This window comes from Bombina bombina, chromosome 4 (assembly GCF_027579735.1).
Source record: "Bombina bombina isolate aBomBom1 chromosome 4, aBomBom1.pri, whole genome shotgun sequence".
NCBI classification, from domain to species: Eukaryota; Metazoa; Chordata; class Amphibia; order Anura; family Bombinatoridae; genus Bombina; species Bombina bombina.
This window is the reverse complement of record NC_069502.1, coordinates 227,153,100-227,441,457: the sequence shown is the minus strand read 5'-3', so window position 1 is coordinate 227,441,457 and position 288,358 is coordinate 227,153,100. Positions and strand designations below refer to the sequence as shown.

The following is a 288,358-nucleotide window of genomic DNA, read 5'->3' as shown; positions in this document are numbered from 1 at the left end:
AGGGCCATGCCCTGCCTCAAGACAGAGCCAAACCAAGGGCTAGACAGTCTAATTTTCGTACCTTTCGTAACTTCAAGGCAGGAGCAGCATCAACTTCCTCCGCTCCAAAACAGGAAGGAACTGTTGCTCGCTACAGACAGGGCTGGAAACCTAACCAGACCTGGAACAAGGGCAAGCAGGCCAGAAAACCTGCTGCTGCCCCTAAGACAGCATGAAGTGAGGGCCCCCAATCCGGAAACGGATCTAGTAGGGGGCAGACTTTCTCTCTTCGCCCAGGCTTGGGCAAGAGATATCCAGGATCCCTGGGCGTTAGAGATCATATCTCAGGGATATCTTCTGGACTTCAAAGCTTCTCCTCCAAAAGGGAGATTTCATCTTTCAAGTTTGTCAACAAACCAGATAAAGAAAGAGGCGTTTCTACGCTGTGTACAAGATCTTTTACTAATGGGAGTGATCCACCCGGTTCCGCGGTCGGAACACGGGCAAGGGTTTTACTCAAATCTGTTTGTGGTTCCCAAGAAAGAGGGAACCTTCAGACCAATCTTGGATTTAAAGATCCTAAACAAATTCCTAAGAGTTCCATCGTTCAAAATGGAAACTATTCGGACAATCTTACCCATGATCCAAAAGGGTCAGTACATGACCACAGTGGATTTAAAGGCTGCCTACCTTCACATTCCGATTCACAAAGATCATTACCGGTACCTAAGGTTTGCCTTCCTAGACAGGCATTACCAGTTTGTAGCTCTTCCCTTCGGGTTAGCTACTGCTCCAAGAATCTTTACAAAGGTTCTGGGTTCTCTTCTGGCGGTACTAAGACCGCGAGGAATATCGGTAGCTCCGTACCTAGACGACATTCTGATACAAGCGTCAAGTTTCCAAACTGCCAAGTCTCATACAGAGTTTGTACTGGCATTTCTAAGGTCACATGGGTGGAAAGTGAACGAAGAAAAGAGTTCTCTATTGCCACTCAAAAGAGTTCCCTTCTTAGGGACTCTTATAGATTCTGTAGAAATGAAAATTTACCTGACAGAAGACAGGTTAACAAAACTTCTAAATGCTTGCCGTGTCCTTCATTCCATTCCACACCCGTCAGTGGCTCAATGCATGGAGGTAATCGGCTTAATGGTAGCGGCAATGGACATAGTACCCTTTGCATGCCTGCATCTCAGACCACTGCAATTGTGCATGCTAAGTCAGTGGAATGGGGATTACTCAGATTTGTCCCCTATGCTGAATCTGGATCAAGAGACCAGAAATTCTCTTCTATGGTGGCTCTCTCGGCCACATCTGTCCAAGGGGATGCCCTTCAGCAGGCCAGATTGGACGATTGTAACAACAGACGCCAGCCTGATAGGTTGGGGCGCTGTCTGGAACTCCCTGAAGACTCAGGGATCATGGACTCAGGAGGAGAGTCTCCTTCCCATAAATATTCTGGAGTTGAGAGCAGTTTTCAATGCCCTTCTGGCTTGGCCTCAGTTAGCAACTCTGAGGTTCATCAGGTTTCAGTCGGACAACATCACGACTGTGGCTTACATCAACCATCAGGGAGGGACAAGGAGTTCCCTAGCGATGATGGAAGTCTCAAAGATAGTTCACTGGGCAGAGTCTCACTCTTGCCACCTATCAGCGATCCACATCCCAGGCGTGGAGAACTGGGAAGCGGACTTTCTAAGTCGCCAGACTTTTCATCCGGGGAAGTGGGAACTTCATCCGGAGGTCTTTGCCCAAATACTTCGGCGTTGGGGCAAACCAGATCTGGATCTCATGGCGTCTCGCCAGAACGCCAAACTTCCTTGTTACGGATCCAGGTCCAGAGACCCGGGAGCAGTTCTGATAGATGCTCTGACAGCACCTTGGGCCTTCAACATGGCTTATGTGTTTCCACCCTTCCCGATGCTTCCTCGATTGATTGCCAGGATCAAACAGGAGAGAGCATCGGTGATTCTAATAGCACCTGCGTGGCCACGCAGGACCTGGTATGCAGACCTAGTGGACATGTCGTCCTGTCCACCATGGTCTCTACCTCTGAGACAGGACCTTCTGGTGCAGGGTCCTTTCAAACATCCAAATCTAATTTCTCTGAGGCTGACTGCATGGAGATTGAACGCTTGATTCTATCAAAGCGTGGATTCTCGGAGTCAGTGATTGATACCTTAATACAGGCTAGGAAGCCTGTTACCAGGAAAATTTACCATAAAATATGGCGCAAATACTTGCATTGGTGCGAATCCAAGAGTTACTCATGGAGTAAGGTTAGGATTCCGAGGATATTGTCTTTTCTACAAGAAGGTTTAGAAAAGGGTTTATCCGCTAGTTCGTTAAAGGGACAGATCTCAGCTTTGTCCATCCTTTTACACAAACGTCTGTCAGAAGTTCCAGACGTTCAGGCTTTTTGTCAGGCTTTGGCCAGGATTAAGCCTGTGTTTAAAACTGTTGCTCCACCATGGAGCTTAAACTTAGTTCTTAACGTTTTACAGGGTGTTCCGTTTGAACCCCTTCATTCCATTGATATCAAGCTGTTATCTTGGAAAGTTCTCTTTTTAATGGCTATTTCCTCGGCTCGAAGAGTCTCTGAGTTATCGGCCTTACATTGTGATTCCCCTTATCTGATTTTCCATTCAGACAAGGTAGTTCTGCGTACTAAACCTGGGTTCTTACCTAAGGTAGTCACTAACAGGAATATCAATCAAGAGATTGTTGTTCCATCATTGTGCCCTAACCCTTCCTCAAAGAAGGAACGACTTTTGCACAATCTGGATGTTGTCCGTGCCCTGAAATTTTATTTGCAGGCAACTAAAGATTTTCGACAAACTTCTTCCCTGTTTGTCGTGTATTCTGGACAGAGGAGAGGTCAAAAGGCTTCGGCTACCTCTCTCTCCTTCTGGCTTCGTAGCATAATACGTTTAGCCTATGAGACTGCTGGACAGCAGCCTCCTGAAAGAATTACAGCTCATTCCACCAAAGCTGTGGCTTCCACCTGGGCCTTTAAGAATGAGGCCTCTGTTGAACAGATTTGCAAGGCTGCAACTTGGTCTTCACTTCACACTTTTTCCAAATTTTACAAATTTGACACTTTTGCTTCTTCGGAGGCTGTTTTTGGGAGAAAGGTTCTTCAGGCAGTGGTTCCTTCCGTGTAATGAGCCTGCCTGTCCCTCCCGTCATCCGTGTACTTTTAGCTTTGGTATTGGTATCCCATAAGTAATGGATGACCCGTGGACTGACTACACTTAACAGGAGAAAACAAAATGTATGCTTACCTGATAAATTCCTTTCTCCTGTAGTGTAGTCAGTCCACGGCCCGCCCTGTTTTTTATGGCAGGTCTAAATTTTAAATTATACTCCAGTCACCACTGCACCCTATAGTTTCTCCTTTCTCGTTTGGTTTTCGGTCGAATGACTGGGTATGACGTAGAGGGGAGGAGCTATATAGCAGCTCTGCTTGGGTGATCCTCTTGCACTTCCTGTTAGGGAGGAGTTATAATCCCATAAGTAATGGATGACCCGTGGACTGACTACATGTGATAATTTTTTCTCACCAAACTTCAGAGATTATAATAAAAAATAAAATAAATGGAATGTAGCTCTATTCTTGTAGACAGCAAGTAAATATAACTTAATATACTAGCATGCACAAGGTGAGCATTTACTTTTAGTAATTGAAATGAAAAGTATGGTTTATACCTCTATGAATGATAATAATAAATCTTATGAGAGAAACTTATTAAGCTTCTAAAATATAAGCAATGATTCCTTAATATTATCAACAAAGAAAAAATGAGAAAAAATCCTTTATATTCAGGATAAGAAATGAGTTGATAAAGTTCAATTCTAGATAAAGTAATGTTCAAGTATCTTTCCTTAAGTTTCACGCACTCACACAAACACTCTAAAATATATATACAATGTTCCAACACACACGCAATATTGTCCAGCAAGGAGGAGGTTAATTCAGTGTAATACAGCTCAGGTAAGTAATGACACTTAGCGTTATATTTGGAAACCTTAAACTTTGTATACAATACGATACCAATACCAGCGTGGTGACAAGACCAGATTTCCCCAGAAGCGATGGTGTAGCGTGGAGAGCGGTATTAACAGCAGAGTAAGTGCTAAACCGGAGAATATTAGAGAGCGGCGTTCCGGTAGCAGCTTGTGTGAGTGCGGCTTCAGCCGCGTGTGATTGAGTTCCGGTAGCGTAGGAATATGATTAGAAGTCTCAGTCCAAAAGGAATCAGGAAAGAAGTGCAGCAAACTTTGAGATAAAAACAGCCTTCAAAAATAAAAATACTTAAGACCTGAAAGTGAAAAATAAACTGCTTGGAATAAGTAGTAGCACAGGATGAGAGAATCCACTTTAATTTTCAGGCACTGAGTAATGGAAAAGCACTTCCTTAAATAGGAGGAAGTGCTGATAGTCAGAAAGTCTTAAAGGGATATCACATCCCCCCCTTCTCAGGGAATCACCCCCGGGGATTCCAGACCAGGTTTAAGGGGGTAACGATGATGAAATGACTTCACCAGACGAGGAGCATGAACTTCTGAATGAAGATGCCAGGAATCATCCTCTGGACCATAACCCTTCCATCTGATGAGATATTCTAATCTTTGTCGTCGAATCCTAGAATCCAGTATTGATTCAACTTCAAATTCCTCTGGAAGATCCACTGAGATAGGAGGCGGAAGATCAACTGTCGTGCGTGTCATTGAATTAAAAGGTTTCAATAATGAAATATGGAAGGTGGGATGAAACTTGTAGTCCTTGGGTAACGTGAGCTTGACCACATTGGGATTTATTATCTGCTCTACAGGGTAAGGTCCCAGAAACTGGTTAGCCAGTTTCTTGCTAGGGACCTGAAGTTTGAGGTTTTTAGTAGAGAGTAATACTAGGTCACCTATTTTATATTCAGGTCCAATCGAATGTTTCCGATCATAGTATTTCTTTTGGTATTCCTTAGCTTCGGCTAGATGTTTTTTCAACACTCTCAATCGATCTTGAAGTTTGGAAGAAAAATCTAAAGCTGAAGGGGAATTCACTGTTTTGTGGGACAAGGTTATAGTGTTAGGATGGTACCCATAAGTTGCGAAGAAGGGGGATGTTTTGGTTGAGGAACAGAATGAATTATTATGAGTAAATTCAGCCATAGGAAGGTAAATTAGCCAGTCATCTTGTAAATGTGAAATATAACAACGTAAAAAGTGTTCAATGGTCTGGTTGAGTCTTTCTGTCAACCCATTTGTCTGAGGATGAAAAGCAGTAGTGTAGCGATGATCAATTTTCAGTAGCTTACACAAAGATCTCCAGAAGGAAGAGGTGAATTGGGTACCCCTATCAGTAATAATATTAGAGGGTAAACCGTGTAGTCTTACAACCTGATCAAGAAATACTTTGGCTGTAGTCATGGCAGTTGGTAATCCCTTAAGTGGAATAAAATGAGCCAGTCTTGTTAAATGGTCGACTACTACCATGATAGTGTTATATTGTTGTGATGCAGGTAACTCCACTATAAAATCCATGGCAATAGTACTCCATGGTTTATCTGGAATGGGCAGAGGTCTAAGTAACCCTATGGGTTTTTTATGTTCAATTTTATTTCTAGCGCAATTCTCACACCTAGAGACGTAATCATAAATGTATTTATTCATCCCTGGCCACCAAAACTTATGACGGGTAAGTTCAATGGTTTTCTGTATCCCTGGGTGACCAGATATGGTGTCATCATGGGTATGTGTGAGAATGGAAGACCTTATTTTCTCAGGTATGTATAACTTTTCTTCATGATAAAAAAGACCTGTAGTAGGATCTTTAGAACAATTCTGTAGTGGTATTGAATCATGTTTTAGAGCAGTGTAAATCTCTTCTTCTAAGGGTGTTAAAGTACCTATTATCTTTTCCGGAGGGATAGTGAAGTTAGGTTGTTCATGAGGAAGTAACTCATAAATACGAGAAAGTGCATCTGCCTTTGTGTTTTGACTCCCAGGTTTATAAGTTATTAGAAAGTTAAAGCGATCTAAAAAGAGTGACCACCTTGCTTGTCTAGCTGTTAAAGTCTTATTCTTTTTTAAGTATTCTAAATTTTTATGATCAGTATAAATAAGGAATGGAATTACTGATCCTTCTAGTAGGTGTCTCCATTGTTCTAGAGAACACTTAATAGCAAGGAGTTCTTTGTCTCCAACACTATAGTTAGTTTCAGCACAAGTCAACGTTCTTGAATAGAACGCAATGGGATGAACTTCACCTGTCTCCTTATTTTGTTGGGAAAGAACAGCCCCTATGCCTGTATTAGATGCATCAACTTCCAACAGGAACTGTTGATCAAATTTAGGCAGTGTTAGTATTGGCGCTGTTGTGAACATTTCCTTAAGACTATCAAAAGTCTTCTGGGCTTGTTCAGACCACTTAAAGCGCTGTTTTATACTAGTTAATTGTGTTAATGGTTTTATCACTGAGGAGAGGTTTTTTATAAATTTACGGTAATAATTTGCGAAACCAATAAATCGCTGTAATGCTTTTACTGTAGTGGGTTTAGGCCAGTCTTTAATTGCGGCTACTTTTTCAGGATCCATTTCTATTTTGTTTGGGGTAATTATATAACCCAAAAATTTTATTTTAGAGACATGAAAAACACATTTTTCTAGCTTTGCATATAACTTATGCTCCTTGAGACGAGTAAGAACCCACCTAACATGTTTTTCATGTTCTATGGGAGATTTCGAATAAATCAGAATATCATCTAGATATATGATGACACAGATATCCATTAGATCATGAAAAATCTCGTTGATAAAATGTTGGAAGGTTGCGGGAGCATTGCTTAAACCAAAGGGCATTACGTTATACTGGAAAAGACCATAGCGGGTTCTGAACGCGGTTTTCCATTCGTGCCCTTCCTTTATGCGAATAAGATTATAAGCGCCCTTTAGATCTAATTTCGAGTAGATCGTGGCCTCATTTAATCTTTCGAGTAATTCTGGTATGAGAGGTAAAGGATACCTATTTTTAATTGTTATTTCATTCAATGCCCTGTAGTCAATAATAGGTCTTATTGTTCCATCTTTGTTGCGTACTAAAAACAGTCCTGCAGCAGCAGGGGATGTTGAGTGTGAGATGAACCCTTTTCGCAAGTTTTCATCTAAATATGATCTTAGATATACCAATTCTTCTTGCGAAAGAGGGTAAATCTTACCATGTGGTATTTGAGATCCCGGTATTAAATCAATGGGACAGTCAAATTCCCTATGTGGTGGGAGGTTTTCTGCCTCCTTGAGGTCAAATACCTCTGCCAGGTCCTGATAAATTTGTGGTAGCTCATGTTCTATAGTAGAGATTACCTGATAGGGAAAACAAGTCTTTATACAATAATCAGAGTCAAATTTTACTTGTGGTGATGACCAGTCAATATGAGGATTATGTATTTGTAACCAGCTAAAACCTAAAATAATAATGTGCATGTAGATAGGTATGAGGTCAAAAGTAATATATTCGGAATGTCCTTGGTCAGTTGTTACGAGTAAAGGGATTGTCTGATGAGTAATGGGGCCCTGTTGTATAATAGAACCATCAATAAGTTTAACTGAAACAGGATGTGTCTTGACAACAGTTGGAATTTTATTGAGCTTAACATATGCTATATCTATATAATTTCCTGACGCCCCAGAATCAATCAAAGCGTTAGAGCGCACGTTTTTCTGATCCCACTGTAAAGAAAAGGTGAGTGTGAGATGGGGGTTTTGAGTAATGTGAAAAATATTGTGATTGAAACTACCCTTACCCTTTTTCTGTCTCAATAGAGATGGACAATTTGTGACGGAGTGGTCTTTTTGTCCACAATAAAGACAGAGATTTTCTAATCTGCGTCTAGTTTTTTCCTCTGGGGTTAGAGGACCCCTTATAGTTCCAATTTCCATAGGAACCTGGTTTGAAACAGCTTTTTCCATGGTTGTAAAACAGGGATATGAACGTCTGGGCACAACTTCATAGGAAGCTTTTTCAGCCTTTCTTTCACATAACCTTCGGTCCAAAGTGGTGCTTAATTTCATCAACCCATTCAGTGTGTCAGGCATCTCTAATCGTGACAATTCATCTTTAAGGGATTCAGAGAGACCCAATCTGAATTGGTTCTTTAAGCTGATCTCGTTCCATTGAGAGTCATCTATCCACATTTGAAATTCAGTAATATATTCTTCAATGTTTCTTTTCCCCTGTTTCATAGATCTTAATTTATTTTCAGCTGTTATTTGAGTGTGGGAATCCTCATACAAGGCAGTCATAGCTAGAAAAAATTCTTCAAGCGAATCCAATATTGAATGTTCACTTTCAAAGAATCTATTGGCCCAGGAGCGTGGCTCCCCCTGGAGGAAGGAAATAGTGGTACAGACCTTTATCCTTTCACTATGGTATGTTTTAGGTCTAAGTGAGAAAAGAAGTTTACATGCACTTTTAAAATCCCTGAATTCGCTGCGTTTGCCAGAAAATGGTTGTGGGTATTGTATGTGAGGTTCAGCAATTCCTGCTTCTTTCCCTGACATACAATCTTTTATTAAGGTTTTGAGAGCTTTATTTTCAGTTTGTACCTCTGTTAAGGCTCTAGCAAGATATTCTAATTTTTGATGAATATTAGAAAATTCATTTTTAATTTCATTAGGATCCATCTTCCAAATAAAAAACAAAAACTTTATTTTTATGGCCTGAAAATTCTGTGATAATTTTGTCTCACCAAACTTCAGAGATTATAATAAAAAATAAAATAAATGGAATGTAGCTCTATTCTTGTAGACAGCAAGTAAATATAACTTAATATACTAGCATGCACAAGGTGAGCATTTACTTTTAGTAATTGAAATGAAAAGTATGGTTTATACCTCTATGAATGATAATAATAAATCTTATGAGAGAAACTTATTAAGCTTCTAAAATATAAGCAATGATTCCTTAATATTATCAACAAAGAAAAAATGAGAAAAAATCCTTTATATTCAGGATAAGAAATGAGTTGATAAAGTTCAATTCTAGATAAAGTAATGTTCAAGTATCTTTCCTTAAGTTTCACGCACTCACACAAACACTCTAAAATATATATACAATGTTCCAACACACACGCAATATTGTCCAGCAAGGAGGAGGTTAATTCAGTGTAATACAGCTCAGGTAAGTAATGACACTTAGCGTTATATTTGGAAACCTTAAACTTTGTATACAATACGATACCAATACCAGCGTGGTGACAAGACCAGATTTCCCCAGAAGCGATGGTGTAGCGTGGAGAGCGGTATTAACAGCAGAGTAAGTGCTAAACCGGAGAATATTAGAGAGCGGCGTTCCGGTAGCAGCTTGTGTGAGTGCGGCTTCAGCCGCGTGTGATTGAGTTCCGGTAGCGTAGGAATATGATTAGAAGTCTCAGTCCAAAAGGAATCAGGAAAGAAGTGCAGCAAACTTTGAGATAAAAACAGCCTTCAAAAATAAAAATACTTAAGACCTGAAAGTGAAAAATAAACTGCTTGGAATAAGTAGTAGCACAGGATGAGAGAATCCACTTTAATTTTCAGGCACTGAGTAATGGAAAAGCACTTCCTTAAATAGGAGGAAGTGCTGATAGTCAGAAAGTCTTAAAAGGATATCACACTACACTACAGGAGAAAGGAATTTATCAGGTAAGCATAAATTTTGTTTTTTAAATTTTGCATTTTAGATTTTGGTGGTATTTTAGCAATATATATTAATCTTGCAATTTGCATATTTTTTTTGCTATAGGGAGACGTCCCTTAATTCTACTGTTGGCGATAATATTATCCTGTTTTATATTTGTTTCAAATTTATTTTATATTAAATTTTTATTACAGATTAAGTGTGGTACTTTTTCTTGCTAGAGCGCCCTCTCATTTTTATTTCTCTCACCCTGTTTATTGTAGCCATTTGGAGAGGTGGTTAGGGAGTGGCCTGGATAAGTTTTAGACCTTAGCGCTGTATAGCATTGTTTTCTTTTTATTACTTGTTTAAGCACAGGCAGAGCTGCATTAACCCTCAGCTCCCCCTCCTAGCAACCATGTTCACGGGAAGTATTCTCCATCCTTTGGTAGGACTCCTCTGGCCCTGGTGCAGCTATAGATTTCTCCAACCCCAGCCTCCCCTCCGGGTCCCCTAAAGTTATACAAAGTACTTCAGTTGGCCCTTCCAGGTTGCAGGTGTTGTCTTCTGGGGCATACTGACAAAGCATCCAGCCCAAATCATCCCCCAGTAAAACATAAACAGAGATAACCGCAGAAATCCCCACTTCCCGCAAACCTTTTCCCACACCCCATTCTAAGTACACCTGTGCCACATGCACTGTAGGGCATACTCCCCTAATTCCTTGAATGGACACAGTCCTCCCTGGTATAATGTCCTCCGGCTTTGCCATTCCAGAATGCACCATGGTAACTGAAGCTACACTATCCCTGAGTCATGTTGCCACCCGGTCACCCACAGATACCCTCTTTAGGTTATCTCTCTGCTTTTTCCTTGTGAACCCACCAACAAACAAAACAGCTGCTGGTCCCCCATCCACATTCCCACCCTCAGGCTTCTTCTTCTCTGGGCAGGTAAAACTCAGATGCCCCACCTGGTTACAATGAAAACACCAGCAGGTATCCCCCTGGTCTAATGTGGCCTGTGGCCGGTGCCCCCCTGGCTGTAGGGTGTAGAGGAGATGGTCTCTCTGCTGGCTTTGTTGCTCTTTTCCAGCTTGTGTAGTTGCCTGCCATGCTGCCGGTGCTCTGTTGTTGGCATAATCATTAGCCAGGTCTGCAGCCTCTGCAACTGTTTTGGGCTTTCTGTCAAGAATCCATTCTCTTGCCTCAGGACTCTGTGTATGCAGGAATTGCTCCAGGATCATCAAATCCTCCAAAGCCTCATAAGTGATGACTTTTAGGCCCACAGTCCATTGCCAAAAAGCAGCCCTCGGCTGTGCAACATACTCTGTGCAGCTGTCACCTGCAACTTGCTGGACACTACAATTATTTTTCCTGTAGAATTCTTGAGTGAGATTAAAGCTTTTTAATAAGGTTGTTTTTATGGCCTCATAGTCTTTGTCATCCTCCACTGGCGGGGAAGCAAATACATCCAGGGCTTTACCCTTCAAGCAAGGAGCTAAATAGCAAGCCCATTGCTCTTGGGGCAGCTGATACTGCCTGCAGACTTTCTCAAAGCCCCTAAAAAAAACATCAAAGTCAGTGTCCTTTTCTGACATTGGAAAATACTCCAAGCTGATGCCCCACGATCACTGGTTTGGGGAGACAGGCTGGTTCTTTTAATACGTAAAACCTCAAGCTCATGTCACAGTTGAGCCTCCTCTCTCCTGCTCTCTTTCTCTCTCTGCAGCCTCTCTCTCCCTTCATTTCATTTCTTGATACTTGAAGATCAATTCCAGTTTTAGTAGCAGTTCAGCATCCCTCAAGTACCTGAGTGTTGTTTGTAGCTCAGACTCCATGGCACTTGCAGGGTTAACAGTGTTAGGTATCAATTCTGCCTGATGCAGCTCCAGGATCAACTGCTCCTTTGTTTTGCCAAAAGTTGTTAATGCTCTTTCTTGACAAAGTAACTCTAGTGACTCCTTGGGCATCTTTCTGTATGCTTCCATATTGTTAGTAGAGACAGACACACAAGAGGAAAAGGAAAATAACTGCTTTCTTTGCATGGTATGTCTGTTATTAGGCACTGAGTTTTGTATTTGTGAAATTACACCAAAAAAAAACATGCATTTTCTTTTAGTACTCTGCAAATATCACTAAAAAAACTCTAGATATCCCACCGCTGCCACCAGTTTGTGATGACTAAGCCTATCCAAACAGCCGTCACTACGGGGAGATTGTGGGCATGAAGTAGTTAATAGCACTCAGCTTCTAGTTCCCTTAGACATTTACCTCTACAAAGGACCTTAAGGGACACTAAATTAACCCCCAAATCCTGCCTGGACCACCCCAGATTAACAATGTTGCCACCACCAAGAGTTTTGAATAAGGGTATCTTGGAAACCCAATAACTCACACAACTAAGAGTTAGGTAATGTGCCTTTAACCTTGTCTCTTCAGAGCGTGAATTCAGATATTAGAGCCCAAAGACAGAATTAGATTATTATATGTTTAATAACAAAAGACAAATACAGGTTGCACAGTGCCAAATTACAAAAACATACAAAATAACAAGATATGCAAATATACAGTTCTTTAAAATAAAATGGAACATAAACTAAACTCAAATACCTAAACTTTAAACAGATTACCAAGTTTTCAATAGGTCTGATGTTACTGCTTCTTGTCCCAGGCATGTTCTGAAAATTTTTTCTGTAACATTCAATTATATTTCAGTCTCCCTTTGTCTTGTCAAGACCACCACCTCTGTGTTAATTTACTTTTATCTAAAGAGATAACAGGCACCAGGAGGAGGGGGCAGGTTTTTTTTAGACCACTGCATTCCTTAACAAACACAGATTTTACACAAAGAAAGAACAGTTCAGATTAACCCTGGCAATGCTGAGACCACAATACCACCTCTCCTAGGTAACTACTCCTCATTAGTGTATCATGACACTATTCAATAATAATAACAATATTCCATTAGGAGTTAAAGTTTAAATAATATATATATATATATATATATATATATATATACTGATATATATACTGTATATATATATATATATATATATATATATATATATATATATATATATATATATATATCTATATATATATATATATATATATATATCCAGTACTGTGCAAAAGTCTTAGGCCACCATAAGATTTGCTGTTAGCAAAGTTTTAATGACTAGCCATATTTATTTTTCGGTCTCTTTATTAAGATACAAACAGAAAATACAGGAAATATGTACACAAAATATTAAACAACAACAACACAATTTTCAGAAGAAAATGGCTTTGTCACGGATACTGGGCTGCAGGGGCTGAACCCTTGCCCCCTGTCACGGATACCAGACAGCTAAGGCTACCCCCCACCCCCCTAAAATCTCACCCCTGTTGTTTCTCAGTGGTTTTGGGCTCCTCAGAGCAACCACCATCTCTGGAGACTGTTTGTTTGTTTGCTTTGTGTTGGCTTGTTTTTGTGTTGGCTTGTTTTTGTGTTCAGAGTATAGTTGGTTTATGACCAGGAAAACCCTCCTAGGATGGCCGGGCTCCTGGAACTCCCGGTCGGCCGCCTCACCACGGACACCCGCCTATCCCCTCTCAGTCTGGCCAGGCTCCTGGAACTCCCTGTCGGCCACAGGACAGCAGAACATCTGCTAAATTCACCCCTGGTTGCTCCAGTAGCCCTTTGCCCCAGAACTCTGCTCTTTTGGGGATTGGTAGCCCCTAGGGAGGACAAGAGCTGAGGTAATTATCGGAGGGGAGCTCCTTTGGGAACTGGGGGTTTTGGACACCCCTAACCGGATAACTTCAACGGACTGTAACTCTGGTTCCCGGTAACGAATCATGCTGATTTTTGGACTGTGGTATCTGGGGACCGAGAGCTGGACACACTGGAAGTGCCGCCGCTCCCCCGGGATCACCCTAAAACTGCTATCCCTGTGTCTAGGGATTCTGTGTGACTGTGGCTGCTATGGAAGTGCCGGTCAGTCTGGAGGGGCAGGAATGGTGGGAAAATTATGGGATTGTCCTTTGTGTTATCAAGATGAGCTGTGTGTATAAAAGGAGTGTATGTTTTACAATAAAATCATTTCTATTTTTCACCTGAATGCTAGTCTGTCTAGTTATTTTGGTGGGCTCCAGCTAAAATCAATTTCCTGGGCTACATAGCCACTTGTTTCAGGCAGAGGAAGGACCTGGTCGACGGCGCTACCCAGTCGGGGTAGCGGGGTATCCGTCACATTGGTTGGCAGCGGTGGGATGCTTCCTTCTACCTGGAAAATCCAAACCACCAACTGAAGATCTTGCCGGATGGAGCAGTACCATGGGCTCCGGAAGGAAGAATTGAGAATGTTGCTGCAGACTAGAGGGAAAGTCGCCGGCAACAAGACAAAGGCAGTGCTCGTAGCTGAACTGATGGAGGACGATCAGGCTAGCGAACAGGCTGGTGGGTCGAACAGCGACCAAAGTGGAGGACAGCCCAGTACAGTCTCCACTCCAGGGACTACGACATCCGACAAACAGCAGCAGGTACAGTGGCAACTGGCTCTCTTTGGACCTAACTCCCCCGAGGAGATCATTACTCGGATAGTGACTGACGCCAACAAGATACACATGTTGGAGCTTCAGAAGTCTATAGGGAAGGTCATGCCGGATCCCCTGGGCCCCCCTTCCCGGCCCAAGAAACTACCTCACGGGGCTTTCCGAACCTTCCAGGATGATGGGAGCAAGGATATCGACCGCTACCTACAGCTGTTCGAGACCCAGTGCAGGATGCATGGGGTCATTAATGCCGATAGGGTTACTATCTTAATTGGGAAACTATCCGGTAGGACCCTGGAGGCTTTCCACACTGTTCCCTCCGAATATTACAACAATTTTAAGCTACTTACACCTAATCTAAACCCCCTAATAAAATAACAAAGCCCCCCAAAATCCTGATCGGAACAGCCAATAGAATGCGAGCTCAATCTGATTGGCTGATTGAATCAGCCAATTGGATTGAACTTGATTCTGATTGGCTGATTCCATCCAGAATTTTCCTACCTTAATTCCGATTGGCTGATAGAATCCTATCAGCCAATCGGAATTCGAGGGACGCCATCTTGGATGACGTCCCTTAAAGGAACCGTCATTCGTCGGGAAGTCGTCGGAAGAAGAAGATGGGTCCGCGGTGGAGGTCTTCAAGATGGAGCCGGTCGTCATCGGATGAAGATAGAAGATGCCTCTTGGATCAAGATGGTTGCCGGTCCGGATCGCCTCTTCTTCCCGGATAGGATGAAGACTTCGGAGCCTCTTCTGGACCTCTTCAGCCGCCGGATTATGGATTGCCAGCCCCCGCTTGGGCTTGGATGAAGATTTTGGAGCCTGGAACGATCGGTGATACCTGGCATGGTGAAGACAAGGTAGGAAGATCTTCAGGGGCTTAGTGTTAGGTTTATTTAAGAGGGGTTTGGGTTAGATTAGGGGTATGTGGGTGGTGGGTTGTAATGTTGGGGGGGTATTGTATGTTTTTTTTTACAGGCAAAAGAGCTGAATTCTTTGGGGTATGTCCCGCAAAGGGCCCTTTTAAGGGCTGGTAAGGTAAAAGAGCTTTGAACTTTTGTAATTTAGAATAGGGTAGGGCATTTTTTTATTTTGGGGGTCTTTGTTATTTTATTAGGGGGCTTAGAGTAGGGGTAATTAGTTTAAAATTGTTGTAATATTTTTCTTATGTTTGTAAATATTTTTTTATTTTTTGTAACTTAGTTCTTTTTTATTTTTTGTACTTTAGTTAGTTTATTTCATTGTATTTATTTGTAGGAATTTTATTTAATTTATTTATTGATAGTGTAGTGTTAGGTTTCATTGTAGGTAATTGTAGGTATTTTATTTAATTAATTTATTGATAGTGTAGTGTTAGGTTTAATTGTAACTTAGGTTAGGATTTATTTTACAGGTAATTTTGTAATTATTTTAACTAGGTAGCTATTAAATAGTTCTTAACTATTTAATAGCTATTGTACCTGGTTAAAATAAATACAAAGTTGCCTGTAAAATAAATATTAATCCTAAAATAGCTACAATATAATTATAATTTATATTGTAGCTATATTAGGGTTTATTTTACAGGTAAGTATTTAGATTTAAATAGGAATAATTTATTTAATAAGAGTTAATTTATTTCGTTAGATTTAAATTATATTTAACTTAGGGGGGTGTTAGTGTTAGGGTTAGACTTAGCTTTAGGGGTTAATACATTTATTATAGTAGCGGTGAGCTCCGATCGGCAGATTAGGGGTTAATTATTGTAGGTAGCTGGCGGCGACGTTGTGGGGGGCAGATTAGGGGTTAATAAATATAATATAGGGGTCGGCGGTGTTAGGGGCAGCAGATTAGGGGTACATAGGGATAATGTAGGCAGCGGCGGTTTACGGAGCGGCAGATTAGGGGTTAAAAAAAATATGCAGGTGTCAGCGATAGCGGGGGCGGCAGATTAGGGGTTAATAAGTGTAAGGTTAGGGGTGTTTAGACTCGGGGTACATGTTAGGGTGTTAGGTGCAGACGTAGGAAGTGTTTCCCCATAGAAAACAATGGGGCTGCGTTTTGAGCTGAACGCTGCTTTTTTGCAGGTGTTAGGTTTTTTTTTCAGCTCAAACTGCCTCATTGTTTTCTATGGGGATATCGTGCACGAGCACGTTTTTGAAGCTGGCCGCGTCCGTAAGCACTGCTGGTATCTAGAGTTGCAGTGGCATTAAATTATGCTCTACGCTCCCTTTTTGGAGCCTAACGCACTGAAAACTCAGCCATTCTGTGAACTCTAAATACCAGCGGTATTTAAAAGATTCGGGGGAAAAAAAAGCACACGTAGCTAACGCACCCCTTTGGCCGCAGAACTCTAAATCTATGCGTAAATAAATTAGCTACAAATAACTACAATTAAATTAAATTAAATAAACTAACTAAAGTACAAAAAATAAAAACAGCTAAGTTAGAAAAAAAAAAAAAAATAAGTTACAAACATTTAAAAAATATTACAACAATTTTAAGCTACTTACACCTAATCTAAGCCCCCTAATAAAATAACAAAGCCCCCTAAAATAAAAAAATCCCTATCCTATTCTACATTAAAAAGTTACCAGCTCTATTACCTTACCAGCCCTTAAAAGGGCCTTTTGCAGGGCATGCCCCAAAGAAAACAGCTCTTTTGCCTGTAAAATAAAAATACAACCCCCCCAACATTAAAACCCACCACCCACATACCCCTAATCTAACCCAAACCCCCCTTAAATAAACCTAACACTACCCCCCTGAAGATCATCCTACCTTGAGCCGTCTTCAGCCAGCCGACCCACCGATGGAACCGAAGAGGAGATCCGGAGCGCAGAAGTCATCATCCAAGGGGCGCTGAAGAAGTCTTCCATCCGATGAAGTCATCATCCAGGCGGCGCTGAAGAGGTCTTCTATCTGATAGAAGTCTTCATCCAGGCAGCATCTTCAATCTTCATCCATCCGGAGCGGAGTGGAGCCATCTTCAGAAGAGCCGACGCAGAGCCATCCTCTTCTTCCCGACGACTAACGACGAATGAAGGTTCCTTTAAGGGACGTCATCCAAGATGGCATCCCTTTAATTCCGATTGGCTGATAGGATTCTATCAGCCAATCGGAATTAAGGTAGGAAAAATCTGATTGGCTGATTGAATCAGCCAATCAGATTGAAGTTCAATCCGATTGGCTGATCCAATCAGCCAATCAGATTGAGCTCGCATTCTATTGGCTGTTCCGATCAGGATTTTGGGGGGCTTTGTTATTTTATTAGGGGGCTTAGATTAGGTGTAAGTAGCTTAAAATTGTTGTAATATTTTTTAAATGTTTGTAACTTATTTTTTTTATTTTTTCTAACTTAGCTTTTTTTATTTTTTGTACTTTAGTTAGTTTATTTAATTTAATTTAATTGTAGTTATTTGTAGCTAATTTATTTAATTAATTTAATTAATTTAATGATAGTGTAGTGTTAGATTTAATTGTAACTTAGGTTAGGATTTATTTTACAGGTAATTTTGTATTTCTTTTAGCTAGGTAGTTATTAAATAGTTAATAACTATTTAATAACTATTCTAACTAGCTAAAATGAATACAAAGTTACCTGTAAAATAAATATAAATCCTAAAATAGCTACAATGTAATTATTAATTAATTAGGGTTTATTTTACAGGTAAGTGTTTAGTTTTAAATAGGAATAATTTATTAAAGTATAGTGTAGTGTTAGGTGTAATTGTAACTTAGGTTAGTTTTTATTTTACAGGTAAATTTCTCTTTATTTTAACTAGGTAGCTATTAAATAGTTAATAACTATTTAATAGCTATTGTACCTAGTTAAAATAAATTGAATGTTGCCTGTAAAATAAAAATAAATCCTAAGATAGCTACAATATAATTATTATTTATATTGTAGCTATATTAGGGTTTATTTTAAAGGTAAGTATTTATTTTTAAATAGCAATAATTTAGTTAATAAGAGAAATATTATTTAGATTTATTTAATTAATATTTAAGTTAGGGGGGTGTTAAGGTTAGTGTTAGACTTATTTAGGGTTTAATAATTTTATTACAGTGGCGACGGTATAGGGGGGCAGGATAGGGGTTAATACATTTATTATAGTGGCGGCGGTGTAGGGGGGCAGGATAGGGGTTAATAGGTATAATGTAGGTGGCGGCGGGGTCCGATAGCGGCGGTTTATAGTTGCGGTGGGCACCGGGAGCGGCGGTTTAGGGGTTAATACATATATTATAGTTGCGGCGGGCACCGGCGGTTTAGGGGTTAACATATTTAGTATAGCTTGCGGTGGGCTCCGGGAGCGGCGGTTTAGGGGTTAACATATTTAGTATAGCTTGCGGTGGGTTCCGGGAGCGGCGGTTTAGGGGGTAAACACTTTAGTTGCGGCGGTGTAGGGGGGGACAGATTAGGGGTGTTTAGACTCGGGGTACATGTTAGGGTGTTAGGTGCAGACGTTTCCCATAGGAATCAATGGGATTTCTGGCAGCAGCGAACATGAACTTTCGCTATGGTCAGACTCCCATTGATTCCTATGGGATCCGCCGCCTCCAGGAAAAGTGCCGAGCATACCTGCTAGTTTTTTTATAACTAGCAAAAGTAGTCAGATTGTGCCGCACTTGTGTGCGGAACATCTGTAGTGACGTAAGTATCAATCTGTGTCGGACTGAGTCCGGCGGATTGAAGCTTACGTCACAAAATTCTACTTTTGCCGGTGTCTAGGGCTTGATAACTAAGGCGAATCAGCCTCGCCACAAATACGCTGCGGAATTCCAGCGTATTTGAGGTTGACGGCTTGATAACTAGGGGCCTATACGTCCGAGGGGATTGAATGTGAACTTGGACTGGCACTGGTTTTTATGATTAAAGTTGATGACTTCGAAGAATTTTTGCTGAATAGAACCATATACTAGATGGACTTGGTACACCAGTATTGTATGGCCTGTGAGAGTCAATGATCCATTCTTTATTCTTGCTCTGATCTTGTATTCTTCCTCTTCCTTTCTCTATCTCTCTATTATTCTATTTCTTCTCCTCCTCTATTCCTCTCTTTTTCTATACTTATACTCCTACTCCTTTTTTATGTGTCTTCCCTTTTCTTTCCTTCTCTTTTCCCGTTTCTGTTGCGGTTGTCTTCCCTGGTATGTTGTCCTTTTCCCTCCCCTTTCTGATATCTATTCATTGGACATGCACCTATTCATTTATTTTGATCTTTAGTTATTTTGCTACATCATTCTCCATTTTTCTACTTTATTTGATTTAGTCCATTTCATGTCAAGTTTGTTTTCATTTTATATATTTCATTTCATTTCTGTTTTTTATGGTTTTATGTTTTATTACCTTATTTTACTTTATTTTATTTTATTTTTTGGCTACTTTATTATGTTCATCATTTTCATTTTTATTCATGACTTTCACTCTTTTACTTATTTTCTTATTTTACTTATTTGTCATCATTAGTCATGCTGTTTTGTTCTTTTACCTATGTATTTATTTAGAGCACACTTTATCTATGTATTTATTTTAGGTGCATTCAGTTTAGCAGTCACTCTGTATGGATCTGCTGTTATGATAGTAGTCTTTGACCGGTCTGGGATGTGTATTAATACATATTTGTTAGCAGCAGGTGAACAAAGTTATTTCACTCTGGGGAGTGGTTACTACAGTATTTATTATATACTTGGTTGCTTGCCAAGGCGTCCGGCCGGCATTATGATTCCTCAACTTGTATATGTTGATTGTAGACTGCCACTCACCATAGCTGCGTACCGTTGCCTTGGCAACCATTTACTCTGTGAGGCTAGGTCGGCTGTATGACGTCAACACACTGAGCCGAGTGGTGTGTGCGTCTAGGACACAAGGTTCGCCATTCTGATTAGCAGTCAGGTACATTATCCTCACTTTGTATATAGAATTCCCATATATATGTATGATTATAACTGTCTTTTACACTTGTAGAGGTGGCTATGTTGTCACGTAGGATTTAACCATTACAGACCATGATTTAACCCTTGGTTTGAGTATTGTATTCCTGATATCAGAATTAAGATTTGGTGATTCTGTTAATGTGTGGTGTTCCTGTTAGATCATGTTTTGCCCTAAGGTTGGTTGTTTCTTATTTATTATTTAATCTGATCGGTGTCCATTAGGCTGGCTTTATAAAATGACCACTAGTGCACAATGTATAAAAGTGTACACTTCACAACACTATACAATACATATTTATTAATAAGATGTGTTAGGGGACACTTTGATATTTGCAACACATGTAGATTTGTATTATTTTGCACTTGTAATATATTTTATTTTGTCACATATATTAGCATGTTTGGTATGTGCTCTCTTCGGATATCCACTATATGTATCTGATATCTTCATTTATCATGTACTGCTTTTATGATGAGCATCTGATAACACTTGTATTATATGTGGAATTTACTAAGAATTTCTCTGTTGTTGAGGATCACTATGGTAACCATTTTGGCGCAATTTCACTGGGGGAGGGGTTTGTTTGGCTGTATATTTTCAGTTGTTGATGGTTAATAAACTTTTGATTAAAAGACCAGTGAGTGCCTTCCTTCATCTTGTATATATATATATATATATATATATAAAATTCTTCCTGTATTTTTTTGGGAAAAATACTCTCTTGCCAGAGCAGAAAGAGATATTTTTATTAAACAATTTAATGTGAGAGAGGATCTTAAAACTCAGGCGCCTAGATTACGAGTTTTGCGTTAGAGGCTGTGCGGTGCTAACGAGCAGTTTATGCTCACCGCTTACTTACAGACAGCGCTGGTATTACGGGTTTTTACAAACCCGGCGTTAAAGGGACAGTCTACACCAGAATTGTTATTGTTTTAAAAGATAGATAATCCCTTTATTACCAGTTTTGCATAACCAACACAGTTATAATAATATACTTTTAACCTCTGTGATTATCTTGCAGTCTAGCCAATCAGTGCCTGCTCCCAGATTACTTCACGTGCACGAGCACAGTGTTATCTATATGAACTAACTAACTCTAGTGGTGAAAAACTGTTAAAATGCAATCTGAAAGAGGTGGGCTTCAAGGTCTAAAAAAATTAGCATATTAACCTCCTAGGTTAAGCTTTCAACTAAGAATACCAAGAGAACAAAGCAAAATTGGTGATAAAAGTAAATTGGAAAATTGTTTAAAATTACATGCTCTATCTGAATCATGAAAGTTTATTTTGGCCTAGACTGCCCCTTTAACCGCAAAAAAGTGAGCGAAGAGCAAAATTTTGCTCCACATCTCACCTCAATACCAGAGCTGCTTACGTTAGGGGTGAGTTGGTAAAATGTGCTTGTGCACGATTTCCCCATAGGAATCAATGGGGGAGAGCTGGCTGAACAAAAACCTAACACCTGCAAAAAAGCAGCGTATAGCTCCTAACGCAGCCCCATTGATTCCTATGGGGAAATACATTTATGTCTACACCTAACACCCTAACATGAACCCAGAGTCTAAACACCCCTAATCTTACACTTATTAACCCCTAATCTGCCGCCCCCGACATCGCTGACACCTACATTATATTATTAACCCCTAATCTGCCGCTCCGGACACCGCCGCCACCTACATTATACCTATGAACCCCTAATGTGCTGCCCCCAACATCGCCGACACCTACATTATATTTATAAACCCCTAATCTGCCACCCCCAATGTCGCCACAACCTATCTACACTTATTAACTCCTAATCTGCCGCCCCCAACGTCACCACCACTATAATAAACATATTAACCCCTAAACCTAGCCCCCCAACTTAAATATAATTTAAATAAATCTAAATAAAATTACTATCATTAACTAAATAATTCCTATTTAAAACTAAATACCTATTAACTATTTAATAACTACCTAGTTAAAATAAAGACAAATTTACCTGTAAAATAAAACCTAACCTAAGTTACAATTACACCTAACACTATACTACAATTAAATTAATTACCTAAATTAAATACAATTAATTACAATTAAATAAAATTATCTAAAGTACAAAACCCCCCCCACTAAATTACAAAAAATAATAAAGAAATTACACGATTTTTAAACTAATTACACCTAATCTATTCCCCCTAAAAAATTAAATAGCCCCCCCCAAATAAAAAAAGCCCTACCCTACACTAAATTACAAATAGCCCTTAAAAGGGCCTTTTGCGGGGCATTGCCCCAAAGTAATCAGCTCTTTTACCTGAAAAAAAATTACAATTCCCCCCCAACATTTAAACCCACCACCCACACAACCAACCCTACTCTAAAACCCACCCAATCCCCCCTTAAAAAAACCTAACACTAAGCCCTTGAAGATCACCTTACCGGGAGACGTCTTCACCCAACCAGGCAGAAGTGGTCCTCCAGACGGGCAGAAGTCTTCATCCAATGTATTGTACCTAGTTAAAATAAATACAAAGTTGCCTGTAAAATAAAAATAAACCCTAAGATAGCTACAATGTAACTATTAGTTATATTGTAGCTAGCTTAGGGTTTATTTTATAGGTAAGCATTTAGTTTTAAATAGGAATAATTTAGTTAATTGTAGTAATTTTATTTAGATTTATTTAAATTATATTTAAGTTAGGTGGTGTTAGGGTTAGGGTTAGACTTAGGTTTAAGGGTTAATAACTTTATTATAGTGGCGGCGACATTGGGGCGGCAGATTAGGGGTTAATAATATTTAAATAGTGCTTGCGATGCGGGAGTGCGGCGGTTTACGGGTTAATATTTTTATTATAGTGGTGGCGATGTCCGGTTCGGCAGATTAGGGGTTAAAATATTTATTTTTAGTGTTTGCAATGTGGGGGGGGGCTCGGTTTAGGGGTTAATAGGTAGTTTATGGGTGTTAGTGTACTTTTTAGCACTTTAGTTAAGAGTTTTATGCTACGGTGTTGTAGTGTAAACCTCTTAACTGCTGATTTTTAAATGCGGTACCAGGCTTGACAGGAGAGGGTTTACTGCTCACTTTTGGTCAGAGTCGTAATACTGGCGCTATGCAAGTCCCATTGAAAATATAGGATACGCAATTGACGTAAGTGGATTTGCGGTATTTCCGAGTCTGATTTTTTCATTTTTTTCAAATGAGCCAATTTGACTAAACTAAAGAAGAAAAGGGCCGTGATTACAGTAATTAAAAGTGGCAATAAGAAAATAACAATAGCATCAGACATTTGTGATGCTACTTTTCAATTTTTCTAATTAATTTTTTAAGGCGGACTGAATAAATTATGTGAATAAAGCTGAATTTTGGAGTAAAGTGACCTTACCCAAGATTGCAGTAGAAAATTTAAAAGAATGTGTTATATCTTGTGAGGAGATTTAATTAGCTATTCTTAAATTAAAATCAAATATAGCACCAGGCTCGACCAATTACCGGACACATTTTAAAAGATTTTGCATACAGATAGAATCCCTTTTAAATGTATTTAATTCATATCATATAGATTATAAATTACAGTCCCCATATTTTTCTAACTCTATTATTACACTGATCCAGAAGAAAGACAACGAATCAGACTCGCTTAATTCATATCAGCCAATCTCCATATTAAATATTGACTACAAAATGTTAATGTTAATAATTACTGAGAGAGTGAAGACATTTATAGGTTCAGTTTATCACATAGGTCAGTCCGGTTTTATTCCAGGCAGGAATTCTGTAAAAAATATAAGAAAGCAGCTAAAGGATGATAAATGTGAGGGCCAGTGTATACACCTCCCTGCAGACACAAAAAAACTCCTTGATATTAATTTTGGATTCTCCTGGGCACACAAAGGTCTAAAATACTTAGGGATTTCCCTTTTGAATAACGTTAACTCTCTATTCTCACACAACTATAAACCAATGTTCCTACAAATTAATACACTTTTAAATAACTGGACCAGGGGAAAATATTTCCTTTAATGGTAGAATAGAAGTTACCAAAATGACCATACTACCCAAGTTACTCTATCTTTTCCGATCACTACCAGTGTCAGTCCCGACGGCCGAGTTACACCAAATACAAAAAAAAATCAACAATTTCATTTGGGGAGGGAAAAGGCCCAGGATTAACAGATCTACTTTAACAAAACACAAGAACGGTGGAGGAATGGGTGTTCCATATCTGATCTCCTACTATTTTGCAGCCAGAATGGCACAAGCATCCTTATGGCACAATATACATAACAGAATCAGATGGGTACAATTAGAATCTGACTTAATACAAACAGATCCCATTTATAAAATTCTATGGGCTAGCAAAATAGCAAGACTCCTCAGTGGCAGCAATACACCATTATTGCTCATACAGTATACCTTTGGGATAGATTGACTTCTACATACCCTTTAATTTCACAAAACTCATGGGCAACTCCTTTGGATTTCTTGGTGGCTCCGCTTCCAACTCTGGTGAAAAATAAATGGGCTAACAGAGACCTTTACAGAATAGCTGATGTATTAGTAAACAAAAAGGTTTTATCCTTCAACCAATATACAGAACTAGACCCCTCTGATACTAACACATGGTTCCACTATTTACAACTTAAATCTAGGGTACAGACAATATAACACTCTAAACCTCCTAACACTACAACTAGCTTCGAAATACTATGTCTTTCTAGAAATAGACCCAAAAGCGCTATTGCTAGGATATATTCTATCTTTAACATCCTAGCTATAGAAAATAAAGAACATTTTATGCTAAAGTGGGAAACTAAACTCAATATTGCATGGGATCAAACAGAATGGATTAACATAATAAATAGAGGACGTTCCTTCTGCCTTAGCGCTAATTTAAGAGAAAATTATAAAAAACTGTTCATAGATGGTACTTACATCCGACATGATTACAAAGAGGAGATAGAGATAATTCTAACACGTGCTTTAAAGCAGCGGTCGCCAACCAGTGGTCCACGAGAAGTTGTTGGTGGTCCTTGACACCATCAAGTAGGAATTAACCTCATCTGATGGTGTCGCGCCGCAACTCCCTACAGTGCCTGGCTGAAAACCAATGAAGGAAAATTTAAATTACAATCTCTCTACGCACGTTGTGTAGTACTGCGCAACTTACTTAGCTAGATTGTATTTTTAACTCCTCTTGCCCAGCGCGCTGCTCAGAGGAAGATGCTTCCATTCTAAAGCCAGAAGAGGTTGGTATAGTCTTGGCTTGAAATAGTGGAATTAAAGTATATAAAAAAAGAAAATCTTTAAAAAAAAAAAAAAAATCTATATTTAGTTTATTCACTTCCCTTTACCTGTCTCTTTGTAGTAGTTTTCCTAATTCCTTTAGATGGACTTACATAACTGTTTGTCTTCCTCCCCTCCATCTTCTTTTTTTTAAATTAAATATTAATTATTTTTCTTTTTAATAATTTTCCCGCCCACAAAGCCATTCCATCTTAATTCCAGTAATTGCCATCCAGCTGATCAGCCATATCCCACCAGTATTATAGTAATTGCCAGTAACATCAGTCGTGGTTAGCTCACATCCATATTGAGAGCTTTCTGATATAAACTTAATTTATGACTCCAATGTCTGTCCATGATCATAAGTAGTTTTGAATAATTCCTAACTGGGGAGGTAACTTGGAGTATTGTGGTCCTTTTAAACATTATTCTTTTCTCTTGTAAGGTGTATCCAGTCCACGGATCATCCATTACTTGTGGGATATTCTCCTTCCCAACAGGAAGTTGCAAGAAGATCACCCACAGCAGAGCTGCTATATAGCTCCTCCCCTAACTGCCATATCCAGTCATTCTCTTGCAACTCTCAACATAGCTGGAGGTAGTAAGAGGAAAGTGGTGTAATACAGTTAGTTTTTTCTTCAATCAAAAGTTTATTGTTTTTAAATGGTACCGGAGTTGTACTATTTTATCTCAGGCAGCATTTAGAAGAAGAATCTGCCTGCGTTTTTTTCTATGATCTTAGCAGAAGTAACTAAGATCCACTGCTGTTCTCACATATGTCTGAGGAGTGAGGTAACTTCAGAGGGAGAATGGCGTGCAGGTTATCCTGCAATATTGTATGTGCAGTTTAAGTTTTTCTAGGGATGGAATTTGCTAGAAAAAAGCTGCTGATACCGGATTAATGTAAGTTAAGCCTAAATACAGTGATTTAATAGCGACTAGTATCAGGCTTGCTATCAGAGGTATATACTCTGATTAATGTGCAGTATAAAACGTTTGCTGGCATGTTTAATCGTTTTTATATATGCTTTGGTGATAAAACTTATTGGGGCCTAGTTTTTTCCACATGGCTGGCTTGATTTTTGCCTAGAAACAGTTTCCTGAGGCTTTCCACTGTTGTAATATGAGTGCGAGGGGCCTATTTTAGAGCTTTTTTGCGCAGTTAAAATTACAGACAGAGACATTCAGCTTCCCTCAGCAGTCCCCTGCATGCTTTAGGACATCTCTGAAGGGCTCAAAAGGCTTAAAAAGTCATATATTGAGGAAGGTAAAGCCACAGTGGAGCTGTGGCAGTTGTTGTGACTGTTTAAAAAACGTTTTTTTTCAATTTGTTAATCCGTTTTTTGTATTAAGGGTTTAATCATCCATTTGCAAGTGGGTACAATGCTCTGCTAACTTGTTACATACACTGTAAAAATTTCGTTAGTTTAACTGCCTTTTTTCACTGTTATTTCAAATTTTAGCAAAATTTGTTTCCCTTAAAGGCACAGTAAAGTTTTTTATATTGCTTGTTTAACTTGATTTAAAGTGTTTTCCAAGCTTGCTAGTCTCATTGCTAGTCTGTATAAACATGTCTGACATAGAGGAAACTCCTTGTTCATTATGTTTAAAAGCCATGGTGGAACCCCATATGAGAATGTGTACTAAATGTATTGATTTCACTTTAAACAATAAAGATCAGCTTTTATCTTTTAAAAATTTATCACCAGAGGATTCTGGCGAGGGGGAAGTTATGCCGACTAACTCCCCACACGTGTCAGACCCTTTGACTCCCGCAATTACTTTGCAGGACATGGCGGCAATCATGGATAATACCCTGTCAGCGGTATTAGCCAGACTGCCTGAATTCAGAGGAAAGTGCGATAGCTCTGGGGTTAGACGTAGTACAGAGCGCGCAGATGCCTTAAGGCCCATGTCTGATACTGCGTCACAATATGCAGAAGCTGAGGAAGGAGAGCTTCAGTCTGTGGGTGACATTTCTGATTCGGGGAAACCTGATTCAGATATTTCTACTTTTAAATTTAAGCTTGAGAACCTCCGTGTATTGCTTGGGGAGGTGTTAGCTGCTCTGAATGACTGTGACACAATTGCAGTACCAGAGAAATTGTGTAGACTGGATAAATACTATGCAGTGCCGGTGTGTACTGATGTTTTTCCAATACCTAAAAGGTTTACAGAAATCATTAATAAGGAGTGGGATAGACCCGGTGTGCCGTTTCCCCCCCCTCCTATTTTTAGAAAAATGTTTCCAATAGACGCCACCACACGGGACTTATGGCAGATGGTCCCTAAGGTGGAGGGAGCAGTTTCTACTTTAGCAAAGCGTACCACTATCCCTGTCGAGGACAGTTGTGGTTTTTCAGATCCAATGGATAAAAAATTAGAAGGTTACCTTAAGAAAATGTTTATTCAACAAGGTTTTATCCTGCAGCCCCTTGCATGCATTGTGCCTGTCACTGCTGCTGCGGCGTTCTGGTTTGAGTCTCTGGAAGAGGCCTTTCAGACAGCTACTCCATTGACTGAAATACTTGACAAGCTTAGAACACTTAAGCTAGCTAATTCTTTTGTTTCTGACGCCATTGTTCATTTGACTAAACTAACGGCTAAGAATTCTGGATTCGCCATCCAGGCACGTAGGGCGCTATGGCTTAAATCTTGGTCAGCTGACGTGACTTCAAAGTCTAAATTACTTAACATTCCCTTCAAGGGGCAGACCCTATTCGGGCCTGGTTTGAAGGAAATTATTGCTGACATTACTGGAGGTAAGGGTCATACCCTTCCTCAAGACAGGGCCAAATCAAAGGCCAAACAGTCTAATTTTCGTGCCTTTCGAAACTTCAAGGCAGTTGCAGCATCAACTTCCTCTGCTACAAGACAAGAGGGAACTTTTGCTCAATCCAAGCCGGGCTGGAAACCTAACCAGTCCTGGAACAAAGGCAAGCAGGCCAGAAAGCCTGCTGCTGCCTCTAAGACAGCATGAAGGAACGGCCCCCTATCCGGTAACGGATCTAGTAGGGGGCAGACTTTCTCTCTTCGCCCAGGCGTGGGCAAGAGATGTTCAGGATCCCTGGGCGTTGGAGATCATATCTCAGGGATATCTTCTGGACTTCAAAGCTTCCCCTCCTCAAGGGAGATTTCACCTTTCGAGATTATCTGTAAACCAGATAAAGAAAGAGGCATTCTTACGCTGTGTGCAAGACCTCCTAGTTATGGGAGTGATCTGTCCAGTTCCACAGTCGGAACAGGGACAGGGTTTTTATTCAAATCTGTTTGTGGTTCCCAAAAAAGAGGGAACCTTCAGACCCATTTTGGATCTAAAGATCTTAAACAAATTCCTCAGAGTTCCATAGTTCAAAATGGAAACTATTCGGACCATCCTACCTATGATCCAGGAGGGTCAGTACATGACCACAGTGGATTTGAAGGATGCTTACCTTCACATACCGATTCACAAAGATCATCATCGGTTCCTAAGGTTTGCCTTTCTGGACAGGCATTACCAATTTGTGGCTCTTCCCTTCGGGTTAGCTACAGCTCCAAGAATCTTTACAAAGGTTCTGGGATTGCTTCTGGCGGTCCTAAGACCGCGAGGTATATCAGTGGCCCCTTATCTGGACGACATCCTGATACAGGTGTCAAGCTTTCAGATTGCCAAGTCACATACGGACATAGTTCTGGCATTTCTCAGGTCACATGGGTGGAAGTTGAACGAGGAAAAGAGTTCTCTATCCCCACTCAAAAGAGTCTCCTTCATAGGGACTCTGAGAAGATTCTGTAAAAATTAAGATTTACCTGACAGAATCCAGGTTATCAAAGCTTCTAAAATCTTGCCGTGTTCTTCATTCTATTCCGCGCCCTTTGGTGGCTCAGTGTATGGAAGTAATCGGCTTGATGGTAGCGGCGATGGGCATAGTGCCATTTGCGCGCCTACATCTCAGACCGCTGCAACTATGCATGCTCAGTCAGTGGAATGGGAATTACACAGATTTGTCCCCTCTGCTAAATCTGGATCAAGAGACCAGAGATTCTCTTCTCTGGTGGCTATCTCGGGTCCATCTGTCCAAAGGTATGACCTTTCGCAGGCCAGATTGGACAATTGTAACAACAGATGCCAGCCTTCTAGGTTGGGGTGCAGTCTGGAATTCCCTGAAGGCTCAGGGATCATGGACTCAGGAGGAGAAACTCATCCCAATAAATATTCTGGAGTTAAGAGCAATATTCAATGCTCTTCTAGCTTGGCCTCAGTTAGCAACCCTGAGGTTCATCAGATTTCAGTCGGACAACATCACGACTGTGGCTTACATCAACCATCAAGGGGGAACCAGGAGTTCCCTAGCGATGTTAGAAGTCTCCAAGATAATTCGCTGGGCAGAGACTCACTCTTGCCACCTATCAGCAATCCATATCCCAGGTGTAGAGAACTGGGAGGCGGATTTTCTAAGTCGTCAGACTTTTCATCCAGGAGAGTGGGAACTCCATCCGGATCCGGAGGTGTTTGCTCAATTGGTTCATAGTTGGGGCAAACCAGAACTGGATCTCATGGTGTCTCGCCAGAACGCCTAGCTTCCTTGTTACGGATCCAGGTCCAGAGACCCAGAAGCGGCACTGATAGATGCTCTAGCAGCGCCTTGGTTCTTCAACCTGGCTTATGTGTTTCCACCGTTTCCTCTGCTCCCTCGACTGATTGCCAAAATCAAACAGGAGAGAGCTTCGGTGATCTTGATAGTGCCTGCGTGGCCACGCAGGACCTGGTATGCAGACCTAGTGGACATGTCATCCTTTCCACCATGGACCCTGCCTCTGAGACAAGACCTACTACAAGGTCCTTTCAATCATCCAAATCTAATTTCTCTGAGACTGACTGCATGGAGATTGAACGCTTGATTTTATCAAAGCGTGGCTTCTCCGAGTCAGTCATTGATACCCTTATACAGGCACGAAAGCCTGTCACCAGGAAAATCTACCATAAGATATGGCGTAAATACCTTTATTGGTGTGAATCCAAGAATTACTCATGGAGTAAGGTTAGGATTCCTAGGATATTGTCCTTTCTCCTAGAGGGTTTGGAAAAAGGATTATCAGCTAGTTCTTTAAAGGGACAGATTTCTGCTCTGTCTATTCTTTTGCACAAGCGTCTGGCAGAAGTTCCAGACGTTCAAGCTTTTTGTCAGGCTTTGGTTAGAATTAAGCCTGTGTTTAAACCTGTTGCTCCCCCATGGAGCTTAAACTTGGTTCTTAAAGTTCTTCAAGGGGTTCCGTTTGAACCCCTTCATTCCATTGATATCAAACTTTTATCTTGGAAAGTTCTGTTTTTGATGGCTATTTCCTCGGCTCGGAGAGTCTCTGAGTTATCTGCCTTACAATGTGATTCTCCTTATCTGATTTTCCATTCAGATAAAGTAGTTCTGCGTACAAAACCTGGGTTTTTACCTAAGGTAGTTTCTAACAAGAATATCAATCAAGAGATTGTTGTTCCATCATTGTGTCCTAATCCTTCTTCAAAGAAGGAACGCCTTTTACATAATCTGGACGTGGTCCGTGCTTTAAAGTTTTACTTACAAGCTACTAAAGATTTTCGCCAAACATCTACACTGTTTGTTGTTTACTCTGGACAGAGGAGAGGTCAAAAAGCTTTGGCAACCTCTCTTTCTTTTTGGCTTCGGAGCGTAATACGCTTAGCCTATGAGACTGCTGGACAGCCCCCTGAAAGGATTACAGCTCATTCTACTAGAGCTGTGGCTTCCACCTGGGCCTTTAAAAATGAGGCTTCTGTTGAACAGATTTGCAAGGCGGCGACTTGGTCTTTGGTTCATACCTTTTCAAAATTTTACAAATTTGATACTTTTGCTTCTTCGGAGGCTATTTTTGGGAGAAAGGTTCTACAGGCAGTGGTTCCTTCCATTTAAGCCTGCCTTGTCCCTCCCTTCATCCGTGTACTTTAGCTTTGGTATTGGTATCCCACAAGTAATGGATGATCCGTGGACTGGATACACATTACAAGAGAAAACATAATTTATGCTTACCTGATAAATTTATTTCTCTTGTGGTGTATCCAGTCCACGGCCCGCCCTGTCTTTTTAAGGCAGGTCTAAATTTTAATTTAAACTACAGTCACCACTGCACCCTATGGTTTCTCCTTTCTCGGCTTGTTTCGGTCGAATGACTGGATATGGCAGTTAGGGGAGGAGCTATATAGCAGCTCTGCTGTGGGTGATCCTCTTGCAACTTCCTGTTGGGAAGGAGAATATCCCACAAGTAATGGATGATCCGTGGACTGGATACACCACAAGAGAAATAAATGTATCAGGTAAGCATAAATTATGTTTTTTTCCCACTTTCTGCCTCTCTGTTTCCAGCTCAAAAGTTGGCACTCACCCTTCATCTGTCATTTGGAAGTATTCTCTCAGTTCTGTCATTTAATTAGTTAATTCAAAAAAATAATTCTTAAAAATGTGTAAATATAAACATAATGTAAACTTAGCTATGGTTATACTAGTTATTTACAGTATGTGTGTGTATATATATATATATATATATATATGTGTATATATATATATATATATATATATATATATATATATATATACATATATATATATATATATATATATATATATATATATATATATATGTACACACACACATTATAGAGGTTTGTACCTTTTTAAAAAAAATTCATGTTAGTGGTCCACGGGATTCAAAATTGTGAGCTTAGTGGTCCCTGAGGTCCGAAAGGTTGGCGACCCCTGCTTGAGAGGATGTGAAGAGAGAGGCACTTATACACACATGTGGTGGGAATGTCCAGTTGTCTCACAGATTTGGACCCAGACCTCAACCTTATTAAGAACTATATAAAAATACTCCCTGAACAAGCCCTACTTCACCAATCCATACCTTGCGTGTCACCAAATGAGAATAAACTAACCATGATTATTTGTACAGCCACCAGACTAAACATTGCCAGATATTGGAAGCACCATATCCCATCTTTCACACTCATTATACGCAAGATTGAACACATATTCCAACTTTCTAGCCTATCAGCAGACTTGCTAGACCAGAAAGACAGCTTTTTAAAGGTTTGGGAACCTTGGATAATGTACTCTGAAGCTGTAAACAGTAACACCAGAAGGCAGGATACAATTGACCAAGCCCCTTCAAACTCAAGCGCGCAATAACTCTATTGGTCGCTAGCAATAACCTTTTCTTTAAAAATCTATAAGAGGGTTGTATCAAAAAAAAAAATCAAAAATGTTTGTACATGTGCTGACTGTTTGCTTTCCTTTAATTAAATATACAAAAGATAGAATAACTAATTTAACAGGATTATGAAGATTTTAAGAGAGAATGTACTTATAACTAACTGCAATGATTGTACAATTGACAATTTGTAAACCTTATTCTAGACATTGAATACCTGTGAACATACTTTTTCTTTTTTTTTGTTTATTCGTAAAATTATAAAAAAACTGAATAAAAAGTATTTAAAAAAAAATAAAAAATAAAATATATATATATATATATATATATATAAAAGAAAGCCATGTTAATGCATGATTTTTTTTAATAATAAGCAGAAAACAACTTGTACACAATATTCACCGGACCTTGCTCTATTAACCTTAAATGCTGAGAAAGTGTTTGACGTTATAAGATAGGATCACTTATTTACATCTCTTTCAAATTTTGGATTTGGGGCCCCTTTCTGGAATTTATTAAAATAATTTATAAGAACCCTATGGGATATATTTACCAAGCAGGGGATGCTGCTTATTCCACGTGAACCTTCTGGCTCGCCGAAAACAGAAGTTAAGAAGCAGCTGTTTTAAGACTGCTGCTCCTTAACTTGTCTGCCACCTTTTTAGGTGGCAGACTGCAATCATCCCGATCAGATACGATAATTCGGCCCCTATGTCTCAATTACTAGTTATTGACAGGTAAGATTAGTTTAAATAAAGGAACATGTCAGAGATGTCCCCTTTCTCCTTTACTTTTTGATTTGCCACTAGCACCATTGGCTATTCTTATTAGAGATAATCTTAAAGGGATTAAGATTGGGGGCAAATTTTTTAAAATTGCACAATATGCAGATGACATGATGCTCTTATTTATTAGTAACTCCAATAAGTATATTCCCTTTCTGCTTCATATAATAAACACTTTCAGTTCCTTTTCAGGATAAAAGATTAATTTAGCCAAATCTGAATTTTTATGGTTTTTGAAGAGGGAAGATAGTTTTCCAATTCAAATATTTAGGTATTTATTAAATATCAATCCAAATCATTGGTATGACTTAAATTTCAGACCTTTTTTGAGAGAGCATATTGTGATTTGGGTAAATGAGATGCAGACATTAAAAGTCTAAAGAGAGAAATTTCTGGTTCCCTAAGGAGGGGGAAAAGAGCTCACATAGCGATAGATAAGCTCTCTTTACTTAAGAACATGATGGTCTTTCTCTCCCTAATATGAAATAATATAATTGGTCTACTCTGATCAAATTTGTTTTTGACTGGATAACTAAAAAAAAAATAATATTGCACTATACTCAATGCAGCAGAGAAATTGCTGCTCCCTTTTCTCTCTCCACTCTTTTAAATTGTCCATTTAAGAAACTGCCCAGCAATATAATATCTTTGATTACATTTAGAAATAAAATTATTGCTTGGCAAAAGGTCTGCTCAGAATGTGGCTGTAATCCAAATCTTTCAAAATATTTACCTTTAGTAGGTAACATGGATTTTGTTGCTGGATTATCACTGGGGGTCTTCTTGCATTTGTCTGAGTGTATATTATATATATATATATATATATATATTGCTACTTGGGGTAGGGGGCACTCAGGTAATATATGGGTATTGAGTTATGTGCTGGCAATCCAAAATTCAATATAAACAAATTAAATAGAAAGAGCTCTACCAATTCTAGAGAGCTAAAGCGGATATCAGGCTGCACCATACACAACCCTCACAATATAATTAGAAATTATATCCTAAACAGGTATGCTGGACATATACATTTTTATTAAAAACATAGCCAAAAACACATGCTGGAAAAATGGCAATAAACCAAATACAAATTACAAGTGTAGTGCACTACTGATGTATGATTCTTGCTAGCATATTCAGGATTAGAGCCGGCTCATGAGAAAGTCCATCTCTACTACCGGGCACTTGAGTGTTAAAAACACGCTCCGGTTATTGATAAACAGAATACCGTCCTTGATATCTCAGATGGTTATATATTTATCCGGTACCGGATTATAAACAATTATGTGAGAGTCAAAGAGAGGCAATTCACTGTTGGATACTCCAATCCCATGTGCAAGTAATACAAGAAACTTCAGGGTGCATGGCTTGTTACTGCTGGCTTACCTTCGCTATCTTCACACACTCAACGGGTATTACCTGACAGGATCTCATCTGCGGTGTGTCTCACTGCGATGTATGTGGCCAATGCAGCTCTTCACTTGCCCAAACACTTGAAACCGATATTGCCAGGTTCACAGCACTTCCACCATGCTGACGTCCTCCACACTGTGTCTTGTTCAAAGCATTACGCGTTTCGCCCCTCCCCCTTTCCGGGCTGAACTCAGGGCTTCATCAGATGTGTCTGATAAGACAACTGAACAGGCATTTAAACACTGGTGCAGATACAATGTTACAACCCCTTCAAAGATTTAAAGGGGAATTATGTTATGCATGTAAAGTTCACTGGCTACAATTTGATAACGGCATTCATTTATATACAACTAAACTATACAAAATAGGCTATTTACAATTTCCAAATTATTGGAAATTACATCAAACATGATGAAATACAGCATTAGATTTATTATTCCACTTTTACACTGAAAGGCAATTATGTAATAATTATTACTACATATTATAATGCTAACTTTTAAAGCACATACATCTTGTGTTATTGACAGTGCTGTGTGGATACAAGAAATATTTACAGAAAACAAGAAAATTCAATTTTTTCATTCAAGCCAAGGGGAGAGAGGGTATTAAGTCTATACATCCAACGTGACTCATGTTGGAGTAATAGTTGGTCGATATTACCTCCTCTTCTCCTTGGCTTGATATGCTCAATACCCAGTACTCTTAGGAGAGAGAAATCAGAATTATGCATTTTTTGGAAATGTCTGGCAACTGGATTATCCAATTCCTTATCCTTAATGCTATCTCTGTGTTCTCTCACCCTTTCTTTTAGTTCTCGTGTCGTTCTCCCAATGTAAAATTTGGGACACGAACAGTGTAACATATAAATCACATTTGTGGTATTGCAGACTATTCTTTCATTTATGTGGTAAGACCTTTCTGAGTATTCAGTACAAAAGCTTGAGGCTTTAACTATGTACTTACAGTACACACATCTGCCACAAGGTTCACAACCCTTCCTAGTTTGTGCTTGTGTTAGCCAATTCTTAGGGGTATCTCTTTGAAACTCACTATGGACTAATCTGTCTTTGATGCTTGGTGCTCTTTTGGCTGTGAGCAATGGGTAATTTGAAATATATTAAGCAATTGAACTGTCATTAGACAAAATATGCCAATGTTTGTTAAGAATGTCATGTAATTTATTCCAATGGGAATTATATTTAGTTATGAGATGAATTTCAGTCTCTCCCTTAGACTTTTCACTTGCTTTATATAATAATTCATTTCTTGGTTTCTGCCTAGCTCTAAGCCAACCTTTTCTTACTTGATTTCTGGAGTACCCTCTCTGAAGAAACCTCTGAGCCATATCACTTGCCTGATTTTCAAAATCTGGTTCAGTGGAACAGCATCTCTTAAGCCTCAAGAACTGTCCCACTGGGATACCATTTCTTTCATGTAATTAGCAAGAGTCCATGAGCTAGTGACGTATGGGATATACATTCCTACCAGGAGGGGCAAAGTTTCCCAAACCTCAAAATGCCTATAAATACACCCCTCACCACACCCACAAATCAGTTTTACAAACTTTGCCTCCTGTGGAGGTGGTGAAGTAAGTTTGTGCTAGATTCTACGTTGATATGCGCTCCGCAGCAGGTTGGAGCCCGGTTTTCCTCTCAGCGTGCAGTGAATGTCAGAGGGATGTGAAGAGAGTATTGCCTATTTGAATTCAATGATCTCCTTCTACGGGGTCTATTTCATGGGTTCTCTGTTATCGGTCGTAGAGATTCATCTCTTACCTCCCTTTTCAGATCGACAATATACTCTTATATATACCATTGCCTCTACTGATTCTCGTTTCAGTACTGGTTTGGCTTTCTACTACATGTAGATGAGTGTTCTGGGGTAAGTAAGTCTTATTTTTGTGACACTCTAAGCTATGGTTGGGCACTTTTATATAAAGTTCTAAATATTTGTGTTTAAACATTTATTTGCCTTGATTCAGGATGTTCAATATTCCTTATTTCAGACAGTCAGTTTCATTATTTGGGATAATGCATTTGAATAATCAATTTTTCTCTTACCTTAAAATTTGACTTTTTTCCCTGTGGGCTGTTAGGCTCGCGGGGGCTGAAAATGCTTCATTTTATTGCGTCATTTTTAGCGCTGACTTTTTTGGCGCAAAAAATTCTTTGTTATTTCCGGCGTCGTTCTTGTCACCGGAAGTTGCGTCATTTTTTGACGTTTTTGCGCCAAAAGTGTCAGCGTTACCGGATGTGGCGTCATTTTTTGGCGCTAAAAGCATTTAGGCGCCAAATAATGTGGGAGTCTTTTTTGGCGATAAAAAATATGGGCGTCATTATTGTCTCCACATTATTTAAGTCTCATTGTTTATTTGCTTCTGGTTGCTAGAAGCTTGTTCACTGGCATTTTTTCCCATTCCTGAAACTGTCATTTAAGGAATTTGATCAATTTTGCTTTATATGTTATTTTTTCTATTACATATTGCAAGATGTCTCAGATGGACCCTGAATCAGAAGATACTTCTGGAAAATCGCTGCCTGATGTTGGATCTACCAAAGTTAAGTGTATTTGCTGTAAACTTGTGGTATCTGTTCCTCCAGCTGTTGTTTTTGTGATGAATGTCATGACAAACTTGTTAATGCAGATAATATTTCCTTTAGTAATGTTACATTACATGTTGCTGTTCCATCAACATCTAATACTCAGAGTGTTCCTGTTAACATAAGAGATTTTGTTTCTAAATCCATTAAGAAGGCTATGTCTGTTATTCCTCCTTCTAGTAAGCGTAAAAGGTCTTTTAAAACTTCTCATTTTTCAGATGAATTTTTAAATGAACATCATCTTTCTGATTCTGATAATGTTTCCTCTGGTTCAGAGGATTCAGTTTCAGAGGTTGATGCTGGTAAATCTTCATATTTATTCAAAATTAAATTTATTCGTTCTTTACTTAAAGAAGTCTTAATTGCATTAGAGATAGAGGACTCTGGTCCTCTTGATACTAAATCTAAACATTTAAATAAGGTTTTTAAATCTCCTGTAGTTATTCCAGAAGTTTTTCCTGTCCCTGATGCTATTTCTGAAGTAATTTCCAGGGAATGGAATAATTTGGGTAATTCATTCACTCCTTCTAAACGTTTTAAGCAATTATATCCTGTGCCATCTGACAGATTAGAGTTTTGGGACAAAATCCCTAAGGTTGATGGGGCTATCTCGACTCTTGCTAAACGTACTACTATTCCTACGGCAGATAGTACTTCCTTTAAGGATCCTTTAGATAGGAAAATTGAATCCTTTCTAAGAAAAGCTTACTTATGTTCAGGTGATCTTCTTAGACCTGCTATATCTTTAGCGGATGTTGCTGCAGCTTCAACTTTTTGGTTGGAAGCTTTAGCGCAACAAGTAACAGATCATAATTCTCATAGCATTGTTAATCTTCTTCAACATGCTAATAATTTTATTTGTGATGCCATCTTTGATATCATTAGGGTTGATGTCAGGTATATGTCTCTAGCTATTTTAGCTAGAAGAGCTTTATGGCTTAAAACTTGGAATGCTGATATGTCTTCTAAAGTCAACTTTGCTTTCCCTTTCTTTCCAGGGTAATAAATTATTTGGTTCACAGTTGGATTCTATTATTTCAACTGTTACTGGGGGGAAAGGAACTTTTTTACCACAGGATAAAAAATCTAAAGGTAAATTTAGGTCTACTAATCGTTTTCGTTCCTTTCGTCACAATAAGGAACAAAAGCCTGATCCTTCCCCTACAGGAGCAGTGTCAGTTTGGAAACCATCTCCAGTCTGGAATAAATCCAAGCCTTTTAGAAAGCCAAAGCCAGCTCCCAAGTCAACATGAAGGTGCGGCCCTCATTCCAGCTCAGCTGGTAGGGGGCAGATTACGATTTTTCAAAGAAATTTGGATCAATTCGATTCACAATCTTTGGATTCAGAACATTGTTTCACAAGGGTACAGAATAGGCTTCAAGATAAGGCCTCCTGCAAGAAGATTTTTTCTTTCCCGTGTCCCAGTAAATCCAGTGAAGGCTCAAGCATTTCTGAAATGTGTTTCAGATCTAGAGTTGGCTGGAGTAATTATGCCAGTTCCAGTTCTGGAACAGGGGCTGGGGTTTTACTCAAATCTTTTCATTGTACCAAAGAAGGAGAATTCCTTCAGACCAGTTCTGGATTTAAAAATATTGAATCATTATGTAAGGATACCAACATTCAAAATGGTAACTATAAGGACTATTCTGCCTTTTGTTCAGCAAGGGCATTATATGTCCACAATAGATTTACAGGATGCATATCTGCATATTCCGATTCATCCAGATCACTATCAGTTTCTGAGATTCTCTTTCCTAGACAAGCATTACCAGTTTGTGGCTCTGCCGTTTGGCCTAGCAACAGCTCCAAGGATTTTTACAAAGGTTCTCGGTGCCCTTCTCTCTGTAATCAGAGAACAGGGTATTGTGGTATTTCCTTATTTGGACGATATCTTGGTACTTGCTCAGTCTTCACATTTAGCAGAATCTCATACGAATCGACTTGTATTGTTTCTTCGAGAACATGGTTGGAGGATCAATTTACCAAAAAGTTCATTGATTCCTCAGACAAGGGTAACCTTTTTAGGTTTCCAGATAGATTCAGTGTCCATGACTCTGTCTCTGACAGACAAGAGACGTCTAAAATTGGTTTCAGCTTGTCGAAACCTTCAGTCTCAATCATTCCCTTCGGTAGCCTTATGCATGGACGCGATCCCCTTTGCTCGTTTTCACATGCGACCTCTTCAGCTCTGTATGCTGAACCAGTGGTGCAGGGATTATACAAAGATATCTCAATTAATATCTTTAAAACCGATTGTACGACACTCTCTGACGTGGTGGACAGACCACCATCGTTTAGTTCAGGGGGCTTCTTTTGTTCTTCCGACCTGGACTGTGATTTCAACAGATGCAAGTCTGACAGGTTGGGGAGCTGTTTGGGGGTCTCTGACAGCACAAGGGGTTTGGGATTCTCAGGAGGTGAGATTACCAATCAACATTTTGGAACTCCGTGCAATTTTCAGAGCTCTTCAGAGCTCTTCAGTCATGGCCTCTTCTAAAGAGAGAGTCGTTCATTTGTCAACCGTGGCATATGTCAATCATCAAGGAGGGACTCACAGTCCTCTGGCTATGAAAGAAGTATCTCGAATACTGGTATGGGTGGAATCCAGCTCCTGTCTAATTTCTGCGGTTCATATCCCAGGTATAGACAATTGGGAAGCGGATTATCTCAGTCGCCAAGCGTTACATCCGGGCGAATGGTCTCTTCACCCAGAGGTATTTCTTCAGATTGTTCAAATGTGGGGCCTTCCAGAAATAGATCTGATGGCTTCTCATCTAAACAAGAAGCTTCCCAGGTATCTGTCCAGATCCAGGGATCCTCAAGCGGAGGCAGTGGATGCATTGTCACTTCCTTGGAAGTATCATCCTGCCTATATCTTTCCGCCTCTAGTTCTTCTTCCAAGAGTGATTTCCAAGATTCTAAAGGAGTGCTCGTTTGTTCTGCTGGTGGCTCCAGCATGGCCTCACAGGTTTTGGTATGCGGATCTTGTCCGGATGGCCACTTGCCAACCGCGGACTCTTCCGTTAAGACCAGACCTTCTATCGCAAGGTCCTTTTTTCCATCAGGATCTCAAATCCTTAAATTTGAAGGTATGGAGATTGAACGCTTGATTCTCAGTCATAGAGGTTTCTCTGACTCTGTGATTAATACTATGTTACAGGCTCGTAAAACTGTATCTAGGAAGATATATTATCGAGTCTGGAAGATTTACATTTCTTGGTGTTTTTCTCATCATTTTTCTTGGCATTCTTTTAGAATTCCTAGAATTTTACAGTTTCTTCAGGATGGTTTGGATAAAGGTTTGTCTGCAAGTTCCTTGAAAGGACAAATCTCTGCTCTTTCTGTTCTTTTTCACAGAAAGATTGCTAGTCTTCCTGATATTCATTGTTTTGTACAAGCTTTGGCTCGTATAAAACCTGTTAAGTCAATTTCTCCTCCTTGGAGTTTGAATTTGGTTTTGGGGGCTCTTCAAGCTCCTCCATTTGAACCTATGCATTCGCTGGACATTAAATTACTTTCTTGGAAAGTTTTGTTTCTTTTGGCCATCTCTTCTGCTAGAAGAGTTTCTGAATTATCTGCTCTTTCTTGTGAGTCTCCTTTTCTGATTTTTCATCAGGATAAGGCGGTGTTGCGAACTTCTTTTAAATTTTTACCTAAGGTTGTGAATTCTAACAACATTAGTAGAGAAATTGTGGTTCCTTCATTGTGTCCTAATCCTAAGAATTCTAAGGAAAAGTCGTTGCATTCTTTGGATGTAGTTAGAGCTTTGAAATATTATGTTGAAGCTACTAAGGATTTCCGAAAGACTTCTAGTCTATTTGTTATCTTTTCCGGTTCTAGGAAAGGTCAGAAGGCTTCTGCCATTTCTTTGGCATCTTGGTTAAAATCTTTGATTCATCATGCTTATGTTGAGTCGGGTAAAACTCCGCCTCAAAGGATTACAGCTCATTCTACTAGGTCAGTTTCTACTTCCTGGGCGTTTAGGAATGAAGCTTCAGTTGATCAGATTTGCAAAGCAGCCACTTGGTCTTCTTTGCATACTTTTACTAAATTCTACCATTTTGATGTGTTTTCTTCTTCTGAAGCAGTTTTTGGTAGAAAAGTACTTCAGGCAGCTGTTTCAGTTTGATTCTTCTGCTTATAATTTCAGTTTTTTTCATTATAAGATTTAAACTTTGTTTTGGGTGTGGATTTTTTTCAGCAGAATTGGCTGTCTTTATTTTATCCCTCCCTCTCTAGTGACTCTTGCATGGAAGATCCACATCTTGGGTAGTCATTATCCCATACGTCACTAGCTCATGGACTCTTGCTAATTACATGAAAGAAAACATAATTTATGTAAGAACTTACCTGATAAATTCATTTCTTTCATATTAGCAAGAGTCCATGAGGCCCACCCTTTTTTGTGGTGGTTATGATTTTTTTGTATAAAGCACAATTATTCCAATTCCTTATTTTTTATGCTTTCGCACTTTTTTCTTATCACCCCACTTCTTGGCTATACGTTAAACTGATTTGTGGGTGTGGTGAGGGGTGTATTTATAGGCATTTTGAGGTTTCGGAAACTTTGCCCCTCCTGGTAGGAATGTATATCCCATACGTCACTAGCTCATGGACTCTTGCTAATATGAAAGAAATGAATTTATCAGGTAAGTTCTTACATAAATTATGTTTTTTTAGGGCTTCAGGATGATGGCTGGAGGCATATAACAGATTGTTAGTTGCTGTTTCCTTTCGAAACACTTTGGTTTTTAATAATCCATTTTCAATAGTCAATTTGAGATCCAAAAAGGTAGCTTCCTTATTGCTTATTTGGTGAGTTAGGAACAAATTCCTATTGTTTTTGTTCAATATCTCAACAAATTTATTGCCCGAATCTTCATCCCCTTTCCACAATACCAGGATGTCATCCACATAGCGCAGCCATAGGGCGACGTGAGCCTCCACCCATACATCTAATTCCTGGAAAACATCAACTGCCTCCCAGACGCCCAGATGTAAACAGGCATAGGTGGGGGCGCACGCCGCACCCATGGCTGTGCCTCTTAACTGCCTGTAAAATTTGCCATCAAACATGAATATATTTTTGGTTAGCACAAATTCCAGTAGTTTAAGTACTAAGGTAGTGTTGTCACTGTACTGTTGTCATCATGTTTTATGTAATTTCCAATAATTTGGAAATTGTAAATAGCCTATTTTGTATAGTTTAGTTGTATATAAATGAATGCCGTTATCAAATTGTAGCCAGTGAACTTTACATGCATAACATAATTCCGCTTTAAATCTTTGAAGGGGTTGTAACATTGTATCTGCACCAGTGTTTAAATGCCTGTTCAGTTGTCTAATCAGACACATCTGATGAAGCCCTGAGTTCAGCCCGGAAAGGGGGAGGGGCGAAACGCGTAATGCTTTGAACAAGACACAGTGTGGAGGACGCCAGCATGGTGGAAGTGCTGTGAACCTGGCAATATCAGTTTCAAGTGTTTGGGCAAGTGAAGAGCTGCATTGGCCACATACATCGCAGTGAGACACACCGCGGATGAGATCCTGTCAGGTAATACCCGTTGAGTGTGTGAAGATAGCGAAGGTAAGCCAGCAGTAACAAGCCTTGTACCCTGAAGTTTCTTGTATTACTTGCACATGGGATTGGAGTATCCAAGAGTGAATTGCCTCTCTTTGACTCTCACATAATTGTTTATAATCCGGTACCGGATAAATATATAACCATCTGAGATATCAAGGACGGTATTCTGTTTATCAATAACCGGAGCGTGTTTTTAACACTCAAGTGCCCGGTAGTAGAGATGGACTTTCTCATGAGCCGGCTCTAATCCTGAATATGCTAGCAAGAATCATACATCAGTAGTGCACTACACTTGTAATTAGTATTTGGTTTATTGCCATTTTTCCAGCATGTGTTTTTGGCTATGTTTTTAATAAAAATGTATATGTCCAGCATACCTGTTTAGGATATCATTTCTAATTATATTGTGAGGGTTGTGTATGGTACGGCCTGATATCCGCTTTAGCTCTCTAGATTTGGTAGAGCTCTTTCTATTTAATTTGTATGTATATATATATATATATATATATATATATATATATAAAATTAAACATATCTGTTGATATTCCACAGTCTTTCCAAGCTTTACAACCTAAGTATAATATCCCTAACATACATTTTTATGCTTATTTACAAGCTAGAAATTATCTATAGAAAATATTACGTATGGATAACATTGTTTGGGATCTGGGCGAGCTGAGTTAAGTTTTTAGATTATATGAAATATGTAAACACTAGCGGCTAGATTTAGTTTTGCGGCCAAAGGGGTGCGTTAGCTACGCATGTTTTTTTCCCCCCTTACCTTTTAAACAACGCTGGTATTTAGAGTTCTCTGAGTGGCTGCGTTAGGCTCCAAAAAGGGAGCGTACAGGCATATTTACCGCCACTGCAACTCTAAATACCAGCGTTGCTTACGGACGCGGCCAGCTTCAAAAACGTGCTCGTGCACAATATCCCCATAGGAAACAATGGGGCAGTTTGAGCTGGAAAAAAAACTAACACCTGCAAAAAAGCAGCGTTCAGCTCCTAACGCAGCCCCATTGTTTCCTATGGGGAAACACTTCCTAAGTCTGCACCTAACACCCTAACATGAACCCAGAGTCTAAACACCGCTAACCTTACACTTATTAACCCCTAATCTGCCGTCCCCGCTATCGCTGACCCCTGCATATTATTATTAACCCCTAATCTGCCACTCCGTACACCTCCGCAACCTACATTATAGCTATGTACCCCTAATCTGCTGCCCCTCTCATCGCCGACCCCTATATTATATTTATTAACCCCTAATCTGCCCCCCCAACGTCGCCGCTACCTACCTACACTTATTAACCCCTAATCTGCCGACTGGACCTCGCCACCACTATAATAAATGAATTAACCCCTAAACCGCCTCACTCCAGACTAAAAAACCCTATAATAAATAATAATAACCCCTAATCTGCCCTCCCTAACATTGCCGACACCTAACTTCAAGTATTAACCCCTAATCTGCCGACCAGACCTCGCCACTACTCTAATAAATGTATTAACCCCTAAAGCTAAGTCTAACCCTAACCCTAACACCCCCCTAAGTTACATTTAATTTAAATCTAACGAAATAAAATAAATCTTATTAAATAAATTAATCCTATTTAAAGCTAAATACTTACCTGTAAAATAAACCCTAATATAGCTACAATATAACAAATAATTATAATGTAGCTATTTTATCATTTATATTTATTTTACAGGCAACTTTGTATTTATTTTAACTAAGTACAATAGATATTAAATAGTTAATAACTATTTAATAGCTACCTAGTTAAAATAATTACAAAATTACCTGTAAAATAAATCCTAACCTAAGTTACAATGAAACCTAACACTACACTATCAATAAATTAATTGACTAAACTATCTACAATTATCTACAATTAAATCAACTAAACTAAATTACAAAAACAAACAAACACTAAATTACAAAAAATAAAAAAAGATTACAAGAATTTTAAACTAATTACACCTACTCTAAGCCCCCTAAAAAAAAACAAAGCCCCCCAAAATAAAAAAATGCCCTACCCTATTCTAAAATAAAAAGTTAACAGCTCTTTTACCTTACCAGCTTAAAAGGGCCTTTTGCGGGGCATGCCCCAAAGAAAACAGCTTTTTTGCATTTAAAAAAAACATACAATACCCCCCCCCCAACATTACAACCCACCACCCACATACCCCTATTCTAACCCACCCAAAACCCCTTAAAAAACCTAACACTAAGTCCCTGAAGATCTCCCTGCCTTATCTTCACCACGCCGGGTATCACCGATCCGTCCAGAAGAGGGTCCGAAGTCTTCATCCTATCCGGCAAGAAGAGGTCCAGAATAGGGTCAGAAGTCTTCATCCTATCCGTCAAGAAGAGGACATCCGGACCGGTAGACATGTTCATCCATCCGGCACGGAGCGGGACCATCTTGAAGCAGCCAACGTGGATCCATCCTCTTCTTCTGGCGACTCCCAACGAATGAAGGTTCCTTTAAGTGACGTCATCCAAGATGGCGTCCCTCGAATTCCGATTGGCTGATAGGATTCTATCAGCCAATCGGAATTAAGGTAGGAAAAATCTGATTGGCTGATTGAATCAGCCAATCAGATTCAAGTTCAATCTGATTGGCTGATCCAATCAGCCAATCAGATTGAGCTTGCATTCTATTGGCTGTTCCGATCAGTCAACAGAATGCGAGCTCAATCTGATTGGCTGACCCAATCAGCCAATCGGATTGAACTTGAATCTGATCGGAACAGCCAATAGAATGAAAGCTCAATCTGATTGGCTGATTGGATCAGCCAATCGGATTGAACTTCAATCTGATTGGCTGATTCAATCAGCCAAACAGATTTTTCCTATCTTAATTCCGATTGTCTGATAGAATCCTATCAGCCAATCGGAATTGGAGGGACGCCATCTTGGATGATGTCTGAAGATGGCTCCGCTCCGCTCCGCTCCGCTCCGGATGGATGAAGATTGAAGACGCCGCCTGGATGAAGACTTCAATCGGATGGAAGACCTCTTCAGCGCCCCTTGGATGATGACTTCAATCAGATGGAAGACTTCTTCAGCGCCCCTTGGATGATGACTTCGGCCGCTGCGGATGTCCTCTTCTGTTCCATCGGTGGTCGGCTGGCTGAAGACGGCTAAAGGTAGGATGATTTTCAGGGGGGTAGTGTTAGGTTTATTTAAGGGAGGTTTGGGTTAGAGTAGGGGTGTGTGGGTGGTGGGTTTTAATGTTGGGGGGGTTGTATTTTTTTTTACAGGCAAAAGAGCTGAATACTTTGGGGCATGCCCCGCAAAAGGTCCTTTTAAGGGCTGGTAAGGTAATAGAGCTGTTAACTTTCGTAATTTAGAATAGAGTAGGGCATTTTTTATTTTGGGGGGTTTTGTTATTTTATTAGGGGGCTTAGATTAGGTGTAAGTAGCTTAAAATTGTTGTAATATTTTTTAAATGTTTGTAAAAAAAAAATTTTGTAACAGTTTTTTTTTATTTTTTGTACTTTAGTTAGTTTATTTAATTGTATTTAATTGTAGTTATTTGTAGGTAATTTATTTAATTAATTTAATGATAGTGTAGGTTTAATTGTAACTTAGGTTAGGATTTATTTTACAGGTAATTTTGTATTTCTTTTAGCTAGGTAGTTATTAAATAGTTAATAACTATTTAATAACTATTCTAACTAGCTAAAAGAAATACAAAGTTACCTGTAAAATAAATATAAATCCTAAAATAGCTACAATGTAATTATTAATTACATTGTAGCTATCTTAGGGGTTATTTTACAGGTAAGTATTTAGTTTTAAATAGGAATAATTTAGTTAATGATAGTGTAGTGTTAGGTGTAATTGTAACTTAGGTTAGGATTTATTTTACAGGTAAATTTGTCTTTATTTTAACTAGGTAGCTATTAAATAGTTAATAACTATTTAATAGCTATTGTACCTAGTTAAAATAAATTGAAATTTGCCTGTAAAATAAAAATAAATCCTAAAATAGCTACAATATAATTATTAGTTATATTGTAGCTATATTAGGGTTTATTTTATAGGTAAGTATTTAGTTTTAAATAGGATTAATTTAGTTAGTAAGAATAATATTTATTTAGATGTTTTTCATTAATATTTAAGTTAGGTGGGTGTTTGAGTTAGGGTTAGACTTAGGTTTAGGGGTTAACATATTTATTATAGTTGCGGCGGGGTCCGGGAGCGGCGGTTTAAGGGTTAACATATTTATTATAGTGGCGGCTTGGTCCCAGAGCGGTGGTTTAGGGGTTAATCAGTTTATTAGAGTGGCGGTGGGCTCCGGGAGTGGGGGTTTAGGGGGTAATACATTTATTTAGTTGCAGCGGTATAGGGGGGGACAGATTAGGGGTGTTTAGACTCGGGGTACATGTTAGGGTGTTAGCTGCACACAACTCTCATAGGAATCAATGGGATATCGGGCAGCAGCGAACATGAACTTTCGCTATGGTCAGACTCCCATTGATTCCTATGGGATCCGCCGCCTCCAGGTACGCTGGGCCGGAAAAGTGCCAAGCATACCTGCTAGTCATTTGATAACTAGCAAAAGTAGTCAGATTGTGCCGAACTTGCGTTTGGAACATCTGGAGTGATGTAAGAATCGATCTGTGTCGGACTGTGTCCGGCGGATCGAAGCTTACGTCACTATATTCTACTTTTTCCGGGCAGCAGGGCTTGATAACTAAGGCGAATCAGCCTCGCCACAAATTCCAGCGTATTTGAGGTTGACGGCTTGATAACTAGGGTCCTCTATCTTTAAGCCAGCAATCTACCCAGTTTGCAATTTTTGAGTGTAAACTAACGAGATAAAGGTAGTGAATTAGTTTTAGACCCATTTCCCTTAGTCTAGATGGAATCTGGGGTTAAAGTGTGTTTCAATATCTTCTTTATGTATCACAAGTAAATTTATTACCAAACTTATATAAGAATGAATTCCATAGACTTACATTGTTAGACCATCTTGTGTATAAAGTTCCTCTACTCAATGATAGTTTTTTGCACTTTGACTCTAACTAATAGCTTAGAGCTAAACCAGCAGACAACTTCAAGACTATATTAGGCAATTATTTGTCTATCTGACGTGCAGTGAGGTCAGAGACTTGTGAGGCATTAGTTATGATACTCCAGAGAAACACACATATATATATATATATATATATATATACAGTATATTCATTCTCTCTCTTTCTTTCTCTCTTCCTGTCTCTCTCTTTATTTCTTTCTCTTTGTTTCTCTTTTTCTCTCTCTCTTTCTCCCTCACTCTCTCTTTCTCTTTTCCGCTCTCTTTCTTTCTCTATCTCTATTCCTCTCTATTTCTCTCTCTCTCTCTCTTTCTCTCTCTCTCTCTCTCTCTCTCTCTCTTTCTCTCTCTCTTTCTTTCTCTCTTTCACTCTCTCTTTCTCTCTCTCTTTGTCTCTCACTCTCTCTTTCTCTCTCTATTTCTCACTCTCTTTATCTATATATATTTCTCTCTCTCTTTCTCTATTTCTCTCTCTCTTTATCTATATACATTTCTCTCTCTTCCTTTCTTTCTATCTCTTTCTCTCTCTCTTTCTCTCTCTATTCTCTCTCTTTCTCTAGCTCTTTCTCTCTCTCTCTCTCTCTCTCTCTTTCTTTCTTTCTTTCTCTCTCTTTCTTTCTTTATTTTTCTCTCTCTCACTTTCTCTCTCTCTCACTTTCTATCTTTTTCTCTCCCTCTCTCTCTCTTTTTCTCTCTCTCTCTTTCTTTCTCTCTCTCTCTCTCTATCTTTCACTCTCTCTCTTTCACTCTCTCTCTTTCACTCTCTTTATCTCTCTTTCTCTCGCTCTCTTTTTCTCTCTCTAGCTCTTTCTCTCTCTTTTTTCTTTCTCTCTCTCTCTATCTTTCTTTTATTCTCTCTATCTTTTTTCTTTCTTTCTCTCTCTTTCTTTCTTTTTCTATCCCTCTCTCTTTCTTTTGCTCTCTCTCTCTCTCTCTCTCTCTCTCTCTCTTTCTTTCTTTCTTTCCTTCTCTCTCTCTTTCTTTCTCTCTCTCTTTCTCTCTCTCTTTCTCTCTTTCTCTCTTGACCTCGCTAACATACAGCAGCACACTAAATAATCACAGCCAACAGTGTGCAAAGTGTACAGACAAGCACACACTGGCAGAGAACATTAAAACAACATGTCCCTGTGTGTGCTTGTCTGTACACTTGCATACGGCTGGCTATGATTATTTAATGTGCTGCTAGCAGCAGAGAGTAATTGGTCACACTTACTGGTAGGGTAATCCATCCAGCCCTGACTGAACTTTTTCCTTGTCTGCTGCTCTCCCCATGCAGCATTCCTCATAACCAAGTCAGTAATCTTTTATAAAATCTTTTAAAGCTCATAGGTCAGCACTACTTTTCACAGACTGGTCCGGGAATGAGGAATGCAGCATGGGGAGAGGAGACAAGGAAATAGTTCAGGCCCTCCTCCCACACCTCCATTCATTCATAAAAAGAGCTCTGCATCTATCACTGGCTCCAGCTCCCCCTTTAACAGCTGCCTGTAGAAAACTGTCCGGTGACACTAACAGAGCTTCTGTGTCAGTGAAGGCTGCTGCAGGAACTGTGTTACGCAATTTCAAACTCTAAAGCATTTCTATGTCAGTGCTTCTAATCACAGCTTTTCCAGCACTGCTGTAAAACACTGAAAAGGGCAATGATCAGAAGCACTGAGATAGAAATGATTTAGCACTTGGAACCACCTCCCGACCGCCGACTCTGCCACCATGATCCATGATGTAGCAAAGACTGCCTTGCAAAAAGTAAACTAAGGGATCCATATTGCGCAATGAAGGATTGGCTGTGAGCTGTTCAGCTCCCCTCTATTGCGCAATATGGATGTAGTAGTAACTTTTCGTATGAGTCACAAGAGACAATGCCACCCAGTGTTGCTTAAGGCTCTTCGCGGCCCATACTGCTACCAATAGAGGATTCTCTAAGCAGCCTCTGGACTCGGGAGCCAATCAGCGGTCCGACCGGCACTCACCTGACTCTGTGACTCTGTCTCTCTCTCTTCTCATCTAGGTCTGGGCGGGAAGAGAGAGCTGGTGTTCTAAAATAAGTTGTATACCATAAGAATGTGTGCACTACGTCACTTCCGGTGACATGTTATCAGCTGTTGGAGGGGTGCGGCGCTCACTGCGCATGCGCAAGAGGCCCAACCGCCTCCAAATAGCTGTTTAAGGCGACTTATTTGAGAACAATGGGTCGAGGAATTCTATGGGCCGTGCCGCACATGCGCACATGGCCCTACTCTTCACTCATCAGACAAGGCACTAGTGGCACACTGGACCCTATTGGTGGGTGCTGATGGGGCTTATGTAGGTTACAGAGGGGGTAACCTACATAAGCCCCATCAGCACCCCCTTTAAACCCCATAAGCACCCCCTGTGTAACTTACGTAAGCCCCATCAGCACCCCCTGTAAACCCCATAAGCAAACCCCCCCCCCCCCGGGCACGGCAAGTCGGCGTGCAATGGAACAATTTGGAAATTGAATGGAGGTGGGCAAATCAAACAGACTATGGACAGATCAGATAATACATAGTAAAAAAGCATTACTGCATTATCTTATCCATGTGTCTGTGAAGTCAGTGGCTGTACAACCAATAGGGTCCAGTGTGCCGCTAGTGCCTTGTCATGAGTGAAAAGTAGGGCCGTGTGTGCATGCGCGGCATGGCCTATAGAATTCCTCGACCCGTTGTTCTCAACTAAGTCGCCTTAAACAGCTGTTTGGAGGAGGTTGGGCCTCTTGCACATGCGCATTGAGCGCCACACACCTCCAGAAGCTGATTCACATCACCGGAAGAGACGTAGGTCCTGCATTTTTATGCGGTTTACAACTGTTTTAGAACACCAACAGCAATCGTAGTGAGTAGTCAGGTGTGTGAGGCAGTAGGTTAGCCTGTGAGGAGTCAGGACACGGACAGTGAGGACTCAGGAGAGCTGCTCATGGAAGAAATAACTTAATCGTTTGGGGCTGGGCATAAAAAAATATTACCAACCCTCCAACTGAATTACAGCCAGCCAGGATTAAGGAGCAGCAATGTAGGACAGTAACAAAACCACCGGAGGGTCCACAATATAAGGAGAGGTGTAATAGCACATCCTGTTTAGGGTTTCTTTGAGTGGTAGTATGGACAGACCCCTGCTGCTTTGGCTTTTAGTATAACTTCAATAAATGTAAATGCAAGTAAAAAAAACAAATAAACATGGGAATTGACAGTAATACAATTAAAGGGCATTTATAGTGCAAATAGGACATGCTCTAGTAGTGACCTTTCAAGTTTGTGTGTTTAACACCACACAAAGGGTTGAACACATAGTACCACATGGGCTCATTGGGTTGTGAGCTAATCAGTAGCTGCAGTAGGAAAAAATGGCTGTATGATTTCAAGCTATGCAATGTACATTTTGACCAAGCTGAGGTCATACCTGACATTTATTTAGGAGCAGAAATGTATAGTTTTGCTTATTGTCACATAATTTATTTTCCGACTCCTAGCCAAGCCCAAAGTTTTAGAATTATACTGATGTATACCTACTCCAGCTTGCTCCTGTTTATGTAAAGAATCTTTTCATATGCAGAGGAAGGGGAGGGGTAGTGTATTTTATTTTTGCTATACAGGCACTTTCAGTGGGTGTTCCAGCTAACATTTTCAACAGAGCTAAACTGGGAGCTTCTAAGTAAGTTTTTAAACAGTTTTTTTTTTTTTTTAAATACTTTATTTTTCCAGTACCATATATAGTGACAAGCCATGAGAATTACATAACAAATCAACTTAATACAATATAACATCAAACATAATCACTGCAATAGCACCATATTTTTTTCTCCTGTTAAGTGTAGTCAGTCCACGGGTCATCATTACTTATGGGATATTAACTCCTCCCCAACAGGAAGTGCAAGAGGATCACCCAAGCAGAGCTGCTATATAGCTCCTCCCCTCTACGTCACACCCAGTCATTCTCTTGCACCCAACTAATATATAGGATGTGTGAGAGGACTGTGGTGATTATACTTAGTTTTTATATCTTCAATCAAAAGTTTGTTATTTTAAACAGCACCGGAGTGTGTTGTTTCTTTTCAGGCAGAATTTGAAGAAGAATCTACCTGAGTTTTGTATGATCTTAGCGGACGTAACTAAGATTCATTTTGCTGTTCTCGGCCATTCTGAGGAGTGAGGTAAACTTCAGATCAGGGGACAGCGGGCAGGTTCACCTGCAAAGAGGTATGTTGCAGTATATTATTTTCTAAGGAATGGAATTGACTGAGAAAATACTGCCAATACCGATATAATGTAAGTACAGCCTTAAATGCAGTAGTAGCAACTGGTATCAGGCTGATATGTATATATGTTTACACTTCAGTATTCTGGGGAATGGCACTTCACTGGGATAATACTGTATGCATATAACTTTTAGCCTAACTTGCAGTGTGAACGACTAGCAGCAGGCTTTTTAATGACATTTCATATAATTAGATTTTAAACGTTTGCTGGCATGTTAAATCGTTTAATTATCTGAGGTACTTGGTGAAAAATTGCTTGGGCGTTATTTTCCACATGGCTGTCGTTTATTTTAAATTAAAAACAGTTTTACTGAGCTTCCCTCACTGTTGTGAGTGAGTGGGAGGGGCCTATTTTGGCGCTTTTGCTACGCATCAGAAATTCAGTCACAAGTCTGTTTTCTCTCCCTGCATGATGCGGAACGTCTCTACAGAGCTCAGGGGTCTTCAAAACTTATTTTGAGGGAGGTAATCACTCACAGCAGACCTGTGAGATTGTGCTTTGACTGTGATAAAAAAAACAAAAAACGATTATAGTTTAAATGTTATACGTTTTTTCTGATATTAAGGGTTAGTCATCCATTGCTAATGAGTGCAATACTTTGCTAATTTTATACTTTTGCCGGGAAAAATTTGGTTTTTATAACTAATCCGGTTCATAGTTTTTTTCTGTGCTTCTTAAAGGCACAGTACGTTTTACATATTACTTGTAAATTTAGTTGAAAGGTATTTCCAAGTTTGCTAGTTTAATTGCTAGTTTGTTAAACATGTCTGACTCAGAGGAATATCTCTGTGCTATATGTGTAAAAGCCAAGGTGGAGCCCAATAGAAATTTATGTACTAATTGCATTGATGCTACTTTAAATAAAAGTCAATCTGTACATGTTGAACATCATTCACCAGACAACGAGGGGGAAGTTATGCCGACTAACTTGCCTCACGTGTCAGTACCTGCATCTCCCGCTCGGGAGGTGCGTGATATTGTAACGCCAAGTACATCAGGGCGGCCATTACAAACCACTCTACAGGACATGGCTAATGTTATGACTGAAGTTTTGTCTAAATTGCCAGAACTTAGGGGTAAACGAGATCACTCTGGGGTGAGAACAGAGTGCGCTGATAATGCTAGGGCCATGTCTGATACTGCGTCACATCTTGCAGAACATGAAGACGGAGAGCTTCATTCTGTGGGTGACGGATCTGATCCAAATAAACTGGATTCAGACATTTCAAATTTTAAGTTTAAGCTAGAAAACCTCCGTGTACTGCTAGGGGAGGTATTAGCGGCTCTGAATGATTGTAACACAGTTGCAATCCCAGAGAAAATGTGTAGGTTGGATAAATATTTTGCGGTACCGACGAGTACTGATGTTTTTCCTATACCTAAGAGACTTACTGAAATTGTTACTAAGGAGTGGGATAGACCCGGTGTGCCTTTCTCACCCCCTCCTATATTCAGAAAAATGTTTCCAATAGACGCCACCACACGGGACGTATGGCAAACGGTCCCTAAGGTGGAGGGAGCAGTTTCTACTTTAGCTAAGCGTACTACTATCCCGGTGGAGGATAGCTGTGCTTTTTCAGATCCAATGGATAAAAAGTTAGAGGGTTACCTTAAGAAAATGTTTGTTCAACAAGGTTTTATATTGCAACCCCTTGCATGCATTGCGCCTGTCACGGCTGCGGCAGCATTTTGGTTTGAGTCTCTGGAAGAGACCCTTGACTCAGCGCCAATAGATGAGATTTCACACAAGCTTAAAACCCTTAAGCTAGCTAATTCATTTATTTCTGATGCCGTAGTACATTTAACTAAACTTACGGCTAAGAATTCCGGATTCGCCATTCAGGCACGCAGAGCACTGTGGCTAAAATCCTGGTCAGCTGATGTTACTTCTAAATCTAAATTACTTAACATACCTTTCAAGGGGCAGACTTTATTCGGGCCCGGTTTGAAAGAAATTATCGCTGATATTACAGGAGGTAAAGGCCATGCCCTGCCTCAAGACAGAGCCAAACCTAGGGCTAGACAGTCTAATTTTCGTGCCTTTCGTAACTTCAAGGCAGGAGCAGCATCAACTTCCTCTGCTCCAAAACAGGAAGGAGCTGTTGCTCGCTACAGACAAGGCTGGAAACCTAACCAGACCTGGAACAAGGGCAAGCAGGCCAGAAAACTTGCTGCTGCCCCTAAGACAGCATGAAGTGAGGGCCCCCGATCCGGGAACGGATCTAGTGGGGGGCAGACTTTCTCTCTTCGCCCAGGCTTGGGCAAGAGATGTCCAGGATCCCTGGGCGTTAGAGATCATATCTCAGGGATATCTTCTGGACTTCAAAGCTTCTCCCCCAAAAGGGAGATTTCATCTTTCAAGGTTGTCAACAAACCAGATAAAGAAAGAGGCGTTTCTACGCTGTGTACAAAATCTTTTACTAATGGGAGTGATCCATCCGGTTCCGCGGTCGGAACACGGACAAGGGTTTTACTCAAATCTGTTCGTGGTTCCCAAGAAAGAGGGAACCTTCAGACCAATCTTGGATTTAAAGATCCTAAACAAATTCCTAAGAGTTCCATCGTTCAAAATGGAAACTATTCGGACAATCTTACCCATGATCCAAAGAGGTCAGTACATGACCACAGTGGATTTAAAGGATGCTTACCTTCACATACCGATTCACAAAGAACATTACCGGTATCTAAGGTTTGCCTTCCTAGACAGGCATTACCAGTTTGTAGCTCTTCCATTCGGGTTGGCTACGGCTCCAAGAATCTTCACAAAGGTTCTGGGCTCTCTTCTGGTGGTACTAAGACCGCGAGGAATTTCGGTGGCTCCGTACCTAGACGACATTCTGATACAAGCGTCAAGCTTTCAAACTGCCAAGTCTCATACAGAGTTAGTACTGGCATTTCTAAGGTCGCATGGGTGGAAAGTGAACGAAGAGAAGAGTTCTCTCTTACCACTCACAAGAGTTCCCTTCTTGGGGACTCTTATAGATTCTGTAGAAATGAAGATTTACCTGACAGAAGACAGGTTAACAAAGCTTCAAAATGTTTGCCGTGTCCTTCATTCCATTCAACACCCGTCAGTGGCTCAATGCATGGAGGTAATCGGCTTAATGGTAGCGGCAATGGACATAGTTCCTTTTGCACGCCTGCATCTCAGACCGCTGCAATTGTGCATGCTAAGTCAGTGGAATAGGGATTACTCAGATTTGTCCCCTACTCTGAATCTGGATCAAGAGACCAGAAATTCTCTTCTATGGTGGCTTTCTCGGCCACATCTGTCCAGGGGGATGCCCTTCAGCAGGCCAGACTGGACAATTGTAACAACAGACGCCAGCCTACTAGGTTGGGGCGCTGTCTGGAATTCCCTGAAGGCTCAGGGATCATGGACTCAGGAGGAGAGTCTCCTTCCAATAAACATTCTGGAATTGAGAGCAGTTCTCAATGCCCTTCTGGCTTGGCCTCTGTTAACAACTCGGAGGTTCATCAGGTTTCAGTCGGACAACATCACGACTGTAGCTTACATCAACCATCAAGGAGGGACAAGGAGTTCCCTAGCGATGATGGAAGTATCAAAGATAATTCGCTGGGCAGAGTCTCACTCTTGCCGCCTGTCAGCGATCCACATTCCAGGAGTGGAGAACTGGGAGGCGGATTTCCTAAGTCATCAGACTTTCCATCCGGGGGAGTGGGAACTTCATCCGGAGGTCTTTGCCCAAATACTTCGACGTTGGGGCAAACCAGAGATAGATCTCATGGCGTCTCGGCAGAATGCCAAGCTTCCTTGTTACGGGTCCAGGTCGAGGGACCCGGGAGCGGTCCTAGTAGATGCTTTGACAGCACCTTGGACCTTCGGGATGGCTTATGTGTTTCCACCCTTCCCGATGCTTCCTCGATTGATTGCCAGGATCAAACAGGAGAGAGCATCGGTGATTCTAATAGCGCCTGCGAGGCCACGCAGGACCTGGTATGCAGATCTAGTGGACATGTCATCCTGTCCACCTTGGTCTCTGCCTCTGAGACAGGACCTTCTGATTCAGGGTCCTTTCAAACATCAAAATCTAAATTCTCTGAAGCTGACTGCTTGGAGATTGAACGCTTGATTTTATCAAAGCGTGGATTCTCGGAGTCAGTAATTGATACCTTAATACAGGCTAGGAAACCTGTTACCAGAAAGATTTACCATAAAATATGGCGTAAATACTTACATTGGTGCGAATCCAAGAGTTACTCATGGAGTAAGGTTAGGATTCCTAGGATATTGTCTTTTCTACAAGAAGGTTTAGAAAAGGGTTTATCTGCTAGTTCCTTAAAGGGACAGATCTCAGCTCTGTCCATTCTTTTACACAAACGTCTGTCAGAGGTTCCAGACGTTCAGGCTTTTTGTCAGGCTTTGGCCAGGATTAAGCCTGTGTTTAAAACCGTTGCTCCACCATGGAGCTTAAACTTAGTTCTTAACGTTTTACAGGGTGTTCCGTTTGAACCCCTTCATTCCATTGATATCAAATTGTTATCTTGGAAAGTTCTGTTTTTAATGGCTATTTCCTCGGCTCGAAGAGTCTCTGAGTTATCGGCCTTACATTGTGATTCTCCTTATCTGATTTTTCATTCAGACAAGGTAGTCCTGCGTACTAAACCTGGGTTCTTACCTAAGGTAGTCACTAATAGGAATATCAATCAAGAGATTGTTGTTCCATCATTGTGTCCTAACCCTTCTTCAAAGAAGGAACGACTTCTACACAATCTGGATGTAGTCCGTGCCCTGAAATTTTATTTACAGGCAACTAAAGATTTTCGCCAAACTTCTTCCCTGTTTGTCGTTTATTCTGGACAGAGGAGAGGTCAAAAAGCTTCTGCTACCTCTCTCTCTTTCTGGCTTCGTAGCATAATACGTTTAGCCTATGAGACTGCTGGACAGCAGCCTCCTGAAAGAATTACAGCTCATTCTACTAGAGCTGTGGCTTCCACTTGGGCCTTTAAGAATGAGGCCTGTGTTGAACAGATTTGCAAGGCTGCAACTTGGTCTTCTCTTCATACTTTTTCCAAATTTTACAAATTTGACACTTTTGCTTCTTCGGAGGCTGTTTTTGGGAGAAAGGTTCTTCAGGCAGTGGTTCCTTCTGTATAAAGATCCTGCCTGTCCCTCCCGTCATCTGTGTACTTTAGCTTTGGTATTGGTATCCCATAAGTAATGATGACCCGTGGACTGACTACACTTAACAGGAGAAAACATAATTTATGCTTACCTGATAAATTCCTTTCTCCTGTAGTGTAGTCAGTCCACGGCCCGCCCTGTTTTTTATGGCAGGTCTAAATTTTAAATTATACTCCAGTCACCACTGCACCCTATAGTTTCTCCTTTCTCGTTTGGTTCTCGGTCGAATGACTGGGTGTGACGTAGAGGGGAGGAGCTATATAGCAGCTCTGCTTGGGTGATCCTCTTGCACTTCCTGTTGGGGAGGAGTTAATATCCCATAAGTAATGATGACCCGTGGACTGACTACACTACAGGAGAAAGGAATTTATCAGGTAGGCATAAATTATGTTTTTTAAATTCCAGATCTCTTCCCTCCTCCATAGCACCTCCCACTCTTCTGATACCTATCTCACCTCTCTTACTCTCTCGGGATAGTGCATTCAATTCCTTTAGTATGAATCTGTTAATACTGACGAGTTCTTTATCAATTTGCTTTGTTCCTCCTTAACCTTTCTATGAACTCCCTCTCCTCACTTCTCCTATGCTCTACAGCGTGTGCGCTTGCACCCCTGGGGGGTCTTTCTGTGCTGGTTAATGAAAAAGGCAATCCTCCACCCAGCGTATGGTTCTGATACTAAACCCTAATCTATCACCGCTCTCTTCCATCCTCTCCACCAAGTTTTCTCTTTCCCCAGAGCCTACCTTTTCCCTGCCGCCCCCCCCCCCCCGGGCGCCACCCCAGGGTCCTTTGCGCCTCTATCGCTAAGATACATCTAGGTTTGGTTATTGTGTCAGAGCTTTTAAGTAAAAATAGTCCACTTTCCATGTAGTTGAGCATTCAGTATGTACTCAGCGTCTTTGAATGGGTAAATGATCTGTTTTTGGTTTGCAAGGTCCAGTGTGTCAATAAGTGGTTCCCATTTAGTCATGAATTTTTTTGTTCTGCGTGTTTTGTCCCCCTGCGTGTCAAGTTGTTCATATATCATTTGCTTTCTCAGTGTTTCCCTGAGTTGTGCTAAGCTTGGTGGTATCTGCGACATCCATTGCTTCAAAATGAGTTTTCTGGCCTGTAATATTACATTATGTATGAACTCTGTGTGTTGGCGTATCTTTGTTTGTGAGTGTAGGAATATCACCATTTCAGTTGATAAATTAATTTTTCCCCCTGTGCACTTTTCCATCTACCTCTGTGTCATGCCCCAGAATTTCGTTAACTTCACGCAGTTCCATATCATATGTAATATGTTTGGATTAGGGTTTGAGCACTTCGGGCACAGCCCCGATGTATCCGTCTTCCACTTTAGGTGTTATGTATGCATTATGGACCAGTTTGGTATGAGATTCCCTTATTTCACCTCTACACCTCTACAAAACTCTCCTCTATACATTTGTCTGTGATATTGTATCCTACTAGGGCACCCCAGATATTCCGCAGGTGTTCGATGTTAGCTTTATTTGGTTTTACTTGGAGCATGTTATAAGTGTGTGAGATGGATGTCATCCCTCCCTTTGTCAACTTCAAGAGTTTATAAATGTCACAATCAATTTCCAACATTTTTTCAGTTCTCAGTACACGTAATGCTTTACCTGGAGGTAAGCAAAATGATGAGAGTTGGGTATACCATAGTCTCTCTGCAGTTCTATAAATGGCCGGACTGTGGACCCATTGTCTGATAAAATTTGTTTCAGAATTTTTACCCCCCATTCTTCCCATTGTTTGAAAGGTTTTGTGGTAAATCCTGCGGGGAAGTCTGGGTTGCCCCTCAGTGGCAAGAAGACTGTGTGATTATGTGTGACTCCTAGAGATCTGCACAACTTCCACCATGCCTTTATGGGATGGCGGAGAAGACCCTTCCCTCCCAGAATGGGATCTGCCTGCGCACGATTCATGTGTGGAAGCATTTTCAGTGACCATGGTTTGATGATTTCTGACTCCAGTGAGTTGTTAGTAAAGTGCCCTCCATCCACTAGCCAGTCCATCACATATTTTGTCAAAGCTGCCCAATTATAGTGTTCGATATTTGGAAGTGCAAAGCCTCCCCGTTCTGGCTGACATGTCAGTTTTTGATAACTAATTCTATGTTTTTTCCCTCTCCATAGGAAGCTTAAAATGTCTCTATTTAATGTCCCATGATCTTGCTTATGCAGAAGCTCCGGGAGCATCTGCAGGGTGTAGAGGAGTTTAGGGAATGAGGCCCAATTCAGAAGCATTTGTTTTAGGTCTTTTAATAGTGGCTTGAAGTTAACTGCATACCATTGGGTTGGGTTCTTGGTCAGATTGATGCCTAGATATTTAAATGTGTGTGAGATTACTTTAAAGTTGTCTTCCAACGGTACGCCAGGGTCACTATTCCGTAGCCAAAACAGTTCGGACTTATCTTTTTTTTATCCGGTACCCTGATATGTCACTGAACTCGGCTATAACCTTCAATATTTTAGGGATGTTCTCTCTGAGGTCCCTTGTGTAAAGTATCATATCGTCAGCGAAGAGTGACAGGTGGATGGTTTCCCTACCTATACTCAATCCTGCTGTTTCCTTCCTGATCTTAATCGCTAGGGGCTCTAATGCAAGGTCAAATAAAAGTGGTGAGAGAGGACACCCCTGTCTCGTGCCTCTCTTAAGGGAGAATGTTTTCGATGGCGTCCCATTTATCAGGATCACCGCTTGGGGAGTACTGTAGATGGTCTCAATAGCTCTCATAAAGGGTCCCTGTTTGCCAAATTGTCTCTGTAAATAAATGTTCCCATAGTATCTTATTGAATGCTTTTTCAGCGTCTACTAGGATCAAACAGGCCTCCTCCGCATTCTGATCTCTGTCCCCACCCCCTGGCTCCCAGAAATGTGTTAGTACCAATTGTAATTTTCTCATGTTTGTGACTGCTGACCTGCCCTTAACAAACCCGGTTTGATCTTCCTGAACCAGGAGGGGGAGCACCTCGCCAACCTATTGGCCAATATTTTGGTAAATAATTTGTAGTCTGAATTTAACAGGGAGATTGGTCTGTAGGATGCCGTTAATAAGGGGTCCCTGTCAGGTTTAGGGAGGACTGTAATATTTGCTTCTGTAAATCTGTTGGATAATTTTGCTTTCCCTTCTAAAATTGCATTATAGAGTAGAGCAAGGGTGTCTGCGGTTTCTACACTAAGCATTTAGTAAAATTCCCCTGGCAATCTATCAGGTCCCGGGGTTTTCTCCAGTGGGAGTGAGTCAATGGCTTTCGTAATTTCTAGGGGTTGAATCGGGGCATTAAGTTTCTTCAAAAATATATTAATTTAAATGTGGTACCAAGAGGCCTCAGACTGCTTAAAGACTGTACATTCCAATTGCAAGACCATTTACAAAAGGAGTGGTTTGACACTTTAAGTAATGCATCTATAAATTTGCTAAAAATAAGTCTGAATTTGTAGTCTGAATTTAACAGGGAGATTGGTCTGTAGGATGCCGTTAATAAGGGGTCCCTGTCAGGTTTAGGGAGGACTGTAATATTTGCTTCTGTAAATCTGTTGGATAATTTTGCTTTCCCTTCTAAAATTGCATTATAGAGTAGAGCAAGGGTGTCTGCGGTTTCTACACTAAGCATTTAGTAAAATTCCCCTGGCAATCTATCAGGTCCCGGGGTTTTCTCCAGTGGGAGTGAGTCAATGGCTTTCGTAATTTCTAGGGGTTGAATCGGGGCATTAAGTTTCTTCAAAAATATATTAATTTAAATGTGGTACCAAGAGGCCTCAGACTGCTTAAAGACTGTACATTCCAATTGCAAGACCATTTACAAAAGGAGTGGTTTGACACTTTAAGTAATGCATCTATAAATTTGCTAAAAATAATTGTAAAATCAAGAAATATAAGCCTGAGGGAATTTGGGGAAAAGATAGAACATCTGAGTAACGATCTAGCACCTTGGAATTCAGAAATTGAATACAAAAAAGACAAACGAATATTATTAACAATTTAAGAGATATTAAAAAAGAAACTATGGATATAAAACTAAGAAAAATGAATAGAGATCTCACTGATTATAACTCAAAGGAAATAAATAGTGATAATCAATCAGTAGAAACAGTGGCAGAAAATATAAAACCTGTAACACTGACAGAACCAAAATGGCAAATATTCTCCAAAAAAGGCAATAAAAAGAATATGGAGAGAAATAAAATAAATAGTAAAAACAATAAAGAATATATTAATTATAATAAACCAAGACAGTATTCCAATAGACAGTATCATCCTAGGCAATCACAGAACTATGCCACTTCTAACCATACATATAACCAAGATAGAAACAACCAGAGAAGCCGGATTAATAGAAATAGTACCCAAGATTACATGTACTCATCTAATCAGGGAAATAGAACAATGAGAACTAACAATTCCAATGAAAACTACCCAAATCATTTTGATAAACAAAATTGGAGGGCCAGAGAAGATAACTGGAGACAAAAAGAACATGATTGGAGAAGTTACAATAGATTTGAGGTTTTAAGAGATCAAGACTTTAGAAAAAATACAGCTAGTCCTATACAGGGTACATCCTCTTCTTTTTTAGGAGAAGATTGGAAACAAACAGAGAGATTAAAATTGAAAAAAAGAGAAAGAGAGGAACCAGAGGTAGAGGAGGAGAGAGAGAACCAAAAAAGGAAGAAATAGATAAACATGGTATTTTTAATTTAAGTACTGTAGATCTAAATGAACATCAATATAGGGTATTGCAGAAGGGCTTAACATTTGCCCCGACAAACAAATTAGATAAATTTAATACCCTAATTAATGTAAATAGATTTATTCGCAATATAACTTTAAAAAGATTTTTTATTAAGAATCCAATTGAAAGAGAAATAATCAATGACAAGCAAGGTTTTCACCACACAAATTTGAAACCAAAATCTAATTTTTTCCCAACTACTGAAAAAGGAAGGAACATAGAGATGTTTGAAAAAGCAATTAAAAAAGATATTGAGGATATGAATATAGGACAAAATAGAAATAAATATAATCTCACTAAAAAAGAAAATGATACCTTAAAAGAACTACAAAATAATACAAATATTATGATCAAGCAGGCGGATAAGGGGGGAGGGATCGTCATATTAAATACTGAAGATTATATAAAAGAGGCCAATAGATTATTAGACGATACTACAACTTATAAGAAAATACCAATGAATCCTATTAAAAAACTGTCAAAAGAATTATTAAAACTATTGGATAAAGCACATAATATAGGAGTTATTAATGGCAAGAAATATGGTTTCCTCAAAGTAAATTTTCCAAAAACTCCTATATTTTATTACTTGCCAAAAATCCACAAATCCCTAATAAACCCTCCTGGCAGACCAATAATTTCAGGTATCCAATCTATCACTTCCAATTGGTCTGAATTTGTGGATAATTACCTACAACACTATGTGATTAAACTTCCCTCCTACTTGAAAGATTCCACAGAACTATTGCAATTATTAAAAAATATAAAATGGAATAATGATTTAATATTTGTTACCTGTGATGTGTGCTCTTTGTATACGAATATACAGCACTCTCTAGGAATCCAGGCAGTTGAATATTTTTTATATAAATATGGAGAAATGCAAACTGAACAAATTGAGTTTTTAATTGAAAGTATAGCTTTTATATTAAATAATAATTATTTTAATTTTAACAACCAATATTACATACAAACAAAAGGAACGGCGATGGGCACCAAGTTCGCCCCCAGCTATGCCAATTTGTTCATGGGTTTCATTGAAGAGAAAATGATCCATGGATCTAGCTGGGAGGCGAATTTGGTGCTCTATCGTCGTTTCATAGAGGATATTATAATTATTTGGAAAGGGGATGAAGAACTTTTAGACATTTTTATAGAGGATTTTAAAAATAATAAATTTGGTATAGATTTAACCTATGAAAAAAGTAAAACAAAAATAAATTTTTTGGATATAGATGTAATAATCGCTAACAATAAGATCACCACTAAAACACATTTTAAAGAAGTGGATTCAAATAATTTTATTCACAATAACAGTTGCCACTATAAAAAGTGGCTTGAAAATATACCTAAAAATCAATTCTTGAGAATTAGAAAAAACTGTAGTAAATTAGAGGATTTTTCTCAACAATCCACAATTCTAGAAGAGAAATTTAAAAAGAGAGGCTATAATTCAAACCTAATTAAAACAGCCAAATTAAAAGCGCAAGAAAAAACACAAAATGAACTTTTAATAGGTAAACACCCTAAAAAAACTATAGAGGGTATACTAGATATACCTTTTATAACTGATTTTAATATTGACCATAATAAATTAAGAGGTGTCCTGAATAAACATTGGCATTTGTTGCAGAGAGACCCTTTTTTAGGAGAATCCCTTACTGATAAACCAAGAGTCATTTTTAAAAAAGCGAGAAATTTGAAATCAATTTTAGCACCTAGCACTTTCAAACCAAGAAAAACAAAAAGTATGGATATTGATTTCAAAGGGGACAAATTAGAAGGTTATTTCCCTTGCATATCATGTAAAGCCTGTAAATTTAGTTGTAAAAAGACCAGTGTAACATCTACAGTGACACAAAAAGAATATAAAATTAAAGATTTAATTAGGTGCTGTGATAAGAATGTAGTCTACCTGATAGAATGTCCGTGTAAAATGCAATATTTAGGGGAGACCTCTCGCATGTTGAGAGACAGAATTAGGGAACACCTTCTCAATATTGAAAATGGAGTAGAAGGTCACCTACTCTCCAAACATTTTAAAGAAGTCCATAATGAAAATCCCAAGGGACTAAAATATTGGGGTCTAAGAAAAGTCACACAAGATTGGAGAGGTGGAGATCTTAATAAGAAACTTTTAAAAACTGAAGCTGAGCTAATTTTTAAATTTAAAACTCTTACACTCTTAGGGTTAAATGCTGAATTGGACCTCAACCCTTTTATTTAGTTTATAATAAAATAATAAAATTTCATCTGGTTTTATCTAATAAATAACATTGAATTTTATATATTATTATCAGTTTTTTACACTAAGATGTATTTTAGAATTTATATAACTACTTGTTTTCTCATCCCTATATCTTTTAACATTTTTAATATTTTTAATATTTTTAATATTTTTAATGTTTTAAATGTTTTAAATATTTTAAATGTTGATTATAGACTAAATCTGTTTTAAATGTCTAAAGAATTTTAAAATGTGCAAATACAAATGTATACAATATAAATTGACATCCGTATGCACAAATCAGATTGAGCTCGCATTCTATTGGCTGTTCCGATCAGCCAATAGAATGCGAGATCAATCTGATTGGCTGATTGGATCAGCCAATCGGATTGAACTTGATTCTGATTGGCTGATTCCATCAGCCAATCAGAAAATTCCTACCTTAATTCCGATTGGCTGATAGAATCCTATCAGCCAATCGGAATTCGAGGGACGCCATCTTGGATGACGTCCCTTAAAGGAACAGTCATTCGTCGTTCAGTCGTCGGGCCGGATGGATGTTCCGCGCTGGAGGTCTTCAGGATCCTGCCGCTTCGCTCCGGATGGAAGACCATAGAAGATGCCGCCTGGATGATGACTTCAATCGGATGGAAGATCCTCTTCTGCCCCGCTTGGATGAAGACTTTGACCGGATCATGGACCTCTTCAGCCCCCCGCTTGGGCTTGGATCAGGACATCGGAGGGGCTCTTCAGGACGGATCGGTGAACCTGGATGGTGAAGACAAGGTAGGAAGATCTTCAGGGGCTTAGTGTTAGGTTTATTTAAGGGGGGTTTGGGTTAGATTAGGGGTATGTGGGTGGTGGGTTGTAATGTTGGGGGGGGGTATTGTATGTTTTTTTTTACAGGCAAAAGAGCTGAAATTCTTGGGGCATGCCCCGCAAAGGGCCCTGTTCAGGGCTGGTAAGGTAAAAGAGCTTTTAACTTTTTTAATTTAGAATAGGGTAGGGAATTTTTTATTTTGGGGGGCTTTGTTATTTTATTAGGGGGCTTAGAGTAGGTGTAATTAGTTTAAAATTGTTGTAATATTTTTCTTATGTTTGTAAATATTTTTTTATTTTTTGTAACTTAGTTCTTTTTTATTTTTTGTACTTTAGCTAGTTTATTTAATTGTATTTATTTGTAGGAATTGTGTTTAATTAATTTATTGATAGTGTAGTGTTAGGTTAATTGTAGGTAATTGTAGGTAGTTTATTTAATTAATTTATTGATAGGGTAGTGTTAGGTTTAATTATATCTTAGGTTAGGATTTATTTTACAGGTAAATTTGTTATTATTTTAACTAGGTAACTATTAAATAGTTCTTAACTATTTAATAGCTATTGTACCTGGTTAAAATAATTACAAAGTTGCCTGTAAAATAAATATTAATCCTAAAATAGCTATAATATAATTATAATTTATATTGTAGCTATATTAGGATTTATTTTACAGGTAAGTATTTAGCTTTAAATAGGAATAAGTTATTTAATAAGAGTTAATTTATTTCGTTAGATGTAAGTTATATTTAACTTAGGGGGGTGTTAGTGTTAGGGTTAGACTTAGCTTTAGGGGTTAATACATTTATTAGAATAGCGGTGAGGTCCGCTCGGCAGATTAGGGGTTAATAATTGAAGGTAGGTGTCGGCGATGTTAGGGAGGGCAGATTAGGGGTTAATACTATTTATGATAGGGTTAGTGAGGCGGATTAGGGGTTAATAACTTTATTATAGTAGCGCTCAGGTCCGCTCGGCAGATTAGGGGTTAATAAGTGTAGGCAGGTGGCGGCGACGTTGTGGGGGGCAGGTTAGGGGTTAATAAATGTAATACAGGGGTCGGCGGTGTTAGGGGCAGCAGATTAGGGGTACATAAGTATAACGTAGGTGGCGGTCGGCAGATTAGGGGTTAAAAAATTTAAATCGAGTGTCGGCGATGTGGGGGGACCTCGGTTTAGGGGTACATAGGTAGTTTATGGGTGTTAGTGTACTTTAGGGTACAGTAGTTAAGAGCTTTATAAACCGGCGTTAGCCCAGAAAGCTCTTAACTCCTGCTATTTTCAGGCGGCTGGAGTTTTGTCGTTAGAGCTCTAACGCTCACTTCAGAAACGACTCTAAATACCAGCGTTAGAAAGATCCTATTGAAAAGATAGGATACGCAATTGACGTAAGGGGATCTGCGGTATGGAAAAGTCGCGGCTGAAAAGTGAGCGTTAGACCCTTTAATCACTGACTCCAAATACCAGCGGGCGGCCAAAACCAGCGTTAGGAGCCTCTAACGCTGGTTTTCACGGCTACCGCCGAACTCTAAATCTAGGCCTTAGTGTACTAAATAAGTTCTTATAATATGTATTTTAGGCTTAGGTAGATAATTGTTGAAGTAGGTTATTATTATTAGACTAAATTGTGTATATATATAATCCACAAATGAAATGTGTTGTGCGTTTTATTTAAAAAAATATTTTTTTTTTGGAATTGCTATATGTTAGAATTATAACCACAGTTGCTATCAAATATTCATCGTACTAAATGTTCTTTTTTCTGTATAAAGAGTAACCTCTAAGATAGGAGGTTTAAGCGTGCTAAATGAACTTTTCCAAATTAACATTTTCGATATCAAGCATCCAATAGAAGCTTTGCAACTCAAAACAAACATGTATAAAGGCATGATGGGAAGTCCACAGGTACATCTTGAAAAAAGCACTTTTGCTGAAACGCGTAGATGACCTGTATCTACGCAAGCTGGCCAGCCAAACGTGGACTTCCCAAAAAGAAAATACAGACTATATCGAAGGAAACGAAGTGGGTACAAGTTTGGATTATTGGCAGGATCCCAGGAAGAAAAGGTGTCACAGTAATCTGCATTGGTGGTTTTGGAGCAATTACTGACACTTTGCACGGAACATCTTGCCGCTTCTTTTGAATATACAACTCACCGGTAATCTGACCCAGTGATTGGCGGATGAGCCTAGCACGTGTAAACAGACGCGTCAGAATCCGGCCTGACAGCTAACGGCTAATAGAACGCCGACTACCCATCGTAAGAAAGAAGGTGTAAAGAAAGACATTGGGTCAGAGAAAGACAAAAGTGTATGCTATAACTTTCGGATTCCGGTGAGTAAAACTATCTACAAGGGCATTGCTTTACCCTCATTGCCAAATCATTATATGAGACATTTAACATCTGGAAATTATTTGATAAATTGCAAAGACTTGCCTATCCAGTTCAAGATTGTTGCAAAGTTTGGATACAAAAAGCAATACGCAAATATAAAGTAACACGCTGAATCTTATACATTTTAATTAAATTTTGTTATTATATTGTGTGATTTTAAAAGGTGCACCTTTAATATATATATGTGTTTATATGTTTCATTTTTAGTGGAAAATAAATTTAAAAATATTTACTCGCAATAGGTTTTCCAAAGAGATTTTATTTATGTACTTCACAATACACTTTTACTAATATTATGGTAGAGCTCTCCTGAGCGCACTCTTAATTTTTGTACATTTTATATCATTGGTGTGATTACTGGGGATTATCACGCATAAAGAGTTGCATATTCTACCGATAGGGTAATCCTTTGTTTTACTTGCATTAAGTTTCTGTGCTTGGTCATCATTTAACTGTGGGAGTGTCAAGTCCTTCCAGAAATGCTCTTTCTTTTTAAATCAATGTCTTGGGAGTCATATAAATTTGAATAATATGTAGTAAATGCCTGCTGTATTTCTGAGTCTTGAGTGAGTATATTGTCCTTGTCCTTGATAGCTATTATAGTGTTTGGTTTTCTATCTAACCTTGTGAGTCTTGCTAGTAGTTTTCCAGTACGGTTTCCATATCTATAGTATTTAGCCTGTGAGCGATTCTGAGCAGCAACCATTGTTTGAATAAGGTATGTGTCTCTGAGGTCTTTGACCTCCCTATATTTAGTTCTATTCTGTTCTATGGGGTTTCGCAAGTACTTATTCCTGGCATTAAGCAACTGACGCAAGAGTAATTCTACGTGTTTTCCTGACTTTGGAAGCATATGCAGTTACCACCCCCCTCAGCACCGCCTTCGCTGATTCCCAAAAAAGTGAGATGTCACTTAAATGTTGGGCGTTCAGTTCTTTATATACCAACCATTCCCCAATTAGGTGTTTGCGCAAGTTAAGGTCATGGTACAGATGTGATGGAAATCTCCATCAATGTGCCTGTCTGTGGGGTGCATCAGTGTCCATATGTAATGAGACTGGGGCATGATCTGAGATGGTTATAGGGTCAATTCGAACATCAGTTATGCGGAGGCAAAAATAATTGGTGACTAAAAAGTAATCTATGCGAGATAGGGTCGTTTTAGCCAGATGTAGGCTAAATCCGGCTTCCAGATTTCTATCTCTTCAGACATCCGAAAGGGACAAGGTGCCTTTGAAATTTAGTAAGATATGGATTTCCCTCTTTGAACCCTTCAACACTATTGGCTGTTGCGATATAGCATTTGGGTTACGGAACCTATCTGCTGGTGTGTGTGGAGCAATATTGAAATCGCCCCCCACTACAATTGGAAGCTCCGAAAACTGTATGAGCTGGGTCTGTAGTTGGGTCAGAATTTTTTTCTTTTCAGTATGGGGGCCGTATACACCACAGAGTACTATGTGTAGTGCCCCTATTTTCAGTTTGACTATCAGATATCTTCCCTCTGTGTCTGCTATAGTTTGTGAGACAGTATAGCTTAAGCCTTTACGGAAGAGGATTGCTACTCCCCTGGCCCTTTTTCCCTCATATGCAGTGTGTAGAACCTCCCCTACCCAACCCTGCCTGAGTTTCTGGTGTTCTTTCTGTGAAAGGTGTGTTTCTTCTAGTATTGCTATGTCAGTGCTTTTGGTGTTCAGATGTCTAAGTATAGCCTTTCTCTTAATTGGGGATGTAATCCCTCCTACATTCCATGTAGTCAGTTTCATTTTGTACCAGAATGTATGTCTGTCATAGGTGTTGGATCCTAGTAATTAGCACAAGTACATATGCTGTGATATGGGTGGTTTACAGAGTGTGTGCAGGAAGATAGTACTCACTGTTACGTCGATTTTACCAGTTCCTTCTCCTTTCCCCCTCGGAGTGGCACCCAGAGGCAGGACAAGTCAGCTCTTTCCCTAATGCGAATAGTTAATACATACAATGAACAGTACATGCAACAATAAAAACAATGAGAATAACTGCCCCCCTCCCCCAACAGTCCCAACTGTTCAACAATGGACTAAAGTTCTTGTCCAACAAGAAAAGGGGTCCCCCCTCACTTTGCAAGGATACATTTCTTCAATGTTGTACCTTTTCCTGTCTTTTAGTATTTATCTTCTACCGACCTGATACAAATCTCAGGCCTATGTAACAGAGTCATCTTCATTTGCAATTTGCCGCCTCTCACCCTCTCCTTGCAGGTGAAGTTTGAGCAGACTGGGTGATTCAAAGAATAGTGGTCCTCTCGCAGTATGGAGTCTCAGTTTTGCTGGGAACAGCAGGGCTGCCGTTCTACCTAGTTCCAAAAGTTGTTTGCAATACAGTGAAAATTCTCGTCTTCTGGCAGCTACTGCCGCAGAATAGTCCTGGAACAAGTAAATTCTCTTTCCACTATATTCCAGTATAGGAGCCTTTCTGTATGCTTGTAAGATGGATAATCCTACACTGCAGAAAATATAAAAATAAAATAAAAAATATTTTATTTTTAAAAATGCCTTAAATTTTTATGCTGGCAGGGATCAGGTAGGGAACAGGGGGTGGGAAATGTCAGATGGGAGGGTAGTCTCTACACCTTTTAAGCTTTGGTTATTAATTAGTTTAATGGATTTTTAATTTTTACTAAATATAATTCTAAATTTAGTACTAAATCTAATTCTCTGGTAAAACCACTAAACCAATACAAGTAAGTTGTGAAATAAACACTGTAAAAGGGTCTCCATTGTTTCCAAAAAAAAATATTAGGAATGGATATATGTTAATAATAAGAAAAATATTTACAAATATATATATACACATCTATTTTACAGCAAAACAGTCCAAATAATGGATACAAGGCAACCCCAATTTGTGCAACACTGCTACAATAATCAGAATTTTATCGATAAGAAGAGAGAGAGAGAGAGGTTTTGGTGTTCCAGTTTTTTATACCCCAATTCAATAGGAAGTGGTTTATCAAATGCCATTCAAAGGCTATTGGGAGTGTCCTTCTTAGACATAGACTAGGCCAAAGAATTAATATTAAGAATTAACTACTTGAATATTCAATTATAAATCCAGCTATGTGAATTGCCAGGGTTAAAATCTGTGAGCTATATTTTAATAACAGCTATATTAATATTCCAGTGATAAAATGTCACCACATTCCTTCACTTTTTCTTCTCCTATGTTGCGCCGTTTTCTAGTTATATCCACTAGTATATCAGAATACTATTCTGATATTCTGATATCCCCAAACATGTCTCCTGTTGCCCCTCTCTGATTCCTGCCTGTGAATATTCAGATTGTTCTCCATTGAATGTTTCACGGCAGAAATTGCCTTAATGGTGTATGGGTGATAATTCCACCACTTCTCAGCTCTAGTGAGCACTATTTTTAAGTTTTTGGAGTTTGGATCATACAGCTTAAATTTTCTAGGGAGAGTACCCTCTGTATGTGAGCTGGTGACCCCCAGACCATTTGGGTCTGTGGCTGGCACAGCACACACCAGAATAAAACTCTTTTTTTGCTACTTCAAATGGCCCATCTAGAGGTCTCATGGTAATTTCACTAATCTATTTTTCTAGACTAGTAAAACTGAAAAAGGATTTAACTATTCTCCCAGCCTGATCAGATATGCTTGAGTTGAATCCTAATAACCTGTTGGCATAGGGGCCCATGGCATCTTGAAGCAGGTCTGTCCATTTCTGCATGCTCATATCTACTTTTATGGCTGTTTCAGGCCCCCTGTGATACCAATGTGAAAAGTTATTAAAGCTGTTTGTGGGGATTGTGCCCCACCATTTCTGAAAAATGTCTTTATCTGCTACAGTCATTGGCCTAGTCTGATTTGAAAAACTTGTAGGAACTTTTGGGGTGTTAAAATGCTCAAATATTATGACTGGGGCAATTGAAACAGAACTTGGGTTTTTAGTGGGACCGAGTCTCATATTATCTTGTTTTATCACTTGTTTTGGCTCTATCCTTTGTGACAGTAAGGGATCACAATCTGCATTGTTCCCAGAAATATCACTAATTATTTTTTCTTACTGTTTTATTTTCATCTGTAACTCAGTAATTTTATTTGAGTATTCGTTTCTGCTGTGTTCTGTTCCTTTTAATTGACGTAATTTACCAATCTGTATGGGGTTAGTTAAAGCAGAAAGCTTAATACAATCTCTGTCAGTCTGTGTTTTATCTAACTTTAATTTCAGATCTTTATTTTGCTCTGTCAAGCCTCCAATAATATTTGTAAGTCCTCTTATTTTTTAAATAACAGCCTGCGCTATCATACATTTTCTTTTATTATTATTAATCTTTTTAAGAGTTACTACCTGTCAGCCAGATTACGAGTTTTGCGTTATGGCTGCTCGCTAATATCGTGTACTTTATTTCCATTGCAGACTTATTATAACATAGGTATTACAAGTCTGAAAAAAACCTCGTAACGCATCGCGGTAACTCGAGTACCGCGTTTATTTAATAAGCGTAATTACGGGCACGTTAAAGATTCTCCCATAGAGATCAATGCTAAATGAACTAATCACGGACTTTTCATCTAACACTCGATCTCCCGAGAAATACACACTGCTCTGTCATATTACGTATACGAAAAAATGCACAACAAAAACACTCAGCTCAAATGTACAAACAACAATAGCTAACGCAACATGGCACATACGCATTCAACATTTACAATCGTAAGCAAAAAATAATGCACAACATTTACACTAAACAATGAATCGCTAAATACGTTGAGATCTTGCAACACGGAACAAAACAACATGTAAAAAGAATTGCACACTGATACACAAACAAAACATTCACATTGCAGATTATATAGCATTAGTATAAATAAACATTTGACAAATACGAGAACATCACAAATCAGCATTTACATTTAGAGATACTACTTTTGAAGAATGCTATGCAAAACAATCACTATGACATCATCACATTATACACATTACACAAATACATAGGTTCATTTACAAACTCAATATGAGCATGCGCAAATTCAAACAACTATTCCACATTGCACACATACTAATTACAAAGAAAGTACACCTGAACCTCCTTTACTTTGCAAACCTGTACATCATTAAACATTTACATAGGGTATATAAGCACACTCTAAGCATGGCTTATTTGACTGTATTGCTTTTTCCAGTTAGGTGCAGGTCTAGGTGTTGGAGGGTTTAGAGAGATCAGAGAGATTTAGTGTGAGTTAGTGTGAGAGTTAGTTAGTGTGAGTAAGTTGGTGGGAGAGTTAGTGAGAGAGTTAGTTAGTGTGAGAGTTAGTTAGTGTGAGAGTTAGTTAGTGAGGGAGCGAGTTAGTGAGCGAGAGTTTGTTTGGGTGAGTGTGCGAATGTTTTGTTCATACATTCATTAAATAAACACATTTACACGCAAACACATACACTTATCCCTAACCCTACATACACTCCATACCCCATTCCCTCTTATACTACACTCCATACTCCATTCCCTTTCATCCCATACCTCATTCCCTTTCATCCCATACCCCATTCCCTTTCATTCCATTCCCATCCCATAGTTTTATTTTGCAAAAACTTCTTGTTTACATATCCTCATTTTCGTCTTTTTCAACTTATATACGTTTGTCTGTTTAATACCATTACCCTCTTTTATTTATATCCCATTCACACTTTGAGCACTTTTTACTTTTTGTTCATTATTTTGACCCCCTTTCATTTGGGCACCTTCACATTTTGTTTGAGTATGTCGGGATGGAGGATAGGGGCAGATTAGCCCCGCAGCTATTAGCGCTCATTAGGCAGGAGGCTAGGGCTGAGTTTAGGGATGAGCTTGTAGAGGAGGTTTGGAAGGAAAGAGGGAGGGGAGAGGAAGGGGGAGTGGAACTGCATAGGAAGGGGGACAGGAAGGGGGAGAAGATGGGGTGGGTGGACACGGCCACTTTGTGGAAGATTCACAAGTGGCTGGGCCCAGTGGTCTTCAGCGTAGACAGGGAGCTTCACAGTCCGGGGAACAGAGGCTGACATTACATGGGAAGCACAGGCAGAGAGAGGAGAGATATATTATGGATGAGAAGGAGGCCCTCATAGAGGCTAATATGTAGAGGGCTAGGAGGCTGCAGGCACCAAGGGCCACCCCTTCAGAAAAGAGGAAGTTGTGGAACGAGATCAGGGATGCCGTTAATGCAGTGGGGGTCTATAACAGGGATGTGAAGTCTATTCTGCACCGTTACTGGGACTGCAGAGCTGAACTGAAAAGAATGCTCACAAGGGAGAGGGAATACCTAGCAGGGACCAGTGGTGGTCCAGAAATAATTTTGAGTTTTCCCGCTGGGAGGAAATGCTGCGTCCCAACATCTCCGAGGTGGCCATAGTTGGTATAGGAGGAGTTGATACCTGGAACCTGCCTCTCTAATCTGCCGGTAAGCTCATTTAATAATATCTTTACATCCACCTCATAACCCATTCACATGCAAAAATGATTTAAGGATATGACTAACGCAATTACACTTTTTTATACATTATTACGTAAATGCATTCACAATTACCTAAAGATATCCCTGCACTATCCCCCCCTGAAGAAGCCCCCGCTATAGAAGAGATCCCTGCAGCAGTCCCCCGTGCAGCAGCAGCCCGCCGTGCTGCAGCTCCTCAGGAGAACTTCCTCAAAGAGATGCGTGCCTCCCGGAGGGAACAGACGGAGTGTACCTGACAAGATTACTGAATGAAATTCGTGAAGGACAAAGAGATATTTTGAATGCTTTCAATAATATGTTGCAGGTCCTCCGGGAGGTTTCAAACGCACCATCTGCTCTTGCCCCACCTGCTCTTGCCCCACCTGCTCCTGCCCCATCTGCTCCTGGGCCTCCTCCATCTTCTCATCTGCCTCAATCTCCTCCTCAGCCTGGTGATCCCTTAACCACTCATAGTACTCCTCCTCCCCCTCTTCCCCAAACATCTCCTATGAGAACTCGTCAGAGGGGGCAGTTGCCCCCCCCCCCCCCAGAGCCTCAGTTTCGTGGGAAGAGGGGAAGGAAGAGGAAGTAATTTTGTATATATTTTTTATTTATTTAATGTGTAAAGGATAGATATGGGATGATGTGGTCTTCTTACACTTGTGGAGCACACCCTGTATTGAATAGGCCTCTATGGGACCAGGTCCATGGATGCAGATTGTTTGAAGAGTGTGTTTTACAAGTGTATGGAGACCACATCATCACATGCTGTCCTTGTTGATTACATTGGTTGGTTTTTGCGATGTGATGTCCAAACTGTTCTCCTAATCTCAAACAAAATGACCATTCAAATTATACATGATGGCATATTACTGTTTTGATGCCAACAGCACAGCTTAAAGGAACACTCATAACATGAATTATTGTTGGTTAAAAATAAAACCCTTTATTACGCATTATCAAGTTTTGAATAACAAGACTGTTATAGAAATACATGTTTTACTTCTGTGATTAACCTTGTATCTATGCCTCTGCAAAATGACCAGTTATTGTATTTCTTTTCACAGACCTGCATTTCAGCCAATCAGTGATCACTCCAGGGTAACTACACTGCATGAGCTCAATGTTTTCCATTGAGCTCATGCAGTGCAGTGGTCTCTAGTGGCTTAATGCATTCAGATTAGAGGCACACTTTAAGGTCTAAGAAATGAGCATATGAACCTCCTAGGTTTAGCTTTCAACTAAGAACACAAAGAGAACAAAGATACATTGGGGATAAAAGTTTAATAGAAATTTGAAGAAAATTTAATTTCCTATTTAAATCCTTAATGTTTTGCTTGACCGTTCCTTTAAACAAGAACATATGCTAACATATACTAATCCTTAGGGCTTGTTGGTATATCTACACATACTTGTTAAAACAAGAAAATATTTGAATAGGATACTAAGCCGAAATGCCATACTTCTCTCGACGTGTTAAATAAAGTCTATTTTTTTAAAGCTACATTATAGTGTTTGAATTTTTTAAGAAAGCTATTTAATTTAGAAGGTGTATGAAAGCAGAACATTCGCTTACATGATTTTTAAACAACATTCACACTTACCCACATTCTTTAATTTGTTATATTGTTATCTAGGACTGCTCTGCTGATTGGTGACTGTATATACCTACCGATTTTCATTGACTCCCATGTGTTTACTTAAAATATACTAGTGTATTGATGCTCATTCAACACATTATACCAAGAGACTGAAGCACATTTGAGAATAGAAGATAATTGTAAACCTGGTTGAAAATGTATGTTAAATTAAAAAAAAAAAGAAATTCTGGTTTCATGTCCTTTTAAGAGTTACATTCAAAATATATGCTCACAGTACTATATTTGGAGATTAACAATATGGAAGCCATACATGACACGATACTGAGCATTTACATTAAGAAAAAATATCAGGACATACCATCTAGAATAAGTAGACATCTCATATATTTATCATATGATAAAGGTCAATGCATAATGATTATTTTATTCAAATATAAAAGGGCATCTTTAGGAATTATATATGTAGAAAATTCAACACAACACATTATTTTGTAAATTGCAAATATTGTTGACAAACATATTAAACAAGATGGAGTACATTCATGGATTAGCACTTGCCTCAAAATTTATTCTGGATGAAAAACATATTGCCTTCATTTGTTTCTTCAACAAGACAGCCATCAAAAGATATTTTTGTGGGGGGGCAGAGCTAACCGTCGAGCTGGAGTGTTTCATAAGAGCTCCTGCTGTCTTATCAAAAACCAGATTACATTTTTTATTTATTTAGACACTAAAAGGTCTCTCTGGGTATACCCTACACAGTACACTTCTGTAGGTGAAAGAGGTTTTCCATACAGTGAGGAAAATACTGCACTACTGAAGATCCAGCTGAACACTGCTTTAGGACCCCATTATCACAACGCAGCCTCAGAGGGCAATTATCACTTGCCGGATGATTGGGAGACTCCTGAAAACAGTGGCGCTTGGCTCCGGAGGGTCGGGGCTCTGCTCCGGAGCTGCTAGGGGACACCGCACAACCGTAGGGGTGTTTATTATCTGCTTCACGCAGATAATGAGAGAGCTGGCCAACAAACCTCAACTACCAGCTAAATTCCTACAAATTTCGGTCTTCCCAGACATTTCCAGCTACACCTTACAAAGAAGAAGAACCTTTAGAAACATCACCCAAATTTTGATAACGGAAAACATCAGATATAGATGGGGTTACCCGACAAAGCTGATAGTTTCAAAGAATGGAGAAACTCATACGATTATAGCCCCTCAGGAGGGTTTCGATCTGCTTAAAGAATGGGGTCTTGCTTCAGCTGAGCCCCGATCAGTGATTGACTCTTTAAATCCCAAGAACCGATCTGGAGTCTCAGACTTGGCCCCACAGTAGTTGACTCTCTAAATCCTAAAATTCGGTCTGTGGCCCCAGATTTGGCCCCACGACCACAACGGCCCATTACATGAAAGTGGACATTCCCATCTTTTCTATTGGACAGAATATGGTATAATGGTTCTACTTTATACACTGTATATTCTCTTATATGTCTTGCTTATTATCCTTACACTATGTCTAGATTTTAAGTAAAAGAAAGGAGTGGAGGTGTTCGTGATCCCTGGCATGAGGCTGTAAATTTAATTAGGGCACTTTGCCCCTACCCTTTACCTATTCCTCCCTCAGTAGCTGGAGCTCGTGATCACCTAACACTCCTGCAATTATTCAAAGTTGATTGAACTCTAACAGGCACGCTCAAGATGAATGTTTAGTATTGTTTACATAGATGCCTAGGAGTTGAACGTATTAATATGATATAAATCAGGAACACTACACTGAAAACAAAATTGTTTCTATTTTCTAGGTTCATCTGAGCAATATTAGGGTTGTTTTATAGTTCATTTACATACAAAAGGTAGAGAGAAAGGAATTACCGGTATAAGGTAAGACCTAAAAAAGGATACTGCACGCTACTTTAATAACCACAATGTAATATATTAAAGTGACATTTTATTAGTGCAATTAAACCTAGACAATTATTAAATTAAAAAATACACATAAATGAACTAAAAAATAAAGAAAGAAAGAAAGAAAGAAAGAAAGAAAAAGACAAACATACACATAACAGACAACACATGGGCCCCACATACACCTTTAAAAAGTAGTAAGCCGGCAGGCCAAAAAAGTGCACAAGTACTTCACCAAATGGAGATGTCAAAGTATATATAGCAGCTGCAATGGATAGAAAAAAATCTTAAGAGGTCTCCTTAAAGACAAATGGCAACAATGAAGCAACAAGAGTAGGTTAATATTGCAAGGATTAGAGTCACATGTCGTTTTCTATAGAGGCAAGTTGTTAGCTAGCTGGTATTGGAAAATGACAGCCAATCTTGAAAGCAGTGTTAATCAGCAAGCAACATAGCACATACAGATTTGCAAAGATGCGGCAGTGTGTAATTCAAGCAGCACTGTCATACATTATTCCACAATGTCTTGTGAGACAACTTTTAGCAAACTGTATATTAAAGTGCGTGAATCAGTCTTGAAGTCTATAATAGTCAGCAAGCACTCTGGCACATATAAATATAACAGAGAATGCAGCAGTTGTAGTTAAAGCATCAATATCATGTGTTAATCCACAGTGTGCAAACGTGATTGATAAAGCAGATAATGTAAGCAGTCAAATGCCAAACAGGTTTTTAAATAGCAAGCATCTTTCTTTCATGTAATTAGCAAGAGTCCATGAGCTAGTGACGTATGGGATATACATTCCTACCAGGAGGGGCAAAGTTTCCCAAACCTTAAAATGCCTATAAATACACCCCTCACCACACCCACAATTCAGTTTTACAAACTTTGCCTCCGATGGAGGTGGTGAAGTAAGTTTGTGCTAGATTCTACGTTGATATGCGCTCCGCAGCAAGTTGGAGCCCGGTTTTCCTCTCAGCGTGCAGTGAATGTCAGAGGGATGTGAGGAGAGTATTGCCTATTTGAATGCAGTGATCTCCTTCTACGGGGTCTATTTCATAGGTTCTCTGTTATCGGTCGTAGAGATTCATCTCTTACCTCCCTTTTCAGATCGACGATATACTCTTATATATACCATTACCTCTGCTGATTCTCGTTTCAGTACTGGTTTGGCTTTCTACAAACATGTAGATGAGTGTCCTGGGGTAAGTAAATCTTATTTTCTGTGACACTCTAAAGCTATGGTTGGGCACTTTGTTTATAAAGTTCTAAATATATGTATTCAAACATTTATTTGCCTTGACTCAGAATGTTCAACTTTCCTTATTTTTCAGACAGTCAGTTTCATATTTGGGATAATGCATTTGAATTAATCATTTTTTCTTACCTTCAAAAATTTGACTCTTTTTTTCCTGTGGGCTGTTAGGCTCGCGGGGGCTGAAAATGCTTCATTTTATTGCGTCATTCTTGGCGCGGATTTTTTTGGCGCAAAAATTCTTTTCCGTTTCCGGCGTCATACGTGTCGCCGGAAGTTGCGTCATCTTTTTGACATTATTTTGCGCCAAAAATGTCGGCGTTCCGGATGTGGCGTCATTTTTTGGCGCCAAAAGGCATTTCGGCGCCAAATAATTTGGGCGTCTTGTTTGGCGCTAAAAAAATATGGGCGTCGCTTTTGTCTCCACATTATTATTTATTGCTTCTGGTTGCTAGAAGCTTGTTCACTGGCATTTTTTTCCCATTCCTGAAACTGTCATTTAAGGATTTTGATCAATTTGCTTTATATGTTGTTTTTTCTATTACATATTGCAAGATGTTCCACGTTGCAACTGAGTCAGAAGTTACTTGAGGAAAATCACTGCCCGGGGCTGGAGCTACCAAGCTAAGTGTATCTGCTATAAATTTTTGGTACCTGTTTCTCCAGCTGTTGTTTGTATTGCATGTCATGACAAACTTATTAATGCAGACAAAATTTCCTTTAGTACTGTTATATTACCTGTTGCTGTTCCGTCAACATTTAATTTTCAGAGTGTTCCTGATAAACATAAGAGATTTTATTTTTTAAATCCATTTAGAAGGCTATGTCTGTTATTTCTCCTTCTAATTTACATAAAAGTCTTTTAAAACTTCTCTTTTTTTCAGATGAATTTTTAAATGAACATCATCATTCTGATACTGATAATGGTTCTTCTGGTTCAGAAGTTTCTGTCTCAGAGGTTGATGCTGTTAAATCTTTTTATTTGTTCAAGATGGAATTTATTCGTTCTTTATTTAAAGACGTATTAATTGCTTTAGATATAGAGGATTCTGGTCCTCTTGATACTAATTTTAAACGTTTAAATAGGATTTTTAAATCTCCTGTATTTATTCCAGAAGTGTTTAATCTCCCTGATGCTTTTTCTGAAGCAATTTCCAGGGAATGGAATAATTTGGGTAATTCTTTTACTCCTTCTAAACGTTTAAGCAATTATATTCTGTGCCATCTGACAGATTAGAGTTTTTTGGGACAAAATCCCTAAGGTGGGGCTGTCTCTATTCCTGCTAAAATGTACTACTATTCTTACGGCAGATAGTACTAAATTTAAGGATCCTTTAGATAAGAAAATTGAATCCTTTCTAAGAAAAGTTTACTTATGTTTAGGTAATCTTCTTAGACCTGCTATATTTTTACCGGATGTTGCTGCAGCTTCATCTTTTTGGTTAGAAGTTTTAGCGCAACAAGTTTCAGATCATAATTTTATAGCATTATTTTTATTCTATAACATGCTAATAATTTTATTGGTGATACCATCTTTTTCATTTGAATTGATGTCAGGTATATGTCTCTAGCTATTTTAGCTAGAAAAGCTTTATGGATTTAACTTGGAATGCTGTTATGTCTTCTAAAGTTAACTTTGTTTTTCCCTTCTTTCCAGGGTAATATTCATTTTTTCGTTCTTTTTCTCATAATAAAGAGCAAAAGCCTGATCCTTCATCCTCAGGAGCGGTTTCAGTTTGGAAACTATTTCTAGTTTGGAATATATCCAAGCCTTTTAGAAACCTATAGTCAGCTCCTAAGTACTCATGAAGGTGCGGCCCTTTTTTCCAGTTCAGCTGGTATGGGGCAGATTACGTTTTATTCAAAGGAGTTTGGATCAATTCCGTCCTCAAACTCTGGTTTCAGAACATTGTTTCAGAAAGGTACAGAATTGGCTTCAGTTAAGGCCTCCTGCTAAGAGATTTTTTTCTTCCCGTGTCCCAGTTAACACAGCAAGGCTCAGCATTTCTGAAATGTGTTTCAGATCTAGAGTTGGCTGGAGTAATTATGCCAGTTCCAGTTCTGGAACAGGGGCTAGGGTTTTATTTTATCTCTTCATTGTACCAAAGAAGGTCAATTCCTTCAGACCAGTTCCGGATCTATCAATATTGAATCGTTATGTATACCAACATTCAAGATGGTTACTATAGGACTATTCTGCTTTTTGTTTAGCAAGGGCATTTTATGTCTACAATAGTTTTGCAGGATGTGTATCTGCATATTCCGATTCATTCAGATCACTTTTTTTGAGATTCTCTTTTTAGACAAGCATTACCAGTTTTGTGACTCTACTGTTTGGCCTAGCCTCAGTTCCAAGAATTTTTTTCAAAGATTCTCGGTCCCCTTCTTTCTGTATTCAGAGAACAGGGTTTTTTGTATTTCCTTATTTGGACGATTATCTTGGTATTTGCTCAGTCTTCTCATTCAAAGAATCTCATGCAATTCGACTTGTGTTGTTTCTTCAAGATCATGGTTGGAGGATCAATTTACCAAAAAGTTCATTGATTCCTCAGTCAAGGGTAATCTTTCTGGGTTTCCAGATAGATTCAGTGTCCATGACTCTGTCTTTAACAGACAAGAGACGTCTAAATTGTTTTCAGCTTGTCGAAACCTTCAGTCACAATCATTCCCTTCGGTAACCTTATGCATGGAAATTCTAGGTCTTATGACTGCTGCATTGGACGCAATCCCCTTTGCTTGTTTTTCACATGCGACCTCTTCAGCTCTGTATGCTGAATCATTGGTGCAAGGATTACACAAAGATATTTCAATTTATATCTTTAAAACCGATTGTTCGACACTCTCTAACGTGGTGGACAGATCACCATCGTTTAATTCAGGGGGCTTCTTTTGTGCTTCCGACCTGGACTGTAATTTCAACAGATACAAGTCTCACAGGTTGGGGAGCTGTGTGGGGATCTCTGTCGGCACAAGGAGTTTGGGAATCTCAGGAGGTGAGATTACCGATAAATATTTTGGAACTCCGTGCAATTTTCAGAGCTCTTCAGTTTTGGCCTCTTCTGTAGAGAGAATCGTTCATTTGTTTTCAGACAGACAATGTCACAACTGTGGCATACATCATCAAGGAGCGACTCACAGTCCTCTGGCTATGAAAGAAGTATCTCGAATTTTTTTGGTTTGGGCGGATTCCAGCTCCTGTCTAATCTCTGCGGTTCATATCCCAGGTGTAGACAATTGGGAAGCGGTTTATCTAAGTCGCCAAACGTTGCATCCGGGCGAATGGTTTCTTCACCCAGAGGTATTTCTTCAGATTGTTCAAATGTGGGTACTTCCAGAAATAGATCTGATGGCGTCTCATCTAATCAAGAAACTTCCCAGATATCTGTCCAGATCCCGGGATCCTTAGGCGGAGGCAGTGGATGCATTATCACTTCCTTGGAAGTATCATCCTGTCTATATCTTTCCGCCTCTAGTTCTTCTTCCAAGAGTAATCTCCAAGATTCTGAAGGAATGCTCGTTTGTTCTGCTGGTAGCTCCGGCATGGCCTTACAGGTTTGGTATGCGGATCTTGTCCGGATGGCCTCTTGCCAGCCGTGGACTCTTCCGTTAAGACCAGACCTTCTGTCGCAAGGTCCTTTTTTCCATCAGGATCTCAAATCCTTAAATTTTAAGGTATGGAGATTGAACGCTTGATTCTTAGTCAAAGAGGTTTCTCTGACTCTGTGATTAATACTATGTTACAGGCTCATAAATCTGTATCTAGAGAGATATATTATAGAGTCTGGAAGACTTATATTTTTTGGTGTCTTTCTCATCTTTTTTCTTGGCATTCTTTTAGAATACTGAGAATTTTACAGTTTCTTCAGGATGGTTTAGATAAGGGTTTGTCTGCAAGTTCCTTGAAAGGACAAATCTCTGCTCTTTCTGTTCTTTTTCACAGAAAGATTGCTATTCTTCCTGATATTTATTGTTTTATACAAGCTTTGGTTCGTATAAAACCTGTCATTCAGTCAATTTCTCCTCCTTGGAGTTTGAATTTGGTTCTGGGAGCTCTTCAAGCTCCTCTCTTTGAACCTATGCATTCATTGGTCATTAAATTACTTTCTTGGAAAGTTTTGTTCCTTTTGGCCATCTCTTCTGCCAGAAGAGTTTCTGATTTATCTGCTCTTTCTTGTGAGTCTCCTTTTCTGATTTTTCATCAGGATGAGGTGGTGTTGCGAACTTCTTTTGAATTTTTACCTAAAGTTGTGAATTCCAACAACATTAGTAGAGAAATTGTGGTTCCTTCATTATGTCCTAATCCTAAGAATTCTAAGGAGAAATCATTGCATTCTTTGGATGTTGTTAGAGCTTTGAAATATTATGTTGAAGCTACTAAGTCTTTCCGAAAGACTTCTAGTCTATTTGTTCTCTTTTCCGGTTCTAGAAAAGGCCAGAAAGCTTCTGCCATTTCTTTGGCATCTTGGTTGAAATCTTTAATTCATCTTGCCTATGTTGAGTCGGGTAAAACTCCGCCTCAGAGGATTACAGCTCATTCTACCAGGTCAGTTTCTACTTCCTGGGCGTTTAGGAATGAAGTTTCGGTTGATCACATTTGCAAAGTTGCAATTTGGTCCTCTTTGCATACTTTTACTAAATTCTACCATTTTGATGTATTTTCTTCTTCTGAAGCAGTTTTTGGTAGAAAAGTATTTCAGGCAGCAGTTTCAGTCTGAATCTTCTGCTTATGTTTTTTTATTAAACTTTATTTTGGGTGTGGATTATTTTCAGCAGGAATTGGCTGTCTTTATTTTATCCCTCCCTCTCTAGTGACTCTTGTGTGGAAAGATCCACATCTTGGGTAGTCATTATCCCATACGTCACTAGCTCATGGACTCTTGCTAATTACATGAAAGAAAACATAATTTATGTAAGAACTTACCTGATAAATTCATTTCTTTCATATTAGCAAGAGTCCATGAGGCCCACCCTTTTTTTGTGGTGGTTATGATTTTTTTGTATAAAGCACAATTATTCCTATTCCTTATTTTATATGCTTTCGCACTTTTTTATCACCCCACTTCTTGGCTATTCGTTAAACTGAATTGTGGGTGTGGTGAGGGGTGTATTTATAGGCATTTTAAGGTTTGGGAAACTTTGCCCCTCCTGGTAGGAATGTATATCCCATACGTCACTAGCTCATGGACTCTTGCTAATATGAAAGAAATGAATTTATCAGGTAAGTTCTTACATAAATTATGTTTTTATAAATGTTCATTGAAGATATCCATTCATAAAGTGACTTGTGCATAATAGGTCAATGTGCAACATTACTGACTCATTAACAACCCTGTGTGGGGTATCCACATGAGTAAGATTGTAAGTGAGGTAGGTAGTGTTCATCCGTCCATAGACAGGTAGTTGGTTTACCGTTACCTCTCCTGTAGAGAAACTGGTACCTTTCGGTGAATTTCTTCTGCTCACTCCTCCTCCACACAGGGCGTAATGTGTCTTGACCGGCTAGAGGTAGGGGAATCCCACGGCTGTAGTGCTGTTGCACCTACCTACTCCAATTTGAATTGATAATATGATTATTATAGCATTTAAAACAAAGTAGAGAGGACTATAATTTTTTCTTTTTGTTTTATAGTTCACATTCCCCCTTAGATAGTCAATCCTCTCCTACAGGTTGATTACTTGTAATGCCCCCCCCCCTCACACACGCAAATTTAGTTTGTGTTATCCCCTTTTATGGGGACTGGATAAGTCAGTCTAACTCCTAGATAAACTTCTCCTTTTGGTGATCCATTGGTTCACCACTTTTGAAGTATTGTTCATACCTCACGTAGTTAATACCAATCACTATTAGTTGAAATTTAATTGTTTGCATTGTAATTTTTCATTGTATGGTTTACTTTTATGCTAATATTGTTCCTTTTTTACATATAATGTTTTAGGACATTAGAGGCTGGATTCCTTGTGGTTTCATTGATCACTGATTTGACTTTAGGTAACCTGAGACCATTGGAGTCATATTTTGGTGCGCAGATCCAGGTGGGGTAAGCTAAGTGAATAAACCTCTCTCCTCTCCTTTTCCTCATCCCCTCTCCCTCTCTCCCTAACCTCACAATGGAGACAATCCCCAACAACATTACCTTTGCAACCCTAAACGCTAAGGGACTTAATTCCCAGGAAAAGAGAAGCCTTCTTACTAATTCTATGAAGGCTCTAAAGATACAAGTTATATTTTTACAAGAAACTCACTGGCTAGCATAGTCCCAGAACCCATATAGAACTCCCGACTACCCTGTAGTCTTTATGGCCTCTCATTCTGAGAAGTCTAGAGGAGTAGCAATTGCCATACACAAATCTATATATTTTGAACTTATACATGAAGAGAAAGACAATCAAGGGAGGTTTCTATTACTCATCTGCAAATTAAATGGCCTCCTATTTACCTTGGCCAATATTTATGTCCCGAACCAATCACAACCTAGTTTCTTGAAAGGGGTACTATCTAAAGTTGAGCTTCAACCATAGTTTTAGGAGGTGACTTCAGTATGGTATGGGACCCATTGGTTGACAAGAAAGTTCAAAGGGGGAAAAAAAGTGACACATGCACAATAAATACTGCTATTAAATTTCGTCAGTACATAATTCAACACAACCTGTATGACATTTGGAGGGCATATCACCACAATGACAGAGATTACACTTACTTTTCCAGACCTCATAATTCCTACTCGAGACTGGACCAATTTTTCACCGACTCTTGGACGCTCGATAGTTATATCTTTGCATATTCGAGTCTGCCCATGGTCAGACCATGATATACTCACATTCACCCTCTCCACTGACTTAACCAAAACGTCTAGACCTAGTTGGAAACTTCCAAAACAGGTGCTCCAGGATAAAGTTTTTAGGGTCTCCCTTCAAAACTCTATAGTCGAGTTCCTGCGAGTAAATGAAACTCCTTGTATGTCATCCCAAACAGTATGGGCTACACTTAAAGCATACATGAGGGGGATATGTATCAGGAGGCAGGCAAGGCTTAGGCAACAAGCTGGCACTCCTTTAGGCCTTCTAATATCTGAATTAAGGTCCACGGAACTAGTGAATAAAAATTCCCCATCCTTGCCTCTAGCAGACAAAATTAAAAAACTCAGAGCACAACTGGCAGACAGGGAGTTGGAGAGAGTTCGGGAGTCTGACGCTCGATTTAAGAAGCTAATGTACTGCCAAGTTAATAAGGCCTCAACTCTTCTAGCGCATAAATTGGGAGGTAGAACTGCGGCAGCTAGGATATTGTCACTTAAACGGGGGGCCGTATCAGTCTCTTTGCCTAAAGAAATCAGCGAAACTTTTGCGGCTTATTACTCTGAACTCTATCATCTTCAGCCCTCTATGGCCAATAGGGAGTCCTCTACACAAAACATAGCTGACTTCCTACAAAACCTAAATCTGCCAACCTTATCGGAAATAGACAAAGAAGCGCTTAGTGCCCCATTTTCTTTAGCCAAACTTAACCTGGCCATCAAACACACTCAAAACAAAAAATTTGGGCTAACCGCCTTAATCGTCTACTCCTGAAAATAGTACATTCAGACCAGGTCGGATTTACTTTTGGTAGAGAGGGACCAGATAACATTTAAAGAGTACTTGACATTCTCACAGAGGCCTCCAGATTGAAACAACCCATGCTGGCCCTGTCGCTTGATGCGGAAAAGGCATTTGACAGGGTCAGATGGGACTACCTGTGGTACACTCTTGCTCAGTTTGGCATACCAGGCGAGGTAATTACAGCAATTCGGGCCCTATATTCTTACCCTTCTGCAGTGGTCAAGGGTCTGGGATTTGCTTCCCCGGAAATTCAAATCACTAATGGTACTAGACAGGGGTGCCCTCTGTCGCCCTTGATTTTTGTGCTAGCTATTGAGCCCCTGGCCCAAGCCATTAGGAATTCCCACATGGTACGTGGCGTTCGGTTTGGTGGAGAAGTCACGAAGGTAGCCCTTTTTGCTGACGACGTGACCTTATTTTTAACAAATCCATTAGGCTCTTTACCCGCTCTTCTTGACCTTATATCTAAATTTGGTGCTCACAGCTATTATAAGGTCAATGTCCTCAAAACTGAAGCTTTACCTATCTGTATTCCTACATTTGAATTAGATGTTCTTCAAGCGTCATATTCCTTCCAGTGGTCGCAAAATACCATCCGCCACCTAGGGGTTCAGTTAGGCTCTGACCCAAAGCTAGTAGTTTACCTAAACTATTCCGCTATTATTAGAGAAGTCACTGAACTCACCACCACCTGGAATTTTAGAGAGATCTCATGGCTAGGCCGTATAGCATCCTTTAAAATGACGATTTTACCCAAAATTCTCTACTATTTTCATTGTATCCCCCTTAATGTTCCTAGCGGCCTAATTGACAAGCTTCAATCCTTTGGTCAGAGCTATATATGGGGTAAGTCTAAGCCCCGTATAGCAGCGAAAATACTCCAGAAACGCTATGAGCAAGGGGGCGTAGCTATGCCTAGCATTCAAGGCTACTATTACGAAGCTGCAAGACTTTCCCACGTTTCGGCGTGGGTGGACAGGGGAGAATCGCAGGGGTGGAAGGCTATAGAGGCGTCTGATCTCCCTCCAGGGCTAGGACTGTCTGACCTACCCTGGATCCCCGATTATCGGTTGGATACTCTAGGGATTAAGAATGCCATTATTAAAGACAATTTAAAAATATGGCAGAACCTCAGAAATCTTCCTGATGTAGCTCCACATCCATCTCCTATACATTCTATTCCGACTCTACTTGCAGCCTTACCAGATACACATATACTGCAGTGGGGTGAGTGGGACTTGAGACTGATATCCCATTTATATCCCTCAGACACACTGCTTATTCCGAGTAATTTGTGTTCTATCGTTCAGGACCCTCCACTGTGGGCCACATTTGAGTACTCAAGACTATATTCCTTCTTACTATCCTGGGGATTTTCTAAAATTTCCAATAGAACCCTGACCACCTGGGAGAAATTGTGGCAGCTTCGAGCTAAGACTCCCAAACTCATATCATTTCACTATAATCTAATACAGACGTCCACGAACCAGGGTAGACCTTGGCAACTTATCCAGACCAATTGCGGACAAGGACTTACATATAGCTATGACTTTAACTAAAAAGACTGTACATTGTGCAGACACTTTAGAATCCTACATGAAGCTGTTCTTGAGATGGTACTATACCCCTTCCAGACTTTCACAGATGTTCCCATCAGCATCCCCCCTTTGTTGGAGGGAATGTGGACAAAGGGGCTCAGATATTCATGTATGGTGGGAATGTCCCAAATTACAGCCCAAATGGAACCAAATATCTGACCTCTGCTCAGCTCTTGGATTGTCTACCCCACTAACCCCAGAGATTGCCTTCCTACATATATTTCCATGAAAAGTTCAGACTCCCCTGTCTAAATTGATAGTCTTTGTTCTTGCAGCCATGAAACTGGTGATAGCTAGAGCGTGGAAGCAGCCTCAACCCCCAGACATTACAGCTGTAACCCCTATAATTCAGGTATACACCAATATGGAACAAAGCTTTTACTATAGCCTAGACAAGGAGGATTTATATTAGCAGATTTGGGAACCCTGGTTTGTCTACCAAGATGATCGCAGACAAGTATGTGGTCATATTGAGGTCCCTAGGTACCTCCTGCAGTAAAATTTAGCTTACAACCCTATCCGAAGCTGACATTTAGCTAAAGGCCCCCACCTTCCCCCCATCCTCTTCCTTCTGTTCTTGCCCCCCCTCCTACCCTTCCCTCTGCCCTCCCCTTGATATGTGACCTATTACCCCCCGTCCCATCTTTTACCCCTCTCTTCTCCATTTTTGGGGTTGCTTGCCCCACCTGGTGACGCACATTGCATCCAACCCTTCCGGTAATCAAAAGAGGTTTATTAAATGGTAAATACCGGCTGACTTTTCGAGGCCATTATAATATTTCTATAATATTTTTGGGTATTTTACTGTACTAGTCTCTGCACTTAAGTTATGATAATAACTTCTGTTCACCTTGAAAGGTTTCCTAATTTTAGGGAACCCTATCTATGTACACCCTAAACATCTGATTGTCCCTATAGTTATGCTTATTGCATTTATTGTACAATTATTGTTGGACCTCTGATTGCATACAAACTCATTGAACTGTTGTCATTTTAACATGTTTATTCTACAATAAAAAAATATTTTGGAAAAAAAAAAAAAGATATTTTTTTGTTCTTCATCAGCTATGTTTTAACAATGTACATGATTGGCACAATCCATAATCCAAGAAAATCGGTGTTAAACTTGTGTTCAAATAAATAATTTTCCAGCCTCCAGTAAAAAATTAAAAGACCTTTATTTTCTCTTTACAGGGTCCATCATACAAACAACAACGTTTCAAACCACAACCTGGTTCTTAATCATGTCTACTAATTAGTGTGCAGGTGTGCCTTTTATACCTGACAAATATTTGTCAGTCTGTACAATTATGCCATCTTGTGGTCAATTATTAAAATTAGTTATGGAACAATTAGACAATATCAAAGATAATGAGAAAAAAAACAAAAAAGAAAATACAAAAGACAACAGAATGATATTTGTGACACAGTACAACACCTTAGGACCAAAAATATTGTGTATTATCAACAGATACTGGCACATACTTAGGGATTGTAATCCTCAAGTTGAGGATTTTAAAAACATCCCTATGACAGCTTATAAAAAATCAAAAAATTTAAGAGATCTATTAGTGCGTGCTGATATAGGTAGTGAAAAAAAGATATCACAAACAAAAATAGGGTCAGATAATATAGGGTGTTATCCTTGCTTACACTGCAGTCATTGTAGCTCCATAATAAAAGGGAAAAATTTCTTTCATCCAACAAATGGAACTAAATATCCAATAAAAAAACATTTAACATGCAGAAGCACATATGCCATATATCTGATTAAATGTCCATGTGCCAGAATTTATATCGGAGAAACAAGCAGGGAAGTCAGAACCAAGATTACTGAACATAAATCCAACATTAGGACAAAAAATAGGGAAGCTCCTGTTTCCTGTCACTTCCTCTCCATGGGCCATAACATCAGTCAACTACGATTTCAGGTGATAGAACAAGGTGACAGACCCAGGAGAGGAGGTGACAGGGACCAATTATTAAAGAGGAGAGAAATGTTTTGGATAAATAAATTAAACACTCTCATACCACATGGTCTCAATAAGGATTTTGACTGGTCATTGTTCCTTTGATAAATAAATCAACATTGTAGCAATATCTGAAGTAGCATTTGATTCTGATTAAATAATGTGTATAGGTTTGTTTTTAATGTAAATGTAACTAGTTGTTTTTAATAATCATGTGACAAATACAAAATAGAAGAGAAATATAAGTCTGAATTACCAACAAGTATTCAAAGATTTTCAGAATATAAAGAAGGATTAAATATTTTGTTTTAGCACATGTAATTTTAATAATTGACCACAAGATGGCATAATTGTACAGACTGACAAATATTTGTCAGGTATAAAAGGCACACCTGCACACTAATTAGTAGACATGATTAAGAACCAGGTTGTGGTTTGAAACGTTGTTGTTTGTATGATGGACCCTGTAAAGAGAAAATAAAGGTCTTTTAATTTTTTACTGGAGGCTGGAAAATTATTTATTTGGACATTGCATTGGGATTTGGCTGATCCTTTCCTGTGCTCCAAAACATTACCAGAGGTGCTGTCTTTCATTATAATAGTTAAACTTGTGTTCTCATTCGCAAACGTGGGTTACGTGGAAAATCAAATATTGTGGGAGAATGTAATCCAATCAGATGGATTTAACACCTTGGCATGTGACGTCTTAAGCAACATAGCGCATCAGAGATAACGTAAAAACGTAATCCAATTAAAGGATGGATTTTACAGCTTTGCATGTGACGTGTTAAGAAACATGGCCTATCCGAGAGCTCGTAAAAACGTAATCTAATCAAAGGACGGATTTTACAGCTTTGCATGTGACGTCTTAAGCAACATGGCGCATCCGAGATCGTGTAAAAACGTAATCCAATCAAAGGATGGATTTTACAGCTGTGCATGTGACGTCTTAAGCAACATAGCTTAAATTATGGTGATATTAGAATAGAATTTTTAAAGATGCGGATATCGTGTTGCAAGATACGTTTACCACGCTATATTTAAAAAAATTTGAAATGCGTAATTATTATTTATAATGGACATAACTTGGAGTAAAATGTTTTATATTTTTCATTTTAAAATCAACGTTTGTTCATTATTATTAAAATAAAATTGAGCTTGTATTGGTCTGAACTGCTCACATATATTTATTTTTGCAACGGTATCTTTATTTTTAATGGGACATTACACCCAAATATTTTCTTTCATGATCCAGATAGAGAATACAGTTTTTAACAACATTACAATTTAACTCTATCTATTTTGCTTAATTCTTTAGATATCCTTTACAGAAGAAATAGCAATGCACATGGTTGAGACAATCACACAAGGCATCTCTGTGCAGCCACCAATCAGCAGCTACTGAGCATATCTAGATATGTTTTTAAAGGAAAGTATATCAAAAGAATGAAGGTAATTAGATAATAGAAGTACATTTGACTGTTTAAAATTATATTTTCAATAGGAGTCAGGAAAGAGACGTTTTTGGATTAATGTCCCTTTAATGAGCTGATATGCAATATTTGAATTTATCTAAAGACATCTGTCTAAACATTGTAAATATGCATTGTTGCCCACCCACAAATAAGTAGATATTTCCCAGTAATGCTTTGCTGATCATAAGCCTATGCATTTCGTTTGTGCAAACTTAGGATAACATGAAAATAAACCATATGTGATTATTAAAGTCCATTTTTATTTTAGAGTAAAATCTGCTATGTCTGAATCATGGAAGATTCCATTTTTTTTGCATTTCCCTTTCAATAAAAATGAAATAAGCCATCACAAACTCTAAACTAAAACTAAGTTTATTTTTTAAATATGCAGTCATGTGTGAATATAAAAAATATATTTAAATATATGATTTTATATACATATAAAAGGGACAGTAAACCAAAAAGATATTTACTTTAATACACTACTAATTATTGCATATTCGATCCTGTTATATGAATATACATTTGATCTGTGTGAGAACCTTGTTTTTAAAATGTCCACTTATCTCCATCCTTTCTTGGAGCTTTTAAATGATTCAGTGCAGACTCTTAAAGGGACAGTATACTATAATATTTTGATAAATTAATGTGTTTACAATTCCTTATTATTTTATTATCAGCAGAGTATATAATGCAGGAAATTAAATTGTTCATGTTGGTCTATGAATTATTATTAGGAAGCGAAAACCACAAATATGTGTATTAGCTTGCATAGATAGTCTGATCTCCTAACTCCTAACTTTATCACATTTTTAGACATATACATACTTATTACATCTGCCAAACAATCAACATAAAACATTTGTAATTTGTATGTAGGACAACCTATTGTTATTGTCAGGATTATTATTATTATTATTATTATTAAATTATTATTCCGCCATTTTTTCTATTGCCCATAACTTTTGAACTGCTAAAGCAAAGCTTTTGAAATCAGGTATGCTGGTACAGCCTATTGCTCTGCTATATCTCATGCAATATTGAACTCATAGGTCATAAGGTTAGGCAGTCATATTGCTTTTTGCAACAAATTTCGAGAAACGCTTAATAATCTTTATCTCCGGAACTGCTAATGTTACATCTTTAAAACATGCTGTGCTCAGTGATGCTATGAACTAGATTTGCCATTGCTCAACAGAAGTGCCTTGGTCACATGATGTAGCAGCCATCTTGCATTTTGTGAAAATCTTTAAACATCTTCTTCTCTTAAACTGCTTAGTGCAATAAAGCGCAATTTTGCACATATGCTCCTTGCAAGGTCCGCTACCAAGTTTGTTAAAATTGCGATTTTTCCATAATCAACAGATTCCAGCGCTGCGGAATCTGTTGGCGCTCTACAAATAACCGATAATAATAATAATAATATTACCTTATGTATTGTATGTCCCGCTGTGAGTGAAATATCTTACAATGGCTGTATTTATACAGCTTTGCCTTAAGGACAAAACTATTAGGAATAGGTGGAGATAACATTTGAGAAATAAACTAAATTAAAATCAAGGGTAACAGAAATACTTATAGAAATTTGATACACTCCAACAGGTAAAGAGTATAATTGTGAGAAATTATATTTTGATATATCTATAGTTAACTGACCCTTCAAATAATTCCACTAGAGTGAAAAGTAATCAATATGGCATACAATAACTAGCTTGGTATAAATGTGAAATTAACTTACGTTTTGTTTAAAGATAATTTCTCTTGTAAAGGTGTATCCAGTCCACGGGTTCATCCATTACTTGTGGGATATTCTCCTTCCCAACAGGAAGCTGCAAGAGGACACCCACAGCAGAGCTGTCTATATAGCTCCTCCCCTAACTGCCACCCCCAGTCATTCTCTTGCAGCTCTCGACAAGAAAGGAAGTATCAAGAGAGATGTGGTGAATTAGTGTAGTTTTTTACCTTCAATCTAAAGTTTGTTATTTTTAAACGGTACCGGCATTGTACTGTTTCTTTCATGTAATTAGCAAGAGTCCATGAGCTAGTGACGTATGGGATATACATTCCTACCAGGAGGGGCAAAGTTTCCCAAACCTTAAAATGCCTATAAATACACCCCTCACCACACCCACAATTCAGTTTTACAAACTTTGCCTCCGATGGAGGTGGTGAAGTAAGTTTGTGCTAGATTCTACGTTGATATGCGCTCCGCAGCAAGTTGGAGCCCGGTTTTCCTCTCAGCGTGCAGTGAATGTCAGAGGGATGTGAGGAGAGTATTGCCTATTTGAATGCAGTGATCTCCTTCTACGGGGTCTATTTCATAGGTTCTCTGTTATCGGTCGTAGAGATTCATCTCTTACCTCCCTTTTCAGATCGACGATATACTCTTATATATACCATTACCTCTGCTGATTCTCGTTTCAGTACTGGTTTGGCTTTCTACAAACATGTAGATGGGTGTCCTGGGGTAAGTAAATCTTATTTTCTGTGACACTCTAAGCTATGGTTGGGCACTTTATTTATAAAGTTCTAAATATATGTATTCAAACATTTATTTGCCTTGACTCAGAATGTTCAACTTTCCTTATTTTTCAGACAGTCAGTTTCATATTTGGGATAAATGCATTTGTTTCAATCATTTTTTCTTACCTTAAAAATTTGACTTTTTCCCTGTGGGCTGTTAGGCTCGCGGGGGCAGAAAATGCTTCATTTTATTGCGTCATTCTTGGCGCGGACTTTTTTGGCGCAAAAATTTTTTTTCTGTTTCCGGCGTCATACGTGTCGCCGGAAGTTGCGTCATTTTTTGACGTTTTTTTTGCGTCAAAAATGTCGGCGTTCCGGATGTGGCGTCATTTTTGGCGCCAAAAGCATTTAGGCGCCAAATAATGTGGGCGTCTTTTTTGGCGCTAAAAAAGATGGGCGTCATTTTTGTCTCCACATTATTTAAGTCTCATTATTTATTGCTTCTGGTTGCTAGAAGCTTGTTCTCTGGCATTTTTTTTCCCATTCCTGAAACTGTCATTTAAGGAATTTGATCAATTTTGCTTTATATGTTGTTTTTTTCTTTTACATATTGCAAGATGTTCCACGTTGCAACTGAGTCAGAAGATACTACAGGAAAATCACTGCACAGTGCTGGAGCTACCAAAGCTAAGTGTATCTGCTATAAACTTTTGGTATCTGTTTCTCCAGCTGTTATTTGTATTGCATGTCATGTCAAACTTATTAATGCAGATAAAATTTCCTTTAGTACTGTTACATTACCTGTTGCTGTTCCGTCAACATCTAATTTTCAGAGTGTTCCTGATAACATAAGAGATTTTATTTTTTAAATCCATTAAGAAGGCTATGTCTGTTATTTCTCCTTCTAGTATGCATAAAAGTCTTTTAAAACTTCTCTTTTTTCAGATGAATTTTTAAATGAACATCATCATTCTGATACTGATAATGGTTCTTCTGGTTCAGAAGTTTCTGTCTCAGAGGTTGATGCTGATAAATCTTTGTATTTGTTCAAGATGGAATTTATTCGTTCTTTACTTAAAGAAGTGTTATTTGCATTAGAAATAGAGGATTCTGGTCCTCTTGATACTAAATGTAAACGTTTAAATAAGGTTTTTAAATCTCCTGTAGTTATTCCAGAAGTGTTTTATCTCCCTGATGCTATTTCTGAAGTAATTTCCAGGGAATGGAATAATTTGGGTAATTTATTTACTCCTTCTAGACGTTTAAGCAAATTATATCCTGTGCCATCTGACAGATTAGAGTTTTTTGGGACAAAAATCCCTAAGGTTATGGGGCTGTCTCTACTCCTGCTAATGTACTACTATTCCTACGGCAGATAGTACTTAATTTAAGGATCCTTTAGATAGGAAAATTGAATCCTTTCTAAGAAAAGCTTCCTTATGTTCAGGTAATCTTCTTAGACCTGCTATATTTTTAGCGGATGTTGCTGCAGCTTCAACTTTTTGGTTAGAAGCTTTAGCGCAACAAGTAACAGATCATAATTTTATAGCATTATTATTATTCTATAACATGCTAATAATTTTATTGGTGATACCATCTTTTGATATCATTAGAGTTGATGTCAGGTATATGTCTCTAGCTATTTTAGCTAGAAAAGCTTTATGGATTAAACTTGGAATGCTGACATGTCTTCTAAGTCAACTTTGCTTTCCCTTTCTTTCCAGGGTAAATAATCATTTTTCGTTCCTTTCCTCACAACAAGGAACAAAAGCCTGATCCTTCATCCTCAGGAGCGGTATCAGTTTGGAAACTATTTTCAGTTTGGAATATATCCAAGCCTTATAGAAACCTATAGCCAGCTCCGAAGTACCTATGAAGGTGCGGCCCTTATTCCAGCTCAGCTGGTATGGGGCAGATTACGTTTTCTTCAAAGAAATTTGGATCAATTCCGTTTTTAATCTCTGGTTTCAGAAACATTGTTTCAGAAAGGTACAGAATTGGCTTCAAGTTAAGGCCTCCTGCTAAGAGATTCTTTTCTTTCCCGTGTCCCAGTTAACACAGCAAAGGCTCAGCATTTCTGAAATGTGTTTCAGATCTAGAGTTGGCTGGAGTATTTATGCCAGTTCCAGTTCTGGAACAGGGGCTGGGGTTTTATTTTATCTCTTCATTGTACCAAAGAAGGTCAATTCCTTCAGACCAGTTCCGGATCTATCATTATTGAATCATTATGTTAGGATACCAACATTCAAGATGGTTACTGTAGGACTATCCTGCCTTTTGTTTAGCAAGGGCATTATATGTCTACAATAGATTTACAGGATGTGTATCTGCATATTCCGATTCATCCAGATCACTTTTAGTGTCTGAGATTCTCTTTTTAGACAAGCATTACCAGTTTTGTGGCTCTACCGTTTGGCCTAGCCTCAGTTCCAAGAATTTTTTTCAAAGGTTCTCGGTGCCCTTCTTTCTGTAATCAGAGAATAGGGTTTTGGTATTTCCTTATTTGGATGATATCTTGGTACTTGCTCAGTCTTCTCATTTTCGAAGAATCTCATACGAATCGACTTGTGTTGTTTCTTCAAGTTCATGGTTGGAGGATCAATTTACCAATCAGTTCATTGATTCCTCAGACAAGGGTAACCTTTTTTGGGTTCTAGATAAATTCAGTGTCTATGACTCTGTCCTTGTCAGTCAGGAGAAGTTTAACATTGATATCAGCTTGTCAAAACCTTCAGTCACAATCATTCCCTTTGGTAGCCTTATGCATGGAAATGTTGGGTCTTAGGACTGCCGCATCAGATGCGATCTCCTTTGCTCGTTTTCACATGCGACCTCTTCAGCTCTGTATGCTGAACCAATGGTGCAGGGATTACTCAAAGATATCTCTATTAATATCTTTAAACCGATTTTACGACACTCTCTGACATGGTGGACAGATCACCATCGTTTAGTTCAAGGGGCTTCTTTGTTCGTCCGACCTGGACTATAATCTCAACAGATGCAAGTCTTACAGGTTGGGGAGCTGTGTGGGGGTATCTGACGGCACAAGGGGTTTGGGAATCTCAGGAGGTGAGATTTCCGATCAATATTTTGGAACTCCGTGCAATTTTCAGAGCTCTTCAGTTTTGGCCTCTTCTGAAGAGAGAGTTGTTCATTTGTTTTCAGATAGACAATGTCACAACTGTGGCATACATCAATCATCAAGGAGGGACTCACAGTCCTCTGGCTATGAAAGAAGTATCTCGAATTTTGGTTTGGGCGGAATCCAGCTCCTGTCTAATCTCTGCGGTTCATATCCCAGGTATGGACAATTGGAAAGCGGATTATCTCAGTCGCCAAACGTTGCATCCGGGCGAATGGTCTCTTCACCCAGAGGTATTTCTTCAGATTGTTCAAATGTGGGAACTTCCAGAAATAGATCTGATGGCTTCTCATCTAAACAAGAAACTTCCCAGGTATCTGTCCAGATCCCGGGATCCTCAGGCGGAGGCAGTCGATGCATTATCTCTTCCTTGGAAGTATCATCCTGCCTATATCTTTCCGCCTCTAGTTCTTCTTCCAAGAGTAATCTCCAAGATTCTGAAGGAATGCTCGTTTGTTCTGCTGGTAGCTCCGGCATGGCCTCACAGGTTTTGGTATGCGGATCTTGTCCGGATGGCCTCTTGCCAACCGTGGACTCTTCCGTTAAGACCAGACCTTGTGTCTCAAGGTCCTTTTTTCCATCAGGATCTGAAATCCTTAAATTTAAAGGTATGGAGATTGAACGCTTGATTCTTGGTCAAAGAGGTTTCTCTGACTCTGTGATTAATACTATGTTACAGGCTCGTAAATCTGTATCCAGAGAGATATATTATAGAGTCTGGAAGACTTGTATTTCTTGGTGTCTTTCTCATCATTTTTCTTGGCATTCTTTTAGAATACCGAGAATATTCCAGTTTCTTCAGGATGGTTTAGATAAGGGTTTGTCCGCAAGTTCCTTGAAAGGTCAAATCTCTGCTCTTTCTGTTCTTTTTCACAGAAAGATTGCTATTCTTCCTGATATTCATTGTTTTGTACAAGCTTTGGTTCGTATAAAGCCTGTCATTAAGTCAATTTCTCCTCCTTGGAGTTTGAATTTGGTTCTGGGGGCTCTTCAAGCTCCTCCATTTGAACCTATGCATTCATTGGATATTAAATTACTTTCTTGGAAAGTTTTGTTCCTTTTGGCCATCTCTTCTGCCAGAAGAGTTTCTGAATTATCTGCTCTTTCTTGTGAGTCTCCTTTTCTGATTTTTCATCAGGATAAGGCGGTGTTGCGAACTTCTTTTGAATTTTTACCTAAAGTTGTGAATTCCAACAACATTAGTAGAGACATTGTGGTTCCTTCATTATGTCCTAATCCTAAGAATTCTAAGGAGAAATCGTTGCATTCTTTGGATGTTATTAGAGCTTTGAAATATTATGTTGAAGCTACTAAGTCTTTCCGAAAGACTTCTAGTTTATTTGTTATCTTTTCCGGTTTTAGAAAGGCCAGAAAACTTCTGCCATTTCTTTGGCATCTTGGTTGAAATCTTTAATTCATCTTGCCTATGTTGAGTCGGGTAAGACTCCGCCTCATAGGATTACAGCTCATTCTACTAGGTCAGTTTCTACTTCCTGGGCGTTTAGGAATGAGGCTTCGGTTGATCAGGTTTGCGGGGCGGCGGCTTGGTCCTCTTTGCATATTTTTGCCAAATTCTACCATTTTGTTGTATTTTCTTCTTCTGAAGCAGTTTTTGGTAGAAAAGTACTTCAGGCAGCGGTTTCAGTTTGAATCTTCTGCTTATGTTTTTCATTAAACTTTATTTTGGGTGTGGATTATTTTCAGCAGGAATTGGCTGTCTTTATTTTATCCCTCCCTCTCTAGTGACTCTTGTGTGGAAAGATCCACATCTTGGGTAGTCATTATCCCATACGTCACTAGCTCATGGACTCTTGCTAATTACATGAAAGAAAACATAATTTATGTAAGAACTTACCTGATAAATTCATTTCTTTCATATTAGCAAGAGTCCATGAGGCCCGCCCTTTTTTGTGGTGGTTATGATTTTTTTGTATAAAGCACAATTATTCCAATTCCTTATTTTATATGCTTTCGCTCCTTTCTTATCACCCCACTTCTTGGCTATTCGTTAAACTGAATTGTGGGTGTGGTGAGGGGTGTATTTATAGGCATTTTAAGGTTTGGGAAACTTTGCCCCTCCTGGTAGGAATGTATATCCCATACGTCACTAGCTCATGGACTCTTGCTAATATGAAAGAAATGAATTTATCAGGTAAGTTCTTACATAAATTATGTTTTTTACTCTCAGGCAGAAATTGGAAGAAGAATTCTGCCTGGAGGTTTGATGATCTTAGCGGTTTGTAACTAAGGCCCATTGCTGTTCTCACACATAACTAAAGAGTATGGAAAGAAAACTTTCAGTTTTTTTCTAGAGAGATGATAAGGTCTAGAAAATGCTGACAGTGCCTGGTATATTTGAGGTAAGCCTGATACAGTGATTTAACAGCAACTGGGATCATGCTTGCAAAAAAGGGTAATATTCATGTTAATACTCTTATTACTTAGTGTAAAAACGTTTTTTCTCTGAGGGTGATAAATCTTTATTTTGGGGCCTAGTTTTCCACATGGCTTGTTAGATCACTCCTAAAAAAGGCCCCCTGACTTTCAGTGCATGGTGGGAGGGGCCTATTTCCGCGCACTTTATGCGCAGTTAATCTTCAGACTGAGACATACAGCTTCCCTAAAGGAGTCCTCTGGCATCTAGGTCCACTATAGAGGGTGTTTTTCCTGCAAAAAATCGTGTTTAAGGGCAGGTAGGGCCACAGCAGAGCTGTGGCAGTGTGTTTGACTGTTTTTTAACGGTTTTTCCATTTTTCTAATCCGTTTTGGGGCCTAAGGGGTTAATCATCCATTTGCAATGGGTGCAATGCTGCTTTAGTCTCTTATACACACTGTAAAAATTTCGTAGAGTTTACTACTTTTTATCACTGTTTTGCAGTTTATGAGGTAGCTTTTTTCTCTTAAAGGCACAGTACCGTTTTTATTTAATTGCTTTTTCACATTTATTAAAGTGTTTTCCAAGCTTGCTGGTCTCATTACTAGTCTGTTAAACATGTCTGACATAGAGGAAACTCCTTGTTCATTATGTTTAGAAGCCATTCTGGAACCCCCTCTTAGAATGTGTGCCAAATGCACTGACCTTTCTATAAGTTATAAAGACCATATTATGAGTTTTAAGGATTTATCACCAGAGGTTTCTCAGACTGACAAAAGGGAGGTTAAACCACCTAGCTCTCCCAATGTGTCAGAACCTATATCTCCCACGCAAGTGACGCCAAGTACATCTGGCGCGTCCAATGCGTTTACCTTACAAGACATGGCGGCAGTAATGAATCATACCCTCACAGAGGTATTTTCCAAACTGCCAGGGTTACAAGGAAAGCGAGACAGCTCTGGGGCTAGAACAAATACAGAGCTTTCTGACGCTTTAGTAGCTATGACCCTCACAATGTACAGAAGCTGAAGCAGGAGAGCTTCTATCTGTGGGTGACATTTCTGATTCAGGGATTACTCCAGTCTGATTCTGAAATGACAGCATTTAAATTTAAGCTTGAACACCTCCGATTGTTGCTCAAGGAGGTTTTAGCAACTATGGACGACTGTGACACCATTGTAGTCCCAGAGAAATTGTGTAAAATGGACAAATACTTTGCAGTGCCTGTTTACACTGATGTTTTTCCAATCCCTAAGAGGTTTTCAGAAATTATTACGAAGGAATGGGATAGACCAGGTGTACTGTTCTCTCCCCCTCCTGCATTTAAAAGGATGTTTCCCATAGATGCCGCTACACGGGATTCGTGGCAGACGGTCCCTAAGGTGGAGGGAGCAGTATCTACCCTAGCTAAGCGTATAACTATCCCCGTCGACGACAGTTGCACTTTCCTAGATCCAATTCAGGCACGTAGGGCTCTATGGCTTAAATCCTGGTCAGCTGACGTTTCTTCAAAGTCTAAGCTTCTCAACATTCCCTTCAAGGGGCAGACCCTATTCGGGCCTGGACTGAAGGAGATCATTTCTGATATTACTGGAGGGAAAGGCCACGCCCTTCCCAAGGATAGGTCCAACAAATTAAGGACCAAACAGACTAATTTTTGTTCCTTTCGGAACTTCAAGAGTGGTGCAGCTTCAACTTCCTCTACTACAAAACAAGAAGGAAATTCTGCCCAGTCCAAGCCAGTCTGGAGACCTAACCAGGCTGTGAGCAAGGGAAAGCAGGCAAAAAACCTGCTGCTGCCTCTAAGACAGCATGAAGGAGTAGCCCCTGATCCGGGACCGGATCTAGTTGGGGGCAGACTTTCTCTCTTTGCCCAGGCTTGGGCAAGAGACGTCCAGGATCCCTGGGCTCTGGAGATCGTTTCCCAGGGATATCTTCTGGATTTCAAAGCCTCATCTCCAAAAGGGAGATTTCATCTCTCACAAGAGAGAGGCATTCTTACATTGTGTTCAAGACCTTCTGGTCATGGGAGTGATCCACCCAGTTCCAAGGGAGGAACGGGGGCAAGGATTCTATTCAAATCTGTTTATAGTTCCCAAAAAAGAGGGAACTTTCAGACCAATCTTGGATCTCAAGATCCTAAACAAATTTTTCAGGGTCCCATCCTTCAAAATGGAGACTATTCGAACCATCCTACCGTTGATCCAGGAGGGTCAATATATGACTACCGTGGACTTAAAGGATGCTTATCTCCACATTCCGATACACAGAGATCATCATCGGTTTCTCAGGTTTGCCTTCCTAGACAGGCATTACCAGTTTGTGGCTCTTCCCTTTGGGTTAGCCATGGCACCAAGAATCTTTACGAAGGTTCTAGGGTCCCTACTGGTGGTTCTAAGGCCACGGGGCATAGCGGTGGCCCCTTACCTAGACGACATTCTGATACAGGTGTCGACTTTTCAAATTGCCTAGTCCCATACAGACATTGTTCTGGCCTTTCTGAGGTCTCACGGGTGGAAGGTGAACGAAGAAAAGAGTTCTCTCTCCCCTCTCACAAGAGTTTCCTTCCTAGGAACTCTGATAGATTCTGTAGAAATGAAGATTTTTCTGACAGAGGTCAGGTTGTCAAAGCTTCTAACTTCCTGCCGTGCTCTTTATTCCACTTCTCAGCCGTCAGTGGCTCAGTGTATGGAAGTAATCAGCTTAATGGTAGCGGCAATGGACATAGTTCCGTTTGCCCGCCTACAACTCAGACCACTGCAACTTTGCATGCTCAATCAGTGGAATGGTTATTACACAGATTTGTCCCCTCTGCTAAATCTGGATCAAGAGACCAGAGATTCTCTTCTCTGGTGGCTATCTCGGGTCCATCTGTCCAGGGGAATGAGCTTCCGCAGGCCAGAATGGACTATAGTGACGACAGATGCCAGCCTTCTGGCTGGGGCGCAGTCTGGAACTCCCTGAAGACTCAGGGTTCGTGGACTCAGGAGGAAGCCCTCCTTCAGATAAACATTCTGGAACTAAAAGCGATATTCAATGCTCTTCAGGCTTGGCCTCAGCTAGCTGCGGTCAGGTTCATCAGATTTCAGTCGGACAACATCACGACTGTAGCCTATATCAACCATCAGGGGGGTACAAAGAGCCCCCTGGCGATGTTGGAGGTTTCAAAGATAATTCTATGGGCAGAGGTTCACTCTTGCCATCTCTCAGCTATCCATATCCCAGGAGTAGAGAACTGGGAGGCGGATTTTTTAAGTCGGCAGACTTTTGATCCGGGGGAGTGGGAACTCCATCCAGAGGTATTTGCCCAGTTGATTCATCTGTGGGGCAAACCAGAACTGGATCTCATGGCGTCTCGTCAGAATGCCAAGCTTCCTTGTTACGGGTCCAGGTATCCCAAGGCAGCACTGATAGATGCTCTAGCAGCACCCTGGTCCTTCAGCTTGGCTTATGTGTTTCCACCTTTTCCTCTGCTCCCTCGTCTGATTGCCAAGATCATGCAGGAGATAGCTTCAGTGATTTTGATAGCTCCTGCATGGCCACGCAGGACTTGGTATGTAGATCTGGTGGACATGTCATCCTTTCCACCATGGACTCTGCCGCTGAGACAGGACCTTCTACTTCAAGGTCCTTTCAAACATCCAAATCTAATTTCTCTGCGTCTGGCTGCTTGGAGATTGAATGCTTGATTCTATCAAAGCGTGGTTTTTCCGAGTCGGTCATTGATACCTTAATTCAGGCTCGAAAGCCTGTCACCAGGAAAATCTATCATAAGATATGGTGTACATATCTTCATTGGTGTGAATCCAAGGGTTACTCATGGAGTAAAGTCAGGATTCCTAGAATATTATCTTTTCTCTAGGAGGGATTGGAGAAAGGATTGTCTGCTAGTTCCTTAAAGGGACAGATCTCTGCTCTGTCTATTCTTTTGCACAAATGTCTGGCTGAGGTTCCAGACGTTCAGGCGTTTTGTCAGGCTTTAGTTAGAATTAAGCCTGTGTTTAAACCTGTTGCTCCGCCATGGAGTTTAAATTTAGTTCTTAAGGTTCTTCAAGGGGTTCCGTTTGAACCTCTGCATTCCATAGATATTAAACTTTTATCTTGGAAAGTTCTGTTTCTAGTAGCTATGTCCTCGGCTCAAAGAGTTTTGGAGTTATCTGCTTTACAGTGTGATTCCCCTTATCTGATTTTCCATGCAGATAAGGTAGTTTTGCGTACCAAACCTGGGTTTCTTCCTAAGGTAGTATCTAACAAGAACATCAATCAGGAGATTGTTGTTCCTTCATTATGTCCTAATCCTTCCTCAAAGAAGGAATGTCTTTTACACAATCTTGATGTGGTTCGTGCTTTAAAGTTTTATTTACAAGCTACGAAGGATTTTCGTCAAACATCTGCTTTGTTTTTTGTCTACTCTGGACAGAGGAGAGGCCAAAAGGCTTCGGCAACTTTTCTATCTTTTTGGCTAAGAAGTATAATACGCTTAGCTTATGAGACTGCTAGCCAGCAGCCTCCTGAAAGAATTACAGCTCATTCCACTAGAGTGGTAGCTTCCACATGGGCTTTTAAAAATGAGGCCTCTGTTGAACAGATTTGTAAGGCGACAACTTGGTCTTCGCTTCATACCTTTTCTAAATTCTACAAATTCGATACTTTTGCTTCTTCAGAGGCTATTTTTGGGAGAAAGGTCTTACAGGCAGTGGTGACTTCCGTTTAAGGGACTGCCTTGTCCCTCCCTTCATCCGTGTCCTAAAGCTTTGGTATTGGTATCCCACAAGTAATGGATGAACCCATGGACTGGATACACCTTTACAAGAGAAAATAAAATTTATGCTTACCTGATAAATTTATTTCTCTTGTGGTGTATCCAGTCCACGGCCCGCCCTGTCATTTTTAGGCAGGTGTTTTTTTATTTTTAACTACAGTCACCACTGCACCCTATAGTTTCTCCTTTTTTCTTGCTTGTCTTCGGTCGAATGACTGGGGGTGGCAGTTAGGGGAGGAGCTATATAGACAGCTCTGCTGTGGGTGTCCTCTTGCAGCTTCCTGTTGGGAAGGAGAAAATCCCACAAGTAATGGATGAACCCGTGGACTGGATACACCACAAGAGAAATAAATTTATCAGGTAAGCATAAATTTTGTTTTAATCTACCTAGATTACCTTTCAAATAATGAAACCATAATAAATAACCTATATTTATTTTAAGAATGTGTTTTGGTACCTAAGAAAGATTATAGATATTAGAATGTAAATATAACATTAAACTACACTGTCACTTTAATGTAATAAGTTAAACACTTTCATTTCTTAAAAGTTAAATGAGCAAAGTTGTTATGTATAATTTATACTGCATATCCTCGTCATAAACATTTTTTGATTTTGACATCTATAAATCACACAACCAAATCATAGATGGCTGTATCCAACTCCACCTTAGCTTTTGTAAGATACTTGACTTTAACTTTATCTGGTTAAGCTGTGTTGATATTTTTTTCATTCAATAAATTAATCAAAATTAGTATATTTGATATCAGGCAGGTAAAATAGATACTTTAACAGTCATGGGCTAATATTTTGTTTACATGTCAGATTAGATGGATGTATTTCTTCTTATCTTACTGGGATAGAGATAGGTATCAATTAATATGTATTTCAATAAATAAAATATAAAAATATAGTATGAAAAGAAATTTATTTAAAAATAAAATAAAAAAATCAATATTAGTTTTGGAATTCATCAAAAATGAAAATCTGAAAAAGAAAGAATTTTTTTAAAAAAACATTAATCAATTAGGTTATTTAATGAACACATGACTAACAAAATATTCAGTAAATTTAATAATTGTAAATTCATCTTCTGACTATGCTCTAACATGTATTGTTTGTCTTGATATTAAAGACAGTTTAGACTGGAGATCTATATATCCATCTATCTATTAATCACAATAAATTGTCTAATCAAGAGTTGACTTACACATACAGGGAGTGCAGAATTATTAGGCAAGTTGTATTTTTGAGGATTAATTTTATTATTGAACAACAACCATGTTCTCAATGAACCCAAAAAACTCATTAATATCAAAGCTGAATAGTTTTGGAAGTAGTTTTTAGTTTGTTTTTAGTTATAGCTATTTTAGGGGGATATCTGTGTGTGCAGGTGACTATTACTGTGCATAATTATTAGGAAACTTAACAAAAAACAAATATATACCCATTTCAATTATTTATTTTTACCAGTGAAACCAATATAACATCTCAACATTCACAAATATACATTTCTGACATTCAAAAATAAAACAAAAACAAATCAGTGACCAATATAGCCACCTTTCTTTGCAAGGACACTCAAAAGCCTGCCATCCATGGATTCTGTCAGTGTTTTGATCTGTTCACCATCAACATTGCGTGCAGCAGCAACCACAGCCTCCCAGACACTGTTCAGAGAGGTGTACTGTTTTCCCTCCTTGTAAATCTCACATTTGATGATGGACCACAGGTTCTCAATGGGGTTCAGATCAGGTGAACAAGGAGGCCATGTCATTAGATTTTCTTCTTTTATACACTTTCTTGCCAGCCACGCTGTGGAGTACTTGGACGCGTGTGATGGAGCATTGTCCTGCATGAAAATCATGTTTTTCTTGAAGGATGCAGACTTCTTCCTGTACCACTGCTTGAAGAAGGTGTCTTCCAGAAACTGGCAGTAGGACTGGGAGTTGAGCTTGACTCCATCCTCAACCCGAAAAGGCCCCACAAGCTCATCTTTGATGATACCAGCCCAAACCAGTACTCCACCTTCCTGGCGTCTGAGTCGGACTGGAGCTCTCTGCCCTTTACCAATCCAGCCACGGGCCCATCCATCTGGCCCATCAAGACTCACTCTCATTTCATCAGTCCATAAAACCTTAGAAAAATCAGTCTTGAGATATTTCTTGGCCCAGTCTTGACGTTTCAGCTTGTGTGTCTTGTTCAGTGGTGGTCGTCTTTCAGCCTTTCTTACCTTGGCCATGTCTCTGAGTATTGCACACCTTGTGCTTTTGGCACTCCAGAACCAAAATTCGTATATCGAAAGACGAAGAATTTACGAAGCAAACTGGCCCCAAGTATAGAAAAGAAGAAAAAGCAGGGCATCTTAGATACATTTGGAAAAGAAGTAAAAGGTTTTTTCCCATGCCTGCTATGCAAAGCATGTAAACGTGGAAAGAAAGCTACCACATTCCATAGCCATACCACCAAAGAAGAACATAAAGTGAATGAACTAATCCAATGTCAAGATGCAGGGATCGTTTATATGCTACAATGTTCATGTGGCCTCCAATATATAGGCCAAACATCAAGAATTCTACGAGATAGAATACGTGAACATTTACTACTAATTGAAAAGTTAAATATGGATACAGTTCTGTATAGTCATTTCTCAACCATACATAAAGGCAATATTAAAGAACTATCCTTCATGGGAATTCAAAAGATCCGAAAAGACTGGAGAGGAGGAAACTACACAAAGAAATTACTCACCGCCGAGTCGAGATGGATCTTTAATCTAGATTGCCTCCACCCAAAGGGATTGAACAATAAGGAAGATCTCTCTCATTTATACAACTTGATCTGATTACGTTCACCCAGAATTTTCAGAAACTCTCCCCTCTAGATATAAGTTGGAACAAGGGTGTAATGGAATCTCCCCTTTAGATTTGATGAAACTTGAAAGTCCAACCAACAAGCGTCTATTATGACAGCTAGAGACCTGACCTCCAAATTTATCTCCCCCATAGCTAATTGTAAAGCTAATTGTAAAGCTCTCTGTTAAGCCCCCAGAAATTTGGGATATCGACTAAAATACAGTAGTGTAGCACAGGACCAAATCAATCTAGCCAGAGGTGAAAGTTCACATACTGCATACTTCTAGTAGCCTATCCAGATAACACCTTCGACATTGTTATACTCTATTTTAATTTATTTTAATTTATAAGGAGACAAGAAAGCAAGCATAGATAATGTAAAAGCTGCCTAATTCAAAGATAGACAATCCGGATTCACCCCTCACATTAATGTTAAGATCAATAGTAGAAGCGTCCATATTGTATATATATCTACAGCCCGAATATAGATATTAAATAATATCCATCCTATTTTGAGCAATAAGAAAGAAGTAAGCTCATCATCATATAATCACAGGATTCCTAATGACACTTTATCTAGATAAGATGAAGGTGCCAGACTAAGGACTAAAAAATTATACTTCATCCAGATAAAGATGAAGACGCCAGACCAAAAAGCCAGATTCTGGCTGACTGTCTCCTAAAATAGAATACGATCAGTACTTAGAATGACCATCCTTCCCCCGACACACCGCTCCCCCCCCCCCCCAACTAATAATGGATAAGATGACAAAATCGCTGTCAACCCATAGTGGACAAGAAATTTTATACTATGAAAGAGAGCAATTGGAAACCTTTGGAAAACCACTCACAGTAAGGGTTAATTATATATATATATATATATATATATATATATATATATATATTCTTTAATAGTATTTCTCTAACATTATTTATGATAACATTTTGACTCTTAGCAAACAAAACATGAAATGTCCACCATCCGTCATAAATCATTAATACATGTTTATATCTCAACAGCACAAAAAGATTTTGAAAATCAAATAGCTTTTTCAAATGTTGTAAGATTCATATAAATACTAATACTTTTATATTCTCAACAGCATAAAATGCTTTTGAAAAGTGACCTAAATCAAACATCGTGATTTGCATATCCCCCAAAATATAAGGTTTCCAAAAACTTTGTATTATTTCCAAACTATAGATATTGTTTGAGCGATTATATAAGTAACTAATATTCCCCCTTCAATAACAATAGTAACAATCGTAAACAGCGATGGAATTATAAGAAAATCCAGCACTATGTACACAAATAGACAACCAATCAGAGTACAGGGGCCTGACACACCCCTACTAGTCACAAAAGGAGTAAGGCTAAGAATCGCATACCGCCAACCAATACCGCCAACCAATGACGTCACGACCAATGGGATCCTTAGAAAACCGGAACGTAGTAAACCGTGTAATCCGACTTTTAAAAATATCACTTACAAAATTTCAACAAAATTTCAACAGAATAATGCTCTAGGTAACCAACAAAAGGGCAATCCATAGCATTGGAACTAATAGCCAAACTGTCTAAACTATAAATTACGGACCCAAACCGGAAGTGACGTCATTAGGTATACAGAGGCTAAGGATTGAAAGCAATAGTAAGACAAAAAGTACAAAAACAAGAGGTAGTGTGAACAAATATCTTACAAGAGGATATCACATCATACAGATTAAGACCCATTAACAATATTAATGTGAAATATAATTTTTAACGAAAACCGGAAGTCATCAACTACTTCCATTTCCGGTTACAACACTAAAGGCCCTATAAAAGGCCAACATTAACAGCTTACCATTCAGTCTTGATAAAGGCCTAGGAGAGGCCGAAACGCGTAGACCTGGTAAGATCTATTTCATTAGGAGGATATTTCTGTAAAGGTTTTACACATTGTGTCTCATCTTCTCTTCGCAGGTTTTTTTCTGTTATTTTCACTTTTTGATTTTTTATTTTTTTTATTTATTTATTTTTTGCCATTTTTCTGTTGTATTTTTTGCTATTTTTTGTGCACTGAAGGATATTTCACACTGGACAAGTACAGAGCAAATTGACTTCCACTTTTATTTTTCTTGGACACTTACAGGACCTCTGTAAATCATTTAAGGTCACATTTAAGACACACCACAGAATTGTCTTGGATTTAACATTGGAATTTGTTTGGACCATTTTTTTTGATTTTTTTGAATTTTTCAGACTTTTAGCACCCCCCTTTACTAGGGGCACCGTACACACAGTCACAATTTTCAGTTTTAACAACTTTATCACCTTCCACATTTTCCAGGAGTTGGATTGTTTCATTGATTTTACACTTTGTTTTAATTGTTTGAATTTAACATTTTTCACAAGGTCACTCACAATCACTATGTAACTTTCAGGGACCAATTGTACCGCATTGGGACACACGTAACAGTCTGTTCCTCATAGATTGCTTTTAGATTGTTTTTAGAATTTTTAGATTAATTTTTAGACCATTTTTAGCGTGGATCCATGCAGCTATATATGTATATGTATATTTGTGATTATATGTAATAAATCCTCATTTTTTAACCTTAGCCTCAGTATTGTTGGCGCCTGAGTTCACTTCTCACATTTCTGTCTAAACTATATTACTTGTAAATCCAAGTAGTTTTATAAAATGGACATTATATTCAAAATGTGTCTGTTATATTTATAAAGGAGCAGAAGTCAATCACTTTAAACTGACTAGGACAACTATTAAAGGGACATTAAACACTTTGAGATGGTAATATAAAATGATAAATTGTATATAATAAAACAACTCTGCAATATACTTTCATTATTTATTTTGTCCTCTTTGCCTGTAATTCCATTCTAAAATTGTGAACTTTTCAGTTCCTGTTAGAAATGGAAGTGCAGAACACTGTTAAATCCAGCACAACCATTGGCTGCACACTCTAGTGACCTATTTATAACTGACTCTAATTGGCCACAGCAGAGAAGGTAACACAAGTTACAACATGGCAGCTCCCAGTGTTTTATAGACACTAAGGCCTAGATTTGGAGTTCGGCGGTAAAAGGGCTGTTAACGCTCCGCGGGTTTTTTTCTGGCCGCACCATAAATTTAACTCTGGTATCGAGAGTTCAAACAAATGCTGCGTTAGGCTCCAAAAAAGGAGCGTAAAGCATATTTACCGCAAATGCAACTCTCGATACCAGAGTTGCTTACGGACGCGGCCGGCATCAAAAACGTGCTCGTGCACGATTCTCCCATAGGAAACAATGGGGCAGTTTGAGCTGAAAAAAAACCTAACACCTGCAAAAAAGCAGCGTTCAGCTCTTAACGCAGCCCCATTGTTTCCTATGGGGAAACACTTCCTACGTCTGCACCTAACACTCTAACATGTACCCCGAGTCTAAACACCCCTAACCTTACACTTATTAACCCCTAATCTGCCGCCCCCGCTATCGCTGACCCCTGCATTACACTTTTAACCCCTAATCTGCCGAGCGGACCTGAGCGCTACTATAATAAAGTTATTAACCCCTAATCCGCCTCACTAACCCTATCATAAATAGTATTAACCCCTAATCTGCCCTCCCTAACATCGCCGACACCTACCTTCAATTATTAACCCCTAATCTGCCGACCGGAGCTCACCGCTATTCTAATAAATGTATTAACCCCTAAAGCTAAGTCTAACCCTAACACTAACACCCCCCTAAGTTAAATATAATTTTTATCTAACGAAATAAATTAACTCTTATTAAATAAATAATTCCTATTTAAAGCTAAATACTTACCTGTAAAATACATCCTAATATAGCTACAATATAAATTATAATTATATTATAGCTATTTTAGGATTAATATTTATTTTACAGGCAACTTTGTAATTATTTTAACCAGGTACAATAGCTATTAAATAGTTAAGAACTATTTAATAGTTACCTAGTTAAAATAATAACAAATTTACCTGTAAAATAAATCCTAACCTAAGATATAATTAAACCTAACACTACCCTATCAATAAAATAATTAAATAAACTACCTACAATTACCTACAATTAACCTAACACTACACTATCAATAAATTAATTAAATACAATATCTACAAATAAATACAATTAAATAAACTAGCTAAAGTACAAAAAATAAAAAAGAACTAAGTTACAGAAAATAATAAAATATTTACAAACATAAGAAAAATATTACAACAATTTTAAACTAATTACACCTACTCTAAGCCCCCTAATAAAATAACAAAGCCCCCCAAAATAAAAAATTCCCTACCCTATTCTAAAATACAAATATTACAAGCTCTTTTACCTTACCAGCCCTGAACAGGGCCCTTTGCGGGGCATGCCCCAAGAATTTCAGCTCTTTTGCCTGTAAAAAAAAACATACAATACCCCCCCCCCAACATTACAACCCACCACCCACATACCCCTAATCTAACCCAAACCCCCCTTAAATAAACCTAACACTAATCCCCTGAAGATCTTCCTACCTTGTCTTCACCATACCAGGTTCACCGATCCGTCCTGGCTCCAAGATCTTCATCCAACCCAAGCAGGGGTTGGGGATCCATAATCCGGTGCTCCAAAGTCTTCCTCCTATCCGGCAAGAAGAGGACATCCGGACCGGCAAACATCTTCTCCAAGCGGCATCTTCTATCTTCTTCCATCCGATGACGACCGGCTCCATCTTGAAGACCTCCAGCGCGGATCCATCCTCTTCTTCCGACGACTAGACGACGAATGACGGTTCCTTTAAGGGACGTCATCCAAGATGGCGTCCCTCGAATTCCGATTGGCTGATAGGATTCTATCAGCCAATCGGAATTAAGGTAGGAATTTTCTGATTGGCTGATGGAATCAGCCAATCAGAATATAGTTCAATCCGATTGGCTGATCCAATCAGCCAATCAGATTGAGCTCGCATTCTATTGGCTGTTCCGATCAGCCAATAGAATGCGAGCTCAATCTGATTGGCTGATTGGATCAGCCAATCGGATTGAACTATATTCTGATTGGCTGATTCCATCAGCCAATCAGAAAATTCCTACCTTAATTCCGATTGGCTGATAGAATCCTATCAGCCAATCGGAATTCGAGGGACGCCATCTTGGATGACGTCCCTTAAAGGAACCGTCATTCGTCGTCTAGTCGTCGGAAGAAGAGGATGGATCCGCGCTGGAGGTCTTCAAGATGGAGCCGGTCGTCATCGGATGGAAGAAGATAGAAGATGCCGCTTGGAGAAGATGTTTGCCGGTCCGGATGTCCTCTTCTTGCCGGATAGGAGGAAGACTTTGGAGCACCGGATTATGGATCGCCAACCCCTGCTTGGGTTGGATGAAGATCTTGGAGCCAGGACGGATCGGTGAACCTGGTATGGTGAAGACAAGGTAGGAAGATCTTCAGGGGATTAGTGTTAGGTTTATTTAAGGGGGGTTTGGGTTAGATTAGGGGTATGTGGGTGGTGGGTTGTAATGTTGGGGGGGGGGTATTGTATGTTTTTTTTTACAGGCAAAAGAGCTGAAATTCTTGGGGCATGCCCCGCAAAGGGCCCTGTTCAGGGCTGGTAAGGTAAAAGAGCTTGTAATATTTGTATTTTAGAATAGGGTAGGGAATTTTTTATTTTGGGGGGCTTTGTTATTTTATTAGGGGGCTTAGAGTAGGTGTAATTAGTTTAAAATTGTTGTAATATTTTTCTTATGTTTGTAAATATTTTATTATTTTCTGTAACTTAGTTCTTTTTTATTTTTTGTACTTTAGCTAGTTTATTTAATTGTATTTATTTGTAGCAATTGTGTTTAATTAATTTATTGATAGTGTAGTGTTAGGTTAATTGTAGGTAATTGTAGGTAGTTTATTTAATTATTTTATTGATAGGGTAGTGTTAGGTTTAATTATATCTTAGGTTAGGATTTATTTTACAGGTAAATTTGTTATTATTTTAACTAGGTAACTATTAAATAGTTCTTAACTATTTAATAGCTATTGTACCTGGTTAAAATAATTACAAAGTTGCCTGTAAAATAAATATTAATCCTAAAATAGCTATAATATAATTATAATTTATATTGTAGCTATATTAGGATGTATTTTACAGGTAAGTATTTAGCTTTAAATAGGAATTATTTATTTAATAAGAGTTAATTTATTTCGTTAGATAAAAATTATATTTAACTTAGGGGGGTGTTAGTGTTAGGGTTAGACTTAGCTTTAGGGGTTAATACATTTATTAGAATAGCGGTGAGCTCCGGTCGGCAGATTAGGGGTTAATAATTGAAGGTAGGTGTCGGCGATGTTAGGGAGGGCAGATTAGGGGTTAATACTATTTATGATAGGGTTAGTGAGGCGGATTAGGGGTTAATAACTTTATTATAGTAGCGCTCAGGTCCGCTCGGCAGATTAGGGGTTAATAAGTGTAGGTAGGTGTCGGCGACGTTGAGGGGGGCAGATTAGGGGTTAATAAATATAACATAGGGGTCGGCGATGTTAGGGGTAGCAGATTAGGGGTACATAGGGATAACGTAGGTGGCGGCGATTTGCGGTCGGAAGATTAGGGGTTAATTATTTTAAGTAGCTTGCGGCGACGTTGTGGGGGGCAAGTTAGGGGTTAATAGATATAATACAGGGGTCGGCGGTGTTAGGGGCAGCAGATTAGGGGTACATAAGTATAACGTAGGTGGCGGTCGGCAGATTAGGGGTTAAAAATTTTAATCGAGTGGCGGCGATGTGGGGGGACCTCGGTTTAGGGGTACATAGGTAGTTTATGGGTGTTAGTGTACTTTAGGGTACAGTAGTTAAGAGCTTTATAAACCGGCGTTAGCCAGAAAGCTCTTAACTCCTGCTATTTTCAGGCGGCTGGAATCTTGTCGTTAGAGCTCTAACGCTCACTGCAGAAACGACTCTAAATACCGGCGTTAGGAAGATCCCATTGAAAAGATAGGCTACGCAAATGGCGTAGGGGGATCTGCGGTATGGAAAAGTCGCGGCTGAAAAGTGAGCGTTAGACCCTTTAATCACTGACTCCAAATACCAGCGGGCGCCCAAAACCAGCGTTAGGAGCCTCTAACGCTGGTTTTGACGGCTACCGCCGAACTCTAAATCTAGGCCTAAAACTTTACACTTATTTTGTCACTTTTAAAACAACTAATGAAACTTTAAAAAATACATCTACATGTTAGTCATGGACTAATCTTTTCTTTGAATGCATCATTCTATCTAGCGTGTATTTAGTGTTTAATGTCCCTTTAAAGAAAGGCTGGTCCACTCAGCAAACGACCATCTTCTTTGTAAGGAAACAAAGTACTGTAAAGCTTTTTTGTAAAAAAAAACAATAAATAAAAAAAAACATTTAGACAACAAGTAAATATCATGTCTCTTAAATTCATTAGATTTTTACAGAAAACAAAATTTGAAAATATTTACTCTCAAAATTTAGGCCAATCAATTACAAAGGAATATACATTTTCCAACCAAAAACAAAACCACAAGAGTAACAAAATGCAGGTCAAATGTAAACTATAATTCCAAGCTACAGACAATGGCCCATATTTATCAAGGTCTGTCGGACCTGATCCGACAGTGCGGAACAAGTCCCACAGACCTCGCTGAATACGGCGAGCAATACGCTCGCCGTATTCAGCATTGCACCAGCAGCTCACAAGAGCTGCTGGTGCAACGCCGCCCCCTGCAGACTCGCGGCCAATAGGCCGCCAGCAGGGGGGTGTCAATCAACCCGATCGTACTCGATCGGGTTGATTTCCGGGGATTGTCTGTCCGTCTGCTCAGAGCAGGCGGACAGGTTATGGAGCAGCGGTCTTTGTGACCGCTGCTTCATAACTGCTGTTTCTGGCGAGTCTGCAGGCTCGCCAGAAACACGGGGCATCAAGCTCCATTCGGAGCTTGATAAATATGCCCCAATGTCTACATCCCAGCAGTAAAAATAAGCAGTATTTGTATACAAATCTTACACAACAGGCCTGCTGGAGCCAACCATGATGTGCTCTGTTTAAATACTACAACATAAAAATAATTTTGCTGTAAAACACCAAAATTACCTTTACTGCACTTAAAACATTTTTTGTAGTAATACACAGTTTTCTTTGACCGAGGCCCAGGACTGAGCTAAATTCTGAACTATGCATTTTCTTCAGAAAACATTTAAAAAGAAATATGCCTGATCTAACCTGTCAAAATTCTAAAATTAAATCAACATATCTGATTCCTGCAAAACTAATGGGCATATGGATTTGTCAAAAACTTACCGCTAGATTTAGAGTTTTGTCGGTAAAAACCTGCGGCTCTAACGCTCTTTTTTTCCCCAGCGCACCCTTAAGCCAACGCTGGTATTATGAATTTTCTGAATGGCTGCGTTAGCCTCAAAAAAGTGAGAGTTGAGCATAATTTAGCTCCACTTCAACCCTCAATACCAGCGTTGCTTACGGTAGCGGTAAGCTGGAAAAACGTGCTCGTGCACGATATCCCCATAGGAAACAATGGGGCTGAGCTGTCTGAAAAAAAACCTAACACCTGCAAAAAAGCAACGTTCAGCTCCTAACGCAGCCCCATTGTTTCCTATGGGGAAGCACTTTCTAAGTCTACACCTAACACCCTAACATGAACTCCGAGTCTAAACACCCCTAATCTTACACTTATTAAACCCTAATCTGCCACCCCCGCTATCGCTGACACCTACATTATATTATTAACCCCTAATCTGCCGCTCCGGACACCGCCGCCACCTACATTATAGCTATGAACCCCTAATCTGCTGTCCCTAACATTGCCGACACCTACATTATATTTATTAACCCCTAATCTGCCCCCCCCCAATGTTGCCGCCACCTACCTACACTTATTAACCCCTAATCTGCTGACCGGACATCGCCGCCGCTATAATAAATGTATTAACCCCTAAACCGCCGCACTCCCGCCTCGCAAACACTATAATAAATTATATTAACCCCTAATCTGCCCTCCCTAACATCGCCGCTACCTACCTACAATTATTAACCCCTAATCTCCCGCCCCCAACGTCGCCACTACTATAATAAAGTTATTAACCCCTAAACCTAAGTCTAACCCTAGCCCTAACACCCCCCTAAATTAAATATAATTTAAATAAAACAAACTAAAATTACTATCATTAAATAAATTAATCCTATTTAAAACTAAATACTTACCTATAAAATAAACCCTAATAAAGCTACAATATAACTAATAGTTGCATTGTTGCTAGTTTAGGATTTATATTTATTTTACAGCTTTGTATTTATTTTAACTAGGTACAATAGCTATTAAATAGTTAATAACTATTTAATAGATGCCTAGTTAAAATAATTACAAAATTACCTGTAAAATAAATCCTAACCTAAGTTACAAATACACCTAACACTACACTATCAATAAATTAATTAAATAAATTACCTACAATTATCTAAACTAAAATACAATTCAATAAACTAAACTATAATGCTAAAAACAAACAAACTAACTATAATGCTAAAAACAAACAAACAAACACTAAATTACAAAAAAATAAAAAAGTATTACAAGAATTTTAATCTAATTACACCTAATCTAAACCCCCTAATAAAATAAAAAAGCCCCCCAAAATAATAAAATGCCCTACCCTATACTAAATTACAAAGTAATCAGCTCTTTTACCAGCCCTTAAAAGGGCTTTTTGCGGGGCATTGCCCCAAAGTAATCAGCTCCTTTACCTGTAAAAAAAAAAAATACAATCCCCCCCAACATTAGAACCCACCACCTACACACCCCTACTCTAAAACCCACCCGATCCCCCCTTAAAAAAAACTAACACTACCCCCCTGAAGATCACCCTACCTTGAGCCGTCTTCAGCCAGCCGGCCATCGATGGGACAGAAGAGGACATCCGGACCGGCAGATGTCTTCATCCGATCGGGGCAGAAGAGGTCCTCCAAGCGGCAGATACGATTCTTCCTGGCTGCTAGCCATTTGGGCAACATTGTATAAAAAATAACAATATATGCACACAATGTGAATGACCATAAATAAGGGACAGATGTTGAAACTATTTTTCACAAATAACAAATATTTCTGATACCTGTTACTTTGACAAAAAAAACTGGTCCTAAGCAAGAATCACAGCTGCCAATCATCAGCTGTGTTCAGTTCAAGAGGTTTAAAGCTTTACATATATGTTAAAACCATTTAAGGGAATTAAACACCTAGAGGTCCACAGTCAGAAGTGCTAAAATTGCACGCTCTAATAATTATTCCACTACAATGTTTAAGAATTGTTTATTTTTTTATATTTACCAAAGGTTTCTTCAGACATTCATGCTGCAAAAGATATCCTCTTATATTTGCGGTCCAGACAAGAAAACAATGATTTGTTAACCATTGTATAGTTTAGATGTTGTTAGATGCTTGTGGTACACAGGAATAGAGGGAAACAGTCTATTTGTTACTCCGCAGGGAATCAATAAAGGTCTTTCACCTGTGAATACTAAAATTTCACTACAACGCATTGCTACAGAGTACCAGAGGGATTAAACGATAAGTGAGTCCTGTGTTTTTTATATAATTTCTTATTTTTTGGGGCAGTTACTTAATATTAGACACAATCGCTTACCAAAAGATAAGCTTATACTTATTAGATAACGTATGTAATCCTTGTTCTCTTAACAGGTATTCATAACTATATCACAAACCTTATTATAAATTGTGCAAACACAAATTTCAGCCATAAATGGGTATCCTCACAGTCGGACATTGTCTGTTGCTATAGTCTGTATTTTCGTTCATACCAACAATATGCTTATTTGACCATCTATATTGCAGTGTGTCTTAGATGTCACTTTAATTGAGTGTTATCTATCCCAATGATTTTATATGCATATTTAGTATTATGGCAATTGGTAGTTTAAACCCTGGCAGTGTAAGTCATCAATGAAAATTGATTTGGGAGTCTCAATGATCTAGTATCCACTTTTACAACTAAAAATATACTATAAATTATTCTGGGCAGTACGATCAAGTCCGTCTCCTCCTGGGCAAGTACTGTTTTAAAATACCATCTTATTGCTGTCACAGAAATAAGCCGTTTGCCCAGGAGGAGACGGACTTGATCGTACTGCCCAGAATAATTTATAGCAACATACTTATAACGATCAAGTCCGTCTCCTCTTGGGCAAACGGCTTATTTCTGTGACAGCAATAAGATGGTATTTAAAACAGTATTTTCAAACTGTGTTACTTCAATACTTATGTAGTGACTATGATTTTGATTGTATGTTTATATGAGCTTCAGGAGCAAGTTAAAAATGCCGGTTTATCACAGTTATTTGTATGCTGTTATACTGTACAAAAAGCCAATTGTTGCCTTTTTTTTCTTTCTTTGTAAATTAAAATATTTTTTGCTGAAATTTTCTGGGTGGGAATTTTATATGTCCTAAAATTTTATTTTATATTTTCTTTATAAAAGGCATTTTTTGAAGGGGACAAACGATTTTAGTGACTTTAAAATATTTAAACAATGTCTTTTCATTTTGGACATTCTCAGAATGATTGTAATGTAACCATTTTATGTAAATACATACGGTATTAGAACATTTTTAAAGATATTAATCTACAATTTGCTGTTTATCTTTACAAATCCAGTGTGTGTTTTTTTTTGTCTGAGCCGGCTAAGTCAGATTTACAGGAGAAGGGGGTAATGTCACTATTTGATTTACAAATTTTTCATGCATATGCATTCTATTTCAAAATCCGTTGACATCTGTAACCAGCGTTTTTTTATTTTGGCACAGGTATTACTGAGGGACAGAAATAAGCAATATGTATGTGCACCTGCACAATAATGAAGTTAGTGGCCGGCCTTTTAGCACTTACGTATTGTAAGCAAATGTCCTTTACTAGTATAGCTATACAGTATAAACAGTACACGCAGCCTATCTGTAAGCTACCTCTATAAATGAGTTCTCACGCAATGACTGCACACTGCCGGAGACTGTTCAAAGACTACGATGACAGGCAGCACACTGGTACGTCTGAAATATCAGACGTGTCGGAACTTGAGAAGGTATTTTTAGTTCCTTCCCCCTAGTGTTAGCAGCACAATGCGCATGCGCTAAAGTACCAGGAGCGTGGATTCTCGAGAAGTAGCCGAGATAGAGCTGGGGACTCAACAAACTTAGGATCTTGATGACGAACTAGGGGAGGGGGCAGGCGGGCATTTTAAACTGCAAAGATCAAACAAGTAAGTAGTAATGCTCAGAAACGATTTAGGGTAATGAATTAGGCTACAGTGCAAACTAAATATCGTTAGCAACGTTATAGAAATAACATATTTGAAAATTTGGGTTGACTGTCCCTTTAATAATTAAAATGTATTCTGAAACAGGGATGTAATGTTCAATGTCATGAGCTTTGGATCTTTGGCTTGTAACTTTTGTAAACTATGGAAGAGTACAGGACTGGTCAATATTCACTGATTTTCTATACATCTATGTATCTTCAGTATTTATGACGATAGTAGCTTGTTGATGTACATCCTGTAAGTTTATCTATGCCAAAGAGGAAGTCTAAAACTGCTACTGAAAAACTTAATAACAATATTTTAAAAAGAAAAATAATTTAGTGAAAGTATGCAAGGACAACCAAATACAAATTTGAGCTATGAAGGCCACAATATGGAAGGACCAAGCAGTGGCAATTGCTCTACTGGGATAAGTTGTAAATGCGCTTGGCGCTTTACAAATTAAGGCCTTAATCAAAGCAGCTAAAGTAACCAGTGTTTCTTTGTGACCCTTGCATGAGCCAGAGCAATGGACAAAAAGAAGAAAGTCTGAAGTATAGGGGAAGTATAGGGGAATATGTTCTAATAATTTATAAATAGATATTCCTATATATATATATCTGTATATATCTTTACATATATATATAATCATATATATATATAGGTAAAGATATATATCAAAGCAAAGATATAAACAGAAATATTTATTTATTAATAAATAAAACATATTCTGCTATGTGACGAACATTGGAATGTGAAATATTCATTTTTTTCATGTAGCGTTAGCACACTTGGTTAAACCCAATCGTGTTTGCGTGAGAAAAAGGGTGTTATCTATTTTCCCACTTTTGGTGCTCCACTAAAATCTATGGGAGAATACATTAAAGCTGTCACGATATTCGAATTTTGGCTTTTTGTGCGTGTCGGGTTAGCACTTATGCAAAAATATTTTACTTTCAACTTGTAATATGCATGCTTCCCGAAGTGCGCAAAAAGAAATTAACCTCTTAAGGACATATGACGGAATTTTTCCGTCATAAAACAATTGAGCAAACTGAAAGCTGTGTCCTTAAAGGGTTAAGGAGCGAGTGGGAGCACTAAAAAACGCATTACTTGTAATCTAGCACAATTTCAGCAAGCTTCCTGTAGTGCAATGCTGCTCCTTCAACAAATAATACCAAAAGAATGAAGCCCATTTGCTAATTGAAGTAAATTGGAAAGTTATTTAAAATTGTATGCTCTATCTGAAACACTGAGAAAAACAAATTTTGGGTTTCATATCCCTTTAAAAGAACTGGCTGATAAGACCTTCTCCAATCTGTTCTGTAGAAACTAGTAACATGCTTTCTGGCCTGAATTAAGAAATCAATTACCTAATTGGACATTCCTCTTTTAGACAAAACTAGACATTTAATCACTAGTTCTGAGATCCTTGTGAGAGGTCTTTTCTGAGAGGAAGTTGCCAAGGCAGGGAACAATCCATTTAAAGCCAATTGTTGTGTAGAGGAAACAGTTTTCTGAGGTTTGGTCTGCCAAAAGAAACAAAAAATGTCCTGAAGGCTTAAACTTGCTCTGGGACTTTTTGCCTTACCTCCAGTGACTGTGGCAATATTCGCATCTAGTCTCTGGCAAATGGTAAATTGAGAGATGAGAGTCTGCTTTTACAGACCATATCTGCAGAATAAGTTATAAACCATAAGGTTATAGCGCTTTTCGCATTCATGCAAATCATCTCCATTACTGCATCACAAATAAAACTGTTAGCAGTCCTAAGGAGCTTTAAGAGATCATGCATCTCCTCCAGGGAGGCTTCACCATCAACAAGTTCCAAAAGGTTGTCACACCAGACCAAGGCAGCTATAGCTAATCAAGCCACACTGGCTGCTGGACAAAATATAAAACCTGCCAACTGTAAAGATCACCTATGAAAGACTTCAATCTTTCTTTCCATAGGAAAAAGAAAAAGAAACAGAAGCGCACCAGGGCACGATTCAAGTGAAGGTTTATTTATCAAACACACACACGCAACTGCTTATGTTGCACTTACAAGATAAAAACAATTTATGAGCATGTAGATATAAAAAGGTCTTTACGTGCGCTGGAACATAGATGGCAGAAAGTTCCTGATCGTCTGTCTCGGTCAGTACAAGGCGTCCGGACTGCCCTATTGTACTACCGTGATGACTGTCCACACTGCAAGACCAGAAGATATGTCCTTTACTCCTCGACGCGTTTCCCCCGAACCTCGGTCGGGCTTTATCAAGAGGTTATTGAATACTGTCAGTTTTGGCGCTCTTCGGTTTAGAAATGTTCATATTGGTTAAACACACCCCTTTTTCCGGGGCCTGCCGTGGGTGTGTCACAGTATGCAAATTAAATTGGTGCAAAGTCCGTGATAGAAAAAAAGAAACAATAGTAAATATTTCATTTAAAAAGTGTTCCGTTTTAGAACACACTAACATGATCCTGTTAAAAAACATCCCATCGCTATTTTATATGTCATAGATTGAAACATTTAGAGTAAGAGAGAAAGAAAGAAAAACAGACATGGTATATTTAAAATGCATTCCCTTGGTTTAGCAGTCATAATTGTATTTCATTTTCTTAAGAATGCTAAAACTTTTTCATATGTAAATAATTTACCATAATATAAATATATATAAAAAATGTATATAAAAAAAAACAAAACATACAAAATGTCCCAAACCATACATATAAATAAACATGGCTATATTCCAATACCCATATATTGAACCATCTTAGAATACCCTATCTTGTGACTTCAACAATAAATACTCCCTATATTACACACATCCATAAAATTCTGACAATAATACAAATCTAAAGCTAATAAAATCCATATTAATTAATAAATATATATTTAAATACTAAAAAGTGAATGGTAATTAAAAATATATGGTAGATTAAAACATTAAAAGCAACATATTGATTAATATACTACCTTAAAATTATCCCTTGGGTTTCCACATTAGGCTATTATTTTAATTATTGTTTACTATGCACAAATTTTTTATTCTTAAAGTATCCTTTAACGACTACATATATGCTGCTATATCTATATCAATATTCAACCCTAATGGTTGTAAAGTCTTCAACTTATAGATCCATTTAGTTTCTAATCGTCTCAAATTGAGTAGTCTATTTGGTTTACTAGGTGGGACCCAGTCTATCACCTGTACTTTTAAACACTTTGGATTACTACCATGATGTTCGAGAAAATGTTTAGGTACACTGTGTGTCAGCAACTTCTCTTTGATATTATAAATGTGCTCATTTATTCTGCGTCTTATTTTCCTTTTGGTGCGGCCTACATACAATAGGCCACACCCACAGTGCAATAAATAAACTACATAAGTACAATCACAATTTTTCCTACCTATAATATTAAAGGTTTCTGTTAATTCTGAATTAGAAAAAGTAGGTGATTTATCTACGTGTGCACACATGTTGCATCTTGCTTTGACACATTTGAATGTGCCTTGCCAGTTGGCCAACCAATTTTCGGTGGTTGAAATATTGACACCTCTCTGTTGTTTGATCTCTCTTAGTTTACTAGGGGCCAATATATTCTTGAGGCTTTTACCTTTCTTGTATGTAAACACTTGTTTCTCATTTATTCTAGTTTTCAATATGGGATCAGTTACTAAGAGGGGCCAATGTTTTTGTACTATTTTTTCTAATTTTTTAGACCCCTCATTATAGGTAGTGATAAACCTAATGGGTTTCTTATTAGCTGAAAGAGTTGTCATTAGATAATTATGTATTTTAGTCCCAATAGGTTGGTCACTGATATCATCTTTTTTATCGAATAATAGATTTCTTTCCTTTGTAAGAGCTTTGCTTTTAGCTTGATTAATGACTTCCATGCTATACCCCTTTTCTATAAATTTATTCATAAGAATATCGGCTTCTGTAGTAAAATCCTCTAAATAAGTACAGTTCCTTCTCAAACGAAGGAACTGACTATATGGAACATTTTGAATCCAACTTCTCTTGTGTGCACTCTTGGCCTGAATGAAGCTATTCCTATCTGTTGGCTTTCTAAAGTTTTTAACAGCAATTTTACTATCCTTATCTCTATATAAAATTAAGTCCAAAAATTCGATTTGTATATTGGAATGGACTTTGGTAAAATTTAAATTAAAATCCTTATTATTGATAAAATTTATAAAATTATCAATTAAAATCTCGTTCCCTTTCCATAAAATTAAAATATCGTCTATGTACCTTCCATATTTGATTATATTATTTTTAAAGGGATTATTATTCCAGATAAATTCATGTTCGAAGGCATTGACGTACAGGTTAGCATATGAGGGGGCGAAAGTTGTCCCCATTGCTGTTCCCTGCATTTGGAGATAAAATTTGTGTTCAAAGGAAAAATAATTATGTTGAAGGATAAACTTCATGCACTCTACTAAAAAATTTATATGATGTGACGGAATTTGCCAATTATCTAGTTCTTCCTTAACTTTCTTTAGTCCTTTAACGTGGGGAATACAGGTGTAGAGTGACGACACATCACAACTTATCCACCACATATCCTCTTCCCACTTTATGCCTTCATATTCCTTTATTACAGCCGTAGTATCTTTAAAATATGCTCTAGTATTTTTTACCAACGGTTGAAGGTAATAATCAACATATTTTGAAAGGTTCTCACAAATAGAACCCAAACCTTAAATAATTGGCCTCCCTGGGGGATTAATGGGGTCCTTATGTAGTTTGGGGAGGTGATAAAATATAGAAATATTGGGCTGTTGATTGCTTAAGAATTTAAATTCATCATTATTCAGAATACCCTCTTCCTTTGCTTTATTTAAAATCTTATTCAATTCTTTAATGAAATTCTGAGTTGGGTCCCATGATAATAATCTATAAGTTTTGGAATCATTTAAAATGTTATATGATTCTTTTGTATAGTCATCTCTACGTTGTATGACTATACCTCCGCCTTTGTCCGCAGAGCTAATTACTATCTCTTTGTTGTTATTAAGTTTCTGTAGGGATTTCCTTTCAAGGATAGTTAGATTGTCATTGTATTTATTAAGGCAGTTATCTTTATCATAAAAAGTTTCCTCGATATCCCTAAGTACTAATTTAGAAAACATGGCTAATTGATCACCTTGTGATCCTATAGGGTTAAAACAAGATTTCCCTTTAAAAGCAGAGTGTTGTATATCTGGTTCTAATTCATGGGTTGATAAATTTAATAAATCATCTTGATGGTTATGTGTCAAAATGGGGGGTATTAAATTCTCATTTTCTAGGCTTTTGAGTATATTTAGTGTGCCTAAATCCTTAGATTCAATATATTGAGCATTCTGAGTCGTTTTCACTTCTGGATTTTTAAGGTAATACCGTTGCAAAGTAAGTTTTCGTACAAATTTATGTACATCAATATACATTTCAAATTTACTTGGCCTAGTTTTTGGGGCAAACTTGAGACCTTTTTGTAAAAGGCTAAGATCATTTGAATCTAAATCGATTCCTGCTAGATTAAATATTTCGTTTTTAGTTTGTTTTAATCTCTCCTTGGCCGCCCTGTTTGCCTGTATTGCCTTTCCTCCTCTATTTCCTCTTCTTCTCTTTCTAGTGATCTTTTTCTTGGCCTTAATCTTATATCTCCCTGATTTTGTTTGAGGGGGTTTGGCCCCTCTCCTCCTCCTAAAAAATGTAGATTTTTATCCGAACTTTCTTTAGGTCTGGCTCCCCTTGAATCCCATACTGCTAGATCAGTGTCCTTGTTATCCACTAAAGGATCAAATCTATTATTTGTTGAGATTCCCATTGATGGTTGTTGGTTTACTCTCATACCACTATCATGTATTGGATTCCTATTGTCTCTATGGGAGTCTCTCCTTCTCCACTGGGGGTACTGGTTAAAGGTATTCTCTGCCCTTGTGTCTTTAGATTGAATGCTTGAAGTCCTATAGTTATGGTTATATCCCCCATTATTATCCAATCCATTATTTCTAAACTGACGATTGTAATATGTATTATGGTTCTGTTGTGAAATATAATTACTACTTGGTTTCTGGTGTAAATTATGCTGATTATAACTAGAGTGTCGACCATAATTATTATGATTTGGATATCCACTATAAATCTTCCTATCGTATGGCTGTATTGAAATTTTATTTTGGTTGGGTATTGTTCTACTATAGTTCTGTTTGGGGCCCTCTTTATTCTCAAACGTATTATCGCTATTTTCTTTATTATTTTGTTTTTTGTATGTATATATTCTATCCTCTTTAAAATCATTAATATCTCTTTTAAGTTTATTCTGTTTGTTGATTTTTAATTCTTTATCTAATTGATTCATTCTAAACTGAATACTCTTATTTCTATTGATCCATTTGTCTATGTTTCTAAAAGGCTGGATTTTCTGAAGAGTTTCATCTATTTAGTTTTTAAGTTTTTCAAGCCTGTGTTCTCTATATTTAATTAATATTTTGATATATTTATTAGAACACTCTAAACTGGCTGCCTCCCACTCGGTTGTATATTCTACTTCATCTAATTCGAAAGCGGGTTTCTTGAAAATTCTCAAACCCCTCGGTACTACTTTGTGCAAGATATAATTTTCTAGCAGGATTAAATCCTGCCAGTCCCTTGCATCCTGATATAACAATTTCTCTAATGTTTTGAATAAATTATCGGGGTCTTCCTCACAAAAAACTGCCCCTTCTACATTGGTATCTAATAAATTAGACTGTCTGGATCTTTTCTCTCTTAAATCATTCCTTCCAAAACTGTTAGTAAGAATAGGATCAATATGTTCAATCTGTTCAATCATAGGCTCTGACATGATATAGAGATAAGGATAGTAAAATTGCGGTTAAAAACTTTAGAAAGCCAACAGATAGGAATAGCTTCATTCAGGCCAAGAGTGCACACAAGAGAAGTTGGATTCAAAATGTTCCATATAGTCAGTTCCTTCGTTTGAGAAGGAACTGTACTTATTTAGAGGATTTTACTACAGAAGCCGATATTCTTACGAATAAATTTATAGAAAAGGGGTATAGCATGGAAGTCATTAATCAAGCTAAAAACAAAGCTCTTACAAAGGAAAGAAATCTATTATTCGATAAAAAAGATGATATCAGTGACCAACCTATTGGGACTAAAATACATAATGATCTAATGACAACCCTTTCAGCTAATAAGAAACCCATTAGGTTTATCACTACCTATAATGAGGGGTCTAAAAAATTAGAAAAAATAGTACAAAAACATTGGCCCCTCTTAGTAACTGATCCCATATTGAAAACTAGAATAAATGAGAAACCAGTGTTTACATACAAGAAAGGTAAAAGCCTCAAGAATATATTGGCCCCTAGTAAACTAAGAGAGATCAAACAACAGAGAGGTGTCAATATTTCAACCACCGAAAATTGGTTGGCCAACTGGCAAGGCACATTCAAATGTGGCAAAGCAAGATGCAACATGTGTGCACACGTAGATAAATCACCTACTTTTTCTAATTCAGAATTAACAGAAACCTTTAATATTATAGGTAGGAAAAATTGTGATTGTACTTATGTAGTTTATTTATTGCACTGTGGGTGTGGCCTATTGTATGTAGGCCGCACCAAAAGGAAAATAAGACGCAGAATAAATGAGCACATTTATAATATCAAAGAGAAGTTGCTGACACACAGTGTACCTAAACATTTTCTCGAACATCATGGTAGTAATCCAAAGTGTTTAAAAGTACAGGTGATAGACTGGGTCCCACCTAGTAAACCAAATAGACTACTCGATTTGAGACGATTAGAAACTAAATGGATCTATAAGTTGAAGACTTTACAACCATTAGGGTTGAATATCGATATAGATATAGCAGCATATATGTAGTCGTTAAAGGATACTTTAAGAATAAAAAATTTGTGCATAGTAAACAATAATTAAAATAATAGCCTAATGTGGAAACCCAAGGGATAATTTTAAGGTAGTATATTAATCAATATGTTGCTTTTAATGTTTTAATCTACCATATATTTTTAATTACCATTCACTTTTTAGTATTTAAATATATATTTATTAATTAATATGGATTTTATTAGCTTTAGATTTGTATTATTGTCAGAATTTTATGGATGTGTGTAATATAGGGAGTATTTATTGTTGAAGTCACAAGATAGGGTATTCTAAGATGGTTCAATATATGGGTATTGGAATATAGCCATGTTTATTTATATGTATGGTTTGGGACATTTTGTATGTTTTTTTTTTTTTATATACATTTTTTATATATATTTATATTATGGTAAATTATTTACATATGAAAAAGTTTTAGCATTCTTAAGAAAATGAAATACAATTATGACTGCTAAACCAAGGGAATGCATTTTAAATATACCATGTCTGTTTTTCTTTCTTTCTCTCTTACTCTAAATGTTTCAATCTATGACATATAAAATAGCGATGGGATGTTTTTTAACAGGATCATGTTAGTGTGTTCTAAAACGGAACACTTTTTAAATGAAATATTTACTATTGTTTCTTTTTTTCTAGCACAGACTTTGCACCAATTTAATTTGCATACTGTGACACACCCACGGCAGGCCCCGGAAAAATGGGTGTGTTTAACCAATATGAACATTTCTAAACCGAAGAGCGCCAAAACTGACAGTATTCAATAACCTCTTGATAAAGCCCGACCGAGGTTCGGGGGAAACGCGTCGAGGAGTAAAGGACATATCTTCTGGTCTTGCAGTGTGGACAGTCATCACGGTAGTACAATAGGGCAGTCCGGACGCCTTGTACTGACCGAGACAGACGATCAGGAACTTTCTGCCATCTATGTTCCAGCGCACGTAAAGACCTTTTTATATCTACATGCTCATAAATTGTTTTTATCTTGTAAGTGCAACATAAGCAGTTGCGTGTGTGTGTTTGATAAATAAACCTTCACTTGAATCGTGCCCTGGTGCGCTTCTGTTTCTTTTTCTTTTTCATATATACTACGAGTCAAACAAGGATCTTTTTGACCAATCCGAAGCTGCACCGGGAGGGACCAGCCCCACAAGCGGGGAAAAGTGTTTTTCAGCTGAAAACAGCAAACTAATTATCTAGATCTATATTGGACACTTTTTAAAGGTATTGTTGTCGAATAGAAAAAGGCATTTTTTGACAAATTTGTTATTCCAACGGATCATCACCGTTTAATGCATAAAGGTGAAGTGTGATTTGTTTATCAAGAGTATTGATTGTACTATGCACTGAATCTAATACATCACGTTACTGATACAAAGTTTTTAATGTGGATGATTGTTACATTGTGCAAATTGCATTATATTAGTTTCTCTTTTTTAACAACCAGTGTATAGTGAACATATTATTATTATATATTCTTTAAAATAATTTTTTATTGGTTAAATTATTCTAGGCACAGGTAGTCAAGCGCAATATCATTTTTTCTTTTAGTTTTTTATAAATTGTTTATCCTTTGAAATTGCCGCTGACATGTCAGAGCCTATGATTGAACAGATTGAACATATTGATCCTATTCTTACTAACAGTTTTGGAAGGAATGATTTAAGAGAGAAAAGATCCAGACAGTCTAATTTATTAGATACCAATGTAGAAGGGGCAGTTTTTTGTGAGGAAGACCCCGATAATTTATTCAAAACATTAGAGAAATTGTTATATCAGGATGCAAGGGACTGGCAGGATTTAATCCTGCTAGAAAATTATATCTTGCACAAAGTAGTACCGAGGGGTTTGAGAATTTTCAAGAAACCCGCTTTCGAATTAGATGAAGTAGAATATACAACCGAGTGGGAGGCAGCCAGTCTAGAGTGTTCTAATAAATATATCAAAATATTAATTAAATATAGAGAACACAGGCTTGAAAAACTTAAAAACGAAATAGATGAAACTCTTCAGAAAATCCAGCCTTTTAGAAACATAGACAAAGGGATCAATAGAAATAAGAGTATTCAGTTTAGAGTGAATCAATTAGATAAAGAATTAAAAATCAACAAACAGAATAAACTTAAAAGAGATATTAATGATTTTAAAGAGGATAGAATATATACATACAAAAAACAAAATAATAAAGAAAATAGCGATAATACGTTTGAGAATAAAGAGGGCCCCAAACAGAACTATAGTAGAACAATACCCAACCAAAATAAAATCTCAATACAGCCATACGATAGGAAGATTTATAGTGGATATCCAAATCATAATAATTATGGTCGACACTCTAGTTATAATCAGCATAATTCACACCAGAAACCAAGTAGTAATTATATTTCACAACAGAACCATAATAAATATTACAATCGTCAGTTTAGAAATAATGGATTGGATAATAATGGGGGATATAACCATAACTATAGGACTTCAAGCATTCAATCTAAAGACACAAGGGCAGAGAATACCTTTAACCAGTACCCCCAGTGGAGAAGGAGAGACTCCCATAGAGACAATAGGAATCCAATACATGATAGTGGTATGAGAGTAAACCAACAACCATCAATGGGAATCTCAACAAATAATAGATTTGATCCTTTAGTGGATAACAAGGACACTGATCTAGCAGTATGGGATTCAAGGGGAGCCAGACCTAAAGAAAGTTCGGATAAAAATCTACATTTTTTAGGAGGAGAGGGGCCAAACCCCCTCAAACAAAATCAGGGAGATATAAGATTAAGGCCAAGAAAAAGATCACTAGAAAGGGAAGAAGAGGAAATAGAGGAGGAAAGGCAATACAGGCAAACAGGGCGGCCAAGGAGAGATTAAAACAAACTAAAAACGAAATATTTAATCTAGCAGGAATCGATTTAGATTCAAATGATCTTAGCCTTTTACAAAAAGGTCTCAAGTTTGCCCCAAAAACTAGGCCAAGTAAATTTGAAATGTATATTGATGTACATAAATTTGTACGAAAACTTACTTTGCAACGGTATTACCTTAAAAATCCAGAAGTGAAAACGACTCAGAATGCTCAATATATTGAATCTAAGGATTTAGGCACACTAAATATACTCAAAAGCCTAGAAAATGAGAATTTAATACCCCCCATTTTGACACATAACCATCAAGATGATTTATTAAATTTATCAACCCATGAATTAGAACCAGATATACAACACTCTGCTTTTAAAGGGAAATCTTGTTTTAACCCTATAGGATCACAAGGTGATCAATTAGCCATGTTTTCTAAATTAGTACTTAGGGATATCGAGGAAACTTTTTATGATAAAGATAACTGCCTTAATAAATACAATGACAATCTAACTATCCTTGAAAGGAAATCCCTACAGAAACTTAATAACAACAAAGAGATAGTAATTAGCTCTGCGGACAAAGGCGGAGGTATAGTCATACAACGTAGAGATGACTATACAAAAGAAGCATATAACATTTTAAATGATTCCAAAACTTATAGATTATTATCATGGGACCCAACTCAGAATTTCATTAAAGAATTGAATAAGATTTTAAATAAAGCAAAGGAAGAGGGTATTCTGAATAATGATGAATTTAAATTCTTAAGCAATCAACAGCCCAATATTTCTATATTTTATCACCTCCCCAAACTACATAAGGACCCCATTAATCCCCCAGGGAGGCCAATTATTTAAGGTTTGGGTTCTATTTGTGAGAACCTTTCAAAATATGTTGATTATTACCTTCAACCGTTGGTAAAAAATACTAGAGCATATTTTAAAGATACTACGGCTGTAATAAAGGAATATGAAGGCATAAAGTGGGAAGAGGATATGTGGTGGATAAGTTGTGATGTGTCGTCACTCTACACCTGTATTCCCCACGTTAAAGGACTAAAGAAAGTTAAGGAAGAACTAGATAATTGGCAAATTCCGTCACATCATATAAATTTTTTAGTAGAGTGCATGAAGTTTATCCTTCAACATAATTATTTTTCCTTTGAACACAAATTTTATCTCCAAATGCAGGGAACAGCAATGGGGACAACTTTCGCCCCCTCATATGCTAACCTGTACGTCAATGCCTTCGAACATGAATTTATCTGGAATAATAATCCCTTTAAAAATAATATAATCAAATATGGAAGGTACATAGACGATATTTTAATTTTATGGAAAGGGGACGAGATTTTAATTGATAATTTTATAAATTTTATCAATAATAATGATTTTAATTTAAATTTTACCAAAGTCCATTCCAATATACAAATCGAATTTTTGGACTTAATTATATAGAGATAAGGATAGTAAAATTGCGGTTAAAAACTTTAGAAAGCCAACAGATAGGAATAGCTTCATTCAGGCCAAGAGTGCACACAAGAGAAGTTGGATTCAAAATGTTCCATATAGTCAGTTCCTTCGTTTGAGAAGGAACTGTACTTATTTAGAGGATTTTACTACAGAAGCCGATATTCTTACGAATAAATTTATAGAAAAGGGGTATAGCATGGAAGTCATTAATCAAGCTAAAAACAAAGCTCTTACAAAGGAAAGAAATCTATTATTCGATAAAAAAGATGATATCAGTGACCAACCTATTGGGACTAAAATACATAATGATCTAATGACAACCCTTTCAGCTAATAAGAAACCCATTAGGTTTATCACTACCTATAATGAGGGGTCTAAAAAATTAGAAAAAATAGTACAAAAACATTGGCCCCTCTTAGTAACTGATCCCATATTGAAAACTAGAATAAATGAGAAACCAGTGTTTACATACAAGAAAGGTAAAAGCCTCAAGAATATATTGGCCCCTAGTAAACTAAGAGAGATCAAACAACAGAGAGGTGTCAATATTTCAACCACCGAAAATTGGTTGGCCAACTGGCAAGGGACATTCAAATGTGGCAAAGCAAGATGCAACATGTGTGCACACGTAGATAAATCACCTACTTTTTCTAATTCAGAATTAACAGAAACCTTTAATATTATAGGTAGGAAAAATTGTGATTGTACTTATGTAGTTTATTTATTGCACTGTGGGTGTGGCCTATTGTATGTAGGCCGCACCAAAAGGAAAATAAGACGCAGAATAAATGAGCACATTTATAATATCAAAGAGAAGTTGCTGACACACAGTGTACCTAAACATTTTCTCGAACATCATGGTAGTAATCCAAAGTGTTTAAAAGTACAGGTGATAGACTGGGTCCCACCTAGTAAACCAAATAGACTACTCGATTTGAGACGATTAGAAACTAAATGGATCTATAAGTTGAAGACTTTACAACCATTAGGGTTGAATATCGATATAGATATAGCAGCATATATGTAGTCGTTAAAGGATACTTTAAGAATAAAAAATTTGTGCATAGTAAACAATAATTAAAATAATAGCCTAATGTGGAAACCCAAGGGATAATTTTAAGGTAGTATATTAATCAATATGTTGCTTTTAATGTTTTAATCTACCATATATTTTTAATTACCATTCACTTTTTAGTATTTAAATATATATTTATTAATTAATATGGATTTTATTAGCTTTAGATTTGTATTATTGTCAGAATTTTATTGATGTGTGTAATATAGGGAGTATTTATTGTTGAAGTCACAAGATAGGGTATTCTAAGATGGTTCAATATATGGGTATTGGAATATAGCCATGTTTATTTATATGTATGGTTTGGGACATTTTGTATGTTTTTTTTTTTTTTATATACATTTTTTATATATATTTATATTATGGTAAATTATTTACATATGAAAAAGTTTTAGCATTCTTAAGAAAATGAAATACAATTATGACTGCTAAACCAAGGGAATGCATTTTAAATATACCATGTCTGTTTTTCTTTCTTTCTCTCTTACTCTAAATGTTTCAATCTATGACATATAAAATAGCGATGGGATGTTTTTTAACAGGATCATGTTAGTGTGTTCTAAAACGGAACACTTTTTAAATGAAATATTTACTATTGTTTCTTTTTTTCTATCACGAACTTTGCACCAATTTAATTTGCATACTGTGACACACCCACGGCAGGCCCCGGAAAAAGGGGTGTGTTTAACCAATATGAACATTTCTAAACCGAAGAGCGCCAAAACTGACAATATTCAATAACCTCTTGATAAAGCCCGACCGAGGTTCGGGTGAAACGCGTCGAGGAGTAAAGGACATATCTTCTGGTCTTGCAGTGTGGACAGTCATCACGGTAGTACAATAGGGCAGTCCGGATGCCTTGTACTGACCGAGACAGACGATCAGGAACTTTCTGCCATCTATGTTCCAGCGCACGTAAAGACCTTTTTATATCTACATGCTCATAAATTGTTTTTATCTTGTAAGTGCAACATAAGCAGTTGCGTGTGTCTGTTTGATAAATAAACCTTCACTTGAATCGTGCCCTGGTGCGCTTCTGTTTCTTTTTCTTTTTCATATATACTACGAGTCAAACAAGGATCTTTTTGACCAATCCGAAGCTGCACCGGGAGGGACCAGCCCCACAAGCGGGGAAAAGTGTTTTTCAGCTGAAAACAGCAAACTAATTATCTAGATCTATATTGGACACTTTTTAAAGGTATTGTTGTCGAATTGAAAAAGGCATTTTTTGACAAATTTTTTATTCCAACGGATCATCACCGTTTAATGCATAAAGGTGAAGTGTGATTTGTTTATCAAGAGTATTGATTGTACTATGCACTGAATCTAATACATCACGTTACTGATACAAAGTTTTTAATGTGGATGATTGTTACATTGTGCAAATTGCATTATATTAGTTTCTCTTTTAACAACCAGTGTATAGTGAACATATTATTATTATATATTCTTTAAAATAATTTTTTATTGGTTAAATTATTCTAGGCACAGGTAGTCAAGCGCAATATCATTTTTTCTTTTAGTTTCTTTCCATAGGATCTTTGAAAGAGGCAGGGTTCTTCAAACCACGGGTAGGAACCTGTCGGGACCTATTGATGGGTTGTAACAATTATTGGGTCTTGACTTATGTGTGTGTTGTAGGAGAGTGTGTGTGTTGTATGTGTTGTGTGTGTGTGTTATATGAGAGTGTGTGTGTTGTATGAGATTGTGCGTGCTTGTCACATTTTAGTCAATTTGCAGAAAAGTTAAGCTATCTTGTTGTATATTACTTTAGAAATTTTCATGCCAAGCATATAAATATGGTTTTGAAGGTATGTAGTATCATGGAACTGGGTCTTGGTTAAAAAGTTTGAAGAACCCTGCTCTAAGGGAATGGTAGTCCACCGAGCAAAAGTAGAAATTGCTCCACCCACTTTATGGATTGTTTCCCATATCTCTATCTTTGTAGCTGGAAGAGGGAAACATGGTCTTAAATTTGGCAGAGGGAACATATGGTATACCTGTTTTGTTAAAAATTACAATAATGAGGGTGGAGCCTAGTGGAGCTCCAAGATGGAGGCTTTTAGATAGAGCTCCGTGAGCCGGGTCAGGGCAGGAGGCCAATTCTTCCTCAAAAGAGAATACTTGGGGAGCATTAACAACCCCCAAACTCCTCGCACAACTATAGAGCCTGAAGCGGCAATATCAGCTGGCAGCGGACCGAAAGAGGAGGCGGCTTTAAAGGGAAACAACATACCCAGGGATCCGCCATCTTTTCCCTCCCCTCTCCTCTCGGTGTCAGCGCAGTCACAGACAGGGTGATTTCAGGCAGCAGCGCATCCATCAAACAGCCGATGGCACCGCAGTCACACCCTCCCCGGACTCCCGATGTGATGCACAGTCCTCAGCACCGCAGAAGACTCCTATTGAGTGAGTACACCTCACGCATGTAACGCTCACCAGCCCTTATTACTGGGGATACAAACAACCAGCTTAACACACTTGTGGGGCAAGTAGTTAGAAGAGGCTGCAGCGCAGATCACTTATCAAGGTCTGAAAGTAACCAGACAGCTAGAGGTCATAGTAACCGATATGGGGAGACAAGCTTAGGACCTTTACTGCAATAAAATACTCAGATAAGCTGGAAAGAGACTCTGGGGCACTACACCATCCATGTGGTAACCACAATGAGGTCCCATAACCCTGCATAGGGGAGATACATCTTAAAAGCAGGGGATCATTTAACCATATAATCTTTGGCAATTTGGGATCTGAGTTAAGACCATAAGCAAATTACACTCTTGGGATTCTATGTTATAAAAGACCCTGGGAGGGAGGTCGAATAAAATAACAAGAGTCTGAGTTCTGGGCCTACATTTTGTCTGCTTGCTAAGACCTTGCTTCTTTTTCCTTTTTTCGCACTTTCACTTATCCATAGGGCAAGACTGCCATCTTATGGGCAAAAGCAATACTGAGGCCTGATAGTTTTAACAACTTTCCAACAAATAGATTAAGAAGAAAAGGGATTTGGAATTAAAGTATCCCAGTCAGAAAGAGATCAGGAATCGCAGTCCCCTAACTCCTACAAGTACAGGGAAGCTGGAATGGCTTCTAAGAGACTAAGTAAGCTGGAGAAAACAAACAAGAACACACCTGTCACCTCCTTCTTTAAGCCATCCCAAGGGGACAATCCTCAGGAACTGACCAAAGACATGGCGGAAGACAGAGAACCCACCTTAGCAGCATCTGACCATTTAGGGGACGATACCCCTTTAACTAGAGCGGATCTTCGTCTGCTCGTTTCCAAGCAAGACATCACTAATAGCTTTGACAAACTGTGGGCCAAAATGGACACTATGCACACATCCATGAATGAAAGCCTAAGTGATATTAAAAAAGATATTTCTGAACTGGGCACCAGAGTGGAAACCCTTGAAAGTAACAGGGATAATCTTGTGGAGGATGTTGAGATGGCAGTCCAACAAGTTTCACAGCAGCAACAAGTGGTTGAAGATTTACTAGACAAGATTGAAGATATGGAAAATAGAAATAGGAGAAGTAACATCCGACTGAAAGGCATCCCAGAATCAATCAAGAATGATGACCTCCCCTCCTATCTTCACCAGCTGTTCTATGCAATCACAGGGATGGTCCCCTCCACAGAGATAGAAATAGAAAGGGCTCATAGAGCCTTAAAGCCCAAACCAAAACCTGACCTCCCTCCTAGAGACGTCATTGTGGCGTTTTTAAGGTACCCAGAGAAAGACAAAATTCTCAGAGAAGCTGCCAAACAGCCAACTTTCAAGTTTAGAGGCAATGTTATTCATTTCTACCAGGACTTGAGCACCAGAAAACTGCAAAGAAGAGGTTCTTTATGACCCTTAACTACTCTCCTCAGAAAAAAATCAAATTCCATATAGGTGGGGCTTTCCATTCGCCCTACACATCACCAAGGACAATAAAACCCTCACAGTCAGAGATGCCATAGGAATCCCAGACATTTGTGAAGTCCTCGGTCTTGAAACTCCGCCCATTCCTGAATCCTCGCTGACAATTGAGATGCCCAAACCGCAAAGAATACCTCTGAAATCCCAAAAATCACAATGGTCAAGAACGCCCCAAAAGAGACAGAAAAAAAGAGGATGGACTCTATCTGAAATGTATGGGTAATATTTTTTCTTTTCTATACCATCTTGCAGATTACAGAAGACAGATGGAAAATACAGGACAGTGACACGGAAATATGATCTCTAAGGCTGTGTTACTGTATGTTTTTGGTTTTCGTTATCATGTAATCAAGAGTTTAGCTCAGTCTTTATGCAGACACTACTTCACCCATGTTCAGAGAGATAGTTAGGAGTGTAAGTATTCACCTGTTAGAGGTCTTAGAGAAGTTACATATTTATTCTACACCACTAACGTGATTAAGTAACTTACACCTCTCTCCAAAAAATGTTATAAGGGGTGTTAGCTGTGACATCCCAAAAATCACATTGGTAATGATCGCTTCAAAAGACACTGAAAAATAGATGATGGACTATATCTGAACTGTCTGGATAGTATTTTTTCTTTTCTATACCATCTTATAGGTTACAGAAGTCAGACGGCAAATATAGGAAAGTGACATAGAATTCTGATCCCTAATGCCGTGTTATTGTATGTTTTCAGTTTTCGGTAACATGTAATTAAGAGGTTAGCTCAACCTTTATGCAGATACTATTCCACCCATGTTCAGCGGGATAGTCATGAGTATAATTATTCAGCTATTAGAAGTTGTAGAGAAGTTACATATTTATTTTAAACCACTAAAGTTATTAAGTAGCTTATACCTCCCCCCAAGAAATGTTATAAGGAGTGTTAGTTGGCCCCTCCTTAGTCCCTGACCCTCCCAAGAATGCAATATGTTTTTTCAGGATTATAATCTTAAAGATCTGTTCTTTACCTCAGGTTTATTCATATGGTTTATTCACATTGTTTTCATTGTAATTGACCTATTTCAGAACTTTTCTCTCCTTACCTTTCTTCCTCTCCTGTCCTCCCCTCCCCTACAAGGACTACGGGACTCCCCACCGCAAGGGCGAAGGTCAGAATCCACTACCAGGATCTATAGAATCAAAGAGCGGGGTAAGATATATGTCTTGCACCTAGGGTTTAAAGGTTTACAGGTCACTGTGAGACACAGTATGAACACCAGACACGCACATGACCGCCCCTAACATTACATTAGTCTCCCACAATGTGAGAGGCCTTAACTCAGATGTCAAAAAGAGAAAAGCTCTAGCCCAGTACAGGCATATAGGAGCTAATGTAATATTTTTACAGGAGACCCACTTCATGTCCGGCCATGTCACAAAATATTGGGAGAGACAATTCCCCTTACATTTCCATTCCACCCAGATAAGAAAAAAAGAGGGGTGTCTATCTTGTTACATTCCTCTTTAAACTTTAATCCCACTAATACCATTATAGATAAGGAGGGTAGATACATAATCGTAAGAGGCATACTAAACAAGGTGGAAATTGTTTTCTGTAATGTTTATGCTCCAAATGAACAGCAGGAACAATTTTTTGCAGGTTTGTCGTTCCTTCTTTCCAGTTGAAGTGCAACTAGAATATTTCTTGCTGGAGATTTTAACATATCCCTGTATAAACATTACCCAAAACCCCAGCAGTCTCACAGACACAATAGAAATGTAGGTAAAGCTAAATTAATAATGAATACTCTGGAGGGACATAACCTAATAGACTCCTGGAAGGCTCTATATGGTGAAACCTCAGACCACACTTTTTTTCCTCAGCACACCGCAAATATTTTAGGTTGGATTACATTTTCTTGAGCCAAGTGCTCGTAACAAATCTTATATCCTCCTCTATTTCTCCATGTGTGTGGTCGGATCACGCTATGGTGTTAATAAAGGTGGAAGGGCTTCTACCACCCAGTTCTATGAAGAGCTGGACTTACGATCCCGCAATTATGAAAGACCCGATACAGAAAGAGACCATAATCAGACACATGACAGAATATTGGAATATTAATATTGAATGGGGTTGACAACCCCATTCAGGTGTGGGCAGCACATAAAACGGTTCTAAGGGGACTCTTAATTCAGACTAAATCACAATACAAATGCAGAGTAAAAACACTAATGACCACACTTCAATTGGAGATAGCAGCCCTTGAGAGGCGTCATAAATTGACTGGATCTAATAACACTTATAAAATTCTACAGGATAAGAGACTGGCCTTAGATAAAATACTTAATGACCATTCGATTAGAGCAGGGTTAAGACTGCAGTCTAGTTATTTTGTCTACGCAAACACGCCAGACAGGTTCCTAGCTAATAAAATTAGAAATAAAACCAGAGATATAACTATTCCCACACTTCGCAAACTGGGAGGGGAGATGACCTCAAATTCAATAGATATAGTTAATACCTTTGCGGCATACTATGGATCTCTATATGACGGGCAAAAAGTCAATAAAACACCACAAACCCAAAATCTACTAGACACATTTTTAGAGGAGGCAAACTTACTTTCGATTGACCAACAATATATTGACATCTTAAATGCAGATATCACAAGTCAGGAGGTGCTTATGGTCTTACAGGACCTAAAACCAGGGAAGGCAGCCTGTCCAGATGGCTTCCCAGGTGATTATTATAAATTATTAAAAATCTCTTATGTCTCACCTAGTCAAATTTTGTAACCATATTTTGCAGGATCACGCTATCCCCCCTTAGCTCTAGATGCCAAGATTATAGTAATCCCCAAACCAGGCAAAGATAAAACGTCTAACTACAGACCAATTTCCCTAATAAACCAGGACTTAAAATTTTCACAAAAATCCTAGCTAATCGCCTCAAACACATTTTGCCCAAATTAATTCATCCCGACTAGGTGGGTTTTATTAAAAACAGAGAGGCCCCAGACAATATTAGGAGAATGATAGCCCTACTTGATTATGCACAATATACAAAAATGCCTTCTCTGTTGCTCTCTTTGGACGCAGAGAAGGCGTTTGACAGAGTGGATTGGGATTTTATGCTGGCGGTCCTGGAGAGAGTGGGTATTGGGGGCCCATTTCTGACAGCAATTAAAAATATATTCTCCACTCCTACAGCACGTGTCAGGGCTATGGGTCATGTGGTTAGGACAGGTGAAGGGGAGCTGTTATATGTTCAAAAAATCTTGTCAAAAAATTATTTCATAAAATTATTTTGAAAACTTTGTGGTTGTGCAAAAGTGTATATGTGCTTAGTGCAATTAGGATAGATAGAAAGAAGTGTGTCTTCTAAAATTAATAATTTAATAACGAAATAAATTCATAGACTAGAAAAATCTAAATTAATGACAAGCAGAAAGCAAGGGTAAATAAACAAAATATTTATTATATTATTATATTTATAAATTATATTTATAAAGGGCTATGGGTCACCAGTCCGATAGATTCAATGTCCTCAATGGTACCCGGCAGGGATGCCCTTTGTCCCCCCTGTTGTTTGCGCTCTGCATAGAACCCCTGGCCCAACACATTAGAAATTCTCCAGACATATCGGGTATAAACATCAAACAAAGGGAATATAAACTCACTTTATTTGCGGACGACATACTTCTATCTCTGACCAGACCTTTGATTTCCCTCCCAAATCTCTATAAAATTATTGACTCATTCTCCAAAATTTCTGGATATAAGGTAAACCTAGAAAAATGTGAGGCTATGCCTATAGTTCTTCCCGTTCACACTAAAAAGCTAATAGAATTAAACTTCGAATTTAAATGGATTAAACATCACCTTCGATATTTAGGGATCAACCTAACAAAAAGCTCATCAGAATCAGGCAAACTTCCCCCCAATATACAAATCTATTAAACAGGACCTTAGAAATTGGAGCAAACTGAGATTCTCTTGGTTTGGTAGGTTGTCTGCAGTCAAAATGTCAGTGCTCCCACGGATTCTTTACTTGTTTCGCACCCTATCTATAAATATCGCAACGCAAGATCTAGACGATCTCCAAAAACATACCAATAGCTTCATAAGAGGTAACAAAAAAGCCAGAATTTCATCTAATATACTTAATAGACACAGAAAGCTGGGGGGAATCGGGGCACCAAATTTCAAACACTACTATCAGGCGGCCAGGCTAGCACAAACAACCCTCCTTAATGAACTAGAAGAGGATATAATTTGGACAAAAGTAGAATCAGACATTATAGAATTAGAGTCACGATCATTGGTGCTGTGGGACCCAAAACGCTGTTCCGGTATAAATCATACCACTTTCCCAATTTCAGACTTCATGATTAAACAGTGGTCCAAACTCACCTCAACTCTTAAGCTACTTCCACATAATTCTGTTAAAACACCACTAGGATGTATAATTAAAACGGAACACACCCCAATTATTAAAAAATGGGAAAACATGGGATTGTATAGGATTGCGGACCTGTTGGAGAGGGGTAAAATGCTCACCTATACACAATTACAAGAAAAACTACATCCCACCAAACTCCACTGGTTCTTATACCTGCAAATCTCTTCTACGATACAACACCTTACATCAGTAAGCTCGTGTAAACCTCTCACCATCCTAGAAACTATATGTAGTTCACTAACGAGACCTAAGAAAACAATTTCACGAATATACCAGGCAATTCAGTATGCCTCAGGGAATATTAAAACCCCTTTACAAGTTAAATGGGAAACAGATCTTGATAAGGTATTTGATATACAAACCTGGTATGCGATTTTATATAATGCAGGTAGGGGGTTGCTTAGTGCAGACATGCGAGAAAACATTATCAAGACTGAATTTTGTTGGTATCTTACCCCACTGATTACCTCACATACTGTTAGACACGGAACCAAACTCTGTTACAGAGGCTACGATGAGGAGGGCTCTTACAAACATATGTGGTGGGATTGCCCGCACTCACACAGAATATGGAATAGACTATCACATTTTTTAAGCTCCATTCTGGAAAGCCCCATTAAACTCTTAATGGAACAAGCACTACTACATACTAGACTTAAAGAGTTCAATAAATACATAAACCAATTCATTAAGATAACCTGCACAGCAACCAGGGTGTATATTGCACGCCACTGGAAGGAGAGTGTCCCATCCTGGGGAGAAGTTATATTAAAAATTAGACACTATTATAATATGTTGGCACAGGCAGCTATACTACAAGATACGCAAGAAACCTTTCAGAAAGTATGGTATTACTGGATTATGCATGATACATCCAAAGCCAGATTAGAGGGTATGTGAAAGGCCTTTTTCATATAGGTCCATCCCTTAACGATTTAAAGGTATATCATATCCGAACAGATACTTAGTCAAACCCCTCTAGGTAAGGGTGGATGTCCTGTATAAGTCCTTCCCCGTTCCCCCCCCCCCTCCACCACCCCCTTTCTTTCTACTTCTGACTTTCCTTCTTCTCTCTCTTTACCATGTACTTTGTATACAATAAGAAGCTGGTACAATACAAATTCCTATAGCAGAATGCAATGTAACCTAATATGTTTTTATTACCTGTTTCAGTGTACTAACAATATTTAGGTTCCGAACAGAACTCTGTAAGTATTGATAGATGATTGTATGCAACAAAGTTAATTTCTCTTCTTTTTTTTTCTGGATGAACTGTAACGTGTTCCTGTTGTTGTTACATTGTACATCCTTTTTGAATTTTTGCTATTTACTGTATTTTGATGATAAAAAACAAAAACAAAACCTCAATAAAAATTTATATTAACTAAAAATTACAATAATGAGGAGCGCTAAACACAAGCAGCTATAGAGATCAAAACATGATAATTTTAATCAAATACCTAAAATTCAACAAAGCCAGTATAATATACCAATATTTATTAAAAACAAAACCACCGGTGGTTAAAAGTTATACATTAAACATAGATAAAAACCTATACCGTTCAGTTATACTGCCTAGACAAATGATGCAAACACAAATGAGTGCAAATGTAGCAACTACTGCTATATAAATGTTTCGGATAACAGTTTTGCTGACACTTAATACCCACAGGTAAAGAGGTTAAAAAACCTAATGAGACTGTCCAGCAAGGAGGTTAAAAACCTATAGAGATTGTCCAGCAATTGTTCCAATTTGCGACTGGTAATATAGGAATAAGGTAGGAATTCAGCTGATATGAGAAGATTACTCTTTACAATTTATCTGTACACTTCAATACTTAGAGTCCGTGACTCCTTTCCAGAATACGAAACCTTCAATGATGTCTCCGCATATATTTTTTCAAGTATACAGCTTACCCAGGGTTCCGGTATTCAGATTTTCACCGTTTCACCGTTCTCAGTCAGAACTTGGCGTCTAGATGCGCTGCCCTCTCCCCTCAAGGTAGCTTGTTCCGGTTCAGGTGTCAAGATCACAGGACCTTGGTAGACCAATAGCTGTAGCGGATTACCAGGATTTCAAATGTAGAATCTTTTTGTTGAGATTAAAAAGTTTGTGTACCAAAATACTTATAGTTACCAATGCAGGTTTTTGGAGTAATCTTCGTTAGAAAAGAGTATATATCAGAGCGCTCTGATTTTTGGCACAGCTTATCATCCTTTCATCATCTACGCGTTTCAGCTTAACAGCCTTTTTCAAGATGAGTTTTCCTTACCCATATTCCTCTATTTATCCAGGTAGTCCTTAATGGATTCTCCTCCTTTTTTGTTTATTTAAAGATACAGCTCATTTGTCTTATAGACTTCTTAAAAATTCTAAATGGTTAAAGGGAAATTCAACACTTAGTGTAACAGGTTTTTATATAGTAAATTAAGAAACGGAGGTCCGCCTACACTATACCCCTCCTCCCTTGCCGCCTTCCTTCTGTCCTAATCAGCGGCGCTAACTACTCTAATACCCGGTCAATATGGATGCCGAACTCCCCCCACTATTACGTAGCTGCCTTCTTCTTAAACTGATAAGCAAATCAGAATCCAGTCCTCGGACTGAAATTGCACGCGCGTGCAATTTCAGTCCGAGGACTGGATTCTGATTTGCTTATCAGTTTAAGAAGAAGGCAGCTACGTTATAGTGGGGGGAGTTCGGCATCCATATTGACCGGGTATTAGAGTAGTTAGCGCCGCTGATTAGGACAGAAGCAAGGCGGCAAGGGAGGAGGGGTATAGTGTAGGCGGACCTCCGTTTCTTAATTTACTATATAAAAACCTGTTACACTAAGTGTTGAATGTCCCTTTAAGTATACAAATTGATCTTACATATTATTGGGTCACGACTTTTGTGTGTGTATTGTAGGAGAGTGTGTGTTGTATGTGTTGTGTGTATATGTTATATGAGAGTGTGTGTGTTGTATGAAAGTGTTCGTGCTTGTCACATTTTAGTAAATTTGCCAAAAAGTTAAGCTATCTTGTTGTATATTACTTTAGAAATTTTCAGGCCAAGCATATAAATATGGTTTTAAAGGTATGTGGTATCATGGAACTGGGTCTTGGTTAAAAAGTTTGAAGAACCCTGCTCTAAGGGAATGGTAGTCCACCGAGCAAAAGTAGAAATTGCTCCACCCACTTTATGGATTGTTTCCCATATCTCTATCTTTGTAGCTGGAAGAGAGAAACATGGTCTTAAATTTGGCAGAGGGAACATAGGGTATACCTGTTTTATTCCATTGCTTTATCACCAGTTCAGTGACTAAATCAAACATTGGGTGCCATCTTAAAAAATGTATCAGTTCTTTTACTTTTTTCCTCCATATTTTTATTGAAACCATCAAATTACATAAAATAAACAAGTCATCTAATTCAGATTTCTGTTCAGGGACAAAACTTCTTCCCATGATTTACAAATTTATGTAAATGGTTCAATATTTTGGCAGGATGGTCAATTTAATGTTGGATTTGCTATTTGGGTCCCATCTCAACAATTAGATCTTAAATTTATGCAACCACGATCATTCTCAGCACAGAGAGCAGAATTAGAAGCCATTTCTATGTCTGTACAAGTTTGACACACAATACATTTGTATATACAGTGACCGTGCCTATGCTACCAGATCACTGACAGAGTACTTACCAATTTGGAATCTAAGGAGAATGGTAGACTCAGCAGGCAAACCATTGTCACACATTCAAGCCCTTAAGAAATTGGTAGATTTGGGAACACAACACCAATTGCAGTCAGCTATTGTTAAAGTTAAGGCACACAAACATTTCACAGATGAACATTCACAAGGAAATGCACATGTAGACATGTTAGCCAAACAGGCAGCTTTAGATGGGGAACCATGGCGATCAGATGAGAATGACAGTGAGACACAGGAAGCATGGAGAGAACATGTTGCATCTAAAGATACAATGGTACACATGGCAAAGATTACAATTATAGATCCAGAGGTACCTGATTTGCAAACAGAACAAGCTAAAAATCCTAACCTTTCCCCTCTGCTACAGAAACAGCAAACACTTCCAAATGGTTATACAATTTGTAATGGGTTAATATGTTATTCAAATCCCATTGATCAACAGGCTAAATTGGTTTTGTGGTCTCAAGTCATTTGCAGGGGCCTATAACACAGCAAACACATTCTCTTCTTGGGCATATTGGCCAAAGTGCATTAGAGTACCATAAGGAAAAAGTTTCATTGGCCAGATTTACCAGAAACCTGTTTAAAATGTGTACAAGAGTGTTTAATTTGTGCTCAAATAAATTCACGTACTAAAGGTCAGAGACTCATACTCCAGAGAATACCAGTAGCAGATGGCCCTTGGAAAGCTATCCAAATTGTTTTTTTTTTTTTTTTTTTTTTTAATATATTTATGTTTATTCAAGTTTTTCATCTCCAAAAAAACAGTCAACTGAAAATTTGTTTCCATTGTTTGGGCTCAATATATAATGTTAATTCCTGGTTCCATCTATTAACATAAGTGGGTAGTGAAGTGTTTGTTTAGTTTACTTAGTATCTTTCTTGCCATAATCTTTCAAAATCTGTGGGTTGTTTTATGAGATCGTTTTGATGTTGAGATGTTTGTAAAAAGTGTGTCAATTGCGCATATTTTAACCAATTTATAAAAATTCCCCCTGCTACATCGTGTAATTCAGCCCTTGGCTTCAGCTTGTTGTTATGGTTTAGTAAGCAAAATGGAACTGAATAACCAATCTCACCTCCACAGCTATCTCCTATTTCTAGCCCTTTTTAAATTCAGCATTTGAGAAGACTGGGGACAGCGGAGATTTCGCAGTTGATAACCCTACATAGCTATCTAATATCGTATACCAGTTCTGAAACACCTGTTGCAATAAAGTTATTTTTTTAATAATTGGCGGTCTATATTTCTTGGATATCCAGCATAGTTCGCCTGCCTGTGGCGCCTTCAGAAGCTGTGAGTCCAGGGATACCCAGGCTTTTAAGTCAACTCCTGTATGCCAGTCTAATATTCTTTGCAATGTTATTGCTTGGTAGTATAATGCCACATTTGGTACACCAAGGCCCCCTTCGTCAAGAGATCCATAAATAGTTGTTTTAGCTATTCTAGGTTTATGGGGGCCCCATATATAGGAGTTTATGCTAGCTAGCAGTTTTTTAAGAAATGTTTGGGATAAATATATCGGTGCGGCTTGCATGACATAGAGGACACTGGGCAAGATAGTAATTTTAACCGCCTGCATTCTACCCGACCATGAGAGATTTTTACTTGACCAGTTGAGCAGGTCTGATTCTATATTTGTCAACAATTTTAGGTAGTTTAAGACAAATACTTTTGTGTTTTGAGCAGCAATTTCAATGCCCAGGTATTTAATTGAGTCAGTGTGTCTTTTATATGAACAGATAGATCCTAATTCCGCGAAATTAAAAAGTTAATGTTAAGAATTTCTGATTTTTGAGTGTTTATTGAAAAGTGGGAGAACCTACCAAACCTCTCAAACTCCTCCAAGAGACTTGGCAAGGATGTGGAAGGAGAAGCCAGGGACACCAATACATCATCAGCGTACATATTCAATTTATATTCATTCTGTTCTATTTGTATGTCTTTTATGTGATTATTCTTCCGTATATGCGCTGCCAGGACCTCCATTGTGATGATGAATAAAGTGGGGGACAAAGGGCAACCCTGTCGCGAGCCATTACGAATGGGAAAAGAGGAAGATAAAAGTCCATTTACTTTTGGCCGAGGGGTCTGCATATAAGCTAAGGATTCTATGGATCATATTTCCCCTGAAACCCATATGTTTCAAAACCTTTACTAAAAAATTCCAATTTAACCTATCAAATGCTTTTTCAGCATCTGTGGAAATTAATACTGATGGGATATTTTTTAATTTTGCGTAATCAATTAGTTGTAGGACCCTGATGGTGTTGTCCCTGGCCTCTCTGGCCTCACCTGGTCAACATGAATCAACTCATTTAGCCTAATGGACAATATTTTGGAATATATTTTTAAATCCGAGTTAAGTAGGGAAATGGGCCTGTGATTACTGGGCAATGTGGTCAACTTATTTGGTTTGGGGATTACTGTAATGTGGGATAAAAGGAATTCCCTAGAAAAGTCCACTTGTTTATCTATTGAATTAAATAAATTGGTCAGATGAGGGGTCAAAGTCGATTTAAATGTTTTATAATATTTATTGCTAAACCCATCTGGGCCTGGGCTCTTACCCGCTGGCAAAGAGTCTATCGATTTTAATACTTCTGTGGGGGAAATAGGTGCGTCTAATGCATTTCGTTGATTTTCTGTCAATGTGGGGAGATCTGCTTGGGCAATGTAACTTGTAATAACTGTATCTATATCAGTGACTGTAGGTATATTGTATAATGTCTCATAGTACTCACAGAAGGATTCTGCAATTTCTGATGTGTTTTGGGTTTCCGTAATAGCTATTTCTTTAATATGTTGATTTAGTGCTCTTTGCTTTAATGTCCTGGCTAATCTAATCCCAGCTTTATTTCCTTCCGTGAAATATATTTTATTCAGATATAGATCTTTTTCATGCGCTTCGTCCTGTAAAAGGTTCTTCAGTGCTACTCTTGTTTCTTGCCTCTAATTTGAAATAGAAACATCTGCAGGATTTAGTTGATGCATTCTACAGGGAGTGCAGAATTATTAGGCAAATGAGTATTTTGACCACATCATCCTCTTTATGCATGTTGTCTTACTCCAAGCTGTATAGGCTCGAAAGCCTACTACCAATTAAGCATATTAGGTGATGTGCATCTCTATAATGAGAAGGGGTGTGGTCTAATGACATCAACACCCTATATCAGGTGTGCATAATTATTAGGCAACTTCCTTTCCTTTGGCAAAATGGGTCAAAAGAAGGACTTGACAGGCTCAGAAAAGTCAAAAATAGTGAGATATCTTGCAAAGGGATGCAACACTCTTAAAATTGCAAAGCTTCTGAAGCGTGATCATCGAACAATCAAGCGTTTCATTCAAAATAGTCAACAGGGTCGCAAGAAGCGTGTGGAAAAACCAAGGCGCAAAATAACTGCCCATGAACTGAGAAAAGTCAAGCGTGCAGCTGCCAAGATGCCACTTGCCACCAGTTTGGCCATATTTCAGAGCTGCAACATCACTGGAGTGCCCAAAAGCACAAGGTGTGCAATACTCAGAGACATGGCCAAGGTAAGAAAGGCTGAAAGACGACCACCACTGAACAAGACACACAAGCTGAAACGTCAAGACTGGGCCAAGAAATATCTCAAGACTGATTTTTCTAAGGTTTTATGGACTGATGAAATGAGAGTGAGCCTTGATGGGCCAGATGGATGGGCCCGTGGCTGGATTGGTAAAGGGCAGAGAGCTCCAGTCCGACTCAGACGCCAGCAAGGTGGAGGTGGAGTACTGGTTTGGGCTGGTATCATCAAAGATGAGCTTGTGGGGCCTTTTCGGGTTTGGAGTCAAGCTCAACTCCCAGTCCTACTGCCAGTTTCTGGAAGACACCTTCTTCAAGCAGTGGTACAGGAAGAAGTCTGCATCCTTCAAGAAAAACATGATTTTCATGCAGGACAATGCTCCATCACACGCGTCCAAGTACTCCACAGCGTGGCTGGCAAGAAAGGGTATAAAAGAAGAAAATCTAATGACATGGCCTCCTTGTTCACCTGATCTGAAACCCATTGAGAACCTGTGGTCCATCATCAAATGTGAGATTTACAAGGAGGGAAAACAGTACACCTCTCTGAACAGTGTCTGGGAGGCTGTGGTTGCTGCTGCACCCAATGTTGATGGTGAACAAATCAAAACACTGACAGAATCCATGAATGGCAGGCTTTTGAGTGTCCTTGCAAAGAAAGGTGGCTATATTGGTCACTGATTTGTTTTTGTTTTGTTTTTGAATGTCAGAAATGTATATTTGTGAATGTTGAGATGTTATATTGGTTTCACTGGTAAAAATAAATAATTGAAATGGGTATATATTTGTTTTTTGTTAAGTTGCCTAATAATTATGCACAGTAATAGTCACCTGCACACACAGATATCCCCCTAAAATAGCTATAACTAAAAAAAAACTAAAAACTACTTCCAAAACTATTCAGCTTTGATATTAATGAGTTTTTTGGGTTCATTGAGAACATGGTTGTTGTTCAATAATAAAATTAATCCTCAAAAATACAACTTGCCTAATAATTCTGCACTCCCTGTATCTATGTCTTTTAGTCTATTTAAAAGACTTCTATAATTCTGTTGGTATGAGCGTTTAAGTGATGCCTGTAATTTAAGTAATTCTCCCCATATGACTGCTTTGTGCACGTCCCATATGACCTGAGGGTTATGTGTTTCAATTGTATTATGTGAAAAGTAGTCACCCAGAGCTAATGACATTTTTATAAATATGTCGGGGTTATGTAGCAAAGACTCATCAAGCCGCCACAGGAATGGCGCAATAGGTGCAGACAGCCAGTTCAACTCCAGAGTGACCATGGAGTGATCAGACCAGGCATTGGGCAAGATTTCCGCTTTAGAGACCAGAGGTAGGCTATTTTGATCTATTAATAAATAATATTTCCTAGAATAGACCTGTCGTGGGTGAGAGAAAAAAGTATATTGTCTTCGCCCCAGGTTTAATATTCGTCAAGCGTCTAGTAGCGTAAGATCCCGTAGGCATTTATCTAGTTTTAATGAATCTCATTTAGATCATGCACCTCTCTGGTAAGAGCTATCTAAGAGTGGGTCAAGCAGGGTATTAAAATCTCCTCCTAGAAGTAACATTCCTTTTTTTATGTCAATGATCTTATTTATTAATGCCCTCAAAAAGGGGACCTGATTTATGTTTGGGCAGTATACTTTGACCAGTGTCACCGGTCTATTGTATAAGATTCCAACTTATATTATATATCTGCCTTTTTCGTCGGTCTCCTTCTGGAGGAGTTGGAAAGGGAAACTCCTATAAAATAGGATTCCTACGCCATTATGTTTTGTGTTGTCTGAACTAAAATATGCTGTGGGATATATACCTGAACTGCATCTTGGTTGTTTCTTTTCTCCAAATGAGTTTCCTGGATATAAACAATGTCCCCCCCATGGCATTTAAACCAATTCAGTGCTATTGACCTTTTATTTGGGGAATTTAAACCTTTAACATTTTGCGACAGGATCTTAATCTGTTGTGATTCCATGAGTGATGTTTAGAATGACGCAGGTATATCTATTAGTTTGAGAAGGTTGACTAATATGTAATGCGGTAATGTAAGATAACAGTTTCCTTTCACTTACCCAATCCACCTGGGGAGTTCCCTCATTCCTAGGGGGTGTGGTATAGATTTAGGAGGATGAGGAGAAGGAGAAGAGGTAAATACTCTGAGGAGAAGGTTTCACATTGATCTGATTAAAAAAAACCAAGTAAACATAAACATATAAACAATAACAATAAACTGTGAGATCCAATCTAGTGGTTGTCTGATTGTGAGCAGGGTGAAAGAAAAAGACCACTAGTTGCTTACTGATGTCAGTAGCTCGGGATCCATTAACAACTAAATGTACTGGAGAATTCATACTTTACAGCATGAATAACAACTTGCAAATTAATTAACTAATATGGTAATACTAACGGCATCTAACTAGGTAACTGCACATTATATTTTTAAGGAAGATTTAGAGTTATCCTTTGTGAATAATAATACACCTTATTGAAATGTCTGTTCTGGTTCAGTGAGTCAGACAGTTTACAGTTAGTCAGTGACATAACTTCCTAGTGATACACAAAGTAAGATAAACAAGTCACTTCCCTTGGGGCCTTATCTGAGCAGGAATGTCCGTTTGTCCACCACAACAGGTTCCCCATCTTTTCCAACGTTGCTTGTAGGTCCTTAGGGCAGGTCCAGGTCAGGTAGTGGGTCGGAAGCACTTGAACTTGTTTTGTCCTCGAAGCCTTTTTGTGATAGATTTTCCTAGTGACAGGCTTTCGTGCCTGAATTAAGGTATCAATGACTGACTCGGAGAAGCCACGCTTTGATAAAATCAAGCGTTCAATCTCCAGGCAGTCAGTCTCAGAGAAATTAGATTTGGATGGTTGAAAGGACCCTGAAGTAGAAGGTCCTGTCTCAGAGGAAGAGTCCATGGTGGAAGGGATGACATGTCCACCAGATCTGCATACCAAGTCCTGCGTGGCCACGCAGGTGCTATCAAAATCACAGATGCTCTCTCCTGCTTGATCTTGGCAATCAGACGAGGGAGCAGAGGAAACGGTGGAAACACATAAGCCAGGTTGAAGGACCAAGGCGCAGCTAGAGCATCTATCAGCGTTGCCTTGGGGTCCCTGGACCTGGATCCGTAACAAGGAAGTTTGGCGTTCTGGCGAGACGCCATGAGATCCAGTTCTGGTTCACCCCAACGTTGAACCAATTGTGCAAATACCTCCGGATGGAGTTCCCACTCCCCCGGTTGAAAAAGTCTGTCGACTTAGAAAATCCGCCTCCCAGTTCTCTACACCTGGGATATGGATAGCTGATAGGTGGCAAGAGTGAATCTCTGCCCAACGAATTATCTTTGAAACTTCCAGCATCGCTAGGGAACTCCTTGTTCCCCCTTGATGGTTGATGTAAGCCACAGTCGTGATGTTGTCCGACTGAAATCTGATGAACCTCATTTTCGCTAGCTGAGGCCAAGCCTGAAGAGCATTGAATATCGCTCTTAGTTCCAGAATGTTTATTGGAAGGAGGGTCTCCTCTTGAGTCCACGATCCCTGAGCCTTCAGGGATTTCCAGACTGCTCCCCAGCCTAGAAGGCTGGCATCTGTCGTTACTATTGTCCAATCTGGCCTGCAAAAGGTCATACCTTTGGACAGATGGACCCGAGATAGCCACCAGAGAAGAGAATCCCTGGTCTCTTGATCCAGATTTAGTAGAGGGGACAAATCTGTGTAATCCCCGTTCCACTGACTGAGCATGCAGAGTTGCAGCGGTCTGAAATGTAGGCGGGCAAACGGCACTATGTCCATTGCCGCTACCATTAAGCCGATTACTTCCATACACTGAGCCACCGAAGGGCGAGAAGTATGATAAAGAGCACGGCAAGAATTTAGAAGTTTTGATAACCTGGTCTCTGTCAGGTAAATCCTCATTTCTACAGAATCTATCAGAGTTCCCAGAAAGGAAACCCTTGTGAGAGGGGATAGAGAACTCTTCTCTTCATTCACTTTCCACCCGTGCGACCTCAGAAATGCCAGAACTATGTCCGTATGAGACTTGGCAATTTGGAAATTTGACGCCTGTATCAGAATGTCATCTAAATAAGGGGCCACTGCTATGCCCCGCGGCCTTAGGACTGCCAGAAGTGCCCCCAGAACCTTCGTAAAGATTCTTGGAGCTGTAGCTAATCCAAAGGGAAGAGCTACAAACTGATAATGCCTGTCCAGGAAGGCAAACCTGAGAAACCGATGATGATCTTTGTGTATCGTAATGTGAAGATAAGCATCCTTTAAATCCACTGTAGTCATGTATTGACCCTCCTGGATCATAGGTAGGATGGTACGAATAGTCTCCATCTTGAATGATGGGACCCTGAGAAATTTGAGATCTAAGATTGGTCTGAAGGTTCCCTCTTTTTTGGGAACCACAAACAGATTTGAAAAGAAGCCTTGTCCCTGTTCCTCCCTTGGAACTGGGTGGATCACTCCTATAACTTGGAGGTCTTGAACACAATGTAAGAATGCCTCTCTCTTTATCTGGTTTGCAGATAATTGTGAAAGGTGAAATCTCCCTTTTGGAGGGGAAGCTTTGAAGGCCAGAAGATATCCCTGGGATATAATTTCCAACGCCCAGGGATCCTGGACATCTCTTGCCCAAGCCTGGGCAAAGAGAGAAAGTCTGCCCCCTACTAGATCCGTTACCGGATCGGGGGCCAATCCTTCATGCTGTCTTAGAGGCAGCAGCAGGCTTTTTGGCCTGCTTACCTTTGTTCCAAGCCTGGTTAGGTCTCCAGACCGACTTGGACTGGGCAAAAGTTCCCTCTTGTTTTGTATTAGAGGAAGTTGATGCCGCGCTTAAAGTTTCGAAAGGCACGAAAATTAGTTTGTTTGGCCTTTGATTTAATAGACCTGTCCTGAGGGAGGGCATGACCTTTTCCTCCTGTGATATCAGAAATGATCTCCTTCAAACCAGGCCCGAATAGGGTCTGCCCCTTGAAGGGAATATTAAGAAGCTTAGACTTTGAAGTAATGTCAGCTGACCATGATTTAACCCATAGCGCCCTACACGCCTGAATAGCAAAACCAGAATTCTTAGCCGTTAGTTTAGTCAAATGAACAATGGCATCAGAAACAAATGAATTGGCTAGCTTAAGTGCTCTAAGCTTGTCAAGTATATCATCCAATGGGGTCTCTACCTGTAAAGCCTCTTCCAGAGACTCAAACCAGAAGGCCGCTGCAGCAGTGACTGGGGCAATGCATGCAAGCGGTTGTAGAATAAAACCTTATTGAATAAACATTTTCTTAAGGTAACCCTCTAATTTTTTATCCATTGGATCTAAGAAAGCACAACTGTCCTTGACGGGGATAGTAGTACGCTTAACTAGGGTAGAAACTACCCCCTCCACTTTAGGGACCGTTTGCCATAAGTCCCGTGTGACGGCATCTATTGGAAACAATTTCTTAAAAATAGAAGGGGGAGAGAACGGTACACCTGGTCTATCCCATTCCTTAGTAATAATTTCTGAAAACCTTTTAGGTATTGGAAAAACATCAGTGAAAACAGGCACTGCATAGTATTTATCCAATCTGCATAATTTCTCTGGCACTGCAATGGTGTCACAGTCATTCAGAGAAGCTAAAACCTCCCTGAGCAACACGCGGAGGTGTTCAAGCTTAAATTTAAATGTTGCTATATCAGAATCAGGTTGAATCATCTTCCCTGAGTCAGAAACATCACCCACAGAAAGAAGCTCTCCTTCCTCAGCTTCTGCATATTGTGAGGGGGTATCAGACATAGCTGCTAAAGCGTCAGAGTGCTCTGTATTCCTTCTAACCCCAGAGCTGTCTCGCTTTCCTCGCAACCCAGGTAGTCTGGATAATACCGCTGACAGTGTATTATCCATGACTGCCGCCATGTCTTGTAAAGTAAACGCCATGGGCACGCTAGATGTACCTGGTGCCTCTTGAGCATGAGTCCCTTGAGCGTGAGTCAAAGGCTCTGACACGTGGGGCGAGTTATTCGGCATAACTTCCCCCTTGTCAGATTCCTCTGGTGATAAATCTTTTAAAGACAGAATATGGTCTTTATAACTTAAAGTGAAATCAGCACATTTGGTACACATTCTAAGAGGGGGTTCCACCATGGCTTCTAAACATAATGAACAAGGAGTTGCCTCTATGTCAGACATGTTTAAACAGACTAGCAATGAGACCAGCAAGCTTGGAAAACACTTTAAAGAAAGTTAACAAGCAAAAAATAAAACCGGTACTGTGCCTTTAAGAAGATTAAAAAAGGTCAGAATTTGAAAAACAGTGAAAAAAAGCAGTAAATCAAACGAAATGTTTACAGTGTGTATAATAGGCTAACAGAGCATTGCACCCACTTGCAAATGGATGATTAACCCCTTAGTGTCAAAAACGGATAAAAAAACCGAAATAGACGTTTTTAACAGTCACAACCAACTGCCACAGCTCTGCTGTGGCCCTACCTTTCCATACAAACGACTTTGGAAAGCCCAAAAACCCTTCAGAGAGGTCCTAAGCATTCAGGAAACTCCTTCAGGAAAACTGGATGTCTCAGTCTGTAAAAGTTAATGTGCATCTAGGCGCGAAAATAGGCCCCTCCCACTTCCTGTCTACACAGTGAGAGGCCTAACAAAACTATCCTAGGCAAATTTTAGCCAGCCATGTGGGAAAAAACTTGGCCCCAATAAAGTTTATCACCAGAAAGCATATAAAAAATGTTTAAGCACTCCCAGCAAACGTTTTATATTTCAGTAGTTTGAAAAAATAATAAGAGTGTTAACTCTAATAGTAAGCATGATACAAGTCGTTATTAAATCACTGTAATCAGGCTTACCTTAAATAAATCTGGTATCAACAGCATTTTCTAGCATATACATTTCTCTAGAAAAATTTTGACTGCACATACCTCATAGCAGGATACCCTGCACGCCATTCCCCAAGCTGAAGTTACCTATCTCTTCAGTTATGTGTGAGAACAGCAATGGATCTTAGTTACAACCTGCTAAGATCATTAGAGACCACAGGCAGACTCTTCTTCTATTTTCTGCCTGAGACCAAAATAGTACAACTCCGGTACCATTTAAAAATAACAAACTTTTGAATTGAAGAAAAAATAACTAAATTACACCACATCTCTCTAACTGCTTCCATGTTTGTCGAGAGCTGCAAGAGAATGACTGGAGGTGGCAGGAAGGGGAGGAGCTATATAGACAGCTCTGCTGTGGGTGATCCTCTTGCAGCTTCCTGTTGGGAAGGAGAATATCCCAAAAGTAATGGATGATCCGTGGACTGGATACACCTTACAAGAGAAATATAGGTAATTCCTTTATTACTTATTCCCCAGTTTTGCACAACCAACACAGTTATAATAATACACGTTTTATCTCTGTGATTACCTTGTATCTAAGCCTCTGTAAATTGCCCCCTTATATCAGTTCTTTTAACAAACTTGCATTTTAGCCAATCAGTGCTCACTCCTAGGTAACTTCACGTGCGTCAGCTCAATGTTATCTATATGAAACACATGAACTAATGCCCTCTAGTGGTGAAAGACTATCAAAATGCTTTCTGATTAGAGGCAGCCTTCAAGGTCTAAGAAATTAGCATATGAACCTCCTAGGTTTAGCTTTCAACTAAGAATACCAAGAGAACAAAGCAAAATTGGTGATAAAAGTAAAATGGAACGTTGTTTAAAATTACATGCCCTATCTGAATCATGAAAGGTTATTTTGGACTTGACTGTGTCTTTAACTGGTAGCAACTGCATATCAAAAATTTTATACTGACATTCTGACTGTGGCTGGCCTTGTTGTCTATAGACTCAACTCTGAATTGGCTCCTCCAAATATGGAAATGGTTAGTGGAGTTTGGCTATTGAAAAACAACTGCAGCAAGAAAACAGAAAATGTATTGTAATGACAAGGTGTTTACTGTCCCTTTAAAAAAATGTGTGTATTAAAACAAGATCAATCTTAGGGTAAGTTTAGGCAATTGGTAAGAATAGGCAGCAAACAGTCAAGGTCAGACAGGAAATGCTATTTAACTACAAGCAAAAACTACAACTGAGCATTGTGCAAATACTGAAGCATGCTTATAAAGGGTTATAGAGTCAAGATACATGAATTTGCTGATGTGCATGTGACAACATTAACCCCTTTACGCCATTAGGACGTCCCATGCGCTGGGCTTTAACGTTGTTAGGACGGCATTGAACATCATACATTGGCCTCTATGTATGAAGCCGTCTACTTTCCTGCATTCGCCGGCCCAATACGCTCGCCTAAGCTTGCCTACCATCGCTGCCGCGGACCTGAATACGTTCGCCAAAGTTATCAAGAAAGCTGTCAAGAAGCCGCGCACCAAGTACGGGGCGATGAGCAGCGGACTGTTGTTAATTGACAGTCATCGATCTCGCTGTTCATCGGCTTCTTCGCAGCTTTCTTGCTAGCCTGTCACTAAACACCCACACTAAACTATACTGTTATACCCCCTAAACTGCCGCTCCCGGAGCCCCCTGCACCTAAATAAAGGTATTACCCCCTAAACCGCCGCTCCTGGACCCCGCCGCAACTATAATAAATATATTAACCCCTAAACCGCCGCTCCCGTACCCCGCCGCCACCTACATTATACCTATTAACCCCTAATCTGCCGCCCCCTATACCGCCGCCACCTATATTCAAGTTATTAACCCCTATCCTGCGGATCCCGGACCCCGCCGTAACTAAATAAATTGTTTAACCCCTAAACCGCCACACCCGGAGCCCACCGCCACCTACATTACATTTATTAACCCCTATCCTGCCCCCCACTACACCGCCGCCACCTACATTAAACTCATTAACCCCTATCCTGCCCCCCTATACCGCCGCCACCTATATAAAACTTACTAACCCCTAAACCTAAGTCTAACAATAACACCCCCCTAAATTTAATATTATTTTAATAAATCTAAATACAGGGAGTGCAGAATTATTAGGCAAGTTGTATTTTTGAGGATTAATTTTATTATTGAACAACAACCATGTTCTCAATGAACCCAAAAAACTCATTAATATCAAAGCTGAATAGTTTTGGAAGTAGTTTTTAGTTTGTTTTTAGTTATAGCTATTTTAGGGGGATATCTGTGTGTGCAGGTGACTATTACTGTGCATAATTATTAGGCAACTTATCAAAAAACAAATATATACCCATTTCAATTATTTATTTTTACCAGTGAAACCAATATAACATCTCAACATTCACAAATATATATTTCTGACATTCAAAAACAAAACAAAAACAAATCAGTGACCAATATAGCCACCTTTCTTTGCAAGGACACTCAAAAGCCTGCCATCCATGGATTCTGTCAGTGTTTTGATATGTTCACCATCAACATTGCGTGCAGCAGCAACCACAGCCTCCCAGACACTGTTCAGAGAGGTGTACTGTTTTCCCTCCTTGTAAATCTCACATTTGATGATGGACCACAGGTTCTCAATGGGGTTCAGATCAGGTGAACAAGGAGGCCATGTCATTAGATTTTCTTCTTTTATACCCTTTCTTGCCAGCCACGCTGTGGAGTACTTGGACGCGTGTGATGGAGCATTGTCCTGCATGAAAATCATGTTTTTCTTGAAGGATGCAGACTTCTTCCTGTACCACTGCTTGAAGAAGGTGTCTTCCAGAAACTGGCAGTAGGACTGGGAGTTGAGCTTGACTCCATCCTCAACCCGAAAAGGCCCCACAAGCTCATCTTTGATGATACCAGCCCAAACCAGTACTCCACCTCCACCTTGCTGGCGTCTGAGTCGGACTGGAGCTCTCTGCCCTTTACCAATCCAGCCACGAGCCCATCCATCTGGCCCATCAAGACTCACTCTCATTTCATCAGTCCATAAAACCTTAGAAAAATCAGTCTTGAGATATTTCTTGGCCCAGTCTTGACGTTTCAGCTTGTGTGTCTTGTTCAGTGGTGGTCGACTTTCAGCCTTTCTTACCTTGGCCATGTCTCTGAGTATTGCACACCTTGTGCTTTTGGGCACTCCAGTGATGTTGCAGCTCTGAAATATGGCCAAACTGGTGGCAAGTGGCATCTTGGCAGCTGCACGCTTGACTTTTCTCAGTTCATGGGCAGTTATTTTGCGCCTTGGTTTTTCCACACGCTTCTTGCGACCCTGTTGACTATTTTGAATGAAACGCTTGATTGTTCGATGATCACGCTTCAGAAGCTTTGCAATTTTAAGAGTGCTGCATCCCTCTGCAAGATATCTCACTATTTTTGACTTTCCTGAGCCTGTCAAGTCCTTCTTTTGACCCATTTTGCCAAAGGAAAGGAAGTTGCCTAATAATTATGCACACCTGATATAGGGTGTTGATGTCATTAGACCACACCCCTTCTCATTACAGAGATGCACATCACCTAATATGCTTAATTGGTAGTAGGCTTTCGAGCCTATACAGCTTGGAGTAAGACAACATGCATAAAGAGGATGATGTGGTCAAAATACTAATTTGCTTAATAATTCTGCACTCCCTGTAAAACTTACTATTAACTAAATTATTCCTATTTAAAAATAAATACTTACCTATAAAATAAACCCTAAGCCTAAATTTAGAGTTCTGCGTTAGCCGTCAAAAGCAGCGTTAAGGGGTCCTAACGCTGCTTTTGGCCGCCCGCTGGTATTTAGAGTCAGGCAGGAAAGGGTCTAACTCTCACTTTCAAGCCGCGACTTTTCCATACCGCAGATCCCCTTACGCCAATTGCGTATCCTATCTTTTCAATGGGATCTTCCTAACGCCGGTATTTAGAGTCTTGGCTGAAGTGAGTGGTAGAGCCTGTACCGACAAGACTCCAGCCGCAGAAAAAAGTCAGTAGTTAAGAGCTTTATGGGCTAACGCCGGTTTATACTTTTAGTTATATTGTAGCTATATTAGGGTTTATTTTACAGGTAAGTATTTAGTTTTAAATAGGAATACTTTAGTTAATAATATTTAATTTATTTTGTTAGATTAAAATTATATTTAATTTAGGGGTTTGTTAGGGTTAGACTTAGCTTTAGGGGTTAATACATTTATTATAGTAGCGGCGAGGTCCGGTCGGCAGATTAGGGGTTAATACTTGAAGTTAGGTGGCGTCGATGTTAGGGAGGGCAGATTAGGGGTTAATAACATTTATTATAGTGTTTGTGAGACGGGAGTGCAGCGGTTTAGGGGTTAATACATTTATTATAGTGGCGGCGAGGTCCGGTTGGAAGAAAAGGGGTTAATAAGTGTAGTTAGGTAGCGGCGACGTTGGGGGGGACGGACAGATTAGGGGTTAATAAATATTATGTAGGTGTCGGCGATGTTAGGGGCAGCAGATTAGGGGTTCATATGGATAATGTAGGTTGCGGCGGTGTACGGAGCGGCAGATTAGGGGTTAATAATATAATGCAGGTGTCGGCGATATAATGCAGGTGTCGGCGATATTCTAAATTACAAAGTAATCAGCTCTTTTACCAGCCCTTAAAAGGGCTTTTTGCGGCGGATTGACCTCGCATTCTATTGGCGGATTGAATCAGCCAATTGGATTTTTCCTACCTTAATTCCGATTGGCTGATAGAATCCTATCAGCAAATCGGAATTCGAGGGACGCCATCTTGGATGACGTCCCTTAAAGGAACCTTCATTCGTCGGGTAGTCGTCGGGCCAGAAGGATGTTCCGCGTCGGAGGTCTGGAAGATGGAGCCGCGGTTGGATGAAGATAGAAGACACCGCTTGGATGAAGACTTCTACCGGATGGAGGACCTCTTCTTGCCCCGCTTGGATGAAGACTTCTACCGGATGGAGGACCTCTTCTTGCTCCACTTGGATAAAGAATTCAGCTCGGCTAAGTGAAGACGACTCAAGGTAGGGAGATCTTCAGGGGCTTAGTGTTAGGTTTTTTTAAGGGGGGTTTGGGTGGGTTAGAGTAGGGGTATGTGGGTGGTGGGTTTTAATGTTGGGGGGGTTGTATTTTTTTTTTACAGGTAAAAGAACTGATTACATTGGGGCAATGCCCCGCAAAAAGCCCTTTTAAGGGCTGGTAAAAGAGCTGATTACTTTGTAATTTAGAATAGGGTAGGGCATTTTTTTATTTTGGGGGGCTTTATTATTTTATTAGGGGGCTTAGATTAGGTGTAATTAGTTTAAACGTCTTGTAATTCTTTTTTATTTTCTGTAATTTAGTGTTTGTTTGTTTTTGCACTATAGTTTACTTTAAATTTAATTTAATTTTAGGTAATTGTAGTTAATTTATTTAATGATAGTGTAGTGTAAGGTTTAATTGTAACTTAGGTTAGGATTTATTTTACAGGTAATTTTGTAAGTATTTTAGCTAGGTAGTTATTAAATAGTTAATAACTATTTAATAACTATTGTACCTGGTTAAAATAAATACAAAGTTGCCTGTAAAATAAAAATAAATCCTAAAATAGCTACAATATAATTATTAATTATATTGTAGCTATCTTAGTGTTTATTTTACAGGTAAGTATTTATTTTTAAATAGGAATAATTTAGTTAATAATATTAATTTTTATTTAGATAATATTTAAGTTTGGGGGGTGTTAGGGTTAGACTTAGGTTTAGGGGTTAAGTCTAATATAGTGGCGGCGGTGTAGGGGGGCAGGATAGGGGTTAATAAATTTAATATAGGTGGCGGCAGATTAGGGGTTAATAGGTATTACGTAGGTGGCGGCGGGGTCCGGGAGCGGCGGTTTAGGGGTTAATATATTTATTATAGTTGCGGCGGGGTCTGGGAGCGGCGGTTTAGGGGGTAATAACTTTATTTAGGTGCGGGGGGCTCTGGGAGCGGCGGTTTAGGGGTTAGTAAGTATAATGTAGGCGGCGGCGGCGGTGTAGGGGGGACAGATTAGGGGTGTTTAGACTCGGGGTACATGTTAGGGTGTTAGGTGTAAACGTTACCATAGGAATCAATGGGATATCGGGCAGCAGCGAACATAAGCTCTCGCTGCTGTCAGACTCCCATTGATTCCTATGGGATCCGCCGCCTCCAGGGCGGCGGATTGAAAACCAGGTACGCTGGGCCGGAAAAGTGCCGAGCGTACCTGCTCGTTATTTGATAACTAGCAAAAGTAGTCAGATTGTGCCAAACTTGCGTTCAGCACATCTGTAGTGACGTAAGAATCGATCTGTGTCGGACTGAGTCCGGCGGATCGTAGCTTACGTCACTATATTCTACCTTTGCCGGTCTCTAGCCTTTGATAACTAAGGCGAATCAGCCTCGCCACAAATACGCTGCGAAATTCCAGCGTATTTGCAGTTGACGGCTTGATAACTAGAGGCCATTATATGGCATCCTGTCTCCTCTTTTAAGCTAAAGATAAATCGGACTGGGGATGTGCCTAGCAGTATAGGCAGACCTCCATGATCTGATCCTGGCCCTGAAATCACGTGATCGCATTAACGAAGGGCCATGTGTTGCATTTTTATGTACATGACCTATATCACACTGTAGTGTGAGGTAGACTCAAAAAATAAGCTAAATCTAAATCATCCATCTCGAGTAAATTATTGGAACTCAAACTGAAGATACTACAAAGATGGTATTATGTTCCAACTAGACTTAATAAGCTACTCAAATCACAAGAGGCTAACATGTCCCATATATGGTGGATTTGTCCCATGCTTTCCAATTTTTGGAAAGAAGTAGAACAAGAAACTTCTAAGTTAACTGAAATCCCATTAACTCATGATCCTTGTTTGTGGCTTTTTAATAGAACTCCTAACACATTTTCTACCACACAAAAAAAAAATGTTTGACATAGCGACCAATAGTTTAAAATATCGTATGGTTATGAGGTGGAAAACCAATAAACTCCCACCGATAGCACAATGCATTTATCAATGTAGTTTAATTCTAAAATTAGAAAAATTCTACTTTATTAAATACTAGCCCTAAAGCCCGTGTACACGGGCCATTTTTTGCAGTACAGCGGTCCCAAACCTCGCTCTCTCTCTATCCCCCCACTCTTTTGCTCTCTCTTTCTCCCCTCTCTTTTGCTCTCTCTCTCTCCCCCCTCTCTTTTGCTCTCTCTCCCCCTCTCTTTTGCTCTCTCTCTCCCCCCTCTCTTTTGCTCTCTCTCCCCCTCTTTTGCTGTCTCTCTCCCTCTCTTTTGCTCTCTCTATCTCCCCCTCTTTTGCTGTCTCTCTCTCTCTTCCCCCCTCTCGTTTGCTCTCTCTCCTCTCGTTTGCTTTCTCTCTCCTCTCGTTTGCTCTCTCTCCCTCTCTTTTGTGCTCTCTCCCCCTCTCTTTTGCGCTCTCTCCCCCCTCGTTTGCGCTCTCTCCCCCCTCTCTTTTGCGCTCTCTCCCCCCTCTCTTTTGCGCTCTCTCCCCCCTCTCTTTTGCTCTCTCTCCCCCCTCTCTTTTGCGCTCTCTCCCCCCTCTCTTTTGTGCTCTCTCCCCCTCTCTTTTGCTGTCTCTCTCCCCCCCTCTCTTTTGCTGTCTCTTTCCCTCCTCTCTTTTGCTGTCTCTCTCCCCCCTCCCTTTGCTGTCTCTTTCCCCCTCTCTCTTTTGCTGTCTCTCTCTCCCTCTCTCTATCCCCCTTCTTCTGCTCTCTCTATCCACCCTCTTCTGCTCTCTCTATCCCCCCTCTTTAAAGCTCTCTGTCTCGGCAGCCGGCCCCGGCATCTGGCCCCACCCACGTCACGCCCGGCCCCGCTCACGTCACGCCCACGTAGCAACCGCCCGGCCACGCCCACGCCACACCCGCCCGGTCAAGCCCACTCTGCACCCGTCCGGCCACGTCCACTCCACCACACGATGCCAGGTCAGTTGGAAGGCCAGGTGTGTTTGTCCTCGCACGCAGTCTCTACTGCGCATGACAGCTTCGGACAAACACACTTGTCCTTTTATTATATAGGATAATTATAAGCCAATCTATGACCAGATGTTGGCAAAATGAAGTTCAAATAAATTCAACACGTAATGAAGGTCGATAGTAACGTATTATTCTTTTTCCTTATCTTTTTCCTTCTCTTCCTGGAGCTATTAGTTGTTCAAACCAGATTTTGAAGTAGCTAAGTTGTTTACGTATTATAAACCTTGTGGCTTATTCTAAGATTCAGCAGTTTGCATTGTTGAGATTAGTAAAGAAATATTTGTTCTAACACATGCCTTTTTTTTTTTTAATATACCTATGGTTTTCTAAAGTGATGGATCCTGGGATGACGTTAATAGATTGATGTTTGTTCTCTTGTGTAATTAAAAAAAAAAGTTGTATTTTGACCAGTGCATCTTGTAATATTGCTATGCATTATATGATGTTTTTATTTTGTATTCATATGCAAATATTAATAAACTGGTTTAAAAAAAATAATAATAGCTAAATCTACAGCAGAAAATCAAAATAAATAAAAAATGGTTACCCCAAGTCCCAACCCTGGCATATTGTGGAAATGTTTTTATCAACAAATTTGCTTTGTTACGGACTTCAATACTGCATGAGAATATCTAAAAGTTAACCCCTAAACTTGTTAGTACAACTACAATCATGGGTGATAAGAATCTCCTGAACCATTTAGGTGCAAATGTGGCTAGACAAATATCTGGAACAGTCTTATTATTGTACTATTTGAGCACAAAATGATACAGTCAAAAATAATGCAGTTTTTAAAGAACCTCTACCAAATCCAAACATTTACACAGTTTCAGTTTTAATTAACATTGCACTGTAAAACATACTTCTGATAGATAAGTGAGAAAATATACAAATTACATTAGATGAGGTTTTCTGGTCTTGTTTGCCGTTCAAGAAAAAGTCATAAAAGTCCCAAAAAGCAAAGTCATTACTAAACTAGATGGCTAGATCTGTACACTGCCTGGAGGATCATCCCTGTGCAGTACAGAGTCGTTATTAGTGTTATACTGCATACTGCTGGTCCATGCTGTGTGATTCCAACTGGTGTGTGTAGTGCTACAGTCTTGGGGACCTACAAAGAAAACAAAACACGATAAAGCACAGTTTATGTAACCACAAAATGTAAGAAAGAAATCATTCTTGACAACTAGACCAATGATGAAATAAGTTGAGCATGTTCATGGTAATTCCTCTAAGCTTAAAGGGACACTAAACCCAAATGTTTTCTTTCACGATTCAGATCATGCAATTTTAAGCAACTTTCTAATTTACTCCTTTTATAATTTTTTCTTCATTCTCTTACTATCTTTATTTGAAAAAGAAAGAATCTAAGCTAAGGAGCCGGCCCATATTTGGATCAGCACCCTGGATAGCGCTTGCTAATTGGAGGCTACATTTAGCCACCAATTAGCAAGCACAATCCAGGTGCTGAACTAAAAATGGACCGGCTCTTAAGCTTACATTCTTGATAATATGAGTACAATAGAATGCTGCATAAAATTGCATGCTCTATGTGAATCATGAAAGAAAACATTTTGTCTGTAACATTCTTTCATCATACAGAACATCAATAGTAGGAATGAACTAGGTTTCATACATGGGAATTAGTACTTACAGCTGTGTAATTTATATCCAACCAATGACATGAAGAGCCACCTTTTGATCCACAAGGAGCCTCAGTTACTGAGTTAGGTGAGCAGCCTTTGGAAAAAACTTCTGTACGAAACAAAATAGATTTTTATACACATGAAAAAAAAATCACAAAAAAACAAGAGAATACTTTTATTTAAACAAAGGGCAAAATGTATCATCATTGCAGGAGGACAGGTTCGCAAGTAGTAAAGCTGTCCTCTTGCAATCACCACTTCACATGGCGAAATTCAACATTGCATGAGGTTTCTTGTGCAATGCAGCCCCCTGCTCCTGCTCATCCAATTGGACAAAAGCAGGGCATATCAATCACTACGAACAAGCAAGTGTCAGGGTGATTGACCTCATTACCATTAAGGTGGGACCTGAAACCCAAAAGATTTATTTCATGATTCAGATAGAGCACACAATTTAAAAAAAAACTTTCCAATTTACTTATATTGTTTGATTTGCTTCATTCTCTTAGTATCCTTTGTTGAAAAGAATACCTAGGTATGCTCAGGAGCAGCAATGCACTACTTGGAGCTAGCTGCTGATAGGTGGCAGTACTTAAATTCCTGTTCTCATTGGCCCTCCAAGTGTGTTCACCTAACTCTGAGTAGTGCATTGCTACACCTTCAGCAAGAGATACCAAAAGAACAAAGCAAATTTGATAACAGAAGTCAATTGGAAAGTTGTTTAAAATTGTATGTTCTGTCTGAATTATGAAAGAAACATTTGGGGTTTCATGTCCTTTAAATATGTGGCTGCAGATTTGCTTTTCTAAGCCTACTTAACATAGCCTAAGAAGTTACAAATGCAGCTTCATAAATGTACCTTTATGTCTCTGGCCACGTGAGGAGGTACAAATGTCTTCTGAGGCCCCTCACATTCCTTTTAAAAATACCTCTAATTTCTGTTTCATATATAGTGAAACGACGAGGAAGTGGACTTTGGACATGCTCTATCTGAATCATGAAAGAAACAGTTTGCATTTCATGTCCCTTTAGGGACATTCCGGTCAGAATTTCAATGTACGTAGGTAAATGACATATTTGAATAGAAACATATTTGCAGTATACATGTATTGGCAAAAATACTTCTAGTAAAATAATCACTGTTTTAATGTAAACATATGTCTCTGCATGTGCATGTGAAGCATAGCTAGATTACTCAGTGCATCAGTATTTTAAATACTGCAGCTGTTTAGAGCGCCAGTGAGACTTAATTAAAGGGACACTAAACCCCCCCAAAAATATTTCATGATTCAGGTAGAGAATACAATTTTAAATAACTTTCCAAATTACTTCTATTATCTAATTTGCTTCATTCTTTAGGTATCCTTTGTTGAAGAAATAGCAATGCACATGGGTGAGCCAATCACACGAGGCATCTATGTGCATCTACCAATCGGCAGCTACGGAGCATATCTAGATATGCTTTTCAGCAAAGCATATCAAGAGAATGAAGCAAATTAGATAATAGAAATAAATTAAAAAGTTTTTTAAAATTGTTTGCTCTTTCCAAATCATGAATGAAAAAAATTGGGTTTCATGTCCCTTTAAGTCATTACCAGATAGTGCAAGCACCTTAGACTCTTTAAACAAGTGCTGTGTTGAAAATGCTGGTGCACGGTGCATACTTAAATACACTTTTGAAACAGCTATAGCTTTTATTAGAAGCATTTTTGCTAATACATGTATATTACAAAAATGCTTCTATTTAAAACTGAAATTCATCTATGTAGATTCCAATTTAGGCTGGAATGTCCCTTTAAGTTCTGGCTAAATAAAAACCATGTAAACAAGAAGATTTAGATAAAATAATGCTCCCAGTGGGGTTCTGTGACAGATAAACACTAAAATGTTAATTTTTCCATTGTTCCGAAGTACTGGTCTTTGACTAAACAGTAATAAAGAAGATAAAGGGAACTGTGTGTAAACAATTCTACAGATGCCATAAAGAGTTATAATCTCCCTACAAGATCAGCCCACTCTGGGCCAGATTACGAGTGAAGCCCTATTTAGCGCTTTCGCCAGAGCTCTAATTATGCTAGAAGTAATCTTTTTTGCGTGCATTGGGCTGTGCTCCTATTACGAGTAGAAAGTAAAAAGTTATCACTCTCTCAGTAACCCGACGCGCGCAATAACCTATTCCCCCATAGAAGTCAATGGGGAAAAAAAGTGGAAAAAACACTCTACTCGTGCGCAAACACGATTGCATATTCTCATGTGCGCTAACCCGACATAAAAATATGAATATTACACATTCCAGTGTTCTGCACAAAGAAGAATATGTTCTATGTATCAAAAATACATATTTTTATATATATGATGGTATTTTTTTTACATTATATATCTATACCTATATATATAGGGCGCGATCCGATATACGGCGCAGGTTTCGGCGCAAGCGTGGAAACCTGCGTCGCCCGTAATTTCACCTCGCACATCGGGGTATTACATATAGGACGCCGGCATTTCCTAAGTGCCGTAAGTCGTATAAACTAGCGATGTCCAGTAATAAGCGTAAGTACAAATTTCTGGAATCGCCAGTAACTTACGGCACTTTAGAAACTGCCGGCGCCAAAGAAAACTAACTAAACTTTTAAATGTCCCGTAACTGTCTAACACGCCTCCCAAAAATAAGCCCCACATGTATACCCATATATCCGCAATCCCCCCTCTCACTCCTAATAATAAATGTATTAACCCCTAAACTGCCATAGCCCACAACGCAATACACCTATTAAAGTATTAACCCCTAAACCGCCATAGCCCACATAGCCTATTAAATCTATTAACCCCTAATCTGCCGCCGCCAACGTCGCCGCCACTATAATAAAGGTGTTAACCCCTAAACCTAAGTCTAAGTCTAACCCCAACACCCCCCTAACTTAATTATTATTTAAATAAATCTAAATAATATTACTATTATTAACTAAACTTAAAGTATTCCTATTTAAAACTAAATACTTACCTATAAAATAAACCCTAAGGCCTAGATTTAGAGTTCGGCGGTAAAAGGGCTGTTAACGCTCCGCGGGTTTTTTTCTGGCCGCACCATAAATTTAACTCTGGTATCGAGAGTTCAAACAAATGCTGCGTTAGGCTCCAAAAAAGGAGCGTAGAGCATTTTTACCGCAAATGCAACTCTCGATACCAGAGTTGCTTACGGACGCGGCCGGCATCAAAAACGTGCTCGTGCACGATTCTCCCATAGGAAACAATGGGGCTGTTTGAGCTGAAAAAAAACCTAACACCTGCAAAAAAGCAGCGTTCAGCTCCTAACGCAGCCCCATTGTTTCCTATGGGGAAACACCTCCTAAGTCTGCACCTAACACCCTAACATGTACCCCGAGTCTAAACACCCCTAACCTTACACTTATTAACCCCTAATCTGCCGCCCCCCGCTATCGCTGACCCCTGCATTACACTTTTAACCCCTAATCTGCCGCTCCGTAAACCGCCGCCACCTACGTTATCCCTATGTACCCCTAATCTGCTGCCCTAACATCGCCGACCCCTATGTTATATTTATTAACCCCTAATCTGCCCCCCACAACGTCGCCGACACCTACCTACACTTATTAACCCCTAATCTGCCGAGCGGACCTGAGCGCTACTATAATAAAGTTATTAACCCCTAATCCGCCTCACTAACCCTATCATAAATAGTATTAACCCCTAATCTGCCCTCCCTAACATCGCCGACACCTACCTTCAATTATTAACCCCTAATCTGCCGACCGGAGCTCACCGCTATTCTAATAAATGTATTAACCCCTAAAGCTAAGTCTAACCCTAACACTAACACCCCCCTAAGTTAAATATAATTTTTATCTAACGAAATTAATTAACTCTTATTAAATAAATAATTCCTATTTAAAGCTAAATACTTACCTGTAAAATAAATCCTAATATAGCTACAATATAAATTATAATTATATTATACCTATTTTAGGATTAATATTTATTTTACAGGCAACTTTGTAATTATTTTAACCAGGTACAATAGCTATTAAATAGTTAAGAACTATTTAATAGTTACCTAGTTAAAATAATTACAAATTTACCTGTAAAATAAATCCTAACCTAAGATATAATTAAACCTAACACTACCCTATCAATAAAATAATTAAATAAACTACCTACAATTACCTACAATTAACCTAACACTACACTATCAATAAATTAATTAAACACAATTGCTACAAATAAATAACATTAAATAAACTATCTAAAGTACAAAAAATAAAAAAGAACTAAGTTACAGAAAATGATAAAATATTTACAAACATAAGAAAAATATTACAACAATTTTAAACTAATTACACCTACTCTAAGCCCCCTAATAAAATAACAAAGCCCCCCAAAATAAAAAATTCCCTACCCTATTCTAAAATACAAATATTACAAGCTCTTTTACCTTACCAGCCCTGAACAGGGCCCTTTGCGGGGCATGCCCCAAGAATTTCAGCTCTTTTGCCTGTAAAAAAAAACATACAATACCCCCCCCAACATTACAACCCACCACCCACATACCCCTAATCTAACCCAAACCCCCCTTAAATAAACCTAACACTACCCCCCTGATGATCTTCCTACCTTGTCTTCACCATGCCAGGTTCACCGATCCGTCCTGGCTCCAAGATCTTCATCCAACCCAAGCGGGGCTAGACATCCACTGAAGAAGTCCAGAAGAGGGTCCAAAGTCTTCCTCCTATCCGGCAAGAAGAGGACATCCGGACCGGCAAACATCTTCTCCAAGCGGCATCTTCTATCTTCTTCCATCCGATGACGACCGGCTCCATCTTGAAGACCTCCAGCGCGGATCCATCCTCTTCTTCCGACGACTAGACGACGAATGACGGTTCCTTTAAGGGACGTCATCCAAGATGGCGTCCCTCGAATTCCGATTGGCTGATAGGATTCTATCAGCCAATCGGAATTAAGGTAGGAATTTTCTGATTGGCTGATGGAATCAGCCAATCAGAATATAGTTCAATCCGATTGGCTGATCCAATCAGCCAATCAGATTGAGCTCGCATTCTATTGGCTGATCGGAACAGCCAATAGAATGCGAGCTCAATCTGATTGGCTGATTGGATCAGCCAATCGGATTGAACTATATTCTGATTGGCTGATTCCATCAGCCAATCAGAAAATTCCTACCTTAATTCCGATTGGCTGATAGAATCCTATCAGCCAATCGGAATTCGAGGGACGCCATCTTGGATGACGTCCCTTAAAGGAACCGTCATTCGTCGTCTAGTCGTCGGAAGAAGAGGATGGATCCGCGCTGGAGGTCTTCAAGATGGAGCCGGTCGTCATCGGATGGAAGAAGATAGAAGATGCCGCTTGGAGAAGATGTTTGCCGTCCGGATGTCCTCTTCTTGCCGGATAGGAGGAAGACTTTGGACCCTCTTCTGGACTTCTTCAGTGGATGTCTAGCCCCGCTTGGGTTGGATGAAGATCTTGGAGCCAGGACGGATCGGTGAACCTGGCATGGTGAAGACAAGGTAGGAAGATCATCAGGGGGGTAGTGTTAGGTTTATTTAAGGGGGGTTTGGGTTAGATTAGGGGTATGTGGGTGGTGGGTTGTAATGTTGGGGGGGGGTATTGTATGTTTTTTTTTACAGGCAAAAGAGCTGAAATTCTTGGGGCATGCCCCGCAAAGGGCCCTGTTCAGGGCTGGTAAGGTAAAAGAGCTTGTAATATTTGTATTTTAGAATAGGGTAGGGAATTTTTTATTTTGGGGGGCTTTGTTATTTTATTAGGGGGCTTAGAGTAGGTGTAATTAGTTTAAAATTGTTGTAATATTTTTCTTATGTTTGTAAATATTTTATTATTTTCTGTAACTTAGTTCTTTTTTATTTTTTGTACTTTAGATAGTTTATTTAATGTTATTTATTTGTAGCAATTGTGTTTAATTAATTTATTGATAGTGTAGTGTTAGGTTAATTGTAGGTAATTGTAGGTAGTTTAATTATTTTATTGATAGGGTAGTGTTAGGTTTAATTATATCTTAGGTTAGGATTTATTTTACAGGTAAATTTGTAATTATTTTAACTAGGTAACTATTAAATAGTTCTTAACTATTTAATAGCTATTGTACCTGGTTAAAATAATTACAAAGTTGCCTGTAAAATAAATATTAATCCTAAAATAGGTATAATATAATTATAATTTATATTGTAGCTATATTAGGATTTATTTTACAGGTAAGTATTTAGCTTTAAATAGGAATTATTTATTTAATAAGAGTTAATTAATTTCGTTAGATAAAAATTATATTTAACTTAGGGGGGTGTTAGTGTTAGGGTTAGACTTAGCTTTAGGGGTTAATACATTTATTAGAATAGCGGTGAGCTCCGGTCGGCAGATTAGGGGTTAATAATTGAAGGTAGGTGTCGGCGATGTTAGGGAGGGCAGATTAGGGGTTAATACTATTTATGATAGGGTTAGTGAGGCGGATTAGGGGTTAATAACTTTATTATAGTAGCGCTCAGGTCCGCTCGGCAGATTAGGGGTTAATAAGTGTAGGTAGGTGTCGGCGACGTTGTGGGGGGCAGATTAGGGGTTAATAAATATAACATAGGGGTCGGCGATGTTAGGGGTAGCAGATTAGGGGTACATAGGGATAACGTAGGTGGCGGCGATTTGCGGTCGGAAGATTAGGGGTTAATTATTTTAAGTAGCTTGCGGCGACGTTGTGGGGGGCAAGTTAGGGGTTAATAGATATAATACAGGGGTCGGCGGTGTTAGGGGCAGCAGATTAGGGGTACATATGTATAACGTAGGTGGCGGTCGGCAGATTAGGGGTTAAAAATTTTAATCGAGTGGCGGCGATGTGGGGGGACCTCGGTTTAGGGGTACATAGGTAGTTTATGGGTGTTAGTGTACTTTAGGGTACAGTAGTTAAGAGCTTTATAAACCGGCGTTAGCCAGAAAGCTCTTAACTCCTGCTATTTTCAGGCGGCTGGAATCTTGTCGTTAGAGCTCTAACGCTCACTGCAGAAACGACTCTAAATACCAGCGTTAGAAAGATCCCATTGAAAAGATAGGCTACGCAAATGGCGTAGGGGGATCTGCGGTATGGAAAAGTCGCGGCTGAAAAGTGAGCGTTAGACCCTTTAATCACTGACTCCAAATACCAGCGGGCGCCCAAAACCAGCGTTAGGAGCCTCTAACGCTGGTTTTGACGGCTACCGCCGAACTCTAAATCTAGGCCTAAGATAGCTACAATATAATTAATAATTACATTGTAGCTATTTTAGGATTTATTTTTATTTTACAGGCAACTTTGTATTTATTTTAACTAGGTACAATAGCTATTAAATAGTTAATAACTATTTAATAGCTACCTAGTTAAAATACTTACAAAATTACCTGTAAAATAAATCCTAGCCTAAGTTACTATTACACCTAACACTATACTATCATTAAATAAATTAACTACAATTATCTAAAATTAAATACAATTAAATAAACTAAACTATAGTACAAAAAAAACAAACACTAAATTACAAAAAATAAAAAAAATTACAAGAAGTTTACACTAATTACACCTAATCTAAGCCCCCTAATAAAATAAAAAAGCCCCCCAAAATAATAAAATGCCCTACCCTATACTAAATTACAAATAGCCCTTAAAAGGGCCTTTTGCGGGGCATTGCCCCAAAGTAATCAGCTCTTTTACCTGTAAAAAAAAGAACAATCCCCCCCCCAACATTACAACCCACCACCCACACACCGCTACTCTAAAACCCACCCGATCCCCCTTAAAAAAACCTAACACTACCCCATTGAAGATCACCCTACCTTGAGCCGTCTTCACCCAGCCGGGCAGAAGTCTTCATCCGATCCGGGCACAAGTGGTCCTCCAGCTGGGCAGAAGTCTTCATCCGATCGGGGCAGAAGAGGTCCTCCATCCGGCAGAAATCTTCATCCAAGCGGCATCTTCTATCCTCATCCTTCAGGCGAGGAACGGCTCCATCTTGAAGACATCCGACGCGGAGCATCCTTCCTGCACGACGACTACCCGATGAATAGCTGGCTATTACACATTCCAGTGTTCTGCACAAAGAAGAATATGTTCTATGTATTCAAAAATACATATTTTTATATATATGATGGTATTTTTTTTACATTATATATCTATACCTATATATATAGGGCGCGATCCGATATACGGCGCAGGTTTCGGCGCAAGCGTGGAAACCTGCGTCGCCCGTAATTTCACCTCGCACATCAGGGTATTACATATAGGGCGCCGGCATTTCCTAAGTGCCGTAAGTCGTATAAACTAGCGATGTCCAGTAATAAGCGTAAGTACAAATTTCTGGAGTCGCCAGTGACTTACAGCACTTTAGAAACTGCCGGCCCTAAGAAAACGAACTAAACTTTTAAATGTCCCGTAACTGTCTAACACGCCTCCCAAAAATAAGCCCTACACGTATACCCATATATCCGCAATCCCCCCTCTAACTCCTAATAATAAATGTATTAACCCCTAAACCGCCATAGCTCACAACGCAATACACCTATTAAAGTATTAACCCCTAAACCGCCATAGCCTATTAAATCTATTAACCCCTAATCTGCCACCGCCAACGTCGTCGTCACTATAATAAAGGTGTTATCCCCTAAACCTAAGTCTAACCCCAACACCCCCCTAACTTAATTATTATTTAAATAAATCTAAATAATATTATTATTATTATTAACTAAAGTATTCCTATTTAAAACTAAATACTTACCTATAAAATAAACCCTAAGATAGCTACAATATAATTAATAATTACATTGTAGCTATTTTAGGATTTATTTTTATTTTACAGGCAACTTTGTATTTATTTTAACTAGGTACAATAGCAATCCGATTGGCTGATTGGATCAGCCAATAGAATGTGAGGTCAATTCTATTGGCTGATCCAATCAGCCAATCGTATTGAACTTCAATCCGATTGGCTGATTATATCAACCAATCTGATTTTTCCTACCTTAATTCCGATTGGCTGATAGAATCCTATCAGCAAATCGGAATTCGAGGGACGCCATCTTGGATGACGTCATTTAAAGGACCAGCCATTCGTCGGGTAGTCGTCATGCAGGAAGGATGCTCCGCCTCGGATGTCTTCAAGATGGAGCCGCTTGTCGCCGGAAGGATGAAGATAGAAGATGCCGCTTGGATGAAGATTTCTGCCGGATGGAGGACCTCTTCTGCCCCGATCGGATGAAGACTTCTGCCCCGGCTGGAGGACCACTTGTGCCCGGATCGGATGAAGACTTCGGCCCGGCTGGGTGAAGACGGCTCAAGGTAGGGTGATCTTCAATTGGGTAGTGTTAGGTTTTTTTAAGGGGGGATCGGGTGGGTTTTAGAGTAGCGGTGTGTGGGTGGTGGGTTGTAATGTTGGGGGGGGGGATTGTTCTTTTTTTTACAGGTAAAAGAGCTGATTACTTTGGGGCAATGCCCCGCAAAAGGCACTTTTAAGGGCTATTTGTAATTTAGTATAGGGTAGGGCATTTTATTATTTTGGGGGGGCTTTTTTATTTTATTAGGGGGCTTAGATTAGGTGTAATTAGTTTAAACTTATTGTAATTTTTTTATTTTTTGTAATTTAGTGTTTGGATTTTTTGTACTATAGTTTGGATTATTTAATTGTATTTAATTTTAGTTAATTGTAGTTCATTTATTTAATTAATTTAATGATAGTGTAGTGTTAGGTGTAATGGTAACTTAGGTTAGGATTTATTTTACAGGTAATTTTGTAATTATTTTAACTAGGTAGCTATTAAATAGTTATTAACTATTTAATAGCTATTGTACCTAGTTAAAATAAATACAAAGTTGCCTGTAAAATAAAAATAAATCCTAAAATAGCTACAATGTAATTATTAATTATATTGTAGCTATCTTAGGGTTTATTTTATAGGTAAGTATTTATTTTTAAATTGGAATACTTTAGTTAATAATAGTAATATTATTTAGGATTTATTTAAATAATAATTAAGTTAGGGGGGTGTTAGGGTTAGACTTAGGTTTAGGGGTTAATAAATTTAATATAGTGGCGGCGACAGTGGGGGCGGGAGATTAGGGGTTAATAAATGTAATGTAGGTGGTGGCGGCCGTGTAGGGGGGTCAGATTAGGGGTTAATAAATTTAATGTAGGTGGCGGCGGGGTCCGGGAGCGGCGGTTTAGGGGTTAAACACTTTATTTAGGTGCGGCGGGGTCCGGGAGCGGCAGTTTAGGGGTTAATACATATAATGTAGGTGGCGGTGGGCTCCGGGAGCGGCGGTTTAGGGGTTAATACACTTTATTAGTCACTGCGGTGGGGGATTGAGGTTGACAGGTAGATAGACATTGCGCATGCGTTAGGTGTTAGGTTTTTTTTTGGAAGGCATTTTAGGGAGTTACGGCGCTCCAATACTCAGCGCAATGCTTGCTACGGCTGCTTTTTATGGCGAGGTGAAAATAGAGTAAGATTTCTTCATTTACGCCACGTAAGTCCTTGCACTGGATATTGGATACCAAATTGCGCGTCTTTTATATGTTAGTCTATGGGTAAAAAAACTACGTCCGACGGGTGAAATATACGTGCCGCATTTATATGCGGCGCTGTATATAGGATACCAAAAACGCGCAAAAACCGTCGGCGCCGGCTTTTGCGGGCGACGCTGCATATCGGATGGGGCCCATAGATGATTTTATATAGGTATAGATATATACATAGTAAGGCAAAGAAAAAGTCCGGACAGGGAGCTCAAAGCAAAATTGAAAATTTATTAGCACTATATAAAAGCTTCTAAGATATGTGTATCAGACAATGGCTATAATAAACAGCAAGAAAGGGGCTGGGGTGGGCGTCTGACGCGTTTCAGCTCCTTTAGAGCCTTAATCATAGACTGAATACTGCCCTAATGCCCTATTCAAAATAATATAGACTATGCTATCTTGCTATTGGATGGCCTAACCCACCTGTGTTACTTGTGGGTGTATACCTATTAAGGAAAACTACCTGTATGTGGCTGAATACCTTGTGATATAAGAATATGATACTCTAGGTGATTGTTTATTTTTTGTATTAAATCATGTATATGTTTATATCTTTACTGCTGTCAGAGTATAATTCCCTGAAGCATGTTTTTTATATTTTTATTACTCAATTCTTATGTTAGTAATCTTGTTAGTGCCCTATTCACCAATGGACATAGGGTCTCATTAGTTGGCAACTGAAAAGAAAAAGAAAAAAGTAGTAACGTTTCAGCTGATTGAATATTTAAGTTACCAACTGCTTGCTTCTAAGCTGATCGCATTATATGCTAAATGTATGCCAAATTTTACTTGAGGTCATACTTATTAACAGCTTATTATAACGGTAACTGTATTCTACTGTCACTAATTCAAATTAAGTGAATACGGGCTTTTTGTCCTCAATACATGTTAGAGTATTTAAATATTAAAGTAACTTAATGGTGGGTTTATGGTGGCCTCAAAAATGGAGTTATGTTGGTCAGCAAGAGGGCATTTAACCTTTGACAACAACACTCTTAATATTGGATTAATCCTTATATCTATATTAACTGTGTATCTTTACAAAACCAAATGTTGTTGTATAGCAATTGGACAATGCCCTCGTGTTGATCAACTTTGTTTGCTTAGTAGAGCAAATGTAAGAACAAATTGAAGAAGAGAGAAACAATATTTGTTTACTTGCAAGAAAAATAAGTATTTACATTAGTATGTTGTAATACTTATGTACAGAACGAAACTTTTTATCTCATAAACTTATTTCGATACTGCACTTTAATTTATTTGGAAGTGGATGAGGGGCAATCAATTACCAATGATTGATTAGGTCCGTCTCAATATTTAGGCCAGTTGGTTGCCGACTACCTAGGGTGAAGATCCAGAACACTTCTTTAGCAAGGAGGTCCTTCAATCTATCTCCACCTCTTGGCTTCCTTTTTATCTGGTCGATCACAGTCCAGGTGAATGTGCTTATATCCTTATTGTGCTCATCCACAAAGTGTTTAGAGGCTCCAGTGGGTGTTATCCCCCTTTCAATATCATTGAGGTGGGCACGGATCCTCTCCCTGGCTTCCCGGGAGGTGCATCCTATATATTGCTTCTTGCAAGCACTGCATGTAATCATATAGATCACAAAGGTCGATCTACAGTTAGTGCATTGTGATAGTGAGTACACTTTTTGTGTGGCCAAGGATTGAAAAAATTTCCCCGTGATGACAAAGCCGCAGGCCTTGCAGATACTGTTGCCACATTTATAGTGTCCCTTCTGTGAAAGCCAGGTACTTTGTGGTTTCGGTTTTTTGAGCATTGATGGCGAAATTTGATTGCCAATAGTTATATTTCGTCTTGCTACACAAAAGCAGCCGTCTTTGATGTCATCCTTAAGGAAATCATCTCCCAACAGAATTGGCAAATTTTTACGCAGTATTTTGCAAATTGAATAATACTGCGGACTATAGGTAGTCACAAAGGTAGGCTTTTTTCTAGCTTCCTTTGTTAGTTTTTTGGTCTCAAGTAAGGAATTCCTGTCGAGATGTTTGACATCCTCGAGTGCTTTGTGCACCACTTTGATGTCGTAACCTCGCTCTGACAATCTCTGAATTAGTTTTTCACTTTCTGCCAAAAAGCCATCATCCTCTGAGCAGTTACGCCGGATTCGCAAGAATTGTCCTTTGGCTATTCCATAGCTGGTATGCGGCGGATGATTGCTTTTGGCATGTAAGTAAGTATTGGATGAAATCGGTTTAACGTACAGTGAAGTGACTACTCTGTTTTCCCCTGGGACTCCAGTTAGAACTAAATCCAAAAAGGGAAGTTCATTTTTCTCAAAAGTATAGGTAAAGTGTAATCCCATTTCATTGTTGTTTAAATAATCAACAAACAATTTACTGTCTGGCTGTGTGCCAGACCACACGATTAGGAGGTCATCAATATACCTTTTATATCCAATGATGGATTTGAGGAATGGGTTTTGGTCACTGTAGATGTAACCGTGCTCCCAATAGCCCATGAAGATGTTGGCATAGGCGGGGGCAAATTTGGCCCCCATGGCCGTGCCTCTCTTCTGTAGGTAGTGATCTCCCAAGAACTCAAAGTAGTTGTGTGTCAATGAGAATTTCAATACCTGGAGGATGTAATTCTTCAAGTTAACAGAGTAGTCACTAAAACTGTCGAGCATATAGCACGTAGCTATTAGACCTTGTTCATGTGGGATGGCCAAATACAGCCCTACCACATCAACAGCCAACCATGACATATGGTCATCCCATTGGCAGGTGCTCAATATGTTTAGTAGGTGTTTGGTGTCTCTTAGAAAAGACGGTAATTTGTAAACCAGTGGTTGTAGTAATGATTCGAGCCAATTGCCCAAATTCTCAAGGAGTGACCCTATTCCTGAAACTATGGGCCGTCCTTTCACCTCCTCCAAGGACTTGTGTACCTTGGGGAGGTGATGGAATATCGGCACCACTGGATGTTTGGTGTTCAGGAAGTCAAAGGTGTCCTCATCGAGTAGGCCTTGGTGCCTACCATCATCTAATAGATCTAATAATAAGGCTCCGAAAAGTCGTGTGGGGTCCCCTGGTAACTTTTCATAGACCTCTTGGTCCTGGAGTTGTCTGTGTGCCTCGGAAATGTAATAGTTTCGATCCAACACAACAACAGACCCCCCTTTATCCGACTGTTTCACTATAATGTCTTCTCTCTTCCACAGTTTGTGCAGAGCCAATCTTTGACTTCTTGTCAGATTACTTATCGTGGCTTTTTGCTCCCGATCTAGTGCTACCAGATCTTCCTCCATGCGTCGTTGGAACGACTCTAGGGCGGTGCCCCTGCATTGGGTAGGGTAAAAGATAGACTTGGGCTTATAGCCCTTATGGGAGTCAATAGTTGCCTCCTCAGTCAAACCCTCCCTCTCTAATGTGTAGAGGTTTAAAAAATCAGTAGCTTCTGTTATGTTAAAGTAATCATGTTGCGGTGTGGTGTCTGGAGCTCTGGTGTCTATATCCTCAGTGGGGTTGAGTTTATAGAACTTGTTGAGTGTGAGACTGCGGATAAACCTGTTTAAATCTAACAGTGTATTGAAGACATTGAATTTAGTGGATGGTACAAAATTAAGGCCTAAACTAAGTACTTCTTCCTCTGGTTTAGTTAATGGGACACTAGATAAATTAATCACATTTGATCTCTGTATCTGTTGCCCTGCCTGGCTCTCCTTAGTGGGTATTGCTCCCTCTTTTGGGCCTGTCTGAGAATTCCTCTTCCTCCTCCTTCCTCTTGGCCTATTGCCACCTGAAAAACCTGCTGATTAGCCTTAGAATCTATTTTAGGGGTAACCTGTGCTTTTTTGTATTTGTTACCCCTAGGTGGCTTAGGGGGTTCTAACTGACTATTATTAACAACCAGTGCACCCATTGGCTCATATATTTGTGTGGAAGGTATAGTGTCAGGGGGTGGTATATTGACATGGGTCAATTGGGGAGCAGGGGGGACTATATTGGTTGTGGCCATTGGCATCTGGTCTGGTACTCTGCCATCATCTTCTGAGGACTGTTCACTAGTCATAAAATTGACAAAGTCCTGCAGATCGTCATCCTCATTTGATTCAGGATCAGTGTCAGAGAATGAAACCCGTTTCTGGGGCTTGTTTTCTCCCTTTCCCTGGAGCATCTTTTTGTTTCCCGATTTTCTCTTTGGGAATTTTCTTGTTTTCCAGTTGTATACTTTGTGACCTTTGTAGTCCTCCAAATCTCTGGAGTATTTCTTAAATTTAATGTTATCCATTTCCTTCTTAGCTTTATCCACCGTGGATTGTAAGATTCCATCAAGTTTCGGGTAGTCAGGATGGTTCATGAATGTATTGAGGTCCCTCTGTACTTCTTCTATATATTCTCTTGCTTCGGCTAGTTTTTTCTCTTTATGTTGTACAATGAGTGCCATCAGTCGGAGAGAGCATTCTGATAAAATTGTATTCCATTCTTGGATGAACTTGTCGTCAGGAATCAAAAAGGTGGGGTATTTTCTCAGTCGTAAGCCCCTAGGAACCATGGTTAGGGACATATATTTCTCTAGTGAGCGTTTATCCCACCATAATTTGTATTCACTTAACAGGGCCCTCTCCATAGACATGAAGGCATCACTGATATCAATCATATCCAATTTGTTCTCAAAAGTCTCCTCTAGGGAAGGTCTATTGCCCTCAAAGTTAGCAATCGTCTGCATTGAATAATATTGTTGAGCCATGTCTGTTGATCTATTATGGAAGCTTTTATATGGTTATATGTGCTTTTCACTGTCACAGATAAACAACAATAAAAGTCCATGTGACAGTGTTTAAAGATTTTCCTATAAATTTCTAAGGCTTTAAATTAGATTAGCGAGATCTACCCGGAGACTGCTGTAAGTGATTACTTATAATAAGAATGAGGAATTGTGAGTTCAGTCTCATACGGGTAGAGGTTATTTTGTTGCTGTTTGGGTGAGCGTGATCTTAGTGGTATATGAGGTTAAGCAAAAGTTGATGAGGTTGTAGAGAGATTTAGTGGCAAAAGTACTTGTATGGATGTAGTACCCGGTAAAAATACGGAATTCAAAATCAGTAGCCTTTTATCGATAGTCAGCTTTGTGAAACATAAAAGGTATTAAATGACAGTCCGTATTATGCGGTACCTGTTAATCCGTTGTGTACTCCACTCCTCTCCCTTCTCCCAGATCTGTCTGCTGGTGCGCTGTACCGCTCTCGGCTCTGTGAGCCCTCAGCGTGTGCCTTGCAGCGTGTGTCCACAGCGTGTGCTTGCAGCGCGTGTCCTCCGTCCGCTGCTGATGACGTCACTCCTTGGTTTCGTGTGTGTTCCGAGCAACGCTCTCCTTCCAAAGAAGTAAATGCCAAAGGAAAACTTTTTGATTCACTGCCAAGCTATGTCCGTAGTAGCGATCTCCATCACTATGGAACTATGGTAAGGCAAAGAAAAAGTCCGGACAGGGAGCTCAAAGCAAAATTGAAAATGTATTAGCACTATATAAAAGCTTCTAAGATATGTGTATCAGACAATGGCTATAATAAACAGCAAGAAAGGGGCTGGGGTGGGCGTCTGACGCGTTTCAGCTCCTTTAGAGCCTTAATCATAGACTGAATACTGCCCTAATGCCCTATTCAAAATAATATAGACTATGCTATCTTGCTATTGGATGGCCTAACCCACCTGTGTTACTTGTGGGTGTATACCTATTAAGGAAAACTACCTGTATGTGGCTGAATACCTTGTGATATAAGAATATGATACTCTAGGTGATTGTTTATTTTTTGTATTAAATCATGTATATGTTTATATCTTTACTGCTGTCAGAGTATAATTCCCTGAAGCATGTTTTTTATATTTTTATTACTCAATTCTTATGTTAGTAATCTTGTTAGTGCCCTATTCACCAATGGACATAGGGTCTCATTAGTTGGCAACTGAAAAGAAAAAGAAAAAAGTAGTAACGTTTCAGCTGATTGAATATTTAAGTTACCAACTGCTTGCTTCTAAGCTGATCGCATTATATGCTAAATGTATGCCAAATTTTACTTGAGGTCATACTTATTAACAGCTTATTATAACGGTAACTGTATTCTACTGTCACTAATTCAAATTAAGTGAATACGGGCTTTTTGTCCTCAATACATGTTAGAGTATTTAAATATTAAAGTAACTTAATGGTGGGTTTATGGTGGCCTCAAAAATGGAGTTATGTTGGTCAGCAAGAGGGCATTTAACCTTTGACAACAACACTCTTAATATTGGATTAATCCTTATATCTATATTAACTGTGTATCTTTACAAAACCAAATGTTGTTGTATAGCAATTGGACAATGCCCTCGTGTTGATCAACTTTGTTTGCTTAGTAGAGCAAATGTAAGAACAAATTGAAGAAGAGAGAAACAATATTTGTTTACTTGCAAGAAAAATAAGTATTTACATTAGTATGTTGTAATACTTATGTACAGAACGAAACTTTTTATCTCATAAACTTATTTCGATACTGCACTTTAATTTATTTGGAAGTGGATGAGGGGCAATCAATTACCAATGATTGATTAGGTCCGTCTCAATATTTAGGCCAGTTGGTTGCCGACTACCTAGGGTGAAGATCCAGAACACTTCTTTAGCAAGGAGGTCCTTCAATCTATCTCCACCTCTTGGCTTCCTTTTTATCTGGTCGATCACAGTCCAGGTGAATGTGCTTATATCCTTATTGTGCTCATCCACAAAGTGTTTAGAGGCTCCAGTGGGTGTTATCCCCCTTTCAATATCATTGAGGTGGGCACGGATCCTCTCCCTGGCTTCCCGGGAGGTGCATCCTATATATTGCTTCTTGCAAGCACTGCATGTAATCATATAGATCACAAAGGTCGATCTACAGTTAGTGCATTGTGATAGTGAGTACACTTTTTGTGTGGCCAAGGATTGAAAAAATTTCCCCGTGATGACAAAGCCGCAGGCCTTGCAGATACTGTTGCCACATTTATAGTGTCCCTTCTGTGAAAGCCAGGTACTTTGTGGTTTCGGTTTTTTGAGCATTGATGGCGAAATTTGATTGCCAATAGTTATATTTCGTCTTGCTACACAAAAGCAGCCGTCTTTGATGTCATCCTTAAGGAAATCATCTCCCAACAGAATTGGCAAATTTTTACGCAGTATTTTGCAAATTGAATAATACTGCGGACTATAGGTAGTCACAAAGGTAGGCTTTTTTCTAGCTTCCTTTGTTAGTTTTTTGGTCTCAAGTAAGGAATTCCTGTCGAGATGTTTGACATCCTCGAGTGCTTTGTGCACCACTTTGATGTCGTAACCTCGCTCTGACAATCTCTGAATTAGTTTTTCACTTTCTGCCAAAAAGCCATCATCCTCTGAGCAGTTACGCCGGATTCGCAAGAATTGTCCTTTGGCTATTCCATAGCTGGTATGCGGCGGATGATTGCTTTTGGCATGTAAGTAAGTATTGGATGAAATCGGTTTAACGTACAGTGAAGTGACTACTCTGTTTTCCCCTGGGACTCCAGTTAGAACTAAATCCAAAAAGGGAAGTTCATTTTTCTCAAAAGTATAGGTAAAGTGTAATCCCATTTCATTGTTGTTTAAATAATCAACAAACAATTTACTGTCTGGCTGTGTGCCAGACCACACGATTAGGAGGTCATCAATATACCTTTTATATCCAATGATGGATTTGAGGAATGGGTTTTGGTCACTGTAGATGTAACGGTGCTCCCAATAGCCCATGAAGATGTTGGCATAGGCGGGGGCAAATTTGGCCCCCATGGCCGTGCCTCTCTTCTGTAGGTAGTGATCTCCCAAGAACTCAAAGTAGTTGTGTGTCAATGAGAATTTCAATACCTGGAGGATGTAATTCTTCAAGCTAACAGAGTAGTCACTAAAACTGTCGAGCATATAGCACGTAGCTATTAGACCTTGTTCATGTGGGATGGCCGAGTACAGCCCTACCACATCAACAGCCAACCATGACATATGGTCATCCCATTGGCAGGTGCTCAATATGTTTAGTAGGTGTTTGGTGTCTCTTAGAAAAGACGGTAATTTGTAAACCAGTGGTTGTAGTAATGATTCGAGCCAATTGCCCAAATTCTCAAGGAGTGACCCTATTCCTGAAACTATGGGCCGTCCTTTCACCTCCTCCAAGGACTTGTGTACCTTGGGGAGGTGATGGAATATCGGCACCACTGGATGTTTGGTGTTCAGGAAGTCAAAGGTGTCCTCATCGAGTAGGCCTTGGTGCCTACCATCATCTAATAGATCTAATAATAAGGCTCCGAAAAGTCGTGTGGGGTCCCCTGGTAACTTTTCATAGACCTCTTGGTCCTGGAGTTGTCTGTGTGCCTCGGAAATGTAATAGTTTCGATCCAACACAACAACAGACCCCCCTTTATCCGACTGTTTCACTATAATGTCTTCTCTCTTCCGCAGTTTGTGCAGAGCCAATCTTTGACTTCTTGTCAGATTACTTATCGTGGCTTTTTGCTCCCGATCTAGCGCTACCAGATCTTCCTCCATGCGTCGTTGGAACGACTCTAGGGCGGTGCCCCTGCATTGGGTAGGGTAAAAGATAGACTTGGGCTTATAGCCCTTATGGGAGTCAATAGTTGCCTCCTCAGTCAAACCCTCCCTCTCTAATGTGTAGAGGTTTAAAAAATCAGTAGCTTCTGTTATGTTAAAGTAATCATGTTGCGGTGTGGTGTCTGGAGCTCTGGTGTCTATATCCTCAGTGGGGTTGAGTTTATAGAACTTGTTGAGTGTGAGACTGCGGATAAACCTGTTTAAATCTAACAGTGTATTGAAGACATTGAATTTAGTGGATGGTACAAAATTAAGGCCTAAACTAAGTACTTCTTCCTCTGGTTTAGTTAATGGGACACTAGATAAATTAATCACATTTGATCTCTGTATCTGTTGCCCTGCCTGGCTCTCCTTAGTGGGTATTGCTCCCTCTTTTGGGCCTGTCTGAGAATTCCTCTTCCTCCTCCTTCCTCTTGGCCTATTGCCACCTGAAAAACCTGCTGATTAGCCTTAGAATCTATTTTAGGGGTAACCTGTGCTTTTTTGTATTTGTTACCCCTAGGTGGCTTAGGGGGTTCTAACTGACTATTATTAACAACCAGTGCACCCATTGGCTCATATATTTGTGTGGAAGGTATAGTGTCAGGGGGTGGTATATTGACATGGGTCAATTGGGGAGCAGGGGGGACTATATTGGTTGTGGCCATTGGCATCTGGTCTGGTACTCTGCCATCATCTTCTGAGGACTGTTCACTAGTCATAAAATTGACAAAGTCCTGCAGATCGTCATCCTCATTTGATTCAGGATCAGTGTCAGAGAATGAAACCCGTTTCTGGGGCTTGTTTTCTCCCTTTCCCTGGAGCATCTTTTTGTTTCCCGATTTTCTCTTTGGGAATTTTCTTGTTTTCCAGTTGTATACTTTGTGACCTTTGTAGTCCTCCAAATCTCTGGAGTATTTCTTAAATTTAATGTTATCCATTTCCTTCTTAGCTTTATCCACCGTGGATTGTAAGATTCCATCAAGTTTCGGGTAGTCAGGATGGTTCATGAATGTATTGAGGTCCCTCTGTACTTCTTCTATATATTCTCTTGCTTCGGCTAGTTTTTTCTCTTTATGTTGTACAATGAGTGCCATCAGTCGGAGAGAGCATTCTGATAAAATTGTATTCCATTCTTGGATGAACTTGTCGTCAGGAATCAAAAAGGTGGGGTATTTTCTCAGTCGTAAGCCCCTAGGAACCATGGTTAGGGACATATATTTCTCTAGTGAGCGTTTATCCCACCATAATTTGTATTCACTTAACAGGGCCCTCTCCATAGACATGAAGGCATCACTGATATCAATCATATCCAATTTGTTCTCAAAAGTCTCCTCTAGGGAAGGTCTATTGCCCTCAAAGTTAGCAATCGTCTGCATTGAATAATATTGTTGAGCCATGTCTGTTGATCTATTATGGAAGCTTTTATATGGTTATATGTGCTTTTCACTGTCACAGATAAACAACAATAAAAGTCCATGTGACAGTGTTTAAAGATTTTCCTATAAATTTCTAAGGCTTTAAATTAGATTAGCGAGATCTACCCGGAGACTGCTGTAAGTGATTACTTATAATAAGAATGAGGAATTGTGAGTTCAGTCTCATACGGGTAGAGGTTATTTTGTTGCTGTTTGGGTGAGCGTGATCTTAGTGGTATATGAGGTTAAGCAAAAGTTGATGAGGTTGTAGAGAGATTTAGTGGCAAAAGTACTTGTATGGATGTAGTACCCGGTAAAAATACGGAATTCAAAATCAGTAGCCTTTTATCGATAGTCAGCTTTGTGAAACATAAAAGGTATTAAATGACAGTCCGTATTATGCGGTACCTGTTAATCCGTTGTGTACTCCACTCCTCTCCCTTCTCCCAGATCTGTCTGCTGGTGCGCTGTACCGCTCTCGGCTCTGTGAGCCCTCAGCGTGTGCCTTGCAGCGTGTGTCCACAGCGTGTGCTTGCAGCGCGTGTCCTCCGTCCGCTGCTGATGACGTCACTCCTTGGTTTCAGCAGCGTGTGTGTTCCGAGCAACGCTCTCCTTCCAAAGAAGTAAATGCCAAAGGAAAACTTTTTGATTCACTGCCAAGCTATGTCCGTAGTAGCGATCTCCATCACTATGGAACTATGGTAAGGCAAAGAAAAAGTCCGGACAGGGAGCTCAAAGCAAAATTGAAAATTTATTAGCACTATATAAAAGCTTCTAAGATATGTGTATCAGACAATGGCTATAATAAACAGCAAGAAAGGGGCTGGGGTGGGCGTCTGACGCGTTTCAGCTCCTTTAGAGCCTTAATCATAGACTGAATACTGCCCTAATGCCCTATTCAAAATAATATAGACTATGCTATCTTGCTATTGGATGGCCTAACCCACCTGTGTTACTTGTGGGTGTATACCTATTAAGGAAAACTACCTGTATGTGGCTGAATACCTTGTGATATAAGAATATGATACTCTAGGTGATTGTTTATTTTTTGTATTAAATCATGTATATGTTTATATCTTTACTGCTGTCAGAGTATAATTCCCTGAAGCATGTTTTTTATATTTTTATTACTCAATTCTTATGTTAGTAATCTTGTTAGTGCCCTATTCACCAATGGACATAGGGTCTCATTAGTTGGCAACTGAAAAGAAAAAGAAAAAAGTAGTAACGTTTCAGCTGATTGAATATTTAAGTTACCAACTGCTTGCTTCTAAGCTGATCGCATTATATGCTAAATGTATGCCAAATTTTACTTGAGGTCATACTTATTAACAGCTTATTATAACGGTAACTGTATTCTACTGTCACTAATTCAAATTAAGTGAATACAGGCTTTTTGTCCTCAATACATGTTAGAGTATTTAAATATTAAAGTAACTTAATGGTGGGTTTATGGTGGCCTCAAAAATGGAGTTATGTTGGTCAGCAAGAGGGCATTTAACCTTTGACAACAACACTCTTAATATTGGATTAATCCTTATATCTATATTAACTGTGTATCTTTACAAAACCAAATGTTGTTGTATAGCAATTGGACAATGCCCTCGTGTTGATCAACTTTGTTTGCTTAGTAGAGCAAATGTAAGAACAAATTGAAGAAGAGAGAAACAATATTTGTTTACTTGCAAGAAAAATAAGTATTTACATTAGTATGTTGTAATACTTATGTACAGAACGAAACTTTTTATCTCATAAACTTATTTCGATACTGCACTTTAATTTATTTGGAAGTGGATGAGGGGCAATCAATTACCAATGATTGATTAGGTCCGTCTCAATATTTAGGCCAGTTGGTTGCCGACTACCTAGGGTGAAGATCCAGAACACTTCTTTAGCAAGGAGGTCCTTCAATCTATCTCCACCTCTTGGCTTCCTTTTTATCTGGTCGATCACAGTCCAGGTGAATGTGCTTATATCCTTATTGTGCTCATCCACAAAGTGTTTAGAGGCTCCAGTGGGTGTTATCCCCCTTTCAATATCATTGAGGTGGGCACGGATCCTCTCCCTGGCTTCCCGGGAGGTGCATCCTATATATTGCTTCTTGCAAGCACTGCATGTAATCATATAGATCACAAAGGTCGATCTACAGTTAGTGCATTGTGATAGTGAGTACACTTTTTGTGTGGCCAAGGATTGAAAAAATTTCCCCGTGATGACAAAGCCGCAGGCCTTGCAGGTACTGTTGCCACATTTATAGTGTCCCTTCTGTGAAAGCCAGGTACTTTGTGGTTTCGGTTTTTTGAGCATTGATGGCGAAATTTGATTGCCAATAGTTATATTTCGTCTTGCTACACAAAAGCAGCCGTCTTTGATGTCATCCTTAAGGAAATCATCTCCCAACAGAATTGGCAAATTTTTACGCAGTATTTTGCAAATTGAATAATACTGCGGACTATAGGTAGTCACAAAGGTAGGCTTTTTTCTAGCTTCCTTTGTTAGTTTTTTGGTCTCAAGTAAGGAATTCCTGTCGAGATGTTTGACATCCTCGAGTGCTTTGTGCACCACTTTGATGTCGTAACCTCGCTCTGACAATCTCTGAATTAGTTTTTCACTTTCTGCCAAAAAGCCATCATCCTCTGAGCAGTTACGCCGGATTCGCAAGAATTGTCCTTTGGCTATTCCATAGCTGGTATGCGGCGGATGATTGCTTTTGGCATGTAAGTAAGTATTGGATGAAATCGGTTTAACGTACAGTGAAGTGACTACTCTGTTTTCCCCTGGGACTCCAGTTAGAACTAAATCCAAAAAGGGAAGTTCATTTTTCTCAAAAGTATAGGTAAAGTGTAATCCCATTTCATTGTTGTTTAAATAATCAACAAACAATTTACTGTCTGGCTGTGTGCCAGACCACACGATTAGGAGGTCATCAATATACCTTTTATATCCAATGATGGATTTGAGGAATGGGTTTTGGTCACTGTAGATGTAACGGTGCTCCCAATAGCCCATGAAGATGTTGGCATAGGCGGGGGCAAATTTGGCCCCCATGGCCGTGCCTCTCTTCTGTAGGTAGTGATCTCCCAAGAACTCAAAGTAGTTGTGTGTCAATGAGAATTTCAATACCTGGAGGATGTAATTCTTCAAGTTAACAGAGTAGTCACTAAAACTGTCGAGCATATAGCACGTAGCTATTAGACCTTGTTCATGTGGGATGGCCGAGTACAGCCCTACCACATCAACAGCCAACCATGACATATGGTCATCCCATTGGCAGGTGCTCAATATGTTTAGTAGGTGTTTGGTGTCTCTTAGAAAAGACGGTAATTTGTAAACCAGTGGTTGTAGTAATGATTCGAGCCAATTGCCCAAATTCTCAAGGAGTGACCCTATTCCTGAAACTATGGGCCGTCCTTTCACCTCCTCCAAGGACTTGTGTACCTTGGGGAGGTGATGGAATATCGGCACCACTGGATGTTTGGTGTTCAGGAAGTCAAAGGTGTCCTCATCGAGTAGGCCTTGGTGCCTACCATCATCTAATAGATCTAATAATAAGGCTCCGAAAAGTCGTGTGGGGTCCCCTGGTAACTTTTCATAGACCTCTTGGTCCTGGAGTTGTCTGTGTGCCTCGGAAATGTAATAGTTTCGATCCAACACAACAACAGACCCCCCTTTATCCGACTGTTTCACTATAATGTCTTCTCTCTTCCGCAGTTTGTGCAGAGCCAATCTTTGACTTCTTGTCAGATTACTTATCGTGGCTTTTTGCTCCCGATCTAGTGCTACCAGATCTTCCTCCATGCGTCGTTGGAACGACTCTAGGGCGGTGCCCCTGCATTGGGTAGGGTAAAAGATAGACTTGGGCTTATAGCCCTTATGGGAGTCAATAGTTGCCTCCTCAGTCAAACCCTCCCTCTCTAATGTGTAGAGGTTTAAAAAATCAGTAGCTTCTGTTATGTTAAAGTAATCATGTTGCGGTGTGGTGTCTGGAGCTCTGGTGTCTATATCCTCAGTGGGGTTGAGTTTATAGAACTTGTTGAGTGTGAGACTGCGGATAAACCTGTTTAAATCTAACAGTGTATTGAAGACATTGAATTTAGTGGATGGTACAAAATTAAGGCCTAAACTAAGTACTTCTTCCTCTGGTTTAGTTAATGGGACACTAGATAAATTAATCACATTTGATCTCTGTATCTGTTGCCCTGCCTGGCTCTCCTTAGTGGGTATTGCTCCCTCTTTTGGGCCTGTCTGAGAATTCCTCTTCCTCCTCCTTCCTCTTGGCCTATTGCCACCTGAAAAACCTGCTGATTAGCCTTAGAATCTATTTTAGGGGTAACCTGTGCTTTTTTGTATTTGTTACCCCTAGGTGGCTTAGGGGGTTCTAACTGACTATTATTAACAACCAGTGCACCCATTGGCTCATATATTTGTGTGGAAGGTATAGTGTCAGGGGGTGGTATATTGACATGGGTCAATTGGGGAGCAGGGGGGACTATATTGGTTGTGGCCATTGGCATCTGGTCTGGTACTCTGCCATCATCTTCTGAGGACTGTTCACTAGTCATAAAATTGACAAAGTCCTGCAGATCGTCATCCTCATTTGATTCAGGATCAGTGTCAGAGAATGAAACCCGTTTCTGGGGCTTGTTTTCTCCCTTTCCCTGGAGCATCTTTTTGTTTCCCGATTTTCTCTTTGGGAATTTTCTTGTTTTCCAGTTGTATACTTTGTGACCTTTGTAGTCCTCCAAATCTCTGGAGTATTTCTTAAATTTAATGTTATCCATTTCCTTCTTAGCTTTATCCACCGTGGATTGTAAGATTCCATCAAGTTTCGGGTAGTCAGGATGGTTCATGAATGTATTGAGGTCCCTCTGTACTTCTTCTATATATTCTCTTGCTTCGGCTAGTTTTTTCTCTTTATGTTGTACAATGAGTGCCATCAGTCGGAGAGAGCATTCTGATAAAATTGTATTCCATTCTTGGATGAACTTGTCGTCAGGAATCAAAAAGGTGGGGTATTTTCTCAGTCGTAAGCCCCTAGGAACCATGGTTAGGGACATATATTTCTCTAGTGAGCGTTTATCCCACCATAATTTGTATTCACTTAACAGGGCCCTCTCCATAGACATGAAGGCATCACTGATATCAATCATATCCAATTTGTTCTCAAAAGTCTCCTCTAGGGAAGGTCTATTGCCCTCAAAGTTAGCAATCGTCTGCATTGAATAATATTGTTGAGCCATGTCTGTTGATCTATTATGGAAGCTTTTATATGGTTATATGTGCTTTTCACTGTCACAGATAAACAACAATAAAAGTCCATGTGACAGTGTTTAAAGATTTTCCTATAAATTTCTAAGGCTTTAAATTAGATTAGCGAGATCTACCCGGAGACTGCTGTAAGTGATTACTTATAATAAGAATGAGGAATTGTGAGTTCAGTCTCATACGGGTAGAGGTTATTTTGTTGCTGTTTGGGTGAGCGTGATCTTAGTGGTATATGAGGTTAAGCAAAAGTTGATGAGGTTGTAGAGAGATTTAGTGGCAAAAGTACTTGTATGGATGTAGTACCCGGTAAAAATACGGAATTCAAAATCAGTAGCCTTTTATCGATAGTCAGCTTTGTGAAACATAAAAGGTATTAAATGACAGTCCGTATTATGCGGTACCTGTTAATCCGTTGTGTACTCCACTCCTCTCCCTTCTCCCAGATCTGTCTGCTGGTGCGCTGTACCGCTCTCGGCTCTGTGAGCCCTCAGCGTGTGCCTTGCAGCGTGTGTCCACAGCGTGTGCTTGCAGCGCGTGTCCTCCGTCCGCTGCTGATGACGTCACTCCTTGGTTTCAGCAGCTGTGTGTTCCGAGCAACGCTCTCCTTCCAAAGAAGTAAATGCCAAAGGAAAACTTTTTGATTCACTGCCAAGCTATGTCCGTAGTAGCGATCTCCATCACTATGGAACTATGGTAAGGCAAAGAAAAAGTCCGGACAGGGAGCTCAAAGCAAAATTGAAAATTTATTAGCACTATATAAAAGCTTCTAAGATATGTGTATCAGACAATGGCTATAATAAACAGCAAGAAAGGGGCTGGGGTGGGCGTCTGACGCGTTTCAGCTCCTTTAGAGCCTTAATCATAGACTGAATACTGCCCTAATGCCCTATTCAAAATAATATAGACTATGCTATCTTGCTATTGGATGGCCTAACCCACCTGTGTTACTTGTGGGTGTATACCTATTAAGGAAAACTACCTGTATGTGGCTGAATACCTTGTGATATAAGAATATGATACTCTAGGTGATTGTTTATTTTTTGTATTAAATCATGTATATGTTTATATCTTTACTGCTGTCAGAGTATAATTCCCTGAAGCATGTTTTTTATATTTTTATTACTCAATTCTTATGTTAGTAATCTTGTTAGTGCCCTATTCACCAATGGACATAGGGTCTCATTAGTTGGCAACTGAAAAGAAAAAGAAAAAAGTAGTAACGTTTCAGCTGATTGAATATTTAAGTTACCAACTGCTTGCTTCTAAGCTGATCGCATTATATGCTAAATGTATGCCAAATTTTACTTGAGGTCATACTTATTAACAGCTTATTATAACGGTAACTGTATTCTACTGTCACTAATTCAAATTAAGTGAATACGGGCTTTTTGTCCTCAATACATGTTAGAGTATTTAAATATTAAAGTAACTTAATGGTGGGTTTATGGTGGCCTCAAAAATTGAGTTATGTTGGTCAGCAAGAGGGCATTTAACCTTTGACAACAACACTCTTAATATTGGATTAATCCTTATATCTATATTAACTGTGTATCTTTACAAAACCAAATGTTGTTGTATAGCAATTGGACAATGCCCTCGTGTTGATCAACTTTGTTTGCTTAGTAGAGCAAATGTAAGAACAAATTGAAGAAGAGAGAAACAATATTTGTTTACTTGCAAGAAAAATAAGTATTTACATTAGTATGTTGTAATACTTATGTACAGAACGAAACTTTTTATCTCATAAACTTATTTCGATACTGCACTTTAATTTATTTGGAAGTGGATGAGGGGCAATCAATTACCAATGATTGATTAGGTCCGTCTCAATATTTAGGCCAGTTGGTTGCCGACTACCTAGGGTGAAGATCCAGAACACTTCTTTAGCAAGGAGGTCCTTCAATCTATCTCCACCTCTTGGTTTCCTTTTTATCTGGTCGATCACAGTCCAGGTGAATGTGCTTATATCCTTATTGTGCTCATCCACAAAGTGTTTAGAGGCTCCAGTGGGTGTTATCCCCCTTTCAATATCATTGAGGTGGGCACGGATCCTCTCCCTGGCTTCCCGGGAGGTGCATCCTATATATTGCTTCTTGCAAGCACTGCATGTAATCATATAGATCACAAAGGTCGATCTACAGTTAGTGCATTGTGATAGTGAGTACACTTTTTGTGTGGCCAAGGATTGAAAAAATTTCCCCGTGATGACAAAGCCGCAGGCCTTGCAGGTAGTTGCCACATTTATAGTGTCCCTTCTGTGAAAGCCAGGTACTTTGTGGTTTCGGTTTTTTGAGCATTGATGGCGAAATTTGATTGCCAATAGTTATATTTCGTCTTGCTACACAAAAGCAGCCGTCTTTGATGTCATCCTTAAGGAAATCATCTCCCAACAGAATTGGCAAATTTTTACGCAGTATTTTGCAAATTGAATAATACTGCGGACTATAGGTAGTCACAAAGGTAGGCTTTTTTCTAGCTTCCTTTGTTAGTTTTTTGGTCTCAAGTAAGGAATTCCTGTCGAGATGTTTGACATCCTCGAGTGCTTTGTGCACCACTTTGATGTCGTAACCTCGCTCTGACAATCTCTGAATTAGTTTTTCACTTTCTGCCAAAAAGCCATCATCCTCTGAGCAGTTACGCCGGATTCGCAAGAATTGTCCTTTGGCTATTCCATAGCTGGTATGCGGCGGATGATTGCTTTTGGCATGTAAGTAAGTATTGGATGAAATCGGTTTAACGTACAGTGAAGTGACTACTCTGTTTTCCCCTGGGACTCCAGTTAGAACTAAATCCAAAAAGGGAAGTTCATTTTTCTCAAAAGTATAGGTAAAGTGTAATCCCATTTCATTGTTGTTTAAATAATCAACAAACAATTTACTGTCTGGCTGTGTGCCAGACCACACGATTAGGAGGTCATCAATATACCTTTTATATCCAATGATGGATTTGAGGAATGGGTTTTGGTCACTGTAGATGTAACGGTGCTCCCAATAGCCCATGAAGATGTTGGCATAGGCGGGGGCAAATTTGGCCCCCATGGCCGTGCCTCTCTTCTGTAGGTAGTGATCTCCCAAGAACTCAAAGTAGTTGTGTGTCAATGAGAATTTCAATACCTGGAGGATGTAATTCTTCAAGCTAACAGAGTAGTCACTAAAACTGTCGAGCATATAGCACGTAGCTATTAGACCTTGTTCATGTGGGATGGCCGAGTACAGCCCTACCACATCAACAGCCAACCATGACATATGGTCATCCCATTGGCAGGTGCTCAATATGTTTAGTAGGTGTTTGGTGTCTCTTAGAAAAGACGGTAATTTGTAAACCAGTGGTTGTAGTAATGATTCGAGCCAATTGCCCAAATTCTCAAGGAGTGACCCTATTCCTGAAACTATGGGCCGTCCTTTCACCTCCTCCAAGGACTTGTGTACCTTGGGGAGGTGATGGAATATCGGCACCACTGGATGTTTGGTGTTCAGGAAGTCAAAGGTGTCCTCATCGAGTAGGCCTTGGTGCCTACCATCATCTAATAGATCTAATAATAAGGCTCCGAAAAGTCGTGTGGGGTCCCCTGGTAACTTTTCATAGACCTCTTGGTCCTGGAGTTGTCTGTGTGCCTCGGAAATGTAATAGTTTCGATCCAACACAACAACAGACCCCCCTTTATCCGACTGTTTCACTATAATGTCTTCTCTCTTCCGCAGTTTGTGCAGAGCCAATCTTTGACTTCTTGTCAGATTACTTATCGTGGCTTTTTGCTCCCGATCTAGCGCTACCAGATCTTCCTCCATGCGTCGTTGGAACGACTCTAGGGCGGTGCCCCTGCATTGGGTAGGGTAAAAGATAGACTTGGGCTTATAGCCCTTATGGGAGTCAATAGTTGCCTCCTCAGTCAAACCCTCCCTCTCTAATGTGTAGAGGTTTAAAAAATCAGTAGCTTCTGTTATGTTAAAGTAATCATGTTGCGGTGTGGTGTCTGGAGCTCTGGTGTCTATATCCTCAGTGGGGTTGAGTTTATAGAACTTGTTGAGTGTGAGACTGCGGATAAACCTGTTTAAATCTAACAGTGTATTGAAGACATTGAATTTAGTGGATGGTACAAAATTAAGGCCTAAACTAAGTACTTCTTCCTCTGGTTTAGTTAATGGGACACTAGATAAATTAATCACATTTGATCTCTGTATCTGTTGCCCTGCCTGGCTCTCCTTAGTGGGTATTGCTCCCTCTTTTGGGCCTGTCTGAGAATTCCTCTTCCTCCTCCTTCCTCTTGGCCTATTGCCACCTGAAAAACCTGCTGATTAGCCTTAGAATCTATTTTAGGGGTAACCTGTGCTTTTTTGTATTTGTTACCCCTAGGTGGCTTAGGGGGTTCTAACTGACTATTATTAACAACCAGTGCACCCATTGGCTCATATATTTGTGTGGAAGGTATAGTGTCAGGGGGTGGTATATTGACATGGGTCAATTGGGGAGCAGGGGGGACTATATTGGTTGTGGCCATTGGCATCTGGTCTGGTACTCTGCCATCATCTTCTGAGGACTGTTCACTAGTCATAAAATTGACAAAGTCCTGCAGATCGTCATCCTCATTTGATTCAGGATCAGTGTCAGAGAATGAAACCCGTTTCTGGGGCTTGTTTTCTCCCTTTCCCTGGAGCATCTTTTTGTTTCCCGATTTTCTCTTTGGGAATTTTCTTGTTTTCCAGTTGTATACTTTGTGACCTTTGTAGTCCTCCAAATCTCTGGAGTATTTCTTAAATTTAATGTTATCCATTTCCTTCTTAGCTTTATCCACCGTGGATTGTAAGATTCCATCAAGTTTCGGGTAGTCAGGATGGTTCATGAATGTATTGAGGTCCCTCTGTACTTCTTCTATATATTCTCTTGCTTCGGCTAGTTTTTTCTCTTTATGTTGTACAATGAGTGCCATCAGTCGGAGAGAGCATTCTGATAAAATTGTATTCCATTCTTGGATGAACTTGTCGTCAGGAATCAAAAAGGTGGGGTATTTTCTCAGTCGTAAGCCCCTAGGAACCATGGTTAGGGACATATATTTCTCTAGTGAGCGTTTATCCCACCATAATTTGTATTCACTTAACAGGGCCCTCTCCATAGACATGAAGGCATCACTGATATCAATCATATCCAATTTGTTCTCAAAAGTCTCCTCTAGGGAAGGTCTATTGCCCTCAAAGTTAGCAATCGTCTGCATTGAATAATATTGTTGAGCCATGTCTGTTGATCTATTATGGAAGCTTTTATATGGTTATATGTGCTTTTCACTGTCACAGATAAACAACAATAAAAGTCCATGTGACAGTGTTTAAAGATTTTCCTATAAATTTCTAAGGCTTTAAATTAGATTAGCGAGATCTACCCGGAGACTGCTGTAAGTGATTACTTATAATAAGAATGAGGAATTGTGAGTTCAGTCTCATACGGGTAGAGGTTATTTTGTTGCTGTTTGGGTGAGCGTGATCTTAGTGGTATATGAGGTTAAGCAAAAGTTGATGAGGTTGTAGAGAGATTTAGTGGCAAAAGTACTTGTATGGATGTAGTACCCGGTAAAAATACGGAATTCAAAATCAGTAGCCTTTTATCGATAGTCAGCTTTGTGAAACATAAAAGGTATTAAATGACAGTCCGTATTATGCGGTACCTGTTAATCCGTTGTGTACTCCACTCCTCTCCCTTCTCCCAGATCTGTCTGCTGGTGCGCTGTACCGCTCTCGGCTCTGTGAGCCCTCAGCGTGTGCCTTGCAGCGTGTGTCCACAGCGTGTGCTTGCAGCGCGTGTCCTCCGTCCGCTGCTGATGACGTCACTCCTTGGTTTCAGCAGCGTGTGTGTTCCGAGCAACGCTCTCCTTCCAAAGAAGTAAATGCCAAAGGAAAACTTTTTGATTCACTGCCAAGCTATGTCCGTAGTAGCGATCTCCATCACTATGGAACTATGGTAAGGCAAAGAAAAAGTCCGGACAGGGAGCTCAAAGCAAAATTGAAAATTTATTAGCACTATATAAAAGCTTCTAAGATATGTGTATCAGACAATGGCTATAATAAACAGCAAGAAAGGGGCTGGGGTGGGCGTCTGACGCGTTTCAGCTCCTTTAGAGCCTTAATCATAGACTGAATACTGCCCTAATGCCCTATTCAAAATAATATAGACTATGCTATCTTGCTATTGGATGGCCTAACCCACCTGTGTTACTTGTGGGTGTATACCTATTAAGGAAAACTACCTGTATGTGGCTGAATACCTTGTGATATAAGAATATGATACTCTAGGTGATTGTTTATTTTTTGTATTAAATCATGTATATGTTTATATCTTTACTGCTGTCAGAGTATAATTCCCTGAAGCATGTTTTTTATATTTTTATTACTCAATTCTTATGTTAGTAATCTTGTTAGTGCCCTATTCACCAATGGACATAGGGTCTCATTAGTTGGCAACTGAAAAGAAAAAGAAAAAAGTAGTAACGTTTCAGCTGATTGAATATTTAAGTTACCAACTGCTTGCTTCTAAGCTGATCGCATTATATGCTAAATGTATGCCAAATTTTACTTGAGGTCATACTTATTAACAGCTTATTATAACGGTAACTGTATTCTACTGTCACTAATTCAAATTAAGTGAATACGGGCTTTTTGTCCTCAATACATGTTAGAGTATTTAAATATTAAAGTAACTTAATGGTGGGTTTATGGTGGCCTCAAAAATGGAGTTATGTTGGTCAGCAAGAGGGCATTTAACCTTTGACAACAACACTCTTAATATTGGATTAATCCTTATATCTATATTAACTGTGTATCTTTACAAAACCAAATGTTGTTGTATAGCAATTGGACAATGCCCTCGTGTTGATCAACTTTGTTTGCTTAGTAGAGCAAATGTAAGAACAAATTGAAGAAGAGAGAAACAATATTTGTTTACTTGCAAGAAAAATAAGTATTTACATTAGTATGTTGTAATACTTATGTACAGAACGAAACTTTTTATCTCATAAACTTATTTCGATACTGCACTTTAATTTATTTGGAAGTGGATGAGGGGCAATCAATTACCAATGATTGATTAGGTCCGTCTCAATATTTAGGCCAGTTGGTTGCCGACTACCTAGGGTGAAGATCCAGAACACTTCTTTAGCAAGGAGGTCCTTCAATCTATCTCCACCTCTTGGCTTCCTTTTTATCTGGTCGATCACAGTCCAGGTGAATGTGCTTATATCCTTATTGTGCTCATCCACAAAGTGTTTAGAGGCTCCAGTGGGTGTTATCCCCCTTTCAATATCATTGAGGTGGGCACGGATCCTCTCCCTGGCTTCCCGGGAGGTGCATCCTATATATTGCTTCTTGCAAGCACTGCATGTAATCATATAGATCACAAAGGTCGATCTACAGTTAGTGCATTGTGATAGTGAGTACACTTTTTGTGTGGCCAAGGATTGAAAAAATTTCCCCGTGATGACAAAGCCGCAGGCCTTGCAGGTACTGTTGCCACATTTATAGTGTCCCTTCTGTGAAAGCCAGGTACTTTGTGGTTTCGGTTTTTTGAGCATTGATGGCGAAATTTGATTGCCAATAGTTATATTTCGTCTTGCTACACAAAAGCAGCCGTCTTTGATGTCATCCTTAAGGAAATCATCTCCCAACAGAATTGGCAAATTTTTACGCAGTATTTTGCAAATTGAATAATACTGCGGACTATAGGTAGTCACAAAGGTAGGCTTTTTTCTAGCTTCCTTTGTTAGTTTTTTGGTCTCAAGTAAGGAATTCCTGTCGAGATGTTTGACATCCTCGAGTGCTTTGTGCACCACTTTGATGTCGTAACCTCGCTCTGACAATCTCTGAATTAGTTTTTCACTTTCTGCCAAAAAGCCATCATCCTCTGAGCAGTTACGCCGGATTCGCAAGAATTGTCCTTTGGCTATTCCATAGCTGGTATGCGGCGGATGATTGCTTTTGGCATGTAAGTAAGTATTGGATGAAATCGGTTTAACGTACAGTGAAGTGACTACTCTGTTTTCCCCTGGGACTCCAGTTAGAACTAAATCCAAAAAGGGAAGTTCATTTTTCTCAAAAGTATAGGTAAAGTGTAATCCCATTTCATTGTTGTTTAAATAATCAACAAACAATTTACTGTCTGGCTGTGTGCCAGACCACACGATTAGGAGGTCATCAATATACCTTTTATATCCAATGATGGATTTGAGGAATGGGTTTTGGTCACTGTAGATGTAACCGTGCTCCCAATAGCCCATGAAGATGTTGGCATAGGCGGGGGCAAATTTGGCCCCCATGGCCGTGCCTCTCTTCTGTAGGTAGTGATCTCCCAAGAACTCAAAGTAGTTGTGTGTCAATGAGAATTTCAATACCTGGAGGATGTAATTCTTCAAGCTAACAGAGTAGTCACTAAAACTGTCGAGCATATAGCACGTAGCTATTAGACCTTGTTCATGTGGGATGGCCGAGTACAGCCCTACCACATCAACAGCCAACCATGACATATGGTCATCCCATTGGCAGGTGCTCAATATGTTTAGTAGGTGTTTGGTGTCTCTTAGAAAAGACGGTAATTTGTAAACCAGTGGTTGTAGTAATGATTCGAGCCAATTGCCCAAATTCTCAAGGAGTGACCCTATTCCTGAAACTATGGGCCGTCCTTTCACCTCCTCCAAGGACTTGTGTACCTTGGGGAGGTGATGGAATATCGGCACCACTGGATGTTTGGTGTTCAGGAAGTCAAAGGTGTCCTCATCGAGTAGGCCTTGGTGCCTACCATCATCTAATAGATCTAATAATAAGGCTCCGAAAAGTCGTGTGGGGTCCCCTGGTAACTTTTCATAGACCTCTTGGTCCTGGAGTTGTCTGTGTGCCTCGGAAATGTAATAGTTTCGATCCAACACAACAACAGACCCCCCTTTATCCGACTGTTTCACAATAATGTCTTCTCTCTTCCGCAGTTTGTGCAGAGCCAATCTTTGACTTCTTGTCAGATTACTTATCGTGGCTTTTTGCTCCCGATCTAGCGCTACCAGATCTTCCTCCATGCGTCGTTGGAACGACTCTAGGGCGGTGCCCCTGCATTGGGTAGGGTAAAAGATAGACTTGGGCTTATAGCCCTTATGGGAGTCAATAGTTGCCTCCTCAGTCAAACCCTCCCTCTCTAATGTGTAGAGGTTTAAAAAATCAGTAGCTTCTGTTATGTTAAAGTAATCATGTTGCGGTGTGGTGTCTGGAGCTCTGGTGTCTATATCCTCAGTGGGGTTGAGTTTATAGAACTTGTTGAGTGTGAGACTGCGGATAAACCTGTTTAAATCTAACAGTGTATTGAAGACATTGAATTTAGTGGATGGTACAAAATTAAGGCCTAAACTAAGTACTTCTTCCTCTGGTTTAGTTAATGGGACACTAGATAAATTAATCACATTTGATCTCTGTATCTGTTGCCCTGCCTGGCTCTCCTTAGTGGGTATTGCTCCCTCTTTTGGGCCTGTCTGAGAATTCCTCTTCCTCCTCCTTCCTCTTGGCCTATTGCCACCTGAAAAACCTGCTGATTAGCCTTAGAATCTATTTTAGGGGTAACCTGTGCTTTTTTGTATTTGTTACCCCTAGGTGGCTTAGGGGGTTCTAACTGACTATTATTAACAACCAGTGCACCCATTGGCTCATATATTTGTGTGGAAGGTATAGTGTCAGGGGGTGGTATATTGACATGGGTCAATTGGGGAGCAGGGGGGACTATATTGGTTGTGGCCATTGGCATCTGGTCTGGTACTCTGCCATCATCTTCTGAGGACTGTTCACTAGTCATAAAATTGACAAAGTCCTGCAGATCGTCATCCTCATTTGATTCAGGATCAGTGTCAGAGAATGAAACCCGTTTCTGGGGCTTGTTTTCTCCCTTTCCCTGGAGCATCTTTTTGTTTCCCGATTTTCTCTTTGGGAATTTTCTTGTTTTCCAGTTGTATACTTTGTGACCTTTGTAGTCCTCCAAATCTCTGGAGTATTTCTTAAATTTAATGTTATCCATTTCCTTCTTAGCTTTATCCACCGTGGATTGTAAGATTCCATCAAGTTTCGGGTAGTCAGGATGGTTCATGAATGTATTGAGGTCCCTCTGTACTTCTTCTATATATTCTCTTGCTTCGGCTAGTTTTTTCTCTTTATGTTGTACAATGAGTGCCATCAGTCGGAGAGAGCATTCTGATAAAATTGTATTCCATTCTTGGATGAACTTGTCGTCAGGAATCAAAAAGGTGGGGTATTTTCTCAGTCGTAAGCCCCTAGGAACCATGGTTAGGGACATATATTTCTCTAGTGAGCGTTTATCCCACCATAATTTGTATTCACTTAACAGGGCCCTCTCCATAGACATGAAGGCATCACTGATATCAATCATATCCAATTTGTTCTCAAAAGTCTCCTCTAGGGAAGGTCTATTGCCCTCAAAGTTAGCAATCGTCTGCATTGAATAATATTGTTGAGCCATGTCTGTTGATCTATTATGGAAGCTTTTATATGGTTATATGTGCTTTTCACTGTCACAGATAAACAACAATAAAAGTCCATGTGACAGTGTTTAAAGATTTTCCTATAAATTTCTAAGGCTTTAAATTAGATTAGCGAGATCTACCCGGAGACTGCTGTAAGTGATTACTTATAATAAGAATGAGGAATTGTGAGTTCAGTCTCATACGGGTAGAGGTTATTTTGTTGCTGTTTGGGTGAGCGTGATCTTAGTGGTATATGAGGTTAAGCAAAAGTTGATGAGGTTGTAGAGAGATTTAGTGGCAAAAGTACTTGTATGGATGTAGTACCCGGTAAAAATACGGAATTCAAAATCAGTAGCCTTTTATCGATAGTCAGCTTTGTGAAACATAAAAGGTATTAAATGACAGTCCGTATTATGCGGTACCTGTTAATCCGTTGTGTACTCCACTCCTCTCCCTTCTCCCAGATCTGTCTGCTGGTGCGCTGTACCGCTCTCGGCTCTGTGAGCCCTCAGCGTGTGCCTTGCAGCGTGTGTCCACAGCGTGTGCTTGCAGCGCGTGTCCTCCGTCCGCTGCTGATGACGTCACTCCTTGGTTTCAGCAGCGTGTGTGTTCCGAGCAACGCTCTCCTTCCAAAGAAGTAAATGCCAAAGGAAAACTTTTTGATTCACTGCCAAGCTATGTCCGTAGTAGCGATCTCCATCACTATGGAACTATGGTAAGGCAAAGAAAAAGTCCGGACAGGGAGCTCAAAGCAAAATTGAAAATTTATTAGCACTATATAAAAGCTTCTAAGATATGTGTATCAGACAATGGCTATAATAAACAGCAAGAAAGGGGCTGGGGTGGGCGTCTGACGCGTTTCAGCTCCTTTAGAGCCTTAATCATAGACTGAATACTGCCCTAATGCCCTATTCAAAATAATATAGACTATGCTATCTTGCTATTGGATGGCCTAACCCACCTGTGTTACTTGTGGGTGTATACCTATTAAGGAAAACTACCTGTATGTGGCTGAATACCTTGTGATATAAGAATATGATACTCTAGGTGATTGTTTATTTTTTGTATTAAATCATGTATATGTTTATATCTTTACTGCTGTCAGAGTATAATTCCCTGAAGCATGTTTTTTATATTTTTATTACTCAATTCTTATGTTAGTAATCTTGTTAGTGCCCTATTCACCAATGGACATAGGGTCTCATTAGTTGGCAACTGAAAAGAAAAAGAAAAAAGTAGTAACGTTTCAGCTGATTGAATATTTAAGTTACCAACTGCTTGCTTCTAAGCTGATCGCATTATATGCTAAATGTATGCCAAATTTTACTTGAGGTCATACTTATTAACAGCTTATTATAACGGTAACTGTATTCTACTGTCACTAATTCAAATTAAGTGAATACGGGCTTTTTGTCCTCAATACATGTTAGAGTATTTAAATATTAAAGTAACTTAATGGTGGGTTTATGGTGGCCTCAAAAATGGAGTTATGTTGGTCAGCAAGAGGGCATTTAACCTTTGACAACAACACTCTTAATATTGGATTAATCCTTATATCTATATTAACTGTGTATCTTTACAAAACCAAATGTTGTTGTATAGCAATTGGACAATGCCCTCGTGTTGATCAACTTTGTTTGCTTAGTAGAGCAAATGTAAGAACAAATTGAAGAAGAGAGAAACAATATTTGTTTACTTGCAAGAAAAATAAGTATTTACATTAGTATGTTGTAATACTTATGTACAGAACGAAACTTTTTATCTCATAAACTTATTTCGATACTGCACTTTAATTTATTTGGAAGTGGATGAGGGGCAATCAATTACCAATGATTGATTAGGTCCGTCTCAATATTTAGGCCAGTTGGTTGCCGACTACCTAGGGTGAAGATCCAGAACACTTCTTTAGCAAGGAGGTCCTTCAATCTATCTCCACCTCTTGGCTTCCTTTTTATCTGGTCGATCACAGTCCAGGTGAATGTGCTTATATCCTTATTGTGCTCATCCACAAAGTGTTTAGAGGCTCCAGTGGGTGTTATCCCCCTTTCAATATCATTGAGGTGGGCACGGATCCTCTCCCTGGCTTCCCGGGAGGTGCATCCTATATATTGCTTCTTGCAAGCACTGCATGTAATCATATAGATCACAAAGGTCGATCTACAGTTAGTGCATTGTGATAGTGAGTACACTTTTTGTGTGGCCAAGGATTGAAAAAATTTCCCCGTGATGACAAAGCCGCAGGCCTTGCAGGTACTGTTGCCACATTTATAGTGTCCCTTCTGTGAAAGCCAGGTACTTTGTGGTTTCGGTTTTTTGAGCATTGATGGCGAAATTTGATTGCCAATAGTTATATTTCGTCTTGCTACACAAAAGCAGCCGTCTTTGATGTCATCCTTAAGGAAATCATCTCCCAACAGAATTGGCAAATTTTTACGCAGTATTTTGCAAATTGAATAATACTGCGGACTATAGGTAGTCACAAAGGTAGGCTTTTTTCTAGCTTCCTTTGTTAGTTTTTTGGTCTCAAGTAAGGAATTCCTGTCGAGATGTTTGACATCCTCGAGTGCTTTGTGCACCACTTTGATGTCGTAACCTCGCTCTGACAATCTCTGAATTAGTTTTTCACTTTCTGCCAAAAAGCCATCATCCTCTGAGCAGTTACGCCGGATTCGCAAGAATTGTCCTTTGGCTATTCCATAGCTGGTATGCGGCGGATGATTGCTTTTGGCATGTAAGTAAGTATTGGATGAAATCGGTTTAACGTACAGTGAAGTGACTACTCTGTTTTCCCCTGGGACTCCAGTTAGAACTAAATCCAAAAAGGGAAGTTCATTTTTCTCAAAAGTATAGGTAAAGTGTAATCCCATTTCATTGTTGTTTAAATAATCAACAAACAATTTACTGTCTGGCTGTGTGCCAGACCACACGATTAGGAGGTCATCAATATACCTTTTATATCCAATGATGGATTTGAGGAATGGGTTTTGGTCACTGTAGATGTAACGGTGCTCCCAATAGCCCATGAAGATGTTGGCATAGGCGGGGGCAAATTTGGCCCCCATGGCCGTGCCTCTCTTCTGTAGGTAGTGATCTCCCAAGAACTCAAAGTAGTTGTGTGTCAATGAGAATTTCAATACCTGGAGGATGTAATTCTTCAAGTTAACAGAGTAGTCACTAAAACTGTCGAGCATATAGCACGTAGCTATTAGACCTTGTTCATGTGGGATGGCCGAGTACAGCCCTACCACATCAACAGCCAACCATGACATATGGTCATCCCATTGGCAGGTGCTCAATATGTTTAGTAGGTGTTTGGTGTCTCTTAGAAAAGACGGTAATTTGTAAACCAGTGGTTGTAGTAATGATTCGAGCCAATTGCCCAAATTCTCAAGGAGTGACCCTATTCCTGAAACTATGGGCCGTCCTTTCACCTCCTCCAAGGACTTGTGTACCTTGGGGAGGTGATGGAATATCGGCACCACTGGATGTTTGGTGTTCAGGAAGTCAAAGGTGTCCTCATCGAGTAGGCCTTGGTGCCTACCATCATCTAATAGATCTAATAATAAGGCTCCGAAAAGTCGTGTGGGGTCCCCTGGTAACTTTTCATAGACCTCTTGGTCCTGGAGTTGTCTGTGTGCCTCGGAAATGTAATAGTTTCGATCCAACACAACAACAGACCCCCCTTTATCCGACTGTTTCACTATAATGTCTTCTCTCTTCCGCAGTTTGTGCAGAGCCAATCTTTGACTTCTTGTCAGATTACTTATCGTGGCTTTTTGCTCCCGATCTAGTGCTACCAGATCTTCCTCCATGCGTCGTTGGAACGACTCTAGGGCGGTGCCCCTGCATTGGGTAGGGTAAAAGATAGACTTGGGCTTATAGCCCTTATGGGAGTCAATAGTTGCCTCCTCAGTCAAACCCTCCCTCTCTAATGTGTAGAGGTTTAAAAAATCAGTAGCTTCTGTTATGTTAAAGTAATCATGTTGCGGTGTGGTGTCTGGAGCTCTGGTGTCTATATCCTCAGTGGGGTTGAGTTTATAGAACTTGTTGAGTGTGAGACTGCGGATAAACCTGTTTAAATCTAACAGTGTATTGAAGACATTGAATTTAGTGGATGGTACAAAATTAAGGCCTAAACTAAGTACTTCTTCCTCTGGTTTAGTTAATGGGACACTAGATAAATTAATCACATTTGATCTCTGTATCTGTTGCCCTGCCTGGCTCTCCTTAGTGGGTATTGCTCCCTCTTTTGGGCCTGTCTGAGAATTCCTCTTCCTCCTCCTTCCTCTTGGCCTATTGCCACCTGAAAAACCTGCTGATTAGCCTTAGAATCTATTTTAGGGGTAACCTGTGCTTTTTTGTATTTGTTACCCCTAGGTGGCTTAGGGGGTTCTAACTGACTATTATTAACAAACAGTGCACCCATTGGCTCATATATTTGTGTGGAAGGTATAGTGTCAGGGGGTGGTATATTGACATGGGTCAATTGGGGAGCAGGGGGGACTATATTGGTTGTGGCCATTGGCATCTGGTCTGGTACTCTGCCATCATCTTCTGAGGACTGTTCACTAGTCATAAAATTGACAAAGTCCTGCAGATCGTCATCCTCATTTGATTCAGGATCAGTGTCAGAGAATGAAACCCGTTTCTGGGGCTTGTTTTCTCCCTTTCCCTGGAGCATCTTTTTGTTTCCCGATTTTCTCTTTGGGAATTTTCTTGTTTTCCAGTTGTATACTTTGTGACCTTTGTAGTCCTCCAAATCTCTGGAGTATTTCTTAAATTTAATGTTATCCATTTCCTTCTTAGCTTTATCCACCGTGGATTGTAAGATTCCATCAAGTTTCGGGTAGTCAGGATGGTTCATGAATGTATTGAGGTCCCTCTGTACTTCTTCTATATATTCTCTTGCTTCGGCTAGTTTTTTCTCTTTATGTTGTACAATGAGTGCCATCAGTCGGAGAGAGCATTCTGATAAAATTGTATTCCATTCTTGGATGAACTTGTCGTCAGGAATAAAAAAGGTGGGGTATTTTCTCAGTCGTAAGCCCCTAGGAACCATGGTTAGGGACATATATTTCTCTAGTGAGCGTTTATCCCACCATAATTTGTATTCACTTAACAGGGCCCTCTCCATAGACATGAAGGCATCACTGATATCAATCATATCCAATTTGTTCTCAAAAGTCTCCTCTAGGGAAGGTCTATTGCCCTCAAAGTTAGCAATCGTCTGCATTGAATAATATTGTTGAGCCATGTCTGTTGATCTATTATGGAAGCTTTTATATGGTTATATGTGCTTTTCACTGTCACAGATAAACAACAATAAAAGTCCATGTGACAGTGTTTAAAGATTTTCCTATAAATTTCTAAGGCTTTAAATTAGATTAGCGAGATCTACCCGGAGACTGCTGTAAGTGATTACTTATAATAAGAATGAGGAATTGTGAGTTCAGTCTCATACGGGTAGAGGTTATTTTGTTGCTGTTTGGGTGAGCGTGATCTTAGTGGTATATGAGGTTAAGCAAAAGTTGATGAGGTTGTAGAGAGATTTAGTGGCAAAAGTACTTGTATGGATGTAGTACCCGGTAAAAATACGGAATTCAAAATCAGTAGCCTTTTATCGATAGTCAGCTTTGTGAAACATAAAAGGTATTAAATGACAGTCCGTATTATGCGGTACCTGTTAATCCGTTGTGTACTCCACTCCTCTCCCTTCTCCCAGATCTGTCTGCTGGTGCGCTGTACCGCTCTCGGCTCTGTGAGCCCTCAGCGTGTGCCTTGCAGCGTGTGTCCACAGCGTGTGCTTGCAGCGCGTGTCCTCCGTCCGCTGCTGATGACGTCACTCCTTGGTTTCAGCAGCTGTGTGTTCCGAGCAACGCTCTCCTTCCAAAGAAGTAAATGCCAAAGGAAAACTTTTTGATTCACTGCCAAGCTATGTCCGTAGTAGCGATCTCCATCACTATGGAACTATGGTAAGGCAAAGAAAAAGTCCGGACAGGGAGCTCAAAGCAAAATTGAAAATTTATTAGCACTATATAAAAGCTTCTAAGATATGTGTATCAGACAATGGCTATAATAAACAGCAAGAAAGGGGCTGGGGTGGGCGTCTGACGCGTTTCAGCTCCTTTAGAGCCTTAATCATAGACTGAATACTGCCCTAATGCCCTATTCAAAATAATATAGACTATGCTATCTTGCTATTGGATGGCCTAACCCACCTGTGTTACTTGTGGGTGTATACCTATTAAGGAAAACTACCTGTATGTGGCTGAATACCTTGTGATATAAGAATATGATACTCTAGGTGATTGTTTATTTTTTGTATTAAATCATGTATATGTTTATATCTTTACTGCTGTCAGAGTATAATTCCCTGAAGCATGTTTTTTATATTTTTATTACTCAATTCTTATGTTAGTAATCTTGTTAGTGCCCTATTCACCAATGGACATAGGGTCTCATTAGTTGGCAACTGAAAAGAAAAAGAAAAAAGTAGTAACGTTTCAGCTGATTGAATATTTAAGTTACCAACTGCTTGCTTCTAAGCTGATCGCATTATATGCTAAATGTATGCCAAATTTTACTTGAGGTCATACTTATTAACAGCTTATTATAACGGTAACTGTATTCTACTGTCACTAATTCAAATTAAGTGAATACGGGCTTTTTGTCCTCAATACATGTTAGAGTATTTAAATATTAAAGTAACTTAATGGTAGGTTTATGGTGGCCTCAAAAATGGAGTTATGTTGGTCAGCAAGAGGGCATTTAACCTTTGACAACAACACTCTTAATATTGGATTAATCCTTATATCTATATTAACTGTGTATCTTTACAAAACCAAATGTTGTTGTATAGCAATTGGACAATGCCCTCGTGTTGATCAACTTTGTTTGCTTAGTAGAGCAAATGTAAGAACAAATTGAAGAAGAGAGAAACAATATTTGTTTACTTGCAAGAAAAATAAGTATTTACATTAGTATGTTGTAATACTTATGTACAGAACGAAACTTTTTATCTCATAAACTTATTTCGATACTGCACTTTAATTTATTTGGAAGTGGATGAGGGGCAATCAATTACCAATGATTGATTAGGTCCGTCTCAATATTTAGGCCAGTTGGTTGCCGACTACCTAGGGTGAAGATCCAGAACACTTCTTTAGCAAGGAGGTCCTTCAATCTATCTCCACCTCTTGGCTTCCTTTTTATCTGGTCGATCACAGTCCAGGTGAATGTGCTTATATCCTTATTGTGCTCATCCACAAAGTGTTTAGAGGCTCCAGTGGGTGTTATCCCCCTTTCAATATCATTGAGGTGGGCACGGATCCTCTCCCTGGCTTCCCGGGAGGTGCATCCTATATATTGCTTCTTGCAAGCACTGCATGTAATCATATAGATCACAAAGGTCGATCTACAGTTAGTGCATTGTGATAGTGAGTACACTTTTTGTGTGGCCAAGGATTGAAAAAATTTCCCCGTGATGACAAAGCCGCAGGCCTTGCAGGTACTGTTGCCACATTTATAGTGTCCCTTCTGTGAAAGCCAGGTACTTTGTGGTTTCGGTTTTTTGAGCATTGATGGCGAAATTTGATTGCCAATAGTTATATTTCGTCTTGCTACACAAAAGCAGCCGTCTTTGATGTCATCCTTAAGGAAATCATCTCCCAACAGAATTGGCAAATTTTTACGCAGTATTTTGCAAATTGAATAATACTGCGGACTATAGGTAGTCACAAAGGTAGGCTTTTTTCTAGCTTCCTTTGTTAGTTTTTTGGTCTCAAGTAAGGAATTCCTGTCGAGATGTTTGACATCCTCGAGTGCTTTGTGCACCACTTTGATGTCGTAACCTCGCTCTGACAATCTCTGAATTAGTTTTTCACTTTCTGCCAAAAAGCCATCATCCTCTGAGCAGTTACGCCGGATTCGCAAGAATTGTCCTTTGGCTATTCCATAGCTGGTATGCGGCGGATGATTGCTTTTGGCATGTAAGTAAGTATTGGATGAAATCGGTTTAACGTACAGTGAAGTGACTACTCTGTTTTCCCCTGGGACTCCAGTTAGAACTAAATCCAAAAAGGGAAGTTCATTTTTCTCAAAAGTATAGGTAAAGTGTAATCCCATTTCATTGTTGTTTAAATAATCAACAAACAATTTACTGTCTGGCTGTGTGCCAGACCACACGATTAGGAGGTCATCAATATACCTTTTATATCCAATGATGGATTTGAGGAATGGGTTTTGGTCACTGTAGATGTAACGGTGCTCCCAATAGCCCATGAAGATGTTGGCATAGGCGGGGGCAAATTTGGCCCCCATGGCCGTGCCTCTCTTCTGTAGGTAGTGATCTCCCAAGAACTCAAAGTAGTTGTGTGTCAATGAGAATTTCAATACCTGGAGGATGTAATTCTTCAAGTTAACAGAGTAGTCACTAAAACTGTCGAGCATATAGCACGTAGCTATTAGACCTTGTTCATGTGGGATGGCCGAGTACAGCCCTACCACATCAACAGCCAACCATGACATATGGTCATCCCATTGGCAGGTGCTCAATATGTTTAGTAGGTGTTTGGTGTCTCTTAGAAAAGACGGTAATTTGTAAACCAGTGGTTGTAGTAATGATTCGAGCCAATTGCCCAAATTCTCAAGGAGTGACCCTATTCCTGAAACTATGGGCCGTCCTTTCACCTCCTCCAAGGACTTGTGTACCTTGGGGAGGTGATGGAATATCGGCACCACTGGATGTTTGGTGTTCAGGAAGTCAAAGGTGTCCTCATCGAGTAGGCCTTGGTGCCTACCATCATCTAATAGATCTAATAATAAGGCTCCGAAAAGTCGTGTGGGGTCCCCTGGTAACTTTTCATAGACCTCTTGGTCCTGGAGTTGTCTGTGTGCCTCGGAAATGTAATAGTTTCGATCCAACACAACAACAGACCCCCCTTTATCCGACTGTTTCACTATAATGTCTTCTCTCTTCCGCAGTTTGTGCAGAGCCAATCTTTGACTTCTTGTCAGATTACTTATCGTGGCTTTTTGCTCCCGATCTAGTGCTACCAGATCTTCCTCCATGCGTCGTTGGAACGACTCTAGGGCGGTGCCCCTGCATTGGGTAGGGTAAAAGATAGACTTGGGCTTATAGCCCTTATGGGAGTCAATAGTTGCCTCCTCAGTCAAACCCTCCCTCTCTAATGTGTAGAGGTTTAAAAAATCAGTAGCTTCTGTTATGTTAAAGTAATCATGTTGCGGTGTGGTGTCTGGAGCTCTGGTGTCTATATCCTCAGTGGGGTTGAGTTTATAGAACTTGTTGAGTGTGAGACTGCGGATAAACCTGTTTAAATCTAACAGTGTATTGAAGACATTGAATTTAGTGGATGGTACAAAATTAAGGCCTAAACTAAGTACTTCTTCCTCTGGTTTAGTTAATGGGACACTAGATAAATTAATCACATTTGATCTCTGTATCTGTTGCCCTGCCTGGCTCTCCTTAGTGGGTATTGCTCCCTCTTTTGGGCCTGTCTGAGAATTCCTCTTCCTCCTCCTTCCTCTTGGCCTATTGCCACCTGAAAAACCTGCTGATTAGCCTTAGAATCTATTTTAGGGGTAACCTGTGCTTTTTTGTATTTGTTACCCCTAGGTGGCTTAGGGGGTTCTAACTGACTATTATTAACAACCAGTGCACCCATTGGCTCATATATTTGTGTGGAAGGTATAGTGTCAGGGGGTGGTATATTGACATGGGTCAATTGGGGAGCAGGGGGGACTATATTGGTTGTGGCCATTGGCATCTGGTCTGGTACTCTGCCATCATCTTCTGAGGACTGTTCACTAGTCATAAAATTGACAAAGTCCTGCAGATCGTCATCCTCATTTGATTCAGGATCAGTGTCAGAGAATGAAACCCGTTTCTGGGGCTTGTTTTCTCCCTTTCCCTGGAGCATCTTTTTGTTTCCCGATTTTCTCTTTGGGAATTTTCTTGTTTTCCAGTTGTATACTTTGTGACCTTTGTAGTCCTCCAAATCTCTGGAGTATTTCTTAAATTTAATGTTATCCATTTCCTTCTTAGCTTTATCCACCGTGGATTGTAAGATTCCATCAAGTTTCGGGTAGTCAGGATGGTTCATGAATGTATTGAGGTCCCTCTGTACTTCTTCTATATATTCTCTTGCTTCGGCTAGTTTTTTCTCTTTATGTTGTACAATGAGTGCCATCAGTCGGAGAGAGCATTCTGATAAAATTGTATTCCATTCTTGGATGAACTTGTCGTCAGGAATCAAAAAGGTGGGGTATTTTCTCAGTCGTAAGCCCCTAGGAACCATGGTTAGGGACATATATTTCTCTAGTGAGCGTTTATCCCACCATAATTTGTATTCACTTAACAGGGCCCTCTCCATAGACATGAAGGCATCACTGATATCAATCATATCCAATTTGTTCTCAAAAGTCTCCTCTAGGGAAGGTCTATTGCCCTCAAAGTTAGCAATCGTCTGCATTGAATAATATTGTTGAGCCATGTCTGTTGATCTATTATGGAAGCTTTTATATGGTTATATGTGCTTTTCACTGTCACAGATAAACAACAATAAAAGTCCATGTGACAGTGTTTAAAGATTTTCCTATAAATTTCTAAGGCTTTAAATTAGATTAGCGAGATCTACCCGGAGACTGCTGTAAGTGATTACTTATAATAAGAATGAGGAATTGTGAGTTCAGTCTCATACGGGTAGAGGTTATTTTATTGCTGTTTGGGTGAGCGTGATCTTAGTGGTATATGAGGTTAAGCAAAAGTTGATGAGGTTGTAGAGAGATTTAGTGGCAAAAGTACTTGTATGGATGTAGTACCCGGTAAAAATACGGAATTCAAAATCAGTAGCCTTTTATCGATAGTCAGCTTTGTGAAACATAAAAGGTATTAAATGACAGTCCGTATTATGCGGTACCTGTTAATCCGTTGTGTACTCCACTCCTCTCCCTTCTCCCAGATCTGTCTGCTGGTGCGCTGTACCGCTCTCGGCTCTGTGAGCCCTCAGCGTGTGCCTTGCAGCGTGTGTCCACAGCGTGTGCTTGCAGCGCGTGTCCTCCGTCCGCTGCTGATGACGTCACTCCTTGGTTTCAGCAGCGTGTGTGTTCCGAGCAACGCTCTCCTTCCAAAGAAGTAAATGCCAAAGGAAAACTTTTTGATTCACTGCCAAGCTATGTCCGTAGTAGCGATCTCCATCACTATGGAACTATGGTAAGGCAAAGAAAAAGTCCGGACAGGGAGCTCAAAGCAAAATTGAAAATTTATTAGCACTATATAAAAGCTTCTAAGATATGTGTATCAGACAATGGCTATAATAAACAGCAAGAAAGGGGCTGGGGTGGGCGTCTGACGCGTTTCAGCTCCTTTAGAGCCTTAATCATAGACTGAATACTGCCCTAATGCCCTATTCAAAATAATATAGACTATGCTATCTTGCTATTGGATGGCCTAACTCACCTGTGTTACTTGTGGGTGTATACCTATTAAGGAAAACTACCTGTATGTGGCTGAATACCTTGTGATATAAGAATATGATACTCTAGGTGATTGTTTATTTTTTGTATTAAATCATGTATATGTTTATATCTTTACTGCTGTCAGAGTATAATTCCCTGAAGCATGTTTTTTATATTTTTATTACTCAATTCTTATGTTAGTAATCTTGTTAGTGCCCTATTCACCAATGGACATAGGGTCTCATTAGTTGGCAACTGAAAAGAAAAAGAAAAAAGTAGTAACGTTTCAGCTGATTGAATATTTAAGTTACCAACTGCTTGCTTCTAAGCTGATCGCATTATATGCTAAATGTATGCCAAATTTTACTTGAGGTCATACTTATTAACAGCTTATTATAACGGTAACTGTATTCTACTGTCACTAATTCAAATTAAGTGAATACGGGCTTTTTGTCCTCAATACATGTTAGAGTATTTAAATATTAAAGTAACTTAATGGTGGGTTTATGGTGGCCTCAAAAATGGAGTTATGTTGGTCAGCAAGAGGGCATTTAACCTTTGACAACAACACTCTTAATATTGGATTAATCCTTATATCTATATTAACTGTGTATCTTTACAAAACCAAATGTTGTTGTATAGCAATTGGACAATGCCCTCGTGTTGATCAACTTTGTTTGCTTAGTAGAGCAAATGTAAGAACAAATTGAAGAAGAGAGAAACAATATTTGTTTACTTGCAAGAAAAATAAGTATTTACATTAGTATGTTGTAATACTTATGTACAGAACGAAACTTTTTATCTCATAAACTTATTTCGATACTGCACTTTAATTTATTTGGAAGTGGATGAGGGGCAATCAATTACCAATGATTGATTAGGTCCGTCTCAATATTTAGGCCAGTTGGTTGCCGACTACCTAGGGTGAAGATCCAGAACACTTCTTTAGCAAGGAGGTCCTTCAATCTATCTCCACCTCTTGGCTTCCTTTTTATCTGGTCGATCACAGTCCAGGTGAATGTGCTTATATCCTTATTGTGCTCATCCACAAAGTGTTTAGAGGCTCCAGTGGGTGTTATCCCCCTTTCAATATCATTGAGGTGGGCACGGATCCTCTCCCTGGCTTCCCGGAAGGTGCATCCTATATATTGCTTCTTGCAAGCACTGCATGTAATCATATAGATCACAAAGGTCGATCTACAGTTAGTGCATTGTGATAGTGAGTACACTTTTTGTGTGGCCAAGGATTGAAAAAATTTCCCCGTGATGACAAAGCCGCAGGCCTTGCAGGTACTGTTGCCACATTTATAGTGTCCCTTCTGTGAAAGCCAGGTACTTTGTGGTTTCGGTTTTTTGAGCATTGATGGCGAAATTTGATTGCCAATAGTTATATTTCGTCTTGCTACACAAAAGCAGCCGTCTTTGATGTCATCCTTAAGGAAATCATCTCCCAACAGAATTGGCAAATTTTTACGCAGTATTTTGCAAATTGAATAATACTGCGGACTATAGGTAGTCACAAAGGTAGGCTTTTTTCTAGCTTCCTTTGTTAGTTTTTTGGTCTCAAGTAAGGAATTCCTGTTGAGATGTTTGACATCCTCGAGTGCTTTGTGCACCACTTTGATGTCGTAACCTCGCTCTGACAATCTCTGAATTAGTTTTTCACTTTCTGCCAAAAAGCCATCATCCTCTGAGCAGTTACGCCGGATTCGCAAGAATTGTCCTTTGGCTATTCCATAGCTGGTATGCGGCGGATGATTGCTTTTGGCATGTAAGTAAGTATTGGATGAAATCGGTTTAACGTACAGTGAAGTGACTACTCTGTTTTCCCCTGGGACTCCAGTTAGAACTAAATCCAAAAAGGGAAGTTCATTTTTCTCAAAAGTATAGGTAAAGTGTAATCCCATTTCATTGTTGTTTAAATAATCAACAAACAATTTACTGTCTGGCTGTGTGCCAGACCACACGATTAGGAGGTCATCAATATACCTTTTATATCCAATGATGGATTTGAGGAATGGGTTTTGGTCACTGTAGATGTAACGGTGCTCCCAATAGCCCATGAAGATGTTGGCATAGGCGGGGGCAAATTTGGCCCCCATGGCCGTGCCTCTCTTCTGTAGGTAGTGATCTCCCAAGAACTCAAAGTAGTTGTGTGTCAATGAGAATTTCAATACCTGGAGGATGTAATTCTTCAAGTTAACAGAGTAGTCACTAAAACTGTCGAGCATATAGCACGTAGCTATTAGACCTTGTTCATGTGGGATGGCCGAGTACAGCCCTACCACATCAACAGCCAACCATGACATATGGTCATCCCATTGGCAGGTGCTCAATATGTTTAGTAGGTGTTTGGTGTCTCTTAGAAAAGACGGTAATTTGTAAACCAGTGGTTGTAGTAATGATTCGAGCCAATTGCCCAAATTCTCAAGGAGTGACCCTATTCCTGAAACTATGGGCCGTCCTTTCACCTCCTCCAAGGACTTGTGTACCTTGGGGAGGTGATGGAATATCGGCACCACTGGATGTTTGGTGTTCAGGAAGTCAAAGGTGTCCTCATCGAGTAGGCCTTGGTGCCTACCATCATCTAATAGATCTAATAATAAGGCTCTGAAAAGTCGTGTGGGGTCCCCTGGTAACTTTTCATAGACCTCTTGGTCCTGGAGTTGTCTGTGTGCCTCGGAAATGTAATAGTTTCGATCCAACACAACAACAGACCCCCCTTTATCCGACTGTTTCACTATAATGTCTTCTCTCTTCCGCAGTTTGTGCAGAGCCAATCTTTGACTTCTTGTCAGATTACTTATCGTGGCTTTTTGCTCCCGATCTAGTGCTACCAGATCTTCCTCCATGCGTCGTTGGAACGACTCTAGGGCGGTGCCCCTGCATTGGGTAGGGTAAAAGATAGACTTGGGCTTATAGCCCTTATGGGAGTCAATAGTTGCCTCCTCAGTCAAACCCTCCCTCTCTAATGTGTAGAGGTTTAAAAAATCAGTAGCTTCTGTTATGTTAAAGTAATCATGTTGCGGTGTGGTGTCTGGAGCTCTGGTGTCTATATCCTCAGTGGGGTTGAGTTTATAGAACTTGTTGAGTGTGAGACTGCGGATAAACCTGTTTAAATCTAACAGTGTATTGAAGACATTGAATTTAGTGGATGGTACAAAATTAAGGCCTAAACTAAGTACTTCTTCCTCTGGTTTAGTTAATGGGACACTAGATAAATTAATCACATTTGATCTCTGTATCTGTTGCCCTGCCTGGCTCTCCTTAGTGGGTATTGCTCCCTCTTTTGGGCCTGTCTGAGAATTCCTCTTCCTCCTCCTTCCTCTTGGCCTATTGCCACCTGAAAAACCTGCTGATTAGCCTTAGAATCTATTTTAGGGGTAACCTGTTCTTTTTTGTATTTGTTACCCCTAGGTGGCTTAGGGGGTTCTAACTGACTATTATTAACAACCAGTGCACCCATTGGCTCATATATTTGTGTGGAAGGTATAGTGTCAGGGGGTGGTATATTGACATGGGTCAATTGGGGAGCAGGGGGGACTATATTGGTTGTGGCCATTGGCATCTGGTCTGGTACTCTGCCATCATCTTCTGAGGACTGTTCACTAGTCATAAAATTGACAAAGTCCTGCAGATCGTCATCCTCATTTGATTCAGGATCAGTGTCAGAGAATGAAACCCGTTTCTGGGGCTTGTTTTCTCCCTTTCCCTGGAGCATCTTTTTGTTTCCCGATTTTCTCTTTGGGAATTTTCTTGTTTTCCAGTTGTATACTTTGTGACCTTTGTAGTCCTCCAAATCTCTGGAGTATTTCTTAAATTTAATGTTATCCATTTCCTTCTTAGCTTTATCCACCGTGGATTGTAAGATTCCATCAAGTTTCGGGTAGTCAGGATGGTTCATGAATGTATTGAGGTCCCTCTGTACTTCTTCTATATATTCTCTTGCTTCGGCTAGTTTTTTCTCTTTATGTTGTACAATGAGTGCCATCAGTCGGAGAGAGCATTCTGATAAAATTGTATTCCATTCTTGGATGAACTTGTCGTCAGGAATCAAAAAGGTGGGGTATTTTCTCAGTCGTAAGCCCCTAGGAACCATGGTTAGGGACATATATTTCTCTAGTGAGCGTTTATCCCACCATAATTTGTATTCACTTAACAGGGCCCTCTCCATAGACATGAAGGCATCACTGATATCAATCATATCCAATTTGTTCTCAAAAGTCTCCTCTAGGGAAGGTCTATTGCCCTCAAAGTTAGCAATCGTCTGCATTGAATAATATTGTTGAGCCATGTCTGTTGATCTATTATGGAAGCTTTTATATGGTTATATGTGCTTTTCACTGTCACAGATAAACAACAATAAAAGTCCATGTGACAGTGTTTAAAGATTTTCCTATAAATTTCTAAGGCTTTAAATTAGATTAGCGAGATCTACCCGGAGACTGCTGTAAGTGATTACTTATAATAAGAATGAGGAATTGTGAGTTCAGTCTCATACGGGTAGAGGTTATTTTGTTGCTGTTTGGGTGAGCGTGATCTTAGTGGTATATGAGGTTAAGCAAAAGTTGATGAGGTTGTAGAGAGATTTAGTGGCAAAAGTACTTGTATGGATGTAGTACCCGGTAAAAATACGGAATTCAAAATCAGTAGCCTTTTATCGATAGTCAGCTTTGTGAAACATAAAAGGTATTAAATGACAGTCCGTATTATGCGGTACCTGTTAATCCGTTGTGTACTCCACTCCTCTCCCTTCTCCCAGATCTGTCTGCTGGTGCGCTGTACCGCTCTCGGCTCTGTGAGCCCTCAGCGTGTGCCTTGCAGCGTGTGTCCACAGCGTGTGCTTGCAGCGCGTGTCCTCCGTCCGCTGCTGATGACGTCACTCCTTGGTTTCAGCAGCGTGTGTGTTCCGAGCAACGCTCTCCTTCCAAAGAAGTAAATGCCAAAGGAAAACTTTTTGATTCACTGCCAAGCTATGTCCGTAGTAGCGATCTCCATCACTATGGAACTATGGTAAGGCAAAGAAAAAGTCCGGACAGGGAGCTCAAAGCAAAATTGAAAATTTATTAGCACTATATAAAAGCTTCTAAGATATGTGTATCAGGCAATGGATATAATAAACAGCAAGAAAGGGGCTGGGGTGGGCGTCTGACGCGTTTCAGCTCCTTTAGAGCCTTAATCATAGACTGAATACTGCCCTAATGCCCTATATACCTATTAAGGAAAACTACCTGTATGTGGCTGAATACCTTGTGATATAAGAATATGATACTCTAGGTGATTGTTTATTTTTTGTATTAAATCATGTATATGTTTATATCTTTACTGCTGTCAGAGTATAATTCCCTGAAGCATGTTTTTTATATTTTTATTACTCAATTCTTATGTTAGTAATCTTGTTAGTGCCCTATTCACCAATGGACATAGGGTCTCATTAGTTGGCAACTGAAAAGAAAAAGAAAAAAGTAGTAACGTTTCAGCTGATTGAATATTTAAGTTACCAACTGCTTGCTTCTAAGCTGATCGCATTATATGCTAAATGTATGCCAAATTTTACTTGAGGTCATACTTATTAACAGCTTATTATAACGGTAACTGTATTCTACTGTCACTAATTCAAATTAAGTGAATACGGGCTTTTTGTCCTCAATACATGTTAGAGTATTTAAATATTAAAGTAACTTAATGGTGGGTTTATGGTGGCCTCAAAAATGGAGTTATGTTGGTCAGCAAGAGGGCATTTAACCTTTGACAACAACACTCTTAATATTGGATTAATCCTTATATCTATATTAACTGTGTATCTTTACAAAACCAAATGTTGTTGTATAGCAATTGGACAATGCCCTCGTGTTGATCAACTTTGTTTGCTTAGTAGAGCAAATGTAAGAACAAATTGAAGAAGAGAGAAACAATATTTGTTTACTTGCAAGAAAAATAAGTATTTACATTAGTATGTTGTAATACTTATGTACAGAACGAAACTTTTTATCTCATAAACTTATTTCGATACTGCACTTTAATTTATTTGGAAGTGGATGAGGGGCAATCAATTACCAATGATTGATTAGGTCCGTCTCAATATTTAGGCCAGTTGGTTGCCGACTACCTAGGGTGAAGATCCAGAACACTTCTTTAGCAAGGAGGTCCTTCAATCTATCTCCACCTCTTGGCTTCCTTTTTATCTGGTCGATCACAGTCCAGGTGAATGTGCTTATATCCTTATTGTGCTCATCCACAAAGTGTTTAGAGGCTCCAGTGGGTGTTATCCCCCTTTCAATATCATTGAGGTGGGCACGGATCCTCTCCCTGGCTTCCCGGAAGGTGCATCCTATATATTGCTTCTTGCAAGCACTGCATGTAATCATATAGATCACAAAGGTCGATCTACAGTTAGTGCATTGTGATAGTGAGTACACTTTTTGTGTGGCCAAGGATTGAAAAAATTTCCCCGTGATGACAAAGCCGCAGGCCTTGCAGGTACTGTTGCCACATTTATAGTGTCCCTTCTGTGAAAGCCAGGTACTTTGTGGTTTCGGTTTTTTGAGCATTGATGGCGAAATTTGATTGCCAATAGTTATATTTCGTCTTGCTACACAAAAGCAGCCGTCTTTGATGTCATCCTTAAGGAAATCATCTCCCAACAGAATTGGCAAATTTTTACGCAGTATTTTGCAAATTGAATAATACTGCGGACTATAGGTAGTCACAAAGGTAGGCTTTTTTCTAGCTTCCTGTTAGTTTTTTGGTCTCAAGTAAGGAATTCCTGTTGAGATGTTTGACATCCTCGAGTGCTTTGTGCACCACTTTGATGTCGTAACCTCGCTCTGACAATCTCTGAATTAGTTTTTCACTTTCTGCCAAAAAGCCATCATCCTCTGAGCAGTTACGCCGGATTCGCAAGAATTGTCCTTTGGCTATTCCATAGCTGGTATGCGGCGGATGATTGCTTTTGGCATGTAAGTAAGTATTGGATGAAATCGGTTTAACGTACAGTGAAGTGACTACTCTGTTTTCCCCTGGGACTCCAGTTAGAACTAAATCCAAAAAGGGAAGTTCATTTTTCTCAAAAGTATAGGTAAAGTGTAATCCCATTTCATTGTTGTTTAAATAATCAACAAACAATTTACTGTCTGGCTGTGTGCCAGACCACACGATTAGGAGGTCATCAATATACCTTTTATATCCAATGATGGATTTGAGGAATGGGTTTTGGTCACTGTAGATGTAACGGTGCTCCCAATAGCCCATGAAGATGTTGGCATAAGCGGGGGCAAATTTGGCCCCCATGGCCGTGCCTCTCTTCTGTAGGTAGTGATCTCCCAAGAACTCAAAGTAGTTGTGTGTCAATGAGAATTTCAATACCTGGAGGATGTAATTCTTCAAGTTAACAGAGTAGTCACTAAAACTGTCGAGCATATAGCACGTAGCTATTAGACCTTGTTCATGTGGGATGGCCGAGTACAGCCCTACCACATCAACAGCCAACCATGACATATGGTCATCCCATTGGCAGGTGCTCAATATGTTTAGTAGGTGTTTGGTGTCTCTTAGAAAAGACGGTAATTTGTAAACCAGTGGTTGTAGTAATGATTCGAGCCAATTGCCCAAATTCTCAAGGAGTGACCCTATTCCTGAAACTATGGGCCGTCCTTTCACCTCCTCCAAGGACTTGTGTATACAGTATATATATATAGGAATATCTATTTACAAATACTTAGAACATATTTCCCTATGTGCCGAACATTGGAATGTTATATATTTACAGTAAATACACAATATAACACTTTATTAAATATGAATATTGCATAAATATGTTTTTACATGTTTTCATCTACTTATATAGTTAGTCTATATATGTATACATATGTATTTAGGTGTTTATATGTGTCTGTAAATACATGTATACGCATATAAATACATATGTACACATATATAAATACATACATATCCATATTTAGAGATGTATATGTATCTATCTCAATGTTAAAGCCCTTTGCCTGCCTTTTTTTTCTAACATCTGAGACCTCATTTATTTGAGCCCATATAACTTTTGTGTGCAATAGTTTTATAAATAATTTTTATTAGATTGTGTTATTATAAGTGTAAGTGTACTTTGTAATGTATTTTTGATGTGCTTTGTGACACTTTTATGTTTTTCAAAACAGTTAACCACAGCTCTGAGGATGCACTAACCTGATGATCGTTAATTTAACCTGCGCGCAATCGCAAAAACGTTTGTGCTTCACTCGTAATCTGACCCCAAATTGGCAATTTCACTTATTGATTAGAATAGGTTTGAAATCAAATTTAAAAAAACCCCACAAGAACTTCTATGTAATGATTTTGGTAACTTTTCTGACAGACTGGAATGAGGGGGCCAATGTTGATAATTGTTAGCTGGGAAAATGTATTCTATAAAACTATTATTATTATTAATAATAATAATAATAATAATAATGACACTTGTTTTAGAATAGTAAAAAAAAAGCTAAAGTGAATAATTCTGGTATATTTACTATTTACTGTCCAAGAATGCCAATGCAAAATTGAATGGCAGAAAGCATTGGGAGAAGGGACAAAAAAACTTTGACATCTTACAATAAACACCATTTTGAAACCCATATTTTTTGTCAAATCAATGACCTAAAGTTTGTGAAACAGAAGAAACCATGGCAAAGCTTCATTTTCACACACCAGTTTGTTTTGTCTTCCTAAAAAGAACAGCTGTATTTTGTGCATTGTATTCAATGGAAGAATTCAGTTCCCAGAGCTATACTTGTAGGTTAATAGCTTTTCCATTTTCATTGTTATTGCTTAATAATCCATACCTTTGCTGCAATGAACCAGTAGTCGTGGGCTAATCAAAATGGAAGAGCTTTCGTAATTCTTTGATGATGGGCGGTGGTAGCGGGCATGGACTGGTATTGTAGATATGAAGCAATGCTTGCAAGCAGGATCAGCGTTGGCATATACCAATGCAGTAAATCCTGTGGAGAGGTACTCAGGAGCTTCTAAATCCACCGCCTTCAGCAATAGAACCTGCAGGAGATTAGACTCATTTACAATCTAAATTATTCATCATCTTGTTACTGTTCATCAGTCCAGATTTAGTTTCATCTCAGTGCTAAATGCAAGACAAAATAATATGGTGCATTTCAATTTTGAGTACAAACATTTATGCAATATACTTGTACTAGCAAAATGATTCTATTAAAAGCAATCACTGTTTTCATTGAGAGTTTTTACTGTGCATGTGCACTGAAGCATATATAGATATGTTCCATGCATTAGTTTTTTTAAACAGAGCATCTCATCAGAGAGCTGGTAGTACGTTGTATTAGGACTCATTTTACATTATTAAGGCACTGTTAGCTGTCTGTGCAGAAATACTGTTTAAAATGCTGGTGCATGAGGAATATTTAGATTCTTTATATACATATGCACATTAAACGCTCTCACAGAAAACAGTGATAGATTTTACTAGAAGCATTTATGCTGAATCATGTGTATAGCAAAAATGTTTCTATTCAAAATTAACATTTTCTGATGTGCATTTAAACTTAGAATGAAATGTCCCTATAACCTTTAAACATGCACATACTTGAGATTAGTTTGAATATAAATTAAATAAAAATACTAGAAGATCATTGTACAGGTAGAAAACCCTTTATCCAAACTGCTGGGGACCTGGAAAAGGTTTGGATTTCGGAATAGTTTGGATTTTGGAATATTTGTATCTCAGTTCGGAGAGGGCCTAGAACCAAGTGTAAACAACAATGTCATTTAGGCAATATTTAAATGTCATAATACAGCTTATATATGTAACTAAAGGTAATTTTATATAATTTTTTAAATACTTTTGTGTCCCACGGGCAGGGAAAGTAGTAATTTTGTATCATTTTATTAAAAATATTAGTGAAAACGTTTGGATTTTGGAATTCTGGATTTGGGAATATGTACCTGTAATTGTTTCTAACCCATACCTCTGTCAGATTGTGCTGCTGTAAGGAGGACAGCTGATATGGATCTACAAATAGTCCAGATGGAATACTTTCCTGGAATATTATCCTACAGTCATTATCTTCTGCCAAATCATGAATTTCCAGTCTTGTTATCAAGTTTCTAAAAGAAAGGAAATATACTTTATTTATTTTGCATATTGTACAGTTATGTACAGGGATACTGAGGGTTCTAACTCAGTGTAAACATACAATCTATGGTATCTGGAGATATTAGCTATGTAATAACATAACATCTGCACAAGTCCAATCAATACATATGACATTACATACTCTCTCTTTAAGAGATAATGTCCTATTGTAACTATACCTTTAAACCTTAACTCTGCCTATCCTGCAATCACCCTTTTTAAGGCAAACCTCCTTAACACTCATTGCTTAAATATAGCAAGCTGTAAGGTGTTAACTTGGACTTACTCTTAATTAGTATGTTTCAGAACCTATCTCCTATTATTCAACTTCAGTTGGAGTCCTTTCTCTGGATCAAGTTATCCGCAACCTCCTTTGTACCGAATAATACTCTCCTTGCTATCACACATAATACTTCCTCTCCCTATTTGCCAAGGTTCTTCCGATAATCTCATAATGGACCGATTGCTCTCCAGCTGACTCAGAGCTTCCTACGTCATCAGCCAACAACTACTGCTACATTCACTAGCTAACAGCGGACCGGCAGCGGCTCTCCGTCGCTTTCACACTCTAATTGCTGACGCTCTCCTATACCGGATTCATCGATGCTTCTGGCGTTACTTGCATCATCTGAAAAGCAAGTACTCTCCTAATGGAGTCCCTATTTTTCTCAGACATACCTTTGCATGCGGTTGAATTGTATATATACTTACCTCATATCTATGCTGCACTTATTGATTCTCTCCTAACAGAGTCCCTCTTCCTCTCAGTATTACCTATGCATGGGCCTAGATTGTAAATATATATATACTTGATATTGATTCGAACTTATTGCTACTCATCTTATGATTTAACCTATAAATCTCCAGCTGACTCAGAGGAACAGATTCCTTGCTCACATATCAGAAATGACCTTGATCTGATCATTCATTCTCTCATGCTGTGAGAAGAGAACAACAGGTTTTCTCTAAATCTCATTCATACCAAAACGCTGCTAAGTTGATCCATTCAGTTCATTAACCCATTGTGAACTGTCTCAACAGGTAGCCACATTCAAATTACAGTTACAGATAAACCTCATCTATAATTAACTTATTTTAACTAATAGCTAAATTTAGTTAAGGGCATTGCACATAAGTAGTATGTGATTTACTTAAAAATATGGTTGACTAATAGTTAATTTCATATATATATATTTTATATTATGTACATATTACTAGCAATAGCCCCTTATTTTTAACTATAAAACAATGAAAATAAAAAAGTACCCTCTCGCTATTAGTGACAAATACCTCTGTGCATTTCAGTCTCCCATGGGTCCCTAGTTTTTGAGGGATGGCATTTTTTTTATAATATATAATGTTTTTAAGGTGTGACTAGTACCTCTGTAAATGCTTCTGGTGAGGCTGTAAATATGAAATTAAGATACAGAAACCGAATGTTGTCATTTCCCACTGCAAACCTATTAAAGCAATGATGTGAGGCAGCCTTTGGAACCTGCAGATAAGCATCTTGTGGAGTGATGTGGTCAGTAAGGAGGGATCAAAAGAATGACTTCCAAAGTGGTTCCATCCTGAATTTTGCTACAAATACAAGCTTGTTTATTGTTATCAGTTATTTGTAGAGCACCAACAAATTCCTTGTTTAACGACATATTTTTTTGGCAAGCAGGAACAGATGGATGTAAAATCTATAAATTATGAATTATCTGAATATCTTTGAGACTGAGAAGCTTGGAAATGTAAAGTAAATACTATTTATGTGTTCCTGATTTGTAAGAACTGAAGATGACAGAAACGTACGTGGTTTTGCACTGGACAGCTCATGCATTGGATCTAGCGCACATTCTATATCGAAATATTGCACCCACACTCACATATTACAAGTTAAAAGTAAACAGGATCACAGGAGCGCAAATTTGCGCTCCCCAGGATAGCACAATTGTAGACCTTGCATAAAGGGATAGGGGTAAAACAAAAAAGTTGCACCAAACATAACATATATACATTAAAATAAAGTGTTAAACTCATATATACACTAGCTAATAAAAATTATAAATATAAATCTTAAAAAATATATATATTGAAAATAATCACCCCCCTTGAAAATAAACACGTTGCTGCTTTGCAGCCTGAAATAAAGACAGACACAGTTTTTGTTTATCCAGTTGTAATTACTCAGTGCACGCACCTTATAACATTCAAGTAAAAGATAAAACACCAACATGTCAGACAAAAATAAAGACAATTCAAAAAACAGAATCACTGAGTTGGAAAAAGGATCACCCCCTTGTGTCAGTATTTTGTTAAACCACCTTTTGCTTTAATTACAGCCTTTAGTATGTTGGGATATGTCTTTACTAACTTTACACATTTAGGCCTAGATTTAGAGTTTGGCGTTAGCCGTGAAAACCAGCGTTAGAGGCTCCTAACGCTGGTTTTAGGCTACCTCCGGTATTTGGAGTCATTAAAAAAAGGGTCTAACGCTCACTTTTCAGCCGCGACTTTTCCATACCGCAGATCCCCTTACGTAAATTGCGTATCCTATCTTTTCAATGGGATTTTTCTAACTCCGGTATTTAGAGTCGTGTCTGAAGTGAGCGTTAGACATCTAACGACAAAACTCCAGCCGCAGGAAAAAAGTCAGTAGTTAAGAGCTTTCTGGGCTAACGCCGGTTCATAAAGCTCTTAACTACTGTACTGTAAAGTACACTAACACCCATAAACTACCTATGTACCCCTAAACCGAAGTCCCCCCACATCGCCGCTCACCGCTATTCTAATAAATGTATTAACCCCTAAAGCTAAGTCTAACCCTAACACTAACACCCCCCTATCAGAATATTCCTATCTTAATTCCGATTGGCTGATAGAATCCTATCAGCCAATCGGAATTCGAGGGACGCCATCTTGGATGACGTCATTTAAAGGAACCGTCATTCGTCGTTCAGTCGTCGGCCAGGATGGATGTTCCGCGTCGGAGGTCTTCAGGATCCTGCCGCTCCGCTCTGGATGGATGACCATAGAAGATCCCGCTTGGATGAAGACTTCAATCGGATGGAAGACCTCTTCTGCCCCGCTTGGATGAAGACTTCAGCCGGATCATGGACCTCTTCAGCCCCCCGCTTGGGCTTGGATCAGGACATCGGAAGAGCTCTTCTGGATCGATCGGTGAACCTGGTATGGTGAAGATAAGGTAGGAAGATCTTCAGGGGCTTAGTGTTATGTTTATTTAAGGGGGGTTTGGGTTAGATTAGGGGTATGTGGGTGGTGGGTTGTAATGTTGGGGGGGGGTATTGTATGTTTTTTTTACAGGCAAAAGAGCTGAACTTCTTGGGGCATGCCCCGCAAAGGGCCCTGTTCAGGGCTGGTAAGGTAAAAGAGCTTTGAACTTTAGTAATTTAGAATAGGGTAGGGCATTTTTTTATTTTGGGGGGCTTTGTTATTTTATTAGGGGGCTTAGAGTAGGTGTAATTAGTTTAAAATTGTTGTAATATTTTTCTTATGTTTGTAAATATTTTTTAATTTTTTGTAACTTAGTTCTTTTTTATTTTTTGTACTTTAGATAGTTTATTTCATTGTAGTTATTTGTAGGTATTGTATTTAATTTATTTATTGATAGTGTAGTGTTAGGTTTAATTGTAGATAATTATAGGTATTTTATTTAATTAATTTATTGATAGTGTAGTGTTAGGTTTAATTGTAACTTAGGTTAGGATTTATTTTACAGGTAATTTTGTAATTATTTTAACTATTTTAGCTATTAAATAGTTCTTAAGTATTTAATAGCTATTGTACCTGGTTAAAATAAATACAAAGTTACCTGTAAAATAAATATTAATCCTAAAATAGCTATAATATAATTATAATTTATATTGTAGCTATATTAGGATTTATTTTACAGGTAAGTATTTAGCTTTAAATAGGAATAATTTATTTAATAAGAGTTAATTAATTTTGTTAGATTAAAATTATATTTAACTTAGGGGGGTGTTAGTTTTAGACTTAGCTTTAGGGGTTAATACATTTATTAGAATAGCGGTGAGCTCCAGTCGGCAGATTAGGGGTTAATAATTGAAGTTAGGTGTCGGAGATGTTAGGGAGGGCAGATTAGGGGTTAATACTATTTATTATAGGGTTAGTGAGGCGGATTAGGGGTTAATAACTTTATTATAGTAGCGCTCAGGTCCGGTCGGCAGATTAGGGGTTAATAAGTGTAGGCAGGTGGAGGCGACGTTGTTGGGGGCAGATAAGGGGTTAATAAATATAATATAGGGGTCGACGGTGTTAGGGGCAGCAGATTAGGAGTACATAGGGATAATGCAAGTAGCGGCGGTTTACGTAGCGGCTGATTAGGGGTTAATAAGAATATGCAGGTGTCAGCGATAGCGGGGGCGGCAGAATAGGGGTTAATAAGTGTAAGGTTAGGGGTGTTTAGACTCGGGGTACATGTTAGAGTGTTAGGTGCAGACGTAGGAAGTGTTTCCGCATAGCAAACAATGGGGCTGTGTTAGGAGCTGAACGCGGCTTTTTTGCAGGTGTTAGGTTTTTTTTCAGCTCAAACAGCCCCATTGTATTCTATGGGGGAATCGTGCACGAGCACGTTTTTGAGGCTGGCCGCTTGCATAAGCAACTCTGGTATCGAGAGTTGAAGCTGCGTTAAATATGCTCTACGCTCCTTTTTTGGAGCCTAACGCAGCCTTTATGTGGACTCTCAATACCAGAGTTATTTTTATGGTGCGGCCAGAAAAAAGCCGGCGTTAGCTTTTCGGGTCTTTACCGACAAAACTCTAAATCTAGCCGTTAGACTGTGCAATATTTGCCCACTTTTCTTTGCAGAACTGCTCCAGTTCCGTTACATTTGATGGTGACCGTTTCTGGACTGCAGTCTTCCAGTCATGCCACAGATATTCAATGGGGTTTGAGTCTCGGCTCTGACTAGGCCATGCAAGGACATTCACCTTTTTCTCCTTCAACCACTGTGTGGTCATTTTTGCGGTGTGCTTTGGGTCATTGTCATGTTGGAAGGTAAACCTTCTTCCCATTGACAACTTCCTGGCAGAGGTCCTCAAGAATTTGACGGTATTTTGCCCCATCCATTATTCTTTATATCCTGACAAGTGCTCCAGTGCCTGCTGCAGAGAAACACCACCAAAACAGGATATTACCTCCATGCTTTACTATAGGTATGCTGTTATTTGGATGGTGAGCTGTATTGGATTTCCTCCAGACATAATTCAATTTTAGTCTCATCTGACCATAACACCTTTTTCCATGTGGCCACAGAATCTCCAAGGTGAGTTATGGCAAAGCTCAGTCGTGACTACATGTGGCCTGTCTTGAGGAGTGGCTTTTTTCTTGCAACCCTCCCATACAAGCCACATTTTTGGAGAATTTGTGATATTGTTTTCTTGTATCCATCTCCTGACTTGTGCCTGTCCACAATTTTATCCAGGAGCTCTGTTGACAGTTGCACTCCAACTGAGATACTCCAGGAAAGCTCTTTTCATGCTGAGCTAATCAATATGCCCACAGCTGATCGCAGTTGAAGGTCAAATGGCTTTGTGTGTGCCATTAAGAAGGTGATTAGCTACACCTGATTGAGTTTACAAGTAATTTTAGGAGGGGGCGATCCTTTTTCCAACTTAGTGATTCTGTTTTTGAATTGTCTTTATTATTATTATTATTATTATTTATTTTTAATATTAACAGATCAATATATATATCAATTTATTGTTTTCAATACATTCTAGTATCATCATTTTATTTTCTCCATATGAGTGGTCATGTTCTTAAAATATAACAGCATATAAATCACAGAGCAGAAGGTTGGTCTGCAGCACACTGTAAAACAGAGGGGGCGCAGTGCACGCCCGTTCAATAGAGAAACGGAGCATTGAGAAGCTTAAAGCTTTATTTAAAGGGACAGTCAAGTCCAAAAAAACTTTTATGTTTCAAATAGGGCATGTAATTTTAAACAACTTTCAAATTTACTTTTATCACGAATTTTGCTTTGTTCTCTTGGTTGAAAGCTAAACCTAGGAGGTTTATATGGTAATTTCTTAAACCTTGAAGGCCGCCTCTAATCTAAATGCATTTTGATAGTTTTTCACCACTAGAGGGCATTAGTTCACGTGTTTCATATAGATAACATTGAGCTCATGCATGTAAATTTACCATGGAGACAGCTCTGATTGGCTAAAATGCAAGTCTGTCAAAAGAACTGAAATAAGGGGGCAGCCTGCTGAGGCTTAGATACAAGGTAATTACAGAGGTAAAAGATGTATAATTATAACTGTGTTGGTTATTCCAAACTGGGGAATTGGTAATTAAGGGATTATCTATCTTTTAAAAAAACAAAAATTCTGGTGTTGACTGTGCCTTTAAAAAGACAATGGCACAGTCTCTGTAGTATAAGGCTTTTCTGGTGTTAGCAGAACTCTTCCAATTAAGCTCTCAACATTACTAGTCTATAATAAAAGTGCTTGGTTCTGGTAATTTACTTCTTTTCCTGGATGGTCTCTTCTTCCAGTAATGCCGAGCGCACTCCCAGTTTCTTTAACTCATCCACAAGGACTCCGTTCTGGTGCATCTGAAGTAAAATGTCACATCCTCCGACGAACTCCCCGTTTAAATATACCTGTGCGATGGTCGGACAGATTGCATAATTCTTTATTCCTTGCCTGAGGTCCTGGTCCTCCAGTACATTGTAGGCAGCGTAGTACTCGACACCATGCATCCACAGGATCTGCACTACAGCATTATTGAAGCCGCACATGGGCTGAGCCGGGGTGCCCTTGATAAACACCACCACCTTGTCCTTCTTTACCAAACTCGCTAAGTGTTCCCAGGAAGAGGTATTCTGACTTCCCCATCTGCGGCCAAATACGTCCGCCGCAGTGCCTTGGTTATTGCCCCGGCACAAGAGAGTCGCGGATAATCTGTACAGAGACGCACTCATGATTGCTAGACCTTCAAATCAGACTTTTTTTTGTCTGACATGTTAGTGTTATATATTTCACTTGGATGTTTTAAGTTGCACTGAGTAATTACAACTGGGTAAACAAAAAACGTGTCTGTCTTTATTTCAGGCTGCAAAGCAACAAAATGTGATAATTTTCAAGGGGGTGATTATTTTCAATACCCACTGTATATGTGTGTGTTAAAAGGTATATGGTTTATGACAAGGTAATTGAAAGGAAAGCACAAATCCAAGAAGAGGCATACTGCAGCCAGAAAACCTGAATCCACACAGGCTTAAAGGTTCCAAAATGTAATTTGCAAAAGTTAAAAGCATATTACAGCATAGTTAGCACAGACAATACAGACAATGTTTAGAAAACATTAATATAAGTCTTAGACAGTAATCCTCATTTTTGTCCCTTTTGATAAAAGATCGGATCACTTTTGGATCCTTGATTTGGATATGAGAGAAAAGAATAGGGATACTATTGATTTGTAGAAATTTAAAGGCCAAAACCAGACTTTCTGGTATGTTATTAAGACTAAAATATATTACTCCCTGCTCAGACATAGGTCAAATAGGAAGGGACTTATAAACGATGATGAAAGAAGTATGGGAATGCAGAAGCAAAGGACCAAAATGTATGTTTAAATTTGAGTATAAGGGATATAAGCCGTGTATAGGGTTTGCGTTAATTCCCCATATTGAGTGCAGTGCTGAGTAAGTGGATTCTAAACCTTATAAACATGAACAATATAATCATTGTAAACAATAAGGATGCGGACATATAGGCTAAGACAGTTTCATATTCCCCTTATAACAATCAATATGTGGTTAGTTTCCATAAGAAATAGATACATAGGGGGGTAGTTATCAACGTGTCTACTTTTCCTGCCTTCGCCGGCCCAATACGCCCGCCTAAGCTCGCCTCACATCGCCGCCGCGGACCTGCAGAAATTCGCCTAAGTTATCAAAAAAGCTGTCAAAAAGCCGCGCACCAAGTACGGGGCGATGAGCAGCGGACTGTGAGAGTTATCACTCATCCGATCTCGCTGCTCTTCGGCTTTTTTACAGCTTTCTTGCTAGCCTGTCACTAAGCACCCACACTAAACTACACTGTTCTACCCCATATACCGGCGCCCCAGGAGCCCCCCGCAACTAAATAAAGTTACTAACCCCTAAACCGCCACTCCTAGACCCCGCCGCAACTCTTATAAATGTATTAACCCCTAAACCGCCACTCCCGGACACCGCTGCCACCTACATTATACCTAGTAACCCCTATCCTGCCCCCCTATACCGTCGCCCTCTATAATAAAGTTATTAACCCCTAGCCTGCTGATCCCGCACCTCGCCGCAACTAAATAAATAGTTTAACCCCTAAAACGCCGCTCCCTGACCCCGCCGCAACCTATATTAAATTTATTAACCCCTATCCTGCCCCCCCTACACCGTCACCACCTATAATAAATTTATTAACCCCTATCCTGCCCCCCACTACACCGCCGCCACTGTAATAAAATTATTAACCCCTAAACCTAAGTCTAACACTAACCCTAACACCCCCCTAACTTAAATATTAATTAAATAAATCTAAATAATATTTCTATTATGAACTAAATTAATTCTATTTAAAACTAAATACTTACCTTTAAAATAAACCCTAATATAGCTACAATATAAATAATAATTATATTGTAGCTATCTTAGGATTTATTTTTATTTTACAGGCAAATTTCAATTTATTTTAACTAGGTACAATAGCTATTAAATAGTTATTAACTATTTAATAGCTTACCTAGCTAAAATAAAGAGAAATTAACCTGTAAAATAAAAACTAACCTAAGTTACAATTACACCTAACACTACACTATACTTAAATAAATTATTCCTATTTAAAACTAAATACTTACCTGTAAAATAAACCCTAAGATAGCTACAATATAATTAATAATTACATTGTAGCTATCTTAGGATTTATATTTATTTTACAGGTAACTTTGTATTTATTTTAGCTAGTTGGAATAGTTATTAAATAGTTATTAACTATTTAATAACTACCTAGCTAAAAGAAATACAAAATTACCTGTAAAATAAATCCTAACCTAAGTTACAATTAAACCTAACACTACACTATCATTAAATTAATTAAATACATTAACTACAAATAACTACAATTAAATACAATTACATAAACTAACTAAAGTACAAAAAATAAAAAAAGCTAAGTTACAAAAAATAAAAAAAATAGGTTACAAACATTTTAAAAATATTACAACAATTTTAAGCTACTTACACCTAATCTAAGCCCCCTAATAAAATAACAAACCCCCCAAAATAAAAAAATGCCCTACCCTATTCTAAATTAAAAAAGTTCAAAGCTCTTTTACCTTACCAGCCCTTAAAAGGGCCTTTTGTGGGGCATGCCCCAAAAAATTCAGCTCTTTTGCCTGTAAAAGAAAAATACAACCCCCCCCAACATTAAAACCCACCACCCACATACCCCTAATCTAACCCAAACCCCCCTTAAAATAACCTAACACTAATCCCCTGAAGATCATCCTACCTTGAGTCGTCTTCACTCAGCCGAGCAGCGATGGAACCGAAGAGGAGACCCGGAGCGGCAGAAGTTATCCTCCAAGCGGCGCTGAAGAAATCTTCCATCAGATGAAGTGATCCTCCAAGCGGCGCTGAAGAAGTCTTCCATCCGGGCGATGTCATCTTCCAAGAGGCGCTGAAGAAGTCTTCTATCCGGGCGATGTCATCTTCCAAGCGGGGTCTTCAATCTTCATCCCGCCGATGCGGAACATCCTTCTTTACCGACGGACTACCGACGAATGAAGGCTCCTTTAAGGGACGTCATCCAAGATGGCGTCCCTTCAATTCCGATTGGCTGATAGGATTCTATCAGCCAATCGGAATTAAGGTAGGAAAAATCTGATTGGCTGATTGAATCAGCCAATCAGATTCAAGTTCAATCCGATTGGCTGATCCAATCAGCCAATCAGATTGAGCTCGCATTCTATTGGCTGATTGGAACAGCCAATAGAATGCGAGCTCAATCTGATTGGCTGATAGAATCCTATCAGCCAATCGGGTTTGTCTTTGCATCCCAAACAATTTTCCTGGCAGTTGTGGCTGAAATTTTAGTTGGTCTACCTGACCGTGGTTTGGTTTCAACAGAACCACTCATTTTCCACTTCATGAGTTCATTCCACTTTAGAGTTTGAACACTGCTGATTGGCATTCTCGATTCCTTGTATATCTTTTTATATCCCTTTTCTGTTTTATACAGTTCAACTACCTTTTCCCGCAGATCCTTTGACAATTATTTTGTTTTCCCCATAACTCAGAATCCAGAAACGTCAGTGCAGCACTGGATAAAAGATGCAAGGGTCTGTTAGGAGTCCTGAAACTCATTGACCTTTTATACACACACACACACTAATTACAAGCAAACAGATCACAAGTGAGGATGGTTACCTTTAATAGCCATTCAAACCCCTTTGTGTCAACTTGTGTGCATGTTATCAGGTCAAAATCACCAGGGTATGCAAACTTTTGATCAGGGTCATTTGGATAGTTTCTGTTGTCATTATGATTTAAAAAGAGTAAACACAGTTGATTGATAATAAATGGCTTCAGCCAAACACTAACCATGAGTGAAAGAAAAGTTTTTGTGTTATCATTCATATTTTCTGAAAAATGGCCAAGAAATCATAAATTCTGCCAGGGTATGTAAACTTATGAGCACAACTATATATACTTAAAGGGGCATAATACCCATATTATGATGCAGCATAACTGTAAAAAGCTGACTAGAAAATATCACCTTAACATCTCTATATAAAAAAGGAAGATATTTTACCTTAAAATTTCTTCAGCTCACAATAGAAAGTGCTCTGTGAACAGTGATCATTCAGCTGCAGTCAGCTGTATGTTGAATGACAAAAAAAAGCCAATCAGCTTCATTGTTGCTGCCTCAAACTTTGCTTTACTGTGATCTCATAAATCTAGCAAGATTTCATATTAAACTTCCTTAAACTGAGCAGCAAATAACATGACTGTGCTTGAACATGCCAGATGCATGCTCCCTTGCAAGTCCTGGGACTACCAGCCTGATTGGCTGCTTAAAGTCCCTTTACAATGGGATGTAGCTACTGAGGAAAGCTAACATATATTCCTTTGTTTACATAGAGATGTTCAAGTAATATTTTGTAGTCAGCTTTTTATTGAGAATTATACAGAATACACTTAAAATAATCAAAAGATGAGATAAACAAGGTACATTATAGTACAATAGTAATATACGTTGCACATGACTCAGATCAAGTACTCAAAACGATATAATTTAATCATGCATAGTAAACAACCCTCATTTTTCTGCCTCCTAGGGTAATAGGAGGTGGCTCTTGGACCTCTCAAAATACAAAACAATAAGCTACGGGAGAAAATTTAGGATATCAAGATCGCCCATAGGCCTTAGGGAGAGAAAAAAGGAATACCACACTAAAATAACTGGGCGGCCTGCGGGGTATTTAACTAGTTATGTACTTTCGATATGAAACAAATATATGACTACAGTTACGTGTGCTCAGAAACATAGGTGGCTAAGAATAAGTAGACACTGAGATAGGATATATTATAATTTAAATGTTGTGCTATAACTATATACTTGTCCCTCTGTTGGTCTGAAGGACTATGAATCCAGAGAGGGAGTCTAGTAAATATGTGTTAAAGTTGCAAAATAATAATATTAGGGGCTTTAACACACTGCCAAAGCTAGGTTTCTCAAATTCCTCCAGAAACGTTTCCGTAAGGGCTCAACTTGTCTTGGGACTTAACTTATATTAGTATGTATGACCAATGGGGCATAGTAAAAATATTGATAGATAATAGTGGAGTAAAATATGAGTTACCAGACTATGTGCTCCCAAGTTGTCACAGTGATTTGCCTCAAGGTTAACAACTCAAATTGTGGTTTAGAAAGTTTCGGCTAGATTACGAGTTTTTGTCGGTAAGGCTTGCTGTGCTAACGAGCAGTTTATGCTCACCGCTCACCTACAGACAGCGCTGGTATTACGGGTCTTTAGAAACCCGGCGTTAGCCGCAGAAAAGTGAGCGGAGAGCAAAATTTTGCTCCATATCTCACCTCAATACCAGCGCTGCTTACGTTAGCGGTAAGCAGGTAAAACGTGCTCGTGCACGATTTCCCCATAGGAATCAATGGGGGAGAGCTGGCTGAAAAAAAAACCTAACACCTGCAAAAAAGCAGCGTAAAGCTCCTAACGCAGCCCCATTGATTCCTATGGGAAAAATACTTTTTATGTCTACATACACCTAACACCCTAACATGAACCCCGAGTCTTAACACCCCTAATCTTACACTTATTAACCCCTAATCTGCCGCCCCCGACATCCCTGCCACCTACATTATATTATTAACCCCTAATCTGCCGCTCTGGACACCGCCGCCACCTACATTATAGTTATGAACCCCTAATCTGCTGCCCCCAACATCGCCGACACCTACATTATATTTATTAACCCCTAATCTGCCGCCCCAATGTCGCTGCAACCTAACTACAATTATTAACCCCTAATCTGCCGCCCACAACGTCGTCGCCACTATATTAAAGTTATTAACCCCTAAACCTAAGTCTAACCCTAACCCCCCCAACTTAAATATAATTTAAATAAATCTAATTAAAATAACTACAATTAACTAAATTATTCCTATTTAAAACTAAATACTTACCTATAAAATAAACCCTAAGATAGCAACAATATAACTAATAGTTACATTGTAGCTATTTTAGGATTTATTTTTATTTTACAGGCAACTTTGTATTTATTTTAACTAGGTATAATAGTTATTAAATAGTTATTAACTATTTAATAGCTACCTAGTTAAAATAAAGACAAATTTACCTGTAAAATAAATTATTATTATTATTATTATTATTAATTTGTATAGCGCAGCCAAATTCCGTAGCGCTGGGTACAATGATAGGGGTATACAATGACATGAATCCTAACCTAAGTTACAATTACACCTAACACTACACTATAATTAAATTAATTCCATAAATTAACTACAATTAAATACAATTTAAAACAATTATCTAAAGTACAGAAAAAAAAACCACTAAATTACAGAAAACAATAAAATAATTACATTTTTTTAAAACTAATTACACATAATCTAATCCCCCTAATAAAATAAAAAAGCCCCACAAAATAATAAAAATCCCTACCCTATACTAAATTACAAATAGTCCTTAAAAGGGCTTTTTGTGGGGCATTGCCCCAAAGTAATCAGCTCTTTTACCTGTAAAAAAAAGTACAATACCCCCTCCCAACATTAAAACCCACCACCCACACACCCAACCCTACTCTAAAACTCACCCAATCCCCCTTAATAAAACCTAACACTAACCCCTTGAAGATCACCCTACCTTGAGAAGTCTTCACCCAGCCGGGCCGAAGTCCTCCACGAAGCCGAGTAGAAGTGGTCCTCCAGACGGGCAGAAGTCTTCATTGAAGCCGGGAATTAGAGGTCCTCCAGACCAGTGTTTTTCAACCAGTGTGCCGCGGTAGACTGACAACAGTGCGGGGGTGTCCCTCTTTCAAATTTTGAAATATTGGGAGGTATGTGACAGGCTCATCAGGCATCATTTACAACCATGACATTGACATTCATTCACAGACAATCCTTACGATTGTTTGTGAATGAATGTCAACATGTCATGAATAGTTTGTAGGAGGCATGGCATGACAGCACAGTACAGTGTGTGTATATATATATATATATATATATATATATATAGAGTAGTGGTAGAGATGGAGGGCACTCACAGGACTTGAATCAATGAGTAACTTATTATAATGATTACTTTAATACAGTGTATTAAAGTAATCAGCATAATAAAAGTTACTCATTGATTCAAGTCCTGTGAGTGCCCTCCATCTCTACCACTACTCTATACATACCATTTGAGGATAGCACCCAGGCATTGGCAACATTGATGTGGAAGGAGTGCTAGGCCACCGGCTACAATATATATATATATATATATATATATATATATATATATATATATATATATATATACACACACTGTATATATATATCCTGTATTAGGCTACAATGTGTGATTTTGTAAAATTTTGGGATGGTGGTGTGCCACAGGATTTTTTAATGTAAAAAAGTGTGCCACGGCAAAAAAAAGGTTGCAAATCACTGCTCCAGACGGGCAGAAGTCTTCATCCCGGCGGCATCTTCTATCTTCATCCATCCGGAGTGGGTCCATCTTCAAGACATCCGATGCGGAGCATCCTCTTCCAACGAAGTCCAACTGAAGAATGAAGGTTCCTTTAAATGACGTCATCCAAGATGGCGTCCCTTGAATTCCGATTGGCTGATAGAATTCTATCAGCCAATCGGAATTAAGGTAGAAAAAATCCTATTGGCTGATGATTGGATCAGCCAATAGAATGCAAGCTCAATCCTATTGGCTGATTGCATCAGCCAATAGGATTTTTTCTACCTTAATTCCGATTGGCTGATATAATTCTATCAGCCAATCGGAATTCAAGGGACGCCATCTTGGATGACGTCATTTAAAGGAACCTTCATTCTTCAGTTGGACTTCGTTGGAAGAGGATGCTCCGCGTCGGATGTCTTGAAAATGGACCCGCTCCGCTCCGGATGGATGAAGATAGAAGATGCCGCCTGGATGAAGACTTCTGCCCGTCTGGAGGACCTCTTCTGGCCAGCTTCGATGAAGACTTCTGCCCGTCTGGAGGACCACTTCTGCCCGGCTTCGTGGAGGACTTCGGCCCGGCTGGGTGAAGACTTCTCAAGGTAGGGTGATCTTCAAGGGGTTAGTGTTAGGTTTTATTAAGGGGGGATTTGGTGGGTTTTAGAGTAGGGTTGGGTGTGTGGGTGGTGGGTTTTAATGTTGGGGGGTATTGTACTTTTTTTTACAGGTAAAAGAGCTGATTACTTTGGGGCAATGCCCCACAAAAAGCCCTTTTAAGGGCTATTTGTAGTATAGGGTAGGGAATTTTATTATTTTGGGGGGCTTTTTTATTTTATTAGGGGGATTAGATTAGGTGTAATTAGTTTAAAAAAATTGTAATTATTTTATTATTTTCTGTAATTTAGTGGGGTTTTTTTTCGTACTTTAGTTTATTTTATTTTATTGTAATTAATTGTAGTTAATTAATTTAATTATAGTGTAGTGTTAGGTGTAATTGTAACTTAGGTTAGGTTTTATTTTACAGGTAAATTTGTACTTATTTTAGCTAGGTAGCTATTAAATAGTTAATAACTATTTAATAACTATTGCAGATAGTTAAAATAAATACAAAGTTGCCTGTGAAATAAAAATAAACCCTAATATGGCTACAATGTAATTATTAGTTATATTGTAGCTAGCTTAGGATTTATTTTATAGGTAAGTATTTAGTTTTAAATAGGAATAATTTAGTTAATTGTAGTAATTTTATTTAGATTTATTTAAATTATATTTAAGTTTGGGGGGGTGTTAGGGTTAGAGTTAGGTTTAGGGGTTAATACATTTAATATAGTGGTGGTGACGTTGGGGGCAATAAATGTAGGTAGGTGTCGGTGATGTTAGGGACGGCAGATTAGGGGTTAATAAAATTTAACTAGTGTTTGCAAGGTGGGAGTGCGGCGGTTTAGGGGTTAATATATTTATTAAAGTGGTTGCGATGTCTGGTCGGCAGATTAGGGGTTAATTTAAGTGTTTGCAATGTGGGGGGGGGCTCGGTTTAGGGGTCAATAGGTAGTTTATGGGTGTTAGTGTACTTTTTAGCACTTTAGTTAAGAGTTTTATGTTACGGCGTTAGCCAAAAAAACTCTTAACTACTGACTTTTAAATGCGGTACGAGTCTTGACAGGAGAGGCTGTACCGCTCACTTTTTACAAGACTCGTAATACCGGCGTTAGGAAAATCTCATTGAAAATATGGGATACGCAATTGACGTAAGTGGATTTGCGGTATGTTCGAGTCGCGGAAAAAAAGTGAGCGGTACACCTGTACCTGCCAGACTCGTAATACCAGCGGGCGTTAAAAAACAGCGTTGGGACCTCTCAACGCTGCTTTTTAAGGCTAACGCAAGTCTCGTAATCTAGGCGTTTATGTCCTGTCACCTCGGTCACAGACAGCAGAACATGTTAAACATATGCATTTGCAGTTCATTAAAAAGAGCTCAAGAGGAAATATGACATTATCAATATTAGAGTACAGTTGTGTCTCATGGTACAATATCGGTATAGCTATGTTAGAAGCCTACCTATAAATCATGGGTGCTTGCAATTCCAAATTTAAATTTTTTACTCAACTTATATAAATAGTTAATGTCAGCAAACCCTCATTTGCAGAAAAAAGTTGAACAAACTAAGTAAAAGTGGGTTACCTATTAATGCAATAGAGAAGAGAAATGCCCAATTAAAGATTTTTTACACAATGTGCTACAGAGGGAATTGATAATTAATTAATACTATTAGTCCAGCAAGATTGTGCAGACAGTTAAATGAGCCCCAACAATTACACATAATTCTGGGAACAAAATATAGTATCTAGTCATCTTTTTACAGCTATGCTGCATCACTTTCAGGTGCTTCAACATTTGGGTAGGACGTCCCTTTAAACTAAAAATGTAATGGTTAATTATGCCTATTGAATACATTTTGCAGTGCACTTTCATTATTTCTTTTATCTACTTTTCATGTCATTCAACCCCTTCAGGACTGTTCATTTCTGAAAAAAGCATATCCAAAGTACCGGATCATTTTTAGTAATTTTTCTATCACTCCATTTAAAAAGAAATACAGTCATAACACAAATGGTTGTTCAGAATTAGCAGACATGCATGGCTTTACAATTGCTTTTTGGTCATTAGAAAATTCACGGCAGTGAAGGTGTTAATTAGTTTGCTGGCAAGGGTAATAGTATTCTACTATACAGATTACCCTCCCACCTAACACCTCCTACTTCTCTGATCCCTACCTGATCCCTCCCAAACAGCTCTCCCACCCCCCCACCCCCACCCCCACACACACACACCTCACCACCATCTTAGGTACAGGCAGACAGTCTGCCAGTATGAAGTTTTAGGGCTTTTTTGAAATTAATTATTTTTTTAATTTTCTGCAGTGTAAGATCCCCCCCCTTACCCTCTCACCTTCCTAATCACTGCCAAACCCGCTCTCTATTTCTCCCCCTTCCAAATGGTATCTGCCATCTTAGGTGCTGGCAGCTGTCTGCCAGTACTCAGTTTACATTTGTTGATTTATACATTTTATAAAATGTTTTAATTAAAAAAACAAATTTGTAGTGTAGCGATTCCCCCTCACCCTCCCCATCACCCCCCTTGAAGTAATCATGTATAGGGCCCCCTCCCCCTCTCAAAAGCCTTGTGTAGCATCCCTTCCTCTCCCTTCTTTTCTGTAGCATATGCCATAGGGTACCCTCCACTTCCTCCCCCTCCAGCAATGGGCCGCCCACCTGCTTCCCTACTTCCTTCCCACACCACCACCGCTGCAGATACAGACAGTGTCTGTGTCACTGTCTGTATCAGCGATTTGGCTTCATATGGTAAAGGGAGCAGGATCAGCGCTCCCTTACCATATAAAGGCAGATGTTTTCTGCCCCCGGCTGCAGTCACAGCTGTATAAGCTGACAGCCAGGACCGCAGCCTGCACCTCTGTGTTGGACATAGGTACTACGTCAACAGGGTACTCTGGGCTACGTCCATTTAGCACAAGGGGTTAAAAAGCCATTATAGTTGAAAAATTACATTCTCGCATAGAGGTTAAAAACATAGTAGTAGTACCACTCAGAACCCACAGAGCCCTGCAGGTCCTGGGTGAAAACTGCCGCTGATCCAATAAGCAGCGTTAGTTACATGACACAAATTAGAGCATGTAATATTTTGAATATAATAATGGCCCTTTAAAGTTTTTCCACTCCTCCAGAAAGGGATGTGTGTATTCTGGGGAATTTAGAACCCTTGCCCTTCAATATGCTGCTAAGCTATTGTCCGATTTGTGCCAGACCTTTTTTTATATATCAATCCCTATTTGGTAACAACAAAAGAGATAACAAACTAAATAGGCTTTTCAAGGGGTGCATAGCTGAACTGCAAATCTATGCAACATATACTAACAGAATGATAGTATTTATTTATATGCAGACCATTCTAGAAAAACATTTCCCAATTAGACAAATCCACACACATGCAGACCATAAAATATTATATAGATGAACAAATATCTCACTAAAGTATCAGATAATATTGGAACCAGAACAAATATTTCACTTAGTCTAATAATAAGATACATGTTTTTATATAGGACTAGATTACAAGTGGAGAAGAAAATATCGCTTTCACAAAAGCGATATTTGCTCTCCACTTAGTAATACCAGCGCACGCAAATATGCGCTGGTATTGCAAGTTAGATGCAATGCGAGAGCGCACTTCCATAGGCTCCAATGGGAGCCTCGTTCTCATGCCGTGAGACACATATTATTAACACATAAATATACATGTATATAAGCATATACATAAATATATATTTGCAGGGAACACAAAGTTCCCTATAGACTGCAGTGTAAAGGCACTTTTAAGTGCCAATTTTTTTTTCTCACAACCCCACAGCCGCCACTTTTAACCCTTAAAACTGCTTTGTGCAGTTGTTTTTTATTTTAAAAAAGCTACTTTTTTGTAATAAAAAACTACAAGACTCTTAAATTTGGGGCCAATTGGGGGACATTTAGAAAATGAACCAGAGATCGTGGTAGCAATAACCAGCCATTTGTAATGGCTGGTTAATTATCACACACCCGTAAACGGGCAAATTTGCCCATTTACGGGCACGTGATAAATTAGCAATCCACTTGTAATCTAGCCCATAATTGTGAGTCAAGCATTTAACTATATATAGAATATGTTTGTAAATATTTGCTCAGAACATTTTTAACAAAACGAACACTTGAAAGTCAACTTGAATACATTTCAAGTGAAAGTGTCAGCATAGCAATTCAGTAAACAATTCAGTAAACAATTGAACAAGATTAAAAAACTTTCTCCAGTACAGATATTTATTCCTGTGTGTTGTTACCTGTGAAACCCCTTATTCAGAATTTCTCGTTTAACAATCATCTCAGGACAAGAACTCTGTACCACTGAAAGTATAAAAAAGATTTTGTTAAAACATGCACCTACAGAACTTTATACATTTCTACTCACTTATAAAATAGATAATCAAAGTCTATTATCACTTTAACACATGAAGTTAATTGATGTTTATAAAAATACAAGTGGAAAACATAAAAAACTGTTTATGAAATCTCATGTAAAACATTTAGCATCTATCTATTGTTTAAATCCAACTCCTCTCACAGGTCACATACCAATGATAATAGTCATGCATATAAAATGCTATGAGACATGTATCTAATAGGAAAGAGTGACTTTAGATGCAAATTATTTTAGGTATTAAAATAGTATGCTTATACAAAACCCAGCAATGGGCGGCACTTTCATGTAATTTTCATGTTTAACCGTTTACGACCGTGTTTCCTACTCTTGTTTTGACTGCAATGTTGCTAGTTTTACCTGATGACTGCCAATAACTTTTGTTGATTTTATGTACATCCGTGCCCGCTATTTCTGGATATGCGTTTTTATGTTTCTAATAGTTTGAGATTGTAGTCAACTTCTGGGTTTTGCGTCTAAGAGAGCTAACATGTGAGACTGTAGGTTAGCACCCAGTTGACAATAGACCTTGGAGCAGTTCCTGGGCTTATCATCATTTGGCTAAATGTTTTAACAAACTGTTCACTTTTATGCTTTTAGCCTAGCTGTGGGCATCCAAGTGAGTGCTGGCTACTCTGGGTGTGTTGTATTTGATATTTTTAAGTGGGTTTTAATATTAGGCTTTGCACCAAAGCTTTTTTGGGGTTTACTGTCAATGTAAGTCAATGATTGCAAACACTGCTGTACATGAGTGCTGGTGCGCACACAGGGCTGTCATTTCTTCCAGCCCACTTATGGGTTTATATATATATATTAGAGCTGCAACAACTAATCAATATAATCAATAACAATTGATTATGAAAATAGTTTTCATTGAATCTCATTCGATTAGTTGCACTGCACCAGCTACTTCACTGCGGTGAACTCATGCACATGGTATTGTGTTTTATGGTTATGTCCTTAGCCTAAAGGACGTCTACAGACGTTTACTTTTCACTTTTTCAGGAACTACTCCTGGCTTATGTGGGCTAGATCATCTGTGCAACCTAAAATAATAGGAGTCATTATTTGGATTGTTTATATTGTGATTTAGGACTATGTTTTTCATGATATAGTGCCAAGCTTTTTATTTGCTCTTAGCCCTAGATTGTTGGGAGTTATTTGAACTGAGTGTACGATTATCTGTTTGCACAATTATTAGCTAATTGCTTGATATTGCTGATTATATGTACTGTATAAGGCTTTGTCCTTATACAGTACATATAGATTAAAATCCAACTTATGCATCCCAGGCACAACACCACCATATTTTCTGCTGCAGGCAAAATAGTTTGCAAAAAGAGAGTCAGCCTAAGCCAGTATCATGTGGGCATGTTGACATTTTCACATTTCAAAAGTGTTCTTAATGCTAATCGCTCTGATTTACTCCTACCGCTCATCCTCCCAGCGCTGATCAACACTTTTTTAAGAGATGTTTCTTCATCCGGCCAATTGATTTTCTGGCCTTTAGGTGGCAGAGTCAGGGATTCATAGGAAAAAAATGAAGCAATTGATTCAAGGGGCGTGCTGTGTAAGGAGTTGGCCGGATGAAGAAACATCACCGAAAAAAAAGTTGGATTGGTGCCGGGAGGAGGAAGGGTAGCAGTAAATAGGAGCGATTAGCAGTAAGAACACTTTAAAAAAAAATCATCATTATAAGTGGGGTTGTATTTATATGATAGTTACACTGATTTGTTCTGCAACAATCAGGTTTACCATCACTTTAAGTGCAGGGGTCAAACATATTTTCTAGCTACTGTTGGCTGGATTCCAAGTTCTGAGAAGAGAACAGAGGCGCCACCATGGCCCAGTACCACCAAAGCAAATGGATATGAAAACAAATAGCAATAGATATACTCCCAAAAATAAAGCACTCAAATGGTGTTATTGAGTCGGGCTGGAACTTCACAGTAGTCCAGCTCACTGTTAATCCTTATCAGAGATCCAGTGGAGATTCCTTGGGAGGCCTGAAATGGGATGCCTAAAGGAAAAAAAGGCAAACCAACATGGCCCAGTAACGTATGAGCAGAGGGAGGATGTAACCAAATGAGTATACTCACAGGATCCAAAGCACCTCCAGGTGCAATACCAGCAAACTGGAACCAAAGTCGCCCAGTAGACAAACAAAAACGGGTAATCACCAACTTCCAGCAGAGAGAGATTAATAAAAGAGGATAGTGCAGAGGTGCACCGCAACTGAATAATGGGTAAAATACCACACAAGCAAGTGTATATAAAAATTAAAAATCTTTAATAACACAGCGACGCGTTTTTACCCATTATTCAGTTGCGGTGCACCTCTGCACTATCCTCTTTTATTAATCTCTCTCTGCTGGAAGTTGGTGATTACCCGTTTTGGTCTGTCTACTGGGCGACTTTGGTTCCAGTTTGCTGGTATTGCACCTGGAGGTGCTTTGGCTCCTGTGAGTATACTCATTTGGTTACATCCTCCCTCTGCTCATACGTTACTGGGCCATGTTGGTTTGCCTTATTTTCCTTTAGGCATCCCATTTCAGGCCTCCCAAGGAATCTCCACTGGATCTCTGATAAGGATTAACAGTGAGCTGGACTACTGTGAAGTTCCAGCCCGCCTCGATAGCACCATTTGGGTGCTTTATTTTTGTGAGTATATCTATTGCTATTTGTTTTCATATCCATTTGCTTTGGTGGTACTGAGCCATGGTGGCGTCTCTGTTCTCTTCTCTTCTCAGATTCTGACCATCAGGACGACCATCCTTTGACAGAGTGCTGCCGCTTTCTGTTTTGGGACTTTTTGCTCTGGGTCTCTAAAATATATTGTGACTGATATTTTATCATATGTCACCATTGGATTACACTGTCATTATTTAATCACTTAACAGTTGGTTTATATATTATATATATTTGTTATGCTATATTTGTAATTGGGAGGCGCCCCCTAAAGGGTGTGGTGTGCTATTGGGCACACATTCTCTATATTGGATTCCAAGTTCCACTGGTATGATGTCAAAATATGATCTAGCATTGATATTGTTGTTAGTAAAATTGTATCAGCAGAGTCAGTTCTGCAATTTGCAGACTTTTAAATGTTTGTTTTACAAAGGAAATATAATTGAGAATTAAGATTAAATAGTAAAAAACTAGTGTTTGTACCAGAATATAAGATTTCACTGAGACATAAAAAACAGGGAAAATCTATTTTCAGCACTAACTTTATTGAAATTAAAATCTGAAAGTGTAGTGTGAAAGTGTGTTTACAATGACTTGTTATACCAGCTACAACGTTTAAAATGTATGGGAAATTGCTCATTTGTGTTTATTTTTTTATGAAATACCAGTTTTGTTTATATAAAGTAAAACTCATTAAAGTTTGTTTTTTGCTGCACCCACCATATAAAGGGGAATTGCTGTGGTTGAACACAGTATTGGAAACAAAAAGCATGATATATATTGTATATCTAATCTGCATATCTTACCCAAAGTTCATTGGTGCACTGGTAACAATGTATATAGAGTACCTCTGGGGAAAATATATAAAATTAGCTAATATCAAAAATGTTCAGTTTTATTAAATAGTATGTTATGTATGTATGTGTTTTTTATTTTTGGCGTGTTTATTTTTAGGGACAAGATTTCATGTATGGGATATTAACATCCTGTTGAAGACATCGGCCTGGTGTTTTTTGTTTTACAATAGTGCATTTTTTAATCATCATATTATGTAAAATGTGTTTTTAAAAAAAACTTTAAACGTTGTTAAGCTATTTCAAATTAAAAATAAAGGTAACTGAGCTATTTGTAAATAATATAATACATAAACTCCATCATGTAAAAAGGATAATTGGGAACACATTATAAAAATATGTTTACAATGTACAGTCCATTTAAAGGGACATACAAATTAAAGTACATAATTCTCTAATATGTTGGGACATTTTATTATTGTACTATTGCTTGCATATAAACATGTGTTTAACCCCTGCAAGGGGGCTAAACACATGTAGTTTATGTCAGTTCCATAATAGGAATACACTACCTGGACCTAGCTGAACACACATCTGGTGAGCCAATGACATGAGGCATATGTATAAAGCCACAAATCACCAGCTTGCCACTATAATAACTATAAAATATTAAAGTGCACTACTGCTCAACAGCCTACCCAGGTATTTTTATAAACAAAAGATACACATAAAAGTACATTTAAAGGGCCATAATACCCAAATGTTGAAACACTTGAAAGTGATGCAGCATAGCTGTAAAAAACTGACTAGAAAATATCACCTGAACATCTCTATGTAAAAAAGAAAGATATTTTACCTCAAAAGTTCCTCAGTAGCCACATCCCATTGTAAAAGACTTCTAAGCAGCAAATCAGTATGTCTGTCTCGGGACAGCTAAGGGGTTGAGCCTCGTGCACTCTCATGTTATTTCCCTATTCAGTTTAAAGGAAGTTTACTGTTAAATCTCATGAGAGTTAAGTCAAATCTCATGAGATCACAGTAAAAGAGTTCATGACCTTAGCACTGTTGATGCTGATTGGCTGCAGTTCATTTATTCATTTTTTATTTTTTTTACCTGCATCTGAGCAACAGCTGAAGTGTATTTTTGACACAGAACTTACTCTGCTGCGCTGAGGAGATTGTGAGGTAAAATATCTTCCTTTTTTACATAGAGATGCTCAGGTGATATTTTCCTGCCAGCTATTTACAGTTATACCGCATCAGTCTCAAGTGATTTAGTATATGAGTATTATGTCCCTTTAATAACAGAAGTAAATTGAAAATTCTCTAAAAACTGTAAGCTCTATATGAACCATGAAAGTTTGACTTCACGTCCCTTTAAATTCTGAGCCCGTATAAACTGCATGCAAGCAAAGCTATAACAATCTCTGTGTATCCTTACCCAGGAGTTCATCATTTAAAATGAGATGTTTCATTTTTTTTGAAGGCCATTCTGAAATATAAAAACTAACAACAGCTACTACATACATACAAATCTCAAAGAAAAATCAACCTTCTTCCCTATGCCGGACAAGAGATGTGCAGTAGAAATGTTTGAGAAAGTGAAGGAAGGCATAGATAAATTAGACAATATGAACAATATGAAATGGAATTTAACAAAAAAAGAACAACTAGCCCTCAAAGATCTAAAAGAGAACAAAGACATAACAATAATGGACACAGAGAACTACCTTTATGCAGCTCATAGACTATTGAATGACAGAACAACCTATAAGAAATTAAGAAATAACCCAATAGAAAATATGCAAATTAAAATAAGCAATATGCAAGTCGAGGCCAACAAGAAAGGCATCATAAATTACAATGAACTAAAATTCCTAAAACCAGTGTTCTACTTTCTGCTAAAAATTCATAAACATTTAACTAATCCACCAGGCAGTCCCATCATCTCGGGAATAGATTATTTAACCTCAAACCTATCTCAGTATGTCGACCATTTCCTTAAAAATTATGTCCAAACACTACTTTCACATTTAAAAGACACAAAATATTTTTTGAACATAATACAGGATATTAAATATGAACAAAACTACCTTTCAGCTACTTGTGATGTTAGCTCCTTGTACACATGTATAGAACATACTAGTGGCAAGGAAGCAGCAAACACATATATTGAAAGGGATAGTGAAATGTCTAACACACAGGGTAAGTTTATTTTAGATTGTATTAATTGTATTCTTAATAACAAATATTTTAAGTTTGATGGGAGTTTTTATCTACAAGAAAAAGGCACAGCCGTGGGCACGGGATTTGCACCAAGTTACACAAACCTATTTATGGGATATTTTGAAGAAAAATATATAATAGATACACCCTGGAGTGTGAATCTCGTGCTCTATAAACGATTCATAGATGATATATTCATCCTATGGCAAGGAGACATAGAACTCTTTGAGCTATTCATAGAAGATATCAGTAGCAATGATGTAGGTGTAAAATTCACACATGAAGTAAGCAAACTAAAATTAACTTTCTGAATATAGATATAGACATAAGGGAGGAAACTATAGTCACTACTACCTTTTTCAAAAAGGTGGACGCTAACAGCTATATAGACTATAGGAGCTGTCACCATGATAAATGGGAAAAAAAATTCAAAGGGGAAATTAGGAGAAATTGCTCTAATATTGAAGACTATGATAAAAAATCAGAAATACTATATAATACATTTCTAAAGGATGGTTATAATCTTGAAAATGTCATGAGTACAAGAAACCAAGTCAGGCAAATAGAGAGAAAAGATCTTTTAAAAACTAAACCCAAAGAAATCAGAAATGAAAATAGAGCAGATAACTTTAAAATTCCCTTTATAAAAACATATTCTACCCAACATAAAAAGATAATTTCAAAACACTGGCACTTAGTGAAAAGTGATCCATTATTGGGAAATAACATAAATCACAGACCAGATATTATCTTTAGAAAAGCCACTAATTTTAAAAACATTTTAGCACCAAATGAATATAAGAGGAGTAATAAAAGACAAGATAAAGATCTCAGGGGAGAAAAAATTGAAGTTTTTTTTCCCATGTCACGAATGTAAATCATGTGCACATAGCAATAAAATCAAAACAGTAAACTCAAAAACCACAGGGATAGAACTGAAAATAACTGAAAATAAAAGATCTAATAAGCTGTACAGACAACAATATCAACTACCTCATACAGTGTTCTTGTCGGTTACAATACTTAGGACAAACAAGTAGAAAATTAAAAGATAGAATAAGGTAACACATAAGAAGCTGTAAGGATTCCAGTCCTGCTTTTACCTTTTGCCTCAACTCACCTTCCTCACCTGTACTTAAGGCATCACCCCGCCCCAAACAAGTGCTTAGTTGTTGAGTATTGTTTGCTAAAACCAGTGCTCTGTTTCTTATAATCTACATTCTTATCAAGAGAAGATTTACTTTTACTACTATAACATTTGGATTACAAATACCAGCTGCAGTTTGGTCTCATAAAGGGACTAATAACAACTAGTCTCATTCATCCTGAAGTTTACTATTCCAAGAAGTATTAATTTATTTCAACTCTACATCTCTACAGGAATTGCTACTTAATTTCCAACAGAAGGATTCTACCTACTACCGCTACGGTATTTGTATCAAATCTAATTTACCTTGGAAGCCTAAAGTAACGGCTAATTTCAAATGTCATGTTTTCTCTTGAACTTTTCTAATTTGACTTTGTCTCTCAGATATTACTATCATTTATATCATGTTAATGATATAAACTTTCTTTGATTCATTCTCATACCGGACAGTAACGGACTTTACGTGACGTCACACAGCTACACTCATCTCAGCGTGCTATACAGCTCCTTACAACTCAGCGTGTCTCACAGCTCTTATTACACTCACTGGTCTGTGTTCAGATATCCACGCTGCAAGCATTATTCAGTGTGCTGTGTCTCGCAGCAGGACACGCCCCTGTCAGCACCTGCAGTCTGTGTGTCTCATATCTCTCACGCTTCAGTGCTTATTACAATGAACACTATCTCTCACATTTGGGCTTGAGTTATACCAATGTTAAAAGTTGTTATTAATACTAATGCTTATTTTCAGTATCTTATTATTTATATGGTATACCAATAATATATAACCATATAAAGTCTTACTGCCTTTCCTTATAAAAATCAGTCTGAGAAAAACAGTCTATGCTGATATAATAGCCTGTACTTCAGTTGTGAAACAAATATAATTTATTTAGACTCTGCAGTTGTGATTCAAATAACCAAGGAACCTGATAGAAGCATATAACTAGAGAAAGAAGATACTAGGTTATACAAACATTTCAAAGAAAAACATAAAGGAAACCCAAAAGAAATGAGATTCTAGGGTATTAGAAAATTGAAAAATGATGGAAGGGGAGGTAATATGGAAAAAAAAGATTGTTATATCAAGAAGCAGAACTAATAAACAAGTTTGTGACCCTCCATCCGAAAAGTCTAAACAGCGAAATGGACCTAAATCATATAATTTGACATATTTTTATAAAATTAAGAGAGCAGACAAAATTTGTGATCTTTCTAATATTCACCTTAATGATTTTTGGATATTTAAGAGTATAGATAAGTACTCATAACATTTTTTTATCTAGAGTACCCCCTTTGGATCCAGCTTGTTATTTCATATATATTTCATATAACAGATGATTTTATTATTATATTTTTTTTAATATTTACATACTAACTGCCAATACCCTGCAATTTTCATCCAAATTTTGATTTACATATGTAAAATTATTTTTTTCTCTATTTATATATATTTTTATACATATATTTTATAAATTTGTCATGATATATACATATTGATGGGATTTCTAATAAAGTAACAAGGGAAATTTCCATTAAACATATACCTATATATAACACTCTTTGGTTTTTAAGAATTGAGGTATACAAAGTACATATAAAACTTCAATATATATCTTCAACAATTTAATATTAACCGCCTAACCAGAAGAACGACTGCCATCATTTATATATATATACATTTTTTCTGTTTTCTCTAGGTCAGAATATATAGACTCCATGAGGGCTATTTATCAAAGGTTCAAAGGTCTGGCGGACCTGGTCCGACAGACATCGCTGAATGCGGAGAGCAATACGCTCTTCGTATTCAGCATTGCACCAGCAGCTCTTGTGAGCTGCTGGTGCAACGCCACCCCCTGCAGACTTGCCGCCAGCAGGGGGGTGTCAATAAACCAGATCGTACTCGATCGGGCTGAATTGTGGCGATCTCTGTCTGCCTCATCAGACCTGGCGGACATTTAGATCGCTGCTCCATAACTTGCGTTTCTGGCGTGTCTGAAGACTCGCCAGAAACACGGGCCCTCAAGATAGATTCGGAGCTTGATAAATGGGCATCCATATATGCTTTGTATTATAGACATTCCCAGTTTTTGATGTACAAATAAGTAATACCTATTGAGATGTATGTATATTTACTAATTAACTAAAGAGTTAATACAAAAATTAAGTAGGTGCCAAAAGAGCCTTTATAAGGAACACCACAAAGTTATCAGGTATCTTGACTCTTGAATATCTGACCTGCGAGTACAGCACTTGGTAGTGCTTCACCAAATGAAGAGAGAGCTCACAGCTGATTCCTGACACAGGGAGAGAGTTAGCCAGACTACTCTGAAATATCTGGTCTGCCAGTACAGCACTTGATAGTGCTTTATTAAATGTTAGTGCATTTTATTCACATATTTATCCCTCTGTTTCTATTTGAATATATTACGCTATGGTCGCCTTCTTTTTCTTGTTTGTAAAAAAAACCTATTAACCCCTAAACTGCCGGCCCCTCACATCGCGTCTAATTAAATAAACCTATTAACCCCTAAACCGCCAGCTCCCCACATGGCAACACACTAAATTAAACTATTAACCCCTAAACCTTACACCCCCTAATTTTAAATTAAATTTACAATATAACTATCTTTAAATAAATAAAAACTTTCCTGTGAAATAAAAAAAAACTAAGTTTAAACTATAAAGTGACCTAACATTACTATTTTAAAACAATAAAATTAACGAAAAATAAAAAAACCTTAATTACTAATTAAAAAAATCCTAACACTACGAAAAAAAATTACATTACAAAAAAATAAAAACTCTAAAATTACGAAAAATAAAAAAATCTGAGATTACAAAAAATAATAAACAAAATTATCCAAAATAATAACAATTAAACCTAATCTAATACCCCTATAAAACAAAAAAGCCCCCAAAAATAAAAACACCCCCTAACCTAACAATAAACTACCAATAGCCCTTAAAAGGGCCTTTTGTAGGGCATTGCCCTGAAGCAATCAGCTCTTTTACCTTAAAAAAATTACAAAAGTAAAATCCCCCACCCAACCAACCCCCCAAAATAAAAAAAACTAAGTCTTAAAAAACCCCTAAGCTATCCATTGCCCCTAAAGGGGCATTTGTATGGGCACTGCCCTTAAAAGGGCATTCAGCTCTTTTGTCCACAAAGCCCTAATCTAAACAAAAAACCCACCCAAAAAAAAACAAAAAAAACTAACACTACCCCAGGAAATCTACTCACAGCTCCTGAAGTCCGGGCATCCATCTTCATCCAGGCGGCGAGAATTCTTCATCCAGGCGGCAACATCTTCATCCTTCACGGGGGCACGGAGCTGTGGAGGCGCGGAGCATCATCACCGGCGGCACGGACATCCAGCGTGGAGGATCCTCTTTATACCGCCGTATGAATGCAAGGTAAGCGTTTAAAAATGGGGTACCTTGCATTCCTATTTGCTGACATTTTCAAATCAGCCAATAGGATGAGAGCTACTTAAATCCTATTGGCTGTTCAAATCAGTCAAAAGGATTTCAGTTTAGGGGTTAATAGGTTTAGTTTAGTAGTTGTGATGTGGGGGGGCCACGGTTTAGGGGTTAATAGGTTGATTATAGTAGTAGCAATGTGGGGGGCCAGGGGTTTAGGGGTTAATAGGCATATTATAGTAGTAGTGATGTGGTGAGTTGGCGGTTAAGGGGTAAATAGCTTTATATAGTGTTAACTATGTGGGTGGGCGGCGGATTAGGGGTTAAAAAGTTTAATATAGTATTTGCGATGCGGGAGGGTGGCGGTTTAGTGGTTAATATGTAGTTTATGGGTGTTAGTGTACTTTGTACCATTTTAGTTATGAGTTTAGTTATGAAACCAGTAGTAATGGATTTTTCTATTGGCTGTTCCGATCAGCCAATAGAATGCAAGCTCAATCTGATTGGCTGATTGGATCAGCCAATCGGATTGAACTTGAATCTGATTGGCTGATTGAATCAGCCAATCAGATTTTCTTACCTTAATTCCGATTGGCTGATAGAATCCTATCAGCCAATCGGAAATTCGAGGGACGCCATCTTGGATGACATCATTTAAAGGAAACTTCATTCGTCTTTCAGTCGTCGGGCCAGCTGGATGCTCCGCGTCGGAGGTCGGAAGAAAGAAGATTGAAGATGCCGCTTGGAGGAAAACTTCGTCCCGATGGAGGACTTCTTCTTTGCCGCTTGGATGAAGACATCGCCGGGATGGAAGACTTCTTCTTTGCCGCTTGGATGAAGACATCGCCCGGATGGAAGACTTCTTCTTTGCCGCTTGGATGAAGGCATCGCCCGGATTGGATGAAGAGTTCGGCCCGGCTGGGTGAAGACGACTCAAGGTAGGGAGATCTTCTGGGGCTTAGTGTTAGGTTTTTTTAAGGGGGGTTTGGGTGGGTTTAGAGTAGGGGTATGTGGGTGGTAGGTTGTAATGTTGGGGGGTGGTATTGTGTTTTTTTTTACAGGCAAAAGAGCTGATTACTTTGGGGCATGCCCCGCAAAAAGCCCTTTTAAGGGCTGGTAAAAGAGCTGTTAACTTTTGTCATTTAGATTAGGGTAGGGATTTTTTTTTATTTTGGGGGGCTTTATTATTTTATTAGAGGGCTTAGAATAGGTGTAATTAGCTTAAACATCTTGTAATCTTTTTTTATTTTTTGTAATTTAGTGTTTGTTTTTTGTAATTTAGTTTAGTGTATTTAATTGTATTTTAGTTTAGATATTTGTAGTTTATTTAATTTATTGATAGTGTAGGTGTATTTGTAACTTAGGTTAGGATTTATTTTACAGGTAAATTGGTAGTTATTTTAACAAGGTAGCTATTAAATAGTTATTAACTATTTAATAGCTATTGTACCTAGTTAAAATAAATACCAAGTTACCTGTAAAATAAATATAAACCCTAACATAGCTACAATGTAATTATTAATTACATTGTAGCTATCTTAGGGTTTATTTTATAGGTAAGTATTTAGATTTAAATAGGAATATTTTAATTAATAATATTAATATTAATTAGATTTATTTTAATAAGAATTTAGTTAGGGGTGTTAGAGTTAGATAGGGTTATTATACTTAATATAGTTAATATAAATAATATAATAACTATATTAACCATAATATAATTAGGGTTAATATAGTTAATATATATAATATAATAACTATATTAACCCTAATATAATTAGGGTTAATATAGTTAATATAGGTGGCGGCGGTGTAGGGGGATTAGATTAGGGGGTAATACATTTATTATAGGTGGATTTAGATTAGAGGCAAAAGAGCTGATTACTTTGTGACAATGCCCTGCAAAAAGCCCTTTTAAGGGCTGGCAATAGAGCTGTTTACTTTGGGGTAATGCCACGCAAAAAGCCCTTTTCTCCAACATTGGTGTGTCCGGTCCACGGCGTCATCCATTACTTGTGGGATATTCTCCTCCCCCACAGGGAAAGGCAAGGAGAGCACACAGCAAGAGCTGTCCATATAGTCCCTCCCAGGCTCCGCCCCCCCAGTCATTCTCCTTGCCGCTCTGAACAAGTAGCATCTCCTCGGGGATGGTGAGGAGTTTGTGGTGTTTAGTTGTAGCTTTTTATTCTTCTATCAAGAGTTTGTTATTTTAAAATAGTGCTGGTATGTACTATTTACTCTGAAACAGAAAGAGATGAAGAGTTCTGTTTAAAAGAGGTGTATGATTTTAGCAGCAGTAACTAAAATCAATTGCTGTTTCCCACACAGGACTGTTGAGATGAGAGAACTTCAGTTGGGGGGAACAGTTTGCAGACTTTTCTGCTCAAGGTATGACTAGCCATTTTTCTAACAAGACTGTGTAATGCTGGAAGGCTGTCATTTTTCCCTCATGGGGATCGGTAAGCCATTTTCTTAGTCAAAAATCAAACAGAATAAAGGGCTTATTATGGGCTATAAACTGGTAGACACTTTTAGGGGCTAAATAGATTGCTTTATTTAAGTATTATATGCAGTTTGAAGTTGAATTTCACACTTTTATAACATTGGGGAACGTTTTTAGCACCAGGCACTTGTTAAGACACCTTCCCAGTCAGGAAGGGCCTTTCTCTGTAGTAGGCAGAGCCTCATTTTCGTGCCATAATTGCACAGTTACTTTTGAGTACAGTACATGCAGCTGCATTTGTGAGGGTCTGAAATCCACTAAAAACGTTCCTAGAAGGCTTCATTTGGTATCTTATACCCCCCTGGGATTGGTGAAGTTGCAGCAAAGGCTGTGGCTGGGACTGTAAGGGGGTTAAAATTGTAAACAGCTCCGGTTTCCACATTTTAAGGGTTAACAGCTTGAAAATTAGGGTGCAATACTTTGAATGTATTAAGACACTGTGGTGAATTTGGTAAAGATTGGATAATTCCTTCATAGTTTTTCACATATTCAGTAATAAAGTGTGCCCTGTTTAACATTTAAAGAAACAGTAACGGTTTTATTTTAAAACGGTTTTTGTGCTTTATTAACCAGTTTAAGCCTGTTTAACATGTCTGTACCTTCAGATAGATCATGTTCTGTATGTATGGTAGGCAATGTGGTTCCCCCTTAAAATATGTGTGATAATTGTGCCATAGCGTCCAAACAAAGTAAGGACAGTACTGTCACAAATTGTAAAGTTGCCCAGGATGATTCCTCAGATGAAGGAAGTAGACATAGTTCTACATCATCTCCTTCTGTGTCTATACCAGTTATGCCCGCGCAGGCGACCCCTAGTACTTCTAGCGCGCCAATGCTTGTTACTATGCAGCGATTGACGGCAGTAATGGATAACTCCATAGCTAATATTTTATCCAAAATGCCAGCATTTCAGAGAAAGCGCGATTGCTCTGTTTTAAACACTGTAGAGCAGGAGGGCGCTGATGATAATTTTTCTGTCATACCCTCACACCAATCTGAAGTGGCAGTGAGGGAGGGTTTGTCAGATGGGGAAATTTCTGATAGGAAGAATTTCTCAGCAGGCAGAACCTGATGTTGTGACATTTAAATTTAAATTAGAGCATCTCCGCGCATTACTTAAGGAGGTGCTATCTACTCTGGATGATTGTGACAATCTGGTCATCCCAGAAAAATTGTGCAAGATGGACAAGTTCCTTGAGGTCCCGGTGCACCCTGATGCTTTTCCGATACCTAAACGGGTGGCGGACATAGTGTATAAGGAGTGGGAGAAGCCAGGCATACCTTTTGTCCCTCCTCCTATATTTAAGAAATTGTTCCCTATGGTCGACCCCAGGAAGGACACATGGCAAACAGTCCCTAAGGTCGAGGGGGCGGTTTCTACTCTAGCCAAGCGCACGACCATTCCTATTGAGGACAATTGTGCTTTCAAAGATCCTATGGATAAAAAATTGGAGGGTTTGCTTAAAAAGATTTTTGTACAGCAAGGTTACCTCCTTCAACCTATTTCATTCATTATTCCTGTCACTACAGCGGCGTGGTTCTGGTTCGAGGAACTGGAAAAGTCGCTCAGTAGGGAGACTCCGTACGAGGAAGTCATGGACAGAATTCACGCACCTTAACTTAGCTAATTCCTTTATTTTAGACGCCGCTTTGCAGTTAGCGAGGTTAGCGGCGAAAAATTCAGGGTTTGCAATTGTGGCGCGCAGAGCGCTCTGGCTAAAGTCTTGGTCGGCGGATGTATCTTCCAAGACAAAATTGCTTAATATCCTTTTCAAAGGTAAGACCCTTTTTGGGCCAGAATTGAAAGAGATTATTTCAGAAATCACTGGGTGAAAGGGCCATGCCCTCCCACAAGATAGACCTTTCAAGGCTAAGAATTTCAGGAACGGACCGGCTTCCAACTCTGCAGCCTCTAGACAAGAGGGTAACACTTCCCAGACCAAACCAGCTTGGAAACCAATGCAAGGCTGGAACAAGGGTAAACAGGCCAAGAAGCCTGCTGCTGCTACCAAAACAGCATGAAGGGGTAGCCCCCGATCCGGGACCGGATCTAGTAGGGGGCAGACTCTCTCTCTTTGCTCAGGCTTGGGCAAGAGATGTTCAGGATCCCTGGGAACTAGAAATAGTCTCTCAGGGTTATCTTCTAGAATTCAAGGAACTACCCCCAAGGGGAAGGTTCCACATGTATCACTTATATTCAAACCAAATAAAGAGACAGGCATTCTTACATTGTGTAGAAGACCTGTTAAAGATGGGAGTGATACACCCAGTTCCAACTGTGGAACAAGGTCAGGGGTTTTTACTCAAATCTGTTTGTAGTTCCCAAAAAAGAGGGAACTTTCAGACCAATTCTGGATTTAAAAATTCTAAACAAATTTCTCAGAGTTCCATCGTTCAAAATCGAAACCATTCGAACAATTTTACCTACAATCCAGGAGGGTCAATATATGACTACCGTGGATTTAAAGGATGCGTACCTACATATTCCTATCCACAAAGATCATCATCAGTTCCTAAGGTTCGCCTTTCTGGACAAACATTACCAGTTCGTGGCTCTTCCGTTTGGTTTAGCCACTGCTCCCAGAATTTTCACAAAGGTGCTAGGGTCCCTTTTGGCGGTTCTAAGTTCGAGGGGCATTGCAGTGGCACCTTATCTAGACGACATTCTAAATCAAGCGTCGTCTCTTTCCAAGGCAAAGACTCATACAGACATTGTTCTAGCATTTCTCAGATCTCACGGGTGGAAGGTGAACGTAGAAAAGAGTTCCCTGTCTCCGTCAACAAGAGTTCCCTTTTTGGGAACAATAATAGATTATTTAGAAATGAAGATCTTCCTGACAGAAGTCAGAAAGTCAAAGCTTCTAAACTCTTGTCAAGTTCTTCACTCTATTCTGCAGCCTTCCATAGCTCAGTGCATGGAAGTAGTAGGATTGATGGTTACAGCAATGGACATAGTTCTTTTTGCTCAAATTCATCTAATACCATTACATCTGTGCATGCTCAATCAGTGGAATGGGGACTATGCAGACTTGTCTCCACAGATTCAAGTAGACCAGGTGACCAGAGACTTACTCCGTTGTTGGTTGAATCAGGATCACCTGTCTCAGGGAATGAGTTTCCGCAGACCAGAGTGGGTCATTGTCACAACCGACGCCAGTCTATTAGGCTGGGGCGCGGTCTGGGATTCCCTGAAAGCTCAGGGTCTATGGTCTCGGGAAGAGTCTCTTCTTCCGATAAACTTCCTGGAACTGAGAGCGATATTCAATGCTCTCTGGGCTTGGCCTCAATTAGTGAAGGCCGGATTCATAAGATTCCAGTCAGACAACATGACGACTGTAGCTTACATCAACCATCAGGGAGGAACAAGGAGTTCCTTGGCGATGAGAGAGGTATCCAAGATCATCAAATGGGCGGAGGATCACTCCTGCCATCTATCTGCAATTCACATCCCAGGAGTAGACAACTGGGAAGCGGATTATCTGAGTCGTCAGACTTTCCATCCGGGGGAGTGGGAACTCCACCCGGAGGTCTTTGCCCAGTTGACTCAATTATGGGGCATTCCAGACATGGATCTGATGGCGTCTCGTCAGAACTTCAAGGTTCCTTGCTACGGGTCCAGATCCAGGGATCCCAAGGCGACTCTAGTGGATGCATTAGTGGCGCCTTAGTCGTTCAACCTAGCTTATGTGTTTCCACCGTTCCCTCTCCTTCCCAGGCTCGTAGCCAGGATCAAACAGGAGAAGGCCTCGGTGATTCTGATAGTTCCTGCGTGGCCACGCAGGACTTGGTATGCAGACCTGGTGAATATGTCATCGGCTCCACCATGGAAGCTACCTTTGAGACAGGATCTTCTAGTACAAGGTCCATTCGAACATCCAAATCTAGTTTCTCTACAGCTGACTGCTTGGAAATTGAACGCTTGATTTTATCCAAGCGTGGGTTTTCAAATTCAGTGATAGATACTCTGGTTCAAGCCAGAAAACCTGTGACTAGAAAGATTTACCATAAAATATGGAAAAAATATATCTGTTGGTGTGAATCCAAGGGATTCTCCTGGAGTAAGATTAAAATTCCTAAGATTCTCTCCTTTCTCCAAGAGGGTTTGGATAAAGGGTTGTCAGCGAGTTCTCTAAAAGGACAGATTTCTGCTTTATCCGTGTTGTTACACAAACGACTGGCAGCTGTGCCAGATGTACAAGCTTTTGTACAGGCTTTGGTCAGAATCAAGCCTGTTTACAGACCTTTGACTCCTCCCTGGAGTCTAAATTTAGTTCTTTCAGTTCTTCAAGGGGTTCCGTTTGAACCCTTACATTCCATAGATATCAAGTTACTATCTTGGAAAGTTCTGCTAGAAGAGTTTCTGAACTATCTGCTTTGCAGTGTGATCCACCCTATCTGGTTTTCCATTCAGATAAGGTTATTTTGCGTACCAAGCCTGGTTTTCTTCCAAAAGTTGTTTCCAACAAGAATATTAACCAGGAAATAGTTGTTCCTTCTTTGTGTCCGATTACCAGTTTCAAAGAAAGAACGTTTGTTACACAATTTAGATGTAGTCCGTGCTTTAAAGTTCTATTTAGAAGCAACAAAGGATTTCAGACAAACTTCTTCTTTGTTTGTCGTTTATTCTGGTAAGAGGAGAGGACAAAAAGCTACTGCTACCTCTCTTTCTTTCTGGCTGAAAAGCATTATCCGATTGGCTTATGAGACTGCCGGACAGCAGCCTCCTGAACGAATCACAGCACACTCTACTAGGGCTGTGACTTCCACATGGGCCTTCAAGAACGAGGCTTCTGTTGATCAGTTATGTAAGGCAGCGACTTGGTCTTCTCTGCACATTTTTGCCAAAATTCTACAAATTTGATACTTTTGCTTCTTCGGAGGCTATTTTTGGGAGAAAGGTTTTGCAAGCCGTGGTGCCTTCTGTTTAGGTAACCTGATTTGCTCCCTGCCTTCATCCGTGTCCTAAAGCTTTGGTATTGGTTCCCACAAGTAATGGATGACGCCGTGGACCGGACACACCAATGTTGGAGAAAACAGAATTTATGCTTAACTGATAAATTACTTTCTCCAACGGTGTGTCCGGTCCACGGCCCGCCCTGGTTTTTTAATCAGGTTTGAAAAATGTATTTCTCTATACACTACAGTCACCACGGCACCCTATAGTTTCTCCTTTTTTCTCCTAACCGTCGGTCGAATGACTGGGGGGGCGGAGCCTGGGAGGGACTATATGGACAGCTCTTGCTGTGTGCTCTCCTTGCCTTTCCCTGTGGGGGAGGAGAATATCCCACAAGTAATGGATGACGCCGTGGACCGGACACACCGTTGGAGAAAGTAATTTATTAGGTGAGCATAAATTCTGTTTTCAGGGCTATTTGTAGGGTTAGACTTAGGTTTAGTGGTAGGGATATTTTAGTGGTTAATTAATTTAATATAGGTGGTGGCGGTATAGGGGGATTATATTAGGGGTTAATAATTTAATATAGGTGGCGGCGGTATAGGGGGATTAGATTAGGGGTTAATAATTTTAATATAGGTGGTGGCGGTGTAGGAGCTCACATTAGGGGGTAGGTAATGTAGGTGGCGGCGGTGTAAGGGGATTAGATTAGGGGTTAATAATTTAATATAGGTGGCGGCGGTATAGGGGGATTAGATTAGGGGTTAATGATTTAATATAGGTGGCGGCGGTATAGGGGAATTAGATTAGGGGTTAATAATTTTAATATAGGTGGCAGCGGTGTAGGAGCTCACATTAGGGGGTAGGTAATGTAGGTGGCGGCGGTGTAAGGGGATTAGATTAGGGGTTAATAATTTAATATAGGTGGCAGCGGTATAGGGGGATTAGATAAGGGGTTAATGATTTAATATAGGTGTCGGCGGTATAGGGGGATTAGATTAGGGGTTAATAATTTTAATATAGGTGGCGGCGGTGTAGGAGCTCACATTAGGGGGTAGGTAATGTAGGTGGCGGCGGTGTAAGGGGCTCACATTAGGGGGTAGTTAATGTAGGTGGCGGTGGTGTAAGGGGCTCACATTAGGGGGTAGTTAATATAGGTGGCGGCGGTGTTAGGGGCTCACATTAGGGGGTAGCTAATGTAGGTGGCGGCGGTGTAAGGGGCTCACATTAGGGGGTAGTTAATGTAGGTGGCGGCAGTGTAAGGTGCTCACATTAGGGGGTAGTTAATGTAGGTGGCGGCGGTGTAAGGGGCTCACATTAGGGGGTAGTTAATGTAGGTGGCGGCAGTGTAAGGGGCTCACATTAGGGGGTAGTTAATGTAGGTGGCGGCGGTGTAAGGGGCTCACATTACGGGGTAGTTAATGTAGGTGGCGGCGGGGTCCGGGAGCGGCGGTTTAGGGGTTAATAACTTTATTAGGGATTGCGGCGGGGGATCGCGGTTGACAGGTAGATAGACATTGCGCATGCGTTAGGTTTTATTTTGCAGGTAGTTTAGGGAGTTACGGGACTCCAATACACAGCGTAAGGCTTACTACGCCTGCAATTTATGGCGAGGTGAAAATGGAGTAAGATTTCTCCATTTTCGCCACGTAAGTCCTTACGCTGTATATTGGATACTAAACTGCGCTGGTTTGGTATACCTGTCTATGGGCCAAAAAACTACGGCCGAAGGCAGACATATACGAGCGTAACTTCTATGTTACGCCGTATATGTGATACCAAACCAGCGCAAAATTTGGCGTCACCGGCTTTTGCGGGCGACGCTGCATATCGGATCGAGGCCATGAAGTTTAATTTTGACTTGAGTGTCCCTTTAACAACTAAGAACTCTTTTTTCACCAAACTATTTAGTTACAAGAAGAAATAGATACTTATTGTGGCAATTTGGACTTTGTATCCTCAGAACAACATTACTTAATTGTGACACTATAGATACGTACAAGCCTGTTTTAGAAATTAGGATTTATATTTTCATATGATCTTTATATTATCGCACTATTTTTAGCATAGACACCGGTGTCTTTATAAAATATATTCTACCAATGTGGATTTTAATTATTGTGATATAAATAAATATATATTATTATTTTAATATATCTGAGATTCTGGGATTGTTTATTTACAATAGAGAAATCTGGAACTAGCAACGTTAGTTGCGCCACCTTTTCTTGTACATAAAGGGAAATTAATGCTTTGTATATGCCTCAATAATTGATCACAACATTGCAAAATATCTGCAAAGAAAACAAATGTTTTAAAAGCATTTAAAATAATTTTGTTAGCAAAATTTCCATTGTTTTGTTTTTATCTGAGTGTTGTTAAAGGGACATTAAACACTATGGGCTAGATTACAAGTGGAGCGCAAAATTGTGATTATGCAAGTGCGATATTTGTGCTCCACTTGTAATACCAGCGCACGCAACTGTGAACGAGAGATTGCGTTCGCATTGCATGGAAGCTTTGCGCTCAACAGAGCATGAGAACCAAGCCCAGTGAAGGGGTTAAGTCATGCAGAGATGGGCAGCAAAGTGTAAAGATATATGACTATGAATATATACATATATATTTCTTTGTTTATATGTGTATATACAATCTAATTTTGTCTGTTCTATCTTGTTTTTTTAAGAATGTTTCAGTCCTTTGATATTTGGGGTATAAAAAGTTGTTTTTTTTGGTAATTTATTTTTTGTAATGGTAGGTTTTTAACATTTTTGTAATGGTAGTTTTTTTAAAAAATTTTTTTATTTATTTTTAATTATGATAGTTTTTTTGTTTTTTAAGTAATGGCAGATTATTTTTTTTTTAAAGATAAGGTTAGTTTTTTTTACTTTTCAGGTCATTTTTTTTTTTTAAAGGTAGGTTTTTTGTGTTGTAAAGGTAAGGTTAGTCTATTTTGGAGTAAGTTAAGGCATGTTAGGTTAGGGGGCTTAGATGTTAGTGGGTTTCTTTGCGATGGGGGGGCGGAGCAGTTTAGGGGTTAAGAGTGTAGAAGGGTAGTTTGCGATGAGGGGTTTGGCAGTTTAGGGGTTAATCGTTTAGAAGGGTGATTTGCAATGTGGGGGTCGGGGTTTAGGGGTTAAAAACATTGAAGAGTAGTTTGCAATGTGGGGGGATGGTGGTTAAGAGGTTAATAGTGTAGAAGGGTAGTTTGCGATGTGAAGGGTGGAAGTTTAGTGGTTAGTGAGCAAGTATGGTTTTTTCCCCCACTTTTCTCTCTTCATTGAAGTCAATGGGAGAGTATGGTAACATGATCGCGATATTCTAAGTTTTGCTTGAGTCGGGTTAGTGGTCAAGCGATAAACATTTACTTTCAACTTGTAATCCGAGCGCTACCTGACTTGTGCAAAGAGCAGAAGTCAAGCAGTGTTAGCATGCGAGCGGGAGCGGTTATTACCACTCCACTCGTATTGTAGCCCATAATATTTTAGGTTACTATAAAGGCACAATATGGCATTTTTTTTAATATTGAGAGATCTCTCCCTACCTTTAAAGTTCAAATTGCCTAATCTGTTTAGTTATAACTTAATATTTCAATGTTCAGGGTAGTACAGAGTTCTAATTATAGGGGTTTGAACAACCATTTGCTCCATGCAGTTATTTGGGATTTTTTACTTTACTAAAGCAAGCAGGCTTTAAATGTCCAGATCTACAACCAAAATAAGAAAACACTACAGTACATCCATAAAAATGTGATCTTTGCATACCTGTATTTGCCACACTACAGAAGAAGAAAATCCAAAAGGAAGCCAGACTATCTTTATTCCAATCCATGCTTATAATTTTCTTACTCCTTATAGTCTTCTTTTATCATAGCTGGAAGCATGAACAGTTATCTATTAATGTCAGCAAGATTGTTACCATTAATACAGCACATCTGAGATGCTAAATATAACAATATATAAAATATCACGTCATAAAGGGACAGAAAACATTACTATATACTGAAATGTATAACAAATAAATTACAGGAGGTAAGGGTTAAAAGGAGGCATTACATTATGCATGTCTATCACCTGCATGGCCACACACTGGAAAAAAAAATTTTTTTTCTGTTTTAAAGGGATATAAAACCCTAAACATTTATTTTGTGATTCAGACAGAGCAAACAATTTTTTGTAAAAATAGTTTTCAATTTACTTCGATTATCAAATTTGCTTTGTTCCTATGGTATTCTTTGTGGAAGAGATACCTAAGTAGGTGTCAGGAGCACTACGTGGCAGGAAAATAGTGCTGCTATCTAGTGCTCTTGCAAATTGATAACATTCTTGCAAAACTGCTAACATATAGTGCTCCAGACACATGCACGCTCCTGAGCTTACATCCCTGCTTTTCAACAAAAGATGCCAAGAGAACAATGTCAATTTATAATAAAAGTAAATTAGAAAGTGGTTTAAAACTGTATGTTCTATCTGAATCATGAAAGAAAATGTTGGGGTTTCCCACCCCTTTAAGCTTGCAGGCAGTAGAGCGAGGAGACACTTTGCTTTATCTGCTGTAGCTTGCCACCTGCTATCTGTGCAGGATCAGTGTTTGAATAATTAAAGCACATCATATGGACATATACGCTGAAACTGAGAATGTTTTTACAAGCATTTTAGCTAATATAAGAATATCACAGAAATGCTTCTGTTCAAAATTGAAATGCATTAATTTTCACTATCAACGCCAGCTCTTTAAGGGATCAGTTTGTAGCATGGTGCATCTGCCCTTACATTTGAAGACTTCTTTCTTCATTATGAGCAGCAAACGTCAGTACTGTACTGTATGAGAAGCTTCAAAGATTACATTTTTTTGAAGGACATTAAACACCACTTGCCTTTTTGAATAAAAAAAACTGCATTATCTATGCTTCCTAGAAAGGCAAAAAAAAAAAAAAAAGATTCTGAAACCTAGGTTTTCAAAATGCTACAAATCAAATAGCTGTTTTGTTTTTGCTTTTTGAACTTTTTTTTTTAATTGGGGGGGGGGGTATACAAAATCAAGGGGTGTCTAATGTCCTTTTAATGCCTAGTAATTATATTAAATCATTTTAATGGATAGTAAGTGAAGGGACAGCAAGATAATCACATGTGGATAGCTGTTTCAGTTTTTTTAAACTTGTTTTATAGGGAAGCTGTTAAAGTGATGTGCAGTATTATTAATAACTGTGTCACTATGATCACAATGGGAGAGTCTTTTCCCCTTACGTTTTCACTCATAAATTTTTTGGAGACTATCACACACACGTAATTTACACATGTGTCTGTGTATAATATATATCACACCCTTGTTTGTTTTCAGTGTGTTCGTTTGAGATCTAGAATGTGTGACTGTAGGATAGGACCCATGAAAGAAGATAGACTTTTGGGGTTTTTCCCTATTTGGCCAAAGGCTTTAACAAACTCATCACTTTTATGCTTTTAGTCTAGCTGTGCATATTCAAGTGAGTGTTGGCTACTTTGTCTGTTGTGTTTTTACTATTGGGATTTACACTAACCATTGTCTGGGGTTTATTGCCAGAGTCACTAATTGCAAACACATCTGTCTTAAAGGGACAGTCAACTCCAAATTTTGTATTGTTTAAAAAGATAAATAATCCCTTTATTATCCATTCCTCATATATAACCATATTGCACAGTCAACATGGTTATATTAATATACTTTTTACTGCTGTGATTACCTTGTATCTAAGCCTCTTTTGACAGTCCCATATCACATGGCTATGTATTTATTATCTATTGACTTGCATTTTAGCCAATTAGTGAAGTGTCATGAGTAACTCCACGGGAGTAAGCACAGTGTTATCTATAATCTATATGGCCCACATGGATTAGCAGTCTCTTGTGAAAAGCTAATAGAAAAGCATGTGATAAGAGGCTGTTTGTAGTGGCTTAGAAACAGGCAGACATTTAGAGGTTTAAATGTTATAAAGTACCGGTATATTAACATAACAATGTTGGTTGTGCAAAGCTGGGGAATAGGTATATAAGGCGTTATCTATCTTTTTAAACAATAACAATTTTGGTGAAGACTATGCCTTTAATACTTGTGTGCACCCAGTGTAACTTTTGCAACTGGCACAGGTGTTTACCCACTCCAGTTTGAAAGCACAAACATGCACCCTATATTTATATAGACTATGATATACACATATTCAGTACTTTTTGAATGAATAAGTAAAAAATCAGGCAATAATTCCTAAATAATAATTCTGCTGTCTTTTTCAAATGCCGTTGGTTACATTAAAAATTACAACAAGCGTCTTATAGTAAATGCAATATGAACGTAGGGGTACATAAAAATAAATAACTGACTGCTTAATCAAAGAAAATGACAGTTGTGAAAAAATATCCCTCCATGGTTAAGGGGTTAACCCCATTGGCTGCCATTGTGGGAATCCATGGATTAAACGTGCATTTTAATAAGACTACTAGCTAATTTAACTCAACTAGTATCAACAATGAATGTACATTTGTTGTACTTCTACGTGGAAAAAAATGAATAAAATAATATCAAACCGAAACACAAATGTTTTCACAGCAAAATTATACTTCCGGGTTCCATCGTCCTTTTACGTAGAAGGACCCCATAATTGGCTATTGACACACTGCCTGCTTAAACGAAATAAATGCATTTCGTTAGCTTTTAATCCTTATAAAACGTATCAATTTATGTTATGATTAAACTACTGTTATGGGGTTTTATCAACTGTTTTATGGCTGTAATTGTTTTTTTATGGCAAGACTCTAACAGGCAGTATCAAGGTCGCCTTGATCCAACGTAGTGCGTTACTGTGGTAACGGGTGTCATTCAGCCATTAGGTGAGTAACTTGTTTTTGAGTTTTCGTTGTAATGCAGGTAAATTATGAAATATATCTAATTATTCATGTTTATGTCAATTTCTATTTCAGAGAAGTTTGCCATTTCGTCTATGCGTTTTATTTAGTAGTACAATCAATACATTATCGCGGTAAAATTACTCTTGAGGGGAAATTATTTTGAGCATTTTCAAATGAATTGTCTTGCATCTGCACAGCTGCAATGTAATTCTCATAATAATGGTAAATACCGCACGGTATTGGTGCTATTTCTGGGGTCTCGCAAGCCTAAAGAAACCTGTAGTACATCCAACCATAGAAATATGTCATAAGAGCCCCATTTCAAAAAGGGGAGTCCCACCATTTACAAAAAGGTGTTTTTGTATTTGCTTGTAGCTTATGCATTGTAACAAAATATATCTATATAAATGTTGGTGTTTTGAGAAGATGATTACGTGGTAATATCTAACATTTATAGGGTGCTGGGTATACAGTGTTTAACGGGAAAGTCTAATATTTCGACAGGCTTCCCATTAAAATAGATGTAAAAAAATGTATACATTGACAATGAACCCACCTTCCTCCGGTCATACAATATTTTGATTGAGGACAGTTGGGAATCCTAAATATGTAAAATATTTCCTTTTGAATGCATGTTAAACACATTGTTCTCTCCAGAACATTTTGCCAGATGAGTGTCATGAAATAGCCAGGTGAGGGCAGTGTAATACTTTGTAATATTAACATTTTCTGCTATCCAAAGCAAAAAATAATTGCATAATTTAACATAGCATTAACTGGATGGTGTGCCCATTAAAAAAAGTTCTGGGGAGAACACTGTTTTTATATTACCCTGTTCTAGATGTGTGAAAAGTACACATTATTAAACCCATGCTTTTATAAATAATTATTTAGTAAGCATGGAACTTAACCCCTTCCCGCTGTATGATGTTCCATGCCCTCCTAACCGTGCTGGGCTTTTGCGCCATTGGGACGGCATGGAACGTCATAGCCGTTTAGCTGTACTAAAGCTATAACGGCTTCCTGGAGGGAGTGCCTAGCATTATAAGCACTCTCCACTAACCCGATCCCATCATTGAAATCACACAATCTCATGATTTAATTTTTTCACATATTTATTTACATCAGAACTTTGTTCCGATGTAACAGTTAAGTACCGGCAGGAAGGGGTTAAAGGGACATAAAACCCCAACATTTTTTTTCATGACTCTTATAGTGCATACAATTTTAAACCATGCAAATTTCCCAATCGGTGTTACCACTCCGGGATCCTAGGATGCCCACAGTCCCACACATTGTATCCCTTAGGATTTAGAAAAGAAAATGTCCAAATGTTCCCAAAGATAGTCTTGTTATTAGGAAACTATAGTGGCTGCTCTTCTCAAAAACATGCACAAGATGATCTAAGACAAAGAGAAATAAAAAGCAGGCGCCTCTTGGTGCAATCAAATTTCACAATGTAGAATTCTTTCCTCTATATGGCAAATAATATACTCACAAGTATGATCAAATTTTCTTAAAGTGAAGGTAAAATTCACTGTATGTCATTATGTAGTTTTGCTTGTCAACCTAAATGAATGGTACTTTCATTTTTTTTTTTTACAATTAAGTATAAACTGAGATTTATATCTTTATACTTACATTTGGGATATCCGTAAAATCAACCCGATTTTTTTTCTTTTTTTTTTTCTTCTTCCCATGTCACGTTTTTTCATTATCCAATTGAAATTCTGGCCGTTAGGCAGCAAGAGATCTACGTCATCCTGTATCCTCTGTGCATGCGTTTAGGATCTCTATGTTAATCTTGACGGATAAGTGCATGCGCATTGCCAAAAATGTTGTATTATTGTAGAAGACTGACGCAGGTGCTTGGAAGAAAAAAAAAGTGGATTACCGCATGCGCATTGCAATGAGTAGACGGCGCTATGCGCATGCGTTGTTCCTTGTGTGCTTGTGAATGCGCTTTGGAGATACGTATAGAGCGGGTGGGACCGATCTATACGTCATTCAGTATGAAATAAGGAAATGGCTGATGGGAAGAGTGAGGAACGGTAAGCGATTGTAATGTTTTAACTTTGACTAAATTGATGGTGTATAGAGATAGTTGAAACTTTACCTTCACTTTCATCCTCTTGGCATGCTTTGCTGAAAGAGAAGCAATGCATTACTAAGAGCTAGCTGAACACAATGGTGAGCCAATGACAGTAAGCATATATGTGCAACCACCAATCGGCAGCTAGCTCCCAGAAGTGCATTGCTGCTTCTGAGCCTACCTACAGTAGCTTTTTAACAAAGGATACCAAGAGAACAAAGCAAATTAGGTAATAAACGTAATTTGAAAGTTTTATCTGAATTATCAAAAGTGTTTATTTGTCAACTGTGCATTACAAAATGGATCATCATAAAGTTAAAGTGAATGTAAACTTGAGCTTATTAGCTCAAGTCATACGATAGAGGTTAAAAACTGAATGAGACTTTCATTCAGGAAATCTTTAGTATATACTTATCTTCAGAGATATTTAACATAAAACGCTATACGGACAAGAGCCGATCCTCCAGCTGCCATATTCAGCAATTGATTGACAAATGACTCATCTGCAATCAACTAATCGTTGTTTCCCCCCGGGAGTTCAGCCCCTTTGCACAAACGTCAAATGCAGATGAGTCAACTCAATCAATTGCTGAATACGGCGGGTGGAGGATCTGCACTTATCCGTATAGCGTTTCATGTTAAATATCTCTGAAGATAAGTATATACTAAAGATTTCCTGAATGAAAACCTCATTCAGTTTTTAACTTCTATCGTATGACTTGAGCTAATAAGCTCACAATTACATTCACTTTAAGGAGTTAAAGCTGTACAATTATCATCTTTTTGTTTTGATATTAAAAATCCATTACATCTGTATTTTACATAAAGGAGTATCCTGGTCAACCCCTATAGCTTGTATTGTAAGAAGTGTGATGAGTTACAAGGCAATAAAATGTGGCGTGCGCTTTCAGCCCCCTGCCATCATCTTGGTATACGAAGAGAAAATGGAAGGAAAATCCCGGCAGCGTATCATGCCCATAAGGAACTTCTCCAGATTTTCAGGTATTTTCCTATGCTTTGGAGGCAACATTTGAAAATGTGACTTCAGTACAGGATCAATACATTTAAGAAAGGCTAAAATGAAGAGATGGTGCAAAACAGGCTTGACAAATTAGTTCAAAATCTTGTAGCCAGCCCCAAAAATTAGGAGCCAGACAGTTTTCTGTGTTCCATAGGGGATTTTACACACACACACATCTGCAGGTAGTAGCTCTGTTTTTGCAGACTAAGGTAAACATGACAGTTGGTTACTTTCTTAGCTGTCAAAAGAGGCTATGATACACAGACTTACAATGTGCTAATGCATATTTAAAGTAGTCCAGTGCTTAGCAGAACATACATCACATTTTGGTATATTGAAGGGACACTAAACCCAATTTTTTTTCTTTCATGATTCAGATAGAGCATGCAATTTTAAGCGACTTTGTAATTTGCTTTTATTATCAAACTTTCTTTCTTCTCTTGCTATCTTTATTTGAAAAAGCAGGAATGTAATGTTAGGAGCCGGCCCATTTTTGGTTTGGTTACATTTTAGCCACCAATCAGCAAGCGCTACCCAGGTGCTGAACATAAAATGGGCCGGCTCTTAAGCTTTACATTCCTGCTTTTTCAAATTAAGATAGCAAGAGAATGAAGAAAATTTGATAATATGAGTAAATTAGAAAGTTGCTTAAAATTGCATGCTCTATCTGAATCATGAAATAAAAAAATTGGGTTTAATATCCCTTAAAATGTTTGTCTTTTTCATGGGTTATTTCTAAACAGAAGTGTGTTTGTGTATGTATGTATGTATGTGTATATATATATATATATATATATATATATATATATATATATATATATATATATATATATATATATATATATATATAATGTTGTAAACAAGCATTTATAACTAAATAGGGCTAATAATTGGCTATTTATTAGCCCTATTTAGTAATAAATGTTTGTTTACAACATTTTTTATATATATATATATATATATATATATATATATATATATATATATACATACACACACACACACACACACACACACTTCTGTTTAGAAATAACCCATGAAAAAGACAAACATTTTAACCCCTTAACGACTGAGGACGTGCAGGGTACGTCCTCAGAAAAAAGGCAGTTAACGCTGAGAACGTACCCTGCACGTCCTCAGTGTGGAAAGCAGCTGGAAGCGATCCTGCTCGCTTCCAGATGCTTTCCGGTTATTGCAGTGATGCCTCGATATGGAGGCATCCTGCAATAACCTTTTTAAGCCATCCGGTGCAGAGAGAGCCACTCTGTGGCCCTCTCTGCACCGGAGATAGGTGGCTCCCTGCGTTGGTGGGTGGGAGCCGGACCGGGAGGCGGGTGGCGGCCATCGATGGCCCTGTTGATGTGAAGGGGGGCGGGATCGTGGGCGGGGGTGGCTGGGGACGGGCACGGGAGGGTGGGGGCGGGCGCGTGCACGGGGAGGGAGCGGGTGGGAACCGCTACACTACAGAAAATGCTGGAAATAAAAAATATAAAAAAATGTCAAAATTAAAAAAAAAACGATCAGCAAGGTGGTGGGGGTTTGTCTGTGTGTGTGGGGGGGGGGGAAGCTACACTACAGGAAAAAAACAAACAAACAAAAAAAAAGCACTTTTTATTGTAAACTGGGTACTGGCAGACAGCTGCCAGTACCCAAGACGGCCCCCAATAAGGCAGAGGGGAGGGTTAGAGAGCGGTTTTGGGGGGGATCAGGGAGGTTGGGGGCTAAGGGGGGGATCCTACACAGTAGCATATGTAAATATGCTAAAAAAAATTTTTTTTTTTTTTTTTTTAAAACCCTTTTATTTTAGTACTGGCAGACTTTCTGCCAGTACTTAAGATGGCGGGGACAATTGTGGGGTGGGGGAGGGAAGGGAGCTGTTTGGGAGGGATCAGGGGGTGGGATGTGTCAGATGGGAGGCTGATCTCTACACTAAAGCTAAAATTAACCCTGCAAGCTCCCTACAAACTCCCTAATTAACCCCTTCACTGCTAGCCATAATACACGTGTGAGGCGCAACAGGATTTAGCGGCCTTCTAATTACCAGAAAGCAACGCCAAAGTCATATATGTCTGCTATTTCTGAACAAAGGGGATCCCAGACAAGCATTTACAACCATTTGTGCCATAATTGCACAAGCTGTTTGTAAATGATTTCAGTGAGAAACCTAAAATTGTGAAAAATTTTACGTTTTTTTTAATTTGATCGCATTTGGCGGTGAAATGGTGGCATGAAATATACCAAAATGTGCCTAGATCAATACTTGGGGTTGTCTACTACACTACACTAAAGCTAAAATTAACCCTACAAGCTCCCTAAAAGCTCCCTAATTAACCCCTTAACTGCTGGGCATGATACACTTGTGGTGTGCAGTGGCATTTAGCGGCCTTCTAATTACCAAAAAGCAACGCCAAAGCCATATATGTGTGCTATTTCTGAACAAAGGGGATCCCAGAGAAGAATTTACAACCATTTATGCCATAATTGCACAAGTTGTTTGTAAATAATTTCAGTGAGAAATCGAAAGTTTGTGAAAAAATTTGTGAAAAAGTGAACGATTTTTTGTATTTGATCGCATTTGGCGGTGAAATGGTGGTATGAAATATACCAAAATTGGCCTAGATCAATACTTTGGGATGTCTACTAAAAAAAAATATATACATGTCAAGGGATATTCAGGGATTCCTGAAAGATATCAGTGTTCTAATGTAACTAGCGCTAATTTTGGAAAAAAATGGTTTGGAAATAGCAAAGTGCTACTTGTATTTATGGCCCTATAACTTGCAAAAAAAGCAAAGAACATGTAAACATTGGGTATTTCTAAACTCAGGACAAAATTTAGAAACTATTTAGCATGGGTGTTTTTTGGTGGTTTTAGATGTGTAACAGATTTTGGGGGTCAAAGTTAGAAAAAGTGTGTTTTTTTCCATTTTTCCTCATATTTTATCTTTTTTTTTTTATAGTAAATTATAAGATATGATGAAAATAATGGTATCTTTAGAAAGTCCATTTAATGGCGAGAAAAACGGTATATAATATGTGTGGGTACAGTAAATGAGTAAGAGGAAAATTACAGCTAAACACAAACACCGCAAAAATGTAAAAATAGCCTTGGTCCCAAACGGACAGAAAATGGAAAAGTGCTGTGGTCATTAAGGGGTTAAGGGATATTAAACCCAATTTTTTTATTTCATGATTCAGATAGAGCATGCAATTTTAAGCAACTTTCTAATTTACTCATATTATCAAATTTTCTTCATTCTCTTGCTATCTTAATTTGAAAAAGTAGGAATGTAAAGCTTAAGAGCCGGCCCATTTTATGTTCAGCACCTGGGTAGCGCTTGCTGATTGGTGGCTACCCAGCCAATGGGCTGCAGAGGGTTGAGCATGTGTGTAGTATATTTGTGTCTAAAGTAACCGCACCACATAGTTAATTAGTGGAGAGATTTAACAAATAATTGCTACCTTCATATTTCTTGTAGCATTTACTGGTGCTAAGGAGCTATAACGAATTAGTATGTATTCATAAAAGACAAAAAGAAGAAGAGGCAATGAGAATAAGTAAGAATAAGGATAAAGAAGGAATGGGAAATATAGCTCTATCCAGCACTAAATCATTAACCCTATAATAAACTTGACACTTTAAGGTTTTGAATTATATCACAAATGATAATACACAGAGGGTTGCTACAAACTAAATAACAGTTTAATGCTAAATGCAAATAATAAATACAAGAACCTGCAGCAATAATTTTGTTTAACAAAAAAACAACAACTTTTGTTATTTTGTTGCAAGGTGCCCCTTGAATTAATGCCATCTGAGAAATAAAGCAAAGTGTCCCAGAAAACTCAAAGTCTCAAATTAAAGTCCCATAAATTGGAATCCAAAAATTTAATTTATAATTCTATTGGGGATCCCCTTTCTATAAAGCAGTGGACATCGATATAGCCACAGTCCTTTTTAACATGCAATTGGTATTTCTTATGAAGGTGCAAATATAATATTGCATTGAAACCCAGTCACACTAATAATTTAAATTGCTGTGATTCCTCCATACAGCCACTTTGTAATGGAGCTCAGATATAGTACTCACTCAGGTTGTGTGTCAGGTTGCTTGATATAAGGATCAGCAGAGCGCATACAATACCTCCCTGGATGACATGGAGCGTGCTTCCAATCCACACCTCCTTGAAATACAGCTTCCTTGCTTGTCAACCACACCTTGCCAGAGTTGCTCCTGTGGCTGCAGAGTACCTGGGTGCTGTTATGTCCTGTCCACTGCTGCTTGGTCACACTGCTGCTTGGTAAGTGCTTAGCAGTTTAGGAATATTTGATTTACCGCTGCACTAAACGCCTAGCTACACATGTTTCACCCCTTAGGTTTAGTGCTTCTTCCAGCTGATCCTTATATCAAGCAACCTGACGCACAACCTGAGTGAGTACTATATCTGAGCTCCATTACAAAGTGGCTGTATGGAGGAATCACAGCAATTTAAATGTTGCAATTATTAGTCTTAGCCGGTTCCAAATCTGTATGCGCAAAATTTGTTATTAGGATATTTGTTTGTCATACAAATTCCAAATATTGCCACAGGTAGCAGCATTCGGCAATTTTTGACACCAGATATATTAGTGTTATAGTGCAACACACAAGTGCTATCCACGGCATATTTGGAATTTGTTTGACAAACGAATATCCTAACGAATTTTGCACATACCTAGTTCCAAATATCAAATTATAAATATAGAAAACAGACAGAACAGTATCCTTATTAAATACACACATATATCTTCGCTGAAAACAATTCACAAATGTGAGGATAAAAGCTACTTTCTTTTTTCTGCACAAATATTTTTCAGTCTAGCAACACATTCCTGAGGAGTATTTTTCCCCCTTATCTTATAGAAGGCAACAGCTGATCCGGGCAGAGTATTGATTTGCTAACTCTAGTCACAGGATGCCAAACTATCACAAACTCTACCTTACATCGAGATGATTTTTTTTTTCTAATTACTACTCTTTCTTATACTTTAAGTTTAATGTCCCTTTAATTAGATCTGAGTATTGGCAGTAAAGTGAAAGCAGATGACTTCATAAAGCTGTCTTATATACATCAGAAAAAGTGTAGTCGAACAGTTAAAACTGTTTAAATAGATTTTAACAGGCAATGAATGCATATTTGTGATTATCCGCATGAAAACAAAATGGTTTGTCAGGACAGAAAAAAATTTAGTATATTTAAAATGACCCCATTTTAGATGTAGCGCAGAAAAAAACATTTAACTTTATTTTCTCTTAAAAGTAATTGCAGATCCTAAGTCAATATGTGTTCTGACAGAAAAAATGAGCAGTACAGAGATATTCTTGGCAATGCCTCCACAAACAATTTGTTTTATGATTACACCAGGGGGAAAGCGGTAGAAATTGTCATAAAAGGAAACATATACACTAACAGGAGGGAAGCCCATCTATGTAAAAGTTTGGTTTGTATGATGATATATTCTTAAGTTAATACAATTAGAAAAGTTATATTCTTCCCTCACTGGATTTATAAACAAAAACTTGCTTTATTCAGGAACTTGTTCTCCTTCCTTAGACCTGATGGTCGATTAATCGTTCAGTTTAAGTGCTGATCCTCAGATCCCCTTTTATTTTTTTCCCTTTAGTAAAGCAGTGTTGTATGAGGGATAATAGGAGGAACCACTCAATGATCCATAGAAAGTAGAACTTTATTAAAGAACAATGTATGTGACTTTGTGTACTTACTGGTAGAAGACAGCCCCACAATGCAGGGCTTGCTACTTCTTATGTATTTCACAAGATAAAGATCACGCTTCATCAAGAAGAAGGAAAGTGGCTTTCAAACGAAAAGCTCTATTTTCATCTACAGCCTGCAAAACACAGGATAAGTAATAATACTTACAGAAACACAGAAATGGGAGGCCTGGGAGTACCAAACCTGATATTTTATTACAAGGTTATAACCCTTCTTGACTGGCACTCGTCTTAGGGCACAAAAGCAATACTGTCCCTTCAGCGAGATTAATAGATAATGTAAAACTAAAGAGCAGAAATTAACTTAAAGACTCCCCTGGGCAGCACTATGCTTCCTAGTTGAAGTATGCTCAACTCCAGTACCTACTCAACTCCTTGCCCCACAAAAAGGATCTATTATGACCATTAACATTCTTTGAAAGTTTGTGTCTTGGGGGGAAACCTATTTAAGGATCTTTCTCTCACAGGAGGCTATTATGAATATATATCTGAATTTACTTATAAATGGCATATCAATTTAGGAATGCAAATTCCAGAATCAGAATGGAAAAGAATTTTCATACCAACTAAATGATCATCAGTCTCCCCACAGATTCTAGAAACGAACAGTAAAGTTTTACTCCAATGGTATCTCACACCAGCTATGGTGAAGGCAATTTACAGGGAGGCTTGCTTTAGGTGTTGGAGAGTTTGTGGAGAAAGTGGCACCTTATATCACATGTGATGGGAGTGCCAGGTTATCTGTCAATTGTGGAGAGCAGTAGTGACACATTTTCAATTCATTTTTAATAACCACTACTCAATTACTTCCCGAAATCAGCTTGCAAGATTAGAATGCACCTTTTACAAATTCGAATGAATAATGCTAAATCGTTAATTTCTTGGCAATGAAAAACATCATATTCTCCAACCCAAAAGATGTGGATAGCTAAAACTACAGAACTATTGTCATTATAAGATGAAAAATTTACTGGGAAGAAGCATTACATAAAACATAAAGACAATGTTCCCCATATTATCCTAAGAGACCATAAGATTTTGCTTCAGGTTCCCCCACACCTCCTCTGCCACTCTTCTCAATTTTCTTTTTCTCTCTTTCTCTTCTCTTAATACCTATCTTTTTTATCAGTCCTAATGACACCCAGTTAAAAGTCAGAAGCCTAATACAAGTGAAAGTTTGCTTGTTATAAATTCAACAGATGATTTAAGTAAAGACTTTAAGATAGTTTGTCTATGGTGGTTGAACTAGAGTTATTTTGAACTCCACTATAACACCTATTAAGAAGAGAACTTTGTTGTTGATCACCATTCTAGGATGACATTATACTATCCTACCTGTTGAAAATGACATAACATTGATTAATATATTTAGAAAGGATGAACAAAATACCGGTAGTAGTGGATTGTAAATGCCGGTCACTGTTTAGAAATAAAGTCACGTCAGTTGTAGAATGCTGTGAAATGGTAATGGCTAGCTCCGTGGGTGAGATGAAGTAATAATTAATCGACAGGTTATCAATAAACTCTGCCTCCCCAAGATATACACAAATGACTCCAAAGCTTCAATCCATAATGTGTGTGTGTGTGTGTGAATCGCACACCAAACCGGAAAACTCTAAGAGATGATCCGGTGGCTTTAAACTGACTGCCCGCTCATTGGTATCTGCGTGTCAGACCCCAATCCAGGAACCCAAAGAAATGTAATATCAAGAGAGCTTCACTCACCCACTCTCGTAAAGGAGCTTGGAAGTCCTATAGTCTGAATTCAGGATAGATATGACTGGAACGAGTGGCCGGGAAACAGCTTGCCGCACTTCCTCCTCGTATCCTCTATCCTACGTGATCCGATCACATGACTGTGTCCTCTCCAATCCAAACGGCAAAGCAGAATCAGAAGCTGACGTCACTTGGTAACCCAGCTTGCTACAAACTCGGCTGTGAAGTAAGGATAAACTAGCAGACACTGCAAAGGCTTAAAAGTGGAGCGGATCCCTGAAGTCCACTTAAGAGTACAAAGCAAAAATAAAGTCCAAAAAGCCTTAATGTAGCAAAAGTTAAAAACATCAAACTTTATTGGTGTATAAAGTTAAAAGTACACAGGAAATAGTAAAAATAATCCATTGGCCGACCAAAAAAGATAGTCTGACCGGTTTCAGTGTTAGAACACCGTACTCATAGACTTAGATTCTCTACATCTGTGGCAGACCTATAAACCATCTACCACACTCTGATAGGTTAAAACAGAAAAAAGGGGTGAGGTCGGCCAAGGATTAACCCTTAATTGTTTAGTTAACAAAAAATGCACAGTATAAAATGACAAGAATGGTTAAACTGGACATGGTTATAATGTATTAGTTTGTAATAACAAATGTAAAGGCATAATGATTTGGAGCTTACTAACATGGACAAACAGGGAGAGGTATTTAATAACACATACCGCAGATACATACACATATAGATATACTATAATCACTTAAATGAAAATGCAGCAAAACTAAATAAATATACAATCAAATAATTAGTACTTGACCGCTATCATATGGACATAGGCTCATCACATGTTGGCTCACTAGGAGCATATAATGTTAACAAAAAATCGTTTTCTACCAAAATAGAAAGTAGTAAATAGATATTAACTCTAAATGTGGCAGCTCATATTATAAGACCCATAGACACAGTGTAACACAAAATAAACAATTTAGTAAAATGCAAAGAAAAGAAAGAAAACATACTGTAAATCTGAAAAAGGATGTATAACAACATCCAATAACTAAGGATGGAATAAAAGTAAATAAATAGATGCAAAAAGGCAAGAAACTTGCCTGATACACATTTATTTAAATCACCTCTGCCAAAAGTTTATCATGTCAAATTCAGAATTGAAACCTATTGGAATCAAACTATTCAGTTTGAAAATACAATAGGTTTCCTGTCTGCAGAGTATGGAGAACATGTCCCCTCCTCTAAGTGGTCTCTGTACTTGCTCAATTGCTCTCCATTTAAACGTATCCACATTTTTATTGTGGATCTCCAAAAAATGTCTAGACAGGGCTGAACATGGTTTCTCTCCAGAGATATAGGACAGATGTACCCTTATGCGGGTACCCACCTCTCTGGTGGTCCTTCCTACATATACCCTTTGACATTGTGTGCATTCTACTAAATAGATGACATACATACTTTTACAGTTCACACACCCCCTAATTGGAAATTCTTCCCCTGTCTGGTTATGGGTGAACGACTTTGAAATCTGTACATGGTCGCAAGAGATGCAAGTTCTCCTGCCACACCTATAGGTGCCGTTACAATGTAGCCAAGAGCTCCCAGAGGATTTGTCTCTTAAGAGGCTAGGGGATAACATGTTCCCCAATGTGACATTCCGCTTTGCTGTAAAAGCACATCCTTTGCACACAATATCTCTCAATTTGTTGTCTCCCCTCAATATGGGCAGATTCATATTAATGATTTTGCGAATCTGGTCATATTGATCTGAGAAACAAGTCACAAATCTAGGCTGAAGTTGGCCAATTTGACCCGTCCTCTGTGAGGTCCTGTATGTATCAGTGAGCAGGGATTCCCTATTCATGTGCTGAACCGCTGTATAGGCTCTATCTACCACCCTTTTTTTGTATCCTCTATTTTTCAATCTTTGGCTAAGAAGCCCACTCTCTTGTCGGAAGGAACCATTTAGGGTACAGTTTATTTTTGCCCTCATAAACTGACCCTTGGCTATGCCCCTGAAGACATGCTTGGGATGACTGCTTCGTGCATGCAGTAAACTGTTACTCGCTATGGGCTTCCTGAAGAGAGTGGAAATCACTTTGCCTGCTTACTTCAAACCCCTAAGAGACACATCCAAGAAGTTGATACTTTCCTTTTGCCACTCAAAGGTGAACTGTATCCCTACCGTGTTTTTGTTCAGGTCTCTTACAAAATATTCAGCCTGTTTCTGATCAGATGACCATACTATAAGAAGGTCATCTATGTACCTGATGTATTTGACTATATATGTTGAGGGAACGCCAGTACCTCCATATTCATGGCACCTCTCCCACCAACCCATAAACAGGTTGGCGTAGGATGGGGCAAATTTAGCTCCCATCGCCGTGCCACATCTCTGGAGGTAATAACGTCCCTGAAACATAAATAAATTGTGTTAATATATCTCAATTTTGTTTTTTATTTGTTACACCCTATACGGTCAGGTGTTACATTTTGAGTTTCAACAAAGATCTGTAAGTATGGTCATATTGTATTTGCAATACATTTTGTTGATGATATATATGTTGTATATTCTGACAAATATCCTAATAAAGTTTTTAAAATTGAAAAAACAAATTAAAGGCTGCAAGCCACAGAAATACCCTCTCTCTCTAGGCCATGACAAATCAGAAGAAAGAAAATATGTGTGCCAAAGTCTATATTTAAAATATAAATAAAATAACCACTATGCATTTACATTGACTTTTCCTATTGTGACCATTTACATCTTGAATTTTTTCTCCTCTCTAGATTGCAGCCGTGCAGCAGAACAGCTGAAAAACAACCCACGACACAAGCTATACTTAGAGGATGTATCACTGAAGCAGCTAGAAAAACTTTATCGATTGTTAAGTGGACACCTAAAGGGGAATAACCTAGATGTCACCCTAGAAAGTATTCGGAGGGAGGAAACTACTGACTCAGAGGAAGATTTGAACAAGCTAGACGACAAGGAACTAGCCAAGAGGAAGAGACTGATGGATGAACTTTTTGAGAAAAATAGAAAGACAAAGGATGACCCACAGTTTGAGTACAACGTGGAGGTGGATTTTTCACATGATGGGCCAGTGGAAACCTGTGGTTGGGATGATGAGTCTGATATTGGTTTTTAATCTTAAGCCCCGGACACTGATGTTATACATGAGTATAACTACATACCCAGATTTGTAATAGACACAACAATTATCCTGTAAAAAACAAATATGTTGTGCACAGTACTTAAGGCCAGTATAGTTCTTTGAAGAAAAAAAACAAATATGGCTAAGGCTATGGCAATGCAAGTTCCTCTAGTCAAAAACAATGAGCGTGAACTTCCATGGAGTCCTGTTTGCGGCCATATAACATGCAGTACAAATGGAGATGTAAAAAAATGAATTGCCAAAGTCTTGTTTCAGTGCTAAATATTGTTGATTATAAGTAGCTTATGTATTTTATCTAATGAAACATACTTTTAAAATTAACAATGAAAATGAGGCGCCTGATCCAAACAACTTGCAAAGTTATCAGGGTCATGCAAATTAAAGTTTCATTATTCTGATAGAGCATATGGAATTTTAAATAGACTTTTGAATTTACTTCTATTATCAAATATATTTCATTCTATTGATATCCTTTGTTTGAAAAGCATATCTAGGTAGGCTCAATAGCAGCAGTGCACTACTGGGAGCTAGCTGGTGATTAGTGGCTACATAGATATTTTGTTAGTTGTTTCACAGTTTGGACAAGACTGTTTTAATGTCATAACTTTGCATTTTTTTGAAAAAAAAATTTTAACAGTAAATGAGGAACTAGATCAGAGATTAAAGTTCATTATCACATAATTCTTATTTAAGGAAGTGAGGCCAAACTAAGCTTAAATGTAAAGTGTACAAAAACTTGCATAATGTTCATGTGTGCTTTGTAGAAATCTTTATAAATCAATAACAGAAGAGCAAATATTGAAACATGTTCTAAGGCACAATTAATGTTTACTTAGGCATCACTGCAGTATTGTTCAAATCATTTTTATAACAGGACATGTCCTCTGTTGAAAAAGAAGAGAAATTACATGTGGTAAAGCTCATGTACTCATTGTATGTATATAACCAAACATAAATAATCAAAGTAGTGGAACTACAAAGGTTACATTCAAAAAATTATGTTCAAGCATAACAATAAAATAGTGCAGACTGCACTGATGATTTTCTTTATATTTAAATATACCTGTGCTTAAAGGGACACTAAACCCAAATTTTTTCTTTCGTGGTTCAGATAGAGCGTGCAATTTTAAGCAAATTTCTAATTTACTCCTATTATCAATTTTTTTCGTTCTCTTGCTATCTTTATTTGAAAAGAAGGCATCTAAGCTTTTTTATTAGTTCAGAACTCTGGACAGCACTTTTTTATTGGTGAATGAATTTTCCACCAATCAGCAAGAACAACCCAGGTTGTTCACCAAAAATGAGCCGGCATCTAAACTTACATTCTTGCATTTCAAATAAAGATACCAAGAGAATGAAGAAAATTTGATAATAGGAGTAAATTAGACAGTTGCTTAAAACTTCATGCTCTATCTGAATCATGAAAGAAAAAAAATTGAGTTCAGTGTCCCTAAGGGATTATAATAGATAGAACTTTGTTACTTGGATAATAACATAGGCATCACCTCATTTTTTTGTGTGCTGTTCTTTGCTATCCTTACTTGTTCTGCTTCTTGCAATCTGGATCTCCTCAAGTGAACTGAACTGATTAATCTAAATGAATAGGACTTCCCCTCACTACTAAGCATCTGTAAAAAAAGAATCTGCCATTTATGCGTCACGTGACTGCTGGTCCTGTGTGTAACGTAAATTGCAATATGGCACCATACATACTGCTAGATTCCGAGTCTTGCGTTAGCCTTAAAAAGCAGCGTTGAGAGGTCCCTGCTTTTTAACGCTCGCTAATATTACGAGTCTTGTAGGTACAGGTGTACCGCTCACTTTTTCGGCCAGGCTCGAAAATACCGCAAATCCACTTACGTCAATTGCGCATCCTATTTTTTCAATGGGACTTGCATAACGCCGGTATTACAAGTCTTTAAAAAAGTGAGCGGTACACCCTCTCCTGTCAAGACTGGTACCGCATTTTAAAGTCAGTAATTAAGAGTTTTATGGGCTAACACCGTAGCATAAAACTCTTAACTAAAGTGCTAAAAAGTTCACTAACACCCATAAACTACCTATTAACCCCAAAACTGAGGCTCCCCCACATCGCAAATACTAAAAAAAAAAATGTAACCCCATAATCTGCCGAACCGGACATCGCCGCCACTATAATAAATATATTAACCCCTAAACTGCCGCACTCCCGCATTGCAAACACTAGTTAAATTTTATTAACCCCTAATCTTCCGTCCCTAACATCGCCAACACCTACCTACATTTATTAACCCCTAATCTGCCGCCCCCAACGTGGCCACCACTATATTAAAGTTATTAACCCCTAAATCTAAGTCTAACCCTAACACCCCCTACCTTAAATATAATTTAAATAAATCTAAATAAAATAACGATCATTAACTAAATTATTCCTATTTAAAACTAAATACTTACCTATAAAATAAACCCTAAGATAGCTACAATATAACTAATAGTTACATTGTAGCTAGCTTAGGATTTATTTTTATTTTACAGACTGGTACCGCATTTTAAAGTCAGTAATTAAGAGTTTTATGGGCTAACACCGTAGCATAAAACTCTTAACTAAAGTGCTAAAAAGTTCACTAACACCCATAAACTACCTATTAACCCCAAAACTGAGGCTCCCCCACATCGCAAATACTAAAAAAAAAAATGTAACCCCATAATCTGCCGAACCGGACATCGCCGCCACTATAATAAATATATTAACCCCTAAACTGCCGCACTCCCGCATTGCAAACACTAGTTAAATTTTATTAACCCCTAATCTTCCGTCCCTAACATCGCCAACACCTACCTACATTTATTAACCCCTAATCTGCCGCCCCCAACGTGGCCACCACTATATTAAAGTTATTAACCCCTAAATCTAAGTCTAACCCTAACACCCCCTACCTTAAATATAATTTAAATAAATCTAAATAAAATAACGATCATTAACTAAATTATTCCTATTTAAAACTAAATACTTACCTATAAAATAAACCCTAAGATAGCTACAATATAACTAATAGTTACATTGTAGCTAGCTTAGGATTTATTTTTATTTTACAGGCAACTTTGTATTTATTTTAACTAGGTAGAATATATATTAAATAGTTATTAACTATTTAATAGCTACCTAGTTAAAATAAAGACAAATTTACCTGTAAAATAAAACCTAACCTAAGTTACAATTACACCTAACACTACACTATAATTAAATTAATTCCCTAAATTAACTACAATTAAATACAATTATCTAAAGTACGAAAAAAACCCCACTAAATTACAGAAAATAATTACAAGTTTTTTAAACTAATTACACCTAATCTAATCCCCCTAATAAAATAAAAAAGCCCCCCAAAATAATAAAAAGCCCTACCCTATACTAAATTACAAATAGCCCTTAAAAGGGCCTTTTGCGGGGCATTGCCCCAAAGTAATCAGCTCTTTTACCTGTAAAAAAAGTACAATTCCCCCCAACATTAAAACCCACCACCCACACACCCAATTCCCCCTTAAAAAAACCTAACACTAACCCCTTGAAGATCACCCTACCTTGAGAAGTCTTCACCCAACCGGGCCGAAGTCCTCAACGAAGCCGGGCAAAGTGGTCCTCCAGACGGGCAGAAGTCTTCATCCAAGCCGGCCAGACGAGGTCCTCCAGACGGGCAGAAGTCTTCATCCAGACGGCATCTTCTATCTTCATCGATCCGGCACGGTGCGGCTCCATCTTCAAGACATCCGACCCGGAGCATCCTCTTCGTTCTTCATCCGACGACTGAATGAAGGTTCCTTTAAATGACGTCATCCAAGATGGCGTCCCTTCAATTCCGATTGGCTGATAGAATTCTATAAGCCAATCAGAATTAAGGTAGAAAAAATCCTATTGGCTGATGCAATCAGCCAATAGGATTGAACTTCAATCCTACTGGCTGATTGGAACAGCCAATAGAATGCGACCTCAATCCTATTAGCTGTTCCAATCAGCCAATCGGAATTAAGGTAGAAAAAATCCTATTGGCTGATGCAATCAGCCAATATGATTGAACTTCAATCCTATTGGCTGATTGGAACAGCCAATAGGATTGAGGTCGCATTCTATTGGCTGTTCCAATCAGCCAGTAGGATTGAAGTTCAATCCTATTGGCTGAGGATTTTTTCTACCTTCCGATTGGCTGATAGAATTCTATCAGCCAATCGGAATTGAAGGGATGTCATCTTGGATGACGTCATTTAAAGGAACCTTTATTCAGTCGTCGGATGAAGAACGAAGAGGATGCTCCGCGTCAGATGTCTTGAAGATGGACCCGCTCCATGCCGGATCGATGAAGATAGAAGATGCCGCCTGGATGAAGACTTCTGTCTGTCTGGAGGACCTCTTCTGCCCGGCTTGGATGAAGACTTCTGCCGTCTGGAGGAGCACTTCGCCCGGCTTCGTTGAGGACTTCGGCCCGGTTGGGTGAAGACTTCTCAAGGTAGGGTGATCTTCAAGGGGTTAGTGTTAGGTTTTATTAAGGTGGGATTGGGTGGGTTTTAGAGTAGGGTTGGGTGTGTGGGTGGTGGGTTTTAATGTTGGGGGTATTGTACTTTCTTTTACAGGTAAAAGAGCTGATTACTTTGGGGCAATGTCCCTCAAAAGGCCCTTTTAAAGGCTATTTGTAATTTAGTATAGGATAGGGCTTTTTATTATTTTGGGGGGCTTTTTTATTTTATTAGGGGGATTAGATTAGGTGTAATTAGTTTAAAAAACTTGTAATTATTTTATTATTTTATGTAATTTAGTGGGGGGTTTTTTTCTTACTTTAGATAATTGTATTTAATTGTAGTTAATTTAGGGAATTCATTTAATTATAGTGTAATGTTAGATGTAATTGTAAATTAGGTTAGGTTTTATTTTACAGGTAAATTTGTCTTTATTTTAACTAGGTAGCTATTAAATAGTTAATAACTATTTAATAACTATTCTACCTAGTTAAAATAAATACAAACTTGCCTGTAAAATAAAAATAAATCCTAAAATAGCTACAATGTAACTATTAGTTATATTGTAGCTAGCTTAGGGTTTATTTTATAGGTAAGTATTTAGTTTTAAATAGGAATAATTTAGTTAATTGTAGTAATTTTATTTAGATTTATTTAAATTATATTAAAGTTAGGGGGGGTGTTAGGGTTAGATTTAGGGGTTAATAACTTTAAAATAGTGGCGGCGACGTTGGGGGCGACAGATTAGGGGTTAATAAGTGTAGGTAGGTTGCAGCGACATTGAGGGTGGCAGATTAGGGGTTAATAAATATAATGTAGGTGTCGGCGTTGTTGGGGGCAGCAGATTAGGGGTTAATACATATAATGGAGGTGGTGGCGGTGTCCGGAGCGGAAGATTAGGGGTTAATAATATAATGCAGGTGGCGGCGATGTCGGGGGGGCAGATTAGGGGTTAACAAGTGTAAGATTAGGGGTGTTTAGACTCGGGGTTCATGTTAGGGTGTTAGGTGTAGACATAAATGTATTCCCCCATAGGAATCAATGGCGCTGCGTTAGGAGCTTTATGCTGCTTTTTTGCAGGTGTTAGGTTTTTTTTAAGCCGGCTCTCCCCCATTGATTCCTATGGGGAAATCGTGCACGAGCACGTTTTGCCAGCTCTCCGCTATCGTAAGCAGCGCTGGTATTGAAGTGAGATGTGGAGCAAAATTTTGTTAAAACCCGTAATACCAGTGTTGTCTGTAGGTGAGCATAAACTGCTCGTTAGTACGGCACACCATTACCAACAAAACTCGTAATCTAGGCGATAGGATCTAATAATGGGCAGATTAGCATGGCAAATATAAAGAGTAATCACGAACAGCTTGCAGTAAGATGAACATACCGCATAGGGCTCAATTTATCAAGCCGTTCGCCGCATTACTACTGCAGGTTCTCACAAGAGAGCCTGCAGTCAATATTTATCAAGCAGCAGTTATCATTCTCTTCTCCACCTCTTAGGTGGAGAATTTCAATCTCCCCAGTCTCATCCGACCGGGGAGATTGACAGCTCCTGCCATGATTGATTGGCTGTGCGCAGGCAGGGGGTGGGGTTGCAGAAGAACGCAAAATAGCGCTCTTGTGCAATGCTGAATTCCGCCAACAGAATTCTGCCCGCCAGAGGTGAGTTGCAGCAGATAGGGGCGCATATGTATGCCGCTGTTGCTTGATAAATAAATCGAGCCCCTCAGAAAAAGTTTGTATTTAACATTTCCAGCAGGAGTTGTGTCCTTTAAGGGACTGAAGAAAATGAGGAGTGACTTAAAGGTACAAGAAGCACATTTTTCTTTCATGATTCAAAAAGAGCAAACAACATTCAAATTTACTTCTGTTATCTAATTTGCATTGTTCTCTTGGTATCCTTTGTTAAGCATACCCAGGTAAGCCCGGAAGCAGCAATGCACTACTTGGAGCTAGTTGCTGATTGGTCGCTACACATATAAGCCTCTTGTCATTGATTTACCCTATGGCATCTATTTATCAATGCGTCAACTTACCTGCATTCGACGGCCCCAATACGCTCGCCTAACATCGCTGCCGTGGACCTGAATACGTTCTCCAAAATTATCAAAAAAGCTGTCAAAAAGCCGCCCACCAAGTACGGTGCGATGAGCAGCGGACTGTTGTTAACTAACCGTCATCGATCCCGCTGCTCTTCAGCTTTTTTACAGCTTTCTTGGTACCCTGTCACTAAACACCCACGCTATACTATACTGTTACCCCGCCGCAACTCTAATAAATGTATTAACCCCTAAACCGCCGCTCCCGGACCCCGCCGCAACTAAATACAATTATTAACCCCTAAACCGCTGGTCCCGGACCCCGCCGCAACTAAATACAATTATTAACCCCTAAACCGCCGCTCCCGGAGCCCACCACCACCTACATTATACTTATTAACCCCTAATCTGCTGCCCCCTACACCGCCGCCACCTATATTATATTTATTAACCCCTAATCTGCCCCCCCTACACTGCTCCCACCTACCTACATTTATTAAATTTATTAACCCCTAATCTGCCCCTCTACACCGCCGCCACCTACCTACATTTATTAACCCCTAATCTGCCCCCCCTACACCGCCGCCACCTACCTACATTTATTAACCCCTAATCGACCCCCCCTACACCGCTGCCACCTACCTACATTTATTAACCCCTACTCTGCCCCCCCACACCGCCGACCGCCACCTGCCTACATTTATTAACCCCTAATCTGCCGCCCCCAACGTCGCCGCCACTATATTAAATTTATTAACCACTAAACCTAAGTCTAACCCTAACACCCCCTAACTTAAATATTATTTAAATAAATGTAAATAAATATTCCTAGCATTAAATAAATTATTCCTATTTAAAACTAAATACTTAACTGTAAAATAAACCCTAAGATAGCTACAATATAACTAATAGTTACATTGTTGCTATCTTAGGGTTTATATTTATTTTACAGGCAACTTTGTATTTATTTTAACTAGGTAGAATAGTTATTAAATAGTTATTAACTATTTAATAACTTCCTAGTTAAAGGGATAGTATAGTCAAAATTAAACTTTCATGATTCAGATAGAACCAACAATTTTAAGCAACTTTCTAATTTACTTCTATTATAAAATTTTCTTTGTTTTTTTGGTATTTTTATTTTAAAAAGCTAAAATGTAAGCTTAGGAGCCGGCCCATTTTTGGTTCAGAACCTGGGTAGCGCTTGCTGATTGGTGTCTAAATGTAGCCATCCAATCAGCAAGTGCTATCCAGGTGCTGAACCAAAAATGGGCCGGCTCCTAAGCTTACTTTCTAGCTTTTTAAATAAAGATAGCAAAAGAACAAAGAAAAATTGATAATGGGAGGAAATTAGAAAGTTGCTTAAAATTGCCTGCTCTATCTGAATCATGAAAGTTTAGTTTTTGACTAGACTATCCCTTTAAAATAAATACAAAAGTACCTGTAAAATAAAACCTAACCTAAGTTACAATTACACCTAACACTACACTATAATTAAATAAATTAACTAAACTAAAT

General features: G+C 38.9%; 3 protein-coding genes across 8 annotated transcripts; 1 reads left to right on the top strand and 2 right to left on the bottom strand.

Moving 5' to 3' along the window:
* Window positions 1-163,947: 163,947 nt before the first annotated feature.
* PIGX (phosphatidylinositol glycan anchor biosynthesis class X) lies at window positions 163,948-266,275 on the bottom strand. Of its 5 annotated transcripts, none has more exons than XM_053709804.1 (7): window positions 266,208-266,275; window positions 263,415-263,523; window positions 241,842-241,905; window positions 222,560-222,698; window positions 221,405-221,615; window positions 164,784-164,884; window positions 163,948-164,240 (listed from the first exon to the last, which is right to left on the bottom strand). In XM_053709804.1, the coding sequence occupies exons 2-7, from the start codon at window positions 263,479-263,481 to the stop codon at window positions 164,100-164,102; spliced, it is 723 nt and encodes a 240-aa protein (XP_053565779.1). In that variant the 5' UTR covers window positions 263,482-263,523; window positions 266,208-266,275; the 3' UTR covers window positions 163,948-164,099. The 5 variants fall into 5 exon arrangements, with proteins under 5 accessions (XP_053565779.1, XP_053565778.1, XP_053565780.1 ...); XM_053709803.1 differs by having other exon boundaries at window positions 266,241-266,266; XM_053709805.1 differs by having other exon boundaries at window positions 263,415-263,543; window positions 266,208-266,258.
* Window positions 229,127-229,684, bottom strand: LOC128656107 (glutaredoxin-related protein 5, mitochondrial-like). The gene has a single exon (XM_053709808.1). It carries the CDS (start codon window positions 229,682-229,684, stop codon window positions 229,223-229,225), a length of 462 nt encoding a protein of 153 aa, XP_053565783.1. The 3' UTR covers window positions 229,127-229,222.
* A 206-nt stretch (window positions 266,276-266,481) lies between the features above and the next one.
* On the top strand, window positions 266,482-281,350 carry CEP19 (centrosomal protein 19). Of its 2 annotated transcripts, none has more exons than XM_053708966.1 (3): window positions 266,482-266,510; window positions 269,449-269,622; window positions 279,928-281,350. In XM_053708966.1, exons 2-3 carry the CDS (start codon window positions 269,493-269,495, stop codon window positions 280,287-280,289), a joined length of 492 nt encoding a protein of 163 aa, XP_053564941.1. In that variant the 5' UTR covers window positions 266,482-266,510; window positions 269,449-269,492; the 3' UTR covers window positions 280,290-281,350. The 2 variants fall into 2 exon arrangements, with proteins under 2 accessions (XP_053564941.1, XP_053564940.1); XM_053708965.1 differs by lacking the exon at window positions 266,482-266,510 and adding an exon at window positions 268,306-268,579.
* Window positions 281,351-288,358: the final 7,008 nt, after the last annotated feature.

Excerpts from the sequence above, each read along its gene's own strand:
- LOC128656107 (XM_053709808.1), bottom strand. The coding sequence starts at position 229,684 with ATGAGTGCGTCTCTGTACAGATTATCCGCGACTCTCTTGTGCCGGGGC.
- PIGX (XM_053709804.1), bottom strand. The coding sequence starts at position 263,481 with ATGGATTGGAATAAAGATAGTCTGGCTTCCTTTTGGATTTTCTTCTTC. Across the intron at positions 241,906-263,414 it reads CTGTAGTGTGGCAAATACAG|TGGTACAGAGTTCTTGTCCT; the intron begins GTATGCAAAGAT and ends TTATACTTTCAG. Across the intron at positions 222,699-241,841 it reads CTGAATAAGGGGTTTCACAG|AAACTTGATAACAAGACTGG; the intron begins GTAACAACACAC and ends CCTTTCTTTTAG.
- CEP19 (XM_053708965.1), top strand. The coding sequence starts at position 268,486 with ATGCGCTTTGGAGATACGTATAGAGCGGGTGGGACCGATCTATACGTC. Across the intron at positions 268,580-269,448 it reads GATGGGAAGAGTGAGGAACG|GAGTATCCTGGTCAACCCCT; the intron begins GTAAGCGATTGT and ends TTTTACATAAAG. Across the intron at positions 269,623-279,927 it reads GAACTTCTCCAGATTTTCAG|ATTGCAGCCGTGCAGCAGAA; the intron begins GTATTTTCCTAT and ends TCTCCTCTCTAG.